Below are 288358 nucleotides of genomic sequence, written 5' to 3'. Positions count from 1 at the left end.
ATTATTAAAAAGTTTGCAATGTAGAGTATATTTCGAATTATGACTTCTTGAAACCAACAGATGCTATCTGTATATGTGGGCCCATGCGAGGAAAATCGAGACATTTCCCACCCTCATGTGGCGGAAAGTTGTACATGGGAACAAATTACAATACCAAACCCCATAAAAACAATATCAATTAAGTCTAACTGCAGATGGCAAAATAATCGTTACAATAATTTCATTATGTTTATGGTGGGTTGTAGTAAAAGCAAGATGGGTGGCGATAGATAGTGGGGAAATAGCAATCATTTGCCATTTCAATGGTCCTTTAAAATTTCCCCATAAAGTATCAAAGCAAGAATAGAGCGCAATTTAGTCATTTTAATCAACGGGGCTCTTTAAATTTTAGTGGATGTCTTCTTGAGATAAAAGGTTCATCGTGGGAATTTATTTTAGTAGAATGTTCCATGTTTGTAGCATAAAATCATTAGTCAAGTCACACTTACATTAAACTTTATATTCAAATTTTCACCATGACCTACATTTTTTGGGTAAGATTTTATAATATTTTGTAAAATTTCTTTAAAGTTTCATTTCAAAATCGTTCAGAAAAGTCGATTCTCTACCAATTTTCTTGAAATTTTTCCCAGAAAATTTCATATCTCTTTCTCTAATTGAATTTATTTGAGTTTTGTTTAAATAAAAACTTTTTATCGTCAGTTTAATGCACTCAAAATATGCGAAATAAAATTGTAGAGCGTACTAAATAATGGAATGGACCAAAAAGGATATTCATACAAAAAAAAGTGAGAGCTTTCGATGACGTGAGTAAGCGTTTTTTGCTTTTAAATTTTTTCAACAAACTCTAACTTAAAGCCTAAAAATCTATAAACTTTTTATTTCAGTACTTTCGAATTGATCAAATGTCTCATTGAAATTGAAAAAATATAAGTATATAAAGACCAAATCAAAACAATTATATAGCTTAAAGTAAAATCAATTTCCCTCCCTCAACGTTATATCCAAACCAAACATAGAGAAAAAAATAATGAACCCTTAATTCCAAAGGGGATTTCTCAAATTAAAGCCATTTTCATGTTAAATCTTGCAACGGGGATTCAAAACATTGGCAGATTTGAGATTTAGCTGTGGTGTAATGGGAATAAATTGTATTCAGAGTTAATCCCACTTGATTCGACATGGGGCCAGTCACAATCTTGAGTTTTTCAGAGGGTATACATACCATTTAATTAGTGTTGTTTGCTGTGTCTGGCCCCATTGCCCTGCCCCCCGAATACACCCCAATGCCACAATAGGGTATTTCCAGTGTGGTAAAACGGTTGCGAATGTAGGATTTCATTTTAATACTTTGTCCTTTTTACGCCATTTTCATGCCCAGGGTAAATCCGTTTTAATTGGGGGCGGATGGGGGGTGGGTGGTTGGACGAATACAGATGAGCGGGATCCACCGTATAGGTATAGGGTAGTACTGTGAAATCGTATTAAAAGAAGATAAATGGTATTGGAGATTCAACTCGACTTGCACACATTCTCCGCACTCATCAGTTAAGAATGTGTCTCCTCTTTCACTTTTGGTACACCACAAGGAGCTTTTCTGGGTCACAATATTAATTTCGTGAGTCGGTTTGATGGGAGGGGGATGGTGGTGGTTGGGGGAGAGTAGTTAGTGGGTAGGTATTGTACCCGTAAATGTAATACTGTGTGTGCGGGGGTTTAGATTGTGCTCCATAGTGCGGCAATGTGTCCAATGATGTAGCTTTGTGTGGAAGTGGAGAAAGAGTTGGGCCATTAAAGTCTCTCAAATAGAAGGAGCTATACTGTCGCTCCTTTCTAACTTTCTGGACGAGTAAACTCTTCGTGCCTCATTTAATTTTCCAGTGAAATTATCATTTACAAATCAGCTTAACCTTCTGCCGAAAGACACCAAGAAAGTGCCACAGAGAGTAGTTGTTGGGTGGGAGTCAATTTGGACGAGAGCGCGGTATGTCCTTTTTTTGAGGAGGTGGATGTTTTGCAAAGTTATTTTGTGCCACTGAATTATCATATTGAAAATCAAATTAACAAAGTTCACCCCCTATGTGACCATCAAAGGGGCGGACGGAGGTGACATAGTGTCCTTATCAGTGTTCGCCTCCTCACTTTTGTTCATTAGTTTCCGTTTTCTGCAGAAGCTGGATTTTAGTCCTTTCTCCACCCCCTCCCCTGTGTTCTACCCCTCAGATGATTAGCTACATGGGGGCAGGCACATTTTCACATGACACATCGCACATATCGTGAAAATTTGTGTACAAAACTTTGGAGACTTTTTGGCCGGTCCCTGTGGACAATTATGTGTGATGACCTACAAGCAATCCACCCCTGCCATTATCATTCTCCACAGGCCAGCCCTCCTGAGATGCTGCCCCGTGATAAAGCACCGAGGTCCTTCTGTGATATTTTCGTCGAATTTTCCCATCTACATATCACACCGGGCATCGCCACTATAGTATATATTGAGTTACAGACCATTTTTCTGGCACAGGGATGTTTGTGTGCGTGTCACACAGGCGGACCGCTTTATCCCGCTTCGTCATCGCTAGGGGTGCTTTTTCTACTTCCTCTGGAAATATTGTTTTTTTCCTGTTCTCCCCCCAAAGCTTTTGGCTTTTTTGTGAGTGTGTGTGCGGTTTCACGGTGGATTTCTTGCGCATTTCTCATAACTTGTTCTTTTTCAGATTATACCCCCAACCCCCTAGCTATCAGCCAGCAGTTTACAATTCAATCCACACAGGGTGCTTCAGGGCTCCACGATAACACCCACAATTTATAGCAAAAATTTCAGCTACAGGGAAAATATTAATGCTATTTATAGAAAAACATGGGCTAGAAAACATTTTAGGCTGATTGTTGTTCCAAAAAATTGTCAACAAGATAATTTGGTCATTTTTTTCTCGAAATTCTATATTAGAGATTTTAAATTAAATACGTTGGACGAATTTAGATATTTTCCAAGAAAGGAAAAATCTTACTAAAATATTAAAGGATATTTTTAATTTAGGGTGAAGGTAGATACTTCAGAAATAACTTTTTTTTTATAAATAAAAAGTCAAAAGAGTAAAAATAAATTAAATGAAAATGATTCTTTGAAAAGGAAAGTGAATGGTTCTATTAATAGAAAAGAGGGAAAATCCTTTAATTCAGAAGAACTAAAAGAATTCTATTAAAGCCTATTAAATTTTTCAATAGCAACACATTAACTCTTAATTTACTCCCATTACATTTGAAACAACTTATTTCGGATATCTAAACATTAATTTCCTTCCTCCCTTAGCCATTAAGCTCAATGACCTTACGTTTCTGCGGAGAGGCGGGGGTTGAAAAACTACAAGAACTTTCAGATGACTTGTGTCAACCTTCCTCAAGAGATTAGGTCAGTGGCAATTTCGGTCCCTAATTAACTTTTCGTTCGGCTCATCCCAAAATCAGTGGGCCTTTAAATAAACTTGCAAATCTCTTCAATAAATAAAACGTACAATGTGAGAGTGAGACGGAGATAGAGACCTTTTTCGCCACCCCCGCATTGCTTGTTTGTTTTGGAAATGTCAGATCTAATGATATATACATTCGCCTTCCGTTCGTGAATGCTTGAGCGAAAATTATCAAGAAAATTCTCCATTCGTCAAATGACAGCGACAAATCATATTTCCCTTTGCATGTATCATCTTTTCTCTCTCCTAAGGCAGCGCAAATGTGTTATTATTTTGGTATCCCCTTATATATGTATGTACATAATACCCCGCCACTAATGGTTAGACAAAGGCTCATTGTCTCATCACTTTAACGCTATTTGCTCACAGCGCTAGACGGTGAATGGCGGTGCTACCATTGCGAAAGAAGTCATAAATCACGGAGCTGTGACTCCCCTGTTTCATTCCTGATGAACACCATATAGACATGAGTATTTCTAATAGTCTTCCCTGCTTGCGGTTCTCAAACTAAGCAATGTGCCGTATGTGTGTGGGATGATGCGGAATGGAGAGATGGGGCACAAAAAGTAAGAATATGTGCTGTGGGGGTTGCTGTTCTGCCTTCTACCATACCAAGTTTGGATGTATCCTCTGGAATTGTTGCTATTATTCCCCCGCACAAGCAGCAAAGTGAGTAAGAATCCTAATGCTGTGAGTTTTGTCTGTGATTCATGACTTTTCTTGTTTCATCCCCCTCAAAAAGAATCCACCCCCACACTATTCCCCCGGGCTACGATGGCCTTAGCGCAGTTTATAGCATTTCTGCAGAATGCATCAAAAACTGTCTGTCTCCGCTGGATCAGCTGTTTAAGAAGATCCATCAGAAAAATTATAAAATGTATTAAAGTCCAATTATTGGATCATTACAAGATGCTTAAGACAAAGTAAAGGCAAAAATACTTACTTTTCTAGGAAACTTTGAGGATTTTAAAGATTTCTCATATATTTTTTTTTCTTTTACAAAATGAGTAAAGAAAAACCAAGCCTTTTAATATTTTTTGATCTTTAACAAAAATTACAAAAAAAATCTTACCTTCAATTGTCGGATTAAAGGAAAAGAATGAAGAAATAAATTAGTTCAACAAGTCTGGCCTAAGTTTTTTAAATAAGGCCTAAGGTTTTTAGTTAGGCCTAAGTTTTTCAGGCCAGGTTTGAGTTTAGTTATACCAGGCTTTAGTTTTTTTTAACTAGCTTCAAGTTTCAAAGCTAGGTTTAATTTTTTTTAGAATGACCTAATTCTTTGTAGCAACTTTAAGTTTTAAAATCTTGTCTTTAAGGCTTAAAGGTTAGGTTAGACAAAAATATGGCTTAATACATCTTTAAATGATCTTGACGATTTTACTAGATCTTTTACGGACACAAAAACACGTAGAAATTATCCAAAATTGCATTAAGTCTTTATACAGCCTGACGTAACTTTGAAACTTTAACAACCTAACCTTAAAACTAAGGTCCGACTTAAAAAACCACTAAAATTTAGCTCAACAGATTTAAGCCTGGCTAAAAATGGACCAATCCGGACTCAATTGTGAATTCACCCTGAATTTATCAAAAATGTTTAATTAAAATAATTTTTTTTCCAATAAATTCTTAAATTAATTCAGTAAAATTTGATTCCCATTCAACTGTTCTAAATGAAACATAAAAACGCTATCTCACAGATCTTATTTATACCATGAATACCATGAATATATTCTGTAGTAGAATCTGCCTTTTCTGTCTCTTACAAATTGATTTCTCATTGAAAATTCATCGGCTTAAATTGAATATATTTGCTACTATAAATCAAACTTTGTTTATTGATAGAAATTTTCAATTAGTTTACAAAATATTTTGATATTTGCAAATTATTTGCATATTTGATGGTCAAAGGGACAAAATGCTACTACTATGTATATTTTAATAGGGGTGTGGATTGAAGCTTTATAGAGTGTGTTGATAAACCCTTTATCGCTTGGTGTACCCTAAAACATTATAGAGTAAATAATTCACCAAAAGTTTTCAACTTTGCAAATTAGTTGAATGCCGTTGAGTCTTTAGGGGTGGTTGCACCTGCCCAGAAGGTGTGTGTGTAGTGAAATAAATCTCTTATGTGATAAAATATAACTATGCACTTTCTCATTTTATACAACCACGAAAAGGGATGAAATACTGAAGGAATTGCCTTATGTGCAATATTCACATCTTTACAGCATATCCCATACCTCTCACATCCTCAACATTCTTTATATGCAAACTTTGCTTACCTTTTGGCAAAACTACCTTCTCAAATAGGGACGAGGGTGGCGTAGTTGTTTTCCATATTTATCCCACCACCCCCTCCCCGTAAAGACGACTATGTGGAGATAAGTTTGGGATGAGCAACGATCGTGGTGTGTGTGTGTTGTGAATTTCTTGCCTGAATCCATAATATGCTACACCCCAATCTCCATCCGCCCCACATTTGAAACAACCCCCTTTAACTATGAAATCATAATCAAGTGAGGAGCGAGATGCAAGACATACACTCGTGCTTTGCCCAAAATGTATGTGGAATCTTCATGTCCACAAAGATATAGAAAAGCATCCCCCGCAAAGAGAATGGTGCGAATAAAGTTGGACCAAAACTTAAATTAACCATGTGGCAGTATCGAGCCAAACAAAAGACATTTTCTTCCCCAAAATCTTCTCTTCTTTGCTTTTGTAAAGAGATGGCGGTGTGAGGTGCATTCCACAAGGAAAACTCCTCATTGCCATTCTATACCATATATGCTGATAATTAGGGAAAAGTTTTAATACAAACTCACCCAGAGCGGGAGGGTGGTGGAACGCCTCATGTAAAGTTAAATGTTTGCAAAATTTAAGTTTTTCCCACAAAGGATTGCAATTCTCATGAATTTTCAAGTATTTCATGCGAAAAGCACGCATAAATGTTATCTCACCATCACTACAAAGTAAAGAAAATTTTATTCTTTAGTAATTTACTCCTTAAATTATTTATTTCAAAGTTAAGAGATTATAAAGTGGAAAAACATGCATTTGAGACCTGTTTTCTTTTTTATAATTTGACGAGGTAAATTGTCGCTTCGCTCCAATTTTCCTCGCCCCGCTTCGCGGGGGGTTTTGCGCTTCGCGCAAATTTTAGAGAGAAAAAAAACTGTGATGATTTATACGTAGATTGGGGTTACACATCAACCCCAAAAAAATTGCAAAGAGAAGAAATCATTTTCATACAACATTTCCGGCGCCAAATTCAAAAATTCGCAAAAAATGCATGAGAGTTATATGGGGGCTACCTGAAGGGGGGCTTTGGGGGGAAAATGGATACGGCCACTCGAAACCGCCTGTTATAAGGAGCCTCTGTGCCAAATTTCATCGCGATCGGTCAAACGGTGTAGATTTGTATAGCCGAACACGACGGAAGATTACCAACAAACAGACCTTTCTTTATTATATAGATAGATGGAGAGCATTCATCAAACCCAAAGAAAAAAAATTTGCAAAGAGAAGAAATCATTTCCATACAACATTTCCGGCGCCAAATTCAAAAATTCGCAAAAAAAGCATGAGAGTTATATGGGGGCTACCTGAAGGGGGGCTTTGGGGGGGAAATGAATACGGCCACTCGAAACCGCCTGTTATAAGGAGCCTCTGTGCCAAATTTCATCGCGATCGGACAAACGGTGTAGATTTGTATAGCCGAACACGACGGAAGATTACCAACAAACAGACCTTTCTTTATTATATAGATAAAATTTTCTATAGTAATAAATTTTTAAAATTTTATCAAAAATTTTGCATTTTATATTTGCAAAATTTTTGTTCCCAACTCTTAAAAGATTTTCTTAATAATTTATTATTTAATTGCCATGAATATTATCTAGTTTAAGTTAATTAGACAAGCAAAGACTGTCACTAAATAGAAATCCTTAAACATTTAACCATTACGTAATTAAATTTAAACTGTTTTAAGCATGAGCAGCAGAACTTTTATCGATTTAAGTTATATCCTTCTAATGGTTCCGCAATATTCTTTCAAGGTTAGTATCCTCCCATTCTCTAGGAAGTTTTACGATAAGGTTTTACGAAATAAATGTGAATAAATTATGCGATTCACTTGCCTAAACGTAAGATGATGTTAAATTCTTGAGTGAGTTTTAGGGTCGATTGAGAGGTATGTATGTACATAAAAATCAATTCCCCTTTTTCCCAGGAATCCCACGGGGGAATTTGCAAAGAGATAAATTAGAGTGCGGGTGAGGGGCGCGGGGGAGGATTGGGAAGCAACAACGTGGGTGTATATGTCGAAGACGATGGGGAAGTGCCTTGTAAATGAAATAACCCTTTAGGGCAAGTTTACACAACTCCGATGGGAAGTATAAAACAATTTGTTCAACTTCTAATTAAACCAGGAAAATCTACATAACGTCTAACATTCATTTATAATGAGAAAAGGTCGATGGATATAGAAGTCTTTCTTGACATTATCCGTCAGTTTCATTTCAATTCCATTCCACCGTGTCGTCTTCATGGCATTACAATGGAGTCACTTGGGTGTATGGAGGCAACTCCGCTCAGAGCATATTGAATAAATAATTTGAGCCATTTGAAATCTTGTAATTAGTAGAAAGTCGTCATTTTTTCATTAGCCACGAATGAATTATTCATTTAACCGAAGCCCCATAAATTTCTCCTATTCTCTGCAGGACCTTCCCACCCACTGCTATATACTTTCCTCATCGATTCCCTGTATTGGGGTTCTTTTTTTTTATTTCATTTTCCGGCAGTTCGGCTAGAAAATGTGTATTTGACTTTTGTGGTGAAATATCAAACATTATATTGGTTCAGAACACCCCTGTGCCCCCTGTGCCATTCCACTTGTGGCTGCGACTCTCCCCTTTGAGTGCTTTTAGGTACGACTTCCAATAAATTCGAAAGTATAACGTGGCATTAATTAATTAGGTTTCGATTATCCTTCATATGTTTTTCATACGTATTCGCTATATAGTGAGAAATGTGTGCCTGTGTGCGACTCAGGGGGAAATCAATAGGGGTGATTTCCCTCAAAATTTATTACCCACAAAGCCTCCCACAAATTCATACACACAAGTGTTGGTCTTTCTTCGGGAAGCCACCACAGGGTCTTGCACACCTTTCAGATACCCCCTTTCGGTGGACAAACATGTGTAATCGCACATGTATGGGGAATGGGGGTGGAGGGTGGAAAAGCGGTGGATTAAGTCCACCACATACCATTCAATTTCCACAAGAATTTATTGAAACAATTCCGTAGGCAATTCCCTTCGGAAGCCATTGGGGCTTTCGCCCACAGAAGAAAACGGCCCCTCGTAACACATTTGGATGCCAATGCAGGGCCAACCGGCGTGGTGGGGATAAAGTAACACAACATAACATTACATAAATTGAAACCTAAATCTTTTAAATGGACTACATCGGTTCACTTGAGTCTTTTTTCCCTTTAGCGATGAGAAAGAAAAAATCCACCACAGTTCGACCCCCTGTAGTCCCTCTTTTTTTTTGCCCCCCGCAAAATTGCCAAAGACATACAGTGTGGTGCGTTCACAGGGGTGGTCGTTTAATGCCACACTCTCATTCAGGAGGCACACGAGTGAGAGTGAAAAGGGATTCGAATTGTTTACTCAAGGAAATTCCAATGTGAAGGGAGGCTTTGTTTTCTTTCTTCCCCTCATAAATTGATAATTTCGTCGTGGAAATTCAACAGCATTTCTGCGGGGGATAAAGAATTTTTACAGTGGATATACTGTGAAATTGAGACGGAATTTTAGCAGCTGAAAGAATTTTTTTCTCTTTTTGAAGTGTTTCTTGCAAGAGCTTTTATGTAATGAATGTCATGAACTGAAAAGCTCACGCCTTTCTTTGTTGGGTACCCTTCTTTCTACTTCTTACGCCATTTTCTTACATTTTAACCCAGATTTTTTTTCATTGTATGTATACTACATTCAATAGGCTAGGAAAATTTAATTTTGTTGACCTTTGAGTGCATAAAAAATTAAACAAAATAATTTTATTTTCACGGAAATCGAATAAAGGGTCATATTCAGCGACCAATAAATCCTTAAAATCGTTAAATTTTCCGAAGAAATTCTTGAAATTTCAAAGATTTTCTCGTTGCTGAATATACCTCAAATTCGTTCAAGTACAAGAGCTTTTGAAATTTTTATTCCAAAATTAGAATATTGTGTGAGAATTCACTTTTCTAGCCATTTTTAAGTTAGACTTTTCGAAAATTTTGGGCATATTTGGGTTAATGCGAGCTTTTTTCATATATATTTTATGGATAGTTTCATATACACATCTACATGTACATTGGTTACATAAAAGCCAAAAAGAAGACGTAAATAATCGAACACCAATCAATTTATATTTGTTTTTCAAATTGACTCTCAAAAGTATATAAATAAATATCTAAAAATAAAAATTTGACTTGAAAAGAACAAGGAAACCTCAAATTTTATCCTCCTCCCTTTGAAAACATTCTGATTGAGGGAAATTCTTCTATGTGGCGCAATATTGTCAGCCGATGGTGGGTGTTGAATCGATACAAATCCCTGTTGATCTCTAACCTCTGTGGCGTGGAATAAGAAAAAGTCGTGTCGGAGGAAAGTGATGTAAATACTCACTGAAAATGTATGTGAATAAATGGGAGAAAATGGGCAATGGAAGCACCATCGTCTACCATCGAGAGAGAGAGAGGAGAAAAATAAACAAAACACCACTTTGCCATAGTTTTAATATCGTTTCGGAAGAACTGCCATAAAGGAAGCGGATTACTCCATGGGTGTGGAGGCTGTGAGATGGCATACATATAAGGGAGTGAAGAACCGAGAGTGGTGAAAGACGAAGAAATCCGCCCCATAGAAAACACCATCGACTTGAGTTTAGTCGATTTAAGTAATAAAATAAAATATTCTTGCTAAACCCAATGGTGAATCTTCCATATAAGAGTTGAGAGGGTGTAGGAGGAGTGGGGTACAAGGAGGAATTTTGTTGGCAATTCCGTTGACTGCATGCTGCCCCCGAGGATCAATTCGGGATTTTCTCATACTTAAAGATAGAGTGGCTCCTTGCTGTGTGTGTGGATGGCTTGAATTTTTGTGAAAGAGGGCCGAACTCTCCGAGTTTTTTGAAGGATGTTAGGGGTTGGCTCCGTATCCACTTGAGTGCATTGATTGACCAACAAGGGAATAAAATTGCCAGTGGCGTTTGTGGAATTTCCTTCCATCACTCCCACTTGGTTGCTCCTACATATACGTTCCGTCAGCATATCCGCAATAACGTCTTATTGAACAATAGAATATTTCCCTCCATTGAGGTCTCGGTTGTATGTAGAAAAATGCTCACTCAGTGCATGCATAGGGTCCAATCCAGAGTTGAAGGAGCATTTCCACAAAGGGGCACTTTCCATGGAGACGCGGAATTTAATAATAAATTCCATGACGGAGTTTTTGCACTTGTACACGGAGGTACAAGGGATTAAATCACAGCGAACAGTGATACGATTAGCTCTAAAACTTTCTTCTGCGGAACATCCGTCGTGTGGACTCTTGAGGGGGGTGTATGTACGTAGAATGAAATCCCAAAGTTTCTCCAAAGAAAATGCCCCAGAAGGCAGGGAGAGGAAATTGAAAGTTAGCTCACAGGGATCATAATACCCCACTCTCTCTCTCTTTCTTGACAAAAATCTCGGTCGTTTCTTTCCCATCATAGGAGGAAATAGACAAAACTTTCTCCGGAAAAAAAACCCCGTGTAATTCTACTAGAGAAACAAGGTGCAAGAATTTTCCCATTACTACCCACCATGAAGGAGAAAGTTTCACAAACTAAATTCATTCTGATTTTTTATATTCATTGCCCATTAAAAATGCCAACTGGACAGATTTTATTCCCTTTTGGCACTCTTAGCATATTCAAGTGTTCCAGTATGGAGACAAAATCAAAATCAAGGGGCTATATCACTTACAATTTAATCGTGGTAATGCACAAAACATGTCAAATGAAATTATCTGGAATGTTGTGAAAATATTCTTATCTATGTACAATTCCAGCGATGAAGAAATATCACATCAAATTGTAAAATTATTTACAAGTGGTTTGTTCCAGTACTTAATTTGTAGAAGAGTTTATTAAATTAATCTTTTTTTAAGCTATAAACCACTTGAATTAGTTGGTATACCACAATCGTGGCATACCAAGTATTGTAATCGTCGGAAAAACCGACTACCTCAGATCGGGCTCAAACTTGGTATGAGCACGTTTCAGACAACCCACATTCCAAAAATGGTGGTGGAAAATTTTTGATCCGGCCGGCCTGCCGTCCTGCCGTCCTGCCGTCCGGGACTCTAAACTTTGCCTTATATCTCGAGAACGGTGAGAGATAGAGCCTTCAGGTTTGAAGTTTTCTATAGAAATGTGGGTGTAAAATTTCATTTTTTTGCATTTTCAAAATCCAAGATGGCCGCCATCCGCCATTTTGAAATACTGTCAACCAGTTTCCTTATAGCTAGAGGTCTGAAACTTTAGTATGTTGTAGTGCTCAGTGAGATGTTTTCATCGATAACTCATACTTCAAAATCGGTCAAGCGGTTAAGCAAATATGGCGGTCTAAAGCAAAAAGTGTTTTTTCGATATAACTCGAGAACGGCTTGACCGATTTTGACCGTCTTGGTATCAAATGAAAGGTTTCAAGAAGCTCTACAACTGTCTAAAACATTCCTAGTTCCAAAAATATCCGCAAGAGGCGCTAAAATCAAAAACAAAAATTGCCTAACTTTAAAGGGCAATATCTCTGAATCCCCATCATCGATTTCTTTTAAATTTTGATATGTTGTAGCCTAAGTCAATATCTTTCACCAGTCCGAAAATGAAGAAAATCTATGTCGCCGTTTAGAAGATATAGCCATTTGAAAAATTCTTGAATTTGAAAAGTTGTAAGAGCCATATCTCCTGAACCGCTTGCCCGATTTTGCTCATCTTGGTATTAAATTAAAGGTTTTGCAATTCTCTACAACTTTCTAGAACATCAGAAACCTCTAGAACCATTTCTTGAGGACAAAAAGTGCAAAAAACTGTTTTGGTGAAACAAAAAACCGCCATTTTTGTTCTAAATGTGACTTTGAAAATTATTGAAATTTATGTCAATTTATAGCCTATTTTAATACCTTTCCAAAACTAGTCAAGAATTTTCTATAGGTCTTATAGAACTTCAGATATGAGCATTTTTATCTTTCATATTGATGAATTTCATAAAAAAAATCAACTTTGCCTACTAATCCTACTTACAAATTAAATTACAACACCATCCGCGTTGTGGTATACCAACTCTAATAACTGGACGCGTTATGATTGACTTTCAATTATCCCGTTGCAAGTTCAGAAAATGGGTCAGAGCGGTATGTGGGACAATCAGAAAATCGATTTTCCACCAATCAGCGTCGGAAAAATTGTATCTGAGTTCAGAATTAAAACAACAATTGAAATAACAACAGAATGAAAGCTTTGGCATAATTTTTACTTTAATTCCAATTTTCCGATTTTTTCTAGAGAATTTCTACATTGACTGATAAAATCTTTTAACCTTTTAAAAAATACAAAGTCGAAGTTAAAAAGATTTGTTTCTATCCAACAGTAGAGACCGAAGTCGATGGACTTTTCGTCGACGACGACTTGATGCAAAGTTTGCATCGACTTCGACGACTAAGTCGAGTTAGTCAGTCGAGCATAAGTCGACGACGACTCAACGACTTAGTCGACTTATAGAGGAAAATTACACAAAATTTTTTATACAGAGCATAAAGTTTATAATTAAATATTTTAGCTGTGTTTCTTTCAGACACAGCTTTTGTGTACCGAGCAAAATCGAAAGTCGTCAGATCGGGCTCAAACTTGGGATGAGCACGAATTAGGGTCCCCACATTCCAAAAAACGTATGCGCCAAAAAAAAATTTTCCGGCCGTCCGTCCGTCGGACGGACGGACGGAACCTAACGCTAAATTGCAAGAGAACGGTGATAGATAGAGACTTGCGGTAAACGGCAAAGTTTAAATATCGACCGGAAGACATCCGATTATGAGGTCAAATCCACCCCCCCACCCCCCCGTCCGCCATTTTGAATAACCTCAAAATTTTGTTTTCGCTATATCTCAGCCGCTATTATAGCTAGAGGGCTGAAATTTTGATATGTTGTAGGGGCCATCAGTTTCATTTTAAACATTATTTTTGTGTTCTAAAGTAGTCAATATATACTTCTTTGAGTGTATCAAGAGGTCTATTGAGCTCATTTCACGGCAAGAATTTTCTTATTTTGCGAAAAATTCAATACTTTTGAGGCAGTATTAAGAATTTTCAATTTATTTAAATGTTTAATTTGTTTTTTTTTATCACATTTTTTTTGGAATGTTCAGGAGCTTTTTTTAGATTCTATTTTTTTTACCCTAGAGAATGGCATAATGAAGCTCTGAAAGCTCTAGAAATAGGTTTTTCTTAAATTTGCACAAAACTCCGAAGAGAGTTACAATGAAGCTCATAAGGAAGCTTTTAATAAAAAATATATTTCTGAAAGAATGAGTATGATCATAATATTTATTTAATATGCTTTTAGCCAAATTAAGGAGTACCAAATTTTGTATGGGAAGAGTTATTCGATGAAGCAATCAAATTTCGCATAATTAAAAAAAAAAGAATAAAAATAATAAGATATTCTGGATTTTGTCGGCAGACAAAATCCTGGTTATAATAAGATATTCTGGATTTTGTCGGCAGACAAAATCCTGGTTATAATAAGATATTCTGGATTTTGTCGGCAGACAAAATCCAGGTTATATTAAGATATTCCGGATTTTGTCGGCAGACAAAATTCAGGTTACATTAAGATATTCTGGATTTTGTCGGCAGACAAAATCCTGGTTACAATAAGATATTCTGGATTTTGTCGGCAGACAAAATCCTGGTTATAATAAGATATTCTGGATTTTGTCGGCAGACAAAATCCAGGTTATATTAAGATATTCTGGATTTTGTCGGTAGACAAAATCCTGGTTATAATAAGATATTCTAGATTTTGTCGGCAGACAAAATCCTGGTTATAATAAGATATTCTGGATTTTGTCGGCAGACAAAATCCAGGTTATATTAAGATATTCCGGATTTTGTCGGCAGACAAAATTCAGGTTACATTAAGATATTCTGGATTTTGTCGGCAGACAAAATCCTGGTTACAATAAGATATTCTGGATTTTGTCGGCAGACAAAATCCTGGTTATAATAAGATATTCTGGATTTTGTCGGCAGACAAAATCCTGGTTATAATAAGATATTCTAGATTTTGTCGGCAGACAAAATCCTGGTTATAATAAGATATTCTGGATTTTGTCGGCAGGCAAAATCCTGGTTATAATAAGATATTCTGGATTTTGTCGGCAGACAAAATTCAGGTTATATTAAGATATTCTGGATTTTGTCGGCAGACAAAATCCTGGTTATAATAAGATATTCTGGATTTTGTCGGCAGACAAAATCCTGGTTATAATAAGATATTCTGGATTTTGTCGGCAGACAAAATTCAGGTTATATTAAGATATTCTGGATTTTGTCGGCAGACAAAATTCAGGTTATATTAAGATATTCTGGATTTTGTCGGCAGACAAAATCCTGGTTATAATAAGATATTCTGGATTTTGTCGGCAGACAAAATCCAGGTTATATTAAGATATTCTGGATTTTGTCGGCAGACAAAATTCTGGTTATAATAAGATATTCTGGATTTTGTCGGCAGACAAAATCCAGGTTATATTAAGATATTCTGGATTTTGTCGGTAGACAAAATCCTGGTTATAATAAGATATTCTAGATTTTGTCGGCAGACAAAATCCTGGTTATAATAAGATATTCTGGATTTTGTCGGCAGACAAAATCCAGGTTATATTAAGATATTCCGGATTTTGTCGGCAGACAAAATCCTGGTTATAATAAGATATTCTGGATTTTGTCGGCAGACAAAATCCAGGTTATATTAAGATATTCCGGATTTTGTCGGCAGACAAAATTCAGGTTACATTAAGATATTCTGGATTTTGTCGGCAGACAAAATCCTGGTTATAATAAGATATTCTGGATTTTGTCGGCAGACAAAATCCTGGTTATAATAAGATATTCTGGATTTTGTCGGCAGACAAAATCCTGGTTATAATAAGATATTCTGGATTTTGTCGGCAGAAAAAATCCTGGTTATAATAAGATATTCTGGATTTTGTCGGCAGACAAAATTCAGGTTATATTAAGATATTCTGGATTTTGTCGGCAGACAAAATCCAGGTTATATTAAGATATTCTGGATTTTGTCGGCAGACAAAATCCTGGTTATAATAAGACCTGACTTAAATCTTAAAACCGACTCAAAAACCGATTTAAATTTTTAAGCCCCACTGAGTAGTGCATTTTACCCAGAGTTATTTAACCCCTTAAGAACCAAGGACCAATGGGACGTTTTCGCTACACACCTTGTTTGTGAAAATGTCCAATTCTGGCTAGTTAATTTTTATTTCTTTGTTCCACCCACTGGATTCCTTATTATTCATAAGGGGTTAATCCTTAAAGGTATTACCCCTTTACCCATAGTAAGGTCTTTACATACATAGCTAGAATTAAACTGGCCAAAAAGCTGAATTATGAAAATTGACTAAAAATCCATTAATTAGGGTGAAATTCCCTGAGTCAGGTTTAAGTTTTTAAAGTCAGTATTATTTTAGTTTTTAATCGAAATTATTAGTTTCATAAGCTACATAGGATTGAATTTTTAAGGTCAGCATTTTTACGTAAGATTTAGGTTTTTTTTAAGTCAGTCGCAAGGTTTTTAGGTACAAAAAAAGATTTTTGAGTTTGAATTGAGTTTTTTATGACAGATTTACTTTTAGTGAATTTCACCTTGAATTTCTTAAGATTGCAGAAATCAGTCTAATTGTATTGCGAAACATTTACTTTAAAAAGATGAACTTGTGTTAATTATAAAGAATCGGAGTTGTACTAAAAATAATTAAAATAATGGGCCTAATTCAGCGACCAAGAAACCCTTGAAATCTTTAAATTTTGTACTGAAATTTCAAGATTTCAAGCGAATTTCAAGGGTTTCTTGGTCGCTGAATAAGGCCCAATATTGAATTTTGATTGCTGTATTTCTAACTACCTTGAATAACTAGCGCTTAATTAAATATTATTTTAACACATTTAGAGTGAAACTCCAGTTCAAATATTTTACAGAAGTTGTAACGTTTCTTTGTTAGAAAAGGATTTTAAGAAAGATTGTTTCTTCGTCAACTGTTACGCGTTTGGCATTAACTTTTTATAAAATAAGTTGAAAAGAAAAAAAAAATATTTTCTCTTCAAAGTGCACTTTGCGCTTAAAATTAACTTATTATAAAAAAGTTTTTTAGAGGTAAATTGTATTTTTAAATCATAAGAAATTTTGAGGTTTTTCATAAATTAAAAAACTAAAAATGATCAAATTATTATTATTTTTTGAGCACTAGTCGACTTTGAGTCGACTTGAGATCGACTACGACGACTTACGACTAGTCGACAAAATTGATCAACGACGACGACTCAAGAAAATCCATCGACTAGTCACTAGTCGCGACTTCAACTCGACTAACTTCGGTCTCTACAACAGAATTTAGCATTCTGTGTTCCACCTGCCACAAACAACTAAACTGAATATTAGCGGCCCTCTTATGTATTTCCGGTATTTCCCTACTAAATGACCTGACCCTGCAGAGGAGGCCTAGAAGAAAATTCTAAATTCTACTAACTCTTTTTTCATTTTTCCTCAAATTTATGGTCAAAATCCTAAAATATCTAACAAACACTCCAAGTAATCTTAATCAAATGATAGATAAAACACTTGACTTTGTATATTTATAACACTTTAATTCATCAATATTGCAGTAGTTCCTCAGAAGCAGTGAAGCTCGTAAAAAGTGAATTTCCCCATAAATTCAATAAAGTGAAAAACCAATATAGAAATGATTTGCATATCAGTGATTTTGAGTGCTTTTACTCTCGTGGCAATTGGATATTTGTGGGTCAAGAAGCAGTATAGATATTTCAAGGATAAAGGATTACCCTACATACCACCAAAGTTTCCTCTGGGAAATCTCCGGGGAGTTGGAAAAGTAAAACATAGTGGAGTGTTTATTCGTGAAGTTTATGAATATATCAAAAGGAAAGATACCTTGGGCGGAGTTTTCTTCTTTGTCCGACCTGTGGTTGTACCAACTGATTTGGATTTGATAAAGCAAGTTCTTGTTAAGGATTTTCAGAGCTTTCACGATCGCGGATTTTATGTCAATGAACGCGATGATCCACTTTCGGGGCATTTAATTGCCCTCTCTGGGCAAAGATGGAAGAATCTACGAGCTAAGCTTACGCCCACGTATACTGCTAAGAAATTGAAGATGATGCACGGGACAATTGCCGTAATTGGGCAGAGATTCCAGGAATGCCTAGAAGGTTACGTAGGGCAGGATGTTGAAATTGGAGACATTATAAGTCGATTTACAACGGATGTAATAGGAAGTTGTGCTTTTGGTATTGAATGCAATAGCCTAAAGGATCCTAATACGGAATTCCGGACGATGGCGAAGAAGGTGTCAGACGTGCGTGGCTTTAAGTTCTTCAAAAGATTCCTCTTGACACTTTTCCCCAATGTTGGACGGGCGCTTCGTATGAGCTCAACACCAAAGGATGTTTCGGACTTCTTTATGGGTAGCTTGAGGGAAATGATTGACATGAGGGAGAGGAATAACATCAAGAGGGATGATTTCCTTGAACTCCTCATGCAAATCAAGAACACCGGAAGGCTGGAAGGGGAAGATGTCGATCTGGGAAAAATGACTTTCGAAGAATTGGCAGCACAAACGTTTGTTTTCTTCATTGCTGGCTATGGAACATCTGCCTTTACCACAACTTTTGTTTTGTACGAACTGGCATTGGATCAATCAGCTCAAGATCGTGCTAGAAAAGAACTTCAGCAAATTCTTGAGAAGCATGGAGAATTTTCTTACGAAGCTTGCATGGAAATGAAGTATATCGATCAAATTATTAAAGGTAAAAAAAAGGTCTAATAAGAAAATTTTTGTAAGACTTAATTTAGATAGACCCTTAATCCATTAATGCTCCTTTACAGAAACTTTAAGGCTTCATCCAATCCTTCCAAACTTGATCAGAAATTTAAATCAAGACTACAAAATTCCTGAGAGGAATCTGGTCTTTGAGAAAGGAAGCTTCTTCAGCATTCCCGTCATTGGCATCCACTATGATCCCGAAATCTATCCTGATCCATATAAATTCAATCCTGAACGCTTCACAGAGGAGAACAGCAGAAATCGTCATTCCTGTGCATGGCTGCCATTTGGAGAAGGTCCACGGAATTGCATTGGAAAGAGATTCGGAATAATTGAAGTTAAAATTGGTCTTGCCATGCTGCTTAGCAAGTTCAAGATCAAACCAACCCCTAAGACACCTATTCCAATGCAATACGATCCTGCAGTCACCATCCTAACTCCAAAGGGGGGAATGTGGTTAAAACTTGAACACATTTAAACTGAAAAAAAAATCTTATAAATTTTAAAAGAAGAAATTGACTACATAATTCAATTCGCAAAATAATATGAAAGAGAAAATTAAAGCTAAATAACAGATTGTTTAATTTTTTATGTGCAGCTTGTTTTGAAACCCATCTTGTTTTTGCTCATTATATGTAAATAATATATAGAATAACCTGCTGACCCCTGGGCAAAAGTCGAGAGTTTCTAGAGCAAAGAGAGAAACGAGAAAATCACACTAAAACCCAAACTTTGCCTTTTGACTAAGAGCTCTCCCCGGCATTAATCTTCACAATCCCTCATGCAAAACTTATTTCCTCAGTCTGGAGAAGTCTTTCCCACTTCCCTCACTTTTCTCACCCACCCCCCATCCCCTGCCAAAAAAGCCACCATTCTGGTCATTTGGCTGCGCATTCTTATATGGCGTTTCTGTTGAAAATTTTATGGCTTCAGTTGGACAATTTTGTAGCAACAATTACGGGCTTATTCTCACTTTGGTGCGAAAAATGCGGCCGTCCTTTCATTCCGACAATGACATTTCACGCGGAATCAAATTATGGTCCATCTCTTTGGGGCTCAATTAAAACTTTTAATGACAAAAATTGTTTTCACAGCCAGGAGTTGCGCGCTATATTGCTTTGCGAGGATTATTGAATTTTCTCCTCTACCACTTTCAATTTATTTGCCAGGACGAAAGACTCCCAAGCATTATGATATAAGTGGCGCACCCTCCCCACATTGACGGTATGATAATAAAAATTTACACTTTAGTTATTAATAAATTAAGTTATACAATAGCTCTATATATGAAAAGTTTTACGTGGCGCCAAAAGGAGATTCAAATTGATTAAAAGCACTCAAGTTTTGGTTGAATTTTTCGTACATGGTGTGAGAGGGAGTTATTGAATGTTTTTTGAGGACCTTTTCAAGAAAGTTTAAATTGCCAGTTAAATGAAAGTGCATTTGTGGGTGAATATATAATTAATTTATGCATTGAAGGGGGAATAAAATTTAGTAATCAATATTATGAGAGATATGAAATAATTTATGATTTTTTTTCGATTCGAACTTTAATATTTGCTTAAATCTAGAATTATATTTAAGCAAAAATAAATCAAAAATAATTCAAACAAAATATTGATCATAAAAATAGAATTCTATGTGGTATTAAAGCTAATATGGGCGAGTAAATGCAATTATTTCAGGAATAATAAACGTATGTACCTAATGTTCTCAAAGTAAAATCTATTTTTGAACTAAAATTACTTTACATAACAAATCATTAAATCAGTACGTAAACAAAAATGATCAATTTGAATGGAACGTATTGTGTTTCGTTGAAAGGATAGCACATTGTCCTGATCTTGGATTTTTAATGAGCTAAAATGAGCACTAGTGCCATAATTTCTATTATAGGAAACCTCCCCAGTTTCATATTCACAGAATTAAACGAGTAAAAAAGCAAAATATATCATTGGAATTGAAATGGAAATTGAAGTGAAAACACATTAAAGTAATTTGAATTCTAATTGAGATATTGGTTTGATTACTATCACCAGAAAATGTCAATTTGTCACGGAAGAAAAAAGCTCTGTATCAGCTGTTAATATCAGATTTCTATATATAGCTTGGATGTGTATATATAATAATTTATTTTAGAGCTTTCTCAGCGATCTACGCTTGACCTCCCATACCTAAATGGTTTTACTAAATACCACCCCCACCACATATAGAGGATACCCACTCTGTATGCCTCCCCGGGGAAATGGCTGTAATAGTTTTGGATTATGCTGAAAAAGTCGAAGAAAATCCCTTAATCCAATTCGCTGTGGAAGTTGGAGTGTCCATAAAGGAGTATCCTTTCAGGTTGGGGGTGGTTATTTTGATGCTCACAGCTCCAAATATTCTCTACAACCCCCCCCCCCCCTCAATACAAACTCCTCACCACACATTGTTTCTTATGCCCATTCCCTCCCACCCAGATCCCCATCTATCCGTGTAAATTTCCAGGGGTTAGTTCCACATCAGGCGTAAACACGGGCATAATATTGGAGGGTATACGGCGGGAGTAAAAAAAACGAAGCAAAACCCCTCCAGGAAGAAAAAAAAATACTCCAAACCTGAGAGATCCCTTTGGTGTGGGATTTTTCCGTGCGATTTAATATGCAAAGAGATGAAAATTTTGTGTACCGAACACTCCAGGTTTGTTTTTCCAGCTCACAAACCCAAAAGCAGACAACCAACAATTAACATGAAAAAAGTTTTTTCGTGTTACCGCCAGACACTCACATGATTACAATAAATAAATAAATAAAACACCAGAAATTCGCTACCCCGGCGCGGAAGATGAATTAGGGCATGGGGTGATGTTGTGAGAGGAAAATTATGTCAGTTATTTACTTCACAGCCAAAAGGTTTTTCGCTACAAGATTAAATGTACTGGTAAGTTTCACTTACGGGCTGTGATTCTTCCTTCAGTGATCAGTCTAAGTGTGATATTTGATATAAGTTTGGTGGTGCAAACTCTGGGGGAAGGCTAACTCGCGCATTGGCTGTGATTCGTGGCGCGAGTCATCCTTCCCCAGAGTTTGCACCACCAAACTTATATCAAATATCACACTTAGACTGACCTCTGAAGGAAGAATCACAGCCCGTAAGTGAAACTTACCAGTACATTCCCTTTTCTGATTAATCCATACTCTGCAGCTATCTATTAGACCTTTGCATTTACATATATTTAACTTGGCCTCTGAAGGAAGAATCACAGCCCGTAAGTGAAACTTACCAGTACATTCCCTTTTCCCTTTTCTGATTAATCCATACTCTACAGCTATCTATTAGACTTTGCATTTACATATATTTAACTTGGCCTCTGAAGGAAGAATCACAGCCCGTAAGTGAAACTTACCATGTACATTCCCTTTTCTGCTTAATCTATACTTTGCAGCTATATATACATTTTACCGTTATATTTTACTTTGCATTTATATTTATATACTTTATATACGTTATATATAAGGCGCCCCGCTTCGCGGGGCGCCAGAAGGTTACTGTCTTAATTTGCATTTATATTTATATACCTTATATATAAGGCGCCCCGCTTCGCGGGGCGCCAAAGGGTTACTGTCCTACTTTGCATTTATATTTTCTAAATAATCTTATGTACTTAACTCACTTAGCCATAATGTTATATTAAATTTTAATTGTCCATATCTCCTAAACGGTTCGATAGATTTTCTTATATGACCCATCGTTGGAAAGGTCTTGATATAAGCTATAACATACTGAAGTTCAATCAAAATTTATGATCTAGTTTTCGAAAAATTAAGGTTCGAAATTTTCGAAAATTTTGTTTTTGATTTTAGCGCCTTTTGCGGTCATTTCTCGAAGTTGCAATGTTCTAGATATTTGTAGGGTTTCACGAAACCTTTCATTTGCGCTTGAGATGATCAAAATCGAACTAGTAGAACCCGAGATATTTAATACTAACTTTAGAGCGCTATATCTCCGAAACGGCTCGATAGATTTCCTTGAATGACCTATCGTTGGAAAGGTCTTGACCTCAACTATAACATACTAAAATTTAATCAAAATTTATGATTTAGTTTTCGAGATATTCATCGAAAACTCATCGAAAATTTTGTTTTCGATTTTTGGCCCCCTAGCGGTTACTTTTGAAACTTCGGATGTTCTAGAGAGTTGTAGGGCTTGTTGAGAGCTTTCATTTGAGCCCAGGTTGATCAAAATCGGTCAAGCCGTTTTCGAGTTATGATCGATTTTCGATGAAAAATTGTGACGGCCATATTGGCTAAACGGCTTGACCGATTTTCGAAAATAAGGCATCGTTGGAAAGGTCTTGATGGCCCCTATAACATATCAAAATTTCAGACCTCTAGCTCTTATAGGGGCTGAGATATCGGCAAAACAAAATTTTGGGGATATCCAAAATGGCGGACGGAGGGGAGGGGGGGTGAATTTGACTTCATAATCGGATGTCTTCCACCCGATATATGAACTTTGCCGTTGACCGCAAGTCTCTATCTATTACCGTTCTCTTTTTATTAAGCCACATACGACGGACGGACGGACGGCCGGACGGACGGACGGACGGCCGGACGGACGGACGGACGGACGGACGGACGGCCGGAACATTTTTTTGGCGCATACGTTTTTTGGAATGTGGGGACCCTAATTCGTGGTCATACCAAGTTTGAGCCCGATCGGACAACATTGCATTTTAGGTGGTAGACAGAAGCTGTGCTATTCTTTTCTTCGAAAGAATCACAGCTAAAAGGCAAAGAGCACAAAAGCCAAAAGGGAGAGAGAGAGCAGGTAAAAACACGATCTCCCTATTTCAGGGATAAGTGCAATAGTTGCACTTTCATTACGTTTTTAGCATTTTTTATTTTTGTAAATAACTTTTTGCTTCATATAAGCAATTTTGTGATGAATGTACTTTTGATTTTGTGACTTATTAACAAACCAAGTGGGGCAAATTAAATTTAAAGCTACAATTTTATTTACAGAGATATTATGCTAAATTTAAGGGGTGTCTTTAAAGTTAAAACGATAAAAACCTAAGTTTTCCTACTTAAACGTTTATGGAATCAATTTATCTTGCGAGGTAAATTTAGTGAGTATAGGTAGGTATATTTTTTGAATTATTTTAAGCCTAATTTATTGAGGTACTTTCTGAAGAAATTCGTGATTTTTTAATTTTTCGTTCTTTCTAATCCTGAGAGTCCTAAGGGAAAATTTTGTTTGCTCTGAAAGTTTTCAGCAAAAGTCAATCATAACGCGTCCAGTTATTAGAGTTGGTATACCACAACGCGGATGGGTCAGTCTATGCGTTGTAATTTAATTTGTGAGTAGTATTAGTAGTCAAAGTCGATTTTTTGTAAAATTTAGCAATTTGACAGATTAAAATGCTTATATCTTAAGTTCTATTAGACCTACAGAAATTTCTTGACTAGTTATGGAAAGGTCTTAAAACAAGCTATAATCTGACATATATTTCGATACCTTTCAAGGTCACCTCTAGAACACAAAATGGAGGATATTTGTTTCACAAAAAGAGTTTTTGGCACTTTTCCTCCTCAAGAAATGGTTCTAGAGGTTTCTGATGTTCTAGAAAGTTGTAGGGTATTGCAAAAGCTTTAATTTGATACCAAGTTGAGCAAAATCGGACAAGTCGTTCAAGAGATATGGCTCTTGAAACTTTTCAAATTCAAGAATTTTTCAAATGGCCATATCTTCTAAACGGCGACATAGATTTTCTTCATTTTCGGACTGGTGAAAGATATTGAGTCAGGCTACAACATATCAAAATTTAAAGGAAATCTATAACAGATGTTCGGAGATATTGCCCCTTAAAGTTAGGCAATTTTTGTTTTTGATTTTAGCGCCTCTTGCGGATGTTTTTGGAACTTGGAATGTTCTAAATAATTGTAGGGCTTATTGAAACCTTTCATTTGATACCAAGATGGTCCAAATCGGTCAAGCCGTTCTTGAGATATATCGAAAAAACACTTTTTGCATTAGGCCGCCATATTTGATAAACCGCTTGACCGATTTTCAAGTATAAATTATTGATGAAAACGTCTCACTGAGCTCTACAACATACTAAAATTTCAGATTTCTAGCTATAAGGGAAGTGGTAAACGGTAGTTCAAAATGGCGGACGGCGGCCATCTTGGATTTTGAAAATGCAAAAAAATGAAATTTTACACCCACATTTCTATAGAAAACTTCAAACCCGAAGTCTCTATCTATTACCGTTCTCGAGTTATAAGCCAAAGTTTGGCGCACCGGCCGGCAGGCCGGCCGGATCAAAAATTTTCCACCACCATTTTCGTAATGTGGGATGTCTAAAACGTGCTCATACCAAGTTTGAGCCCGATCTGAGATGGTCGGTTTTTCCGACGATTACAATACTTGGTATGCCACGATTGTGGTATACCAACTAATAAGGATTATTCCAGTATTTTTCCAGAAAATATGTTCACGATTTTTACGGTATTTTCTACATAATAACCTTTAATTGTAAGAAGCGATATATAAGGGATGGTCACGTTATTTTGGAAACTCGGGGACTTTCAAAAGCGATTTTCAAGCCAATTTTGAAACCAAAAATTCGAAATTTGCTTGCACTCTTGTTAAATGGCCAAAAACTGATAAGAATTCAGTATTTTCAATTTTGAAAAATAATTTTTGTGCTCAAAAAAATTATTTGAAATTCTCACATTTTGGCCATTTTGTTCCTGTAGAGTTTCCAAAATAACGTGACCATCCCTTATATAACCAAAACTTTTCGACAGGTAGTTTATTTTTTAAATACAAAATAAAACACGAAAAAAAGCTTTTTGGTTGAAAGGCTCTTAATTCCAAAATTTAATTTCTAAGGCATGTAAAACTCATTAAAAACCTTCGTTCTCAAACGATATCAGAACTCATAATTCATTCAATAACTGTCTGAAACTCTCATTACAAATTTTAGTTGAAATTCCGACGAAAAAAATCATTTTTCGAACAACAAACAAAAAGCAATTTTCCCAATTGTTTGTCCACTTTTTCCTCATTTTGGGAAATCATTAGTTATTTATGAGATTTATTTTTGGGTTCACAATTCAACTTCATCATCAATTTAATGGTCATTATGATTGATTTCGTACCACATTGAAGTGGATTGGAAAGTGTTGAAGGTGACCCACTCGCTTAAAGGAGTTTGTGCGTAAAGAGCGCCTTATTAGAAAGTTCCTTTGCCCCTCTAATTTATCTGACTGAGAGTTTTACGTACATATACATGAAAATATGGGAGAAAATTTTTTCCTGCCAAAACAAACATTCAACCAAACATTTTTGCTAAGCAGCTCACATCAAAGAGTGGCTTGTAAAATAATTTAACTTACACAAAATGGGATAATTTATGCCGTACGAGATGCTGAGAATTCCCAAATAGCTATATATTTAACCCTGTGCTTGTCGCGCACTACCTTCGCCCAGAAACCACCATACCGTGCTCTTTTTCCACCAAATGCTAGATGGAGGGAGGTTATATGCGGATCCAACTCCGATGGATGTTTACCGAAAGACACACCATGGGCCACAATGCGGGGGTGGTGGAAAAGAAAGGTGCGGGAGTTTTAAGAGCTGGAGATGGTATGAGGGGGTGGGCTGAACTTTGAATTTCTCCTGATTAGTGGCTGCGAGCTGGCGATGAATTTAAATTTTATCAAGTGACTTTGGGCGGTGGTAAAGGGGGTTGTGTTGGAGGAGAGATTTTGCGGAAAGTTTCCCTTGCCTCGTGCGATACTTGCTTTAGTCGCATGTTTATGTACATTGTCACTTCTCATCTCCTTTTTGTCGTGCAGCCTAGCACTGTGAGCCGGAATAACTATCTATACTCTTTTAGGCAATTGTAGGTTAAGAAATAGAGTGTGCTATATAAGAACTATATATGTACGTACATATGTACATACATAATGTACACATATGTATAAAAATTGTAAAAAAGCTTTCAAATTTCACTTCTTCTAAACGATATTAAAAATTCCTAGAAAGGATCTTCTAAGAATTTTATCAGCCACTCTAGCTCTCACCTCTCGACTGTGACCCGTTCGCTTTTCACAACCCACCATCCGACGCACGTTTCCTCTTGTTACCAAATGACAATGAATAAGATAAAGTGAAACTCCTTACTTACATTCACTTTTCCGCGTTATCCTATCGCCCAGCAGGGTGGAGGACAACGGCGAAATTGACAGGAAATTTATTCTTTGCATTTAGAGATGAACAAAAACACTAATATAAACGTTCGAGCTCCCCCCACGCCCCCAGCCATACCTCCCCCGCCCCATTTTCATTGTTTATAGAACTTGATGGGGAGATGTGTTTGGGTGAGGTGACGGATGTCCTGGAAAATGCTGGGGGCGCATGTGGGTGGAGATTAGAAGTTATGGGGATAAAGTGCGAAGTGAAAACAGAGAGTTTTGCGCGCGTATAATTAATTCTTATATGGCACAGAGGGCAATTTTCATGATTTTCAATAAAAGGCACCAAGTGGCGGATAAAGCCGATTCCTCCAAGGGGGGGGATGAGTGGGGGTGGGTGGTGTACTCAAGGATGAAGGCCACTGTTGCCACAGTTTGCGGATGAGGGGAAGTATGGGTTGGGGAGTAAATGAAATGCCTGGGACGCCCATCAGTTAACAAGATGAGGTGAAGTGTTCGCGTGAACTGAATATTTAATCATGGCAATAAAAGTACCACGTCGCCAGCAGAATGATGGAATTGCCAGAGGGGTATGAGTGGGATGTGGTGTTGGTGGGTGTAAGTAGCAGAAATGCTGTCAGTGACATCGCCCACTGGCTCGTGGGTGGCAATAAGATCCTCACACTTGCTGGGGGATCGCAGTGGATGGGTATAGGACGATAATTGAAGGAGCAAATCCCCACCATAACGGCAAAATCTCTTTTGGTGCACTTCGGAATTGGAAAATCCGCAATCAAAACGCGCAGAGACTGCCATTTTTCTCATCCTTCTCATATCCTCCTACATACATATATAGATATTATCCCAAGAGAGACCAAACCTAAAAAGTGGAATGGTGACGATGGGGCGGAAATCAACCCCAGTCACACCATCCTCAACTTTACACACATATAGAAAAAACATCCCTTCCCACCCACCAAAAAAAGCTCATCCACATAGCGCTTGATTTCTTGCTTTGGCGCATCTCAAGCTCAAAAGTCTCAAACATACTCGAATATGCAATCCGGTAAACAATTTCTGTTTGTTCATTATTATTTTTTGCGCCCATCCCCCATGGTTCGCTTAACTTTGTAAATTGAAATAAACTTTTGCGCGCGAGAGTCACTGTCAGAAGCAGCGGAAAGCGCAAGTTTTATTCCCGGTGTCGCCATTCTTGTGCGACTGCTCGCTTTTTTTTCTGTGTCTGCATTCCTATTTTGGATTTTCCAAATGCGGAACAGTCACTTTGAACCATTCCACCGCACACGTTTTTTCTGTGTTTTATTTCTTTTTTTTTTTGACCATACTTTTCGCACCCCCACAGAAATGAAGTTCTCAGGAAGTTAGAGTTGGGGATGAGGTAGATAAAGTTTTTCTGTTTTAATTTGTTGTTTTCATGAAGAATTGATGGTTAAGAAGGGGATAAAATGTTTAAATTTAATTTTAACGGATGAACCTGATAACTACCAGGCGCCACCATATAGTTATATAGATTTTTAATTAAATTTTTGAGTAAATTCATTGCGATCTTACACTTATTTTCTTGCAGCAAAAGAAAATAAGGAAAACCACCAGGCGTCTCCATATTGTTCGATTCTTGAGATCATCGAGTATTATTCTATGAAATAAATACAGAGGATATTGGAATAATCAGAAGCCTTCCTAGGCAGAGACTGGCATATTTTGTAACAAAATAAAAACGTCTTTTCTTGACAGTGATTGGAAGTAATTTCTGGAAATTAATCTACTCGAAGAAATCCCCTCTTATACTCGAAAGAAAACTCTGACCGAGTTCTGATTATTCCTAGAAGCGGTCTGTGTGCGGTTTTCCGTGACGGAAGCTCAGGGGAGAGGGAGGAAAAGTTTGATGAGGAAAAAAATTCAAGGAATCCCACTTTTATTTACAACTACAATCTCGTACTGTGTGCTCTGTGTTTTGTTCTTTTCGCCTTTCCCATCCACCCATTCTAATGGAATTTTCTCAACAAGAATAATTTTGCTTTCATTTGGCACGATTAATGGCACGGGGGCGCACAAAAGGGCGGACATTTTTTTTCGGGAGGGGGCACACCACTAGAATGCCGGAGACACGGAAGGGTGGTTCAGGTGTGTTGAGTGGTTGTATGGGGAAAAAATCATTGATTTTCCTCCCTGATTCCGTGTCAAATGGGTAACTTTTTGTCTTGCGGAGCGGGGAAAACATCAATGACAGGGATAATTAATCCGCCTAACACCTTGTTGGGGGGCGCATGGGGGAGACGGCCCCAAAAGAAGTCAATGCGGTGGTGAGGCAGCAACAACTTGGAATCCCTCCTGGTTTAGTTTCCTCTTCTTCCAATTATTCGCTTATGCCGCGCATTTTGTCAAGCTCGTGGGCGCGCTGAAGTGAGTAAAGCACGCGGAGTTGGGGGGGCTACGGCTGGCGGGTATGGGAATCGATTAGACGTAGGCGAAACACATTGTATCCCAATGTGGCAGCACAACAAGTACTACCCTTACTAATCCCACTTGATTTACACCCAGAGCTGACACTAATCCAGCTGGCGCTTATGGCTTTTTCCGGCTTCCATGGTGGCTTCCTAGGCGCGCGGTGGTACCGAGATTGCTCGCGGTTTTATTGAATTGCCCACCATATCGTAGGAAAGCGCGTGCTTTTTGGCCAAAAAAAAATAAGGAAAAACATTGGCCTAGAAATTCCATAGCATGGATAAAAATCGATTTTTTAGCTTGAGGTCAAGGGTGGACATAGGGCACCCAAATTTCACTGAAACACTTTGCCAATCTTGCCACGTAATGCGGTAATTGGGAAAACCAAGACGAATCGACTTGGTGGTGATTTTGGAAATTAAGTATTGATTTTGGATCAACGCAGGGAATTTTGCGCGGTTAGTATGCAGCTTTTGGACGAGCATCATTAGGGAGAAAATTAAGCACCTTGCGTGGGTAGTTTAATCATTATATTTATTGCAAACTAATGGCTACGCCGCATAAAAGTTATGTTGATTTATTGAGACAATAGTCGGTTATGTATTTGTTTTCTTAGTCAAGTATTGTGCGTCCTTTACATAAAAAATCCTAAACTTTTGTTTAAGATTTTACTGCACTTTAAAAAGCTTCCTGAATTTGAGCTTAAGACGATTATAATACGTAGATGGAGACGCCGGGTATTTAGCAAAGTTCTCTATTTCGCAACATATCTATGCCATTTCCCAGAAAATCCGTGCAAAATTAAAGCAGAAAGTTAAGAGGAATCTCGAATAGACCACAGAAGTCCCCGCCAAACCATTAAGTCTAATAACCGGCATAAAGTTTCACGTATGTACTTTCTGCAAAAGTTCATGGGAGGGATAAGAGTAAATTTTTAGTTTATTAGGTCAATAGCAAGTTGCTCTTGTTCCAGACATCATTCCCATAACACCTCCAAACTACCAATAACATGAAGCAGTCCATTAATTTGATCATCCGTGGCACTCAGTCACGCACGCTTTGTGAAAATCAATCCGAAACTTCTATCGATTTCCCACAAATTGATGTCAGTATGCAAGCTTTTGGGGTTAAAAAGTATACATATAGATAAACTCCGTGCCCCGTATTTCATGGTGTTAATTCCGTGTTGGTATGTATATAAGTTGGAAAATACACCCGTGGCTTCAATGAAAGCAACCAAGGAAATCAATTGGGGGTTTGAGTGAAGCCGTGATTGCAAGGCTATTGTAGCATGTAAATCCATGGCGTGGTCATTGGGTACCAGTGGTTAGGCTGACAAATGATGCAAAGAAAAGCCCCACCTCCCTCTCAAGAATTGTTATTAAATGAATGACTGTCTGAATCAAAATGATATAGTCGGAAATGGTATTGAAGGGAATTATTTATGTATGATGCCACATTTGGAATGAATTGGAGTCTCGATGATTGTGAGTGGGTTTAAGGGAGGCGTGATGGTGTTGCATGAATGGGTAGAAGAGAGGGTCTCTTCTTGGGTATAGTGTTAAGGTGAAAACCACCGACGTGGGTGACCTATAATTGCCCCACAATCCTTCCCAGAAATACTTATACGCCACCCTCTACCACACACACACACTGTTGAAGTCCTCAATGGGCCCTCATTCTTATGCAGGCACCAACTATTTGTATTTCAATGAAGTGGCCAAGAGAAGCACTTCAACGGGGGCGAGAGATACAAATTGGGTGAATAAATGGGTTACGAATGAGGTCCTTGGACTAACACCTACCCCACCCACCTCCGCCCCTCACAACAACCCCACTTTCCACATTCAAACCCCGAAAAGGTATATAATCATTTGATATGGGTTGGATGGAAGGTGAATTCCAAAAAATGTCGCATTACATCAGACAGTTTAGAGTGTGTGTGCTGTCCGAAAAGCTCTCGCATCATTCATCAATTCGAAAATATTATTAGTGGTGCTTTATCGTGAAAATGTATCTCTTTTGGCGCATCGCAAAAAAGTCGCATTTATGAAAAATAGATGGAGTTATTTGGTGTATGAACGGTTGGCAATCAATCACAATATATTGTTGATATCGTACACCATCGAAGATATGTGCCTTTTTCTCTCCCCCAAACCCATGCGGGGGGTGGATTCAGTGCTCAATCGATGTGTGGTGTCCGGAAATGAATGATGTGCCGAAAGCATAAGTTGTGACAGGCGCCCACTATTTAGGGGGGAGAATGTAATCCCTAAACTCACACTCGTGTAGATTCATTTTATTCAGGAGGTTTTGCCATCAAAATTGGAGATTTTTTTAAATGTGGTAGTTAGGGATGTTTTCAGTTTTTTAAGGACATGTGAATTTATATTTAATTCCTTGTCTTTCACAAAAAAAAAAAATTAAGTGAAGTATGTTAGGAATGTAGGCCATGTAGGTTTCTATTAGGATAATGGGGTTAATGCATAAGTTTTGCAGGTTCTGAAGTCTCCATTTTGAGGTCCAGATATGTCGGAGACAACTTATTTCCAAATATCAAGTATATATCGTTGAAAAGATAATTTAATATATTTTCAAAATCTGTTAAATTTTTTTAATTTTTATATATTATTTTTTCTAAGACCTTCATTTTCAAAAATTTTAGTCGATGTGCATATGTTGAATTTTCTTTTCCCAAAATAATTTTTCCGCCAAATTGTGATGCAAATTGGTTCTTTAGAGAGGACATTCATTCCCTTTGTGTAAAAATCATTTAGTCGCGAGTCTAAAAAATTCAAGAAATCATTCTTGAAGTCCTCTTCATTCCCAATATTGCTAATAGATTTACTTTTTGCCCCATATACAGTCTTTCTTTTAAAATCGTAGAGGATGATTCCAGCAAAAAGATGCTTCCATGCATGAGACCTCATCCCAAGTTGCTTCCATCATGCATCCTCAATGATGTTGATTTTCATCTTCCAAAATTCTGAGAGTGTCATATCTTTCTAACATTGAGATACATACATATTTGCTCGCATTGTTTTCACCTTCGCGGGTATATCTCATTCTCCTTTTTTATCAGTCTCTATTACACTTCTAACTAAAGGTGTGAGTGTATTGAGGTACTTCCGATCTTAGGGAGAAGACACAGAAACGACCTTGATTCCTTATTTTGTTTTTAAAAAATGGAAAAGAATCAAGGTCGTTCCCGCGTCTTCTTCTTAAAATAAAGCATCTACTGAAACTCCATTCGGTCCTTAGGATCATCATTTACATCTTTCATGCTTTTTGGAATAATTAGAAGATGTTTGTTTGTCGGATGACATTTTATTACATTATTTGGACACAATGGGCCTTATTCAGCGACCAAGAAACCCTTGAAATTTCATTTCATTTCATTTCATTTCATTTCATTTTAAATTTATTCATCTCAATTACATTTGTCCTATCTTCTTGCGCCCTTGGGCGTCTTAGTGTTGTCAACCAACCTCCAGAGCAAAACCAAGGAAAAGCTCCTTCTCAGGTTGTATAAGCCAGGGTAACAAATTTGGGGTTGAATATTTGCTTATAAGATAAGACTACATAATTGAGAGACGCGGCCCAGCATAATTGCTGTAGGGCATTTAATAAAAAAAAAAAAAGGAAAACTAACGCTTAATCAAAAATCAAAAAGATATAAGTAAATCCCTACGATCATTAATACACATTCGAGAATGGAGGTGCAAGCAGAGGGCATCACAAACAGTGCCATTGTGAAACCGCACAGACGAGGGTCTCCCCCGACACAAGATGATATAGTAAAAAAGAAAAATCATAAAAAATTAACAAAAAATCGAAAAGCAACTCAAAAGAACAAGCTTGAAATCTTGAAATTTCAGTACAAAATTCAAAGATTTCAAGGGTTTCTTGGTCGCTGAATTAGGCCCAATGTGTCGTATGCAGAGACCAAGAAATCCTTGAAATAGTTGGAGTTTTAGAAAAAAAATCTTAAAATTTCAAAGATTTCTTGGTCGCTGAATTCGAATTAATTTTTGAATTTTTTTTTTCTTTATTGGTTATTATGATCTTTAAAAAGTTGAGGAACTCTATTCTCCGGTACTTGGAGACGAAATTTTGTTGGTTTTGGTGCGAAAGTAGGAGTAGATGAGTTCTTTTGGCAACTCTGTGATGAATTTCATATTTCAGTGTCTCCAATAACGTCATCGGTTAACTCCTCAGGTCCCGTCAAGTGGCAAAATCCGTTGAAAAAGAAAATGTTCTTAATAAAATCGGGTACACGACCAATGAACTACTCTGTGATCTAAAAAACTTTGTTTAAAAGCTCAAAATCAAAATATTCGTGAGATGTTTTGTCCTACTCCTCACAAAAAATTTCTGTTTGCAACAGCAAATATCGTATTTGCTGTAGAAATCCCCATAGATACGATATCTCCTGTTGCAAACAGAACAATTTTCTTAGAAAAACTTTAAGAACTACATAGAATTTTAAAAATACCAAATAGAAAAAAAGAAGTTTGAACATAAAATTTCATTTTTTATAAAAAAAAATGATTTTCCTTATTCAGGAATCAATCTATTTCATCAGGAAGTAAAGCAAAAGGATAACTCTTGACGCACAACATTCTGTTTATGGGGCAAATTTGGAAGATTTTGAGCACGTGATTGCAAAAAAGCCGGTTGAATCGATGAAGAATGGTACAGAAGAAAGGATGCCACCATTGAATCCCCTTTAGGAGGTGCTTTATGGCACACAAACGATGACCAAGTACATGACAAGATGGTGAAATATTGCCATTTGACCTCGCATCATTTCATTCCTGTCATACACCGCACCACCATCCTCTCATTTTGGTATATATGGAGCTTTTCTTTCAGTGCACGGTGAATTGGGAAGAATGATGCGTGCGTGATGGGTCTCCTAACGAGCGTCATTGTGGTCTCCAACTGTACCCTCGATGGGATGTATATAGTGTATGTACTATATATGTGGCTCTCACATGGGACCCAAAAATCCTCTCTCTGGAGGAAATCTCTCCATCGAGCCACCCGATAAGGCGCACGATGTTGGAGGGAATGAAAGGCAAACCCCATATTTCACGGACAGTTATTTCAAATCATATTTCACAAATTTTATTACGACAAAGCTATCCGTCAAATTTCCGGACGCTTCTTGTCTGCTGCCTCATGGGGGAGGCTACACCACCCCGCCCTGTGCTCCATCTACCCCCCTATGCCTCATAGTACATCCCTTCGCATCAATTGAGTGGAGTAAAACCACATGATGCGTGTATTGATGTTGCGCGCCATCTCTTGGATTCTGGGGTATGGGTACGAGGGACAGAGTAAAGTTGCCAAGCAGCACGAGATTAACTAACTCAAGTCGTGCAAATTCAATTAATCATCACAAAGGCAGACGATTTATCCTCATATTTGTACTCTCTTTACATTCCACATCGGCACATGTTAAACAGAAGCAGTATCTGCTGTCCCCGCGCGCTCTTCTCCACACAACCATCCCCATTCTCCCCCTGTACACAGGGTGCGCCCCAAAATATAATATTTCACAATTCCTCTCCCGCCGTATACTAATTTGACGCGCGCACATGGAAAATGGTTAAATTAATTACACAACCACCACCAATTTACATAATAATTTCACTCCTTTTTCCATCCCCCTCCCACTGATGGGGGGAGGAAAATATTCAACAAAAAAAACCTCCACAAAAGGGGTTGGATGGAAAAATGATATTCACAAAATGTTGGGTTGGATTTCGCCTAGTGCATAGGGCGTCAAAAAAAATTTTACCTTTCTGTCAGCTCATGTGAGGGTGGAAAAGTGGATATGAGGAGCATCGTGGGGGAAAAAGTGCTGCTAATGACGTCAGAATTTTTATTAGGCCCACCGCAGGAGCAACTGATCCTGTCACATTGAATATTTAATTAAAAATGCAGTGACATGTCAGAAATGCAAGTATCCAGCCGGACAAGCAGTGCATCATTAAATCATTTCAAGACTTTTTGTGTGATTTATCATTCCCGAAAAAATTGTGCAAAATTCCCCAGGGGCACGGCCAGTTTTTTTTGCCTAGCTAGCCCAGGGGGTTGAATGAAAAATTTTTTTTGTGTGTGATTAATACACCCTGAATCACGACTAACGAGCAAATTGTTTTGGTACTTGACTGGGACTCATTAGCGAAATTCAGCTGAATTGATGTTTGGCAGAAAAAAAAAGTTTAAAATCAATTACTAGAAAATTTTCAATTCATTGAATATTAAAAATATATATACATATATAAAAGTAAAGTAAAATATATATAAATGCATAGATATACACATTATATATACATATAAAAATGCAAAGATAAATATTAAATAAAAATATAGCATGGATGGAACAGTATAAAGCGAAAGAACGGTAAGTAAAACTTACGGGCTGTGATTCTTTCTTTGTCAGTGAAATGTGAAGATGACTGAAAATTGAGGATGAGCAAATTTTGAGGAGAGACTTACTCGCGAGCCGAATCACAGCCAACGCGCAGAAATTTTGAAGAAAACCTTATAATCGTGGTGGGCGTTGGCTGTGATTCGGTACGCGAGAAAGCCTTCCTCAAAATTTGCTCATCCTCAATTTTCAGTCATCTTCACATTTCACTGACAAAGAAAGAATCACAGCCCGTAAGTTTTACTTACCGTTCTTTCGCTTTATACTGTTCCATCCATGCTATATTTTTATTTAATATTTATCTTTGCATTTTTATATGTATATATAATGTGTATATCTATGCATTTATATATATTTTACTTTACTTTTATATATGTAAAAACGCCCCGCTTCGCGGGGCGTTGGTCTTATGCAACTCAAGATATGACATGTTAACTTTAAAACGCGATATCTCCGGAACGGCTACATAGATTTTCTTCATTTTTGGCATGGAGCTAGATAATATAGTCAACTATAACATATCAAAATTTGAAGCAATTCTATAAAGCGGTGCTCGAGATATTCATCGAAAACTCATCGAAAATTTTGTTTTCGATTTTAGCGCAACTTGCGGTCATTTTTTGAACTTGCAATGTTCCGAGCGGTTGTAGGGCTTCTTGAGATCTGTCATTTAAGCCCGAGTTGATCAAAATCGGTCAAGCCGTTCTCGAGTTATGGCCGATTTTCGATGAAAATTTGTGACGGCCATATTGGCTAAACGGCTTGACCGATTTTCAAAAATGAGGTATCGTTGGAAAGGTATTGATGGCCCCTACAACATATAAAAATTTCAGACCTCTACCTATTACAGGGGCTGAGATATAGCGAAAACAAAATTTTGAGGTTATTCAAAATGGCGGACGAAGGGGTGGGGGGTGGATTTGACTTCATAATCGTATGTCTTTTACCCGATATATGAACTTTGCCGTTGACCGCAAGTCTCTATCTATTACCGTTCTCTTGTAATTTAGCGAAAGGTTCCGGACGGCCGGCCGGACGGCCGGACGGACGGACCGATTTTTGGCGCATACGTTTTTTGGAATGTGGGGACCCTAATTCGTGGTCATCCCAAGTTTGAGCCCGATCTGACGACTTTGGATTTTTGAGTGTACACAGAAGCTGTGCTTCTTTGAAGAAAGAATCACAGCTAAAAAAGATACATTTATAGGATTGTACGGATTATATATAATATTTCGTCTATTCCGTCAAAAGCTTAAAAAAATATTTTTGTACATATTGAGAAAGAGAGATGTTAGTTAATAAAATAAAGTTGGTACTTATCAGGGATATCGTTCTGATCATACGAGGATGGCCAAAGTCGTTTGATTTGGGCGATAAAATTACCTAAAAAAAAGAATAAAACTTGAATTAGTAGATAAAACCTTTTAAAAAAAAACAGTCCTTAAATCTAAATTTATTTTTATAAACTAAAAATCTTGAAATAAATTCAATATTCTAAAAAAAATCTCTCAAATCACAGAACTTCCCGTAAATTCAACAATTTTTGTAAAAATTCCCACTGTAATTGAATCTATTGACATTAGTGGGCCTTTTTGTCGTTGAGAAAAGCCATAATTCTATTAGAATTATGGGAGGAAATCAAAGGAGAGGAAAAGGAAAACAATTTATTTAACATTCCCCAGTGGAAGATCGCAAAGCATTTTTCCATGTGCGCGATGTTGTGCTTTTGCAACAGGAAAAGTATACACAAACATATATGATGGAAAAGAATCGATACTATGAAAAGAGATTTTCCACATTGCTATAGGGCTGGTGAGAGTGGAGAAAGTTCCTTTCGGGAGGTTTGTGTTGAACAATACATCAGCTGCTGACACGAAGAATCTGGTGATGTGACCCCCTTGCACACTGATAACAATGACTTCGGTGTTTTCCACTTTTCGATACCTCGGGGGTTTTCTTCATTTTTTTCTCTTCTTGCCCACAATTTACAAGAGGGGGGGGGGTGGTCCACAAAAGGGGATGTCTTCCTGCTGGACACTTCTGTAGGCTATCTGCCCAATTTTTTGTTGTTCTGTGAGGAAATTTTTGATAAAAATGAAAAAGGACATACCGGAAAAATATCAATTTTGACAAATTGTTCACTCTAACCATGTCTCAAATTACTTCCTCATTATCTTTTTCGGGGGAGAGTGGGTATCACTGCAAAAAAACTCTTTACGCCATCCTTCCGTTCTTCCAATCACTCGCTATTCATCGATTTTTGCTTAGTTGCGAGGATTCCGTGAGTTCCCTTTGAAAAATAATCAATTACTCGTACTTTATGGCTTTGAGCTTTCATTCCATCTTTGTGGCTTCAATCAACCCCCACCCCCGCCTCCGAATCTCTATTCCCAGATAAATTTTCTCCCTTTTTTGCGCTAAAATACCTACATGATTTATTTCCTTCTGTTTCATGCATATTTCATTGAACTTTAAACGGCGGAATGGTGTAACGTTCGGGGATGATTTTCCCGGGGATGCTTCCCGGTGGAATGGCGGGGGGTGGAATTGGGTGAATGCTAACAGGCTATAGGAAAAAAAATCCACACAGTATTTACTCTCGCACAGAGACTTTACATTTCGGGCGGGAGGGCCGTGGGAGCATCAGTTGTAGAAAAATTTAATCAGACAAATGTGTGCAGAAACCCTCCGTAAAATCGACTGCGAATAGGGTGTGGGTGGGCAGTGAAATGGGGCTCCGTGGTACATGGAAAAGAGCAGCAACTCTGGGGAAATACACGGGTGTTCTTTTTTTTATCAACACACTGGGAAAAATGACAGAAAAGGGCCCCCAAAGAAATTTAATTGCATTAAAAGTTCATCGCAAAGAATTAAAGGATTCTATATCAAAATTTAATGAATCCCAGAAACATCATGGTACTTATTTTTACCATTGGCTGCTTTTGTGGAATTTCAAGGGATTCCAACCACTTGACTATACACACCGAGTACTTCATGGAAAGGAAGTGGGTGGAATGTGTTGAAAATTGCACTTGAGAATTTTTTTCACACTTCTAACCTTTTTAATGTACTCAGAGAAAATATTTTTTTTAAGAATCAATGAATTGCATTTATTTTAAAGGAGAATTCCTTATAGATCTTTTTGTAAAATATATAGGAAAGTAAGGATATTGGAGTAATTTTTATGCTGTTAAGGATCTTAGCAAAAATGTACTTAAAATAAGACAGAGAGAAGAAAGAATTAAATTAAATAAAAAAATAATTATTTATTGATGGAACTAGGATTCTTTATTAGAACTTTCTGGTTTAAAAACAATTCTAATCAAAATTACTACGTATACCTAATAAAAACTTTACATTAATAGAAGTGTCCTATTCTTTCGCACACAATTGGTACTCAGATCACAGATGTCTTGTTCTTTGACGTAATTTAAATTTTATTCATTTAATACCCTAAGAAAGGACTGAAATTGCTTAAAACGTCAGTTTTTAATAAAGTTCTTTAAGCAAAAAGAAATTGTACCGAAAATTCTACTTTCATCACTAGTGGGCTTCAACTCTATAATTCAAAGACTTTTAATCCTCCTTAAAGAACATTCAGGAGCTTATTCTCACAAAAATATTTTCTTTTCTATCTATTTCGTCTTACAAGGGATTTTGTAAGATTTGGTATTCCAGCAAAAAAAATCTTTTATAGCACCTTTTTAGAACATTCCCCTCAAAACACCAAAACGTAACTAGATGTCGCTATTTGTGACGTTTGACATTGAGAAAATAAATAAAATTAATTCGGATCGAACTTTATTACAGGAAATTTATTGAAAAGGGACGTTTATTTTCTATTTATTTCGGCTTGCAAGGGATTTTGTAAGGTTTGCTGTTCCAGCAAAAATTTCTTTTTCATTATTTTATAGTAACAGACCTCCGAAACTGGAAGTCGAAAACAGATGTCGCTGTTAACGTTGAAAAACGAAGTGAAACTGAAAATGCCGAAAATAGACGAAGTGAAAAAAGTTAATGTAAACAAATAAAATGAGGTTAAAGTTAAGTGAATTTATCAACAAAACACAATGGATTATTCGGGATTTTTGGTAAAAATTTAACCCTATTAAAGTATTTTTGCATTTTACATGATAAAGAGTTTTTTTTTTATTTTTTTTATCTAGATTGTGATGGGCAAAATTGAATCATCCGGAACTTTTGGACATTCTGTAGCATCCACAAATTCCGGGAAGAGATACCCGGACAAGTCCCAGGCAGCATGAAATGTTTATTTAATAAGCAGAATCCCATCCTGGGATGCTGGAAGCATTTGTGAAAGAACAGAGCTTTACAGAATGGCCATAAAGGCATGAAGTCGGGAATCTAATATTCTTAAATAAAAAGGCTTTTCGTACTCTAACTTTTTGCTTTTTAATCTACACTATACAGAAATATCTTTCAGTGCAGCCTGCGTGAAGGCATAATCTAATTATCTTCCTCAAGGCCAAGTCTCTGGAAAGTATTGACATTCGTTGGCATAATTCCCAAAAAAAATGGTCAGACTTTTTCCACATATTTCACAAAAGTTTTTGTTAAAAAACAACCCAAAACAATTCCAAACACTCATATTCATGTAAAGTATCCGTCAAAGTAGTCAATTGTTGCCTATGATGATAAGGAATCATGCTTTGGTGGTCACAAAATTCACAAAAAGATTGAAAAAGCACCTCAGCAGGTCCTTATAAAACACATGATTTTGTAAGATTTTCTTACAAGTTATAAGAAAAAATTCGGCCGGAATACCAAAACCTTTTCTTTTCTATTATAGCAAAAATGTTTCTCGCGACGTGTTCTAAAAGTTGAACTGTGAAACTTTTTAGATCTTACAAATTTATATGTTTTTTTTTGTGAGAATGCCAAAAAACCTTATAACTCACGAATTGTAAGAAAAGAAAAGAAAATATTTTTGCCAGAATTAGCCCCTCAGTCAAAGATTTTAAAACAAATCCTCTTTAATTCTTTAAAATTTGTCAGGAGGTTAGTATGTTCAACACCAAACAACAATAAACCAACATTTCTCCGAGTGTAGCTTCAGTAGCCGCATCTTTGGGTCCATGGGTGCGAAAAGTATCCAATAAATATTACAGTACAATAGTGTAGCCAATAAAGCCACCCGGCGTCCCCATCCACGTCCCATTTATAACAACATTTTCGTACGCTGTGCCCACAGCGTGTGGGCGTCCAATAAAATCTTTATACGCGGAAAACACCAAATGGTGGTTTGGTGCTCCTTAAAAAATGTACGCCACACATTATGGCGCCAATTCACCGGCTCATTTTATGCGTATGTTATACGTGGGGGTGGAAAAGAGTGCTGAAAATGCAGACAAAGGTGTGTTCATTCTGCTGCATTAATTATTCACGAGGGTGTCTTGCAGGATTCCCCACTGTCGGCATCTCCAATTTTCTCCCCATATTCAACTCCTCCATATTTACTTCCTCCTCCCAGGGTATTCACGTCGACGAAATAAAATTCCTTTGCAAGAGAGATTCTCCGTGAGGGTGTATATAGCGCGGCTGTGTATTCACATGGAATTTCTTTCATTTGTTCATGCATAATACGGTACCTTATGAGGGCAAATAATAACAAGGAGCAGAAACATATTTCCTGCCTTGTTCTTGATTAGTTGGAAATTTCCACCGAAAAATTTCGAAAGAATTTGTCGAGTGGTTGAGTACTGACTGCCACACACGCGGACCCACGGTGTACGCAGTAGTGTGTGCCTCCTTGTTTTTTGGGTGCCTTGTAATCAGGACAATGCGTGGTTTGAGGGGGAAAATAGCGGGGGAGGGTGGAGAGAGAGGCACACGGAATACAGTCATTAATCAGGTGGGTGGTTTACCAGCCACCATCTGTGCAAGAGATCCCCAGAGTCACCTTGCTTGTGTTGCTGCTCTATGTATAAGGGAGGGAAGCCCTAGGGGTGGCTGCTTATTTATTTCAATAAATATTCATCGCACTTTTGCTGTTTCTTTTCTAACCTTATACCCCTGCTGTGGTTTGTTTTTCATTCACCTTCCGCCAGGAGATTCATTTAGTGATTCTTGAAGGGAAATGCTGAATTTTTTGGAACATTTTCCTAACAAGGTAACGACGGGCACTGAAGAGTTGTTCTAGGTGCAGATAAGAGATCAGAATATACAATTTCTACGTCATTATTTGTGACTTGACTTCTCAAGTTATTTTTAAGTTTATAGAAATTCTTTATCTAACAGAACGAAATATTGGCATAAGAATTAAACTCTCTATAACATTATTCTGCCTCGTTGAACAACTTGTAGTTAGTGTCTCAATTTGATCCCAAATAGAATCATAATTCGCACATGACTTGTGATGGAAAAAAGCTCTCTTTCTTTTGTAGGAAATTCCTCTTTAGAGATTTAAGGAGAATTACGAGCATTTTCAGTGGATCACCACCAGGTGACTTGCCAATATCAATTTGCCCATGAAATTCCACCTTGACAGACATAAATTGAAGTAAAACCCTGACCAATTCGCCAGTGACAATCCAATCACAGTGTATACCTCAAATTGTGAGATCTCCATTTCCGCATCACCAACTTTTCGTATTTTTTTTCGTTTTTGATGGTGGTATTCACCACTAATGGGAAAAAAATCACATGTGGAAAATTTTTCTGGTGACTTGCGATCTTTTGTGTCATCACATCGATGACAACTTAAACTAACAATTCCTTATACAACTCACTTTCTTCTCTTTTTCTCCTTCCTTATCCCACACACCTCGTTTTGCCCATTGATAATGTTCTTTCCGTGACGCGGATGAAGTTGTGGAAAAGCTGATGGGGGTTGTGTGACAAGCTGAAAGTTTTTCTCCGTGTTATGATATAAAAGTTTACAATTTTCACAGATATTTTCCTGCTTTATCTGTGGAAGTGATGCAAAAATATATATCAAATGCTTGACCTACATTTTATGATATGTTTGTAGGTAATATCTTTATCATATTAATATTTAAGTTTAGACTTCAATTTATAAATAAAACAAATCAATATTCTATTATTATTGTATAAATAAATACAAAAAAAAAGGATTCTTCGTAGGAATCTGAGGCAAAAAAAACTTAATTATTGATAGCAGGATTTCCCTTGATTCTAAGAAATTCATTGTATTTATAATTAGAACATTCTGGTGGCGAATTTTCCTTTTTAGAATATTGTCTCAGGCCATTTTTTTTTTAAATATTTCATCAGAAAAAAGGATTTTCAGTCCATTTCCCGAAGTGTTGCATATTTAATTTTTTGTCCTGGATACCCCTACATGAGGCAATATTTTAAAAATAAACATCTTCACAGCTAAATGCGATGATATAAATGAATATAGATACGATGGCTACAAGTTGCTGTATGTGGGTGGTAAATAGGGGTGTATTTGAAGTAACAGCAATAAAAATATCTAACACTCGAAATAACCGCGATGAACAAAATGTGATTGCTCCACCAACAATCAAGGAGGGGCCTCATAAAAATATTGTATTTGTCTATCGACAAAACTAACGTGTGATTTGATTATTGTTGGTATTGTTGTGTAGGCTTTTACCATTCAGCCAAAGTGAACAAATAGTTGAATATTGGGTGTGTTGAGGAATTATTGTATGAAAGTTGTAGAAAACCCCAAAATGTTCAGCTTTAATACCAGAAAAACGGCGTTATTCATGGTGCTGGGACTCGATTGAGACAGATAATAATGCTAATGCCACACCACACCAATTTATCGATTGAATGATTTAAAACAATTTCACCTGCGATTCGTCCTTGTGCGGTTCCCTCGCCCATTCCATCCGGGGTTTGGCCTTTCCCAGGGTATTTGGTGGAAAAATACGGGTACCAGGAGGAAGGGGGGGGCAGATTATATATACCTTTGCATTGCATAATGTGTATAATTTCGATGGAGAGAAAATTTCCTCAGGGAAATAAAAAAGGTAGGATCTTGTAAGCTTAAATTTGCTTAATGCTCCCTGCCTGTCCTCGCTCATTGACTGCAGAATGTTTTTCCTTTTTTTTACTTCATTGTCCTCCCGCAGTCCCTTTCCCATTGCTCTTCCCATCAACAATGCCAGTCACTTTATTTCTTTTTTTCTTCCATGAAAATTTTACAGTCAGAGTTGAAATATGTCCGGATGAGAGATTAAATTTGTACTTTTACAAGCATCTTCATGGGGAATTTTTCTTCACACAGAACCATTAATCCCTAGAAGAAGGGCCATGTAGGGACTAATTCACATTTAACACACCCTTCGGGGGTTTTCGTACCCATTAAAATTTTAAATGTAAAAAAACCACAAGAAATTTCCATTTGAAAAGCCTCCATTTAAGCTTTTCTTCGCAGAGCTTTTGCACAAATTTTTGGTAAACATGGTGAATCACAAAATTCTCTTTTTGATTATTGTGTCAGGAATTATTCTGGGAATCAAATTGATGTGTAAAATATAGCTAAACACGCAATTTATGCATTCTAACTATGTACAAAAATTGACTCCATGGTGAAAATTGTTATATCTGCGGCGGTTTCAATGGGGGAAAAATTTATTTGTTTTCCTTTACATTTAAATTTAAAACCCCTTTTACCACATCATCCACTTCTTGCTCACGAAATCAATGAGGATTTTTGAGTTTATTTACACTTTTGTCTCGGTCGCGTGCACTAAATTTCATTCCGGCACTCCATTTTGCCTTTTCTGCTTTTCGAAGTAATTTATCCATCACTCTCTTTGAGCTTGTGCACCATAAAATGGGGGGTGAGGTGTGGCTAACTCCGGCTCCATCAAGTTCTTCATTCTTCGTTAGACATTTCACAGTAAAATTGCTATGTATAGTGGTTGGGGGGAAAGGCAGGGGCACGCGGGAACACCATGGGAACAATTGAGACGTCAGAAAGCTTCACCAATTAAGCTATGTGGGATGAAATGCATTTAATTTATTTACCCAACCCTTGCTGCTTTTTTCGGGGGAGGTGGGTTGATGAAAGAAAAATAAGCATAATAAAATGCTAAAACTCCACTTTGCCTGCAAAATACCCATGCATTAACGACACAATTAATTCGTGCATGTTTAAAATGATTGCCAGGCAGTGTGTGGGTGGAAATGTTATGTGCATTTCATGTCATATATAAGCTAAAAGCTCCACGAGAGGGCTTGGCTTGACTCGCTCCTGGAAAAAAAGAGCTTCGTAGCAGTATTTTACTTCAGCTCTTCATGGGATATTTATCATTTTGGAATATTTCGTGTTGGAAATCTCATTGAAAAATCATCTGTTTATCCCTGTAGTTGCTCCCCCTATTCATCTATGTGTGTACCTACCCCTCCTGGACATTTTAACCCCCCCCCCTCCCTTCCTGCCCGTAAAACTCCCACACATTTATTCATAGCAACGAAGCTCCTCGTGCTTTCACATGAGTGCGAAAATCGCAATAAATCTCATGGTTTTTCGGATGGTGGTGGGTGTGGAAATTTATGAAAACAATATTCATAATTTTCGGGGAACGTGTGAAGAAAAATTCCGGGTGTTGGAAATAACAAACAAAATAAGATAAATTGGTTGGAGAGTCGAGCATTAATTTTTATTCTTTCCCCCTCACATTCGGGGATTTTCATTCATTTTTCTCCTCTGAATAAGTCTTTTTTCCCTCTATATGCAATCTTATGAGTATTTTTATGGGGTGTTTAACTTATGGTTTTTCTGCATTCTGCATCTGAAATTTATGTCTTTTTTTCCTGAATGAAAAGAGGAAGAAGAAATGAACTTTTTTGGGGAAGCTTTGATAAAAGGAAAGATTTTCCATGCAAAAAGGCTAGTTTTATGTTTTTCATTAGAGATAAATGGGAGAGAAATCGTTCCAATATTACCATTTTTTTAATTGAAAAATTATGGATATAATAATATACTTATAATTTATCAATTAAATTTACTTCATTTTGCATACCTATTAAAAAGCTTTTGGATGAATAAAAAATGAAAAGAAAACAGTTTAAAAAATTCCATGAACAAATCATGATTAGAAAAGTCTTTTAATCAACCTCTTTAGCTTTTCAACTGTTAAATAACTCAACAGGTGTCGTTTAACACCTTGCAATAGAATTTTCTTTTCTTTTAATACATAAATAATTTATAATAATTTTTTTTTAATAGATAGAAATCCAAAATTATGCCAGAGGGTGTTTTTTTTATTCTAATCTACCCTTTCTGTGGAAAATTATAAATTTTGTTGTTTCAAATTATGAATCACGTACTTTGGAATTAATTCCAGAGCTGTTTACGACATAGCATGATCAAGACAGTTGCGGGGTTATTTATTTCTTGATTTATTGATTGAATTTTCTCTGCTATATGGCTATTTTTCTTGGATTTGCACTCAAACTAATGGCGGGAAAAAAGGAACGGAATTAAAATTGTATGTAACGTCCTGACAGTGTCGTAGAAATGCAATGGCAAACGAGATAATACATTTTACATGGAAAGTTCAAAGGAACATTCGAAAGAGGAGAAAATTAAATTTTGCCCTCTTCTTCGCAATAATTTAATCAATTTCTCACTAAAACGCTGAAGTGAGTTTTCGTCCTTTTTTTCACCATTTTCAGCTCAAGTAAGAAAAAAAAAGTCGACAACATATCTACTAAGAGTCGGAAGACAGAGAATACGGGAAAATACACCATCCTTTCTTTCTCCACCATATCTTTTCCTTTTCAGATACTTTGTCGCTTTTGGGGTTGTTTTTTTTGTTGGTTGGTTGGTGAGGGTGAGGGTGGGTAAGAGAAGAGTAAAAATAGTTGTGCAAAAAGCACGGTTTCCGGGGGAGCTTTCAGCATGGTGAAATATCTTGGTGAAAAGCTCCCACGATAGCGAGAGCTTTTTTCGGTGATACATCGCTCGTCGATAGGAGAATAAATGCACAATATCTCCATCCATATGCTATGCATAAAACGAGAAGGTGTTTCTTGCACTGAGAAATCATCGCGTCATGCACTCAATCATCCTTCTCCACGATACTCCACACCGATGGAATATCCTGTTTTCTGTCATATTTTATGCATTTTATTCGATGCTCCTTGAAAATTTTCTGTCACAAAGATGCTCATACTTTTGTCGTGGCACTCCCGGGGATGTGGAACCCACATCCCGGAAATGGGATGCACAAGACGTGAGGTATTTTATACACACCAAACATTCAACAATGCATGAAAGAGGTGTGAAGGGAATTACTAAACTCCTTTACATGTGAGTGCCTGACGGGGGTTTCTGCTATGCGAAAATTTGTATTCATGAAATTTATTGAAATTTAACAGGAATTTATTGCAGACTCTGCTGAAAAGTTATTCAAAGTTGTAAAAGGAATTTATGGAATTATCAGGACATGTATTGCAATTTTTCTTCCTAATCAAAAGACATTGGAAAAACATTTAAAATTAAGTTTGATTTTAAAGCAATTATTTTATTAGAATTTTCTTATTGCATCTCCCAGGTGAAATATTAGTAAAATTTTACGTTAAACCAAACGTTTGATCGTTAATTTTTAAATAAATTTTCTTGCAAATTTTTCTGGGGAAGAGAATTTTGACTCTATTATAATAAAATCTCCCTGGCTATTTTAATTTATGGACTACGAGATATGTAGGTCAACAAAGATCCACCATTTTTCCTTCCAGAATCTCCCTTTTCCCCCTTCTATTATTCTTTATAAGAAAAAGTTTTAAATGCATATTGACAGGCTAATTAAAAAACTCTCAAACCAAAAAACCACCGTATATCCGGCAGTTTTAGGGCTTATTTTTCATCAAAGATGGGGGAGGCGATCACTAAAAGCCCGTTTGTATATGACATTCACGTGAAGTGCAGGAGAAATGGCATACATAAGGAAATTAGGGGTTGCTATTTGTGGTTGTTACCCCAATGCTGTCTAAGGGAAGGAGGGAATGGAGAGGAAAACTTCGCATGAGAAAGTGAAGACAAATGGTTGGAGATTAATTAAGATTCGTGAATCTCGAAGGAGGGACAGTACCAGGGATGCCGGGATAGATGGTGGATGCGAGCGAATTAATTTGTGGCTCTCAGTTATTACACGACAAGAGGAGCTTTTCTCTCCCATGGAAAGCGACTAATTGATTGTATACATACCCAACTTCTTGATTCCATACCACAGATTCCGCTCCAAATGCACGCAAAGTCTTCACTTCATGTATGAGATTGTCCCCTTCCAAAATTCCCCACCCCACCCCCTTTGCCACCCTAAGCCACCCCTGTGAAATGTTTATACCGCAAACAGAACAGTGTGCTTCTGAGAAAATACATTCCAGGCGTGAAATTAATTTTTATATGAAGAACATACAATCAGAGTGTGGTAAGCTCCTCAATTCATATCAATTTGTATATTGCTTTGACTCTCATTTATGCCCTCCCACCTCCCGGGAGGAGCCACCATATATAGCACCCACATATTGAATGGGCAAATGTACATTTTCATTACGAGACAGCGAACTCATAAAATTCACCTCCATTTCCCCCTCTATACAATAAGTTTTACGTAGCGAAAGTTATTTTCATTATTTTCACGATATTTGAGCTGGACTTTCGGGGGAGCTGGGGTGGTGGGAGCTTGAGGAAATTGCTATTGACAAAACGCTGAGACTTAAAGACTTAATTATTTGTGCAATCGTTTGTCTCCTGTGAATTTTTGGGTCCAAAGGGAGGTCGTCTGTATAGATTGTTTCCTCTCTGTTTATAAAATACAGTGGCTATCATAATAATTGGGACAGATTTATTTTAAACAAATTATTTTCGTAAATTTCCGTAGTTTTATTGGGGAAATAATTAGAATTATGAGGTTTTAAAATAATGGTATTCAGATAGAAAATTAAGAGAACCAAGAGAATGCTTAACACAGAAATAGGTGTAAGCCTTAATTTTATATCTATTTGTGGCATAAAAGTTGCAAAGAAAGGTTTATAAAAAAAATCTTGGGCAGTTTTTTTAATCTATATGAGTGAAAAAACGATTGAAAGTGTCTTTCAATACGTTTTCACAGCGACATTTTGATTTTTTTTTCTATTTTTGCTTGAGCAAATGACGTACTGTTTACGACGTAAAATTAACGTATATTAACGTGAGGTCCCAAAAATACTCAAAAGGTAATCAATTGCAATCACAACTATTAATAAAATACTGAAGAATTAACAAATTGTTTCTAAATTTTTGGCAAGAAGTGTAAAATGCCTCTGTCGTACAACATTGAATGATTTTTGGGGTGTCTGCCAAGAATGAAAATTGAGATTCCACCCACCTAGAAGTTGAAAGTCCCGTCGTTGGAAACAAAGAAGTTGTGTGGAGCGCCAAAAGGGGGGTTGACGCAAGAGTATGCTTAATGCGGTGGGTTGACGTTTCTTCGTTTAATTATTTGGTCGACTTGTCCTTGCAAATATTTACTCAAACACACTGAATGGGGGGTGGCAACGGGGGCGGGTCCCATGCGGAAGCTCCAACGTCGGAATTTAGTGTGTCCTATTCATGGCGGATGAGAATAAATTGCTCAAACACCATTTGAATTATTATCCTATATACTATGTGGATAATATTGTCGCCAGGAGCACCGCATGGCGCACCTAAACAAATATTAATGTCTCCTAAGAAGTGCTAAAATGTGTTTTTTTGCGTCTGGATTCTCTTCACTTTTGAATGAGTTTTTTACGGCAAGTGCACCTCTTGATTTCCATTTTTTCGTGGTACGATGGTATAATCATTTTACCACGAGTGTCTTCCTGATTTTCTTTACACCTACACGCGCTCAGGTGGAAGTGATCTATGGTAGATGAGAAAATTGAAAAAGATCCCATTTTAATGCACCTGCATGGCACAAGATTTTGCAGAGCTTTTCCGTGAGAGAACTTTTACAGTTTCTTATATATTTGAGAGAGCTTTCATTCTACCGTTAGTGTTAATCAAGTTGATTTTTTATTTAATGTAAATTTCAACAATTTTATGCTCACAAAATAAAGAAATTTGAAAATAAGGACTTTCAAGGCAAGTAGAAGGACAAATAAATGCATTTACCGAATGAATCTCAAGAATTTAATATGAAATATGAGCTTTAAATTAATTCATTTATCGATATCCTGCCGAGTGACATTGTGTACAATGGGTAGCATAATGCCAATGTTCATACCAAGATATACATATATTGGTAACATTGCAAAGTAATTCCAGGAAATTGATACATTGCCAATGAGGACAAGACATCCTGTAGCGATAGAGAGATGCATCATCTATGCTACCGGTGCCAAGTATGAGGATCAATTTATGCAATGAAAGAAGATAAAAGGATGAGTTTAATATGCATGCAAGAAGACAATGACTGACTACAACCAAACGCCCTTCCGGTTCGTTAACTTCTGATCATTGTCGGAAGATTCCTTTCGTTCTGCAGTACTTCGTCTAGTGTTATTTATTGGAATAATCCCCTCACCAGTGTACATAGAGGAGGGATATGTTATATGCGATGTTAGGGGATGTCGAAATGATTGGTGATGCAGGCGGAGGTGATGGAAATTTGACCACTTCAATTTGGATAACCATTCATCCTGCGGTAATTAATGAGATTACAGCATTTTGATGCTTTTTACGCAAGATTGCACCACTAAAGACAATTACCCCTCAGTACCCTACATAATACTGCGCAGTACACAATAAACATAGATGGATGCTTGAATATCCCATGAGAATAGCATTGAGGAGAATAAACATGTCTAAAGTTGATTTGATTTTGATGCAAAATCTGATGCATGTTATTTAATTATTCAAGGTGGATAATTTTGTAAGGAGTCGGTATGTATAACATAAACTTTGACCCTCAATTGACCACAATACAGTCAATAGAGCATTTGCAAAACAATTTTAGATTAGGAAAGATGTGTTGATGAGTGGGTTATTTTATGAAATTTTCTCTCTATTTCAAAATAGGTAAGCCAGAATCCACATTAGGCAACATTTTTCGTGCTCTTGAAATATTTTCGAGTTCCAAAAAGGTATTTGAATGTGAAATGGACATTTTGTTTCGTATCAAAAAGACAATTTTTTTGTCTCTAACTTAGTTTTATCTAATATTCAACGGCCTAAAATCTACGTTTTTCAATAAAAAAATTGGTTCAAAATAAATTTTCTGATAAAAAAATTAATAAAAATTTCCTAGTCGTCTAATTTTACGTTTGAACATTTAAATTTCAAGTAACCCCTGATGAAGGCTCCAAACAGAGTCGAAAGCTTTAAGAAATCGTCTACAAATTAGAACGCAATCTCAAAGAAATGATTTTAAAGCAATAAAAACTAAAATTCTTTCTAAAGCATACTTTATTCATTCAAGAAAAAAAGAGATTTCAAATTGTAATAAAATGCCCAATTCATACATAGTGTACAGTACACATCTATCTTCAGACTTGTCCTCCCTTTGTATGTTCATTTTCATAGTAAACCATGTTCCGCCGGATTTCAAAAGAGATGAATCCATCTTTGAGTAAGAATCTTCTTACCCATCAGTTGCATACAGAATTTTCTTCTTCACACCCAAAGGCATGGAAGGCCCCCCCTTCCCCCGCAACCTGATCTCAGATGGTCGCTCCTCCAGAAATCCATTGTCCAACGAACGTATGCGGTGCCTGGGAATGAATTAACATGCAAATTTCGAGAGAATCTGATGTTGGAGAGAAAATTATGCCACGAAGTTGGGGTATACTATGGGCTCACCCCAAGAATATATCATACTTTGGACAATGGATAAGGATTTTGGGGTTCGGTGGAGGTTACGAAATTCAGGGAGGTACTCTCTCTCACATCTTGTTACCTATAATGTCATTGTTATCTCGGGCTCTTATGAAGTACGAGTGAGAAGAGGTGAGCTTTACACATAGTAATATCTCATCCTTCTCCTCGCATATGATGCTCACTCTTACCAAACTTAATTACATTGTTGTGGATTTGGGTGGTTCTGTGGGTGGTGCATTTTGGGGGGTGCTTACACCACCCACACCATCTCTTCGAGATCTCCGACAACACAGAGCCACAATATGTTGTGAGGTACAAGAAGCAAAGATGCGAAAACATGAACAATTAAATTAAATTGAGTTTGATTTCTTCATACTACCACACTTTCCTCCGGAACAAAACCCCACCATATATGTAGCAAAGAGGTATTTAATGAATTTTCCTGCACGTGTTTTATCACGGGAAATGCTATTACGGAATACCACGATCAACTTGGCTGACAAGGAAGTATGAGCGTGTCTCGTGGAATCTCTCTCAGGATGGTGTACTAATTGACCTTGTCAGTGTCGCGCGATGGTGTTTATGCTGTATCATACAAAAAAATCAAAGACATGAAATTTTCCTTCGTAAAATATATTCCAAAAGTATGGGAGAAAGGTGCTACCTGAACGTATAGAAGGGGTTGAAAGGGCAACCCCTTAGCTTTGTATATTTTAGATCCCTATATCTCATGTTCCAAAGCAACCCCCACCGTGATAAATTGCCCTTCCACACAGTGCTGAAGTGTCAATGTGAGGATACTTGGTCAGATAAATTTATTCTTCCAGGTCGACACTCTCCCATAATTGGAGCGTATTTGCAACACCCTCAGGACTCTCACTATGTGCACAAAGTGCGGTGTGCAACGATGGTGCATAAATTGCTAATACAACCGTTGACCCGATAATTAATGTGAAATTAATCTATAATTGTACCTAATGTTCACAAGCATTAATTATCCCATGTGGAGCTGCAAGCAATTCTCCAAATGCTTAAACCTCTCCCCATTTTTCTCACACTCACCACATGCACCCCTAATCAAAGCGGGTCACCCACAGTGCAATGTATACATAGCAAATACCAATTTAAGAGGTTTATAAATCCTTAAATTGTATTAAATTCCGCTTGAAGATTATTCCAGCAAGTACACACTTGAGAGGGAAATAGGTGAAGAAATAATTACTTATGTAATTAAGGAGGTAGTTATTAAATAAACGTAAATTAATTGAGGAGTTCTAACTATAATTCTAACGAAAAAATACATTTTTCTGTATTAAAATTTATTTACCAATATTTCCTTTGAAAGAGTTTTGAAAAGGAAATGGGCCAATTTGTTCATTCTTTTTTGATGCTCTACAATTTTTTTTAAAAACTTTTCTTAGCAACTGAGAAAAATTAAAATGAGAAAAAATAGACACAAAGTCATTTGCAGAAAATGAACGTGTGACTTCTTTTGTAAGAATATTCTCACACTATTCACGCCACAGGGAACCTCCATGTCAGAGGAGCAGAGGGTACGACGAAATGTATTATATACATACATAGTTACTTTCGCAGGACGGCGCATAAAAAAAATGCTACAAGTAATTATGCAGAGTATCAGTTGACAATTAGGGATTCGCCTTTTGTGTTCTTGCTTTTGCAGTATAAATGGGGAAGTAACTTGAGTATTCAGTGCACGCCATCGTGCATTGAAATGGACAAAGGAGCACCATGCAAAAGCACCATATCGTGGGGGTGGGGATGGGGGAAGTTTCCAGGGGAAATCCTTGCTTATTTGTAAACACAAAAGTGAAAATGTCGGTAAAATACCACCCTGAGGATACGGAATTGTTATTGATCTTCGCAAACTCAGTGGAACAAAAGGTAGAGTTAAATCCCCAGTACAATCGGATGAAAATAAATTCCATGCATGTGCAGTGAAATCCTTTCTCCACCACTGGCAAATTCTTCATGCTACATTACTGGGGTACACGTGATTTATTCCTGAGCTTTTTTTCTCCTATTTATTCAATTAGGGAGTTATTTTGCTGACTCATTTTCCTGGAAAACTTACTGCAGGACTTACTACTTACTGGAAAATTATTTATATTTTACATACATTGGAAATTATATGTATAACTATATATATACCCATTTTATATAGAACGGTGCTTAAGCTTAAAAGTTTGTAAAGTTCATCTATACCATTTTGTGCTATTTACTTAAAGCTTTTTCAATCTACTTATTAGAACTTTTAGAAATCATAAAGAAAAAATGATTGAGATCAAAAAATCTTTGAAGAAAAATTTTTCTGTAGATTTTCTTTTCCACTCTTATTTGGAAGAATGCTTTCTCAAATTATAAGGGGTATGTATAGTTTTATTTATTTGAAAAGTTTGATGCTCTTTTATGTTTTTTTAAAAGTTTCCCTGAGTAGTGTGGAGTGAAGTGAAATTTAGTGCGGAAAAATAGACAAAAGAAATCAAGTCAAAGCACTCTATCGTCGGTATAGTATATGTATATATAAAATGGCAAACCTCATGTAAGTATGCTATTGCAAGTTTTCACGAGAGAGTCAATTGAGACACAGAAACAGAGGGTGGAATGCCAATGAATTGATGACTTACTTGGGGTAGACACACCAACCCCAACTCTGTCGGAACTTTTCTTCAAATGTGGAGCTTTGCGTGATTCCCAACTGTGATTGTGGGCGAGTTTCCACGTCATTAACGTGGAAAGTGTACGACGTCACAGACACGCTATATTTTTAAAGGGTTCCCGCAGTATGTGGATCTAGGGAGTAGTAGAGGGGGGGGGAAGCAGCCCTGCTTTAAATGGGGGGTGGGTGAAAAAAAGGCTTACTCCGTATACCCGCCACTTAATGTAATTATAAAATTTTTATTTGTTCACGTACATTTGGGTGAAGCCATTCATTAGCTTGGGATTTGTACGTGAAAAAATATTTGAGTGATGAATTGCTTTTGACTAATAAATTTTCAGCTTTCCATGAAAAATTTATTCTACAAATATTAACCATCCCCTGGGTACACACGGAATACTCACAAAATACCAATCTAGGTATATTAAAAAGTTTTCACTTCTATCTTCATACACTTTCCTATTGAATTTTCCCAAAAATCATTTTCCCATTAACAATTTTAGCTCGTGTCGATGAGAAATGAGAATTTATTGGAACACAGTTGAGTGATTCAGATGTTTCTGAAGAAATATTTTCAGAATGTCCTGGTTTTTATATTGATTTTCTTTGCTAAAGTGAAAATCTTAAAGCTCTAATCCGATAAATAACCCAGATACCCTCGAGACGTTAAATTTTTACGAATTCTAACTTTAAAAATGTCCAGGAAAATGTAATTTTCAAACAAAATTTTTGAAAGTTCGAGCAAAAAGATCTAAATCTTTTCTTTTAATAGAATATATTCGACTTTTGTGAAAATAAAAACCATTTTATGCTATTTTTTGCACATAAAATCAACAATTAATATTGTTCCAAAATGAGAAAATTTGGAATAATTCCTGGAACATCTAGACCGTCTTTCATTGTACAAATCGAACCTCGCGGGGTGAAATATTTATGTACTTTGGAGTTACTTCTTAATTAGGTCATTACCCTTATGGTTTGCTTTAAGTGATTAACAGTCGGGAGTTTTGTGGATTTTTTAAAAATTCATCCAAAGTTTTGTTTGCTGAACGTTCCATTTTTCCGCTTTTCCCCTCTAATTTCTGTATATAGATTCGACTGCAGAGGGTGATTTTTTTTTGGGTGTATTATTAATTCACTTCATTGACTTACTGAAATATCTGACAGAGTGGGTGCTTTCAGCAAGAGATTTAACTGCTTTTTTTGAAATTACCTGGAAAGAGAAAAACAGAAATGAATAATTATTACAGAAATGAATAATTTTTAGAATTCTTTGAGTATTTACTTTAATAAAAAAATAAATAAAATTAATTTGAGGGCAAAATGTGATGATTTCAGAATTATTTACATCAAAGAGCCACATTTACAGTTGAAGGAACTTTCTGTGTAAAGTTTAAAAGCACCTCGTTACTAGAGACCGAAGTCGATGGACTTTTCGTCGACGACGACTTGATGCAAAGTTTGCATCGACTTCGACGACTAAGTCGAGTTAGTCAGTCGAGCATAAGTCGACGACGACTCAACGACTTAGTCGACTTATAGAGGAAAATTACACAAAATTTTTTATACAGAGCATAAAGTTTATAATTAAATATTTTAGCTGTGTTTCTTTCAGACACAGCTTTTGTGTACCGAGCAAAATCGAAAGTCGTCAGATCGGGCTCAAACTTGGGATGAGCACGAATTAGGGAACCCACATTCCAAAAAACGTATGCGCCAAAAATAAGTTTTGTTCCGGCCGGCCGGCCGGATTATAAACTTAAATTGCAAGAGAACGGTGATAGATAGAGACTTGCGGTAAACGGCAAAGTTTAAATATCGACCTGAAGAAATCCGATTATGAAGTCGAATCCACCCCCCCACCCCTCCGTCCGCCATTTTGGATAACCTCAAAATTTTGTTTTCGCTATATCTCAGCCCCTATTATAGCTAGAGGTCTGAAATTTTGATATGTTGTAGGGGCCATCAGTTTCATTTTAAACATTATTTTTGTGTTCTAAAGTAGTCAATATATACTTCTTTGAGTGTATCAAGAGGTCTATTGAGCTCATTTCACGGCAAGAATTTTCTTATTTTGCGAAAAATTCAATACTTTTGAGGCAGTATTAAGAATTTTCAATTAATTTAAATGTTTAATTTGTTTTTTTTTATCACATTTTTTTTGGAATGTTCAGGAGCTTCATTATGCCATTCTATTTTTTTTACCCTAAAGAATGGCATAATGAAGCTCTGAAAGCTCTAGAAATAGGTTTTTCTTAAATTTGCACAAAACTCCGAAGAGAGTTACAATGAAGCTCATAAGGAAGCTTTAAATAAATAATATATTTCTGAAAGAATGAGTATGATCATAATATTTATTTAATATGCTTTTAGCCAAATTAAGGAGTACCAAATTTTGTATGGGAAGAGTTATTCGATGAAACAATCAAATTTCGCATAATTAAAAAAAAAGAATAAAAATAATAAGATATTCTGGATTTTGTCGGCAGACAAAATCCTGGTTATAATAAGATATTCTGGATTTTGTCGGCAGACAAAATCCTGGTTATAATAAGATATTCTGGATTTTGTCGGCAGACAAAATCCTGGTTATAATAAGATATTCTGGATTTTGTCGGCAGACAAAATCCTGGTTATAATAAGATATTCTGGATTTTGTCGGCAGACAAAATCCAGGTTATATTAAGATATTCTGGATTTTGTCGGCAGATAAAATCCTGGTTATAATAAGATATTCTGGATTTTGTCGGCAGACAAAATCCTGGTTATAATAAGATATTCTGGATTTTGTCGGCAGACAAAATCCAGGTTATATTAAGATATTCTGGATTTTGTCGGCAGACAAAATCCAGGTTATAATAAGATATTCTGGATTTTGTCGGCAGACAAAATCCTGGTTATAATAAGATATTCTGGATTTTGTCGGCAGACAAAATCCTGGTTATATTAAGATATTCTGGATTTTGTCGGCAGACAAAATCCTGGTTATAATAAGATATTCTGGATTTTGTCGGCAGACAAAATCCTGGTTATAATAAGATATTCTGGATTTTGTCGGCAGACAAAATCCAGGTTATATTAAGATATTCTGGATTTTGTCGGCAGACAAAATCCTTGTTATAATAAGATATTCTGGATTTTGTCGGCAGACAAAATCCTGGTTATAATAAGATATTCTGGATTTTGTCGGCAGACAAAATCCTGGTTATAATAAGATATTCTGGATTTTGTCGGCAGACAAAATCCAGGTTATATTAAGATATATTAAGATATTCTGGATTTTGTCGGCAGACAAAATCTAGGTTATATTAAGATATTCTGGATTTTGTCGGCAGACAAAATCCTGGTTATAATAAGATATTCTGGATTTTGTCGGCAGACAAAATCCTGGTTATAATAAGATATTCTGGATTTTGTCGGCAGACAAAATCCAGGTTATATTAAGATATTCTGGATTTTGTCGGCAGATAAAATCCTGGTTATAATAAGATATTCTGGATTTTGTCGGCAGACAAAATCCAGGTTATATTAAGATATTCTGGATTTTGTCGGCAGACAAAATCCTGGTTATAATAAGATATTCTGGATTTTGTCGGCAGACAAAATCCAGGTTATATTAAGATATATTAAGATATTCTGGATTTTGTCGGCAGACAAAATCCAGGTTATATTAAGATATATTAAGATATTCTGGATTTTGTCGGCAGACAAAATCTAGGTTATATTAAGATATTCTGGATTTTGTCGGCAGACAAAATCCTGGTTATAATAAGATATTCTGGATTTTGTCGGCAGACAAAATCCTGGTTATAATAAGACCTGACTTAAAACCTTAAAACCGACTCAAAAACCGATTTAAATTTTTAAGCCCGACTGAGTAGTGCATTTTACCCAGAGTTATTTAACCCCTTAAGAACCAAGGACCAATGGGACGTTTTCGCTATACACCTTGTTTGTGAAAATGTCCAATTCTGGCTAGTTAATTTTTATTTCTTTGTTCCACCCACTGGAATCCTTATTATTCATAAGGGGTTAATCCTTAAAGGTATTACCCCTTTACCCATAGTAAGGTCTTTACATACATAGCTAGAATTAAACTGGCCAAAAAGCTGAATTATGAAAATTGACTAAAAATCCATTAATTAGGGTGAAATTCCCTGAGTCAGGTTTAAGTTTTTAAAGTCAGTATTATTTTAGTTTTTAATCAAAATTATTAGTTTCATAAGCTACATAGGATTGAATTTTTAAGGTCAGCATTTTTACGTAAGATTTAGGTTTTTTTTTAAGTCAGTCGCAAGATTTTTAGGTACAAAAAAAGATTTTTGAGTTTTTTATGACAGATTTACTTTTAGTGAATTTCACCTTGAATTTCTTAAGATTGCAGAAATCAGTCTAATTGTATTGCGAAACATTTACTTTAAAAAGATGAACTTGTGTTAATTATAAAGAATCGGAGTTGTACTAAAAATAATTAAAATAATATTGAATTTTGATTGCTGTATTTCTAACTACCTTGAATAACTAGCGCTCAATTAAATATTATTTTAACACATTTAGAGTGAAACTCCAGTTCAAATATTTTACAGAAGTTGTAACGTTTCTTTGTTAGAAAAGGATTTTAAGAAAGATTGTTTCTTCGTCAACTGTTACGCGTTTGGCATTAACTTTTTATAAAATAAGTTGAAAAGAAAAAAAAAAAATTTTTCTCTTCAAAGTGCACTTTGCGCTTAAAATTAACTTATTATAAAAAAGTTTTTTTAGAGGTAAATTGTATTTTTAAATCATAAGAAATTTTGAGGTTTTTCATAAATTAAAAAACTAAAAATGATCAAATTATTATTATTTTTTGAGCACTAGTCGACTTTGAGTCGACTTGAGATCGACTACGACGACTTACGACTAGTCGACAAAATTGATCAACGACGACGACTCAAGAAAATCCATCGACTAGTCACTAGTCGCGACTTCAACTCGACTAACTTCGGTCTCTACTCGTTACTATCTCTCTTTCAGAATTAATTGACAATACACTCCCATTTTGATCAATGTGCTCTGGAATCTGCATGAGAAAGTTTTTCTCGTGTGCTTTGACAAACTGTTGCACATTCCCTCAAATGAATTATTATTTCAATTCAACCCCCATTTCCCCCCGCACATACACAACTGCAAAATTTATAATTTCAGTTTAAACTCAAATGATGGATTTAAATGTCCCCCCAAACACTGAGTGCGACACTTAAAACTTTTACACGCTTCTGGGTTGTTTGCGACGCTTCGTCAATGGGAAGTTTGCCAGCTTCCCGACACCCCTTTTGGGGGTTTGGTGGAAGTTGTGTAGTAGCAGCAAACGAAAAGTGAGACTTTCCGCATGTACAGACGGATAGAAATATTTAGTCTGTCTGCGAATGAAGTGACTTGCACGAATGTCACCATCAGAATGCCAAACTTATCCATTTTTCAGATCACATGGATGGTTTATCAGTAGAAGGGTGCAATAGTTGGGGTTGTTACGAGAGAAACTTTTGATACAAAATGCTTTTTTTTCTGATATTTATCCCTTTGAATTTATTGTGTAGCAATTACCTTCGATAGAAGATCGTATAAATTAATAAAAGACCAGCTTCGTCGCCGTCTAAGTATTTTGGAAGAAATCTCACTTTTTATTTGGATCACGTGTAGGTTTAATTCATTTATTTAGAAACAGGAAAGAGTAGTGACAATCTAAAATTCATATTGACATTTCATTCATAATAATTCAGCATGGTGCTCGAGGCGCCCTCTGACACCTCCCCCGCCAGAGAAGCGATGAGGCACATCCTAGTCGCGGTAGTTGATTTGACGATGTCGTGGCCGAAGTTCCCGCGGCACAGGTGTATCCTGATGAACTCTCTGGCGTGTCCCCGTTCGTTGCAACGGAGTGTTTGCAGGTGTAGCTGGCGAACCAGCCACCGGCGTAGATAAATCCTCGAATGGAATCCTAAGAGAACGATAGCTTCTTGCTTGATTCGAGGATCTGCGCTGAGGCCTAACAGTTGATTCTTCCGAAGATGATGAACCTCGACTGCCTGGCTCAGCTTTCACGTTTGTCACGGGTGTCACAGGTGTGACGTTTGCAGTGGATGTTGATGGTTGATTTGGAGACGTGAAAAGCCGAATGGAATCCGAAGAGTCCTGCGCATAGCGACGTCTGAGTTGGTTGATGTGGGAACGCATAATTTCTCCATTGGCAAGGCGAATGTTATACGTCACAGTTCCACGTCGCTCTATGACTTTTCCTGGTGCCCAAGTCCATTTTCCACCTTGTTTGAACTTTTTTGCATACACCTCCTCCCCCCGTGTGAAAAGGCGGTGCTTTGCGCCGTGACGCTTGTTGTAAGCGTCCTCCATCTTCTCATTCCTCCTGACATCACCTTGGGGTTTGAATTTGAGAAGATCGAAAATGGTGCGCACCTTCCTACCGTACATTATCTCAGAAGGCGATTTACCTTGCGGCGCATTTTCGTTTGGAGTGACCCTGTAGTTTGCCAAGAATTTCTGCAGGGCTGCGTCGACATTGTGGGACTTTTGTTTCTCCAGTGATCTCTTCAGTGTGTCGACCAGCCTTTCACACTGACCATTGCTGGCAGGTGAATACGGGCATGTCCTGATGTGCTCAATGCCGTTGGATTGGCAGAAATTGGTGAACTCAGCAGAAACAAACTGGGTCCCATTGTCAGAAACAATGATTTCGGGTAAACCATGGCGCGAAAAAATTTCAGTAAGTTTCGAAATGGTTTGTGTAGAGGTCGTGCTTGACATCTTGTAGATTTCAGGCCACTTCGAATAAGAATCCACAACTAACAGAAAATTGTCTCCTTTGAATTTCGCATAATCCAGGTGGATTCGTTGCCAGGGTGCTGATGACAAGGGCCATGATGAGAGATGTGCTTTGACGGGAGATCGCGCTGCGGATGCACAGTCCGTGCAATTGCGAACCTTGCGTTCTATGTCTGCATCTAAACCGGGCCAGAAGACATAGCTGCGCGCAAACGCTTTCATCCGTGCCATTCCCGGATGGGAATCGTGGAGTTGAGCAAGAATCTGAGAGCGAAATTGCTCTGGCACGACAAGTCGATCTCTATAGAAGACACAGTTCTGCATCAGAGAGAGGGCATCACGGAGTTTGTACAACTTGCGCACTTCCGGAGAGACAATATTCTTCGTAGACGAAGGCCAGCCTCCCTTGACGTAGCCGGCAATCTCCTGGAGTGTCTGTGATGTCTCAGTGGCGCGCTTAATCATCTCGAACTTCACAGGGAGCTGCGAAGCGGCATTCTGTATTGTAAGGTTGTCTAATGTTTCTTCAAGATAAATTTGTGCAATAATAATTTCATCTTCGTTCTGTTTGTGGTTTGAAATTAATCTCGAGAGAACATCAGCGTGGCCAAATTTATCAGTGGACAGATATTGAATGCTGAAGTCATAGCCCAAGAGAATTAAGGCCCATCTTTGTAGTCGGTTTGCCGTGTGGATGGGGATTCCCTTTTTGCTCCCAAAAATTGAAACCAGGGGCTTGTGGTCTGTCATGAGTGTGAATTTTCGTCCGTAGATAAAGCGGTGGAACTTTTTGACTGCAAAAATGATTCCGAGGGCCTCTTTTTCTATCTGACTATAGCGAGTTTCAGTGTCCGTGAGTTTTCGTGACGCGTGGTAAAAGGCTTTCATGCTTCCGTCGGGGAATTGGTGGTAAGCTACACACCCGATAGCTCGTGAAGAGGCATCGGAGGCCACGAAAATGGGGAGATTGGGGTCATAGTGCGTCAGGAGGAGTTCCGACGACAAAATCTCCTTGAAACGGTGAAACGCTGAATCACACTCCTTTGTCCAGTTCCAGCGTGCTCCCTTCTTCAGCAATCTGTCTAAGGGGTTGCGTAAATCGCTCATTGACGGGACGAATTTCCCCCAGAATTGCAGGGCTCCAAGAAAACTACGTAACTCAGAGACATTCTTGGGAGGGGGCATTCTATGGATGGCCTCGACCTTGTCAGGATCAGGGTGCAGACCATCAGCATCTGCAACGATACCCAAAAACTTTATTTTGCCCACAAAAAACTTACACTTCTCTTCTTTGACTCGAAAATTGAATTCTGCGAGTCTCTTGAAAACGCTCTTCAGCGTCTCGAAGTGTTCATCTTGGGTAGAGCTCGCAATGCAGATGTCATCAAAATAGCAGATAACGTCGGGGATGCCCTGCAGCATGCGTTCCACTATTTCCTGGAAAATCCCTGATGCTGATCTGATGCCTGGAGCGAGGCGATTGAACTTGAACAATCCGCGAGGTGTGTGAATTGTCAACAACTTGCTGGATTCCTCGTCCACAGGGATTTGTAGGTATGCGTCAGAAAGATCCACGTGAGTGAAAACTTTCTTATTCGCAAATCGACTAAAGAGGCAATCCGGGTCAGGGATCGGATAATTGTTGGCCTCAATAGAGTCGTTCAGCCCTGTCGAATAGTCCCCGCAAATGCGAATATTGCCATTCGCCTTCCTCGCGACGACAATTGGGGCCGCCCATGGTGAGAACTCGACAGGCGTGATGATTCCCGATGCTTGAAGACGTTGAAGTTCTTCGTCGATGACGGGAAGCATGTGGAATGCTACAGGGCGCTTTGGGCGGAATATTGGAATGGCTTCTTGTTTGAGGTGAATGGTGGCCGTTGCTTGGGTACAGATGCCCATTTCCTGTCCAAAAACGGCTGGGTAGATCCGTTTTAGTTCTGCGACGGCCGTCGATGCGTCAACAGTTCCCTGAACAGCGTTGCAATAAGCATTTGGGCTCTCGTCCCACATCCCCAAAGCTTCTATCCATTCTATTCCGAAGAGGTTATCACTCACAGTCTCGGAAACAAAGCATCTGCCCTGAATTGCTTTGTCCAAGAGCTTCACTGTACACGTAAATTCACCCGCAATCGGCATTTCCGCTGTCTGAGCATCCCGAATATTGAACGATGCGTTGGAGAGAGTGGGTTTTCCTAGTGCTTCCCACGTCTTCCTCGTGATCAGGGATACGTCAGCTGCACAGTCGAGTTGGAACTCAACTTGGTGGCCATTGACTATGGGAGTCAAATATTTTCTTCCGCGGCGGCGGGAAGAGAAAATGGCATTTGTGCGGGCAGGCGGCTTCTTCTTTTGCTTCATGAATTTCCTGTTGCTTCTTCCTTGCTTTTCTGCGTCGGCGTCTTGAGGTGTAGGTGGGCAGTACCCCGTTTTGTGCCCAATTTGGTTGCATTCAGCACATTTAGACTTGGTGTAGGTGCAGTCCTTGCTGAAATGCATCGCCCCGCATAGAAAACATGGCCTAGGTGGGCGCTCCTTCTTGTGATGAGAAGCAGTGTGCTTTTTGACAGCACCCACGACCACAGGGTTGACATCTAGACGCGAATCCTTCTTGATATTAGCCAAACGATGAGCCTCATCAATCATAAACTCGAGATTTATCTTCTCGGGTGGCTCAGTCTCAAGCTTAGAAAGGAGTTGCTCCCGGATGAAAACATGCTGGTCATTCTGCATGCTAATGCAGAACATGAGGGCTTTGAAGTGATCGGGAGTACATTCTGCCATCCGGAAATCCTCACACAAGCTGTTGACAACACCCCCGTGCGTTGTCCAATCGTCGGAATCCTTCATAACCAGTTGAAGACATCGCCGTCGTATGCTGAACAATGATTCACCTTTGCCGAAAATCTTGGTGAGCTTTTCGACAGATTCCTTGAAGGTGAGATCCGAAGGGTTCCGGGGACGCAAAAGATTGGCATACCGTGAGTACACGGTAGCGTCTAGCCGGCGTAGAAGCAACCTTACACGTCCGGGATCATCCAAATTCTTCCCGTCTTCCAGAAACGTGGATTTATAGCGGTCGTACCATAACCCAAATGTCTGATTGTTCTCCGGAGAGTACGAAAAGGGGATGATAGACCTCGAAAGTGCGTCCACGGATACTTCCGTGGCAGTTCCGGAAGCCGCAGCAAGTGCTGGACCACTGAGTTTGGTGTCTATAAGCCTCTCAATGGCAGCAGTGAGACTTCGCATGAGTTCCTCGCCCATATCGTCCGCCACTTATTGTGTAGCAATTACCTTCGATAGAAGATCGTATAAATTAATAAAAGACCAGCTTCGTCGCCACTTATTGTGTAGCAATTACCTTCGATAGAAGATCGTATAAATTAATAAAAGACCAGCTTCGTCGCCGTCTAAGTATTTTGGAAGAAATCTCACTTTTTATTTGGATCACGTGTAGGTTTAATTCATTTATTTAGAAACAGGAAAGAGTAGTGACAATCTAAAATTCATATTGACATTTCATTCATAATAATTCAGCATGGTGCTCGAGGCGCCCTCTGACAGAATTCAAATAGTATTGAAATATCTTTTTGTGACATTTTCTTTTTATTGTTGATTTTTTTAAAGTTATTGAATTTTTCACGTTTTTCATTATAAGCTAGAATTTGTTTAGTTTAGCACATAAACTAAAGCAATTTTAGCATCATTTTCATGATTTTCATTAATAAAATTACAAATATTAGCTGAAGACTATGTTCAAATTCTGCTAATATAATATATTAATTTTACAAACTTTTAATCATTTCAATTTGAGCTTTTGAACTTTGGGAACAACATAACTGAAAGTCATTCCATCTTACAAATCAAACTTTAAACCGAAATTTCGTGGAAAATCTAACCATATATGTGGTAAAAGACAAATAGTTGTCTAAATATAAATCCATGTTGCATGTTTCAATACAAACTATGTTAATTGCTTTAAGTAATTCCTCTACAGTTATCATAGTTTGCAATGTGACATACGATACATCGCAGCACGCAAGATTTATATATAAGGATTTAAATAATTAGAACATAAAATTTATGCAAAAATCTTGTAAAATATTTCACAAAATAGTAATTTTAGTTACGAAAGAAGCTTTATTAGCTTTAAAGCTTCATTAAAGAAAGTAATAAAGAGGTTAATGATCTTGAAGAACGACATAGACATAATAGAAAACAAAAATGTTCATTTAAATATAAATTCTCTTTCGTATCACATAGTGTATGTAATCTGATTTTATTCTGTTTAGCCACTTTCAGTCTATGACCCACTTAAAATGTATATTCTTTCGTGAAAATATTTGAATTGTAAGGAATTTCAGCACATTGCTGCTAAATTCTAATTCACTTGTGATATTTCTTACCACCATAAACTACCTCAATCCCCCTCTGGATACCTTTTGCATTGGAGCTTTAGTTTGTGCAGAAGGAATGGCCCATGATGACTTGGGAGAGCCTCCATGGGACATAATAAATGCAATCATTGAATCGGTGTAATGCTCCAATGGTCTCGGTTGCCTTTGGGGAGTTTGGAGAGTGGCACATGAAAAAGGAATGACTTGGCAATTTAGGAGGACAGACGGAGTTCTGCAGTGTGACCTGTCGACCTGTGATCCCGTCTGGTTGCGCCTTGTTTGCGCTGCGGAAATCTCTCGTGCCATATTGTCCAAGTCATGCGGCACTGCAGGCATCGTGGCCACACTTGGTGCCATTTGCCCCCGCCGCACACTTGTGTGGATTTGCCCAAGAACTTGAGGAATGGCACCCGGCGCAATCTCGACGCGGGTCATGCATTCAAAATACGTGCCGAAAAGTGCTTCCTCACCGTGTCGACTCGTGCGCGCCCATAAGAGGAACTTCAACACCCTTCATCCTCCACCCACCCCCGCAACACTGGGTGACGTTCTCTTCACGCGCAAGTGAAGCCACTCTTGTTGGGCACTCTGTAATTGGATGTAATTGAATAGATGGAGGGGCACGATAAGTGTTCAATTTGTTAATAAGCGATGCTCCAACATTGACTCTTCATCGACTTCGCGTTTGTATTATAGTACTTCTAAACCATTTTAATTCCATTAGGAGTTCAATCAACCGGTCAAGCGTATACGGAAATCACACAAAAAATTAACTCGTCCACCCCTCTTCCACCTGGACAAACAATAATAATTTGTTGCTCATCAAAGTGCATCAAATAAAAAAAAAGCATTTGATGTTTCAATTTACAATGTTACACGTCGGAGAGCAACACAGGAAATGTTGCCACTGTCTCACTCTCTGGTGTGTTATATAGAAATTAATCGATAAATGTTTCATTTTGATTACAAAATTGTCACAAAAAAAGTGAAAACGAAATTATTTGAACAGGTAGGTATAGGGAAGACAGGGGTAAATTGGTTTAAGTTTGCTAAGATATAGTTTGTTTTTATAAAAAATATTGTTGTTTTTTGTAATATATTTCGCAAAATTACAAAATGAACATTTTTGTAGAAAAGGAGTTTATTCACATCTGTATGGAAAACCATTCGTTCGGGGAAACTTTCGGAAAATACGTAATATATTGCTAAAAAATCATAAGAAAAAGTATAGGTAAAAATTTATGAAAAATCTATCAATTTTTCAGTAAGATAAGAATAGCTAATTGTCTAAAAATTCAAAAAATGACGTCACAATTCATAAAAAATGTTTTAAAAAATAAACTAAAGTCAGACTAATACGGTTAAAGGAAAAGTTTTAGAATCCATGCGTTTCAAGAATATTGGATAATACTTTTTCAGACAATTTTAAAATCAATTTTAACAAAAAAAAATCAAAAATTATCCGATTTAATGAAAAAAGTATGAATATCTAATCTGAAATATACTTTAAAATTAATAATTTCTCTCAATTATTTTGATTTATGAATTCAGAATTAAATAATTTTGATTGCATAGCATAAAAGCACATGTATTTACAAATCTAATTAAAAAAACTACGAAAAACGAGCGTGTTTGCGCTATTTAACATTAAACAGGTACGCGTTTAATGTTTTTATATTTTATTACGTTTATTAACAAACAAAAAAAACATTGCGGATTTATTCTTTCGGATTTACCGGATTTACATACCTACATACATAGAGGTACTGTAAATTCGAAAATAATACGGATTCGTGTATGAAATTACTAAATGAAGTGGACATCATGCAACAATAATGACGAATGCCGCTGGATTATGCGACAAATGGACATTTTTCTCGGGGTTTTTGTGGTGGTGATTGTTCGGGGGCGGAGTACCCAGGAAACCCCATCCATGGCTGATTGTTTTACGAGCGCAAATAGTTGGAGCGACGGCCTGAGATTACTATCATACAACCTATGAATTGCATGTAGATGTCACACGAATGGCGCAGGTTGGTCCTCTCCTGAGGGGATGATGGCGTGCAAATCGATTTCTGGGTACATACATATTACCCTCCAATGGGGCATGGGGATATCGTGCGGGTGTACTGACCACCCTTCCAATCAAATGAGCAACTAACTGACCATCAAAATGCCAAAGATTCACCCTCTAGGGGCCGCCATGGATCAAGTGACGGCCTTTCCCGCCCTCAGTCCCTAAGCCATCGTTCATTGATCGATGAGTGTAAAATTGAATTCGGTGCGCCAGACCAATTCCCGGATATGATGAGTATTCCATATATTAATACATAAAAAAGTCATAAAACGCACACCTCATGTATCGGGGGGTAGAGCTTTTGTCGATGGAGGTAGAGGGCGTTAGTTGGGGGGTGCAAAGGGAGGACGCAAAGCTCTCTCTAGGAAAAACCAAAAGACGAGGGTGAAATATGAAATGAGGGTTCAATGGTGATCAAAAAGTGACACTCTCCGCACCCAATATTTCGGTCAACAAATTGTCTCCACCCTCGGTGTGCAAGGAGGTTCTCCATCAAGATGATCCCACAGTACCGCCCCAACCCACCTCCAGAGTTACCGACAAAATGAATTTTTCAACGAAAGTCTCCTCAATAGAGGCGAGATTTTGCACCACACGGGAAAATTAAATCTCACCGACGATTCAGCATAGCATGGAATAAATCTCATATCATCCCCCTTCTCACAGTGCTACTACATCCGCAATGGAATATAAGGAAGGGTCCTAATTCCCAGGAGACTACCGGAAGAATGTTGCGCGGGAGGTAAGATTGAGATTTCGCCCCGTTTGCATGGCAGACAATCACTTTTCGGTGGATTTTAGTACACCACCGGGACCAATGATTGGAATCAATTTGAATTTTTCATGCTGGTGGTTTTTCAGGCACTTTTTTTCTCTCCCCGACAACCCCTAAATCTCTCCAATTCCATCGACAAAATATTCTCGATTTAGGAGGCTCATAGCCCCCCTTATGGCAACATAAGAGCCATTGCATTAAGTATGCGGTAATTAAATGAGAAGTATGATTGTCTGTTGAGTGGGTCATATCATTTTATGTTCATCCTGGACTATGTATTGTGGTTACTTGCAATGTTCTGGAGATTCTAGAGCCCAAAAAAGGCAGGAAAAGAAGTTTCTTTTTATAGTAAAGAGCTTTCCTCTCTTAAATTCGAATGATTTTCATTTTAGTTTAATTAATTGTTTAATGCATTTATGTAAGTAATTATAATTGATCAACTTGAAAATCATCTGATACTCCATATCACATCAACATATAATTGCATAAATGTCAAATTCATTGATTTTGTATGACCTGAATTTATCCCTCATGGGAAAATCATCCCAACGTTGAGATGGGTAAAGGGAAAATTTAAGGGCATCACTCGTTGTCAATTTATGCATAGAACGACGTAGATGGGAAAGATTCACGGACGATGGTGGATGAGCAAGAACCAGGAGCATAGGGAGTGTGAGAAAATTACAATGCGAAAAATGAGAAAAGTCTGTGCTTTTGCGCACAATTTTAATCAAGTTTTGAGAAGAAAAGTGCAGAGCACCGCAACAAATGAATTATCGCGCACCAGCAACCACTTTCTTGCATTAATAAACAAGTCAAATGGAAAATTAAAGCCACTCCGAATTAAATTCAATTTAGGCATTCGCCATAGGACACTCATTCTGATGATAATGACGATGCCAACCGCATAAGAGAGGGTGGTGTTGGTGCCATTTTTGGGTACCACCGCGCCACTACTGGTACATTACACACACAATATCTCATTAAGCTCTAACCCCCATTGGGGGGAAACGCCATCCCACCACCACACTTTAGATAAATAGCTCTGGGGTGCAAGATGAGTTCGTGGGGTGGTGACTAAATTTAAAGTGTACCAGCACCGCAGTTTAGAAAACAAAAAAAATACATACAACCCATTGTGCAAACCCTTTCGGGTGACAAAACCACTCCACCCCTCAAGGGTTATGGTGCGATGCACAAGGGGTTGGTATGGAAGAGAAAATGAACACTGCTCTTTGTGCCCTTATATCAGCCTCCAGTCTATTCAACTGATTATGCAGCAAAGTAACATCGGAGTTGTGGTGCGCGCATTTAATGTACCCTCCTCCCCCACGATCTCGTCTCTATTATATGAGCTTTCGAATGTGCATTAACCCACCACTCCCATCCCCATCCGTCCCTTTAACTTTGCAATTTCAAGCCTCAAATGACATATATGGTGTGCTTTTGCCTATATGTTGAGCGAAAATTGAGAAATTACTGAGAAAATCCATAATTCTGCAATTGAACAATTCAGCAAAGTTATTTCATTTCACAATTTTCCCATATGTACTTCGACGAGGGGGGCGTGTGAGAATTTAAGCGGAAAGCGCAAATACGAGACGAACGCAAATCCCTCAGTGAATGTGTGAATTCAACTATGGCAGTGAGACAGGGAGAAACAGTAAGTCATTTGAGTTGTGTGTACATAATTGTAAATTGCATTTAGAGAATATCCTCAGGACATGTTACACGGTTTGATTACTAAATGAATTTAAATAGCACGGATTGTCGTTACATTTTGAAAGCTGTTCCGGAATTTGTGTTAAGTTTTAGGGAAAAGGTTGGTTTTTAGACGTGTGACGAGAGCGGAAACTCTTTGTGATTTTTTCTTTTTAATTATTGAGACTTTACGGGTAGGTACTATTCTTATTACTTTCATCAGTTATTAAAAAATCCCAAAATTAAAAGTGAGAGTTAAGAACCAGAAAGATTGCGGAAAATCGCGACTTTTCATATTTTAGGATGGTTTCAGAAATCAGATTTTGATCAATATTTTTTATTAAACCTACCTATACCTAAGAATTATTTCCTAACTCATTTAGAATGTGAAAAGAAAACTTTACACTTCTACATAAAAAATGTAGGGGAAACTGGGGTAATTCGGTGAATTTTTGGGAGATAATTTTTCCTGAGTTCCATGGAAATATTTGAGATTTCCCATGAGAACTATCTTTTAGGAAATTTTCCGGGCTACAACTTTGCCTCAGACGATTTTTCTCTATCTCAATGGGAAAAGGCTTTTTCAGGCTATTTTCCAAACCCTTCCAAAGCCTGTTCCAAAAATCCTGGGGTAAAACGGTTAATTGCGTTTTTTGTTCGCTAATCTTAATTTAATGAAATTATTTTAGCAAGGCACTGTAATATCTATTGAGAATGAGAGATTTGTGTACCAATTAAAACTTTTTTTTAATAAAAAAAATACAAAAAATTAAAAAAAAGTTTTATTTAAGAAATTGCCTTTTTTTTATTTATTTTAGTTTATAAAAATTGGTAATAGTAAGTGATTAAACATCCCAAATTGTATATAATGGTTATACTAATTAAGAGAAATTATTTTTTCAAAAATTTAAAAAGTTATTTTAAAAAAACACCAAATTCACCATTTTGCCCCAAGCGGTACTTTTTACTATCAGTGTTTTACGGGAAAACTCGGAAATTTTTTTTGGAAAATTCAGTTTAGATTCATGTTTAGCAATAGTTACTCTGTCTAAAAATGCATTTGGATCAAAAATATTGCAGAGAATTTCGCCAAAACTGAATTTGTAGTTAAGTGGTCAGAGTAACTTTGAGGTTCGAAAAATTTGTTTTTCAAATAAAAGCCAAAATATTGGATCAATTGTTATGAAACTTTCTAGGCTTAGGCAGGGGTATAAAGTGCAACTACTGACAAAATTAGACAGATTAGCTCTCACTGCTTTTTGAGTTATTAATTTTTATTTTTTTTTTCAAATTCACCATTTTACCCCAGTTACACCTAGCTTTTTAAAAGTACTCTTAGAAACTAATATTTGGTTTTGCCGAAAATCAGAACGGAAAATTTGGAAAATTACATTATTTCCAAAAATTCCAACCCAAATATTTACACTTTTCCGATTGGTCAGAATTTTTAATATGTATAATTTTTCCGAGGTCTCTTTAATGACCATTTTTCGAAATAAAAGATTAATCAGAGCTTTTTGTTTACATAAAGCTTTTTTTTTTTAAACTGGCTTGGTAAGACTTATAGAGAAGAGTTTTCATTAAATCAATTTCGTCGCATCTAATTTCCAAGAAACTTATATCAATAATTGATTGAACTTGCCGGGTTCATAGAAATGGCCTAGGTATAGGTATCTATGGAATTTCCACAGTAGAAATTCACCCTTCTTTGTACATATGAAATTCCATTGAAATTTAATCAATTCAGGGGAAATACTCAAATCTTCGCTGTAAATTCTCATAGAGGTTTCCTTGAGTGATGCCCTTAGGTCATTGCCAAATACCAAATTCCCACTGGAAAATTCCCATAGACCCTTATGCTGAGAATTTTCCAGGTAAATATTAAATTCTCTTCGAATGTTCTCTTAGTCCATAATTTATTCATTTTACCGCCATAATTTTCCATTTTCAATTTTGGGGGATAGAAGAGTTTATATTAAGGGAGGTTGTGTGTGGAGTTCAATGGTATATGCAGTGTGAGTCATAGTATTTGCCAAATCGAGGGGCGAATGATGCATTTCAGACAGATCATAAATTTCATTGCAGATTGAGGGTTGTTCTGCAATCATTTCTCTTTCCCGCGTGGATCCACAACACTGTGTGAGGGGGTGATGTTCCGATAAATGGAGGGTGCAATAAATATATATCACTTTTCTGCATCGACTGTGCACAACAAAAGTTAACATGGGTCCCCTACACAGTGGGGAATAAATCAACTCTTTGCCCACTTTTTAGCTGCTTCACGCTTCGTTAAAATGTAAAATAAAACCTACATAGCTGCTGGACAGAACAATACCAAAGGGAAATATATCATATCGCCATTTTTTTTCACTCTCTGTGGGTCCTAATTCTTTTCTCCGCAGTTACTGTAGTTCGCTCTTGGCCAACTCTATATGTAGACTTTTCGTCCATTGTGCACTTCCATCCCCGTCGGGGGATCTCAGATATCAACGCAAGTGGAAGCTGTTGATGAGCCCTGTGGCGCCTGTGCTAGAGCAATGTGTCACCCCCTGAAGTGACAATGATCATGCTGAAGGGGTCACGAGATGACTCCCGGGCGTTAATAATGTGGAGTCAGGTTTTTATTAATCACCAACCATCAACTAGATTACGCTGAGTTGCTTTGGGTAGTCGCACACACACCCGCAATGCCTCCAAATGGTGCTCACCTTAAATCCAATGGCTGCACACTGTGTGTGAGTAACTCTTTCGCCCGCGAAATGAGTAACATTGAGATTGTGCTACATTAATTCCTTGATATATTTTAATTGCGTCAAAAGAGATTTTGCAAACACACGAACTTTTGCCTGAAACCAGGAGTGGAAAAGTCGCACATAAGAATAGAACACCGAATGGTGGCAAATGAGCTTTTCGCTAAAGTTGTTTTAATGTTTGCGGTAGGTATCTATATTTATTATGCACGTGAAGATTTTGGATTTTCATCGCTTCTAGCGGTATTTAGTATATCCTTAGCAATTTTGTGAGCAATTTTACTTATCCTCAATCTTTTCTACATTTTTCGCTTTAAAAGTTCCCTTAATTTTTCGATATTTCACGAAATTTCTTTCACTTAAAATTTGAGCTTAGAAATCATCAAAATTCACTCCTTGTTTGAATGATCATGTAGTTTATATAGTTTCCATGAAGAAATATAAAGTTAGGTAGAGTCTGAAAAGTCTCAAGAAAAATTTATCCATTCGCTTTTGCTGTCAACAGCAGAGCTTTTCAAGTGAAATAGAAGCACACACAGAGTGAGACTTTGTGAATGTTTGATGAGCTTTCGATTCGAATTCCAATTTATTTTGAAACAAAAGTATGTGCACAAAATTCTCCAATATACTTAAAAAGTTTCTCCTTGATGTTTCTATCAGGTCCCATGGAGCTTTTTGCTCTTCGTCCTTGTCCTCCCATATATCCAAACACAGGCAGCGCCAGTGTATGTGTAAAACTAACACTGTTGGCAGTAAAAGTTTAAAATAAATGTATCTCCGTGTCACTCGGCAAATATTTGTGTCGGTACTTCCGTAATGGGCTCAAATGATTCGCAATTTGAATATATGCAAAACTCAAATACGAGAAAGGAACTTTTCGAAACATTCTCTCGCCACTCTGCCAATAAATATATTTGTAAAGTCGCATTCGTTTGGTACGGGGAGAAGCTTTTTTTCTTCTTCTTTTTTTTTTTGAAAGGAGTTTCTCGGAAGTCGCGCATCGTTTTCCCCATAGAAAGATGTTTTGTGTTCGTTACAGGCACAAATTTGCTTCTTTGTCGCTTTATAGCGACAGAGAGAGAGAGAGAGAGTGAACAATTTTCCTTTTTGGAAAACATACCAAAGTTGAACGAAGAATATGTGGAGCTTTCATTTTCCCATGGGTGCAAGGGGGTGTGTAGAGGAGGTGCTGGCAGTGCGATGAAACGAATGAGATGAGAAGGAAAAATTGTGTGTTTGCACAACAAATTGATGCGGGTTTGATTTCAAACAGATTTTTTCTCCACCCACTCACCCACCACCGCCATCCATCGTGCTCAACGTGCGCACTTACATAGATTGTACACAGAACAATTTTCTTGAGCATGCTGCTCATCAGAAAAGTCGCGCGGTGCGGAATTTGAGGACATCCCCCGCCCCCTTAAGCAATGGAACCACCAGAGTGAAGAAAACAAATCGACAGAGATTCATATCGGCGTGATTTGAAAGCAGAAAGCACCACCCGAATGCCAAAACTTTTCCCTCCACATTGTGCTTTTGTCACTAATTTTGATTTATTTGTTATGTGTTTTCACAGTTTTCCAACCACACCGATTGTTCTCACCGGGGTTCTCTGTGAATTCAAAATCCAACCCCCACCCCTCGTACCCCATTTAGAACTTTGCGATCGCCTAATTGAGTAAAGGCACGCTCTCACGGTATTTCAAGCGTATAGAGTCCCCAAAATGCACGGAGCTTTTTGCTAAACTTTTTTCACCCAATTGGGAGTCAATTTTTCCGCTCCTCTGCCGTTCTTTGGGAACTCATTGAAACTCTGGGCACATTACATTCCCACACCCCCACACCCGTGAGACGCGCGCGTGAAGCACCTCCGAAGAGGCAATAATGGATTGAAATTCAGGGAAAGTTTATTCGAAGCTGTACAGCGTTGATTGAAAAGAAATGTACAAAAAGCTCTGTGTGGTTGGGGGAAAATCTTCTTTGAGCTTCCCTTTTGCCCCTAACTTTGATAAATATAATTAAATGATGCCCCCAACCATGGCGGAAGCTGTGTAATTAACACTACAAAGACGTTTTCTTGATTTTATGTGAATTTTTTTTTTAAAAGAAATCCAATGATTGGAAAATATAGGTCAGTTAAGGGGGAGATAAATTGGGGAGGCCTTCATTCCTGGGGCATTTTTCCCTGCCCTTCTTGAACTCTTGTGGATTTATTGACAAAGAAGCAATCAGATAATCTGGGCTTATATTTGGTAAGGGAGACTAGCTCTAATCCGACCTTTCCAGGAATTTTAATAATTTAATTTTCAATTAAAAATGATTTTCATACCGCAATGAAAACAATATTATATGCAAATACACCCCTTATGATTTTTTTTCCAATCACCTGAGCTTCATGTAAAAATTGTATTACATTATTTGTATGTTGCCACATGAAAAGTGTTGGAAGAAAATTTTCAGAAAATTCATCGGAATACAGATTTAACAAGAGCATTGAGAAAGTATATAGCAGAAAAAAACTTGGAAAGAATCCTCCAACTCTTTTGTGCCTCCCAGGAGTTTGTATATATGCAAAAAAAATCATCTGGGATATGTGATCTACTTTGTATGGTGGTGGAAAGCGTTTGACTAACATGAACTCCATGCAAAATTGAAGAAGATATGTGAGAGATAAAATGTCATTCGGTGCTGATCTGAATCCCGGTGGTGCCACAGAAATTTTGTGCATATGCAAAAGAGAATCCACTCTCGCCGGCGGAATTCTTCTGTGGCTTTTTGTGCCAACATCCAAACTTCGTGCTCATGGGGATACCCTCCCAATCGATGCTAAAAAAATTTCTGGATTACACAAATGTTGTGCTACTCCGAAAAATAAACCTTCATGCTCAGCTTAGCTAAAAATGCTTAATTTATTTAAAGAAAATTATAAATAATTTGTTTTTTAATTTTGACTTTTCAAAAAAATGTTTATCATATATTTTAATGATTTTTTTCTGGGGCAAATTTAAAAAAAATCAAAAATGATATTTATCTTATTTTTCAAATTACACGACGATTAAATAGAACAGACTGTAGCTATCTTGTCGTTCATCCGCATATTTTCCCGGGTATTTTCCATTGTTGTTTGACAAAATGAACAAAATATATCGGCTTTTACGGAACTGTATTGATGCCAAAATTCTCTGGTCACAATTAAACCACGTAAAATTGACAATATTGAAATTCAAGTGGTTTAATTGACAGCAAAAATATGAACATGCGGCACCTGGGAAATATAAAGCTACTCACATTGCATCCCCATATATACAGTGACTTCAATCCCTTTACTTTTATACCCATATTGCATTGATCCACCTGATATTGTGACCACGGTTAGTTAAATTAACTATGCAACCCAATGTGCAAATTATTTCATTGAATTTTGTTGATGTTGGGGTTGTTATTATGTACAGATATCTACATAAAAAACATGAGGTGAGGATGAAAGTGGCAAAATAAAATTTAAAATTAATGGAAAAATTTATTTAATTCTACATTATTACATTACTTACACAGACCCTAGCATAAAAATAAGATAATTCTTTTATGCGTGTTTTTTTTTTTTAATTTACTTTTTATTTCCCTGTACTGACTGTGAAAATTCTGAGAAGTTAATCCAAATGGATTTTCCAAGCAATGCGACAATTTCAAATATCTACTTTATATAAAAATGAATTCAGACAGCTGCCATTGGTACAGCCTGTGCAAATTTAATTCTGCAAACTTCAAAGAAAGACGAGCACCTTTTCCACAAAGTGGACTCCGTAGGAATAATGTTGCTGGGGTGCAGGGAAGAAAAAAAATTCCCTGGGAAAACTGCAAATGTGTGTTGGATTATTCAATTGTGCAGAAGCACTATGTCATGTGCGACATCTGGTTGGTATGTATTTTTCTGACCAATGAGGAAAATCCAATCTCTTTCGTTTGTGCCACATACATATCAAAAGTGGTATAAGAGAAACTTTCTAACATTCTCCCTGAGAGCTATATATGTATGTTTGAGAGGGGGTACTCTTTCAAAATTATTCATGAGTCCTCCACTCCCCAAATGGAGAAGTTTTATTTATTTTTGACTTCATATTCAATTGCTGCACCTGATGTCCTTTTTCTTCTCATCCTTCACTCCATCTAAACCTCAATTCATGCTGTGTTGGGATAACCCGGTCAAAGAGGAAGCAACCCAAAACACATTTCAACTGTGGCACACTCATGCAACACCACATACCGTTTATTACGTTAAAAAAATGTAGGTTTTCTCTAGAAAATTTCTTTCAAGCTTTCGTTAAAGTTTTAAAATAATTTAACTCCAGGAAAATTTGGAAGTTTCTTTGAGAGCTTTTGAATTGCTTAATACATTCGTCATCAATATAGCTGCGGAAATCCTTTTGAGTTTCCTTTATAAATGTCTGTTTATGTATATTAGTTGGTGTTCCACTTCGTGGCCAACACTAAGTATTGTAATCGTCGGAAAAACTGACCACCTCAGATCGGGCTCAAACTTGGTATGAGCACGTTTTAGACATCCCACATTACGAAAATGGTGGTGGAAAATTTTTGATCCGGCCGGCCTGCCGTCCGGAACTCTAAACTTTGCCTTATAGCTCGAGAACGGTAACTCTTTTACGCATTTCTTTTAATTTTTTCGCATTTTCAAAATCCAAGATGGCCGCCGTCCGCTATTTTGAAATACCGTCAACCACTTCCCTTACAGCTAGAGGTCTGAAATTTTAGTATGTTGTAGAGCTCAGTGAGATATTTTCATCAACAAATCATACTTGAAAATCGGTCAAGCGGTTTAGCAAATATGACGGCCTAAAGTAAAAAGTGTTTTTTCGATATAACTCGAGAACGGCTTGACCGATTTTGATCATCTTGGTATCAAATGAAAGGTTTCAAGAAGCCCTACAACTGTCTAGAAAATTTCAAGTTCCAAAAACATCCGCAAGAGACGCTAAAATCAAAAACAAAAATTACATAACTTTAAGGGGCAATATCTCCAAACATCTGTTATCGTTTTCCTTTAAATTTTGATTATGTTGTAGCCTGCCTTACTCAATATCTTTCACCAGTCCGAAAATGAAGAAATTCTATGTCGCCGTTTAGAAGATATAGCCATTTAAAAAATTCTTGAAATTGAAAAGTTCTAAGAGCCATATCTCTTGAACGGATTGTCCGATTTTGCTCAATTTGGTATCAAATTAAAGGTTTTGCAATTCTCTACAACTTTCTAGAACATCAAAAATCTATAGAACCATTCCTTTAGGACGAAAAGTGCAAAAAACTGTTTTGGTAGAACAAAAAGCCGCCATTTTGTGTTCTAGAGGTGACCTTGAAAAGTATCTTAATATCTCCCAAATTATAGCCTGTTTCAATACCTTTCCAAAACTGGTCAAGAAATTTCTGTAGGTCCTATAGAACCAGAGATATGACTATTTTTATCCATCAAATTGCCGAATTTTACAAAAAAAATCAAAGTCTATTAATTCTGCTCACAAATCGCATTACAACGTATAAACAAACTTCTACACGTTGTGGGACACCAACTCTTATAACTGGACGCGTTATGATTGACTTTTTACAGGATTTGCCTAAAAATGCAAAGAATTACGTCACTTGTATTTTTTGTGATTTTAATTAATTAATCAAAAAATTTTTTAACATTTTTATCACTTTGAATATTCGAAAGTTTAAACCTAAAACTTTAACCATAACCCAACGAGAAAAATCGCTTGAAAATAGGGAAAATTTTCGTAAATCCGTCGGCAGGGATTTGTCGAGAATTGGTCAAAATCTCGACGCCTCGACGAAAATGGGGAATAAAAATCCCAATTTTTCTGCCGACAGTTCGTCGAAAGCATCTTCCCTATTTCTGCCCAATTGGGAAGCTGATGTCGAAACGTGGCCGACCATATTCCGACCTACCGTCGAAATAGGGCAGAAATAGGAAAAATTTTCGAAAGTATGTCGACATGTATTGCCTTGATTTCCCCGTTATTTGTCTCTTTCTCTCCAATAATATTCAATTCAAACAACATATTTTTATATTCTTCTGCACTTTTCACACATCAGATGATTATATTGGGGCCTTCATGGCGTTATTTTACATAACAACAATAAAATGCCAAGACAAAATGGAACACTATATTAATAAATATTAATATTTTATATTGCGACTTATCCTGACGCTTGGTCTTTGGAAAACCATGCCACACCCTTTTCCCGTCATGAATATTTGCCATAGGCGATAAAATGCCATTGCATTTCATAAAAAATTTAATTTTTAATTTTATTTTAATTACACATAAAAAATGAAATTTTCCAAAACCTTGTTGAAAGTATTTTTAAAATTTCTTTACACATTCTGAAACATATTGGTCAACTTATTTTGGATGCAAAAGTCTCAGATAATTAATAAATCGAATTTAATTTTAGCAAGTAAATTTTTGATTTGCCGCGCACGAATAATACGCCATTGAGCTCATTAACCTCCAAACCTTAAAGTCCATCTGTTGACAAAATATGAAATCAAAAATCTGGAGAAGGGCAGAAATTGGGAAGAAATAGGGCAAAAATTGGGAAGATTGTCGAAAGCATGTCGAATATTAGTCGACAAGTTGCCTTATTTTTTCCCTAATATTAAAGGAAATGGAGGAAGGAAAAATTTCGACAGACTGTCCACGCCCAATTCTCTATTGGGAAGGCGTCGAAACTTTTTCGAGATATCTTCCACTTGGGCTGCCCAATTTTTTTACTTAAAAATAGGGCAGAAATTGGGCTGTTTGATAAGGAAATATGCCGAATATATTACGAAAGATGATTTCCTTCCAAAATAGGGCAGCTTCTTTCGACATATTTTGGAAATTATTTCCACAAAGTCAACATTTGGGAAAATAGTTCTCGTTGGGAATTTTCTTTAAAAAAATTGTTTTTCTAAAGATTAAACAGATTTTATTCTGTGACTATTTTAAAATCGAATTGGCCACAGTGTCCAGCCTATCCTTAAAAATAAAAGACAGACTAAAAAAATTAAGGTGACGTCATTTTTTGTATTTTTGAACAATTCTTTGTTGCTCTCGTCTGTTTTTTCGAATTAGATCGACTCTTATTTAATTGAATACACCTAATTGATTTTTGATTTCTTCCTATATATCCTCGTCTAATTCTATTAGCCCCGGTCTTCCCTATCTCCTCCATAGAATATCAACTGAAAAATAAATAACCTTCTCACTTTAAAACATTTGACTTTGAAAAACTCTGTAAAGAAATAAATTGGACTTCTATGACCCAAATTGTACTCCAGCAGTGACTGTGCAAGAAGTAGTTTCAAATTAGATGGTTCCAAGATAAATGCATAAAGTGTCTTAAACAGATCCATCTTCTCCATCACACGGTACATATCCTTAACTTTGCAAATAAATCTCTAATAAACATCTACTTCAGTGCACTTGAGAACTTTACACAACATGCGCCGGCACCTTTCGGAATATAGGTCTAAAAATCACGTATTTTCTTTTACATTTTGCCCCTCATATATAGCATGAACCTCCATAAATTTCCGTAAGTTACCTACCCCGAAATACTGGCGGAGGAGAGTGTGTTCTAAATTGCACATATTTTGATTTGTGGGAGTTTTATGGGGCAGCAACTGGCAAGACTAACTTGTGCAGAAAGATCAATCAAAATGCTTTCCCATCTTCTCCGTATTTCGCCCTGGTTCCTCCTTATTTGTATATATTGTCCAAAAAGTTTTTCCTCTTCCTTTTCGGATAAAGCATTTCAATGTGGAAACTTACACATTCCCCATTGCTTTGCCTGGGTGGAATTCTGTCTGGATGTTTGTTGCATAATTTACTCCCAACATCTCCACCACATACCTAGAGTTTTCCTTTCACTTGTCTCCGTCGTCTCACAAGGCTTCCACCAAAAATTTTTGGCTGGAAAAGCCTCCAACCCGAGAAGAGGAAGGTCTCTCTGAGTGTATCTAAGTGTGTGTCTATCGCAATAAATTTCACGAAATAAATCACAGGAATACCAAACAGCTGGGAAGATTTATAACTCCTACACAGTGTGGTGGGGGTTGGGTACGGGGTTGTAGGTGGGTGAGTCGAGACGGAAATGATTTCTATATGGTCCCATGTTGAGATGCGAAAGCAAAAGCCAAATTGGAGGCTGACACAAGTATAATTAATCTCTTATCTGCATTGTTGTGTGTTCTTCCTCGTTTAGTCTTCTCACTTGTCACTCAGACTGTACCACCAACATCAAAGCATCGTACTATGGGGTACATCGCTCCTTTCTGGAGATAGATTGAAAATTTACAATCACTGCGACACCCCCATCCTCCGTTCCTTGGAAAATTAAACCGATTTAATGGCACAATTAGGACTGATAGTAGCACGAAGATAGCAAGTTTCATGGAGTTGAATTTACCATTTTCATTGGGGGATTTGTTGCTTGGCTTCCCACACAACCCCCTCCTCTTCCTCCTCTTCACTCAGAAAGCTTCCTTACCATATCTTTCAAACTATTACAAACCAAGATTTCAGTCAAGAAACTTGCCTCACAGTCAAACCCCCAAAAGCAATTTGGTTCAATTTGAATTCTAGAGTATATTGAGTGGAAATACAAATATATTTCCAGCTTTCCCCATTTCCCCTCCATTTTGGGGGTAAGATGGGAAAATGTTTCTCAAACAGCTTTTCCCCGCAGCTTTTGCAATGGAAGAAGAAAAAAAAAGAAAGAAGGGGGATTTGGTGATGAGAAACTTTTCAATACACTGATGAATATTTACACACATAAGAAATTGAGACTTTCTTTTCTCCACGCTAAATTGAACCAACTCACTTTTGATTTGATCGGCGGAAGAAGGGAAGTTGCGGGAAGTGTTTGTAAGGGCGCAACAATTGAAAAACCTTAAGGGGGGACTTCCGGTAGAGAGAAAGTTTTTCCTTTTGGTTAAGCTTTCTGTTTTAAGGTATTTTTTGATTTAATTCTTGTTGAGCTTTAATACAAGATTGGGGATTTGAGTCAAAATGATTCATTAAGGTTTGAAAAAGGAGTTTATTCATTTAGAGGCTTCCGTGACATTACATGATGCATGTTTTTAACGATAATAAATAAAAGATTCATAAAACTGAAAAAAAACGCCCGAAAGATTTTCAATTTTCTATTTGTTTCACTAATATATGTATGTTTTTTTTAGATTGTGAAGTTCATGCCCCCATTTTTGTTTTCGAAAATAAGAAAAATTTTATTTTCAGCAAAATCAAAATCAGTTTCAAAAACCAAATATTTGAATGATTTATTTATGTTAGAATTCCCAAGCATAAAGCCACATATTAATACATATAATAAAACCAACAAACCTATATACACACATTTTCATTGAATTCATCGGTTAGGCCACGCACACCTCAGGAAACTGATTTGCACCTGTTTCGTCAGTTATTGGATGACAGGACTCTCTACATACATATGAGTAGAAAGCATTCTTGCCGCAATGTTGGAACGACGACGATAGTCAGTGGCACTTTGGTCTTGTGATTGATTCACTCTTGGCATGTTTTCATGCTTCAAATATGATCTATGTTGTGGAGTATGTATCCAGACGTTACCCTCGGGGGCACCAATGGTCACCTCCGTTTACCGGTAAATTGTGGTTGGACACAAAATTCAAAACACAAAGATGGGGCAAAAGATACACATATCTACCTACCTATATGTTTAAAATGTACATTTCAGTATATGGAGAGTGCATCACATTATTCAATTATTGTGGAGAGCATCCGTGGGAAGGATTGCAAGTTGATTGCATTGCAGTGACCTCCGGGTTTGTCGGCTATTAAGAGTGCCAACATATATAGGTCAATATGCACTTGGAATAGTGAGTAAAATTACACACATAGAACACCCAACTGTACCACCCCTCGGGAACCCCTCGTGCTTTTGAGCACATCACGCCAGTTGGGCGATGCAGGGAGACACCATTTAATCGATTTTCAGCACTATGCTGGAGTATTAGTTACTTTTGTTCCCACTACAAATCGATTTATAACACTACGTATCCGTTTAATGATTTACAATTTGCCAACATTTCGCAATGTTGCGAGTTTGGTAAATACAGTGTGCGACGGAAGATATGTGAAAATCAACTATAATCACGTAGAAGAAGAAAATTTGTCGAATTGAAAAGGGCTAAATAGGACAAAAAATTCATAAATGAAGGGATTCTACATTTTGAATTTCGTAGAAAGGTCAATTAAATTATAATTTACCGTCATTTGTCATTTTATTGACGTAATTTTTTGACAGGTGTCAAAAACTTGACATTTATGAGTCCTTGACAAGCGTGACAGCAAACTATAGAATTTTAATACTGAATAATTTTGACTATCTGATTAGAAATACATTAAAATGATAGTTAAAAGTCCTGACAAAATGACAATTGACATCCAGATTGGCATTACAAGCATAGTAGTTTTTTTTCTTTTTTTTTTTTGAATTAATAAAATTCAAATGAATTTTTTTTTCAAATAGAACGATTATCATAACAACGATGCAAATTGATAATGAAAATCCTGCGGTACTTGACATGTTCATAGAAGTCATTGTACAGCATAGGATAGAAAGCAAAAATTCAATATGCCACAAGAAAAGTAATTAGGTGTACGAATCAACTTTCCCCCCACAAGTAAAAGTAATAGGTACGTTGTGAATAAAGAGAAAATTTCTTCAAAAAAAAAAAAAGAATAATTCGATATTCATTTGTGAGCACTGCAGACATTCACTCATTTCCTTTATGAGGATTTTTTTATTAGCTTTCATCAGTTTTTCCTCCAAGTCATGATTTGCAATTTCACCCCCTTTTTTGTGCGAATTCACCCCCCGGAAACATCGCGTAAAAATACCAAAGTGGAATTGAAGAAAAAAAGAAGGTGAGCACCAAATGGAGCAATGAGAAATTGAATTTTAAATTAATTTGTTCGCCTGGAGAACTTTAAAAAAATATATTATATATTATTTTATTGCATATTTTATGCGATTACGGTTGAAAATCAATTAAATAATTCATACTTTTTGCGCGGAATTTTAAATTAGTCTCCGTGTGACAAAAATAAATGAGCTTTTTTGTGCATAAATGCTTTTAATGATTCAATGGGAGCAATGAAAGAGGAACACATAAAAGAGCCATGAAATTAATTTGAGAAATATAAATTGAATTTTCATGGATACTGTGTCATTTCTCGTGCGATTTAGTGCTTTTTTTGCGCACTCCGCACAACATTTTTTTCCACACAGCCTTTACGAAGGAAAGCGAGCTTTTGGCTATTTCTTCCTTATTTTCGTTGTTGCTACTATTCCGGCAACTTTTTATCGAAGTAGAGGAACTTGAGAAAGCTCCATATAAATATTTGCTATGGGAAATCCAAGATTGGGATCCAATTGCAGCTTCATTTTCCGCACCTCCCTTGAGGAAATTCTTCATTATGATGTCCAAGCATAGGGTGGTGACGAAAATTCCGTTGAAAACCGATCAATTTTCTGGGAATAGTCTATTTGTTTCAATTTTGTGTCAATCAAAAAGTTTCAAATTCAATTTAACATTTTCTTCTTCCAACTTCATCTCGCCACTCAGCATTGCATGCACTTCCGTCCTCCGAATGGACTCTCAATTTTGACATTACAGTCCTGACCATCCCCCCGCACTACACCCCCTTCCCAAACATAGAGACCCATACCCATTTGATCCCCATCTGTCCCACATCAATGTCAATATCTCTGCAATTGTGCAATTTTATGACTTCTTCCCCTATTTGTGCTGTACACTGATGCTGTCCTTTCCACTTGATTAATTTGCAATTTGCTTTCATTTATCATTGGGGGTATTCACGTTTTTATTGCTTCCGTGTGCGCACACTGCTTTCAATTTTATACGAATACATGACCAATTTTGCTGATGAAACAAATAAATGTCCTGCACTTCCTTCTTCGTGCACAAACCCTCCTGAACTTGGGGCTATATTTTTGTGAGTGCTTTACTTGGAATCGGAAGTAAAATGGTACAATAAATCTATTCAATGAATGTTTTAATGATATTTGTACAAGGAGCCCATGTAGAATAATTAAAAATTTAATTATTAAAGCTTTTTCTTCCATGAAAGTTTATACTTGATTTTGCTTTAAAATGATTTTAAAAAAAATTTCAGAACATGATGAATGCTAATGCCTTTTTATCATTATTCTATATCTATAATAAATTGAATTTTAATGTAAAAAAAGGAAAAAATATATAATAGGGTAATATGTTGGACATTATAATTTATTTCCTTATTAGTTTTAATAATACCTGCATATTATCTCTGATAAATTGTAGATAATTAAAACATTTTCGACAATCCATTAACATTTAAATAAGTGCAGCATATATTGCTCATGATAAATTTCAACATCTGTAGTATCCCCGAATTTTCAGTATTTTATAAAATGTGAAATATTTTATTGAGTTGCAAATTATTTTCACACTCATTTATAAAAAAAAAATGTCACAAATTTCCGTTACAACTCAGGAAAGGTATGAATAAATTAGTATAAATAAACTTTTACTAACGTTTTATTAACATGGGATTAATATTAAATTCATAGCTAACTAACTTTTTATTTAATTTATAATAAATTTATATTTTCGATTTCAGCATATTTGACATTTCTTTTTCATTCATCTGACGTTTATTCCTACGTTTGACGTTAATTTTAACGTTGTTTTTCTATCGTTTGACGTTTTGATAAATATTTGACATTTCTAACGTTTGATGTAATTTTATAATACCTACCATTTGAATTTTTTTCGTGTATGTTTTTATTCCGAAAAGGATTTCTTATGACATTTAAAGAAAAAAAACATTTGAAGGGTGCTTAGTCACACAAACCTCCTCCATAGCTCCATTATCTGATTCATTTTCAACTTTGTAATTAAACAAAGTGATATAACGGATGAAATCTTCTGAAAAAAAAACTGCTGAAGAATTCTTTGGCTAAAAATTCTTTTCCATTACACATTTTCAAAAGACTCCAAATGTGGAACTTATGCGTTTTTTCCCTTTGTAAAGTTGAATTCGTATAAGTTTTGAATTTCATATGTGAAAAGCATACATTGGGTGAATGAGAAAATTCACAGCAAGAGCTTTTCCTACACTTCTTTCACACACCACCCTGTCTGCGTGGAAAGTTGCCCCGAAAGAAGTCTTGGGAAAAATTATAATGTTCCATGGAGAAACTTTTATTGCTGAATCAATTTGGACTTTCTCGTTTTCATCATTTCTTCAATTTCACATTGTGGGGCTAAAATGTATCCGTGTGAAAAGTTTCTCGATATTTGCGAATAATGTACGTGATTCGTTGGAAAAGTACGGGGCGTGAAGAGACTCCAATGAAGATATACAACAATCTTTTTTTACACAGTGGGGATGAGTTATGAGGAAAAAGGTGAAAATGTTACATTTCCGTTATTATTTTTTTGAATTTTTTAAAATTAAAATAGATATTTTCCGGAGTTTTAAATATAACCTTGTTTTTTAGATTGGTTAATATTCCTTGGAATATCAATTTACGTATCAAGGATATAGAAAGTTATCCACAATGACGGGAGAAATAATGCATTCAATTTTGTCGCGGATGTTGAGCTAATCTTCTCTCTTCTCAGGCAATCAAATTCAATCAATATTTTACATCGATACTCCATCATCTCCACTTGAGAGTTTTTTTTCCTTCACGAAGAAAACCTCGCAGAGAAAATAGAATTTAATCCCGCCTATCATGTGGTGGGTGTCAGTATGGTTATGCTTGTGCCCGACGGAGAATGAAAATTGAGCTCAATGTTGTGAAAAATGGCTCATGCGACGGAGAATTTCAAGTGGCTCGAGATTATTAATGTTGGGTAGGATTATAGCGCGTCACTTGTGCAGGGAAATGAAGGAGCATCGTCGTTCTGTGTGGGTACGATGCGTGCTGAAGAGGCCAACTTCAACACCCCCAACCACTTTGAACTCTGTTGGTGGTTCGCTCTCGTTTGGATTAAGATATCGCTTCAATTAGACAAAGAAAGTCATCCACACGCGCCATCATCCCAATCATTGCCTTCTCTTGCCTATTTATCTTTTTATCGGCTCTCTGCTTCAACTATTGGGTCTTCTTTTGGAACTTTGGCGGTTATATTTGTGCTATATATGTATGGGGGGAAACTATATATGAACAACACTTCCAAATCGCTGCTCAACGATGCAAGATTAGAAGAAGAAATCGAGGGAAAAAATTCAATTTCTTATGCGTGCAAGGAATTACCAAGAATACACAAATGGCTTCAGCTAGCTCTTTGTTCTTTTGAGGAATTTCCTTGGATTGTTGTTTCAAAGTGAAAAGGGCGTTGGACGTTGTCTAAAAAGAAAATAATTTTTTTACGCCTATGCAGCGCCACAGAATCTCTTTAACATTATCAACGCTTAAAATATGAATTAAAAATATATATCATTTATACCTATACCATTAAATAAACAAAGTTGGTAAATTCGACAACCCTGAATGGATTTCCAATTGAGATTTATTGAATGGGCGAAAAAAATTGTTAATCGATGTACAAATTTGTGCTAAAAGCAAAATGATGTACTTGTAGTTTGATTTGATTATCGTCCGTGAATGCGAAAAAGAAGTTTGAAAAAAGTTCTCCCAACCAAGATGGAAAAGTGCTTTAAGTTCAGCGGAGGGATTTTAATTAAAAAAAACAACTTCAAACTTTCCCTGCAGCGTAGTGAAATTTTTTTGCACAATACAGGGGTGAGAAAGAAAAATGATTGATATATGGAGAGTACTACTATCTCATTTTCCAATGTAAATTTTGTATTGTGGCGGGTGGGAGAGGAAAATAATTAAATTTCTTCCAATTGATAATTGAAAATGCATCCATTGCATGGGAATGGACCTGTCAGATAGAAAGTCAATTATAAATGCCAATGAATGAGGATGATGCCGAAGGAGCTACTTCATATCATCGAGAGATATTTCCGATCAATTTGATATCTGTTCAATATGGAGCAAATGCGGGTGTCAGGGTTGCAATTAGTAATGAATTTAATAAATGATGCTTTCATGTCACACATACGTCAAGTGGTAGAAAATTAACTTTCTAAATCTAACAAGGAATGCCAATTTGACTCTGGGATTTGTCTCTCCTATATTGAAGTTCATTGAGATGCAAAATATGTTCATCAAAGTCAACATAGTCATACACTAAAGATCACAAAAGCATATGCATGTGAAGCTTAATCGTACAGAGAGGGAGCTTTCAGGAGTCAAATTAAAAAAATCTATTTTTCGAAGAATTTTCTCTCAAATGTTCTGAAATTCCGCACAATCCATTGTTCTAGCCAAAAAGCTCGGAGGGAAAACTAGAAGAAGAAGAAAAAAAGTCTATTTCGTGAGAAAGTAGAAAAATCATCCAGCCTCCATCATCGCTCAAAACAGCGCTTGAGGGTGAAACTTGGGCTGGTTCTCGTGTGCCATTTTCAAAGTGGAAAAGTGCTGAAGATTAATGTGACTTTTTCGCTTTTCATACGCGGCACCGGCTTCCATATAAAAGTGATTTTAACCCACTGCCAGAGCCCAAAGCTAAATACCCGAGAGTGTGAGAAGTCTCGGGGCTTTTGTTATTTTCGCGTGGTCCCCCAGAGGGGAACACACACCCCTAAATCCCGTGTATGACCAAGAAAAAAAGTACTACAAAAAGGCTAGAGGATGAGGGGGTGTCTTTGCGACATGAGAAATGAAGAGAGGGTGAAGTGAGCAACATGAAGAAAACGAGCTATTTTTCACCGGTGTATGAGCTATTATTCTTTCTTTTGTTGTCATAGAGGTGTTAAATTTTTTCCTCCCACCCCCAATCTCGTTACACATCTCCGTTCCACCGTGGAACACTGCAGTGGTGTCGTGTGGGGTGGTTGTGAAGGAAAAGAAGTTGAGTGAGAGAAAAAAAATCATAAGAGGGTGCGATAACTTTAAATGCGTAGAATGTGGAAATGGTCCTCCTGGCAAAAATAAGAAGGTCATAATAGCAATAATAGCGAATAAAAAGCGAGCAAAAAAGCGATTTTAATGTCAACCATCTCCGAGGATGGTAGCACCACCCCGTGTAAAAAAAAATAACTAAGGAGGTGAGTGGAGGGATGAAAAATAAACCAGCCGTGGAAAAGTGAAAAAGAATGGTGGCATTTGTAAATAAATTATCGGATGTGACTGGGGAATGTGAACCACAGAGAAATAAGCCGATTACACTTGTCCTCAAGCATGTATACCAGAAGATTCTCTCTGCCCGAGAGCTATATGGAAAATGCTACGTCTTTCCGGGAGCCAAACAACATCGCAAGCCAACACCTACGGGGGATGCTGTGTGGGTGGGTGAAGTAGGTGCCAAAGAAAGTACCTACGTTGAGGGTCCACGTCACTCAATTCACTTGAAATTCATACAGAGAAAATGTATAATATGTATCGCTAAAAAGACTTGATTTGATTTGGCAGATTGAAGAAGAATCTTCGCCCAGCTTCCTTTCGATTTTCCGTTACATTTTCATACATAAAATAAAAAAATGAATTGTTTAATTTTCAAAGTTATAACACAAAGGATATAAAATCAAATCACAATTAAAAGATTTTGCCTTAAGAAAACATTTCTTGGAAAATATCGACGTGCCCGAACATTATGAACCATGGAGCTTATTCTGACAAAAATATTTTCTTTTCTATCTATTTCGTCTTACAAGGGATTTTGTAAGATTTGGCATTCCCACAAAAATTTCTTTTTCATTCTTTTATAGTAACACATACACAAACCTCCGAAATTAGAACACGAAAACAGATGTCGCTGTTAAAATTTAAGTTTTATCAAACGAAGTGAAACCGAAGATAGACGAAGTGAAATAAGGGATGGTCACGTTATTTTGGAAACTCGAGCGAACAAAATCGATCAAAAACTGTTTTTTTCGGTGTTAAATCTTAATTCCGAGTATCAGCAATCGTGGCGCTAGTTGTCAAAAATGTGAACAAAGTGATGTGTCACGTGGTACGGTGACGTCACTGAGTACACAGCAAAATGGTATTTTAGCTCGATAGAGTTTCCAAAATAACGTGACCATCCCTTAAGTTAATGTAAATAAAGAAAATGAGGTTAAAGTTAAGTGAATTTATCAACAAAACACAATGGATTTATTCGATTTTTGGTAAAAATTTAACCCTTTTAAAGTATTTTTGCATTTTCCATGCAAAAAATTTTCCATGAATTAAGAGTTTTTTCTTAATTTTTTTTTTATCTAGATTGTCATGGAAAAAAAATTGAATCATCCGGAGCTTTTGAACATCTGTGGCATCCACGGATTCCGGGAAGGAATACCCGGACAACTCCCAGGCAGCATGAAATTTTTGTTTAATAAGCAGAATCTTATGCGGAATGATGGAAGCATTTGAGAAAGAGTAGAAATTGATGGGACCAGCTCTACAGAATGGCCATAAAGAGAAGAAGTCGCGAATCTATGTACATAGAATGTTCTTAAATAAAATGTCTTCCCATACTCTAACTTTTGCCTTTTTTCTACACTACAGAAGTATCTTTTAATGCAGTGCCTGTGTGAATGCATAATTCTAATCATCTTCCTCAAGGCCAAGTCTTTGGAAATTATTGACATTTGTTGGCATATGTAATTCACAAAAAATGGTCAGAGTTTTTCCACATATTTCACAATATTTTTTGTTAAAAAACAATTCCAAACACTCAGATTCATGTAAAATATCCGTCAAAGTAGTCAATTGTTGCCATGACGATAAGGAATCATGCTTTGGTGGTCACAAAATGCACAAAAAGATTGAAAAAGCACCTCGGCAGGTCCTTATAAAACATATGATTTTGTAAGATTTTCTTACAAGTTATAAGAAAATATTCGGCCGGAATACCAAAACCTTTTCTTTTCTATTATAGCAAAAATGTTTCTCGCGACGTGGTCTAAAAGTTGAACTGTGAAACTTTTTAGATCTTACAAATTTATAAGTTTTTTTTGTGAGAATGCCAAAAAACCTTATAACTCACGAATTGTAAGAAAAGAAAAGAAAATATTTTTGCCAGAATTAGCTCCCATATTCCTATCTTTTAACACAGGAGTATGGTTCATAATCTTCGGGAGCGTCGATATATAGCACGTGGTTTGATTCTTGTGAGCATTTTTCTCATTAAATTCCGTATCACCTTAAAAGTCTTCCACACAACCATTTAATCTTCCTCTCTTTGTACCTACTTTTAGTTGAATTTTCTTGGAAAATCTCACCAAAACATCTTTCCCTGAGAAAAATGGAATTGTGGAGAAATGTGGAGTAAAGGAGGAACAAAAAAACAACATGGAATTGCTATATAGAAAAGACGATACGCAACTTTGATGAAAAGACGAGGAAAGTGAGAGAAAGAATGCCAAACAGTGGGCAAAGTTGGCAAAAGAAAGATGAAATAGGCAACTTGTTGCGAATGTTTCTTTTATGCTGTTACCATTGCAAGTGCCATAAAGAAAATACATGCGAAGAATGAACTTTATCTCAAAAGAGCGGGAAATCACTAAAACTTGGTGTATATTTTCCTTTTGCATTAATATCATGGAAATTCACACACTGCGATGACACACCCCGAGACAATTGTCTTTCCTCAATGAATTTCTTCTCACCCATTGAGGGGGGAAAGGATAAAATGGATGAATGAACAACGCCAACATATAGCGGGAAAGTCAAATATTTCAGAACAATCTTGTGTTTTCCCGCAAAAACTTTTCTCAACTCCCGTGCTCTTTGTGAATCTTTGGAGTTTTCCATGGGTGAACCATATTCGCTCTATGACTTTGTTTAAGTTTGTTATATAGAATTTGTGCACCATAATATTGCTAGGAGATCCTGAATGCACCTATCAAATATGTGTGCTACATACATACTGTGTGTGCTAATACAATTCAGCCATTTCGTCGCATGCAACCCCCCTTTCTCGCTCGTTTTCTCACTTTTAGGGGCTCTCCGGCACTTTTGGATTTTCCCCACCGGTTGGTGAGAATGAGAAAGTCAGTGAGGCAAGCTAGTTGAATTTAGTTAGTGAAGGAGAGATTTCAACTCCACACCGTATATAATTCTTGGTACACCCATGGTTTGAGCACCATCACCAGAGCGGCTGAGCTTTCGCATTTTACCACCCATAGTATTAACTTCTTCAACAAACTTTGATGAAATTTCTTGCCGAGAGTAGAACAACTTTAATGTAGATGAGAAGTTGATTTTTTTCCATTTGCTTCTCCACCTTCAGTTCACCTCTTTGCTACATATCGCACCTAACCCGCTACTGCTTTTTATATATTAATTCCTATTTGAGTATGAAATATATATCGAGAAATATACATAACTAACTTATATGTAATCAGTTAATATGTAACTGATACATATTTATCTATATGATTGCATATTTTCTATACTAAATGAAAAATGATTCTGTTCAGATATTTTCCTTACCTATCTTTTACAGTTTTTCTTTGAAAAATTTGAATGTTTTTTTATGATTTTTTTTTTAAAGAAAAACAGCCCTTACACCACCCCCAATAATCTGAAAATCTTAGAAAATTCGCATATTTTTTTTTAAATGCTGAATCTTTAATTCTCATAGCTCACCACATATAAATCAGAAGCCTTGCACATCTCAGATTTGAACTATCCAACCGCAATTGCAATTTGCATTATTTAAATAACAAACATGAGCTTTTTTCACAACATCGACAGAAATTTTAAAAGCAAATAGCGTTCTTTGTGGTTGGAAAAAAACGTTTTTTAGTACAAAAAAAAATGTAAAACTTCTTGACTGAGCAAAAATGATGTAGTTTCGTAATTTGACTTGTACAAGCAGCAAAAAATTATGATTCTTTTAATGAGATTGTACAATTACGAAGCTCACAAAAATTGTATACATGGTATGAAAGTTTTCTCCCTTTTTCTCTCTATTGCTACCCCAACAATGGAATTCCTTACATGGGCAAAACTCTTGAATAAACAGAACCGGGAAGCTAAGAACGAGCTCTCTGGCTTAAAATGTACAAACTGCATGTACGTTGTGAGTAATTATTCTACCCTCTTCGTAGCCACCCCCTCCCCCATTCCCAATAGCCCACCCACCCCACGAAAATGTTTTTATCATTGGATATAGTTTCTGGGGGCGAGAAGTGCCTTGGCGCACGGGTGAGAAACATGGGGGTTGTTTAGGGGGCTTTATAGGGATATTTATAGTCACATGGGGAGAATGAAGCTTTCACTACATATGTAGAACTAGAATATATATAGGCATGGTGGATATTGTACTGTATAATGAGCTGCAAGTAGGTCAGCTAAATGTGTTAGGAGCAGAGTTATTATATTGCTGCTGTGTCTCACCCCTTGTCCACCTACAAGGGGATGGTTTTATACCAAATTCAGCTTCTCCTCGTAGCATTTCGCCCTAGTCCAAATGCATCCAACATAACTTGTGTTTTTCAATGCAAACGCCCGCGTATTGATCGTGTGTGTACACCAGGAGTGCCAATATCATGTGGTATATGACATACACGCTGCCCATTTATCTCCACAACATATCGGGCCACACAGAGGCCACACCATCCTACCCTTGTTTGTGCTTTCTGCTACATCTTTGTTCACAAAAATACCTTTTGGCCATCATCAAGTGAATACTTCTATGCCATTCTATGTTTTGTTCCATAATTCAAACGATGACCGAAACTTGGTCATCCACTGTTGCAGCCAACAACACGGTACTCCACGAGGCTTTTGCCATTCGGGAATTTACCGCACAAAATGTTGTGCGAAGTTCAGCTGAATGAAATGCAATATTTAGGTGCCATTCGTCATTCGAGGCCTAAAACCATGACTAGGCATATGCAATTTTGCCACGTTGTACCAAATACTACATGTTCTCTCCAACTCTTTCTGGTCTCCTCTATATATACCAACTTGGTTTCAATATTTTTCCCACCATAAGCATTTTGTGATTTTCAGTTCAAAAAAAATTGCAAGAATGCAAAAATTTTTGCTCCGGAATAATAAATTGACTACAACACGTGGAACTATCGTTGCTACTAAAGTTATAGTAGGGAAATAAATTGATTTTGTATTTAACTAGCTTACAGGTGGCAGCACTAGAATAGTTTAAATCTTTTAAATTCAAATTAAATTTAAATTGAAACGGAGTTTCAATCAAGAGTCATTTAACAGCGAATGCAAAATTTTCTGCATTTTCTCAAGAAACTAGAATGAGATTAAATTGATTCTATCTTGTCTTAGAAGTCACTACGAAGTATTTCATCTTGAGCTTCGCAAGGCCCGTACACCATACTCTACTGAAAAACATATTACTCCTTATTTCCTATGTACATGTATGTGTAGTGACATAGAAGGCGGAAATTTCCGAGGACAGCTAGAATGGCGTTTGGAGGATTTTCATAGAGTTTGTGGTGTCGTGGCTGTAGTACATACCATTGGGAAATATGGTGTGTAAATAGGAATTGCACAGAAAGGGAAAACCATATTGTTTGCATTCCGCCCTCCTGAGCATGACAAACAACCAAGAGGCTAGGCAATTTAATCACAAGACGACAAAATATAAATTGTCGCTCATTTGCTTTGTTGACTTCAAATTACTAAGAGGTTTAATTAAAATTAATTAATACGCGGCAAATGTTCAACGAGCTGCAAACACTTACAAATGACAATATATTGAGAAAACTTATCCATATATACACACAGAGGACGTCCCCCCTTTAATTCACTCTCGCCAAGTCTTCCCAAGGCAAGGCAGATGAAATTGAGACGAGAAATTGTGGAGTAAGAGACGCCATTTTATTTCTTTTGCCTTCCATCTCAATTAATGGCACAATTCTTCAAGTTCATCTAACAATATAGATATAAAATGTTGAATTTTGTGTCTAATAAAGGCAAAATTAATGAAAAATGAGACGGCGTAGAAAAGTAAGATCATTTGATCAGTGTCTTTGTTGAAATTATTATGAAAATTTTCCAACAAATTCAAATCCAAAATGGCGACCTTCACATTTGAGCTTTCTTTTTTAACCCTTTTGCGTTTTTTGGGTCATGCGTAGACCCAAACGTGAAACATTTTATTTTTCAATTTTTTTTAAATAAATTTATATGTTTTCATGTTACAAATGCATCAAATTCACGCAAAAGTGGTCAAAGAATAAGACATTCTAACTGCGAGAAAAGTTCTCTGAACACAACCACAGAATAAATATCGTTGATAAAAGAGCGCGTTTCAATGTTTTTATGTTTCACGTTGGACGCGAAAGGGTTAATCTAGAACCAAAACAAGTGGCCATTTTGAATCATTTATGAGTTTATTTAATTTTAAAAGAGTCAGGAAGTTATGAAAATTAAACATAAGTTAAGATCTTAAGAGACTATATTTTGCAGTGCGGTCCGGCGAGTTTTCATGTTCGATCGTTTGATCCGAAGTTCATTTTAAGATTAGATCGGACACGAAACATAGACGAGACGCACTATTTGTGAAAATTCTTTTATATCTATTAAGACCTTAATTTACAAATTATAATAATTCGCAATATCTCGATATCTATAAGCGCTAGGAGAATTATGTAGGTACCTAAAAGTAAAAATCAACAAAGAAAAGGATGCTAGAAATTTAAAAAAAAAGAACATTCAATTATTAACTTTTTTTAATTATTAAAATTTCATCAATCAAATTAATAAAATATGTAGCAGTTCAATTGGCTCTCAGTGTGATTTTATCTCCTTTGTTGTACTTGCATGTTTGTTAACATTAAATTAAAAATTAAACAATGAACCGAATGAACTTCAATTTATAACTAGTTAATGATATTAAAAAAATGCATCATTACTGGACTATTTAATAATTCACCGAAGAGCATTCCATATGAGAAAAAAATTAATAAAAATGCATTGGAATCCCTGTACTATGCTCTGTACTAAATTATTTGACACCACATAAATTCATAAAGTAATTTTATTTAATTAATATTGATAGTATTAATTAAATCAATGCAAAATGCTGAAACCAATTTATAATTAATTATGTATAGAATTTTCATTCTTCTGCCCTGAATTGGGGTTAGTATAAGGTAAAAGAATGCTCATATCTAAATATATATTTTCAATCAACTAAAAAGGCTTTTTTTTCTAGGAAAAATCAAGGGGAAAATTTATCTGAATAAAAAAAAATTTAAATAACATCAATTGGAAAGCCTAATTAGAAGGTTCGGGAAATGAGAAGCAATTCCAAACAATGGGATGCAATAAAGTATTCAAAATACCACGCTTTCTCTCTTTTATTTAGTTCTTTGAAAATGTTTTGAAATTCATCGTGAGCACGACATTGGGCTATATTGGTGGAAAATATATACGATAAATCAGCGTTTTTTTTCGTGGTGTAATACATTGGTGGATTGAGCGGGTAGAAAAAAGTTAATGATTAAAAAATGGCGCCCTCAGTAAAAATAGAATTTAATCAGTGACAAAATTTATACACTCTCCCTCTCCCACAACATACACATATTTCTCCCCCAACCCGTCCACTCGTAAAATCTATAATTATGCCGCAGCGATACATCACCATAGTTTCTCCAGTTAACTCGGCTATAATTCATAATTTTTTTTGTTCAGCTTCAAACTTTTACACCAGAGTCACAGTGCGCGCGATTCCATGGCAAGAACACGGGGAAAATTAGTGGCTTTCCACCCATGGAGTCCGGGAATTTTCCTTCAGAGTGGAATACCACATACAGAGACCCCCGACAGGACAAAAAGGTGCTAACACCGCGAGTTAGACGGCACCAAACACCCCGAGAGAGTGAGTGGAGGTCCGACTCAACTGGTAAATGGGTCATGCAGAACTTTATAGAAGTTACCAGAGAAGATGGGGCTATCTGGGGGGAGGGGTGGCCAAATATATATGAGAGCACCTTCTGCTAGCCACCCCAAAGGGCGATACATTGTGCAAAATTCTGCACAAGTAAATTATAAATCCAATTCTGGCCTTGCACTCAAAAGTTGCATAAATGAAGATCGTCTCTTTGTTGCGCATTCACCGTGTAGGTTAATTAAATCAACATAAAATTTACATTTTGCACACGGAGGGCTTAAGGATATATGTATGTATATGGTAACTCTATATATTGCAATCCTGTCGGTTTCTGCTGATTGCATTTTGTTGGAATCAAATTTTACCATAAGTGTACCAAGGTTTGAAGAAGAAGATTCATATTAAATTCATATGAAGGAAGAATCATTGATGTTGAAAATGTTTTAATAAGAGTGCGGAAATTTGTGGTAAGAGAAACATCATCAAACATTGATGTTACATAAAAGAAGATGTAAAAGTATGGAGAGATAGTTTGTGGAAGATTGGATTTAGAGTCATCTTTAACGGCTAGCTTTAGGGGTAGAATTAATACAAACAGAACTATGTATAGAAAAAAAAAGCTGAAAAAAAATCACAAATGAGTAATCCACCAGCACTTCCTTTTAACACATTCATTTGGTATTAAAGTGCAAAATGAATGAAAAAAAATCCACTTTGGCGGTATAAAATTTATTTCTTTTAACGAGAATTTTATGCATTATGATTTAGATACCCATATATTAAATAAATTGGGAAAAAATTTTATTGAGAGCTTGAACCAATGTTCCACAGAACAGAATTCAATTATTTAAAAATTCTTTCTTAGTCATTAGAAATTAATTTAGTCCGCATTTGTCCATTCGTTTTCTAACTTTAAGTTCATAAAATTGGTTTAAAAAGCCTTCAATTTCACAAACTTCGAATGGATACAGTTAAGGGGGGTCTCTTGGGAAAATTGTTAGAATTTACATCATTTTTAATGTTGTAATTTTCGGGGTTTTTCATAAACATGGTTTTCCGATGTAGGTTACATTTGAAGCCTAATTATTGAAGTGTAAGAAAATCACTTTTCGCCATCTTGTTATTTTCTGACTTTTCCACAAAACTGCTCTAAAACACAAAGGTAGGTTTTTCTCAGGATCTACTGGATGGATTTTGATGGGGTAAAAAGCAAATGGAAGAGGAAATACCAATGCAGATTTTGATGTAGCGAAATTTTGAATTTCCTTTCTGGGGCTGAGAAAAGTGTAAAAATGTGACTTTTGTTCACAAGTTTTTGACATTTTTCCACTTTTCTCAGCCCCAGGATGGAAATTCAAAATTCTGGTACATCAAAATCTGCATTGGTATTTCCACTTTCATTTGCTTTTTACCCCATCAAAATCCATCCAGTAGATCCTGAGAAAAACCTACCTTTGTGTTTTGAGGAAAATCTCAAGATGGCGTCGAATTTAAGATGGCGAAAAGTGATTTTCTTACTCTTCAATAATAAGTCTTTAAATGTGGCCAACATTGGAAAACCAGGTTTAAGAAAAACCCCAAGAAAAATAAAAATATTTTATTTCACCAGCTCTCAAAAGAGACCCCCCTTAAAGAAAGACTTAATGAACTTCTTGGAAAAAAATGCATTTAACTTTATTTTAGAATCAATATTTATAGATAATTTTGTAGTCAAACTTTAATAGAAAGCTAACAAAATCTGAGCATATCCAGATTAAATAATTTAAAATTCACTAAAAAAAATAATTCGATGGAGAGGTAATTAATTTAAAAAAAAAAAAACTAAAATAAATGCGGAAAATCATCAAAAAAATTATCGCACTTTAAAATTGTATTAATCCAACACCCCTATTCGAATTACCAAATTGCAATTGAGAGGTGCTTATTTCTCAATTAATGCACAATCGCAATGAGATAATCCTTCAATTATTCCCTCTCTTTTTTTCCCAGCTAGGACACCATACAAAATGCAATAATGAAATCGGATCAGCGACTTGGTGGTTTACACTTTTTATTTGTAAATAAAATTTTTAATTTCCAAATACATTCGTAGCACATGTAAATTGAATAATTGAATTTGTGTGTTGAATAATTGAAAAGTGCACGGGGTTTATGGAAGAATTTTTTTTTAGTGTATTATTTAAAAGTGGTCCACATTTTTTGTAGGACACAGTGTGTGTAGGTCGTACGAATAGGGGTTGGACATGTTCCACTCTCTTTTTTTTTTTGCCATCCACGTGTTTAACTATCCGTATATATCATAGTATTTTTCATGGCAAAATATGAACATTCGTACTAGTTTTTTGTGCATTGCTAACACTCCCAAAACTCATTTATATTTCTCTGAGTTATATTCTGTATATATTGGTGAAAAAAAAACTCAACTCTTGTGTGCCTAAAAAATATTAATATATGAATAAATAATAAAAAAATTGAAATATAGAGGTATAAATTTTTAAAGCTCTATTCTCATTGGATAGTAAATGTAATACAGTATATATCGCGAGCATAACGCATTGGATATTTTACTCAGAGTTTTCGATTGCCAGGATAAGGGACATGGGGAATATTTGGTGAATAATTAAAAATCGATACGACCGCGCGGATTAATCATGCATCCCCCTCCCAGGTCCATTGGGTGGTCGTACAACTGCGCCTCAGAGTGGTGTGGCTGTGTGCCAGGAAGTGTGCGGTGGAGTACCCCATTGGGGATGGGCATTGGAGTGGATTGGGTACTCTTCCAGCGCGAGCATTAAAAACAATTTTACAAATCAAACCACTCACCCATAAAGACAATAATTGGATTTCTCATCAGGAAGATTGGCAATCAGGCGAGGGCCGTGGCACCTATAAGAGGGATCGGTGGAGGTTGTTGTGTGTAATTGCACGAAGAAGGCTTGAGGTTTCTCTTTCGCATCAGCTTCATCGAATGGTTCTTGCCATCCAACCAATAAATTGCCTTCCCAAACTCCCATCGAAGATTCCCTACACCAATGGGGATTTAACTTCCTAAAAACCCTAAAGAGAAAGGAGGAAGCTAATTCTCTCAGCGAATTGCAAAAGATATTCCTTATGCAACAACTTTGAAGACTTAAAGGGTTTGGGGGAGGGGTTGGTAGGTACCTTTACTTCCGCGCCCTAACTTGGGCAATTGAAAAAGTTCCCCTTTTTTGCGAAGGGTGGAAAAGCTTAAAGGGAATTCTATTGTTGGTATTAAAATTATATGAGGGAATTTACTCAGATAAATTGAGAAAAAAGACATTGAAACGTTATTTATGATATATATATATATATATATATATATATATATATATATATATATAGCTCTTCACTTGTGTCGGCGTATTAGCAATAATTTAAGAAAGATAAGTTTTAAAATCTTTTCGCTCGAATATTTTTAATTTCGAATTGATTCGAGAATACATCTTAATATATAAAGCTGAAAAGTTTGTTTGTCTGTCTGTGGCACATGAACTCCTCCTAAACGGCTGGGCCGATCTTGACGAAATTTGGTATGGGGGTAGAGGGGGTCAATACGAGTTGCAAGCGCTATATGGGATTCCGCCCCAACCCCCCTTTATAGCGCCCCCACGGAAAAACTGATTTTTCCCATTTTATACCTGCTGAAGGGTCAGATAACGGGATTTTTTATTTTAAAAATTTTTCGGGGTACCGTATTATTCATCCCCCTACTAATATACGCCCCCCTTTTATAGCTTAAAATGGAGTTTGCTCACACGTGATTGGGGGCTAGGGTTTACTAGTTATTTATAAAATTCATATTTAAGACGATTAAAAATAACTCAAAATTTATATATTATAAGTTACTGTCCAATCATAAAAACATATTAACTTTATTTAAGTGGAGCCGCCTGGTTGAACTAGGCACCTCTATCTCTTTTTCTATTCAAAAACTTCTAAGAAATTTTCACGTAAAGTGGAGGCGCCGGGTAAAAACAAATTATTTTTATATTTCCAATCTATTTTAAAATTATCTAAGCTATTTTTGTGCAAACCTACATGGCTCTAGCTTCGAAAATAACTAATCCAGACTAACAAGTCATTTAAGAATTTTCAACCTTTATTTAGAAAGCTAATGTTCTATTCATGATCCTCACCAACAAAACCACTACATACTTTACATAATAATCGTTTTTTGTAGTCCTAATTGGTCTTCTTTATTAATCAAAAGCAAACCACTGAGTGAGGGTTAAAAGGAACATTAATAGAGTACAAGCGGGTGGTCGAAAACATCTTGAATTTCCAAGATATACGATCCAACAAAAAAGGGTGCGACGTGTTTTTGTGTTTAATTTTAAACAATCTTGTGAGGATTCCCTATACATGCCCAGTGTTGTATGACGTGATGAAAATTAGATATCCTTTTCCCGTACTTAGGGATGTGGAGGGTGGGTCAAGAATATGGTAAAGTTTGTGTAACACCCTTCTTTGGATATACAGATACATACATAGATTGGGCCATTGAAACACTAAACTGGTATTAATTAAGTCAATTAAGCTCCGAAATCCTTCAAATGAGAAGTTTCACATTACCCGATTGGTGAAATAGTCACCATGTTACAAGAGGAGTATTCGGGACGAGATAATCCATGTAGCTGAGGTTCTGACGCACTGTTGTTGATGACAGGATGCGGCAGTCACCTAAAACCGCATATTATTGAACGTCTGTCACAATGATTTGCAATCTGCATAAATTCCTCGTGGATTTATCTATTTGGCATTTGCACTGCAGATCAACTAGCACCACATTTACTTTTTGCTCTAACCCACCCCCCTTCTGTTTTTCCCACCTAATTTGCTCCCACGACCACGTATAAACATTTCAACTTTAGCCACACGGAGCACATGTGCGATTATTTAACATTTTGGGATGTTTAGTGTTTGAAATTGAACTCTATGTGGTGATTTCTTCGTGTATTTTATTGGCAGTAGTTAAATGGTGTAATAAAATTTCTCAATTAATAGCCTCCGGTATACATAAAATGTTTGATACGAAATACGATGAAAGTGTTGTTTAATGCAAGCTGTTTCAGCAATTTTTTCTCCTAATGGATTTTGGTATTGCGCGGAAAAATCAATTATTCACCGGTGTTTGATGGGATAAATTAAATTCTAGCTTTAATCAACGTTCTGTTTTTTTTTATTTCTAGGTTTTTCATCAATTTTAATTTTAGATTTCAATTTTGAACTACCTACCTATTATCACCTCACTCAGCTCAGGACGAAAATATTGTTTTTTTTGCAGGTAGGTTTTTGTTGATTGGAAAGAAGGGAAATGACGTTTTTGGAATAATTAATTCACAAATGAAAATCGATTTTATATATTTGATACAAAAAAGGGATAAATGGGTGAAGGATACCTACAAAAAACGAAAATTGTAAATATTCGTAATATTTAGAGTAAATAATAAATATTTTTAACATTATGCAAATATTCGTTTATCGTTTGAGAATTTTCGTTCAATTGCAAATACATGATGAGATTAAACATAAAGGAGTTTATGCGTTTTGTGTGAGAAAAAAAAACTTGAATATGTAGATATGTAATGATCTTATTGAGAATTAAACGAATGTTAAGAAATCGCCTAATAAAAAAGACTTTCCATTATTCATTATGTCAGCTGGAAAAACCCGCCAAAGATTTGCACAAAAATTATAAACTGTCACTGTTTTGGTTTTTGTTTTATTTAATACGTAATACTCCGTCAAAGATCGATATCCTAATCAGCCAAAGAAGTTTAGCATGAAATGTGTTTCATTTTCCTTTTTGATTATCAATTTTATCAAATAAATTCTTCTTGATCTTAATTTTTTTGATCCTCGGAAATAAATGTTAACCTGCTCAAAAGTGAAGTTCTAAAAATTAATTTTAACAAATTAAGGTAATTAAAAGTATGCCTCTACTTTGTTTCAAAAATCAAAACACTCTACAAACATTTTGTAAAACATTCTTTACCTCATTCAACGAAGATTAATGAAAACTACTTGCATGGATACATGTCTTAAATTGCCATGCTCTTCATGCTAAAAGAAGCAAACATGGCAATAAACATCTTCTTAGAATCTCAAATCTGTTTCGAATTGACTTTCCAGAAAAGTGTGAACGTCATAAGCAATTACTCGTCACTTTTGGAATCCAATACACCACATCATACTTAAATATCTTCCTCGTTTCTTACCCTGCCAAACCCATTTGTCGCCAGCCGGAGTTAAGCAGAAGTCGCCGTCTTAGCGAGATGCGGAGTATTTTTGGGATAAAAATTGTAACACAATGTTCAATGCTGGAAGTGTAGGGGGACTATAAATAATGCTGGAAATGACCTCAAGCCTGATTAGTCATGTGCCCACAAATGGCATCACCAATCATGTGAAAAATAACGTTCGCACCAGAAGCATTATGGGGCTTTTTTTTGTATTTTGTAAATATACACGCGAGAGTTCAAAGTGACAGCACAAAAAATCATTAATCTCGTTTTGAGATTCAGCACATAATGGGCCAGAGATGGCATGAAAGAGTGGGTTGTGGATGGGTAAGAGGAATTCAGTTGCTGGTGGTAGGGATCCGTTCCGCCGCTGATATGGACTGTTTGCTTGCGTATTAATTATTCCCACCATATATAGCAATGTTGGGGGGAGGAGGATATATAGTAGAGTGTCAGTGTTGCTAACTGGGATACTATAGCTCGTCATGTTGCTGAATACATATTAAATGTCGAATAGAAAGCATCATTTGTTGCTCAACACGAACACTTTATGAGACCGTGGTAGTTCGTTGTTTTTGGTGATTTATGCGTTTCACATTTCTACTAATCTGCCGAAATAGGAAGATTTGTTCATTGCAGTGCGTTTTTTTCCCGCCAACTGTAGCTCACTTCCGCACCAAACACCGCACCACCCATATACGAAAATTCACCCATTTTCTCGCTCTATATAACCCCATCATCCCTTGGGGGAACCGCGCGCTCAGCAAAATGCCAAAACCATATTTTACTTTGGGAGCTCAGTCGCTGTCTTCCTTTTTTTACATCGTATATAAATATACATACATATAGAGATACAACCCGATCCGCCTTATGTGCTTTATTGCATTAGTTATAGAAACGTACAATAATTTTGTTAACTCTTTTTGTCTGCATATTGGAAAAGGAGAATATATGGCTTTTTCCTACAATTTTTCAATTTCCATCAGCTACTTTTTTTCCCTCTCCCATCTCCTTCTTTTTCTCAGAGCGCCCTGAGAGAAATGGTTAAGAAATTGATAAGGTCTGTGAGAAACTATCTCGGTGCAGATACAAGGAACGTTCCATCATCCACTTTGGCATATTGAAATAATGATTCGCCGAAAGGAAATGAATTTTAATCTAGTTGATGGAAAGTATCAGATGAAATTGAAGCGGGAATGGTATCGAATTTGGATATTTATGAGATATAAAAGATTATTGGGGTGAGGTTAATGTTTTTTAAATTATTCTAATTTATAATTTTATTTCTGGGAATTCAATCGTTACGAACATTATTTCATACTTTATAGTTGGAAAATATAGATAAGGATAACTTATGAATGACCTAAATCTGACTTTGTAACAATTACCCAAAGTTTATTATTGACGAAGGACCAATAAGCCTCTCCGTATTGAAATATCCTAGAGCCTAGATAACTAATGAAAATTTCATTAGAGATTAAATTAATTTAAATTCAACATTTTCTTAATCCGTTTAGCTAAAACGATAAAGAACTGCGGCGTATAAGACACTTTAGCTAAAACGGATTACCAAAATCAAATAATCTTCTAGGTCAATGGTTGGCTATATACTATAAAATTTTTTCCATAGAAATCTCACATTTTCCCATGGTGAAAAATCCTTAAGAAAATCCCCCCGTGCTTGAAGTATTCAAGTTCAATGGAAACATGGTGCAAAATATTGGAAAACTTTCAACCCCATCCCATTCAATTAGTGTGTCACCCTCGTTTCCCAAAGGAAGGAGTTGAATAACATAGCATGAAGAATTACGTCTAAGACCCCACTCTCAACGGCTATATACATGGGCCCTTTTCACCGGTGGAAAAGGAAAATCCTTGATTATTGAAGGGGCTGGGGAGGTTGTGGGAGGAAGAGAGAGAGCGTGAGAGTAGGTTAGGGATACACTCTACCAGCATGGGGTAAGCCACAACTCAGCGAAAAACCATTATGGAAGCTCCTTTACGTGTTAACAGGCAACAATTGCTGACGGCAGGTAGACGGACCTTCGTCAATTCATCGCCTCTGTCCCATGTCTTGTGAATTTATTCTGCCACTCCGGCCATGCCACTTTATCGATTTCCTCGCCACGGCTTTGCATTTTGAAGACACTCTTGCTCTGCTGTGTGACCAAAGGGGGGTGGAAAAGTGCTCAGTGGCGGAGACGATTTTTCTGCTAGCCCACAAAACACGACTTTAGCATGAGGCAAAAGAAAAAATCGAAGCACTTGGTGGGTGGATGGGGGAAGGATATGCGGGGCAAATCTGAATATTTTATACGAGCAAAAAAAATATTATTACATTATATTATAACCCGTCAATCTGGGAATTGCCATCGGAGAACATCATAAAGGAGGGAAAAAAGCACCATTTGATGTCATGTCATGCATGAAAATGTGTGCCACACTAGAAATATGCGGGATTTTACTTATTTATTTCACTAAACCTACAAGAAAATTTACAAGGGATGTTGCTAGCATCTCGTTAAGATTTATGCTAATGTGGAAAACAGAACTTTTATGATTTTGACTTTAAGCCGTCAAGGTTATTTTTAAATGTTTTATTTCTTATTTTGTATATCTCAAGTTAAGAAAAATTTTCAACTGGCAGACAATGATGTCATTGAATTTTTTACGTCGTTACGACGTCACAATAAGGTTAAGAAGCAATAAAGATTATTAATGGTGCTATGCAGGAAAAGAATGTCAAGAGAAAATGATCATGACATTTTTTCCTGACATTTTTTTGTCATTCCCTCTCACTCCCACTAATGTATTTCTGTATCTTTCGTCTTTCTCTGACGCATGCTTCCGACATTTTCATCATTCTTTTCTGTGCACTCAACATGTTTTTCATTTCGTATTATTTTCTCAGTATTTGGGGATATTTTTCCATGAAAAAGTGAAAATGGGCTTTGCTGAAGTGTTCTCAGTGCCAGGAAAGCCGTGAAAAGTGGAAATTTATGGTCATTTAGCGGCCAAATATGTGAAAATGCGCGAAGTGAAAAATCAAAACATTCTTTCCCTGACCAATTTTTACGGGATATTTTTCTGTATTTTCACGACACAAATCACTTCCTGCAGGTTTTTTGGACCTGCCCACAGGTCATCTGCAACATGGAAGGTCTGTGTGGGGTCAGGGAAATGCTTCCTGGGTGGTGGAATCCCACCTGAACGCGGAAAAAATTGGTCCGGGAGTGAATGTTTTGCTGTCGAACTTCACTGTTTTCACTTATTTGGCCGATAAATACCCACGATTTTCCACTTTTCACATTTTCACAGGCACTTAGAACACTTCCACAAGTCGCTTTTCACTTTTCCCGAGCTAAAATATCACAATTTACAGAGAAAATTGCAGAAAACTAAGAAACGTGTTGACTACGCAAGAGCTTGAAAAAGAATGTCGCAGGAACATGTTTTTTTCTGTCATTCTTTTTCCAGCTCTTGTGAAGTCAACGTATTTGTTGGTTTTCTGCAATTTTCTCTGTAAATTGTGATATTTTATCTCGGGAAAAGTGAAAAGCGGCTTGTGGAAGTGTTCTTAGTGTATGTGAAAGTGTGAAAAGTGAAAAATCGTGGGTATTTATCGGTCAAATAAGTGAAAACTGTGCAGTTTCTACAGCAAAACATTCACTCCCGGACCAATTTTTTCCGCGTTCAGGTGGGATTCCACCACCCAGGAAGCATTTCCCTGACCCCACACAGACCTTCCATGTTGCAGATGACCTGTGGGCAGGTCCAAAAAACCTGCAGGAAGTGATTTGTGTCGTGAAAATACAGAAAAATATCCCGTAAAAATTGGTCAGGGAAAGAATGTTTTGATTTTTCACTTCGCGCATTTTCACATATTTGGCCGCTAAATGACCATAAATTTCCACTTTTCACGGCTTTCCTGGCACTGAGAACACTTCAGCAAAGCCCATTTTCACTTTTTCATGGAAAAATATCCCCAAATACTGAGAAAATAATACGAAATAAAAAACATGTTGAGTGCACAGAAAAGAATGATGAAAATGTCGGAAGCATGCGTCAAAGAAAGACGAAAGATACAGAAATACATTAGTGGGAGTGAGAGGGAATGACAAAAAAATGTCAGGAAAAAATGTCATGATCATTTTCTCTTGACATTCTTTTCCTGCATAGCACCATAAAGAATTTTCTTCAAATGTTTAATTAACGAAACTATGAGCTTCCACAACGTTTATAACAATTTAAAGCTCCAAGAATTTTTAAGATATTTGATAATGAAATTTATATAAAATTCCCATGTTTGTAAACCTGCTAACAAGTCTGTAAATGTACAAGAATGATCTGATCTTACAATTTCCTGTAAAAGAGTATTTTTACTTCCCCTAAAAATAAATTCTTTTTGAACAAAAAAATAAAGAAGGAAGATTTTCCATCTCTCCACTTTATCCCAAATTTAATCTAACAAATGGAAGTCATCACTGCGCCTCACACAAAAAATGCATTGAAGAAAGCAAAGGTGCTTACCTGGAGTGAGGAGAAGGAGAAGAAGGATGATGGGCCACATCTTTATTTGTCTCATATCCAAAGTTGTGTTGATTTTTTCTCGTTCACACCAACCCACTGTCATTTATAATTCCCAACTTTTCACACAAAACCAACCACTACCACGGAATTTCTTCTGCAATATCGCTCACAGCTTCGTTGTCGCCATGGGACAATGTTCATTCTCTCGGCAGCAGTAACTCTTCATTTGGATTCGGTATGTTCACAAATTAGTTCACACCGCAACTCCTCTGTCCCACGTTTGTTTTAGTGATCACCTTTTATCAATTTGCACCTTTTGCACACCTGCAAAGAAGAATTTTTCTTCATTACAAAAACATAAACTGATATCTGTTGAAAGGAGAAGAAGGATTATATGTTTCCTTTCATGTGGGAATCATTCAAAATATTTTCAAGACAATCTGGCGTGGAATCAATATTTTTGAAGATATATGACGCAACAGGAAACATTGTCCGTGAAAAATTTCAATGTTTGAAAATTGAATCATTGTATTTTGTGAGATCCTTTTCCACACATAACTGCCCTTTCCACCACCACATCCGTTTTCTCAGAAAAACCCAAAAGGCATGAGGGGGGAGGAGGTATTGAGTGATGGTGAGAAATTGATTTCCACTGTTTTACAAAATTTACATACAGCTGGTTGGGCGAAAAATACAACGATAGCATAGAAAAATCCCTTCCAACTTATGTGGGGAACGATAAAAAATTCAAACACAATCGATATTTGTGATTTTTTGCAACATAACATATTCTGGTATTTTTTTCTAGGAAAAGTCATATTAAATATGTCATCAGCATTTCCAAATGCTTTTTACAAAATCTTGTGGTTGTGCACTGAGAACTGTTTATTGGATAAGAAAAATCTTATTGAATTACTTGACGGGATGACAAAATGACTTCCAATAAATTCGTAGACATTGGATTCATTTATTACAAAACTATGGAAAATAAAATCGTATTTTTTTTCCTGGAAAATTCTAAAAAGATCCATATATATAAAGTTTCCGGAAAATAGATCCATGTAAAGCTCGCTTATAATTGTTTAGTTAATTGAAGGTAATCCCTACAAAGTTTTAGAAAAAAAAAGTCAGTTAAAATTAAGGCATCAGAATTTCATCTTAAACTTTACAAGAGTTTGATGGGAACATCATTATTTATGTATGAAATTGAAAACTTATAAGTTTCAATTACCCTCTACACACAGTTTGAAATATAAAACGTAACTTTACATGCTTGTAGTTTAGATATACTTGAACTAAATCTATAGTCTTCTAACTTTTCTTCGGCTTCTAAAAACGATTTAAATTTTCCATGAGAATTTTATGAAACTTCATCTATCTCTTCTTGGCTGGGTTAAGTTCTTCATTAGCAGAAGCTTTGATAAAAACGTGAGGAAACCTTTAAGCTAATCAATGTAGACGAACTTTGAAACAACTTAAAGAATAAGAAGGCACAGAGGCGGGAATATTCCACTTATTCACACACCACCCCTCCAAAAAATTTCTCAACGTAAAGCTCCTGAAATAAAATTAACCATGAAATTACTCGTAAGTGAGGTCTTTGCCTTGAAATTTGTACAACCCCGTGGGGCAAAAACTTCCGGATGAATCTCTGTGTGTGGTTCCGAGAGGCCATAGGGAAGGAAAGTTAAAAAAAAAAGTCTCACCACCATTTGGGAGCGTCGACACTGAAATATCACAAATCAGACACCCACAAACTTGTGCTGAACTTTTAATCACTTCTTCTCTGTACTATTCAGACTTTGGGGCTCGGAGAAAACACAAGAGAAAATGGCCACGGGGGTTGCGCGGGGTGGTGCGCGCCATAGCTGAGGAGAAAAGTCTTTTACTGTATTATGAATAAAGTGTATGTTTAGTTTTTCGGGGGGAGGAACATTCTCAAGCAGAATCAAGTTACAGAGAGTTCCGGTGCCTTTTCCACACCATTTTCCCGCCCCCTCACCCACCCGCGCTGACCCACACCTTCATGGTTCTGGGACTTCCGTCCACCCCTCGGGCGCCCTTCGAGTTAATCTCTGGGTCAAAATGTCGCACTGGAATTACAATATGGATGAGGCGATGGGGCGAGAGAGCGCCATGCGATACACACACCGATCACGCCTCGACAAATTTTCTCCGTCACACCACCACCGGGTGGACGGTGTGGGGTACTCTACATATATAGAGCGCTCCAATACATAATTTGATTTGTTTAACCTTTCGGCAGGGGAGACATGGATGGGAAACACCCCCGCGTCAGTGCGTGTTTTCAGGGTTGAGCACCAATAAAATAGCAACATAGAAGCATATTTCTGTCAAATGGCATTATGGGCACAATTTAATACAAATAGAGCTCATATGGCGTAGTGAAGCGGAGGTGGATTCTTCGAACCGTGAATCTCATTACAGATTTTGCAGTCCAGCATACTGTATCAGTTTTAGTTAAATGATTTGGGTCAATTCTCTTAAAGCCACCCGGAATTGAGAATTCATGAGTTTTGTATACAATCAGAGCTGTAAGCGTACTTCCTGCCTCAGGAAGGATTTAAACTGAATTTTAAATCAACTTAAGTTCCATTTACAAACAATTCTATATTGCAACTACGTAATAATAATTTATCCATATGGGCTAAAAGCATAACAACAGTAACAACTGAATATTGAAGTAATTGAAAGCTCTCAGGAAGAACAAGCAAAATGCTCTAATTAAAAATAAATCTTTAACCATTTTTTGCAACTCTCATAATTCTATCATTTAATATTCTACATTCTTTATAAATTAATTTTTATTTTCTTTTTCTTTGACTCATATTTCTTTCGGAAACAAGAACAAGAAAATGATGGAGATAAAAATGTGTTGTCCAACCGTTTAAATAAAGAGTGAAGAAACTTAACTTCCTGAAGGTGTATCTTTTCTATTATTCTACACACTTCACCCTTTTGGAAGCCACACATTGCTGTCTCCTTGAGAGAGTTAGCAACAAAATAATACAGGATATATATCTCACCTATTGGATGTGAAGTTGTGTGTAAAAAAAGGGGTGCAGTAGTTGTGATAGAGTGAGATTTTCTCGCCTCACCAATTTGAAATTGAAGTTCCACAATCACCCATACCCCCCTCGTTGAGTTTAAGGGAAGGTGGCGATAATGCACCCCACCTTTAGAAATAAATTCGTAGTTGGAAATTGACACGGTATACCATCGTAAATTGTTGAGAGAAAGTTTCTGTGTCTCAAGGAGCTGCTACTATGGAGCTATATATAGTATAAATGTGGTGGTGTTTAGCTGAAGAGATTTCTCTCAATGCATCTTGAGAATGTCTTGAGATGTTTCAAGGAAAATTGTGTGGGTAAAGTCTTGTGCAATTACACATCTAAAGTAAATTTGAAAATTTAGGAGTATCTCCTTGCACACAGGCCACTTTTATATTCTATTCTGTGCCATACTTTACGGACTTCTCGTTGTGAGAATTTCATGTCAAAGCCGACACGTGAAAAGCTCCCTAAAACACATATGCGCGCAAAGCTTTCACCACGAGACGTGGTAGAGTAATTAGGGAGATATTGATAAAATATGCTACCGAGCTGGGAAATACGCATCAAGTATCGCGGAGAAATCTGAAATCTTGGCACATCCAAAGGAGACATCTTGTACACGGTGGATGTATCATTAAAATTGCATTTTATTTGCGAGCTCAGTGCACCCCGAGCGACAACAATCGGAATAATCGGTCATGTTTTATGCAACGAATACCATGGTGTGTCACAGTGAGACTTACCTTCCTAGAGCAAACTTTGCACTAAAGGGATAGGAGAGAGGAACTTTGGGGTGGTAACACAACACCCTCCTTCGTACAGGGGTGGATGGAAATCTAAAATTAGCATGTTTCAATTATTGCGCCGCAAAAGGGGTTTTGTGCAGAAGAAGGAAAAGCTCCTCGCTGAGTAACTTATAGTGAGAGCATGTGAATAAATTTACCCACTTACTTCACCTTTTTCTTCCCCAAAAAAGCAAATTTCCATTATTTCGCTACATTTGAATGGTGACTTGTGAGGTGGATTCTTACAGCAACGGTGGGATGGAAAAACGAGATGAAAATTTGAAATATTTTAATATGGCACAGGAGACATTTCCACCACAATTCACATACACTGAGAGGAAAAAAGTAGCAATATGTGTATGTAGGTCAGAAAGTCACAGAGGAGCTTTTGTGAATTCTCAAAATACATACATGAGCACTCTTGGTGCGCTGAAAGAATTTCATGATTAAATAATAAATTATATGGCTATGCAATGAATGGATTTTCTTGAAATGGAGATTGTGTTTACATTATATTGAATGAACATTCTAACGTATGCTTTACATACAATTCAGGGGAAGTATTGCTGAAATTTTTATTAAAATGAAAGAACTTTTGAAGTTGAGTTTCAAGTGAACCACAAGTCTCAAGGAAATGCTCAAGATTGTGTAGATTCTTGTTAAAATTAAAATATTTTTTCATACTTGTTTTTCTTGTGGGTCTTCAGAAATATAATTCACATGGAAATTGTGGACAAAAACAGTTATAATTGCAATGGGCAATTAAATGCCAATTGAAAGTAAAAATAAAAATATTTTCTAATAAAATATTTTGAAGAACTTTCAAATTTTTTTGAGATAACAGAAAGTCTAAAGTTTGATTTAGTTTAATTTTCCTGAAGTATTGAAAAAAAAAATAAACTGAAAAGCATACTGCGACACCCTACTGTGTCCATTTCCCTCTATTAATTCCTGTTTCAATTGCTCTTGAATCGAAATAGAAACAAATCCACAAATAGGGGTGACTGGGATCATGTAAGTTACATACATTGCATAAAAAATCTTTATAATTTCCATAAAGTCGAGGCAAAAATGAACCAAGGTCCTAAGAAAGTTATCCTAAAACAAAATTTTTACGAAATGGAAATTTTTTTCTAATATTTTTACAGTTTCAGCCTAATTTATTTACTTTTGCGGGTAATTTATGATAAAACATTCTTAAGAGTCTAATTTTATTTATGAATTCATGAATCATTCTTTAGGTATTTTCACTGAAAATAAATATAGCACAGGCAGCGTAGGATACAGAATGTGAGAGCTATCCGAAAGCTCAGGACTAATTTGTAATCTACGCATGGCAAATACCTTTTCAAGAGAAGTAGCAAACTCGATTTTTTTGTCGAAAAAGAACATTAATAAATAAAATTATGTATGATCTTAACATTTTCTGAGCATAATTTAATTTAAATAAATCATTTCAAGTTTAAAAATCAGAATAATAAATAGGAGACAAAAGAAAATTTTAAAATAAAATTTTAGAAAAAAAAATTAATTAAAAACCTAAGAGAAAGATTTCAAAATGGACTAAAATAGCTCCAGTCATCTCTATAATACGTTAAAATTATTCTTCAACTGGTCCAGGTTTGTAAACTCCCACTGGAATAATTAACAAAATTTCGTATAATTATTTGAAAATTCTGAGAAATCCTTGATGACCCTTGAACTCGTGAACTCTCATGTAAAATATTTAAAGATACTCCGCGGAATTTTTCCAAGAATTTCACTAAATGCATAATACCAAGAATTCTACTATATTGTTACCTCATAGGTCAATGTTGAGATAACATAAAGAGCAGATTTAAAGGTAAAATCAGAAAATAAAAAAACTCAAATTGTAATTTTTTGCTTGTTATTTCAATAAATAAATTCTCTTATTTGTTTTTAATCAATATTTTGATATCCGAAAAAAATGCTTGAAAATAAATTTCTCTCAGTGTTTTTATATATTTTCACGAGTCACTCATATCATCCTCACCCATGTTCCCTTGGAAAACATTCTCTGCTTGTATGTGTAAGCCCCCTGGGTGTGGAAAACTATAATTAAATTAACAAGAGCTGCGGGAACGTGCGGGATGGTGAAATGTAAAATGTGACAGAACACAGAGAGACGGAAAATTAACAGAATGTCGAGATTTTTTTTGCACCACATGGGCGTCAAAAGGTGTGAGTTTGGAGGAATTGCGGGTGACAGATTGGGGCAGGTACAAGTGGCTTGGTCAACGGTGGAATGGAAACCAAACCACCTGCCGTGAGATAATTTCGTGACATTCACCTTCGTGAAAGAAGCGAAGCCTATAGCACAGACCCAAATTGCTGATGATGGATGTTCCGCTAAAGTTTTCCTTTTTGTTATATATGTAGGTAGGTAGGTATAAAAACTTTAGCACTCGCCTGGAAATTTTTATGTTATATCATCCTTGTTAGAACTTTTCCTCAATAGCACTTGTCAGCACAATAAATTGGTTAACACTTTGGCAAGAGATGCTGCAAACTTGCAAGATAATTCCTTCGCAAAGTTCTCACTGCACAACAAGAGATAACTCTTTGCTCCTAAAGCAAAACTTAGATATTTATATTATGATTTATTTTTTTGAATTTTATGTTTTTTTCTTCAGAGCTTTGATAAACTAATACGCCGTCACTTAAGACGACGAACGTTAGATATGGGTTTTTTTTGGACACTTTGAACTGTTTCCGTGAGCAAAAAAAATCCTTCTGTGTGGGATCTTCTTGCTCCGCGATATGCAGGATCAGCGCGCAATCACCGAGGTATGGGGACTAGCACAAGACTGGCATCGGCCTGAAGAAGTTTCATCGTGAAAATCGGCGGATTTCTCCGCATTTGCTACCCGTTGGGTTCGGCTCCTCCGACTCGCGAGAGGGGAATCATGAATATTTCATGAGGAGTACTTCTCGTGATATATCCGACCTCTTTTCGCACCCACCATGTGACCCGCTCCCGAGAATGCGACGGAGCACCGAGAGAGGTTAAAGGTGATGCGCATGAGCCATGCCGTTGCTCCAGTTTTCATACCCAAACACTTATGCCTTTAACACACGTTCCACATGCTATACTTCCCCTCCATTATGCTTCATGCTCCAAGACTTCTCAATTGCTTCATTTCCTGTAAAATACATATTGGGAACCCCAGAAGCGGTCTTGTTGCTCTCACGAGTACGATACGAGCGCTAGCGTGTAAAATTCAAACTATCCCTCCGTTAAGATTCATTATGGAATATGTACATATGTAATGTTGTACTACATACATTCCCAATTTATTCCTACCATGAGGCCAACATAAATTCTTCCTCTCTTTCTTTCTGTCTCCATGCAAGACGATTACTTAATTAGCTCTCCTCCCCCGCATTAATTCTTTGATCGATCCCAATCGACTTCATGTCGAACATAATCACTCTGTATGGATTTAAATTTAGACATATAGAAACTCCGCATGTCCATGAGAAGAGAGCATAATCCAGCTCATCTTTTTCGAGGGAAAGTGAGAGAAAAACATGAAATCCCATATATTTGCCGAAAGGCTCCCCAATGGCTATGGCTTTGAAATATTTCATATTCCATTTCTCCCATCCACGGGGATTAACTTAAGAACACATTCTCTTCTCAGAAATATATTTTCAGTGCTGTGCATTCCGTCACATATTGTCTTAATGAATGCAAAACACCAGACGCTGACAGCGGATTTGCGAGAGTGCCCGCATAAGGCGGACAAATGCATTAACCGGCGCTTAAATGCTTCTGATTTAAATTTAAATAAAGTGGTATTTGAGCGCATACTGTGCAAGACATTTTTGCGAAATACACATTTGCGCGATATGCAGAATGGTTTTTTCCAAGGATAGGAAAATAAGCACCTCCTATATATATTTATGTAAGTAAAATAAAGCGTCAACGAGTTTCTTGGGATTAAAATGGGAAAATAGCTGTGAAAATAAGAGGAGGGAATGTATGGGAAAATGCTTTTTTCGGAAAACTAAATATGACTTTTAAATAACTGTCCGAAGTTTCTTTTTTAATATGCTCGTTCAAAATTATAGAAATTTCTTCTTAAAAGCATAAGGAGTGCATATAAATGTATATTGGTTTGAGAATCTGAGATTTTTTTTGAATGAATTAAATTAACAAAAAAAAAATTAAAATTTAGTATTTTCGAACTTGTAATTTTGTATCATCAGTATTATAATATGTACAAAACATTTCATTGATTATTGACCAATTATTAATCAATCACATTGACTCAATCAATTATTTACTGGGAGGTTATTGAACCATACGAACCATCCCTTAATTATGGAATTTTTTATTTTTTTAATAAAAATTCATTGACCTCCCAATTAAGGTTCATTGTGTAATTTAAGAAATAAAAATACTTTCAAAATTTTATTTTCGGACTGAATTTTCTCTGATTTATATACAGGTGAAAATCCTGTGAAAATTTATTTCTTTACCTCTGTGATTAATGTTTGTTTAAGCAATGAAAATCCAATTATTAAAACATTATTTTTTTTATTGCTTTTTGCTCTCAATTAAAATATTAATTATTAAAACACTTGTCTAGACGAAATGATAGAGAGCATCGTTGAGAAATATGAGTGGGTTTTACGGTTCACCGCTTGGAAAATTTCTCATTAAGAGGAGGGTCAGTGTATGCGAGCGACCTATTCCCTTTTTTTTTGCAAAAACCTCGCTAATTTCTGCAATAAATATCAATTACAATAATTGCCAAAAGAGAAGTCAATGTATACCCCTCCAATTTGGTGATTTACTTCCACACCATAGCGCGTGGGTGGGGCTGAATGAGAATTTATTGAGTAATGTTGCGCGCGAGAAATTGCACCTTTTCCTCCCCCTCATCGCATGAACGTGGCCATAAGAGCGAGAATCTAATTAAAAAGTGCTGGGAGTTATTATAATGCTAAATGTCACATTTGTGATAAAGTCTAAAAGGGTTCTCGCGTTCTCTCCCCCATCCCTCATTTCTCAGCTTCATTTGCAAAATTTTATCTGCAAGACTTTCATTATTAGCTGGGGGGCGCGCTTTTCGGGGGTGGTTAAAACGCGCAGTGCGGGTACGGTGGTAAAGGTGCAGATGACAGAGATGGCGGATGACTCAAAAGTATGTGTTCGTAATTGACATTTAGTTATTCGCAATTATTCTCCTTTACGATAGTGGTTGAAGGCATTAGATTAATTCCACGGCGTTAGTTTTCGTTGCTTTTGGATGGAAAAGGGGCTCTTCATTGAGAGAAAATCAGGACATTTTTCTTTTAATTAAAAAAAAAACTTTCTACTAAATTTTTGGTGGAAAATAAAAGACCTTTTAAAGCTAAAATTTAGGTAAACCGCAAATAAGTGCTCAAATAAATATTTGAAGATTTTAATAAACTCTGAGATATTTTAAAATATTTTTTTTAAAGAACGAAAAGGTCTCTATATTCTACCCTTAGAGTATCTTTTTTTAGGGAAATGGAATTTTATAGAATTAGCAAAAATGGATAAGTATATTTGAACTTCGTATACCTACTTTTACCCGGTTTTACTATTTGGCCTAGTTGACCCTATATTGATTTAAAAAAAACTTATAAAGATTTGCTAGGAAAACTTACTTCTTTAATATAAATTGGAGCAAAATATAAAGGATAAGACAGATTGGATGCCCCTCTAGGGGATTAACCTTTCAATGCAAATATTTTTCAATGAAAAATCGTGCTCACGTAGTTTAGCAATGGTACACCCCTCTGTGAGACAGTGTGCTGTAAAATGATGAAGAATTCCAAAAGGAGTGTGAGGATACAAATAAGACAAGAAATAGGTGGTGCAGAGTCTCATTATTTCTTTGGGGCGGTGATGGTGTATGAGACGGGAACGTAGAACGAGATGACAGACTGTGGTGTGTGGATGGCGCAAAAGTCTCATTGAAAGTTGGTGTGAAGCTGGAGGATTCTCCATGATGGTGCCTTGGCCAGCTGATACTTTTTGGGGTAGGACGGTGGCGTACTAAATTTCCAGCTGCATGCTCGTACAGACTTCTAGCAATGAATTAGAATTTTCCTGGCTTCCCCCACTGGACCTCTTTGTGCTGAAAAGTTCTTCGCTCCGTTTTTGCTCTGAGAAACATTCCTCTCATATAAGGCATGAGGTATATACATTTTATACGGGGGTGGAGGTAGGACATACAGAACATTAAGTGAAATTGCACTATTATTGTGAATTATTATTTTATATTTCATGCGGCGGTGATTGAAATTTTCAACCCCTCTTGCTCCCATTCCCACTCAACCCCCCACCCCCAATAATTTATGTCCCACGTAGTGGTGTACCCCACATCCTTGCTCTTCCAAGCACAGAGAAATAAATCTCCGGAGGTGCCTGTATGTAAGCCGATCGTAAAAGATACCAATAAAATTGGTAATTTGCTCTAGCATGGCCACCGCAATGCTCATTGGGCAAGTGACGTTCGATGGCATTGGCGGTGGCTTCTGCCATTCTCACCCGAATGCCTCGAGATTGCACCCACATATCCTGCGGCCGTGCCATAATTTAATTGCGTCTCACTTTGACCGTCAACCCCGAGAAGGTCTTATCGGCCAGCTGAAGAATCATCTTTTACGACATACTCGGATATTCTGGGGCTTCCCAAGTTTTATTGCACGCCCACCCGGAAAAAAAATGTAATCATCAAATGATGCTTCAACAATTTCTCGTGCAGACGTCATTCTTCTCCTTTACTCTTGAATTTTATTGTGTCACTGCTCGGAGACATTAAAGAATTGAAATTCATCCTAAGAACGGAAATATGCTCCTCCAATAGAACGATAGTGGGTGTTCTATAGTTGAGGGGTTAATCGCTTTAAGGGATTAAATTAGACCAAAGAAATTTGTTAAAAGTAACGACATTTCAACGATTATAGTTTGTGCTATTGAAAAGATTTTTTTTTCGTTTTTAAACTTTCGTTTTAATTTTGTTTTAATCAACTTCATGAAAATGTGTTAACTTTAACTTATTACGACTTTAATGTAATTCAAATGATTTTTTAAATAAAACAAATTCTTTTTCATTGTAAAATGTCTCTTAACAGTTTTCCCATGTCTATTTTTTCTATTTAATGTTTAGGATAATTTTAATATGAATTGCGCTATTAAAAGCGATTAAAAGTTTCGATAAATCATATAGTTTATTAGCCCCTTGGTAGGGTAGCGTCGTTATATAAATAAAAAATGTATCAAGCTTATCGATCATGTCGCCTGAAAGAAAGTTTCTTCCCCATTGACTCTACTTTGGACCCAACATTTATCACATAAAAATGTGCGATTCAGAGACATTTTGTAAATTATATTTTGCTAAATTAATCCGTGTAAGAGTTCTTGAAAAGGAATTATATTTTAGCTGTGTTTCTTTCAGACACAGCTTTTGTGTACCGAGCAAAATCGAAAGTCGTCAGATCGGGCTCAAACTTGGGATGAGCACGAATTAGGGTCCCCACATTCCAAAAAACGTATGCGCCAAAAAATTTTTTTTCCGGCCGGCCGGCCGGCCGGATTATAAACTTAAATTGCAAGAGAACGGTGATAGATAGAGACTTGCGGTAAACGGCAAAGTTTAAATATCGACGTGAAGAAATCCGATTATGAGGTCAAATCCACCCCCCCACCCCCCCGTCCGCCATTTTGAATAACCTCAAAATTTTGTTTTTGCTATATCTCAGCCGCTATTATAGCTAGAGGGCTGAAATTTTGATATGTTGTAGGGGCCATCAATACCTTTCCAACGATACCTCATTTTCGAAAATCGGTCAAGCCGTTTAGTCAATATGGCCGCCACAATTTTTCATCGAAAATCGACCATAACTCGAAAACGGCTTGACCGATTTTGATCAACCCGGGGTCAAATGAAAGATCTCAACAAACCCCACAACTCTTTAGAACATCAGAAGTTTCAAAAGTGACCGCTAGAGGGCCAAAAATCAAAAACAAAATTTTCGATTAGTTTTCGATGAATATCTCGAAAACGACGACATAAATTTTTTTCATTTTTTCATATGTTGTAGCTGACCATATTATCTAGCTTCATGCCAAAAATGAAGAAAATCTATGGATCCGTTCTCGAGATATAGCCTTCCAAAGTTGGCATGTCATATCTCGGGTTCTACAAGTCCGATCTTGATCAACTCAAGCGCAAATGAAAGGTTTCGAGAAACCCTACAAATGTCTAGAACATTGCAACTTCGAAAAATGACCGCAAAAGGCGCTAAAATCGAAAACAAAGTTTTCGAAAATTTCGAACTCGAATTTTTCGAAAATGGCGACATAAATTTTTTTCATTTTTCGATATGTTATAGCTGACTTCGAGACCTTTAAAACAAAAAAAAATTTATGAAAATCTATGGATCCGTTCTCGAGATATGGCCTTCTAAAGATTTCTTAGGGTATGACTTTTCTACTTTTTCTGACTTTGCGCGAATTTAAGTTAATTTGCGTTTAAGTTTGCTCTCACAAAATTGGTACTCTGAAAGAAACACAGCTCTCGTAAGCTTGGTCAGCTTACCAGTACATTTTTTATAATTTTATTTCCGAGATTTCCCTCAAGTTTTATTATCTTCTGTATTTTTCATGTTTCTAAATAATCCCATTTTAGCTCCAATTCCTCCAAGTTTAGAGTAATATTTGATAAATTTCTTATGTGGTTGGAGAAACTTTTCATATTCCGTTGCATATCGCACGGTTTTAAGCTCGAAGAATGCTCTACAGCGGGATGATTTGGGGTTGAAAATTCGGTATAAAGTGACTTTAGTATAAGAGACACACTTTCATAGGTATTTGAAATGTGCAACGGATGCATCCCACAATATCACCCATCCATGTGGAAAGAGAGGACGATGCATTTTAGGAAGGAGTTTGGGCGGGGGATGGAGTGTTAAACTTATTTGTACACCTCAACGAAGCAATGTGGGGATTCAATATGTGAAGCTTCCACTCCAGAAATACTTCTCCGGGAGCTTTCTGAGTGCATTTTCGCTGCGAAATTGTGCTTTCAGCTATTTTGATTGTTGCAAAGTTGCTCATAACTATTATTGTGTACGCGAATTGAGCGGTAGATGAGACGGGACCGGGATGGTAGTTTCAAAGCCATGCTGCTGAATTATATTTGCGCGCAGAATGTATCTCCATTTCGCGTTATATATGAAGTTATGGCTGAGAGTTTGTTCTGTAATTTCATCCCCCGGCATCTCGAATCTTTGGGTAAGATTGTTTGGAGTTGAAACTTTTTTGAGAAAAAATATTGCACTTTATTACTTTTATGTGGTGGTGAAGTAATAAAAGCAGATTTTGTTGATTATTTCACAAAAAACACTGATTTTTACAGAGATTTTTTTATTTTTAGTACATTGGGAATCTTAAAAAATATAATTTTAATTAAGAATGGAAATTGATGAAAGAACTTTTTGCTATTTTCTTATTTAAAAAAAAAAAGATTATTAAAAAATAAAAAGAATATAAAATCTTGAAATTGTTCCAGATGTGTTCAGATTTTGAACAATAAAAATGTTAAATTCAAGCAAAAATCTCATATTTGTGTTAAAGAAAATAAGTTAAAATGTCTTACAACGTAAAATCGTAGATTATTTGTACGTTTTTAGAGCACTATTAAAATTTTATCGCCCCCCCCCATTAATGGTGCTGAGCTTAGAATAAAGATTATTCTTAAGAACATTGTAAAACTTGTAAGAAATGCATAAGTAGAGGATATACTTGAAGAGAATTCTCAGACCTACCGGACCTGCCATGTATCCAACCAAAGTAATGAATTTTTTTTTATAAGGTTGTAAATCGTTTTTACGTCGTGATTGAAACGTGAGAACAAATCAAAGTATTTTTACAAAATTTCTTAATTAAACCCCTAAAATTTTTGTTAAATATTTATCAGTTCTTCTTATTCTTTCGAAACTTATAATAAATTAAGCCTTTCATTGCAGAATTTCTTCCTCAATATGTATGCAACTTGATACCTATATCTAGATGATTTTCTAAAGCTTATGAGCCGCACAACTGCAGTTTAAGCAAAAATATATTATAGTATATTAGCTGAAAAGTTCGATAGGTCAAGTAGAATCCAGGATTAATAGATAAATCCATCATAATACTTATCATAATACACGATCATATCATCCTATATAGATTATCAGCTAATAATTCCAGTGCATGAAATTTAAATGTAAAGCAAATTTTAGACTAAAATCTGCAACATTTTGTGCCAGAAAAAATGGTGTTGAATTATATCACGTAATATATAACGAAATACATAGCATTTTGCAAAATGGATTTAATACATAAATGGCAATAAATTATGAAATTCTATTTTATGTAAAATGATACATTATTCACTTTAATTATTAATGTTTGTACCTTTCGGGAGTTACTTGCTTTTCGGGGTGACAACAGCTTTTCATTTTATTAACTGTGCGGCTATTCGTTGTATTGTAATTTATTGCATTTACATTCGCGATGCATTCATTCATTTTCGGGACGGTGTCTGGGTCCGTGGTACAATAGCCACATTAAATGGTTCATTGTGCAATCACCTGAATGTACCCACCCACACTCCAGTTTCGTCTACTCTCTACACCTGCGAATCTACTTTGTTAATGTGTGTGTGTGTGTGTGTGTTTGTGAGAGGAGCGTGTGTGTGTGAGAAGGAAGACTGTGGCAGATACACACAAAATGTATTGGGCGGAGAATGGGAGTAATTAAACTCCATCCGCTTAATATCCTCAATAAATTTTACAACCGGCTTCCGCACACGAAAACTTTTATAGCTGCATATCACTTCATCCCCCAGGTCTGCACACACACACACACCTCACCACCCCACACCCCCTTCACCCCCTACCCCCTCGCATACCGTGGAAAACGTACACCGCCACAGCACAAAATATTGCAATTTCTCACCCTGAAATCCACCCTCATTATCTCACGTCTCGTTTTCTTTCACGCAATTTTTCTCTCTTTGGGTGATTGAGTGATTTCTCGGGGTATTTTTCACCTTGTGGGTTCAATTGTTGAAAAATTATCCATCATATCTCACGGCGACAGAGGTGGCGGAATAATAAACGAGGTAGAAGAGAGAAATGGAGGCGCGTGATCAGACAAATCGAAGGAAATGTCGTGAAAAGAGCATAAAATACTTTGGACTTGTGTGTCAAATGATGAAATGTTGCCGCTGGGGAGCCAAAACCACAAAGAGTAGGGTTGAGGGGGGTGGGTGAGGAAAAAAGTGCTCAGCAAAATATTGAACGTATTGATGAATCGATGTGGTGACCTCCTACTCATCACAAGAGTGTCAATTTTCACAAGGAAAAACTCTGCGTAACTCTTTACCTTCGGGGGTTACAGTCGTTGGTATTCTGCATTAAGTAGTAATGTGGGTTATTTCCTGGATTTATTAGCTACCAATGATGGTATGAAATGTTAAGATTTATTCAGTTTTTTCTTTAAGATTATGAAGCTTTTTTTTATCACAAAATCATTTTATTATCTCTCAATTTCTTTGAAAAATTCCTCATTGTATTTTCGAGAGAATTTCCTTGAATTTTCATATTTTTCTCGACTTTTTTAATTCCTCAATTTTCATAATTTCCTTTTTTCAATTTGTTTTTAAAAAAAAGATCAAGGATATATAACAAAATCAATCAACTTATTAAAATTTTCTTTGAATTTATTTCACGAAACATTTTTTATTAATCATTTGATTTTCAAGTGATTTGAGGTTTTCTTTTGAATTTCGTTTGTGGTTGAAAATCATGATTTTCAGCCACTACCCTCTCAAACACTCCACCTTAATATGACTCATTTAAAATCCACCCTCGCTGTTGAAGTGGTCCACCCCCCAATTTGTGCACCTTTCGTGCAATTTTAACCCTCTTCCGTCAATAAGGCAAATTACGGATAATTTTTTCCTCTCTCCTTTTTTTTGCAAATTTTCCTGCCATTTTTTTGCACACACCTCCTGTCGTGAGAGATATGAGTTGATTACTGCACACGAAATCACACAATGCATCGCGCAACACAGCATGGGTGATTTTGGGACAGCTGGAAAATTAAATTACAAAGTGGATTCTGAGTCAGTTGGTATTGCACAGGAAATTAGCGATTCCATTAGTTTCAAAATGTAATTGCGCAAACACAACTCACCTAATTTAGGTGAATTAATTTATGAATTTCTACCCTCCTCCAAGCTATGTATGTTTTTGTTAAACCCCAAAAAGGTGGGTGCTGAGCCTCACGGCTGGGGGTACATAATATATTGGAAATTTATCCAATATTATTTGCATATGAATTAAGACATTTATTTATATCATATAGATGGGAATTTAATGCCAAATTGATGTGGAAACTGTACAGTGTTGTGTACAAATTTAATGGCTGAGGATTTTTGGAAATAATCGCGTGTGAATTTCGATTCATTGCCACTCAGTTGTTCCCTCCTCCCATTCGACAGTGTATAGAGGGTGCTTTTTCCGCTCTGTCAAAAGCTCCATATGTGTGAGGGAGGTTTAGGACAAAAGCCATATCGTGTCACACAGGGCATTGGTGCGGGGGCGACTTTTCCGGCTATAATGGGGGGATGCAATGAGTTATATATCACATACAATAAATAGCAATAAATATACAATTATATAATTATCCAAAAATTAATCCACAATATATTTTATATATTATTATTTTACAGCCATTTCCCAGTAGATGAAAAGGGTGTGAATTCCGGAGGGTGTTTTCATTGTTATTTGATGCAATCTGTTTTGAGCCGTAGTACGTTGAACTGAATACCTGGATGGAACTGAAGGGTTTAAAAAAAATCAGAACTTTTTTCTATCGTTTGATTATTTATTTAAAAATACAATTATATTACCTTTAAATTAATTTAAATCCTTAAAAAATAGTTGATAAATAAAAGATTTTAGGTTGCTTAAGAAAAGCCTTAAATAAATATATTTTTATTTTCCCAAGGATTTTCCTCAAATTAATTCTCAGCACTGGATTTTCCACAACAATCCTTCCTTAGTCCACTATGCTGTCTTTTACATAATGTATTTAATTTTCAAATGTTTGTAGCACTAATTCTGAGAACACGAATATTCAAGACAAATACCAGTGCTTTTGCAAATCTTTCAAATTTAATTACCTCTTTGTGTACATAGAAACTATCTATAACGTGTGATTGCAATAGAATAAACTCCTTGTATATATCAAGTTCTATACATGGCTTTAAATGTGTATGGGTAAAGTGTGCTTTTAGCTACCGTATGTGACAGTACTCAAGTCTTTGGGTAAATATTAGCTTTGGTTAATTGAAAATGGAAGTCGATGAAATGCATTTTCATCATATTGTCGCTGCATTAATTTTATCATTTTGACTAACTATACATTGTATGGGAGAAGTCGCAGAGCATTATGGAGGATTCTATGGTGTATGCGTAGGAGTATTGTGAGATAGAATTGTAATATTTCTTAGCATTTTATTAAAGTATGACATCAGCAAGATTTTGATTACATACAATGCGAGGATTCTCCTATCATCTACCAGAACTTTAACTATCACCTACATAAATTTTATTAAAGCTTAAATTTTTTTTAAATTTTCCGATTACTTTTTAATGATTTTTTCTTTAATTAAACATGTAGTGCATGAAGCATATTTTCTTGAAAATTGTTGAACGGTGTCGGATGCTATTGAGAGTGGTTAAATTGTGAAGATGAAGAGCACAAAACAATTGGAGCTTTTCCCATTTTCACTGCAAAATCACACAGAAGAAGAAATAGAACACTTGTCAAATATATTAAATTGCTCTTCGATAGAAACTTTTTAATTCCCTCCTTGTCAATAAAGTAATTTGAAACTGATGGTGAATGTGAAGGTGCCATGGTGCACACACAAAAAAAGGAAAGACTCTCCGTACATACGAGAAACTTCCTGGGAGAAGAAGGTACTTTCCTACAAGAAGAAGAAGTAAGAAAAAAAAAGCGGCAGCATTCAGAGTAAATCTTTTGCCGGGGTGAACACGATGAAACTATTCGGAAGAAATTTCTTGTCTTAAGAACGCACAAAGTCCAATCACTGGGGATTGGCATATTGGTTCAACTGATACTGCGGGTCGACTGTGTGAGGAATCTCCCTGGATTTTGCTTCCTCCAAGAAAAGCTTATGAACGATAAAAACTCACATCCCGCATTATTTTGCACACACGAAACTCAAACTCAATCGATCAGAGATTTTTCTCGCACAAAATGTTTGCTGCTGCTGAAGATTTGTTGCTGCAAATCAGCAATGAATAGTATTTTGTACAAATACAGATCTATATGATTACCACGAGGAACTGATAAATTGGAGAAAAGTTTCAAAATTGGCGGGAAAACTCTTACTACTTTGCACAAATTTAATCTTTAAAAGATCTCTTTTAATTTTCTTTTAAGAAGTCGAAGAGCTAAAAATATATATTCAATCAATTTATACACTTTTATACGTAAAAGGACCTTTCATTTTTATACCCTGAAAGCCCCCTACTAATAAAATAAATAAAGCCCATTTCCCTAATTCCAGCAATCATAAAGTAAAGTCTCTAAATCACAAAAGCCCTAATTTTCCTTTGAATTTCTCCTTAAATTAAATTTCAAGCAATTTCAAACTGCTTCATTGAATAATATACCTCCAAGGTCCAATTGACAATTATGTACCTGTATATGTTTTGATCAAAGTCTTAATTTCTAACTCCCCTTAGGTTTCAAAATTGCTTCCTTGCTTTCCTACATTTGTGTTTCAGACAGTTTCCTCTAGTATTTTAGGACCTCACCCACTTTGCTTTTGTCCTTCTCTTTGTCTTCCCATCGGACTCTATGCCACTTCTTTAGCATTTTCATATGGTGTCTCATGTTTTACAAATTCTCCACCTCCTCACAATTGAGTGAAGCTTTGACTAAAGCACACCCCCACATTTGAGGCAAATCCACCCCACCTTGCTCGTTCTATATAATATTTGTCTGCATGGGACGCCCCTCGAGGGTAGCAGAGGAGGGTGTTTGTGGATTCCAGTGACATACACAAACACCCACTCAAGAGGAGAGTCTCCATCGCTCTTGTGGTCGGTGACCGTACTAATTCAATTTAAAACGGCCACAGCTTTGTTTGAATTAGACACAAGGAGTTTGAGTGCGGATAGCTGTATGTCTTTGCAATTTAAAGAGCCGGGAGACGCCATCCTTTATGCTGTTGTGTCAGATGAATATGTAACTGAGTTCCAAGTTTTGGGTACCCCTACCTCTCTCTCGTATGATCCCGCATTACATTCCCTTGAAGTTTCTTCCCCAGAAACATGGTGGAAAACTCCAAAGAACACACCCACTCCGTAGGACGACCATACCATCCGCAATGACGCTCTATATGATTAGGGAGGTTTCTTTCTATATTGGGTATCTTAGAGGAGAATAAACTTGAGAATATGGATGGCTTTTCGAGTACAAGCACGTGGGAATTACTTAAAGGAAAAAAGGATAAGATATTGATACTGACCTTTGATCGAAAGGGTCCAGGATATTTTTTTTTGGCTAATAAATTCTATTTTTTGCAGTTTTATCATTTTTTTTTAATATTGAAAAAATCGAATGGGGAGCGAGTATTGATTTCATCAAGAAGATCGAAAAATTCCTATGGCAATGATACCAAAATAGAACAAATTAATTTTAGAGAAAAACATAGAACAGGGAAATTTCTTTTTAGAGCGTTCTACATACTTTTTGTATAGAATTTCAAAGCAAAAAATTTTTTTTTTATTTTATTTTACAAAAAAAATCTTATATTAAATCAATAAAATTTCATCTATGTAAAATTTATCATTTTACTCTAAGATTTTTACTTGAAAAACATACACATAGTTTCGTTGAATTAATATTTTTCCAATACAAAGCATAATTCTTGGAAATTTTGCAACACAAATGATGTACCTTCAAAAACCTTTATTGACCTTCATTAGGGCTTTGCTGCTGAGATTAATCAATACTAATGCTATATAGATACATATATTTATGAATTTTCCTAGTTTTCCATTCATAGTGATTTTGATCTCTCTTGGCGGGAATTTCACCGTAAATTATTTTTGGAATTCAATTTACAATACCCACAACACCCCCCTCCCCCTATATCCAATATTGATTGTAATATTGGTCTCTGTTTTTTTCGCAATATTCCGGTAAAACACAATATTCTACGAATAATTAATGAAAATTACGTAAAAGTCCGTAACATGGATAATGAATGTTAATTATTGCATGAATTCCAAATTTATAATTAATGCTTAGGAATTGCATCAAAACATAAAATAAATACCCTATTAATGTGACATTATTGTTTGATATTGGAGCCAACAAAGTGGAATTGGAGATAAATAAATTCGAGCATTAATAATAATGGCGAATTACGGAGGAGGGACGACCACAAGTGAAATCAAAATCCTATTAATTTCTCTGTATATAAAATTCGTGACATGGTTTCCATGTTCAATGTGTTTTGCAGGTGCATCCAAAGTTGCGCAGAGCATGGAAAAAGGGGGATAATTAATTGGATTTTTCATTCATCATTTATAGGGGGGGGGGGGGGGAAGTCCCAGCACTTTGTGTTTTCTGCACATTGGTTTAGGTGTATAGGTACCCCTTAAAGTGGGGTGGAAATTAATTTAAGGGATTTCGGTGGGATTCTCCCTTTTTCCTTCCTGCAAAATCAGGTGAGAACATCAGAGCAAATGATGTTGCGCGGAGGAGGTCGGAGGGTTGTGTCGTTTGTATTTCCTTATTCTTCTTCATCTCTATACAACACTAATGTCTCATGGAAGTCTCGTCAAACTTTTCAAACTCAATTTTTCCTTTCTCCCCAGACATAATTTGCTTTATTCTCTCACCCAATGCACATACAGGCTCTGCGGTGGCTCAGCCCCATCCTCACTAGAAGCTTTCCGCAGTAAAATATGGGGTGTGGGGGATAAGGAAAAAAAAACTTGTACGCCAGGGGGGGTTATGTGCGGCTTCTTTGATTTATGATGTGAGGATGAAATAATGAATTTTGTCGAGGAAATAATCAAAATAAAAACACTGCCGTCAGTGGAAAAAATTGAGTTTTCAAACAAAATACCCGAAACGGCGCTTCACTCAATAATAAATGGCAGGAAGATATGGATGGAATATGGGTGGGAAAAACATTGTTGTACATCTGTGTGATTCGGGGCAGCCATCACACGGAATGTGGGACACGCAGATAGGAAAACAAACTGCGGGGGATTTTGGGGGTAGCAGAGAGGGTTGTGGGAGCACGATAAGTTCATCGGAAAGTCCTATATATGGGAAATTTTTGCAGAAACTGCTTCCAACTTTTTTTATTGAATGAACCACATATGGATGTCCCTGTGCATGTAATAAGTTCAGCTGATTTGCTCTTCGCAAATCTTGTTATTCCCAGGATTGATTTTATTGGGGAGACCTTGGAAGTTTTAGCTTCTCTGAACGTCTGCATTCGGGCGATGGTTGTGAGCTTTTTTTCATAATATGTGGATACTGATAAAGTTTTTTTTAATATTACAAAATAGTCTTTTTTACCAAAAATAATTGTTTTCTGCTTTTTAAAAATAAATATTTTCGTTTTAAATAGAATATTTTTTATCGTTTCATTGGCATTCTTAAAAATTATTTTTAGCTAAGCTCATTTATTACATTTTCCAGAGAATTGCTGGAAAAGCTTAAATTTCTCTACTTGAATAAAGAAACTCCAAGAGCTTTACTTTTCAACAGAAATATTATAATTTTCCCAGAATTTCACAGGAAAATATAAAGGAAAATAATTGTCTTGTTGAACTTTTCCAATTTTACCGACTTTTTCAGTATTTTTAGATAGTGTCCTTCAATCTAAACATCCGAGATTTAAAAAAATATGGTTTACAACATAATTAAATAATACCTACCTACACCTCATAAATAAACTAAACATAAATTCCCAATCCATGAAATGGGTCATTCCAATTATTAATAAAATCTTAAAGTTTCAGCACTAATAAAATGCAAGTAAAAGCTCAGGCACTAAAATTCAACCTTATTAATGGTTCACAGCAGGTGCATTGCATTACTTTTGAAGCACACTTCTCCTTCAACTTCAAAGGTGTCTTTTATTATTTAACTACCTCCGTCAAACATAATGTGTGTTTTTCTTTGAAGTCCTCATCAAGCTTCTAATTAGAACTTTTCTCATGGTAGACGGCAGGGGAAAAAAAGCCGTTGATCCCCATAGGTCAGAGAGTTAGTTTAGGAGGGCTTGGGGGAGGTGAAGGAGAGACATCATGAGTCTGAGTGCGTCATTTGGTGAGTCACATCTGATTAAAATTGCAACCCTTTTCGTCACACAAGTTGCGCCTCTCTGGGCACATCGAGGTGACTAATGGGATAGCTGTGAGGATTAGGGGTTGTGGAGGTGGACAAAAACGTCATTCCATGAATATTCTAACTATACATACTTGACTCACCGTGGATGTGCCGAAGGAAGTATATAATGCATTGGAAATTAAGGTGGTGCTGCCTCTGTGCAAAAAAATCGACTTGTTTTGCTTGCTTTGTATTTTTTTTTTACACACAGAACATGGAAATGGAATGACATTGGTCATAGCTTGCATTGATAAGAATCAATTAGCACAGGGTGCATTTACATAATTAGAATATTTAGGGTGTTTGGTATACATATATTTTTTTCAAGTATCAGCAAGGGTCACGTCAGGGTGCAGATGGATGTGCAGATGAATGATATGGATACTTGAACTCATAGAGAAGTCCCAACGCCCCCAGCTGGTTCAATGAGGTGGCCAGCCAGTTGAATATCTGAGCGATGCATTTACAAAATGCATCGACGAGTCCTCACATAAATACTTAACATGTGGAGTTACTTACACGTACATCGTCGGCATTCTCAATAATTCATCCCTGTGTGCGCTCCCGCAGATGGATGAGGAGCTGCAGTTAACCCCTGCACTACACCACCCCATCTGCAAAGACTGCAAATTCTCCCCCGGGATATTATGTGCGGGAAAGCATGTGTATGGGTGTGTGTGTATGATCGAAAAGCGGAGCAGCTTCATTTTCCCATTTCCCCACAAAAAGCTCTTCACCGCGCATCTCAATGCTCCCTGTAAATTTATGTAAAATTTGCAAATTCATCCGAATAACGTGACTGTCCATTAGAATATGGGAATAGCGTTAAGTGCTATTGAATCCTTTTTTCCTGGGTAATCAGCGCGCGTCTTAGTACTCTTCACCCCCAAAAATTGTGGGGATTTTTGGTTGGAAATTCCCATAAATCAAAATACACACTCTTGCCCTTTTTTTTTCACCACACTTTTCCCCCCTGATACCCTTTTTGGGCCACTTTTGCGGGAAGATTTCTATACTTCATCGAGAAAAGGTTGGAGAGAGACACAAACATACCTACAAAAAAAATCATCGCCAATTCAGGATCTTGGGATGAATATCAGGAAACCTTCTGATTCTAGGTAAACAGGAAGAATTTGTTTTACATCGGTAGTTAATTAAGGAAGTTAGTAGGAGGAAAAGAATTTTAAGAAAATGTTGATTTATTACAAAATTATTTTTTAACTTATCTGAAGAGTTTCAGTGGAGGCGCCTGGTGATTTTTCTTATTTTTCATCAGATAAGAGATGGTTTAAGGATAATGTTGAGACGAAGATGACATCTTTAATCTTAATTTTTAAATAGGTATTCTAAAATTTAATATTGTTTTCCAGAAAAATTTTGTAAATTTTACTACATTTTCTCTAATATGGTAGAAAATGTAGTAGAATATTCATTTTATTCTAAAAAATATCTTTCATAAATCTTTTAAATTATTTTTTATTTGATCATAATTTTAAATTAAGGGATAAAAGTATATTTTAATTCTCTACATAATATTTAACATAACAATATGATAGATATCACTGGGCGTCTCCACTGTAATTCAAGACATATACATATTTGCAATAAATTTTAGCCTACCAGGCATCTCCACTGCAGTTTTTAGTCGATTTAAGATAATAGAAAATAGAAAAGGATATTTTCTTCTTAATCTTTTCGAATTTCTAACATTTTTTTTTTTAAATTAAGCAACTTATTGAATAAAGTATAAATAATAGGTACTGAAGAGTTAAAACATGTTGAGTATTCAACATAATTAGGTCACTTCGTAAGTTTTATTATTGCTAAACTCGCCACATTTAGAGTAAAACTACCGGTAGCATAAATTAAAATACGAAACTTTGGGGAAATCAGCGTTTGAAAGAGAAAAAAATCCCACACTTTCTCTCTCATGAAGCAACTTTCAGAACAAGATCCCGCAACGTATAGGTAAAACCCCGCACTTTATGTATGCATGAAAGCATAAAACGCAAAAAAACATCATAAATGTTAATCTCATTTATGTTAAAAACTTTTTTTTCACGTCTCTCTGCGACAAATAGTTTCTCTCACTTTTCCCAGCCATAGAATCCTATTTTGAGGTGAAAATAGGTGGTGTGGTGGAAAAAAACTATAAGTCCAAAAGTAGCCCTTTGCCCCATCTCCCGTGTGGCCCATCAAACCCCGCATTGGGGATACGTTGGAGTATATAAGGGGATGGTGGAAAACATCAAGTTGAAGTGAAATATCTGCATGAGTGGCTTTAACCACTTCCTCTTGAACAGAGTCGGTGAGGAAAAATGAATTAAAATCTTTTTTGTATTTATAACTCCCAAAAATGGTTAGCGTGTTTACTATCTGGGGCTGGGATGGGAAGGGGGATGCTTGTGAGGAAAGTTTTTGGCTGTTGTTTGGCCCATACCTGATGAGGGAAGACTGGGGGGGGTGGTATCGAGTTTTGGCGGTGTGAAAGGAATTTTCGTGGTGTGGAAAATAAATTCATATTCCACCTCTAACCTTATTATCATGTTTCTTGTTCATAATTCAAAAATTTCCATAATTTAGCGACTTTTTCATGTGTACATCGAACAATTCAGATAAATCACTCAACACGTTACCCGCGAGAAGTTAGCGCACACCAAATTAACATAGCATCAAGCATGCAAAAGGAAGTTTCGGCTCATCGTTTTCGCGCGCGCGCCAATGTTAAATTTTCGGGAGGGAAGGTGGAAAATTAAAGTTTGTGAACCTCTTGATTTGCACACACCACACACCTCTACCGACCGCAATGGAGAGATAAACATTCAACCCCGGGAATGATATATTAATCTTTCTTCTTTATGTTTCTGGTGCGTGAGACATCTCCGGGTGGGATTTCTCCATCTCCGCCCGAGTGACTCTCTCTTCCCGCCAATTGGATTGCTTTCCGCCTCCTTTCTTGCCCCTCTCGCATATCCTGGATGGCCCAGGAAGTATACAGCATTTGGGCTGCCATATGCATTCTAATGAGATGAAAATACAAATTTTGGAATATTAATTCTTTCTACCTCATCCTCAGCCGAAAATTCACCTGCCTGGATGATTTTTGAGCTTATTCCTTCCACCTCAGTGCGAAATCTCCGCAAAAGCTCCGCAGAAGGGTAAGTTGTAAGCTCGCCATTACAACGTAATACCACTGGGACATGCGACATCCCCATTAAAACATTGTCACTTTAATTTTCATACCTCATATCTGGGGTAGATGTTTGTGGTGGAAAAAAAGTGGAATGACGTGTCATCCGAATGTGTCTTCCATGCCACGCGGTGTGAGAGTGTTGAGCATAAACCATCCTCAGATTTGCATCCACGTAACTAAATGAAAAATTACATTTTTCACCGGGAAAATGGGAGAAAGTCACCCCCATACAACCCCCCATTCCATCCACCCACCGGATCTATGGGGGAGGACGGACGGAAGAGTTATCACGGAAAAAGCGTGAGTCATATTATAAGGATTTATGGTAGCCAGTGTCCGAAAATGTTTCCGTGCTTACGCCATTTTCATAATCTAAAGTGTGTATGTGTAGCATTGTCCATAAGGATGGAATTTGCAGCAAAACAAGCATAAAGTCCGTGGGAGTTTATTTCCTGGATTTGTACTCGTGCGGTTGGAATTTGAAATGTGTGCTAAAATGGATTATATTTTGTGAGGAATTTGGAGGGAATTTTCCCGTAAGCATTTCAACCGTTCAATTTTCGAGTTTTCCTTTAATACAAATTATTATTAAAAACTACTGACAGAGAATTAAGCAGGAAGAAAATAATCATAAATTAATTCCTTAAAGGATGAGTTAGGGAAGCTTTGAGAAAAGCTCAAATTATCATATTTTCAGTTATTTTGAGCAATAATATCTAACTAAAAAAAAAGCAATTTCGTAATTTTCAAGTTTCCCAAACCCTAGAATGAATTTTCCCAGCTCTTCCCAATACGTTTTGTTTTTCTGCAACTTTTCACAAAAATTTTATAGAGGTTTAAAACTATGAGAGAAATACCTTTAGTAGACCATCCTTTATAAAACTGACTTTAAACACCTGAAACATACAGAAAAAATCATTTCCTTGAAGGATTTTCTTCCCATTCTTTCAAGCTTTAGCAATATTTTTACATCCCCACCAGGAGCGAATCTGGGATTTTGTTCAGGGGCAGTTTTTTTATTTTCATGTTTTTTTTAGTATTTTAATTAACTAAAATTTAAAAAAAAATCATCTCACTGCGAGGAGTTTTAAAACTGAAATCGAAGTACTAAATTCAATACTAAAAGTAGGCCTGACAACTACTTTGTGCCCGAAAAGCGGTAAATTCATGCTCAAAATGTTCCAAATTTAATCCTTAAACAACTTATTCATTTTTTAGGCTAAGAGTGGAGCACTAAAAGTACTAAATTCAATCTTGAAAAACATTAAATTTAAGTCTAAAAGAGGATAATAAGTTTGAACACCCCTCCTGAGTTCATCACTGATCCCCACGAAGCGAAAGCTTTTTTTTTTAGGATTTATGAGTAGAAGAAATTTTTTGGGCTGAAAATGAAGGATAGTTGTTAAGTTTTTTTCTTCTTCTTCTGTCTGTATATTGATGAAAAAATATGAGGAGATCATTTCGAAAATCGTAAAAAAAATCTTTTATGACTTTCTTATGCGCACTCTGTCTCGTCGTGTTAACAATTCAATCACCAAATACGGCGGTGTGAGAATTTCGTGATGAAATTGCGATGGGAGAAGGGAAAATTTAATGGATTTGAAAACCATTAAATTGGGATTCTATCGCAAGTTCGTTCCGCACGTGGAAAACAAATAAGCAAAAGTTACAAATACGCAGGAAAATGTTGGGGTTTGAGTGGAAAGCGGGTGAGGGGGCTTGGGAGGGTGTGCTTAGAAAGAGATGGGATGAGAATTTTGGAAGATGGTCCAAAGTATGAAAGATGAGTCTTTGCACTGGGAAATTTATTTAGTGTTGTGAATTTATATGGAAAGTTGTTCCTTTTTGGCTGTGATATTTCTACTAAATTGAACGGTTTCCACTAAAATAATTTCTCTATAACTCACAAAATAACTTTATTTATTGCACCATTTCTCAAACTTTTCCTCATTTCTCCATTGTTTCGAGTACATTTTCCACGAATGCAATGCAAAGTGGTGCAGTACAGACTTTACTGCTAAATATGCCAAGTATATGTTAGATAGGAAGGGGAGGAGGAGGGGGTACTCTATGTGCTATCTTGTTGGGTGTATGTTAAATGCCCCTAAAGAATTTATAAGTTCCACTGTGCCGCTGTTAATGAAGATAATTGGATTATTAATGAGGTTTGTAGATAAATCCATTTTGAAACAAATTTGGGAATCGGAAGTTTGCATTAAATTACAAATAAATAGAGTATAGAGTGGTACACACACACTATTCCCAAAGGGAGTCCTCTTGGTCCTTGATATCCTGTCAATTTCGTGTGATCAATTTAAACACACGAGACACTGATGGTTAGTTAACGCTATTATTTGCCAACTATATAACGCAATACAATGTGATTCATTTTATACATAGCACAGGATACCATTAGGGAGCTTCCATCATGAATATCCTTGGGAAGTTTCCGAGTCAACAATGTACATAGACCGCACATCAAACCGCGAATGTGCATGAGATTTTCTTGTTGACAAATCAAAGCCAAAAATTAAAATGCAACAACCATGTTTTATTTAGCAATGAGAACTAAAGAGGAGGGCTTGGTAAATATTTTGAAACATAATATACATATATATTTTGGAATATGTGTGTATGTGTATATAGCTTATGTACCTTCCTGTTTTATTATTTCGTTCTAATTAAAATTCCATTGAACACACCAAATTTATTTGATGGGTTTCATAATGAGCTATGAACAAGTCATTGAAACGAATATTTTGATTTTTAATGATGTTAAATGTTTACCCACAATGCATCCATCCCCTCTTCATGTTACATACCAAAGCAACAATGTGCTAAAAGATATAATGCATAATATGGAACACAAAGGGAACAGAATAATTAATAGAGTAGAGAAGGGTAAATTCATGAGTTGAGTAATGTAAGACACATTCGACAAAAGTCAGTTTAGAGGAACGTGGCCCAATTGCGACCCTCTAAATTCTGTTTCAGAAGGATTGAAAAAAGTCATATTAAAATGAATTAAATCTTTCAAGTTTGGTACCATTGGAAAGGTCATTTAATAGGCTAACTTTGTTCCATAGATGCAAACATTCCAACTCTTACCTGTTCTGAGTAATAGTCGAATTAAAAAAAAAAAAGTTGCTAAAATTGCAATTTTTCACCACGGTGTTCCAATTGCGACCCCCTCTTTTTGCCGTAATTTGTGGGTTTTTCACTAGTAGATCACTTTTATCACTACTATAAATAGGAAAACTGCCATGAAATACACGGTAAAGCCGAAAAATCAAGAATTTATTTTCAATTTTTCCCACATTTGTTTTGACATTTCGCCCTTGAGGTGACTACACGGAATTTCACACACACAGACAATTGCGCACTCACTGACGTAATTCCCAGAAAATCCACGAAAATTCTTCTGAGGAATGCGTAAATTACACTAACTGCATTCCCCTTTGGCTTTAGGAACATTTTCACTGCGAAAAAACTTACAAGAAACGTAAAAAAATAATGATTTTCCTGGAATCAAAACACAGCGCGGTCTGTGTGAGAGGGACACTTCCACACCATTACACGCACGCGCGACAGCTTTACCGTGGTGAGTGGTGGAAATAGACGGTCCGAATTGAAACATTTTGGGGGTCGCAATTAGACCATTTTGCATGTATTACATTTTCACTTAATTACTTAAAATACCTAAAATCTTTCAAAAAATTGTAAATCAAGTAATAGACTAGACCCTCTAAGCTACAGAAACGCGGCATAATATGAGACATAATAGTGGGAAAAAAAACTCATACCAACTTAGTTTCTAAAATCAGAAAATGTCGGCCAAGTGCTGAAAATGAATTTTGATTTTTAATTCGTCCCATTCGTCCTGTTGTGTACCAAATTAATTTATTTTAGGCGCTAACATTACCTTACTATAATATCTTCATAAACAACAACAACAACAACAACACACATAGCCATTTGTCCCATTACTGGGGTTGGCTTCTCACACACAAATTTTGGCTTTGATTTTTAATGACCGGCTGCCGACCTGACGTCAACCTCAGAGAGGCATTTTTGTTGCATTGTGACTTTGTGTTAGGAATATTCCTCATTCATAAGTTTTTATCACAAGCAACGGTGCAGAGCAGTCAATATCAGTTCAAGAGTTGCCTCTCGTTGTAATATTGCACTGGTGGGAACGAGTGGGGGCATTCCTGACCGAATGAGATCTTTTTTCATATCTGCATTACAGCCAATCGAACACCACCGAGCCTCGAACCCGCCGACCCTCCCAGGGACAGAGCAAACGGACACTGGGACCGTCTGCTTTGCCACTGCTCTACTGGGCCGACTCTTACTATAATATCTTCATAATGTAGTGAAACTAATTTTATAATATTTCGTCATTTACGAGAAAAAGGGGAGGTCGCAATTGGGCGGCGGTCGCAATTGGGCCACATTCCCCAGATAATTAGAGACAATTACCAAATCTCTATACTTACATAGCTTACATATAAATTCTTCTAATTAAGAAATTTTGACAAGAACAGGATGGAAAAGGAAAATAGAATTTTTAGAGCCCCCAAAGTGTTAACATTTTTGCTGCTTATTGAGGAGTAAATTATTTGTTTTGTATATTAGTTGAAATTTGAATCTCTTATACGGATTATTGGTTTTGTGGTGTTGCAATGTGAAAGAATACCGTGCATCCCAGATGTTGTTTTAAGTTTTCCCATTTTCACAACAGAGCGACACAGCAAGAGGGAAAGCAGGATGCTGGATTGATATTCCAGCATGGAGAAACACAACGATTGTCTTCTAACAATATCCATGACGTGGTAAACATTGTGCAAAAATTTCCTCACTTGCATCGTGTTATTTGTCGGTTTGGCAAAATAAATATACATATATTTATACATAATCGTATGTACACACACTTAAAGTCTGGGCGGGAGGGGGTTTTGGGAAAGACGAGCATTTCTCGCAGCTGCCATGGGGAAAACGTGGTGAATCTGAGAGGAGAGCCGCATCTATCTCAGAAATTTCAGAAGCAGTGAATCGTAGAGGAAATATACACCAAATATCCACACTCAAGAACCTCCACCCCCGCTGGAGCTTGCTTTACCCACCCATCTCAACAATCCCACACTGCCTGTCGATTTCCACGGGAATTCAACTGTGCATATCGCTGCTTCTCGGCAACTTCCCTCCGACACATCCCCATGAATGCATGCTCCCCCCATCCTCCCCAATATCGTCCAACCGCCCGAGATTTCGGCCCACGAAGTAATAAAGGCATGAGATGGAGTCGTGGGTGGCAAAATGCTGCTTGTAGACTTATCCGGTTTTCTCAAGTGGAGAGGATGGTAAAAAATTTACGATTCACTTCACAAATTTGTGTATATGTGCAGTGCTTTTGGAGTTCTTGAGCTGCAAAGTACACTCTCCCCTCCCACCCCCCCAACCACTTTTGAATCACAGCTCCATGCATAAACCGCCTCCATCCCTCTTATTCCATCGTATTTGGTTGCACAATCCGAAATTCTGCGGAAAGTTTGATGAGCTACGATTTCCCACAAGGACATTATACCAATGTATGTATGTAGTTTTGAAAAAGGAATTGTAGAAACAATTTATATTCTCTTGTATGGAATTTTAAATGATTTAAGAGAGAACTAAATTTGAGGATTGTTGGGGAAAATTTCTTACTGAGAATTTTGCCAAAATAAACATAGAAAATAATTTTCTCCCCAAATGTATTGAGAAGAGATAATATTTTGGAAAAATTTGCATACTTATTGCAAAGAAAATATTCAGCACTTTCCCAACCCCAAAAATTCATATGCAGCTCTGGATATTACTTATTCACACACACACAAATTTCTGCGAAAAGTTGAGTTTTGCAAACATTTGCTGCGAGAAAGTTCCCGTACAAAAACGCAACATGAAAAGTTAAAATGCGATCAGTTTACTTCAACTTTGCATTCTTGCCTTGTTATGTATTTTTGGGTATGAAAGTAATACTAAAGTTTTCTCACATTAGTTCGCCTTCGGGGAGAAAATTGTGAATTTCGTATATCTTCCTCAAGTTGTTTGAATTAAGTTTACATTAAGTAGGAATTAAAAAAAAAACAATTGTTTGAAAATCATTAAAATATCTTCAATATTCAAAGGTTTTGAGTGAAATTCTTATATGAGACACCTATCTAAAATTTAAGATAAAAAATGATCAGAACACAAATACATATTACCTGCAAGTTCAATAACCGGGGTTGAAAGGTGGGTATTCGGGATTTTAAAAAACCTAAAAATTAAGAAAATTTCAATTTTTCTTTCAACAAGTCAAAAAAAATAGCTTAAATTTACAAAAAAAAATATGATAACCCAAATTTTCAAACGAGTAAAAATGATAAATATTATTATGAAAAAAATAAAACGGTTATAAAAAATCAAACATTGAACTTAAAAAAAATTAACGCAAATAATCGTCAAATGTTAGAAAACATGTCAATCGTTTTAAAAAGGGTTTAGATTTATAAAAAAAAAACGTTCACATCAGAAAAAAATTGTTAAATGTAAGAAAATAAACCGAGGGCTGCATTGTAAAACCGGCTAAGTCGGTTCGGAGCTCATACCGACTTAGCCGGTTTTACAATGCAGCCCTCGAAACGTTACTTGGTAATTTTAAACCGTTTAATCGAATTCAACTACCGTAGATATTCGTTTAATAAAATCAATATTTAAAAAGCTCTACTTCTAAATTTTTTTTTATAATTCTTTTTAAAAAATCTTAAAATACCATTTCTTTAACCCTTTAAGGTCTGCGATCAATTAAGCGAGCTGATTGAACTAACAATAATTTTTATAGGTTTCTTTGAGCTCAAATAACAAATTTTTAGCAAAAAATCCAAACTCAAAAAATTTCGGTTTTTCGTCCTTCCTGACCCTGTTAGTCATTGAGGATGTCCTTTTCAGGTCATATAACGATCAGGCATTGTAAAGACATAGTCTTGTACTAATTTGGACTCAATATTCATAAAATAACTATACAAAATGAAACATTTTCAAAATCGAGTCTTTGGGTCAGCGTATGATCCAATGGACCTTAAAGGGTTAAATAGATTTCTGGCTATTCTTTTAGTCAATATTTAAGCAATATTTGCCCAAACATTCAAACTAATTTGAATAGAGCATAATAAACTGATCCTTCTGGAGCCACAAAATAATTTCTAATAGTACTTTATCAATTCTCAATAAGTTTTGTTGTTCTCAGCTCATAGCAAAGTTCTGCACATTCCTTCACATTGAAATTCAAATTTGAATTCTAATTAGATTTTTCTCATATTTTATTGTGTCAATAGCCCCCCATTCAACCATCGCGTAGATTAAATTAAATTCAAAGATATCGTATTGGGAGGAGTCTCTCCTTGAGCGTGTGATGTGCAAGGCTTGAACCGAATGGTGGAGTCTAGTAAACAAGTCAGACGTCATATTTTGATATCACACAGTGCTATCGTCTCGTGAAAGAAATTCTGAAGTTTCCCCATACATAGGATGAAGGGGGGCGGGGGAGGGGGATTGGAGATCGCATAAGTGGAAGCACACAATTTTCCACACAGCTCCTCCACACACAAGGAGTGTATGTAATGTACATATTAATGGAAATCATGTTTGCATTTCAATATACGACGTTCTGGGTTGCAAATAAATGCTGATGGGGGTGCTTGATGGAGAGGGGTGGGGGGAGGGAGTACCGTGGGCGGTTACAATGGGAGTACACCCCCCTCAATATTGGGGGCGCGCGTGAAACTGTGCAAGTGACAGCATGCGAATTTACCTCCATCGCTGTGTGCTTGCCTCTCTGCCTACATTTTTGCCATCAACTGCGACTTCCCGGCAGGAAGTTTGCCTTCTGGCGTGCTCCTCTCAAAATAAAATACCATACCAACCACCATCCCTTGTCTGACACAGAATATTCCTGCCATTCTGCCCCGATCAATTTATTTATGCATAACTTAATCAAAATCACACGAGCATGAACCCTTTTAAATTTTAATCATTCGCATCGCCCCCATTTCTTCGCCATAAATGTCGCGCGTCTGTCGTCTGCACTTTGCCATTGTCAGTCTGGGAATTTCCCACACATCAGACTCAATCACAACCACCATCTTTTTTGCAAATAAAAATTTATTTATAAACATTCTCCAAGAGCTTTGTCAGTGAATATGCGTTGTGAATTTTTAATATCCCCAAATTGTACTTTCCATATCTATGTATGCTACGTACATATGTCTATAATGTGAGATGAAATATTGTCATCTCCCTTCTTCCCAAATAATGCTACACAGGCAGCAATGGTGAGTCTAGGATCCAGCCAGACTGACAAAGGATTTCGAAAGCATCACATACGAAAAAGATTTGTTCACACAAGATCAAAATCGAGGGGTTAAAAATTCTACGAGATGTACTATATTTTAGCAAATATTTTCTTTTTATTGAAGGCTTTTCTTAAGCTTTTACTTTCTGTTTTATTTCTAGGAATATTTTATAAAAATTTTAAAGAAAACTTGTCAAAGGATCAATTCAGACAATTTATGGATCGTATTCAGCGACCAAGAAATCCTTTAAATTTCACGACTTTCTTTTGTAATTTTAACGATTTCAATGATTTTTTGATCGTTGAATACACATTTTTAAACTTAATTTTTAGATAATTAATCGTTATTTTGGAAACTCGGGAACTTTTAAGAGCGATTTTCAAGCCAATTTTGGATCCAAAAATTCGAAATTTGCTTGCACTCTTGTTAAATGGCCAAGTACTGATAAGAATTCAGTACTTTCGATTTAGAAAATAAATTTTTGTGCTCAAAAAATTTATTTGAAATTCTCACATTTTGGCCATTTTGTTCCTGTAGAGTTTCCAAAATAACGTGACCATCCCTTAATAGAAAAAAACAGTGATAAAATCTTTGAAAATCCAGTAATACTTGACGCCTCTTTACTCAATCTTTGATTACTTTCCTATTTCACAGACTTACGATTATCTTGTTTTTTTTTTTAATTAATTCTTTTAAGAATTCATGAAAGAATTCTTTTATTTAAGACCTTTTTAAGAAAATAAAACTTTTTAGACATTTTTTTTACTCAAAGTAAACAAGATAATTTTCCGAGTAGGTAGTTAATAAAAATTTAAAAGGAATCTTTATTTCATTGCAGGAATTAATCCGTCAATATAGCTATAGCCCCTTGATTTTTGAGCATAGAATTAAATGTGTATTCAGCACAAATAAAATCCTCATGCGATTGTAGCGTGAAATATCAAGCAAATGCGGGAAATGCGCCGAGTGCCATCTTTATTGGAATTTTGTCGAAAAAGTCTCCACTCCCATCCTCTTTGGGGAAAGCCTTCCATCGCTCGAAAGCTTCGAATTGTTGGTACGTCTTAGAATGGTGGCAAAGGGGGGATGAGGCTAGTCCTAAATGGATTGAGAATCCGTTGGGAAAGAGAACCGGGGGAGATCTTCCATGGAGCTACCTCCAAAATTCCTCCACCACCCCCATCCCCATGATGATTCTTGACGGAGCTTTTTTTCGCATTGCTTGTCTGCCTCGTTCCTTCCTCCGAAAAAAGGAGCCCATTAACGACAATATCGTGTGCAAAGAATGAAATTGTAATACCTCTCGTTTGCGGGTGGGAGGCATCTCTCTTGTCGTCAGTGATGTGGGCACTTTTACCGAGAGCTGATCCAACACTCCGGAGCACACAGTCGAATCCAATTCCTGGGCAAGGAGGGAGTGGGAGAGAGAGCTTTGGCAAACAGTAGCAGCGATGCTGTGTTGGGGAAGTGTAATGTGCGGAGCTTTTCTATTTGCCTACGATTCTGCTCGCTCCATTAGCAAGAAAGATGATGGCAAACATATTGTCATGAATCCCACATCTATCCGATATTCCCAAATCACAAACTATCTCTATTCGTATCCACCATCAAGTGTACCATCAAGTGGGGATTTTGCTGTGAGGAAACACCACCATGAAGCAAAAGGACACACCAAACGACTAAAGCTTCGAGTTTTCCGTACACACATCACCGGAGCTTTCATATGAAATACTTCTCCTACTTTTCCTACTATTCTAAAAGTTTCTTTTCAATACTCCAATTGTTTTATCTGGGTGAATTTTTAGGATTTCTTTTTGACTCATAGCTATGAATTAAGAAAAAAATAAATTCTCTTTTTTCCACGAAAACTATATTTTCCCTAAATTAACCGAGATTTTCCTTATAAATAGTAAAAAGAAAATCCTAAGAAAAATAAGCTCGGTTAAAAGGAGACTTTTAACCGACTTTTCTAGACAAATTTAAAATCACTTCTGATTTTTTTTTAATTTTCGAATAAATGCGGTACTTTCCACTTAATCTAACCTTTCGTAAAATTAAATCAAATTAGTATGACGACAAACTTGAAATTTTTCTTCGAATTTTTTTTTTGCACAATTTTACATCCCAAAAGGAGCCTTTTCATATCACGGGAAAACTTTCAATTTGTTGAAAAGGAACTTTTCTTGAGTTTTCGTCAAGCTAAGAGAAAAAAAAGAGCGGAAAAACTGCGGCATTTTGTGAATTTAATTGGCACTCTTGGAGATTGCGTCAGTAGTGTTCCAAAAAAAAAGATGCTCACACAGTTGCATGCAAAAATATTTCTTCAAGTACTTATTTTGCAAAGAAGAAACTTATACCGTCTGCAAATGGTTTAGTATCTACGGATGTATGTGCATTTGTAATTATTCTTGATCCTTAATTAGCTTCGTGCGAAAGGAGAACCACCCCAGTGTTTTGCTAGAAAAGTCTCTAAAGAGCGTAAGAAGAGAAGGAGGATGGGGGGGGGGGTGGGGCTGAGTTTTGTTGGGAAAAGTGCAAATTCCGATGCGGCGAAAGGAAGTTTAATATGTAGTAGAGAGAGAGAGAGGGAATGGGTTTTGTATATATATTTGAATAGAAACCCGAAAGAAATGTCGAGAAGAATATTGGAGGGGGATGTGAGAAAAATTGTAAGAAATGATACACGTCCTGCGGAGAAAATATACCACCACCACGGACCACATGATATTGAGGCGAGAGGAGGCATATATAGTGTGGAGAAAGAGATATGTGCAAGACGTCCTTTCATGGTGTAAGAATGTCATCTCAATGCAGAGGAGAAAAGAAGCAAATATACGAAGTGAAAATTCCACCCAAACCATCCCCATCCTTCAGCTATATAGCTTTTTCCTTTACGGCGCGGCACAACACTGCATGCGGCTTAGGGCAGGGCGGATGGTGCGGGATACTTCCGGGTGTGTGGGTGGGGGGAGACTGCGGAAAACTGAAAAGTGCAAAACTCTCATCATCTCCCTGTCTGGATCTCCTCTATATACGGGCTAATGTGTTTAGAGTTCTGCGAAATGGTAGTAAGAAGAAAAAAGTATGCAGAGACGGAACTGACTAAAAGAACTTACCCCTTGGTGGTGCTTCAGCTGTCCTCGGTAACACCGGAAAAGTGACAAGAAGACATTGGCGGGGAAGAGACACTTTTATCGGATCTGAGTTATGGGGTAATTTAATTAATAGCATTCTTTCAGCAAAATTCTATTTTCATAATCGCATTCAGCTGTCGGAGTTACTTCATCTCTCTCTCTCTCTTTTGCCTTCCTCCCACGCCACTCTGTCTTATTAGTGGATCAACGATTTTCATCAATTTTCCCCCAGAGTGTCAGCTTGAAAATTCTCAAGGAATCACTATTTATCACTTTGGCTTAACATGGCAGGGTGTTTCGTAACCGAATGCAATTCATTTTGAAGAACCAAAATTAAAGACAAATCCATAATTTAGGGCAAAACATTTTAATATTATTTCATAATTTCATCCTCAATATTTACAATAATCTTCTCTATATTTTCTTCTTTTTACAAGAATTTCTGTATTTTCTTTTATATATCAATATAATGGATTTTTTTTCTGCATTCCTTCTGCAATATAACTTTCTCCATGACTTTCTTATCCACCACGGTCTAGATGGGAGGAATCAACCTCCAACCCGCGGCATCTTTACAATCACCCCATTTGACGTTCAAAAATGCTAAAAGAAAGACATTTTAAAACACTTTTTCATTGTTTTTCCCCATTTCAAATAGATTCTCTTGGTTTTTGTCTTAAAAGTTAAATTACATTCAATGACAATGTTAGTTAGAGTTTGTTCTCAAAACGTTTATACAAGATAAAAGAGGTTCTTTATTCTCATTTTCTTTTTTTTTTTTAATATTTTACTCAATGCAGTTACTCTTTTATTTTTCATTTTAATAATATTTTTGTATAGAAGATATTAAATTTTCATAAGTTTCAGAATTTCATCGATTTCTCGCAATTTTTCTCATTTTAAAATTTTCTCTCTCTCAAAAAAAAACTTAAATGATTTTTCTTGATAACTCTCATTTTTTTATGACAAATATTTACTCCACAAGAGTGATACATTTATCGCAAATTTTATCGCGTTTTCAACTTTAATTAAATATATTCTGAAATATTTTTTCACGTTTTTTTTCTCATTTTTTTGGTATATCCACTCTTTTTTTTTCTCAATATATTTTATTATGAACATGAATTAATTTTATAGAGATTAAGAGTAAATTGATTTCATAAATTTCCCATTTTTTCATTTTATCATAAAACATCACAATTTTGGTATATAATGCAACTTATTAACTAAGAATAAATGCCCTCAAAAGAGATTGTTTTGTCATAAAATTAATTTTTATTTTTCCTCATTTTCTTTGTGATATCAATTTTGATTTTTCATGGGGGCAAATTGTGCGAAAAGACGTTGAAGTAATTTGATCGGAAGGAGGATAAAATATTTATCGATATGTTGCTTCTGGGATATGGAATTAAAGATACTTTTTTGTAAAAATTAAAAATCAATAAAGGAGTTTATTCGTTCACGTCTGAGATAACTCTTTCTTTGAGAAATAATTGAAGATACGTGTAATTCTGTTTTGAATCAAAAATTGATAAGAAATCACCAAAGTTCTACTGTGATCAGCTAGGAAAAGCCAACAAAGATACTTGCCTAAAAATTAAATAAATGACGTCATTGTTGTGTTTTTCGTCTCCCTTACAATGTGGGAAATATTTATATTAATGCTTCGTCGATTATTTTTAACAAAGTATTTTTATGATTTTTGCCAAGACTTTTGCGTTTTATGTCTTCAAAAAAAAAACAAAAAACGCAATAATGACGTCATTATCTACATTTTTAAACTAATTTTTGTCCGCTATTCCCCGCTTGTCTCAGAGGAAAATATGAAATTTGTTTGGTGATTTCTTGTTTAAATTCTATACAAAAAATAGGCGTTTGCTTCTTTGAATGAGAAGCTTTTCCATAAGAAAAATGAATAAACTCCTTTTAAATTTTGTACCACAAACAGCACAAACATAAATGGAAATTCTTCCTGAATATTGTGCGTATCTTTTTAACATTTTTATATAATCCGAACCATTGATAGAGTTAAAGATAAATTGAAAAAATCGAAGAAAAAGACAGATTTTCCAATAAATTGCAGCTTAAAATCATTTCAATGGAATAAATAGCCAATTATTGAAAGTTTAATCATGGTTAAAAATCAATTTATCCAATAAAGTGAATAAATAATTTTTCCAAGTGGGAGGATACTTTATTCTTTCTTCATCAGAAGTTTCTACACAAAGTTTTGAAAGATTTCAAGGAACTTTTCATTGCATTGGTAAGTTGGTTAAAAAAAATTACTCAACGTCTTTTCCACTGTTGCTCATTGATTACCCATTATATTCAATTTGTATAGTATGTATTTGGGTTAATTTTTCGCATAGAATGTGAATTTTAAAAAAGAAATTCATAATATTTATGTAGATGATACATGTAAATTACAGTTACAATGTAAAGAGGAAAATAAATCATTACAAAGGTTCTTTGGCAATAGATGTCGATATGTATCGTCTATATAGTTATACTTTCCTCTTTTTCCCGGTGCAGGATCTCTCCCATTCATCTCCTCCTGTGCCTCCCTTTATAAATTCACAATGGACTTGGTTTGTTCGAGGACTACACTCGCTGGCTCATTTTGTCTTATAACGGGGTGGTGGCAGTTCTTGTGGAAAATGCACTATTAAAATTCAAGAAGGAAGGGGCGGGGGGAGTGGGATGTGGTGTACACAATTTATGGATTTCACGTGGAATTTCCTCCTGCAATTCAAGACGTCTTGGCAGGGATAGTACGGGATGCCTTCCTGGTGCCGGGGCGAATTTTCTCTTACACACAGACTCTGCCTTTTTTCTCGTAGCTCACTCGGTGTGAATTCTCTCTTTTAGAGGAGGATGGCTGTGCGATGGAGAAGGGGCACCGAGATGAGCTACCTGGTGGCAGAAGTGGCACCATTATCACTGCCGGAGAGCGATTGGAATGGACTGGCGCCGGCAGTTGTGAGAACCAGTGTCAGCAGGAATGTAACGAGCCTCAAGTGACTGTTCTCGAAAATCGAACCGGAATTGTTTGCTGAAATGGAAACATTCACCGTCACTCATGTTCCCTCATCTGTGCAAAGGGGGGTGCGAAAAAGGATACGACGCGGGGTGGCGTCATCGCCTCTGGGTTCCTCCTTCATGCCACTCACCTTGAACACGATCAGCACGGGAATTGCTGGCGTAGACGGTTTCTCGCGACTCGAGAACTGGCGCTTTCTGGGGCTTATCACCCTCCACACTCTCCTCGTTGCTCCTCCAGTACACCGTGGCAATTGTAGCCAGACACTGCAATGACACAGAGAAGCAAATGGAAGAGCTTCTTCACCATTTACACCACCCAAAATATCCTTGAAATATCCTTCTAAATTCCAATGGAGATTTACAACCAAATCAGCAATCCCCCTTCCTCACTTCTTACAATTGCACGTATAGCTACACAAACACTTTGTAGCAATTGGTAGTAATAATTTGAAATTTCAATTAATTCTAAACTAAAGAAAAGAGAATATTAAACTTTCTCATCCTTATGGGAAGGACAACAAATTGAAAATGTAATACACAAAAACCACCCCGCAAGCATTTTCTTTTTATTTTTCTCTCTCAAGTGCAAAGAAAAGCTATTTGGAAGAAAATTATTTTGTAAGCTCCTCATTCTAATTTTAAACAAAAAGCTTAATTTTTATGAGTTCATTCGAAAAAAAAATTTCTGAATATTTCCCGGGAAAATTTTATTTATTTTTGAAGTGAATTTATTATTCATAATTAGTTGACTTTTAATTTTCAATCATTTTAATGATATTTAAAAATAATTTTAATTAACATTCTGCATTTTTTGCTTCAATTACATTTAATTGGATAGGCACATAACTGGGAATTTTTCCACATTTTTATTTTTTTTTAATAATTTGTGAATTTAACATTATTTAATTTATTTCCTGATAGCGCTAAAATTTTTTTAAATAAAATGACTTCTGAAAATTAGTTTAAAGAAAACGATAAAACTCGTGAAAATTTAGGCCTTATTCAGCGACCAAGAAACCCTTGAAATTCACTTGAAATCTTGAAATTTCAGTACAAAATTTAAAGATTTTAAGAGTTTCTTAGTCGCTGAATTAGGCCCATTATCACCCCGAACTTTTTAAATAAAGATTTAAAGCTAAAGGAGAGATAAATTAGGCTTTTAATGGGTTTTTTAAGGAATAAAGATTAAAGCTAAAAGATTTATTTAAATATCATTTCTAAGAGAAATTTTTCATTCCGCAATTTTCCTCGTAAGATTTAGCCCATTTTGAGTTTTTCCTAAAATCCTGTCTATATTTTTATTAAACTTGGAATTCCGTGTTGTTTTTCTAATCTAGAAAATCAAAGTTTCTTTAATAGAAGAGTTTTGTATAAAAAATTCTGACCTACAGACCATTTTCCTCTAACAAATGTATTTCAAGCTTTTCCTCAATTTTGCGTGTAGTAGTGACACCCCCAATATCCCCTATTATAATTAAAATGATTTTTTTTTCACAAAATCATTAACAAAAATTACCAATTCATATTTGATTCATATAAGATATCAATCCCAATAATTCAATATGATTTAAAATTAATCTAATTTTATCTATTAATCAGAAATCACTAAATTAATATAAGTTAAAAATAGATTACGTAGAAAACTAATGCATAATAAATAACAAATAATTCAATGAATTGAATAGGTAATCGGATAACTTAACCATAATATTGATTTGTTACAAATAATTAAATTTATTTCTAACTCTCTCTTTCAACTATAGCAGAATGTTTATGAACTTAAAGCTGAGTCAAATAAGTAGGGGAACATGGGGCAATTTGTTAATTTTAATTGAGGAATATATTTTCCTTGGTATGTACCGAGAAAATATTTTAATTTTATAATGACGACTGTCTTATAGGAAATTTTCCGGGCTACAACTTTGTCTCACACGATTTCTTTCTATCTCAATGGGAAAATGCATTTACCCCTATATATGAGAGCTTTTAATCCCTACCTTGAGCTTCATGTCGCCTTTCTTGAAGTGCTTCGACCTTACACGAAATTCCAATCCGAGAGTCGCTGTCTCCAGTCCTTCACGTCCTGTGATGACGAGATTGTAGTTCCGCAGGAAAGACGGATCTGCGTGTTCACCATTTATAAACCAACTAAGATGCGTTGCAGGTTTTGATCGTCCCGAAGTGCAATTCACTCTCACAACATCCCCAAGCTGATAGCGTGGCTTTCCACCCGTAATACGAGGTCCCTCCTCAGGAAGAGCTGCAAGGAGCAAAGGAAAATTGCTGTGAATTTGCCCAAGGATGGTGAATTAATCTGTCCTGTGGGAAAGAACAGTGGTGGTGCACCCTCTAGGTTCTCTCTCTGGAGGACCTTTTGGCATTATATGTTACTTCCTATTGAATTTACAGAGCTTTTGGGTTTAAAAAGAGGAAATTGAAAAATTCAATTTTCTCCCATCGGTTTCATATTATGCGAAAAGGACGAGGAGCCGGCGATGATATTGCATGCATATTATATTTCGCTTGGAAGAAAATTCGCATAGGAATCATTCCTAAGATTATATACACCTCCCATCCCTCCCCCAGCCCTCCTTGTTTCCCTCAGACACGGAGAAGTAGAAAAGTTCTTCACCTTATTCTTCACCATTCTCGCATATAAAGAAAATTCTATGTGGCTTTTGGATCCACATTTGCTGATGGCGTAATGGGGGATGGGGAGTAAAGAAGTAATGCGGAGAAGCATAGCTTTGGCGGCATTTTGTGCTTTTTCTGAGGAGGCAAATACAATTTCAAAAATTATTTAATTTCTCCCTTTGCCGGCAAATATAACGCGCGGGCGTCTCATGCAGACCGAAAAACAACTTTTCGACAAGGACCGCGCGCAAAAAGGCGCACCCACAAAAGAACCCAACAAGATCTTCCTTCATAATACAATAGGAGAAATAAGAAGAGATACCCAAAAGAGAAAATTTATTCATTGCTACATGGTTTTCTTTGCGGTATATGGTGCACACACACACACGGAATTTATGCTTGTGTATCCTTGTGTCTTAACAAAAAAGTAAAAAAAAAAACATGAAGAAAAATCTATAAAGAACATAATAATTTTATTTACAAAACAAAAGAACGCTAGGAGACCAATTTCTTTTTCATCATCATAGGAAAAAACTTCTTCTTCTCTCTCATTTTCTTCGCTGTAATTCTTGTGTAAGTTTTTTTCTTGTTGTTGTTGCGCTTATTCGCAGAACATCTAAGTAGTAAGACTTTCAAGCGCCGTGAGGTTAATTAATAATTAGTTGGTGTTCCACTTCGTGGCCAACACCAAGTATTGTAATCGTCGGATTTTCCGACCACCTCAGATCGGGCTCAAATTTGGTATGAGCACGTTTTAGACATCCCACATTCCAAAAATGGTGGTGGAAAATTTTTGATCCGGCCGGCCGGCCCGCCGGCCGGCCTGCCGGCCTCTGCGCCAAAATTTGCTTTATAACTCGAGAACGGCAATAGATAGAGACTTCCGGTTTGAAGTTTTCTATAGAAATGTGGGTGTAAATTTTCATTTTTTCGCATTTTCAAAATCCAAGATGGCCGCCGTCCGCCATTTTGAACTACCATCAATGACTTCCCTTATAGCTAGAAGTCTGAAATTTTAGTATGTTGTAGAGCTCAGTGAGACGTTTTCATCGATAATTCATACTTGACAATCGGTCAAGCCGTTTAGCAAATATGGCGGCCTAAAGCAAAAAGTGTTTTTTTGATATAACTTGAGAACGGCTTAACCGATTTTGACCATCTTGGTATCAAATGAAAGGTATTGAGAAGCCCTACAACTGTCTAGAACATTCCAAGTTCCAAAAACAGCCGCAAGAGGCGCTAAAATCAAAAACAAAAATTGCCTAACTTTAAGGGGCAATATCTCCCAACATCTGTTATCGTTTTCCTTTAAATTTTGATATGTTGTGGCCTGACTCAATATCTTTCACCAGTCCGAAAATGAAGAAAATCTATGTCGCCGTTTAGAAGATATCGCAGTTTGAAAAATTCTTGAATTTGAAAAGTTCTAAGAGCCATATCTCCTGCACTGCTTGGCCGATTTTGCTCATCTTAGTATCAAATTAAAGATTTTGCAAAACTCTATAACTTTCTAGAACATCAGAAACCTCTAGAACTATTCCTTCGGAACAAAAAATGCCAAAAACTGTTTTCGCAAAACAAAAATCCGCCATTTTGTGTTCTGGAGGTGACCTTGAAAATTATTGAAATTTATGTTAGTTTATAGCCTGTTTTAATGCCTTTCCAAAACTAGTCAAGAAATTTCTGTAGGTCTTATAGAACCAGAGATATGACCATTTTTATCCATCAAATTGTCGAATTTTACAAAAAAATCAAATTTGTCTGCTAATTCTGCTCACAAATCGCATTACAACGCATAAACAAACTTCTACACGTTGTGGGACACCAACTCTTATAACTGGACGCGTTATGATTGACTTTCTTGTAAATTTCTCTGATTGAATTGAAAAGCATGAAAGAAGTTCAATCGAGGTATAAAATTTAAATTAACTAATGATTTAATAAGAAATTGATTTTATTTTCTTCAAAATTTTCTACAATTGATTAAAGTTTTGAGGGAAAGGGGATGTTGTGCTTCAGTAAAAAAAAAATAATTTTTTCTGTCTATCAACAAAATCACGTCAAAATGTTAAATGGATTGAGTAATGAATTAAGAGGTAATTAAATTTAAAATCTCTTCCAATTAGAACCCAGACGAACTCAGCCCACCTAAACTCAAACAGATGGAGGCGAACTTTCAAGGAATTTCTAGGCATATTTGTGTGAAAGTTAGTCGTGATTCGAATTGAAACTTCTCACAAATCAGTTTATTGATGAAAACATCAACATATACTCAAGAAAATTCACCCCAGAGACTCAACCCTCGTCAATTACAGCTCCACCCTGCGGAGTTTATACTGAAATTCAACCCCTACAATGATTGAGTATAATCATGAAAATTCAGAAGGTCAGAGAGGGTTTCCTAGAAAATCCTCCATATGAGTCATAATTGCTGTGCATGATTCAGAGCCTGAGAATTTCATATGAAACCCTAATTGTGGAGTTTTAAATCAAATAGAGAGGCTATATGGTGAAATTGTCCAAGGAAAAGCATCCTTCTGCTGATTTCCTCCACAATGAACCTTCTATCACGCTATACAGTATCTGCTCACAAGGAAAGACTTTTTCCATCCCTTGTGCCTCTAAATTAAGTCTAAATTGTCTCCCTAGGAAGACGTGAGATATTCCTCCATGTGGCATAGAAACTAAAATGTCGCACACATACTATCCAAAAAGGGGTTTACTTTTCATATATGGTGAATTACGTGGAAAAAAAAAGGGAGGAAAAGTTGATAGATTCAGAAAATATGCTGAATTTGCAGTTTTTGTCCTTCCTGGGGCAGGAAGAAAATTTTCCTCGTTTGGAAGAGATTATATGAGAAAATTGGAAAATAAATGATTTTTCCTATAAAAATTGATATAGAAAATCGCAAGGGAGGGTAAAAATGACGGTGAAAGAGCCCCCCGCAAGAGTGGATGATATTTATGGCGTACTAAATGAGAAAGAATGCGAAAAATTGCCCAAAATTGACTTTATGATGATTCCATCACTTTTTTTTTTCACTAAAAGAGTTGTGTGTAAGTTTTTCTTTCCTCTCACTGAGCTTGGGGATGACACTACACGGGATGAAGTAACATCGCGCGCGAAACATTTATTTCCGCCAACACTCAACCACCCCCTAGCGTGGGTGGCTCTGCAGCACAAGAAGTTGTGAGTATCTACGACTCACTCTAGCACCAAATGTGTGAAAGTGTTGTGTGAGCGCCTCTAAAACACCCCTGGATGACATGGAGATCCTCGTTCGCAAATTTAGAGAGTTTGGGGGAGGGTAGCGCATACCCAATGTGTGCGCTCGAGAGATTCACATGAAAGATATGAAAAGATAAAAGCCAGAGCAATAGAATTATATTTCACGGGCGTAATCTTAACAAACGGCAACTGTTTATATTCTTGTGGAACTACACTAAAAGGGGATTCACGCAGTGCTGATATACCCCCGCGCTTTAGCACCCTGCGCTACAACCCCTCAACTAAACGCGCGGAGTAGATTTCAAAGAACTTTTTCAGAACATAATACCATTTGACATTTTCCACGGTGGGGTGATCGCATAGCTCTGGAAAATTCTTCCTTTAATATAAGCAACAATTCAATTTATAATATCCCGCACTTTAGCTGACGCGAGGGGGTGGCAATCTACAACGAGAATGCCTCGCAACCACCGTGAAAGTGTATCAACTCGTCAAATGTTTATCTTTACTGCGTCGACAATTCATACCGAGGGGTTGTCTACAACAAATTCAAAATGTAAAATTATTCTCTCTCTCTGTGTTTTCTTTGGGTTCAACCACAAGAGATGGATTGATAGAACATCCCCCTTTTCGGAAAAGTTGGTCAACAATCTAAATACTACGTATCGTCATAGGTATGATAAGGAAAACAAATAGGGTGCATTTTATTGGTGTTTGACACAGGGAGGATATAAAAGTTGACAGGAAAATATCCACAAACAAACTCACTGAGATAAGAAAATCTAACTGACTACATCAATCTTTATTTAAATACAGTAAAAGGAAAATTTTCTAAAAAAATTAGCAGCAACTGTCGATTTTTAATTCTATTCTGAAAAAAAAAAGTTTTTTGTAACTGCTTGCCTGATTTTTCACAATATTTGCCATAATCTAATGAAATATTGATTCAAAAGACAAACTTGTTAAAAATGTATTTAATTTGAGTTAAAAGCTGTTAACCAATTCAAATATTTACAAAGATTTTTGACTCAGAATTTTAATAGATTATGGCAAAATAATGTCAAATATCAGATAAAATTTTACAAAATACCTTTTCCTCGAAGAAAGATCAGCCGTTAAGAACTCTATTAAACCGTAAAGTAAAAATAAAAAAATAAAATTTCATCAGAGTAGTTAACCCCTTAACTTTTCTTTGTGAATCTTATATTGAGAAAATCTCCGGAGCCAGGTGATTTCCTGGGTATTTTTGCACAAAAATTCCACATCCTGAAAATCACCCCGGACGGTGTCTTGTCACCCTGGGTTATTAAGTAATACAAAAATTTGCATAATGTATATTTAAATTAATAAAAAGCATGTCGTTGCTCCGCGTGAGTCTCCTTGCTCTTGTGTGGCATCGCTCTCTCAGGGTTGGAATTTATAAGGAAAAAGGAACAACTACATATACATGGTGGGAAAGTATGGAAAAAGCAGGAGACAAAAAGAAGAGGGAGCTAAAGGGAATGGAATTTTATGGGAAATGTGAGAAGAGAAAAGTATGAAAGAACTTGACTGCTGATAACACTTTAGAGTCATGTCTTGATATTGCAACCCATCTACGAAATGGCTGAATTTAATCTTTTAGGACTGGAAAGACATGCAGCTCACACCCCCGCGCGCGCCGTTGCAAAAACACCACGACGGGGGAATGGGGTTGGGAAAAGTGAAGGGAACAAGCGAATTGTAATGATGATGGTTTACTACTTTCATCTTCATTCTCGCGCCTCCCCCTGCGCGTGGTAGCTAGTCTCACTCTCTTCATTGAATGGGAAGCTAGATTATTTCACTCCATTCACGACCACGAAATAAGGATGATGAAGGACGCGCATCACCCAGAATTATTACTAACAACCACGGAGCTTACGGCAACTGAAAAGGGTTGTTATTTATTTTTCCACAAAATGAACACGTCACCGCGTTCATTTCTTTTTCCTTTCCGCCTTTTCTTCATCCCCTTCCCCATCCCAAAAAGAAGAGAAAATATTTTTTCGTCCTTCTGCTTTTTCTTATACAAAAGCACCGCTCCTACACATCCCCCTCACAAAATCTCCACCAGCACTTTAAGCAACCCTGCGCGCACGATGATATATATTGTGAATGGGTGGGAGGACAAACACACGGAAAAGAGAGAAAAACTAAAAACAAAACCCTCTTTGGGATTAATAAAACTCTCAGCGCTGAGAAAATAAATTTTGCAAGGTTTTTCTCGCATATCGTTTTGAAAATACTACATCAACGGGGGGTGCGCTTCTGAGGGAGGGTATTTCAAAGTTTTGTGTTGGGGGTGGAAAAAGATTGTACCCAAGGTTTTGATAGTATAGCTCAAAGCTATGTTGAATTATAATACACAGATATTGAGTATTTTTTTTCCATACTCACAGAGAACTTTCTCTATCCTCACTTTTGCTGTTCTTCCTCACAGCCCTTTAGGTTAGAGTTGAAAAATTAAGTGAAACAGATGATAGATTTTGGATGGAAATTTTGATTTCTTCTAATTCTTCTAATTCTTCTAATTCTACATTCATTAGTCAGATTTATATGTACATTTTTAAGGCATTTTGAGATCTCAACAAAAAAAAATTTTAGTCTAACTGAGATACAACCTGTTCTAGAAGGAGTAAAACATATTGCCTTTAAGAATTTTTTTTATATATTAAATCTAAAACAAACCTTTTCTTAAGATTTTATATTTTACACATCCCTTTGTAATAATATTTTTTTAATTATTAGAAGCGAAACTCAATCATATAATAACTCATTTAAGTAAGAACTAACTTTTCTTATAAAATGTTATCTCAAATTTCTGATTATAATGAGCTCTGAATTTGTTAAAGAAAATCGTCAAAACTTTCCTAAAACGCCTAGAAAACTGAGCGAGGAAAAGACGTTAAACTCAAAAATTACAAACTAAGTAATTAACTAAAAAAAAACTTTTAAAAAAAATTAAGAAATATGACTTAAATTTAGATTTTAACGTATATTTCTAGGTTTACCACAACTAGATAGTTTCTAAAGTAGCTAAAAACTTTATTGAAATATTTAAACTAAATATATTTAAAGTTTAATAAAAAAAAAAAGTCAAAATCCCTAATCTAAGAACGTATCAACTTTACAATGAATGTAGATAAAAAAAAAATATATGCCAAGTTGCGAGTATATTTATAAGAAATAATATAGTGGCATGAAGAGGAAAGAAACTATAAAACCATTTCATCCCACCCACCATTTAAATTGGTGTACCCCAAATAAATAAATTTCACTTTTTCTCCCTCGGGGTGTCTTCTTTTCTGCCACCCCCACACGACCTCCCTGTGTCATCTTCTGTGCGGAAGTGAGTGAGAATTTTCTGCACAATGGGAGTCAGTGTCATGTGAATGAAATTCTATGAAGAAAATGTTAAAGGGCGGGGGAGGGGGCACGATATGAAAAAAATAGGGGTGAAATATAAAAGAAGAAAAAAAATGTGACTCTGGCAAGCGCAGCTACTTCTTCGTTCGGGTTCGCATAGTGAGTTTTTGGGGACCTGTTCACTCCCGCGGTATATCGTTTGGCACCCCGCAAATCCGTGGCGTATAAATCAAAGCCCCTCCATATGGTAGAGGGTCCTTTTCATGGGGACTTCTGCTGAGTGAGGGTGTACCATAGAATGGCATAAAAAAGGGCGCACAAGAGATCCCGTCCGCTGGGTCTGACGCCGTTTGGGGGAGGGGAGGGTGATGGGGAGATACATTGGGGTACCCCGTAAGGAAAATTAAAAATGTCAAAGTGAAAGCTTAAATCATTATCCCGGTGAATAGGCGGCAATGCGGCAGTCGGGTTCTGGATTTATGGGAAATGCCACCAAAATATAATATGAGGAGATTTTTTGGGGGGACCGACGACACTTTATTTTACATATACTCCATGTATCCCACCCCTTTCCTGCCCCACCATGACAGCACAAGCTCAATAGACTTCTACTCCTTCCAAGCCGTCTACCACCCTCCGTGAAATACTATAATGTTCATAAAATGAATCACGATAATATATGTTATTATACTAAAGCTTTCACATTCTACACCATTCGTTCATTCATACGGCGTGGGCTTGTTTAAATTAAATTGTTTTTCTGCGTAGAAGAGAAAGTTTTAATTTTTTATCATATAATAATTTGCAATTTGGCTATACGCATAAAGCGATATATCGATTAAAATTTGAAAATTTAAATTTTTATTGCATAAATTAATTTAGATATAAAGTCACATTTCCACATAATGTTAATTAAAATTGTTCAATCAAGCTACAAAATTTAAATCATCACATGAATAAAATTTCAATTTTAATTGATTACCATTCATATTATTACTTTTTTTTATTTAATTGAATCATTACCTACCTTGTTTTAAAAATCTGAACTTTAAGATTTTTATGAACCCTTACCTTTTCTAAAAAAAATTAATTATTTATTTTTTAGTATTAAAAAAATCAAAATTATGCTCAAAAAGACCTTTCGAGTTCGGACCGATTTAGGCAATCCTAATTTTTCTGACAACATCTTTAACAAAAAACAAGACAACATATTAAGTTCCCTTAATAATTCTAATTCGCACTATTTCTCGAAAATTTTCACATTTATTGGACCGAAATTGAACATTGAATTCTATAAATACTGATTTGCTCAATCACTTACACCAATTTAAAAGCAATATTTCTTCCATAAATAGCATTATTTGCCCAAAATAGATAAATAAAAATACAATATTAATTGATAAAATTGACGAGAAGAAAGCAAATGTTATAGCAGAAAAACATTTAAAAGGTTTCTTTCACAAACACTAGCGCCGCGCGGAAATTGGGCGGAATCACCAATTTTACACATGATTTTTATTTTGTTAATTTTTCATCTGGAAAAACTATTAAAACACCAAAAATCATTATCTGATCTCATGTAAAGGTCCACAAAAATAAAATTTCTTCTCGAAAACATAAATTTTCGCATATTTTTTAAAGGATGTCACAACGCGTCACAACCATAGAAAAAATAATTTCTGCAACAGAATTTCATGACGATATGTCGTAGGATAATCCATACTTTTTCTTTTTTCGTCGCGAAAAAAGAATTGCGGTAACGGGCAAATTGAAAATAAACAAGGAGCTTGTCAAAAAAACCTGTCAAATGTTAGTGAGAAAGAAACTATCTACCATAGACTCGTAATAGTAATGTGCGAGTCTACCTGAGGCTCGCACATTGAAACTGCGAACCATTTCACTCGCATTCACAAAATGCGAAAAATTTTTCTGTGTGTACGCCCCCCTTTTATTGCTTAAAATGAAGTTTGCTCACACGTGATTGGGGGCTCGGGTTGACTAGTATGTAGTATATATGAAACCAAGTCTAACTAAGCACACTCACCCCAGCACTTTGGGTTAGAATGGGAATTTATGCTTATCACCAGAGTGTTTTCATTTATAGTCATTTATTTTTAATGCTACGATGCGACACAGCCAATACCCAATGTGAACCACCCCCAACCTTCACCTGAAACATGTTCACTATATAGCAAGTTTATCGATTAATGTGGATTAACAATTCATGCTGATGGTCTCTGGAAAGCTCTTTCAAATACATTCCCCTTCATGGAAAGTCAAATAAAAACCCTTTCCCCGCATGAAGGGGGGGTGGGGTGGGAAATATAGGGCGTTTGTACTACCACGAAATGCGAAACATAGTAGGATACAACACATATGCCAAAATTGAAATTAGTCTGGAGGCGCTACATTCGCATTATTCACCATTATGGCAGCTATTGGAGAGAATTATAGTGAAATTGGGAAATTTGCTTACAGTTTAGCATTTCACGGAGCGACCCTAATATACTTTGTAGTACTCTTGATCGTGAATTTTGCAAAATTTAGATGGTATGAGCTTAAAGAGTCCCCTTTTCGCACATTTATTGATTATTTCCATTCGGATTTTGAGAAAATAAATTTTAACTTAAAAAAAAATTAAATTTTAAAGGATCCATTACTACACTTCTTGTAGAAAGGGAGATATTTTGATATATATATTCCTTCCTGTAACAAGATAAAGCTCAAACATCACTGGAAAATCCCATTCGATTTACTATAAAAACATCCCCATAGAAGTTTTTCCTAAATTTCTTTCCTAATTCCTGTAAATTTGATCTCTATTGAGAATAGAATTTAATTTATCGTTCAGATTACAGGACAAATTTTACAAAAGACATCCAATTTCATCATTCCTTCTTCACATGGAAGATTATACCAACATTGAATTGGGAAGCAAGCAAAAGTCTCTGCTATGACAGCATCTTTGCTTTCCTCTGGTCTTTTTTTCCACCTACCCTCCCCCAAACTTCAGGCTTATCCGGGGAGCTAATGGAAGGGGAGACGAAGACACGGATTTCCAGGATGACTATTTGTAGGTGTCGATTACACTAATGTCCTTATCCTCTCCATCACATTTATCTCAGCTACTCAGGCGCTGCGTGAATCAACGGACCCCGCCGGGGGGGGAAAACGATGGTAAATTGCGGAAATCCTATAACTAATGACCATCAAACAGAATCTGCTGGTGTCATATTTTTGTGTAAACATCCCGCTTTTTTTGTCCAACACACAGTCAACAGCATATGATGTCTTTTTTATGCTACTGTGTGTAGTTCTTATCATTTTTGTAGCATTTTCCCTTGGAAAATTTATTTCCTTACCCAAAGAAAATTCCCTGTATAAGACACACAAGAACTCTGTGAAATACATCATGAGATAATAGCAAATGCTTAAAATTTTACACCGCGCTGCCTTAATCACAAGCCATCCCCAACCCACCGCACCCCCACGAACTTCCCCACGTGCCCCCGTAGGAAGTGAGTTTGAAGGATAAAGTGTGGAAAATTGAAAAAAAGAAAAATAGCTCGACATGAATACAAATTAGAAAGTCAATGTGAAGCTTTATTATTCTCTTTTTTTTCATACCATCCCCCGCCCCACCCATCTCGCCACCATGGGATATAGAAACTCATAAACAAGACTGACTTGAAAGAAAGTTTTTGAGTGCTCTTCATGCTAAACATTTTTAAAGTTTCCTTTTTCCCCGGGACTTTATATTTGGTGCTTCCAAGTTGAAAAATAACTCTTCTCGCGTTTGCCTATTTTTACTATGGAAAATATTCTCTTTTTTACTCCCTTTTATCCCTTTCATCACGCGCGCGGAGGGAAACTGGAAATTTTCCAACGAGCATTGCGAGCGGAGTTTATGTGTGCACACAGATCATAATTGCAATAACAACGAAGACTCCATGGTGGTCGGTTGTATATCCTGCTTCGTTAGCATGAATACACTGACTTCTAAGAAAAGAAGATCACAAGCAAAAGTTAACCCTTTTAACTTGGTCCGTGTAACCCACACCAGTCCTTTGAATAAATTCCACAAGGGCTTCAAATTAAATCAGAATAAAATTGAAAGTCTCATGAAGGAAGAATGCATTGCCCTACCCCGTATCCGTTTGTTATTCTCTTTGAAGAGAAGTAGTAGAGGGCTCACAGAGCTCTGTAACGTGAGGCCTTCTCAAATTTCGATAAATAAGACTAAAAATGCTACCAAGATCTAAAATAGACTACATAAAAAAGAAAGCTAGATAGCTCAATGAAAAAGAATTTCATAAAGTATCCAGCCTTAATATCTAATACAAATTACAGTCGTGTACTTTACAAATTAAGAGAACTGACATAAAATGATTTATAGTCAGGATTCCAGTTTTAATTAAAAAGTTTCTGAAAGTTTTTTTTTCTCATTTCTTAACTACCAAGCTCTTTTAATTTTATAAAACACGTTGAATAGGTTGCGACGTTTTAAACCTTCACGTTTTCCCCCTTCCTACATAGTTATGTACAATGTCAGATAAATTACCTAAATTTTGCTAAAACATCCACACAAAGAGTCAAGTCTCTAAATACGATATTGTCAACTCCTTCATTCCCTAAAATACACCGTGTTATGGTGGGAAGACAAGCGTATGTGAATACTTCAAAAGCTCTTGAAAATATCATGTTTCACGTAAAATACTTAATAAGCCACATAATATGATTTTTCAGGTGCGCAAAAATCTTTTATGGAGCTCCATTCTATGTCTCCGTATTATACTTTAATTAGTTTCACCTGGAGTTTGCAAAATCCCCAAAAGTAGGGTATATATGTATGAATTTCACAAAACACATTATCACACACCATATTCATGTAAAATAGAGTTATTCCGCCCAGTGATATACTTTCTTGTGTATTTTCCCACAATATTCATTTCATTATAAACTTCACTGTATGCATTTTATATGCAATCTTTCGTGCAGACTTTGTGGTTTGATATGCCAGATTTAGAATTCCATGTTTATCAGAATTGAGAGCAGAGGTGGTGAAAAAAAAAATATGCAGCGCAGCTGAAAAAGCACACATAGTGACAGATTCTTGGTTTGCCTTCTTTCCGTGGAGAATGTGTGCACAAAAAAGGGAATGTTTTGCTGTTATATAATTCCAAATAACAGAGAACCATGATATGCATTTCCATAAATATCAACGAGTCACATACATTCTCCCATACCCTTCTAAATATTCAAAAGAAAATGAAGGTGCTCCATAAGACGGAGTTGGTGAAAGAAAAGTGCATATGAGTGCACTTCTGTGGGTTGCACTTTTTTTTTGCTTCTCACCGTACTCCCATCACCCACTTATAGTGTTGTGGCTATATAGAAATGCTTAAATGCAGCATTGAGAGAGAGTCAAAAGGCACCTGCACAGCTTGGCAAAATGTAGTGCAGTAAAATAATTCCACATACATGCCCTCTTGCACGAAAGCTCTTTCACGAAGTCCCCCCCGTAAGGTGATAGTAGGGGGCTGAAGAAGAAGGTTAAAAAAAAAAGTAGAATTCAATGCATTTTGACGTTTTTCTCACGGTCTTTCTCACATTCTTTGGTTCTACAGGCGGATATGGGGTGTGATGGTGGGTGGCAGCACTGGGGGGGGTGGAGCTTTCAGAAGCGCACTCACTTGACGTTTGTCACATTACTTTCTCCCTTTTACGGATAAACTCGGAATGATCTTCTCCCGTGCAAGTTGGATTTCCCATTGAGAATGAAAATGCAATATAAAAGGTTTTGGCAAAAAGCTCTGTGAAAAGACATGAATCCAAAAGATAGTGTATGACGCTTCTATCTACGAGATTTCTATGGCATAATCAAAATATATACACCAGTTTGTGGAGCACGCGACAGGAAGCTCAGAATGAAATGAAAAAAAAAATATACAAATCAATAGTCATTAACAAGATGAAGTTACACTTGAAGAATTTCTATGGTGGTGTAAGGAAAGAGTTTACACAATAATTAAAGGTGAAAAGAATTCCTACAAGTTGACCTTTCGCACTTTATTCTAAACACCTGTGATTTAGTTGTGAAGCTTTGCAAAAGAAACCTTTTTTATTTAAATATTGAAAGGTTTATTTTCAATAAATTAAAAGGGGTTCATTCATTTTTATGTGGTGCAAACTTTTATTCGAAAAAAAAAGACAATCAGAATATGAGTAATTATGAGAACGAAGCTGGATAAATAAATTGACAAAAAAAACTCCTTATTCTACACTGAAATCTCCTAGAAATATTGCCCAAAAATATAAACATTGACGTTATCTTATTTGGTTTTTTTACCCTTTCAATATGTGGTAAGGGGTTTTTTTTTCGCAGAGGGATTCCTCCGTAGAGGATGGCCACTCACGGATTTCTCTATGAGTGTGGAGCGACTTGCCACCGGAACCCTCGGGTCTTTGCTGTCCCCTCTAACACTGCACTACTATTCCCATGCGTCCGCTCACGTTGAGCCACCAAGCAAGACTGAACTCAGTCTATGGATGATGCAGAGACCCACCGGCACAAGCTCACCCGCAACAAGACATGTGGAATAATTCCACGAACCCATCGGGCCCATGCCAGGACTATTTTTGGCATTCGACGAGGGGAAAGCTGACTACAAATACTTGAAGTATTCGTGACAATTCTTCATCGATGATTTTTGATAATACCTATTATGCATTAAAATTGGGGAAAAAACCAAAAGCTGATGTCATCTTTTACATTTTTTAGACAAATCTTTGACAGCATTTCCCAAATGATTTTACTGGAGAAAAAGAAGTTTTATTGGCAGTTTTTTATTCTTTCTTCACACTCTGCAAGATTACACTATTACTCTACAAGTTATTAACTGGAATGGGGATTTAGCCAATATACAATGAATAGTTCTTTATTATGTAGAATTTCTGTTCTAAAAATGATTAATTATTATTAATAATGTAATCTCAAGACTTTTAACCTTTGGAATGCGGAGGCCTTGGTGGTTACGTAGAATGCGAAGGTGGGGTCGTTGAACGACCCCAAAAAGAAAGCCAATTTTCTCCCAAACTATACAACCTAGAGTTGTCGGGTTAGTGTCTATAGATTCCTTATATAGTCCTCTTGCACCCTGCACCACAAATTCGCCGCCCTAAATTACTTAGACGGAGATATTAGGGAAAAACATTTTTCAATCATTTTTCACAATTTCTTTTTGAGAAATTTGCCAAGAAACTGCAATTTTTTTTTCACTCCTCCCCACATTCCCCTAACTACCCGCAAAGTGATAAATGGCAATATTTCTCGAATATTCTTTATTGTTTTGCACATTTACATGCTTCTAATTATGTTTTATGTTGTTTATGCTCTAAGAAATTTTCCGCAGTATGGCCGTTACACCAATTTTTGAATTCCCTTCTTCTACATTTTTCTTAATAACTTTTCTTGTGGTGGTCGGATTGAGCTGAAATTTTTACACAACCTTCTCAGATAACCAAGGAACTTATTTCCAAAAGATGGGAACGCTATCTTTTATATTTATTGAGTTATAGCGCGAAATATAGCGCTGGGGTCGTTCAACGACCCCGCTCCGCATTCCAAGGGTTAAGATTTATTTCCCAAAATTTTAACAGACCTAAAACAATGAAAAGAATGATTTATTTGCATGTTAATTAACTTGTTATACACACAATTCATACATCTATTTATCCCTTTTCACAACATATGAAAATATTTCCTTCTAAGGAAGAAAAATAAATAAATTCTGCCAAAACTTTCTTATCCTCACACTTCATCATGCTATTTATTTTTGTACATTTTTTTCCTTCCTTCAATATGTTTATTAAAGCCACACTTGCTTCTCTTTTTTTGCCACAAAAACCCAACATAGAAATATTAATTAATGATGTTCGAAAGTGTGGTCCTTGGTGTATGTGTGTGTGACTCACATGTGTTGATAAAAAAGGAACGTGTGAGAATGTGTGTGAGTAGTGTACGAGGGGGAGTCCTTTCGAGTGAGCCCTCCATTTCCCGTAAAAGCAACAGCCCATCCTCCACCTGGAGGAAGTTGTACTTCAATTAATCATAGTACGGAAGATATTGTCTGGTCACATCATCGTATGAATGGTATACTGTTATTAAGGGAAACAGGAAGCCCATATACAGGCATCTAATCAACTACGCCCCGAGTGGTTGGAGCTCGGAGGGATTGACATAGCTCCCCGTGGGTTGGGGGCCATCTTCATTGAGAATGTGGGATACAACTTCACCAGATATTATTAAACCACTAGCCACAGAAATTGTGTGATTGTGACACAATTTCTCCGTCTTCTTGGTCATGTCATATATGGCTCACCGAGAAAGGCACACTGACGAAATCCACATAATTTAATAATTAGACAAAACATACCTCTGCCTCTCTCTCCATGGGTAAATATTTGACCAATAGAATTAAGTAAAAACATTTGGCTTCACGAGTGGTTTATGTCTGGAATTCTCTTGCCTGGTGCACCCCCACCCGGTATGCATACCACAGGGGGCTTTAAAAAAAGCTCCAGGGTTATTTGCAATAAATACACCCAAATTGTGTAAGGCTCATATTCTCATACAATCACTGAATTTTACCTAAATCCACGGCTCTTTTCTTTATTTTCAGCCAAAGAAAAAAATCAATTCCTTTTGTTCTTGCATTGTTTGCTTTTTTCCGCCTGAATATAAATTTCTTTTCACACATCATCCACCTTCTTTATTAATAAAAATCCAAAAGCCATAAGCAAGTGAAATCGATTGAAGTTTGTGAATATAAGTCACTCACTTTTTCTCCTCAAATTTTCATTAAAATACACCCCCAAACCCCTGAATATGAAAATGAGTCCTGGTAGAGAGGGAGAAGAAAAAATGAAAATTATTGCTTCTCATGGAGGCAAATTTATGCCTGAAAAGTTTCTTTTATTTCCATTCTTATACGCCCCTGTGCTGCAAAAGTCTCAGTTCTACACCCCCATATTTTTTTTCTTACTTCATTTTGGGGGTTTCTGTTTTTTTTTTGTATTCAGAAAGCCTCCTCATTAGAATACTAACAATTTTTTAAAGTGCCTTATTTACAGATGAAGAAAGTTCGAGTGGGATTTTTTCTCTTTTTGTAAGTATATTATGCTCGTAAACTTTCTAAGTTCACCCGCACTTTATAGGATCGTCATATTACATTCAAGATACGGCGAGGGGTTTGTTAATGGAGTTTGGATGGAGGGAAAAGAATTGCAAATTGAACAGGAAGGAGAAGTTTGTGTGAGACAAACTTTGAGTCTATTAAATTGATGGTGCAGAATGAGTGCACTCCTCAATGCAAGATTGTGGGTTCGGGGGAAGAAGAACTGTGAGGAAAAACCACCCCACCAGGATTTTTTTGTTAAATGTAACCGAAGGTAAATTGAGCAAATCGTATTTATAAATGTGTTTATATAAAGTTTATAGTTTTCTCATTTTCTTCTTTGGCAAGTGGCACCCCCTTCCTCCTCCACCCTATTTCCACAGTGTGTGGATCGTGTGATAGTTTGTTGCTCGTTTGGGCGCAGGATGTATGTGTATATAGAATAAAATGCATAATGGGGATTCTTCAGTTTACACAACTTTTAAGCACTGCTAAGTAGTAGTAAACAGGCGAAAACACCCCCCCATTCTCGGGTGAAGACATAAATCTTCATCGTCGAGGGATGGAACTCAAGTGAGGTGGCTTTTCTTGGCTTCACACAGCAATACAGCAACGGGGTTGGAATTTAAGCAGCACACAATACCTTCCATCCATCCCCCCATATTTCAAGGCATCAGACAACCATGTCCCAGACTTCCGCGCGGTCCAGGGGTACTACACATAGCACAGCAAGAGGAGAGAGAGAGAGCATGTGCCGACAGAGTGACAAGAGCTTTTTCTTCTCTGCATCCACGAAATTTCTGAATAGCTTAAAGGAGCATCGAGGCTGTATCAAGTCATTTGGAAGGGTTGTGAAACACACCCTCCTCTTGCAACAAAAGGTTTCGTCGTAGGGATGATGCTTCAGTGTTACTATAGCTCTGATGGTGTTCCTTATGATCAACCCCATTCCCCCATTTTGCACCCTTTTTTCCATCCCCTTCAAAGTGTATGTATATAGCAGCTCTCAGTGCTGGGTAGGATGTGCGAGAGACTGAGAGAGGAAGACATCAAGAAGTTTGCAGCAAGCAAATAATTCCCTGAAAGCTTTTATCTATCTCCTAAATTTTACATCAAAAGATATCAAAATCGTAAAAGTTGTGTGAAACATTGTTATATTTATTCCCACTAACTCTTCCATTTTCTTTATTTGAACCCCCACTCGGGAAGGGTTGCTGGTTTGGGGTGTAAATTGAGACGTGGAGTAGGAACTGATGGGAATCACATTTTTAAAATTTTTGTAAAAGCTTATAAACCAAGGGGAGCTTTTTTATTCAGAAAAATATCGTTTTTAAAGGGACGAATCATTGAAATAAATTTCTGTTCCTACGCTAACTAGAAAACAAACCTAGTTCTTGGTTGAGTAGTCAAAAATATGCTCCTAAAATACCGTTGTAAATAAACTTTCATAACTAAAAGTTCCTTAAGAGATAATGGATGCATTTCTTAAAATTATTCTCCTGATTTATGTGTTAAGAGAATAATAATTTCGAAAAATAACATAATTGTGGAAGTAGATAAACGAGATAAACTCAACGTATCCACCACTATATGCAGGAACATTAACTTTTATATACATAAACTCCAAGTACTCTGACGAGAAAATACATCCCATTAAAATTATATTACGATGGTGGTGATTTTTCTTACAAGTTGCATGCTGTCGAGCATCAAACTATGTTGTTTGTGGAGCCACAAGGCACTGAATTGAGTGTCAAAAGAAAAACTTACCAACAACTATCATATCACCATGGTCGGACACTGTCTGGAAGGAGGGTCCTTCTGCGGATACTTCACATCTGTATCTCCCGGATGCGGACAAATTTACAGACTGCAGCATCACAAGGCTGTCCGTTGAGTTGTGAAGCTATAACAGAGTAGAAGCATTAATGTAAACATGCTTGAAATAATATCAAGCATAACACAGGGTGGTTAGAGTACAGAGGTGGTGGTTATGAGGGAGGGAAGTAAAAGATTTCTCCTTTGGCATTTCTCAAGTGTGCATTTCTTTAGCACTTGTAGTGGGTACTTCCAAAAAGCAAACCATTTTGTGGCTTTTATCAAAAACAAGAAGAAAGTACCAAGTCATTTTTCTTCCGGGGAAACTTTCTTGATTATATGCAGTAAATTATTCCCCTAATTAGGAGCGACAAAAACAGCTTTTGAGTTTGTTGAACATATTTTAAAATTCATCCCTCAATTTTAATCACTCTGGAATGTTTCAGTTTAATATTAGTTTCGTCCAAATAAAGGGTTAAGTTCCAGCGCAAAAATTTCAGGAAATATTCGAACAGCAATAACAAAAAAATTTAATACTGCGTAATATATAAAATAGAATATATATTATGTATGTACAGTACATATAAAACCGAATTAGGAAGAATTTCCAAAATTATTAATTTGAACACAAGTATAGATTTCATTGTAGGTATAAATTTATTATGGAGCCAATATAGACACATAATTATGTTGCACCATAGCGTTTTAATCTCCCATTTAGTTGAACATCAAAGGCACTGCAGCACAGGGCTATAAATTTAACAATGAGATTTATCATTATAGCTAAAATTATTGATGAAGTTTATCGATTTTAGACTACCTTCCAAATATTCCAAAATATTAAATTTTGATCAAAATTCTAAACTGAACACTAAAATAAATTTATGAAATAATTTCTCGCTTATTGGGCTAAAATTGGTAGATAAACCACATTGGAATTTCGTAGTATAACCAGAGAGCAAAATTCTCATTATTTTGCAAAATAAAATCTTCTCCAAAATACTTTAAAAAAAGGTTTAAAAAAATCTTTACCTGATACCAAAAAAATGCTTTCTTCAGTAAATTCGTAAATTCTCAACACAAAGAAATTAATACAAGACCCTCCTTTGAGACCAAACTGTACGAAATCCCAAAAAATGTCACCTGAAATCACAAAGCAGGTGTGTTCATTGAAAAATCCCACAAAAAAGTTCCCTAATGAGGTGATAAATCGCGGTAAAATGTCCACAACATTTTCTCAAAGCACTCATCAAGGGGAACTTTCCTAAATAATGCATGCAATGGGAAGCACGAACGATCCCTTAATTGAATCTGGATTTCTGCCATTCTTACTGGGTCTCTTTTTTCATGGCACTTTATTGGCATCACCAGGTGAAAACTACATTTTCATGCTGCAAAAAGTGGGTGCGTAGAAGCACAACAATACACCGCCCTTCCCCCTCAATCTGGCCCAAAATATGTTTTGCGGGACAATTTTCCAAGAGAGTCTTGGAGAAGCTTATTTTCGCACATAGGGTATATGCCGTAGGGACGTGTCGCCTGTGTGCGGCAAATTGAATTAGTATCGTTAAATATTCAGGAACTTACATCGACTGAGACGCCAGGTAGGTGGAAAATTTGCACCGGGGGCATGTCCCTCGGTACATAGCGATAGAACTCATTGCCATCCTTGTACCACTTCACGGAGTAGAGAGCCTCCCCGTCCATCTCGTAGTGGCACTCCATCCGGGCGCTGCTTCCGCGAACAGTGTGATTGGGAATGCGAACTTCCGTCAGTCTTAGGGCAGCAATCGAACCTGTGTGCGGGTGAGAAGAAAAAGCATAAATATTGGCATGTGGGGTCATGAAAACAGGCGGCGTGGGGGCAAATTGTCGTGCAATTTCCTGCAAGCACGAACAGTAGCCGTCAATGTTCTCCGGAGTGTTTGTATTGAAATGTAAAGTGGCATAATTGCTTTGTCTGAATTACTTATTGATTAGCTATATGTTGAAATTTTATTGGGAAAAATAAGAAAATATTTGCAAAGGAATGAATTTTATTTTTCTCACATTTTCTATTTTGCTTTATAAAAAAAAGTCACAGATTCTGGTGAATCTGCTTTTTGAATATTTTATTGTGTTTAATGGTTATTATATAGATTTTTCGATTAAATTAAAATAGAACTTTCCTCTAAAATTGCTCTCTTATGAAATTTTCAAGCATTTCAGGGGTATTTTTCCCATTTTAAATCCATTCTATAAAAAAAACTTCTATCGTTAATTTTCAGTTAAACTAAAGAGTCTTTTGGAGGTTGAATTCATAATGCTGTAGTCCCAGATAAGGTTCGCATAAGTACCAAGCCCATTCCGCGGGAATTTAATGAAGTTTTCTTAGCACTAAATTAAGTGATAACTATGCAAATGAGAACCAACCATGCCATTTACATCTATATTCCAAACTGTGCAATAGATAAGGCGAACCACTTTCATTTTAATTTATCCTTTAAATGCCAAAAAAATGGTGGAAAATCTATTAAATAGATTTTTTCCCCTTTAGTATGAAACACATTGTTCACACCCAAAAAGCATTTTAATGCAGACAAGTGCACATGAATTCATCTCATAATGGCACAGCACATAAATTTTCACTTAAAACTAAAATGTCGACTCACTTTTCGCTGAGATTAGTCTCTAAATCATTGCATGACCTCCTTTTTTCTGGGAGAAACCTCCCATATTCCCTTTTTCACATATAAAATAGAAATATATATTTTCTACTTAATTTATTGTTCTTCATTTTTCATTTTTTCCAATAAAATGTTTCTCAACTTGCTCATTGTGCTGAAAAATAGCACTGTATGTGCGACTTTTTGAAGTGTTGCGAGTAAAATTTTTCATATATATCACATAATATATAATACACGGCATGGGTAAAAGCAAATATTTACATACTATCGTGAGAAAGGGTTTCAAGAAAATTATTTCCACACGCAATTCCGGTTCTAACTGTAGCTCCACTCTTTCTTTTTTAATTATTTATTTCCCTACCCGATGTTGGTTTGCAACTTGACCCTCCTCCTCAATCATGTTACTAAACAGCCTTCTTATTGTACATAGTTGCTGGGATTTTGCAATTAATTCACTAATTGATGCTTGTATGATTGATAGTGAAAATTGCTCTAATTGCAAGTCGTGCACCGCTACACGTGGAAAATTGTCAAGGTATTTTCCTACATAATTCAATAAAAATCAATTGGAATATTGCATAAAAATGCATAATAAAGCTCCAGGTATATTATGTAGCATGTCTTTTGTACTCTTCACTCTCATTAAAATAATAAGCATGGTTGGTGCATCTAATATGTATATAATCAATGCCTTTCGATGCTTTTAATATGCAAAATGCCGTAGAAAATAGAATTCCAGACAACGTCCTATCAAGAAAAATAATCAATGTTGAAGATTCAACATAAAAAAAAAACATATTTTTGAAAAATTCTTTCCTTTCAGACATCAATAAAAAATTTTTTGAGTGGAAAGTTATAAGAATATTTAGATAGAATATTCTTGTGCCTAGATAAGGAACAACTAAAAAGTGATCTTTTCTGGTTTATCCGAATGATGAATTTGTGCTTTGCAAAAGAGAAAATTCGTGAAAAACATCGAAGCAAAACGCTTTATTATTTTATTGAGCGTTGTATGTTTGCGTGAGAGTTTTCCCTTGCGGAAAAATCTTGAAAAACATGCACCTGGTGTTTTCTTTTCCAAACAACGTTCATTGTCGGCACAAATGTTTTTCCTTTCAGATCAAAACATGAACAAACAGCTAAGAAAGTCTGATAATTCCACTAGAACTTTCCCACATATCGGGCTTTGATAAAAACGCTTTGGATTTGATTAAAATTAAATTATAAAATCCTACAGTTAAATTGAATGTGAAAATAGCTTAAATATAAAGAGCTTTTAGAAGTATGTAATACTATGTATAGAATCGCTGTGCTTCAGTTAAAATACTAAAAATATGTATAAAAGAGCTTTTTATGAGAAAAGTTAAAATTAAAGTAACTTTCTGAACCAACTTCATAACCCTACTAATAGAAGTAGTCTTAGCCATTGGAATTTGGCCAAAGTTTAAACTCAAATGAGGTATCACTAATGACATTAAATTCGATGGTATGTACCAGAGAACGATAGCTATGCTTGTGGAAGCATTAAGTGGCGATGTAATATGAAAATCCAATAAACCTGCAAAGTATTTTGTTCTTGGCATATCGTCCATTTATGTGGGCATTTTATTTACTTGGAAGCCATACACAGGGGTGAGTGTTGTGCTCCAATGGGATAGAATCAATAGATTGGGTCCTTATTCCAGTGCCTTTCCCCCCCCCTCTGCCCTCCTCCCGAGCATACAGTAAAAGTTTATTAGAAAAGCATCCTCCGTCTGTCTCTCAGATATCCAACTCAATAACATCCAAGAGTGGATTAGATTACTTTTCCCGTATCTCTTAGTCAGACACACGTTCCAATCTCTCTCAATGTACGTTTGGTTCACTTTTATCCACCCACCACCCCACTAGGGCTCGTTTTGCACTTTTCTCACCATTCTCGTACGATTCTTCCTCTCTCGCGTGCTTTTTTGTTGTTTTTTTTTCTGCATCAAGAGGTAATCGTACTGTTCAGCAAACTCTCAACTTCCAACCCAGTTTCCAGCTTTCACCCACGCCTCGTTCGTCCTTCTTATCAGTTTTGGCATTTGGGCCAGAAAGCATAAGCATTCAATGAACTGTTGCACCGTCCAGCACAACTATACTACTTTATTCCATTGAACGGATAGTGCAGCCCTGATCAATTTCCACGAGTTCTTTCTACGAAACTCTCACCCACCCTTAACATTCCAACACCAAAATTACTTTCGTGCTTTCAAACAATATTTTTGGAATACTTTATGATAGTTTTGTATGTTTTTAAATGAGAAATTTAATAAAAAAAATTTTAAATATTTAAAATGAATGAATGAATGAATGAATGAATAAAATATTTATTGTAATCTGCCCAATTGGGCTATTATACAATGCTCATTTTACATTATTTTCACATTGAATTTGGTCATATCTTTTACTAACTATATCTCTTATCAAAATCTGACATACTTTTCCCCATCTCACATGTTAAAGTAAGGAAGTTATTCAAGGTCTTCCTTGGTCCTTTTTTCACGATGAAGCGACAGACTAAATGAATAGTCAAAAGAACTTCAAAACGTAAAACTAACGCTGTCATACTTTCAAAATCATAGATCTTTCTAAAGTTTAATTATTTTCTAACTAAATTGATTCAATTTTACTCTCGTTTTCTACACGCGTTTTCTTTCTCTTCAAACTACACACTAGTCCTCTCGAACTATACTCAGCTTCCGAAATCTATTCTCCTCAGCTTTAATGTCGATCTGACTTTGTCTAAGAAGAGACATCCTAGAATACCAACGAAATGCGGGCCCTCATCTCTTCAAATATCACGTCTGACTCTTCTCTCCGAAGCGATCTCCAACATGCCAATATGCCTCCCCTATAGCATCTCAACATGGTTTTAAAGCGACGTTTTCAATTTCATTTGGCGGAATACAGGCGATTTTTTCGTTGTGCAATCTTCAAGAAATATTCCCGGTGATATTCACTTAAGCTCCATCTCCTCAATCCAGATTTCTAACAATTATCCTTCATATTCAATCCAGATCTCAATCGACATCACAGCATTAAACTTTCTCCTCTACTGTACTCCTGCCTCGGCATTCAATTTCTCACACGAAATGGAAACCCAGATCCGGTTTTTTGGGATGATCCTAGCTCTGCAGTCTCCTCAAATCTCTCACATTGGAAGAGAGAGAGAGAGAGTATCAACCGTGTAGCCCCTTTGTCTTCATATAAATCAAAGTTCAATAAAGCCGTTAGGCTTGCTCCGTCGCCAGCTTACAACAACGTATTATTCATTTTAATAAAATTAATTTCTATAATTCACTTAATTCACTTTAAACTTATATTTTCAACATAATTCTTATAATTTTTAAAAACTTCATGATCTTCCACTATTCTCCCCCATCGCTAACATCTCTCACCCCCCAATTTTGCTTGCTCGTGCAAGCACGTCTTTCTCTCACCGAATCTAACACATGACTGTAAAATGAATGATTAACAGCATTAACAGAGCTATCAAACTTAAACTCCAAGTGCTTGAGCATCATAACCTTTATGTGAGTACGAGAGAGACAACAACGCTATTTTTTATCGTTCTTTTACATGTAAAAACTTAAGCATCAAGAGCTTAGAGCTTAGGTGTGATAACTCCCTGAGGGTTGAAAAGAATCACATACAAAACTATTTAAAGGCTTGAATAAGGTTGAATTAAGATCTATAAACTATTTTCAAAAAACTTTCTTAAATAGCTCAAGCTCTTAACAATATTCAAAAGTTCGTTTTTTATTAAATGTTTAAAAAAATACATTTTTCCAAAGCAACATTCACAGATAACAATCAAAACTTTCTTAATGAACGACACCGCAGCCAGTTACAACCATTTATGGATTTCAAATAAACCACAACTCAATAAAAGTAATACTTACACTCCCCTAATTATTCCTTTAATATTGGAAGGTGCTCGAGGGGAGGTTATCTCAATTAACCCCCCACGCTTGATTGTCGAAGAATATCTCCGTGAAAAGCAAAATGAAATTTAATCGTCTCATGATTGTGGGTTGATAAGGAGAAATTGGGATAATGAATTATGTGAGATCCCACCCACGTGAAAAAAATATGTGGCTTTGGTTTTCCCCCTCTTGTGTAATTGATTATCGGGTACAATTTAGGGGATTTCTCCCCCATATAGCAATCAATTCGCATCTTCGTCCCTCCATCCTCATCGTGTTGAGCTTTGCAAACAATTCACCACAATTAAATTGATAAACAGCAGCATTTCTCTTTGCTACTATCTCCATGTCTTTCGCACCCCTTGAGAGGCGTACAAACTGAAGGGGATGGTGTGGGGTGAAGGAAGAAGCCTCAATCTCGATGGGGGACATGATCACGAAGATGGTGGCGCGGTTTTATCAGCGAAGTCGCTTAATAATCCACAATTAAGTAATTCCGCGTGTATTTTATAGTAATAGAACGTATAATCGTTGAATTTAACCATGAACACACTGCTGAAGATAATCTCGAGGCATTTATTGGTATGAGGGGGTGAATCTCTCGGGTATATGCGAGGGGGTAAGTTTTCAAAATAAATGAGAATAGATTGACACGCGAAAGGGAATTCTGAGGCAAAAGCAACAAACCCCCTCTTTGTGGTATTTTGGGCGCGTGTAGAAAATCTCCCTTTTTGCAATGAGATTAATACCACCCCCCAATAAACCATATTTTAGAGCACACCACCCATTGCAGAAATTTTGTACAATAAAAATAATTCATGTTCTCTCGTATTTTGCCATTTTTCATCGAGGCAAATACTGCGCGCGTAACTCCTAAACCAAATCCATAACCCCTTTCTCGCAAAAATATCATTCAGTCACTCTGTATTTAGGGGTGGATTCATCCAAAGAGCTACGTCAAATTGAGGGTGGTGTCGAGTGATTTATCTTACAAATTCCACCACTTTTTCCACCTCAACATCCACTGATTCCATACGCCCACAGAAAACCTCCTCTCAAACCCACGGAGATGATTCTCCTGCGTACACGCATTTTTCTTCACAGACAAATTGCACAGGTGAGGAGTTTATTGAGGGTGTGATGCTATTTCCGATGCACAATTATGAGGGTAGTAAGCTACAATGTTTTGTAATGAAATTACTAAACTTTCTTTAAATTAATTGAATTTACATTATAAAAACTTTGCCAAATAATTTTAAATTTTTCTAATTTTTTTTAAAAATGTTTTTCTTTAAGAAAGAAAAAAACATACCACGATATGCAAAAGAAAAATTCCTTGAAAATTGAATTCAAACGATCTGATTCTATTCCGCAGACGAAAACATCGAGGGATTTGGGGGTTTGTGTAAGTGAAGAAAACAGTAAAAAGTTCCATTGTCTTCTTTTGTTTCAATTTCCCACTGATCCCTTTTGAGCATATTTCGCCCCAACCCTTCTCTCCCATCCGGAATGACACTTCTTTTGCTATTTTCGTCCTTTTCGATGGGGTTGGAGATGGGGACGAGCAACAAATTTCCCCCATAACGACTCCTCGGGACGAGTTCGGCATAGGGTCAGGGTGAGCACAAAAAAGCGGCAGAGCATCATTATCGCAACCCTTTCAGCCACAGAGGTAGGGGGAGTTGGGTCGTTTGCGCCCCCAAAGGGTATAGCCAGTGGACTACTTTAGAATTCACTTGATCCGAATTATTGTACAATAATCTGCGACAAGTTCATGTCTTTCAGTTGGTTTTTTTCTACCGCCCCACGCTTCGGCTCTTGTCCTTTCGGGGACGATAAATTTAAATGGCTCTTTCACTAACTCGTGATGTTTGTCCTTTTCCCCGGGACATGCATGAGTTATTTTTTTGACTTTTCGAATTTTCCTTACTAAAAGTATGAGAGGATTTCCAAATGACTTTGCTAAAAGTACGTTAAAATGTCTCGTTTAAATTAAAGGCTTCAAAAACTCTTTGCACAATATCGGTTTAAAATTGAAATTTAATATGAAAAATTTCCTTTAAATTTCTTTTAACTCTTACTAATCTACCCTGTGTGTATTCAAAACAAAATTCCAAATGTATCACATATAGAAGAATTTATTCAGCATTGTATTTCTATGCCACTGGTGGACAACACATACAAGGAAGAGCCGTAAAAAATATAAATGGGTGGTTATTTACTATCCGGACGTGCCATCGGACGCTCTTTGTGCGACCAACAGAAGTCACATCCGGGCGGGAGGGAGTCGGAAGTTAAACCTCAATTGTGCATACAATCTAACAAATAACGACATTTATTTTATTGCACTTGCTTCGCTATCTTTTATTGTTATTAGAAATTTGTACAAAATCTGCAGAATTTTTAGGACTCTCCTTCCACCCCTAGAAACAAACCCTGATCTCTGTGGGAAATACATCAATCTCACATTTTGGGGTACTTGGAGAAAATTTCTGCAAAATCTAACTTAATTTTGGCAAGATAATTAAGAGGGCAAAATGTTATTAAATTGAATTTAATTGCGCTCAAACAAATTGAGATTTGAGAAAACATTAGGTCGGGATGGACATAAATCATAATGAGTGGCCACAGAAAAATCTTAATGCTTTTCTCTTTCCCTTTAAGGATCTCTTGGAGGATCCAAAGCGCACGGGGTGTCCTTAAATACTCCGCGTGTGATTTGTTTCTATTTAATCAAACGAGCTTTCATCCTAATACCTCACCCGCAAAACGCTTCCGTCTGCTTCCTTCGCGTAACATCCTTCCCGTTATATCCTGTCTTGGTGGGTATGGTGTGTGGGCCCATTAATTCCTTCGCCTTCTCTTGAAAATATATGGATTGCAGACTGCGCCTCCGAAATGGCTTTATCCGCTCTCTCTCTCCCTTGGATAATTAATCTTCCGTCAACCCAAAAAGGAGAATGAATAAACGACAAATCTTGGGGAACCTGCATCTTGAGCCTTTGCACAATGTTATGTAACAGCAATGTTCATCAGTGCACTCTCATCGAAAATAGAGACACTGAAGGAGTTTTCGAGTTGAGCAAGAACCGCTGATGGGATGCAATTTATCACTAAATGAATTTCACATCATTTCCAACCGCGAAAAGAAAGTAGATTCAACCAAGTAATTCTTTACAGCAAGACGCTAGGACGATAGAGTTAGCATTTGCATTTTATCACACTGCTGTGCAGAGATTTTGCAACTGATGCAAGGAGGGAAGAGGAAATTAAAATGAAAAAAAAAGGACGTAGAAAATATTCTTGAGAGGATAATTCAATGGAAAGATAGTTCACATTTTATCTATTTTTTTCTCCTTTATCTCTGAACGGATCTTCGGAGGCTGTGAGTCCTTTTTTATCGGATTACTTTCATGGGAATAGTGGACGTTAAATCATATTTACATAAATTGTGTGATGATGAGGCGATGGGGCGATATCAAGCTAGATGTCATCACTTATTTCGTGGGAAAAATGTTGAGCTTTCATGAGCTTTCGACTTCCTACACAGTCTAAAAGTTCTTCTAACGGGTGTAAGTAAAGAAAAGGATATTTTTAAATGTATAATACATATTCAAAGAGAAAGGGTGGCAAAATGAGGATGCATTTTCCCATAAATTCTCTAAAATTTATCACAGATTCCTAGAAAGAGATTATTCAATTTTAAAACTCAAAAGTTAATGCGCTTTTTGATGTAATCTTAAAGTTTTCCCAGAAATTTCTTTGAGAAGTTAAAGCTTCAGCCATAAAGTACTTCTTCAGCACTCTAATGTAAATATTTTGCATAACTGAAAGCTCTCTGGAGTTATATATAATTAGAATATTGGCACTTGTTGTATTTATAGCCTCAACATTGTGTTTTCTCGTCGTCAAATTAAGAGTCCCACCTTAAGTGGGTGGTAATTAAGGGACTGGGGCATCTCAGAGGGGGGTACATTCGTGTTTGCGTGACCTGATTGGTAGCCATGTAAATATGAATCTCGTTAGAAGCACATCGTCACTCTCTGGCATATTATGTATATACACGGATATCCAAAGTAACGAAAGACCAACCTGAGTCTTGTTGTTGCTCAACAATTATTTCCAACTATTTACATACATACATACACCCCATCTAGGTAGCACGCATATCATACATAAATACATACATAGATATTTACTACACCCCCCATGTAACCGTAGTAGAAAGCTCTAGCGACAAACATGAAGAATTTTTCTGACATGATTGTCAATTAATAGAGATTACGAGTGTGTGGAAGGTGAAGTAAAAAGCTCTTGGAAGGAACTGCCATTTGTCGATTAATTGTGGCGAAAGGTCACACATAGAAAAAAAGAGGAAGAAAACAAAACTTACTTAGGCTTTTTTTAATAACAAAACTTTGTGCTTTGTGCTTTTCCTATAGTCCATCAGTGTCAATGAGCTCGAAATGGGGTTGTATCGTAAATGGGAACGTTATAGGAGAGGGATTGTGTTGTATATATGGGATCTTTTCGTGTGATTTGGAGTTTTGGAACAACACGGAGAATGTTAATAACACCATTCGATGTACTATATATTCTCTTTGCCCTGACTCTGCCCATGGTATTACTTTGGGTGTATTTAGCCTTTATCCATGAGGAGCTTAAGGCGTAAGCCAGTGTGAGCTGTAGGAGTAAATCTAATGAAAACTTTCCCCATGATGCTCAATGTGATTCGACAGAAAATCAACTCATTGCACACTGCTTAATTGGTGTGTGTGTTGTGTATATAGTAAAAGAAACTGATTGGATTCTTGCCCTATTTTCGCGTGTTTCTCTTTTTTTCCCACGTCTAACTTCTTTTATTTTTACGTCCTGAGGATATCCAATGAGCTAAGATTACGCTGTATGTGTATATGGAGTTTGAAACATGCCTTCCGAGGATGCCTTGTTTCCAAAATACGAGCACAAGAATGAAAATTGTACATCAAGCAAACTTTGCTCTTAACAGTCAATTAATAGTTAACCACCAGATGGATAACAAGAGCACTGCATATGGTAGGATATGGTGGAGGAGAGATGCTCGAAAGTCCTTTGAAACTGTTGCTAAACTCAACAACAGCAAAACTTGTACATTATGTTTCAACCGCACCCATAGCGCCCATATAGTTTTTGCTCAGGTTTTACCATGAAATATCTCCGGAGAAAAGCATTCTGTATGTCGCAAGAATTTCAAACTTTCAGAGATTTTCACTTTAAAACAAAATTGCCATTCCTATTTCTTGTGTGACTTTCTCTTTTGAGAAGCTATACGGGGGTGGTCATTAGAAATTCATTGACCCCAAGAAGTTGCCAAAAACAGAATACATAATCGATTGATTATGTGGTGAAAAGGATCAGAAAATGCGGGTAAATTAATGAGCCTCATGGAAAGGGAATATTAAAAGAATCAAAAGAAGAACTTTATGGGCCCACTTTTCTGCAGAAAACTGCGAAGGAGCTTTTCTTGCGAATTTAATTTTGATTTCATATTTGTTTTCTCATTCCTATTTCATCGTTTAATTTCTCAGAAATTGTAAGAGTTTTCTGCCAAGGGGTTGACATACAAAATTCATTCAATTCTTTGAAAGAAAATTTATGATTGATAAGTTTTTGTTTTTGAGCCTTCGGTATTAGACCTTTAACTTTTTTTTTTAAATAATTTAACGAATAGAGGTTCATGAACCTCTTTAATTAGTCCTTAAAATTATTTTAAAAAGTCATAGATTTTTGTTTAATTTTTATTCTTTTAACTCTCATTTACTATATAGGTAAACTTTTACTGAGCTTTTTGAAACTTTTTTTGTTTAATAACGATTTTTTCAACAGCAAATAAGAGAAAACAGAATCACCCCACCCCCTACCCAAAAAGGGGATGCAATGGATTGAAATGTAAAACAAGGTAAAATGCTAAATGGGGTTTCAGAAAGTCTTTTCCGACATTTGATTTCATCTTCTCATGCAATGAAAACACCGAAAGCACGAATGCATTTTCTTGAGTTTTCAAATACTTTTTGCATGCAATTTATGTTCAAAAATATCCCTCAGATTGAGACATATTGGGTACACCAGATGCGGAATCCGTAAGAGAGACATATTCTCAAGTGCTCACGTTCGTCTCACTAAAAGCAACACAAATCAAGACGAGTCGTGCAGACGAGAAGAGGGATGAATTTCATTAAATGCACCTTTTTTCCTCAAATGCACCAAAAATGCACTGACGAATTGTACATAAACAAGAAATTTTAAATTTAAGAAAAAAATCAATTTGTTTTGTATTTTTCAGTAAAGAAAATGGTTTGTGAATGAAGCTTTTTTCTCATACATATTATGAGGATTTCTTTGATTAATTTATTTGCGTTGCGAGCTTGTAGAGTGACTTTCTTTGATGCCTAATAAGATTAATCTTTTTTTGCCAAAGAAGAAGGATAGATAAGAATTTCTCTGAATTTTTCAAAAAGATTTTTTCAAATTGTCAGGAAATTTTAAACCCTACCCCTGTAAAGAATCTCATCAACGTTAGGAAAGCATAGGTAGCAGAGCTTCTGCTACGAAGGGATATGTTCACGTCAGATTTAGGTTGACTCAATTCGCGTCGCGATGCAGAAGCGGCCTCGACAACTTCTCCCATCTACAAGGAGGGTGAGATATGTCCATTTCATGAATTTTTCAAATGTACATTTCAAATCTCCGACCTGGGGTAACACAAGGGGTGGGAAATAGCATTGGAAAATAGTACTACTGTACTATGTACATTTATTTTGTTGATTTTTCCCAATTTGTTCCATCATCGCGTGGGGGAATGTTGGCGTCACTGAGAAGCGATTTATGCAAACACATCCCACGGAGCATAGTGTGCAAAAAAATCCATAGCCTGTGTCGCCATATGTATAGAAAAGTCACCTGGCTCTTGCACCGCCGTACCCCAGATAGTTCAATTATTTATACTGGCCCAGTTTCCATCGGGATTGAAATGGATACATACCTATAAGATACATATTCTCCCCATGGATGCCATTGGACCTGCAGAATGGCAAAAACGATGTGACTTTGGCTCTTTTTTCCCACCTTCTCCCTCACACCCTTCGCCATATACTGATAAGAATTATAATACACCTCGACATGATTTCATTAAAATGAAGCTCAGGAGGAAATTGGGTGAAAAGTTTCAGCACAATCTCCCCATGGGAGGATTTTGTGCCATTCGCACCTGCCTTCTGTGGGCACTATGTCTCAATTCTCGCCCCGTCGGGAAATTAATAAATACCACCACACAGAGTGTTTTTAGGTCGTAATTTTTTTTTCAGTGCGCTTCCACCCCAACCCCCTTTGGTGTACTCAATGTAGGATGCACAGAGGAGTGTATAGCGCAAAAGTGCGGGGACATCGCCTATCAACCATCTAATCGTGCTTTTATAGTTTATTTACAATCCATCCTCACTGCATGGAAACTTCTTTTTTTCCTCTTCTTTTTCCCTTCAGGAAGTTTCTTAACAACACGACAGAGAGTAATGGAGGATATTAAGGAGAAGATGTCGTGTTCATGCTGTACTTTAAAGTGATTCCGTGATGTTTATATAAAAAGTCTTTTCCATATAAGTTTCAAACTAAATTTTGCGAATGAAAATAGAAGAGAAAAGCAGGAAAAAAAATTTCTTTCTTGTAAAATTTGATTAAAATTTATTATGTTTTTGAATTTTCTTATTTTCTAATAAATATTCAATTTTCAACATAACCTAAATTCGGAAGATTCCATAAAAAATCAAACTATTGTACATCTTGTCCTAATTTTTAAGTCAATCATAATAAAGCTTCACAGCTTTCATCAAAGCTTCGATGTGAGAAAAAAATTTGAGAGAAAATCAAATTTTCCTCCAAGTGTCTCTTCTCTTTAATTAAGCGCGTCAAATTATTAAATTTACAACAAAAGCTTTGATCTATTTCATAAAAGCTGCAAAGCTCGATTTGTTCGTATATCAACTGGCAATAAATTCAAAGTTTTCTAAACATTCTTTTTTCTTTCACAATATTCAATAACAACAAAAAATCTTTCAAGAGAAACTTCGCACTTTAAGCCATTTGTTATCAAGCTTGCTTTCAATAGCGGCCGTTAGTTGGTTTATAGTTTACTTTCAGTCAATGTAACACCCACGATTCCTGTTGAATAGGCGTGTTGATACACAACGTTTGAGTTGAAAGGCAAAGTCAAGAGCAAAATCGCGAGTAAATATTTATCTATTTATTCGCAATGGTGCTGAAGAGAGAACCTCAGAAAGATCACAGAAGAGAATATTTTCTTAACAGATTAATTCCATGTTTAGTCAGCAAAAGCCAAAATATTTGACTTTGGTGACATGTGAACGTGGCAATGAGTGGATTATTTGATTTACATGGCACACGAAGGCACCACAGAAGGAATGTCGCGATTTGTCAGATTCATCTCTCTCTCACTCCCTGTGGAGTTTGCATGTAATGCTAAACTTCTTCTCAGTTTAAGTACAAAATGGGAGTTTGGGTGTGGGTGGTTGGAATTCATTAGGAGAATTTAAATTATCCGTTGTGCAAAATACTTCTTCCCAAATGGCACAAGTTTATCTTTTGCAATTCGGGGCGGGGGTTATGGGATACAATGGGGTGGATATTGGGGATTCAGAGGGAGCAAATCGACATCCCCATTATTTCCACTTTGCCATCGTTTGCCATTGCCATAAAAAAAGCTCAAGTCCCCTGTTCGGGGCCATAAAAGTCGTCACATTTGGAGTGTCTCTGCGTCCAACTTAAACAATCACTTGTTAGCCGATGAACTTTCACCACCACCACCCCCCACACAGGGTGGACTATGGGACATGCTTAATTGTGATTCGGTACCGATGATTCCTCGTTCGTGGAGGAATCACGCAATCACATAAAAATAGATTAAAATTGCTTTCAACTCCAATTGCACACGAATATCAAATCCGCATACCCAATTCCGAAACTTCTGCTTTTGATGATCTTCCCGAAATTTATTGATTAATCTCACGATCTGTATAAAATTTTATTGTCCTCTTCTCACTTCCACGTTGTGCTGCTCAAGTGGATTTCTACGCCACTATTTAGAAACGTTCTCGCAGCATTTTCAATTCAAACGTAAGTGGCCTTCATTGGTGTTTGCTAAAAGCAATTAGATTTAATAGGACTCCAAGCATGTGGCAATGCAATTACCTCATTGCAGAAATTTAATAAATATTTGTGGTTATCATACCCATAGCACCCTCACAATTGGTGGTGGAAAACTTCAGGTAAGGCAGCAGCTTATTATGGTGTTTAATATTACCTGGAATTAAAAAGAAATGGAAAGTTAAGGAATGTTTGAATTTATTGCAGAGGTTTGATTTGTCTATGCAAGGTGATTTTTTGAGCTTTGATACTTTTTTTATATAATTCCTGAAAGTTGCTTAATTTTACCTTTAAATAGTATTTTAATTTTTAACAAAATATGCCCGGGAAATACAGAAAATTTGAAAAATCCATAACATATTTAATATACGATGAAATGAATTGCATACGCCGTTTGAGGAAAAATTTCTTCCGTCAACTTATTTTTGAAAGGTTTTTAAATAAAAACATCTAGAAAAGCTTTTTATACAAAGATATTGTAAAAAAAAAATCTAAAAGCATCTAAATATAAAAATTTAGAAAAGAATAATTCTTAAATTTAATCTATTTTCGAATTAATTGTATTTTCCTCCAAACAATAAAAAGGAGAAAATGAAAGAGACTCGGATGGGGAACCGAGAGATAAATTGGAAAACTTCACTAATTCATCCCCTTCTCCCCCTTTCCACCTATCTCACACCACAGATACTATTTAATAGACAATTGGACTAAATAATGCAGCTCTATCCATCCATTTCCAAAGAGCAAATCGATATAAGTTTAATTAATAGTCTCACCCCTGATTGAGCTTCCTTTTATTCGAGCGCATTTTCCACATGAACCCCCACATCGAACACACAAACCTACCCCTAACCCCCCTCCCTTTTACCCAATAGGTCGGCACTGGATTCTGACACTCTCTACTGGGTGCATTTCAGTTACATAATGCGAATATACTGTTAGGACGAATGGGGAAGTGAGTTTCTTCGTTTCCGGTCCATATATCGATTGTTCTCGCTCGCTTCCCTTCCGTTTGTTGTGCCCAGAGATGCTATATATGTGCGGGCTGTGAGAGGAAAATGATATACTGATGACGTATCAATTACGGTTCAATTAGTCCAAACAATTGAGCGATTTCAACAATGGATTCCATTGATGAATGTGTTGCTGTCATTTCGTTGCTTTCCACCACAGGATAATGACAGTCTGCCCCGATGATGATGCTACTTCGGTAAAAGAATAATGGGCGAAGGAGAAAAAAATCCTGGGAGAAAAATCACTGAAAAGGACGAGCTTTCACCTACCATCGCCTGAGATATTGAATAACATAGACGAGATTTTTTTTACTTCATTCTGTCGCACAAAGGAATACAGGGCTAAGGTACTTGAAGGAAAAAATGCCGATGGAGTCGCGCGTTCTCCTTCCAAAAAAAAATTCCACCCCCCCCCCCCCACATAAATTTTTTCCAGCGTATTTCTCGGAAGAAAACGTAACTTATTGTAGGAAATTCAGCACAAGGTAAATGGAATCGATACTCCAAAAGTTGATATAGTAGAAAAGTCTCATCGATTGTAGCATTTCTCTACCTATTGGCCCAATGACCTGTAGCTGGAGCAACGGAAGCCCCCATGAGATGCTTTGTGAGCGGATGAGTGTGGATGTATACGGAAGAGAAGTAGCAAAAGAACCCCCTCCGACAATATTTTTCAAGATAGACGAAAACGGAAATCAGAAACGGATATCGCTTTTATATCAGAAGAAATTTTTCTTTGGCGCAACACCACTTTTCACAAACAGACAACACACATTGTTGTATGGGAATCTCTCTCCCACCACATCCAAAACCATCCACTCTGTTTCCCATTGAGAACATGTCCGGGGATTTCTTGCTGTGTGCTATGTAGTTGGGGTGAAAAGGAAAACTGTGTGAAAGGCGGAGAAAGAGTGAAAAAGAGGCACTCAATTTCATTGGCCAAAATCATCATTATTTCAATTCACTTCGTTCCGCCAACCTCCTGCAATTTCTCTTTCTCTGGAGCAAAAGTGTAAGGAGAAGGCAAGAAGCAACAGCAATAACCATCATCCATTCGATTTGTTTAAGTGTTTCCCCCATTCGATCCACCCCCGCACATCATGCTATCCCCCCCTTATACACGTCACTTGCTCTCTATTTAATAAATAAAGTCGAATAAATTGAGATAAAATCGAAAAACAATCACCAGGAAATGGCTTGCCGAATAATGTGAGACGATCTTCTTGAGTGAAATTACATTTTCCCACGTCCACAAAAGCACAGCGCAACCCCCCACACACACATTTTCCCTTTTAGATAGTTTCGATGGTGTTGTCCACGTTTCGCATGAAATTCATTGGGATATCCCATTTGCCACCCACCCACGAACCTTTCGTGCCACACCGATTTGTATGTGATCAGGAATGGTTCGTTTCTCACTATATGCGAAACGAAATGAGGGACGGGAGATTGAGTAGCTGGGAAACGAACAACAAACCCCCCCAACGATGTATTGCGAAAGCAGCTCATAATTAAAGGAAAATTGAGACCACGTTTCAAATGGCATCAGTGCCTGACGATGATTAAATGAATTACTGATGCGAAACCAACACTGTATTGCCATTTGAAGCTATGTGGAAGCTACAGTATCCCTTAGGAGAGAAAGATAATAGGATGAATAGTTAAAAGGAAAACGTGCTATCGATGGAGGCGCCTGGTCGATAAAGTCTAATTTATTTATAACTCCTTCAAATACCAAAAGTAGGCTCAATTGGCATGGGTTGGGGATGCATATGAAAGTTGCGGAGACAAGCAAACCATCGCATCCCCTATGGGTGAACCCACAAGGGTTATATGCAGCCCCTTTGTGGTACTGCCAAATCAAAGAAGAGTGCTGAAAATTCCATTGGAAAATGAAGTCAATAATTGACATCCGTATAGCTTTCGGCATTAAGCATTTATTGGATGCCACTCACAGATATGCTTGAAAATGTACACAATGACGTGCACATGTAATTTGATTGTAAGGAACAGTGTCTTAAATCGAACCCTGTAAAAATATTCTAAAATCTTCGAAATGAATCGTAAGAAAAATGATTTTTAATTACAAAATTCCAGGGGGATGCCCAACCCCGAGAAATCAGTACTTTTCGTGAGGCAGCAGGTTCTTCCGATCAAAATAAGGGATCAGTTTGCACAATTCCACTTGCAATCGAAAGTACATTTAATTAGCTTTCAATTGATCCCTATCTCATTATCGAAATAACATTATTAATATAAAAAAAGTTAAAATTTTTCTCGGGAATCGGTGGAGATTGAGCGAGATTCGGGAATTCCTCATACATTTTGTTCAACAAAAAGTGACTTTTCTTCACAGAAAATCAGGTTATACCATCCCCTTGCAAAATTCAATATATTGAAATAATCTACCTGAATACAGTATTTATAGAGCACACATCAAGCTCTAAAAGGCAATTAAAAGCTCAAAATATCAAGAAAAGTCATACAAAATATCTTTTATTTTAATATCTTGTCTTGCAGACGATTCAATGTTGGGACTTTTAGCCACAAACATTCAAGGAAAACAAACTAATTTCTTAGAAGGTTTCATCAACTGCGTTTTGGCTCTTTTCCCCACTAAGGCTTCCCTATTGTGTCATGTGGTATTGTGTCACTGTGGTATGTTTCGAGGAATTGGATGACGACTTACATTGGATTATTTGTGTGGAAGCATCTCCTTTAAATCTTCTTTGTTTTTTTTTTTTGTATATTCCCCGGAAAACGTTCAAAGTTGTATTGTAATTTATGTGATTCCGGGATATGCTTTTTTGTTGTAGTTTTCCCGAGAAAAAAATACATAGCACATAAAGCAGGGGAAAAACCAAGGTGCCAAGGGGAAGCTTTCATCGGAAAATGGGTCAGAAAGTCTATACTTTTGTTGAGATAAAAAAAAACTCCGTCAATCAATTACATTCAACATTGATATTTGCCATAAGGTTTGAGATGTACCGAGCAATGTTTTCACAGACTGAAGACCATTTGTTGGAAGTTCCGCAAAAGCTCCTCACCCGTCCATCATGTCCAACACGTAGCCAGATTTTATACTTTACCTTTTCACACTTTCAGCAAATTCAGCACCTGCTCACGATGTTTTAGCAGACTACTGCAGGTGTTGCAGAATGCGTGAGACACTCACACAGTTGGTGAAAAAAGTGCACTTAATAGTAGCATAAAAAACATAATTACCATTAATTATCATATTGCCAGTCTAACACTACCAGGCGCTATTTTTTTCGCAATAAAAAAACTTTTGTAATACACAACTCAATTCAAAAAAGCTTCACATTTCCACTATGTATAGTTTGAAATGCATTTCACATTATGCTTTAAGTGACGTTAGTGCAGTTTTTTTTAGCATTATAATATAGTATGTAAAGGTATTTTCAAAAACTTTGAAAATAATTTTTAACTTTAAAATTCTGCTAGAAGACCTTAAGATTGAAGGAATACGCACGTCTTGGAAATAATTCTTGAGGACTTACATAGGTAGCGTTGAAGTGAGAAAAGAACATTTTCAATTGAGAAAAGCCATTAATTTGGAATTTATTTTACCCCCAAAAAGCGTGTCACTTCATAAACCATACCACTCACACAGAGATAGCTTGGAAGAATACCGAAGGGATGTGGGCAGGGATGAGGGGGGCGTGATGGGATATTTTGTTGGGAAGTTTCTTCAATTAAAATTCATTATAATTTGCCCATTTTGCAAATAATACAATCCCAATATACATATACATTTGTTCTGATGCGAATCTCCCTTTAGTACAGTTTGGAGCTTTTGAGAACTCACCCCCTCACATCTCCACCACAATTCTTCCCAGTCAGGATGCTGAGTAACTTCCCTCATTTCCCAGTCCCGGCTTCTTGCCATCAAGTGGCGTCCAAATGCGATAATTCATGTCACACTCCTCTAGTAAATTTCTTCCGCTTTTCGACTCCCAGATCATATCAAGCTCATCCGCCTCCTCCCGTACAACCGAGGCGGCTGCCAATTGGAATGTTAAATGCAAATTGAGATGAGTACGCCATTCAATGGTTATAAATGCTTATCTGACACCGGAGATGCTCGGGAGATTTACTGCGGCCTCCTGTTTTCCGGTACATACTACTGCGTGTGCGGTAGTCTCTTGCCGCAAGAAGCTAAAAAGACGTGACTTTTATGGATGTGTCCACCACCTTACCTTACCCGCACGGCACCAAAGTATGGGGAGGGAAACAACATCAAAAGACAAACTGTCTCTCTGAGTGAAATAAAAAGCGAGTCTTTGTGACTTTTCTTAATCCGCCGCAAAAAAGGTGTGGGAGATAGAAAATGGATGGGAAGCACCCACACCAAGGGAAAATGAGATGAAGTATTTAATCCCATGGTAAAATATTTTCAGAGAAATTTCTCTCATGAAAAAGACATGTTAGGGGATGGAAAGGAAAATTAAAAGGCACATCCCCCCAGTGGTGTGGATGTACCACAAAAGTGACGAACATTTATAATGAATTCCCTTTTAGCTATGCAAATCGGCAAAGAAAACGCAAATTAATATACAGAAAAGCCACTTTGTCGCCCAATCTTCTCACCAGAGCGTACATGGGTGGTGGGGAGGGGTTGAGTTGAGAAAAGTAGGTACTGCCTGAGGGTGGGTGGTAGTCAGTGTTCCAATGAACATTTCTCCACGGTCGAAAAAGTCGTACAATAATACAGCAAAGTTCGCAAGCGTATATCGTCTAAATAGGACAGTAGTGACAGAGAACGCTAAAAAAGTGGCTATTTGAAGCGCCAAAGCGTATAAACTCCACTCAGTTCTCGTCATCCGCCATCCCGCATCCCATTCACTTCCCGACACTAGGCGGGAAAAGTAGAAAACAGAGTTGAAAGACACTGAACTTAATTAAATTAGAAATATAAATTTTAAAAATTAACTACAGTAATGACGTTTGAGCTAACTGGAAAAATAAACCAGAGGAGAGGTGGCATGGGAAATCATGGTTTGAACCTAGATAAAATATTTCTAGAAATTTGAAATAGGTCACTCTTTGACTTTCCTCGTTAAATTTTGGTCTAGTTTCGGAGTTTTCCTTCCCTTGAATCAATAACGGGGAAAATGACCACATGATGTCCAACAGAGTAAAGCTCATAATGCTGGGGAATAAGGGTGGTACTGTTGAAATTTTAATGAAAGAAAAAGGAACTTTCAAAGCAAAAGCTTTAAACAAAACCCAGAAGGAAGTCACTAAATTTAGAAGATTAAGACTCATTAAGCGTCTTTGGATACTAAACTTTTCTTTGTCTGACATGTGCCTCTGCAAATTGCCACAAGAGTCCTAAAATGAATGAACTCCTCTAGAAGAACTACCCCTCAGTTAAAACTAACGACAAACAAAACAATTTCGATTTAAACAAAGCTTTCAAATTATTCTGATACAACGAACATTAAAATCATGAATCTATTGAGCTTTCAACTCTATATACGGGTATATATGTATATGGGTGAGCCCACATATCACGTAAGCTTCTCAAGGGGTATGGCAAGGGGGTGTCTCAATTTAAATGGTGTGTGAAATGAGAAGCAGACACAGACGTATCTTTAAGTTGAAAAAATATTATGGTAATTTACTACAACGCGCCAGAGGATCCACGAGACGGAGCGCTCTTGATGCAACTCTCTGCACGGCTAATGCCTCGTCATTTTCTTTCAGTTGAGTGGGAGTTCCTGGGTAACCTACTTTAATGTTGATTACCACTCAAAGTTGCCTAGCGCGCACCACACACACACCCCTTGGTTCTGTAATGAAAAACACAATTTTCATATGCACCAACCCCCCTTCATCCCCCTGCGCTTTTCCTAGCGAAAGTACCAGCTGTATGTGGGTGGGAATTTCCCTCATGATAGAGAATGTGGAGCAATTTCGCTTCATATCTAGATTATTTTGCAAAAGCGAAAATTCTTAGTGGTTTGTTCACAAAGTCACATCAAATACACTATACAGCAACTCTTCATCCTTGATACCCACATTCTTAAATCATTTTATTGTTGCCAGTTTATATGAAATTCTTGCGAGAGGCGAAAGTATATACCTCGTGGTGAAAAAGTGTCGTGCAGAAAAGGCGCGCCTCGGTGGAGTTCTCTCTCTTTACTCGTGCTAATATACGAGATCTTATTATGGTGGAATAATTAAATTTGCAGAGGAGCAAACTTTCACTCCCATCTCATGGTGCACTCTCCGACAGTTTGACGTGCAACGACGCAGCTTATTCAATTGGGGACCATGGTGCTGGAAAACCATTCAATGGCAACAATCACAGAGGGTGCATTAAACAACATAATGAGATCAGTTACCTACCAGCGTCATCCATCCCAAAGCGATAGAGTATCTTTTTGTATACGTACGACAGGAAGTCAGCTATCCGTTCGCTTCCTGCCATGTTTTCACCGCCGAGACTCTCACCTGGGGCTGAACTGAATGGAAAATTTCAATGGGGGCTTTCACATTGGGTACTTCGCCATCAGAGTGTTATTCCACGTGACAGCTGTGGGGAGCTTTTACTCACAGAATATGGCTCTTTTGTTTGGATGTAATTAGAAACTTTGGTGATTTCTAGCAGTATCAGTTGGGGGTTTTAGCTTTTGTGGGAATTATCTGAAAACAAATGCGCAAATAGTGGTTTTATGGTGCCTAAATTGGTGCACCAAAATCAATTTTACGCAACATTAGAAAATTATTTTACATACAAAAGGAAATGTTTGATGATATTTAATCTGTCTTACAGCCCTCAAAGCTCAAAAGGATTTTCTTTTCTAAGAATAAAAGAAGATTTTTCATTCAGTTATTCAGCTTTTTCCTGCCTATATACCTACTGAGAAAATTCCAGGAAGTTATTTTTCAGTTAAACCATTTACAATTTTAATGATGACGAAAGTTCACTTCTCACTCCCACCCTTGTATCATTCCTTACACCTTGATGGAAAGTCTGCGAAATTTTCCTTGAACCAGCGAAAAAAAAATATGCAAAAGACAGCTTCTCTCTCTCCCTCGCTTTATTTATTGAGCAATATAATCAAAAAGGACACCGTCGCGGGTGAATTCTCATGAAACCTCAGTGTCACTCACCCTTCCCTGCTATATACATATACTATATATAAGGAATTGTCGCCAATTTTTGGGGGAATTCCTTCCCCGGGGGTGGCAGAAGAAATATACATTTTACGCAAATTTATATGTGCCAAAGAAAAGTGTTACGGCCACAAATTCACAAAACCTCCTGCACGGTCCCTTGGGGCCAAAGGAAGCACCCGAACTCTTCCGTCTTCCTCCTCATCACATGGAAAAGCTCTCGGGGATGTGGAAAGTGATGAAGAAGAGGCGGCAGCGCCAAAGAGAGAAAAATATCGGGAAAATGCGAGGAGAGTCAATAAATTTGAAATTTAAATCAAGAATGAGAAAAAATATGTGAATGTACGTATATGTGCATTTAAATAAAACATATTTTTCCCATCCTGGGTTTGTGGGACTGTGTGTATCCATAGGCTGTTCGAAGACGAGGATATGATTTAGGATAAATACATAATACGCACATATGGTGAGACGTGGGATGAATACGAATAATCCGTTCTTTCTCCGCGGAAAAAAAATGAAAGCATTGCTGAGAGAGAAAATCTTTTTGGCACCAACCAACAAAGTGTTGCTTTTAAGTAATTCCCTTCCTAGACGGCAAAGCTCTATCTCCGCATAGTCTATGGTGACGCTTTACGATTCTATTCACACGAAAGAGGACGCCCTGGGATTAGTTTTTTTCCCTGCTTCCTCACTTTTCGCTCACCCAAAGCTCAGCATGACCCGAGAGATGTGCGTGAAACTCAATCAGCATCCAATAAATCAATCGGATAGGCTTGACACTGAGAACAACTTTCTCATGCCATGAGATTCCAATTCTCTCTTGGCAATAACAGACCAATCTGGTTGGGAAAATGGTAAAAGAATGTTGAACAACAAGACGCCCATTTCATGTTCAACATAAAATCAAATACATACTCATCCCAAATCCTTGCTAATTTCCCAGAAATGCTTTGTGTACATTTTTCTCGTTTTATTTGCTTGATCCACAACACGTGCCCTTCAAGCTTCGATTTATTTTGTCGAAAATAATCTGACACCAAGGCCGGTAAGTAAATTTTAATTTTTAAGGAAAAGGGAATTTTCATGCCAAAAAAAACTAAGAAAAAACAGTTGTAAAATTGTTTTCCACAATTTATTTAAGAGAATTCTTTCAAACTTTAAAAAAAACATCAATTACTCAACAACAAAAATTATAGGGGAGAGCGGGGTTAAAAAAGTCACTTAAGGGTTTAGAAAAAGCTCAAAATATCATATTTCCCAAACAGATAAAGCAAAATGTATAGCTCATTTCTTTAGGAGATTTACTGCCCTACAACTCTTTCTCAGATCATTTTGTTCTATCTAGCTAGGAAATATGATATTTTAAGCTTTTTCCAAACCCTTAAGTGACTTTATTAGCCCCGCCCTCCCCTATATGATGCAAAATTCTGCGTAAAGAAAATTCTATATATAAAAAAGCGTATTCTAGGAAATCATTCTAAAACCCCTTCCATTATAAAACTTATATATAAGGTATATAAATATAAATATAAATGTAAAGTAAAATATAACGGTAAAATATAAATATATATAGCTGCATGGTACAGATTAAGGAGAAAAGGGAATGTACATGGTAAGTTTCACTTACGGGCTGTGATTCTTCTTGTCCGCCATTTTGAATAACCTCAAAATTTTGTTTTCGCTATATCTCAGCCGCTATTATAGCTAGAGGGCTGAAATTTTGATATGTTGTAGGGACCATCAAGAGCTTTCCAACGATACTTCATTTTCGAAAATCGGTCAAGCCGTTTAGTCAATATAGCCGCTACAATTTATCATCGAAAATCGTCCATAACTCGAAAACGGCTTGAGCGATTTTGATCAACCCGGGGTCAAATGAAAGAACTCAACAAACCCTACAACTCTCTAGAACATCTAAAGTTTCAAAAGTGACCGCTAGGGGGCCAAAAATCAAAAACAAAATTTTCGATGAGTTTTCGATGAATATCTCGAAAACGCCATTATCGATTTTCTTCATTTTTTGATATGTTGTAGCTGACTATATTATCTAGCTCCATGCCAAAAATGAAGAAAATCTATGTCGCCGTTCTCGAGATATAGCCTTCTGAAGTTAGCATGTCATATCTCGGGTTCTACAAGTCCGATCTTGATCAACTCAAGCGCAAATGAAAGGTTTCGTGAAACCCTATAAATGTCTAGAACATTGCAACTTCGAGAAATGACCGCAAGAGGCGTTAAAATCGAAAACAAAGTTTTCGAAAATTTCGAACTCGAATTTTTCGAAAATGGCGACATAAATTTTTTTCATTTTTCGATATGTTATAGCTGACTTCAAGACCTTTCAAACAAAAAAAAATTTATGAAAATCTATGGATCCGTTCTCGAGATATGGCCTTCCAAACATTTCTTAGGGTATGACTTTTCAACTTTTCCCGACATTGCGCGTATTTAAATTAATTCGCGTTCTAGTTTGCTCTCACAAAATTGGTACACTGAAAGAAACACAGCTCTCGTAAGCTTGGTCAGCTTACCAGTACATTCAAGATGCTTTTTGTGGCTAAACTCGCATTCAAATTTCAATCATTAACGTGGTCTATTTGCACAATGGGAACCGTGTTGTGTTGTGAATTAAATGGTACTTGAATGTTTACCCTTGGAGCTCAAAATTATGCTTATTTATTTTACGAACGTGCTCCAACTAACCCCATAAGATTAAAGTGAATAAAAGAAACTTTTAAAGGGGTTTGGAAAAAAGCTAAAAGTAGTACTTACATGTGGGGGAGTACTCAAAAATTAATGGAAAATGCTTTTAGAGCCATAAATATTAATATTCGTTACATATAGTGAAAAGAAGGGACTTTAGGAAAAGTTCCAAGGAGGATTGGGGGTGCAATTTTTGGTCCCATTTATTGTTCTCTGCAGACACTTGGATGGTGAAAAAAGAGGCTTCATATGAAATTTTCTTACTCTCCAGGGGAATTGGTGTATTTAGCAGTTTCAGCTCTTAAGCCATCTTCAAGTTTTATGTATCCCCGTGTTTATCCAAAGTGTTAGAGTTTTCTCTCTTCAAATCCGCCCTAACCCCCCACGGGGCGAAGACATAAAATCAAAGGGGTTGACAAGTCTACTGTGCACAGGCATCTATCATCTCCGAAGAAGAAGAAATCCCCTTTCAAGGATAAAAGCCATGAAAAAAAAATTCCCCCTATTCGATGGCAAAAGGGCATGAAAGTATAATTTATGGGGAAAATTTAATTTTTCCCTCGACTTGATGCGACAAGGGAAGACTTTTCATCCACAATTGCTCCAATATTGCGATACCTCTATGGCTTTTCCACCCTAATATTCGAGCATAGGAATACACACACATGCCGGATATCGGCAAAAGATGCTTTTCGTATAACCTTGAACTCTTATTCCGAAAGTCAACAGAAAATCAATCTCTTCCTTCTGAATAATTCCTTTTCTCATCGTTTTTTTTTCCACGAAAAATGTTTGAATATGTGATCATGAAGTGAAATCGCTATCAATTGTAAGCGCAAAGGAAGGCATTACTTTCATAGATAAAAATCATAAAGTTACATTTTTCATCCGTAATATAGCGGAAATGGGCAATTTAAATCTATATTTTGTACAAAATTTGAAATTCGTGAGTCGTTTAGATTATTCCTTGAATGTTGAATATGTTTTTTCAATAAATTGAATTCATAAAGCTTCTATAGGATGATTTTTCTTAGCAAGTAAATGGGTTATTTTTCATATAAAAATCGCAAACAAGAAATGCTAACAAATACAGAATCAATTTAAGTACAGATTAAAGACCTAAATAAATGCTACAATTTAGCTACATAGAAAAAATGTTTTTTCTGTGAAAATCGTGAAAATTTTCCCGGCAGAGAATCCATCCTTTTCTGCAGGAATTGTATAGAATTTCATCACACTTCCCATCCATAAAATTAAAACTTTTTGAATCCAACTCACAGAGTGTTGTATCCGGTTGATAAAGTATACCAAACTGGGTGCTTTGGACATCCAAATTCCCAGCTAAAAGTATCATTTAGAGAGCTTTGAGCTTTTCTTTTGTAAATTGGACACACACATTCAAGTTGAAAAGGCAGCTCAAAAGATGAACTTTCGAGTATGAGAAATTCTTGCATTTGCCATTCAACTCCTCACTCGTGTAATTTGTTTATTCACTTTTTTGTTATCCATGCGCCCACTCCTGATGCTCTCCACTTTGGCACAAAATTCACTCGAAAAATGTGCGAAAATACTCACAAATGCCAAGACCCAAAGTGGGCGGGGGGTGACTATAAAAAAATCTGGAAGGGAACATTAAACAAATGGCAAGAATAGGGGAGTATAGGATTTCACGAACACTGCTGGAAATATATCCCAACACTGCTCCTCGTGTTACGCACAGAGAGAGAGAGGTGAAAAGGTTGGCACTCGTGTGCTTTTTCATTGGCATCAAGTAGGGTACTCGGGATGCCCTGACGTGGGCTCTGGGGATCGGGTCATATTGCTTTACGCAGGAAAAAAGGGGTGTGAGTTTTTGAGGGGGTGTGAAATGACACACGGGGAGTACATCTCTAATGTTTCCGTGTAGAGGGAATCAAAATGAATTTTCAATGGGAATTTCCCGCGTGGTGGAAGCCATCCCGCTAGCAAATGGTTTCATCTACAATGGCATTACTTACATAGCTCACAGTGGAGTCGCCGGGTTGTTTACTGAGGCAACGCACGAAATGTTTTATCAAATATTGATTCAAAAAACATTTTACGCGTAACCATCCGGCAGAATAACGCCGAGTTGTTTCTCTTCAAATATGTGAAGAACTTTTCCTCATTCACCATTTACCCATGGGAATTCATAATTAAACATTAGCCCCCATCCGAAAAAACCTTTAAGGGGTTGAGAGAGCGCGTGGGGCGAGGGGGTGGTTGTTTCTTTAGTTGTCTCACGGAAGAAAGTGGCGTTTTGCCATGTTTTGAATTTCTGATTGAGGTTTTTGTGCAAGTACAGCCCCCCTTAAAACACCGAAATTCCCCCCTGTTGCGAACATGCCAAGAATTGTGTGACTTGTAAATGATTTTAATATTAAATTGTCTGCGTTCCATAAAAGGGGGAGAGATAGCATTGGGTGCTTTTGGCATCCGGAAAAGCTCCCAAAAGCACAAATAGCATCACGCCGCAGTAGATGATGTCGCACTGGGAATCCCAAAGAGCCATATACGTGGAAAAAGTTACACGAAAGCTCCTGTGAAATGTAATTAAATGTTGTTAATATTCCTTGAGCACTCCGAAAATCCCTCTGCCAAAAAAGTATTCATATATGTGTGTGAGTATGGAGAAAAATCCCGTCACACGCTTATATTCCATCGTATTTCCATCAACTTTCCGACCGCAGTTCCCAAACTCGTGTCGTAGAACGTGAGGTACCCCTAATTAAAATGACCTGCATTCACGAAAGAGGAATTAAACGGAGCGATAGTTAAATTAATTAAACAATTTCCCATAAAATCGCCGAAACCTTCTTCACGTGAACACCATTTTCCATGAGACGTTTATCGCTGCAATTTTCAGCTAAAGCGAGTGCTAAAGCTTGCGCTTTTTGCCCTGGTATTTTGGTCATATATACTGTGTAAGTTGATTTACAATGAAATAGAGAAATTTTAAAATAAATTAAATTGAGTCAGAAATACCTGCCTTTGGTGTAAAGTAAAGCATTATTTACCTTAGAAATATACATATGTAGGTATGGAGCTTATATTCAGAAAGGAAAAGGAAATTTTTAAGCTACAAATGTAGGTATTTGTTTACACATCCGGTAGAAATATTGACATTTTATGTAACCTTTAAATGTCTTGAATAGGTCTTTACACTCAACATTAAATATTTATTTTTAATTAATAATTAATGTTATTTCCTTCATTTCTTCTTCACCAAAATATCACTTTAGATTTAAAAACATTTAAAGAAGTTCAAGCTTAAAGATTGTTTTCTTAGATTAAGCGTCAATAAATAAAACACTTCATTAACAAACATTAGAATCAACTTTAAATAAAAATATTACTAAAATTAAAAAAAAACCTCAATGGAAAAAACTCATTAATCAGTCGTTCGTATTGCATTTGGTATGCAGTTCTGTATAATTTAAATGATTTTCGATGTTATTGAAACATTTCTCTTACTCTGTACACAACCTATGTATTTTTGTAAATAATAACGAACAGATAAAATAAATATTTAAATTAATTCTCGGAATTGCATTTCAACATTTAATATTCATTACATAAAACTGATTAAGTAATGCACAATATACCTATAGGTATACTATGTGCGAGGGGTTGATGATAACTTTTTTTTTTTATTTATGCATTCACCACCTGACGCTCACGAGTATTCCGTGCTCTTTCATAGATATATACTCGTTGTTTTAGATATGATTAACTCTTGTAACATAGCTCTAAGTCAAAACACACACACACACACTGCGAATGCAATTTTATGCTGCTCATGTCGATGGCGAAAAGAGTACCACATCGCAGTGTTTTTAGCATCAAATCTACATATATGACACTGTCATCATGGCAGAAAAACAACCCCCATTTGGTCACACACACCACCCCCATCCTCAATTCAACTTTTCGTGCAACTATAAAAATGCATTGTGTGACTCCCGAGTGTGTGCAGAGCTGAAATGTAGAAGCATTTGTAATGGAATCGAACTGCATGATCAGGAACAGCAATGGTATTGACATGGGGTGGGGTTTTTTTCGCACCAGTAACACACCCCAACCCCTAGCCCGTATGCCTCACTGCAGCCCTGTCTGGGGGTTGATCCGTATGCAGTGGCGAACATTTGCGATACCATTCCATAAATATAAATAAAAGTGATGTGTTATTTATGAATACCACGTTGATGGAATAAAATTTGTTGCCTCTATCCCAGCTGTACACGGGCTATGCGCAAGATATGTTGTACATATAGCGAGGGTTTGAGCACTGTTGGGCAACTAATAAAGAGATGCATCTGGGGTAGCTTGCATTTTTCGAATACACTCCTAACAATTTATTCATGATTACGACGGCTACCAGCACAACCCTCTAGTGCGAAATCACGGGATTGGATCTGATTTTTATCACAGTCCCGAGCTATGCCTTTTTGCATAATGTCTAGGGCGAATATTGTGTGAACATACTTGAAATTGTAGGAATATTCGTACAGTTCCAAATGGATCTCATGGAAATAGCTTTCTCTATACTCAAAAATGTAAATTCTTTTATATTCTTTTTCACGTAAATATGTCCAGTTAAATTTAATTTTTGAAATTTAAATTAAATTCAATTTAATTGATAAAATAATAACATAATTATGTATTGATCTCATTACGAGCTGTAATGAGTATGTAGTAAATCTGATTAATTGATTTTTGCCACTTTAACACACATGAATTTGCAATGTTAAAATTTGTTTTTACAGAAATACCCTAAATAACCACAAGTCCTAAGAGAATCATAAATATTACAGTGAAATGTATGAAAGCATTATGAATAGTTTCCAAATGTATCCAAGTATGTGATGTAAATAAACCATCATCGTGCTTCAACTTTGCAACACGTACGCTAAAAGTAAAACCATATCTCAGAGGTATACTCCTCTAGTATGGCTTTTGAAATGTAATGTAAAATGTGGAAAGGAGAGAGAGAATATTTGAAATTTCTTGTGCATCCAGAGCATGATTCTGCTGTTCTTTGATGCCTGAATTTTTCACCTAATTTGCGTCAATTCTTTTGCAAAACATTTCCCGGAGGAATTCCGTGTGCTTGTCTATTTTTCCTTTCCCGCAATGGGGACGTCTCCATTACTGTGAAGATCCATGACGGGAAATATTTCCAAGGGAATGGGTATGGGGGGCAGTATGATACTGCAGAATGGCACTAACTCTCCACACCCAAGTCTTTGCCCCTTAACAAAATGTACCATCCAACAGCCCATATGCGACACGACAAAATGTGAAAAAAGTCTATGAATGAAATTACGGGAGCGTAAAATAAATGACTTTGGGGAACAAAGGGTTGAAGAAATTAAGAATTGTATTTTTTTGCAGGAAGCGGAAAACACCCTCCAACTTTTGTTGGGGTAGCAACAGCACGGGGCCTTCGCTCGTATAATGATGTGATTTTCAATCCAACACGCAAATGAAAAATGAGCGAAATTTTTCACTACAAATCAATCCCCTTTTAAAGGTTTTGTAATTTTCGGGGTTTTGTAACAATAATGATTTTCATGTTTTTTTTTCTCTGTAGAGGTCATTGAGATATGAATTAATCAAAGGCGAAGGGACAGTTTGTAATTTAAATTACACCCTCACTTTAAGGGAACTATCAATTAAAAAAGTCAGCAAACAATTCTAAAGTTATGATATACCTATACTCGTTATTAATTCATATTTATTCGCATTCCATAGGGGTAGTTTTTGAATAAATTTGTAGGAATTTGAATAATTTGTTTGTAACGTCGTAGGAAAACTTTATTCCGAATCATAATTTAATTTCTGATTAATTAAAAAAGCTCTTCATGTTAGGTTGCGACCTATCGGGAATTCACTTTAAAATTTACATCAATACGTATAGTTTAGTAAGCACAAAATTAATGATTAGGGTGCGTAAAAAATACGTTTTGACTTGAATATGTTTAGAATTTATTTATTTTTGCAAAGATTGTTTTCAGAAATGCTTTTAGAAAAGTCAATTCTTAGCCAAAATACTTTTAATTTTGCGTAAGATCTAATAATTTTTTTCTTTTGTCAAACCTATTTTAATTTTTGAGAAAATAAAAAGTTTTAAAGCTTTTCTAAGCTTTTAAGTTAAAAAAAATTAATTTTCCAAATAAACAAAAAGAATTTCTCAGGTTTAGCCAATTAAGTTTAACTCTGTTAAAACATCTTAATGTTTTATCAAACCTTGTTATTAGCCTATTTTTACTCATGTTCTTACCCTAATCCTCTACTTACAGAACAGATTTCCAAGTGATTAATTTATCCATTAGGATTCACATACCTGGAAAGAATAAGAAAAATAGTTAGTACAAAAGGAAAACTAAAACAGGAGTAATAAATTAAAGATCAAACCAACGCTTAATGACTTAATTACACTATAAATCTTTTAATTTAGACCCTCACCGTACGTAACGATATAATCAACTTGAAGGATAAAGCTTAAATCTTAATAATCTAACTCTTTGCAAAGGTATACAAAATCCACCTGTAGGCTACTCACATTGCATTGATTTGATCCTAAACCAATATAACAAAAGTTCAAATAGAAGGTATAGTTTTAGTTGTAGGACTAAAGAAGGGATGGTTTATATATAGTCAGGCAACTTGGTGTGTGTGTGTGTAAAACACTTCTCAACTTGCAAGTGGGAAATCCTGGTGCAAATTAACTCCAGCGGAAACCAGCAAATTGGGCAATATGTGTGTTGGCCCTTGGAGTTGCCTTTGTTATCCCGACAACCTCATCCCACAGAATTTCTCATATACCCACAAAACTTAAGTACTGAAGTATTAATAAACTATTACACTAGGGGTCTGTGCCTATATGGAAATCAGAGGCATGAAAGGGAACCTCCGTATACACACTTTGGAAGTTCGATTCCCGCAACGGAACAGGAAGGGTTCTAGTGTGACTGGAGCGGAATAATGGTTTGTATGGGGCGGACGCGCTTTGGTGGTAGAGAAATTTCAACTCTGTTGGATGCTTCGGGAATACAATTCTCACGTTATAGTTCCTCCCGTCGCGTATACTGCCAAATGTGTAAGAAGTGGAGGGTTTTGTTTGAAATTGATTATAGCTAATGAATTATTCAGGACGCATTAGTAATTTGTGGTGGAATCTCTGTCGACAAGATCTCACGAATTCCCACTCCGCCCCCTGTTCTATGTGGCTACAATTGGGGTTGCTATTGTGGCTTCTCAAAAGTGTACAAAGTTATATTCACAAAATTTTCACAAACCCTCCCCTGTCGCAACCACCAGAAACATCACTCCCGAACCATCCCTTACGGGGGTGAAAGAGAAATTAGCTTCCAGGACACATTATCGATTTAATTAGGTGAATTTCTGATAGTTTATTTAGTGGAAAGTCTGGAGGAATTTTACCCCATTTGGGGAAACCTTTTTTCTCTCCCCTCCCACAATCCCATATGGGATCGAAGTAATTTATTGAGAGGTACGTTTGCCTGTGTGTGTTAGGTAGTGCTGAAAATTAATGAAAGCTTTTCGGAATTCAATAATTTAAACAGACACACATAGCAAGTAGATTTACATTTTGGTCCTGCACTAAATAATGTGCGGAAGGAATTAGTGAAGGTAAAGCATATTGGAATGTTGATAATTAAACCCATAGATATCGCAATAGAGCTGGTGCTAAATACTACGATTCTCTCAGTGACATGAGGATAGACTTTGGCTCTTTGTGGGGAAATACGAAGGGCCTTAAGCGGGAAAATCTGCTTGTCTAATGACACATCTTCCCTCTCTCTATATACAAGTCGCTTCACTAATCCACTTTCACTGTGTCAAGGCCTAAATACTGGGATTTCAAACCATTCCAAGGCGAAAGCTACTGTGTGTATTTATCAATAACAACATGACAATACTTGCTAAACATGATTGATTTAGAGGATGCTCTGCGAGAGCCATCCGTGAGGTTCATCACAGCATCTCCAGGATGTGTCGACAGAAGGTGAGCGCGGGTACTTTTGGGCGAGTAGTAGTCTCGGGATTGGCATAAAATCAATACGACATTCACAATTCACATATAATACCTTTATGTCTGCTGGCCGATGAGACGAAGTAATCCCATGAGGTTGGGGGTTGCACTAAAATTTACACAAGGGGCCCCCTCGCAATCCCCAGGTCAGTGTGGGTTAGGTATGTCTGTAAATATTTTAAGTAGAGGCTACGGATGGCAAATACCCCATGTCATTGGGGGCTATGTTCATACTTAATTTACCCAAAATTCAACATTATTGAGCCTGAAGTGTCCAATATGGAATGGATTCTCACAGCAAACCACATTCTGAGAACAAATTCCATATTCAAAAGGTTAACCGAAATCAATACGAAAGTGTTGTCTTAAGGAAAATCCTATTTGGATTATGATGTTCTTTTTATGATTTTCTAAATTATTCGAGAGTCCTAGAAGTGTTGTAAAGAACCTAGGTATGTATGTGTTAGAAAAAGCTCAAATAATTCTCAGAAAAAAAGCTCTAAAATTGAGCTTTTTACCCTACAACGCAATATTGAGTTTCAAATCCAGAATTAATTCCTTCCACTTAAAGCAGCATGACGGAAAAGCCATAACCCCGGCGCCCAGAAACCCCCAAAACTTCCAACATGAATCACCTCTCGGCAACGCATCTGTCACCCTCACTCAGTGGGTCCCAACTCTTGGGGGACTCCATATATCTGTCTCTCTGTATCTGACCTTCCCCATCCTGTGGGCATTACCTATCGACATCGGATTAAAATGAATCGAGTTTGTATTCTGATGTGTGTCACCGTGGGGATTACGCCCCGAAAACCACCCACCGGGGACCCCCCACCGATAAGCCATCGCCTCCGGCAGAAGGACACACCGTCAATGATATTAGAAATAAATTCCATGGAGACCAATCTTGATCCAATTGGGCGAATTTCTCGCAGCAACAGTTTCCTATAGATTTCTTATTTCTCCATCTTCACATTGCCTGCTATACAAAACCTCTATTGGATTTTGACTCAATGTATGAAGGAGCGACGGAGTTGTATGGGGCGAGAAAAATTGGGTGAGACGGGAATTCTTTTAGCCTGAGAGACGAATAAAAATCTCATGCATGTCAAGCAGCACGGTTGGGAGTGTGGGCAAAGAGATTGGCGCGAGGAGAGTTTGATGAAGGATTCTTCACATAGCTATATTTTTTTTTGAGGACTTTGGGCGTACAAAATGTCTCGCAAACTTCACGAGCAGAGGCTTTTTGGACAACATTTTTTTTTGTCAAGTCTGTTTTCATTTCCATACACGAAAGATGAATTGATCCCACAGAAATATCCACAACAAATCTTTCGACAAAAATTTTTGTGTACTTAGCAAAGCGCCAAAGGAGATTTTCGCAACACAAGAAATCAATTTCAGTCTTGTCTGTGTTATTCTTATTATTCACTCTGAATAATAAGACGTTCTTTTGAGGAAAATTTAAAATATAAAGCGGCTCATCAAATATAATAAATAACCTTTATGTTGAAGCTTAATATTTTTCCTTAAGAAGCTATGTCGAGGATTCCTTAAATTCTAATTTAATTCTTTTGCATTTCATTTTAATTTTTAACAATAAAAAATATTCCTTAATAATTTTCCCTTTTATCAGCCTCTTCAGCTCACATCTCCTTACAGAAACTTTTAGCTTTTGATAAGGGGTCTGAAGTGAAAACAATTCCACCACAAAAGGCTTGTTTAGTTATGCTCATGCAAAATGAAAGCAGAATAAAATAGAAACATTTTCCTCAATACTTTTCAAATATCCCGGGACGAAAGATGCACACGCGCTGCTGCCGAGATAATAGGAAACCAAAGTATACATAGCAAGGGGTTGGTACACCCTCAAAAAAGTCTTTTTTAGCAGCCTGTAGCTTGTCAGAGTGGGAGGTTTTGTGTATGACCGCGATAATTATTATTTGAAATGATTAAATAAACTTTTAGCATTGAGCAAATACACTTAAATAAAATGGGTATTTGCAGAAGGAAAAGTAGGTACTCAATTCCATGCACGCCCTATAAAGCATTCCGGTTAATGGCATTGGGCCCTTGGGAGGCCTTAGCAAATTTATGTTTCTATGTATTTTAATTCAAACTCGTGGAGGAGTGAACTTGAAAGCCATTTAACTTGTAATTTCCTCATCCGCAAAACTCCTTTTTCCCATTGTTTCGGGACATTTTGCAGAGAAAACCCCCATTGGAGTTTCTCGCACGGTGGATGGGCCGAATAAATACTCACAGCAATTGGGAGAAAAAGAATCATGCCATTCTCTCAGGCTGAATAATACGGAGGGGATTTATGGGAAATTTATAAAGAAAATTCCTTTCTGTGGCATTTAAAAATCACTTTTTGGCCAACTTCTTCCAACAGCCCACACGCGCTCTTTTTCACCCTTAACTCAACACCACGGAGGGGAAGGGGATGGGTGGTGTGAGTATTGGGTGATACCAATTTTTTTTTTCATGATGAAAGAGAAGGATGAGAAAATAACCTTTGTAATCCAATCAGTGGAAAATAAGAGCATTCTAATTAGAATTTGCATATTTTAAATATCACCAGAGGCCACAATCAACTCCCAAAATGATGCTCATGTTGACTACAATGGAATACAACCATTCCCGTGGAAGGAGATAGTGTCCTCCGCATAGAAAGACACTGGTGGTTGTGTCTCTGAGAATTTAATGCTAATACAATGGAGGAGGATTTAAGTTTCTTTCGCATGGGCAGAGGGGTTGAGATGAAAACTTCTTAATTTGCATTTTGCACAATTTCTAGTTAATTGCAAGAGAAAAAGTCACACTTCTTGGTCATTTCTTCGCGTAACTTTACATGCTGCACTTTGAAAAAGTTTTTATCTTTTTTTTTCCTCTTGAATTTTCACACCAACACCTTGACAGGAATATCTTAGTTTTGGTAGAGAAATTGTACTAATTAAGGTTAAATAATAAGAAATGTAGAGAAATAGTTTCTTTGAGACATTTTTAAGGAGAAATTATGCAAATTCAAAACTTTAGTAAAGTGTATTCAAAGGATTTTTCGGAAAGGAAGATTACATCTAAATTGAAACATAAAAAATATTTCTTTGTGGTTTTTTTTGGTTTTCTCTACGCGACATAGAATTTATACTTCACGTTTTAGCAAATCTAAACTCAATTTAACTTTAAACGTAATTTTATCGGGTTTAAAATAGTTTATTTCTTATGATTCAGTTTGTTAAGTCAGACCTCAACACAGCTTAAAAAAATTTGAATCGATTTATTTTTGATTATAGCCATTTGAAAACATCTTGTATTTTTAAAGCTCTAAAATCGATAGTTCTGCTTAACCGATTTTGCTCAAATTCATTTCAAATTGAAAGTTTTTGTTATAAATTTCTCAATATTTTATCAATAGTAGAGAGAAAACTCGCATAAAAGTATGCCGATTGCGCCGAGTAAAATTCAGTTCTGTGTGAATTTAATTTTAAATAGTTTTTTTTTTATATAAAATAGAAAGTAAAATTTTAATTGAATTGTGGCAACGGAAGAAGAAAATTTTTGATATTTGTCCCCGGATGATTATTATTTTTTTCTTTATTGGATATTATTTGAAGGTATTAGCAATTTTCCGGCTAAAAATCGTATAAACGTATAAAACGAATGAATTTAACGTAAAATGATTTTGCATCAGCGTTATTCTTACTACCACCACGAGCTTACGTAAAGGAAAAGAACACTGACTATGTAAAACCCCTATATTTATTCAAGATAGCAAAAATTGACTCGCTTGGGGCATTTGGAAGTGAAAATCCACCACATTTCAATTAGAATTAAATTAGTATTAGCGGGCATAGAATAACTCACCCCGTGTGCTTCAAATGGATTTTACCCCATGATGGGAAAATGTAGAGGATTTGCATATATGAAGGATATATTTCATGAAAAGTATCATATCTCAAAGTACACAGCACTCTTTGACAATTCTTCAGATACATCATTGGATATTAATGTTTTGCCCCACACCACAAAACCCTTTGCGACTTTTTCTCTGCGTTTCTGGGGATGCATTTCAGCATACTGCTGAATAATAAAAAATGCATAAAATGGTGTTTGCTTATGTAAAATATCTCAAAGATGCTCATTTGTATGCACTTTGCGGACTTTTTGCTCCATTCCGAAGAAAGTAGATGGAACGATGGTGGATTCTGAAATTCAATGCAAACTGATCACTGATAAAAATGGAAGAAGGGTATTCTTTTATTCAATTTTCTCTGACCTAAATTGAGTTAATTTAAATTGATTGGTTAAGTCATTTTAAGCTGAATGAAGCTGTTTCTTTTTCTTAAAGTGTTTTGAAGCTTTAAAGTCAAAAAAACAAAAAAAAAAACTTTCAAAAGCCTAGATATTATCCCTTAAATAAGGATAACAAAATAAGATTTTAAATTAAAACAATTAAAAACTGAAGATTTATCTTCACGATGCAATTCCATAAGTTTAAGTTTTTTTCAGTGTCCTGGTTAAGGAGCATCTGCAGGGTGGTACAAGAGATAGATTTATTAAGAATGACGATGAAAGAGTGAGCAAAGTTCCAACTGTTTACATACCAAACCTTACTCCATGGAATAGCTCTATATTCTCGCTGAGGAATTATTATATCATAATTTAATTATACCAACACTGTACTCTTTGCTATAACCTCCCCTATATAATGTGTACGAGTTCATAGCCTCATTCCCATACTGTGAAAATATATAGTAGGTATATAAATATTAATGCGTGGCACAATTGAAATTTCCATCACATGTTAGCATCTTGGGAATTTCCCTTGTGTGTGTGTGTCTCAATTGGAAAATTAATTATCAATTAGCGAAGATGTTTCACCATTGCTTTCTTGTTGTGTTTGCCTACGGACGGATGACAAACACTCAATGGAGTTTCCAGACTCGGATGTTCGCTGTATTCCCCCATCATCTGTCACTGAGCCCCACATCATTTAAGTTTCTAGCCCGCAGTAAACACACCACGTCTAAAATGGATGCGAAAGGCATCCCGAGATGAAAAGAAAATGTTATATGGTTGAGGGGCATGGCATCTAGGAAACTAATTATTGTATTTACTCAAGTGTTTGCATCGCTTTAGTAATAAATTCCTCGCTATGTATGTTTCCCTGGAATTAGAACAATAAATAACATCACAAAAGCCTTTTCAGCGTAACTGCAAAAGCTTTTATTTCAAAATTAATGCAATAGCTTTGAATAATGCAACACATTGTTATTATGTTCATATCCATGGAGCTCATTCTCAGTAAAGACTAAACGCAGGGAAAGTTTTATAAAAATAATTTAGTTGGTATTAGCTCTTTCTGTGGAATATCAAGTAAATATGTTCCATTTGGGATTTCACTATGGGTCTGTAATTTAATTATATTCTCCGTTGTACTATATTATTAGAACTATATATGTACACATATCTACTTTATAAACAATTTCATTAAAAGCTCGGAGCTTTTATGTTACGACGTGAAAACACACATAGAATCAATAATTAGAAACAATTTATTGAAAAGTTTCCTCTAAAAGAGAATACAAAATTAGCCTCAATTACATTTTTTTTCCTGATTAATCGATTTATTTAAATACCTTCATATACTACAAGCAAGTTGTTCTAGTTTCTAATTTTAAATTTTCCCTATGAAATGAAAGTTTTTTCATCTATTATTAATTAATTTTAAAAATTCATGCCGCTTCCTATTTCCAAGTAGAGCGTCTAAAACTCAATTTTAAATTTTAAATTGTGAAGTAAAAGTATAAGAGGAGAATTTAAAAGAAAAAAAAATTTGAAAAATATTTAATAAAACTCTTTAGAGAAATGTTTAAAGGGGAAATCATCTTTTAGATGAAACCCGATATAATAAAAAAAAATAAATGTTTAAATATTTCAGCTGACACTTTTCAATTCTATTTTGATCTTATTCAAGTTGTTTTTTTTATTTAATATTAATTTTACAAATTTAACAATTTTTTTAAAATAAAAATAAAATCAAAAATCAATTTAAAACTTTAAATAGGTTCAAAGATACAATTTATTTATAAAGTAAAATATTCAAAGAATAAAATATTTTCCAGAATGTTTTGCTTTCTCTTTTTATTTGTTATTATTATTCCTTTATTCATTAAATGAAATGCATCATACAAACATCAATAGGTTAATGTGTAGGTGTTGTGCACAACAAGAAGGAAAGCCAAATGACAAGATTTCTGGTACATAGGAGAGGAACAGAATAATATGATTGTTTGCATGTGGGTGGATGTTTGTCCCAATTAAATCTCACCCAAACTATGTAACATCTTATTTCCGAACAAGGTGTAACACACATATAGGTGCGTCCCTTATCATGAGCAAACCCCTAATAGAATAGGAATGTATTAGCATATAGAATGACTCAATTTAACCACCTTATACTCCTGAAATCCACCATCAATACAATGTAGATTAGACTTAATTTTCATTTAACATACAATTCACATTATTTGTGGCTTCTATCAGTACAATGGAATCTTGACCCAGAGATTGGGTGTGCGAGTGGGGAAGAATATGGCATTTATGTATGTTTTTCAGGAGAGGAATTGCACAGTACTATTAGTTCTAAATTATAGATATGAGGCAAAGGATATAAATCAAACAGAATGTTACGTACGTACATTGGAGTAAGTTTGTCTAACATTGGAATACAAACACGCAAAAACCAAATAGAAAATTCACAGAAGGAAATCTGACTTGAAGAATGCTTCTAGATTAAAGAGAATTACTAATAAAATTTGTAATTTATCGTGCTTTTAAGGATATGTCATCAAGGCCAGACGCTTTTTATAGCTTTTACCTCATTTTTTTAAAACGGAATAAGAGCGAAAAGGTTGCAGCATTATATGGTCAAGGTTTTTCGTACATTTACAATTTCAAGGGGTTTACAACTAAACATTTTTATTCAATTTTGATCTTAAGCATAGAATTAATCAAACTAGAAGATTTTTTTTAAACTTTCATCTAAATCTAGTCTTGGACCTAGTCCAGTAACAATCATAGGCTTAAGTAAAAAATTGTTTGAAGAGCAACTACTTATCGCGGTTTAGCAGCATCATTACGATGGTATAGCAGGTTTTCATGCACTGCAAAAGGGAACAATCAACAATTTCATTTAGAAAACAATAAAATTTTCCTCTAACATACTTTTAGAAAAGCATGAAGATCCAACGGAGCATATCCACCAATTGGAATCAAGATGGGATTCTGACTCATCTTCAAAATGTAGGTTAGAGCTCTTTGGGCGCGAGGTGGCAGTAAGTACCACTTGCAGTTGTAGATTGCTTTTTCGAAACGTTCCGCACATACAATGTAAAGCGTTCCAACAAATCCAAAAAGCAGAAGATGCACAACAACAATCATGAGAAGGGCCAAGCCGGGAGCCCAAAAAACTTCAACAAGAACAAATATTGTAAAAGTTATTCCGCACATTGACGCTAAAATCACTGTCAAGTTGTGCGTTGAGGTAAAATCCGATAGATTCCGCATCAGAATTATATGACTTTGATGTTCAGTAATTAGTTCTATGAGGCACTTTTCGATTTCTTCATGGTCTGGTACATCACTCGCATCAGTTATCCTGTCAAGTTCATGGCAAAAGTGTATCATTGCCAATTTATGACTACAAGCAATGAAGGTGTGTCCGTAGAAGCAAACGTCAAAGGTGATGAGGATCACAAGACATGCCGAGACTTCAACCAAATGACACAGGTAGTTTATTTCAAATCCAGGTGATGTCATATGATCGAAATACGGTACAATAAAACCAAAAACCAAATATTTCTCAGATTCATACAGTGAGGCAGCCATTGAGAAGACAAACATTAGAATCACTGACATAGTGTATGCTCCCCCAATAGCTTTGTATGTTAGACCAAAAACTATCATCCCCTTGTGCATCTCACCCGCCTGGTTAGGATGTTTCGATGTTCTTTCCAATATTAGGTTCACTTCTTGAATAATTCTATGAGCATAGCGATTCATAGTGAAAATTGCGTACCATTTTTGAAGTGTTAAATATGCCACACCCGATGTCGTCAAAACAAATGCCAAATTCATAAAATCGTCCTTAAAATGGTACGTAGAGTAAAATATACAGCTGTGACCGAATAAAAGAATAATGATTGCAGCATATCCACTTTTTGAGAAAGGTTTTGTAATGTCTCTTAAGAGAAAATCAACTCCACCAAGAGAACCTAACTTGTTAGTTAATTCAACAATTTTTCTATATAAAATCTTATTCTCCTCAAACACCATGACTGTTCGAGAAAGTAAAGTTTAGGAATGAAACTGAATTCCTTGACGGCTAGAAGAGCCTTTTATATAAAACTCTTATAGTGGCAAAAACTTGAGTAATCACCAGCACGCACAAATAACTTATTAATATAAATTAGGTATTCACAGAAAGAAATGTGATAAAATTTCCCACACTTGCAGTTTTAAATGCAAAAGAGAATAAAGAATGAAACAAAATTAAGTTTTTTCCGGTTCCATGCTGGAATTTTTTGCTATATGAAGTTTTTTTTGCAAAGTTTCCTTAAGAAAACTTTCTCAATGACACCGGTTTGACAATTTCCCACACTTATTACTTAAAACTGAAGGTAAGTTATCATTGTCACGCGATGTATAAAGGTTTAGAATCAAGGCCTAATTCGAATATTCCGAATATTAATAAAAAATACATTTTTTCATACATTTGGCCGCCCCTTTCTTTAAAGGTTTCTCCTCAAATTCAACTCATCGCAACCGTTTTCAGGTACTCCATCACAAGTTATAAGCCATAAAACCCATCTTCGTCGCTTAAGTGCAAGGACTAATCGATAAATTTAATTCCAATTTTACAAGTCTCTCCTTTTGCAATAATTACTAAAGAGATAATTCAGTAGTAGAGCTTACATGGGGAACTCTGTGTCCTACATCTTTTACATCAGAATCCATCCCGTATATCGCCTCATTTTCACTTTGTACAAAGTGGAGCATTTCCCTCTTTTTTTCTCTCAACAGAACATGGCTGGAAAATGGTGCAAGGCGCGAACACAGAGAAATATGCAATATATCACTTAAAAATCTAATTAAAACAAAAAACCAATTTCCGTTCACATCATTATTTATGGTAAAGTCAGAGAGCGTGTGCGGTGCAGCCGAAAAGAATAAGGAGAATATACTGTGTGAGAGTGTGCCCCTTAAGTTCATTCATCCGACCAAACAAACCTCCGGCACACAACCCCATGGGACTCCATACGGGGGCTACATTACGATGGTACGAAGGATAGGGGGAACTCACCCTCCTGGGGAAGTTTCAATACTCATTACACAGCTCGTTCATTTGCCACTCAATTACACCAATTATTTTTCCAACCTTTTACACTGTCGATTAACGTAAAATTCATGACTCCCCACCAAAATGATTATTTCGCACTCACTGCTACCTACTCCAAATCCCACGGGAGATGGGGGGGTGGTTACAGAGCTCAGGATGGTGGAAAAGTGAAATACCAAAAATTCTCATTAAATGCAATTTCAACATTTTACCTGTATTAATTTCTCAAATGATGTAGGAAAATTTCCAATTGCAAAGATTTTTTTATCCAATTTTTACTCCACAAGGTATCAAAAGAGAAATTCTAGGAAAATCGTTAAAAAATTTCCAGGAAATTACAATAAAAAATTATTTGTGTAAAAGAGTACATTTATAATTCATTTTTTATGTTTATTTTCTTTTGTAATCAACACATTTTTTGCTGATATTTCATCAATAACGGGCATGCCATTGTGAGGTAGATAGATTTAATATGAAACTGAATTAATAATAAAACCTTTATTGATTTAAGTTGAATTTTCTGAAAAAGAAATTGAAAGATATTGTGCAACCCGGCGTCTCCACTGTTCTTTCTCAGTTTTGGTTAAAAAATATAGTTTCTTACATAACTTAAGATGTTTAATATTCTCCTAAATATCAGTCAAAACAAAATTAAAGAATATTTTATTCATTAAAATTTTTCAAGTCAATTTAAGACCACTCTCCCCTAAACCCTATCAATACAAACAAGAATCAAATTAAATCATTTCAGCTGAACAAACCTGCACTAAAATTAGACGCAGCAAACAGATAAATAAACTTAAACTTAATCTACTGTGAGCTATGTAATAACCATCATCGTGCAAATAAGAATCTCATTACGATGGCACAGCTTGGTCTATCGTCCTCATTCACTGAATGTATGGTATTCCAGGAAGAGCGTAGAAATATTTTCCTTTCTTCTCATGTTGGAGTGTTCTAATTTTGATCACAATGCCCGCAATGTATGGAATGGCTTCACTTTGCTTTTATAAATATTTTCCCGGAGAAATCCATCGAGTGCTTCACACTTCGTAATAATTGATACAGCGCCCTAACAAATCACTTTGCCTCTCAGCCAAGAGTAAATACAGCTGCTGCACGACCTCGTACCTCCTCTCTGGCATCCCGCATGGCCCAATGCGGGATGTCGCAAGTGTGGGATGCATATACAATACGAAAAGAAATTCGTTGTTTGGGGTGAAAGGTGAGAGCTACATGGGGAGGGGGGACGTAGTGACTCAATTTGTCTGCAAATGTGTTTACAATTATTGGCATACATATTCTTGGCACAATATATACTTCGAATCAGGAGCCTGTGTGCTCCACTTTGGCGCGCACACTAAATCCCAAACTATTGATCCCGGGGACAAAGAACGGGGGCGCACTCGTGTACGGCACGTGGCACACGCTCGGGTATAAGGCGAAGATGGGATGGTTGGGATTTTGGAACGGCAGCCATGAGCAGCTGGCGCAATCACCTGGAGCGATTCAGTTTCAATTTGCTCTCAAAAGAGAATGACATGAAATGCGATTAAATGCGAGGGCGTTTATCGATACCAATTTGAATTTCTCCATTTGACACACACACTATCGCGTGGATTTTCATGTAATCTCTTTCCTGTTTGCGCAATCCCTCAGACACAAATTTATTGGATAAATATTTACCTGGTTTGGGGCTCCAGGATGCTCACACAGTGCTACGCGTAAAGCCAAGGTAAAGGCTCATTCTTTTTTTTTTCTTCTGTGTGAACAAAGAAACGCCACAGCGATACATTGACGATGAGCAGTGTTGCAGAAAACTCTTATCCCGGATTCCCCTTTTATTTGACTTTCGGAATGAAATTTACCTTTTTGGAATACCTACTCCCTATGTGCGGAAACTTTTCTCCCACCCCCCCTCCATTTCCCCCAAACTCAACTTCCTGATTGTCCCACAATGGGGACATTTAGGGTAGGTATACGCCTGGAGCCAGCAGAGCCATCACCCTGTGTAAGTGGAGAACCCACTCAGTGGTGTAGCAAAAGTTTCATCCACAATCCATGAAGAAGAAGCTCCCCATGGCTGGAGCATAAAAAAAGGTGTCCTCTTGTGGGTGGAATTCGTTGCGCTGTGCGCCCCCGAAAAAAAAGCTGCTCAAATGGGAAGAACGGATGCGAGTTGGGTACAAATTAATGGCAGCATTATTGGATTACGCTCAGCAAGATACTTTGCAGTGCAATGAAGACACACAGAAGACGGATTTAAATGGGGAAAAAATTGCATTAAATGGCAATAGAATAAGGGGGACGAGTAATGCAATTTTGTACACACACCATTTGAGTTTGTGCCGGGGGGGAAGGCAAGTGGAGTTGAATGCTAAATTGCATTTCACGCCATTTCTCCGGAGCACATTGCGGAGGTATTTTGGAGTATTAATTCCTATTATGGTATTGCTGTCACAAAAGCTAATGCCTCGCCTTTAATCTTCAGTTGTAACATTTAATTAATGATGATTGAGGTTTAGGGAGATTAACTAATCATTTTATTATTTATCTCAAAGGATTTCAAAACATTTCACTGTATTACATATAACTTGACATTTTGGAATTTCATTTAAATAATTTATTTTTCGTTGGAAAATCATGAAAAACTTGGAAAATTATCTTTTACATATTTTTAAAGCTTGAAAACTAAAATTTAATTTAATTTTCCAGCATTTTCCTTCTAGAATAATTCCACAAACTATATGTAAAGACAACATCAACCAACTCTGGTTTGAATTAATGGCCTTTGTCCTTTCCCTGATCATTCCCATTTTATCGAATAAGTCACGGAGAACATTGATATGTTTATTTATCGGAAATTACATGCACATGTAATGAAAAAAACTGGAAAATTTTATTCAGTCACGTCAGCTGCTCAAATAGTGGAGGTTTCATCGAAAGGAAATGAAACTATCAATAACACTTAGTCGTCGAATTCGTTCCAGTTGCACACTCCCTCAAATTCTCTTTAAAAACCTGCCCACCCTAATTTGTCATGTTGGAACATTGAGGCCATTTAGTCAAGCCCCCTAACTAAGATACAGAAAAATAAATTTAATGGGAATCTTAATGCCTTTTTGCAAACAACACTACACAGGAAAAATGATAAACATTTAGGGAATGCAATAAAGTGCATTAAAATGGAAAAGTTTGTAGAGTGTGGAAAAGTTGTGAGGTTTTCCACACCAAACAATCCATCTCCACCCGCAACAAACTTTCAATCCTATCACCAAAGCTCTCAGCTTAAAAACAGAAAAGCTGAAATAAGTGAACGAAGCACTAAATAGTTAGGTTGCATTTAATTATTCTATATATGGTCTCTAGAATGTGAATTGGAATTAAATTTCTAAAATAGTTTTGCAAAACATTAGTGTGGAATTATGCACTACAGGTAATTCCGAGAGTGATTCAAGGACATGCAGAATTTTAATCAATTGACCACAAGACGAAGCTGACGTGTTATTTTTTTTAGATTATTTTTTAAATTTAAAAGAACTTGAAAATAGAATAAAAACGACTTAAGAAGCCTGAGATTTAGTAAAGGTTTAGTCGAGCTTAAGATTACTGAACTAAAATAACAGCTATGCATTTGATTTTGAGAATATTTTTCTAACGTTTAACATTTATATGTCTGATGCTTTTTTTCTTACGTTTCAATTCCTTTCTAACGTTTGACGTTTTTTTTCTAATATTTGACTTGTTTGAACATCTGGCACTTCTTTTCTTTACATTGGCAATTTTTTTAACGTTAAACGCTAATTTTCTTGATATTACACTTGATATTTTTTTCTATGTTTGACATTTCATTTTCTACCATTTGGCATTTTTGATAGTTTTAAAATCCTCTTTTTTTTAATTTTAGTATTTTACGGCCGCGAACTTCAAGTCCATAGGGCCAAAATCCTCTTTTAATTTTTGTAATATTAAAATCAATTCTCTTAACCTCAAAAGAAAAATCTAAACTTCCTTAACTTTTAATATAATAGACACTCAAACTCGTACCCTGGTTAGCCCTCTGATTAAAAATATATCTTAAAGGTTCAAAAAAATCTTTATTCAATCCATTAGCAAAAAAAAGTTAATACCCCAAAACTATAATAAAGTCACTCTAATATCGAGAAAATAAATTTAAGTCTTGACTTTGGGAGGGAACCTCAAGTCGCGAATGGAAGTCCCATTGAGTGAAATTAATTATCCAGAAACCGCATCTGGTAGAACTATTATAATAATCTCAATGGCGAGTAATTAATGTAAAGAAAGTGTTGAAGAATGGCGAGATAGAAATAATGAGACTTTTTTGAAGGGTGTGGACTCCATAGCGTTGGAAGACATCACTAGATAATTCTCATCTCGCCCACCCTCGCCATGGAATGTTTTCTGACCCATTTTGATGTGTTATAATTTATGACTTCCTCGGGGAGAACCTATCCTCTTCTCTATTCATCACATCGATTGAAATTAATGTTCCCCAAAAAGAGGGAGACGAGAAAATGTATTATAAATATATAAAAATGTTCCACTGATGGATCCATTGATCGGGAATTTTGGGATATAAAAAAATGAATTATTCTATTTCCCAAATTATTTAATTTCGCCCCATTCACTCGACAAATTCAGTGGCTTTAGATGGTTTTTTGTGTGTCTGTGCCAGGGTGTGCCTGTCGTTTTACACCACATTGAGAGCCATTGGGCCTTCCGTGAACACGTCACACCTGTCTTTTCTAATACCCTACGCCAGATATATCAAGTTTACATGGGGTTGATCGCATATAGCCCTCGTCCATCGCATATTTTGCCCAGCACACAAAATTATCTGATAGAGTCTCGATACAAGTTTGGAAAGTGAGATAATCTCCCTTTTAGGGTTATTAAAAAGTCTTATTTCTCGAATTTAGTGTGGTGCAAATTGCCACCATTTGTGCCTAATGGAGCAAGGAAAGGGTGGAGAATTCAGGATGATATCATCGCACGAACATCTAGGAATTATAATAGTTTTGCTCTTGTCTTACTTCACAGATTACCGCATACAGTTGTGTCTCGCACAACAGCCTCCCCGTCTTTTGTGGCTGTTTTAATTAATCAGAAAGAAATTCTAACCCATTCTCACGACACAGAGCAATAAATTTTCAGTTGATTATTTTCAATGGAAGTTTAAAAACATTTGGAAACTTCCAATTTGTGCCAAAAGAGAGCATAAAAATAGCTAGAACGAAATATGTGTTAAATGCATTTTCTATTCCCCCAGCGAGTGCCTCAATGGAATGAATTGCATGCAAACAGTATGAACAGATGCTGGATCTGCTGGATGTGGGTGAGAACACTAAACTTGGTTGCTGGAATACAAATCCCCAATTCTCGAATTTTGTGTTTGCAATGCCATATAGGAATTAACCTATTGATCTTAATTCTGCACTATCCAACTCAGGATTATAGCCCAAATGTTTTGCTCATAAAATGTACATTGCATGTATGTTAGCTTCTGGTCATCACGTCACCAAACACAATCTACTATAAACGATTTTCTGGTGCAAAATGTGAATCTTTATGTACATTTTCGTTTACCCATAACCATATTTTAGCCACGTGTACTGATAGCTACCCTAAAATGGGGTGAATAGGATTAAATTGTTGTTAAATGAAAATTGGTGAGTTTTTTTATCCTTAAAATGAGATGAATATACAAAAATACCAAGAAATGAAAGGATAAAAGGTCAAGATTTTTTAAGAACAAAGTTTGAAGCTTACACCGGTATGTAATCCTATTCACCCCGTTGAAACAAATTGGAATAATTTCCTCTGAATATTCTGAGATAGCCCCATGGTTTGCCAACGTATCGAACCTGCTTCGTCCGGCAGGAAAGCCTCTTCAAAATAAGGATGGGGTTACCCAATGATTGTGTGTAAATAATAAAATGTATGTAAATATACTGTTTATTTACTACCTTCACCCCCTCCTCCTCCCCGCCGTATTGCCCTGAAATTGATGCAAATTGGAGGGAAGAGGAGCAAAACTGAAGCATCGTGGTAGAGCAAGCATAATTACCTCTTCAAATGGCAAATACCCATCGAGGAAATAAATTTTTGGTTCACCATCAATCCCAATCAAATGAAACAACTATGCAAATTCAACTGCAATTGCGGTCAATTCCTTCATAAACTATATAACTAATAGGCGGCAATTTACCCCCCGCCACCACTGATTATGGTAATGATTCATTAAATATTTATATGCTGTGAGCAAATTTCATTTTATGTTCTGGTTTTAGGACCGTATAGCCAAATAAATATTTACTAAAGTTCACGAACCCTTTTTGCCAGCTTAACCTATCTATTTTTGGGAAATTTTAATTTGTAGATATTGATATTTTATTTCAAGTATGTACAAAATATAATAGAAAATTTATTTGAAGTATCTTTACTATATTATTTAATTTTGCTTTTAGAATTCTGCATTATTTTTTGCTACAGATTTTTTTTAATTAATTTGCTCAAGCATTCGATTAATTTTAAGAAAGTTATAAATCAATACAAGAAGTTTATCAAAGAAATCTCTGGCATTTACTTTGTAGGAAGAGGAATGCAAAATTCACAAGAAAAGTAAATTTTTCCATTTCCAAACTTCAAGTAAAAATAAATCGACATAAAACTTCCATGATATTATTTAAAGCTATATAAGAAACCTTTTCACGAACTTCTGTTTGATAAACTTGTGGCCCTGTCACAAAGGAGTTTAAGATATAGTTAAAAGGAAAGGTTGAAAACTATGTTTAAATTACTCAGTCTCTTTGAAAGAAATCTGAAATAAAACACCAAAAGAAGAATTTTATTCCCGATGTTCTTCTTTAGACGTCGAATGAAATTATTTCCGTGTAGAAATTTTATGAAAAACAATTTATAAAGACAATTTTCAAACGTTATTATAAAAAAAAAACGTCAAAACCAGGGGGTAATCGACTATGCCCAGAATGTACCGCGAGACTGCACCGCGAGTGGCAAGAGTGGCAAGAGTGGCAATGAAAAAGTGGCATGAAGTGCACCGTGAGTGGCAAGAGTCGGATACCCCCTGGTCAAAACTTTTACAAGAAAAACAATCATTAAGATAGGTATGTCAAAAGTATGTAAAATACATGTCAAACGTTATAAATGTCAAAATCTGGAAAAAATTTTTTAAGCGTTCGAATCGACGTTAAACGTAACGTAAGAAAAGAAACGTTTGAGAGTCAAACTTTTAACTGAAAAACGTAGTGTTAGAAAAAATGTCAAACGTTAGAATAAACGTCAAAAATGATTAAAAATCAATTTTAAACAATAGAAAATAAGCGTAGAACGTTATAATTAACGTTCAGCTTCAAAACTTTAAAAATTCAAGCCTGATAATTAACGTTAATATTTTTTTTTTTTTAAAAGTCAAGTGTTAAAAACATTATGTAAAACATTATGCAAAAAATTGTTACAGTCTGCTAATTCGAATGCATCATAAAACCACCCCCTCAAATAAATTTCTGGTCATGCCCCTGCCATGTAAAACTTTCCCTTTTATAAGCAAGTATAAATTTTAAATTTTGATCCTCTTCATCACAAATAATGAGTGTGAAGAGTATATCCAAATCTTCTACGAGGTCTTTCCACTGTACATATCGACTTTTTTGTGGAATTTTCAAACATCCTCCATCCAATATGTCGACACTTTTAGTTCACAACCAATTGATTCCGTATCGGTCCGTACATCATCGAATTCCGCTTTTGTCCAATTTTCTCTCCACCAAATCCACTCCAAAGGTAGATTGTGTGTGCACCTGGATTCGCCAGGTCGGTTCTAATCAAATTTTTTATCTCTCCACTGGGACTTGGCGACTAAGTGGTCCCGTCCGCGCCACAGAGGAGGCACGCGACAAACAGATGGCTTCACGGCGGTCCCTTCTTTTTTTTCGGGGTCTTTGTGTGTTTACGCATCCTCATAAAAAATTCACCCTCAACTTGCGACAATTCGGTGTGAGATTAATTAATCTCGAATTCTCAAGTGGTATGTGCCTTCTTTGTCATCTTATGTTTTTTTGGCAACACAAAGACGCCAGCAAAGACGTCACACTCTGCGAGGACAAAAAAAGCAAGATTTCGTCACTTTTGTATGCATAAGTGAAAGTCAGTGGAGTGTGGCGAGGAGAGACAAATCAAATGAGAAATGTCGCTGAGAATGCAAAAGGCCAACCATTTTGGGGGTGGGGCCGCTTCTGTGTTAGGAGCATTATATTGCAAATGAATTTAATAATAAATTCTAATGGATGTTCAAATTCGTGTCCTCCCGCACCCAATATTTTCATACTTGTGTGACGACAATCTCCTCTCTCTCTCGGGGGGTCCCTGCCCACTAGTGTGGGGGGGCTTCAATTTGCCCGGCCCTCATGTGGGAAACATGTTTATGAAGCCTTTTATGCACTTCGCATGGGAAATGCTGTGCAAAGTGCATATTTTAGTGCTCGGGCGTTAGTTGTGGTCTGCAACGTGAGTGGGTGATCATAAAGTAATTTCTCGTGCTGGAAGGACGCCATATGCGAGCGAGTCCTTTTCCTCGCATCGTCCGCAAGCTCAATGCATGGTGCTGAAGCACATTGTGGTGTTATCAGTTAAAGCGTCAAACTTCTGCCGGATGGTGCTTTTTCCCTATGCAACCCCCGCGCCCACACCCCCAAAACTTCAACTACTTCTTTATGCGACTTCCCGGTACTCCGTGTTAAGCTGCCGGTGTAATTCTCTGGGATCGTTCCAAGCCCCCGAAATCCCTCCCTCCGTATCCATAGAGAGGTTGTAAGTTTTCGGGTGGAATTGTCCCCAGAAAAAAAGACAAGTCATACTGTTCTTAGATTAAACTTGAGCATAAATTCCACAGGCGGCCTCATCCGCATTGTGGCTAACATAGAGCTACATAGAGAGAGCATAATGTATAAGAGGAAAGGGTTGGAGAATTAACAGTCGATGACCATCTGTAGGCCATATGTTTCATTCTCTCCCAGAACTGACACACAGTTGGACTTAAATTGTCCTTCCGGAATGATTCCGTTCCTAATCTACACCACTGAACAATTTCTCATGAACATTTTTAAGTATGAAACGTGCAACTGTGTCCGTTATGATTAAGCTGCGGGAAGTCCTCATAGAATTTTAATGTTTATTTTCAAAATGTTATTTTACATTTTATGCAACGACGTGAAACTGATCTTTCACCTGAATTTAAAATTTTAGGATCTTTTTTATTTACTTCCTGCATGGTAAAAAAAATCCGGATAATCAGTTACAGGAAATTTCCAAGAAAAAAGTTGTTTGTTTGAATTTATCAACATGTTTATGGGAGTTATGCTAAATCAGGTGCGTGAAAAAACATATTAGCTGTGTTTCTTTCAGACACAGCTTTTGTGTACCGAGCAAAATCGAAAGTCGTCAGATCGGGCTCAAACTTGGAATGAGCACGAATTAGGGTCCCCACATTCCAAAAAACGTATGCGCCAAATATTTTTTGTCCAGCCGGCCAGAATATAACGCTAAATTGCAAGAGAACTGTAATACATAGAGACTTGAGGTCATCGACAAAGTTTAAATATCAACTGGAAGACATCCGATTTTATGAGGTCAAATCCACTCCTCACCCCTCCGACCGCCATTTTCGACTTGACATTCAAAAATCGGTCAGGCTGTTTAGTTAATGTATCGTACTTTTTTCTCGGTTTTGCTTTTTACTTTAGCTTTTATTTGTTTTTTTGTTGCAGGTTTTTTTTGTTTAATAATAAAAACCCTCAATGTGTGTAGAAAATTATTTTTTAACAGACAAAAATTAAATTACACAAGTCCTTTAAATTTTGATATGTTGTAGCTGAATTCAATATCTTTTAATATGTCAAAAAAATCTGTGTCGTTGTTTAGACGGAGTAGCCATATGAAAAATTCTTGTATCTTTAAAGTTCTCCGAATCATATTTCCTGTTCTACTTAACTTATTTTAAATATATATATTTTTTTATTTCATTCGTAAAGCCGGTTAGTTTGGTTGATTCGGAAGTGAGGTTATGAATCTTAGTTTTACCTAGAGTCATGAAAATTGGCACAAATGTTCTTTAGATAATTCTAAGTACATTGGCCGACGGCATATTTTAATTGCATCGCCCTAAATTAATAAAAATATTAATCTCAAAAATAACATAATTTCCAAGAAACACTTCCGATAACAGTATGAAACATTATTGTTGAAACATTGAATGAATCAGTTCATATTCCAATGTACTTCGCAAAACGCTCGAAATTTTCTTAAATGAAATGTCTAAGATTATTATTCACTTTTCTTTTTACTTTTATCGTTTCATGCTATATTTAACTTTATTGAAAATTAAGGGAATATAATAAAGAAATATCTTCTATCAACAAACTACTTGATTTTAATGATTTATTTTCGTTATTTTCCCAGATTAAAAAAATTTTTATAAAAAAAAACCTTAAATATATTTTTTTTATTTAGTGAAAGTACTTCTAAAATTCTTCATTTAAACGAATTATATTTTGTTTTTCTGTAGGTATAGGATTTTTTTATATCATTTTTCAAGTCATTATTGCACTCAAATTCAATAAAAAAAAATTAGAGTATTTATTGTCTTTTTTTTAGAACACGATTTTTAAGACGAATGAATTGAACCTTTTTTTTTAATCCAAATCATCAAAATTTATTCCATAAATTATCCGATAATTTTATTTTCACAAAATTCATAACAATTTTTGCATGCCAAAGTGCAGATCAAGTTATTACGTTTGCATGAGCAACGTAATGATGTACAATCTTTGAGACATGCACATGCTCCCATATCCTTACACGCTTCCCAAATCGATGGAAGAACTGACCAAAGTGGCTTCCATGTCCCATTATCGAACTTCCACCCGTAATTCGTTGGACATGATACCTGTATTTTTGATGGATCTTCGACACCTCTACTCCAAATCTCTCCGGCTTGATAAGCGGTCCTTAGAGTGTGTTGAAGCAGAGCTGACGACGTGGGCGGAATCATTTGAATTGGTTTGTGTGATTTTGAGAAAAGCAACTTTCTACTTTCATTTACATCCTTAGCTGGGCTGTTTTTGTCGTACACGTTGATTAGGAACTTCTCAAAAATTCGAAGTAGCTCAGCTACTCTGTCAGGGGATATTGGATTGCTGATTTCATAAAAAGCATCAAGGGCTTCCGTATGGTTCAAAAATGTCTTCCACAGAGTTTTTTTCCCCTTACCCATTAGGAAGGAGGTCGTGTCGCAGCCGCTAAACGCATGAAATCCACGCAAAGCTCTTGCTTTCTTTTCCCCAAGAGAATGTGCAATAGAACCAACACTGATGAAGCGCCTTTTGTTTCCAGTTCCTGTCATTACCCACATCTCCTTCAGACCGATTTCTTGGAATGTATGAAAATAAGATATTGCCAAAACAAGTACATCTGTGTCCATGCAAACGATAAGAATCGACGTTATTCCTTGAACAACCATATCTCTTGCGTGGCAAAAAATACGGATATCTGCTTCATCAAGTCTGAGTTCAATATCTCGTAGATTCGTTGACGAACTGGTAGCATGAATTCTTTCACCGATGTTTGTGACAATAGTTTGAATTTCCATAACTCCATTCAAAAAGGCATTTCCAAGGAAGTTGAAGAGTTCGACCTTATTGTCATTGCATTTCAAATAAGAGTTCCAGTCACTTGGTATTGGTCCTTAAAATTGTAATTTTGGAAATGTTAAAAAGTCTTACAATTAGATAAAACAAAGAATTAAATTTAAAAAAAAAAACAAACCTTTGTATGGGAGATCTGGACGACGAATACCTCCGTTTTGCCTCTTAGTCTGAATAGAATGTTTTATATTAGAAGAAGTGTACAAATCCCACACAATATCGACTCTAGAAGATTTCACAGCAGCACCCATTGTTCGGATATATTGCTTGAGTTGATCGGCATAATTTTCAAATGTCTTTGCACTATCTTTAGGGATTTGAACATGCACTAGAAAAGCGCCATCAAAAATGACTCCATCCAAAACTTCTGGGGTATGCGTCGATATATTATTTACTTTTTCCAATATTGTAGCTAGGTCTGCTTTATTACCGGAACGCATGTTGCCCATTGAGGCCAAAGCAGGAGGATATTCCTATAAAAAAATATATATATACAACGTGTGTATTAACATTTTAAAAATTAATAATATTTTTTTTACTTGATTCTCATACTGGAAAAAGGTGTCCATGTTGAGGTTTCTAGCAGAAGCAACGACAAATAGACGTGAAAATAGAGCGACGTCAGATCGTTCACAAAATTTAGCACGTTGTGGAGCACTGTTTTCATTCCTTTTTCCAAAAATACATACGTTATTTTTTGGTATTGGGGAATACAGCGGTACTGCTCGATCAATTATTCTCGACTTCACGAAATCGTTGAACATTTTTACTCCTTTTTCTTCCAAGTTGTAAAGATCGTCTGTTCCCTCAAATTCTATTCTTGAGTCTACAGCAATTAGTTTATTATTGCGAATTTGAAAGGGGTTATCAAACGCAACAAAACTATTTTTCACAGCAGCCATTTTAAATGCGAACGTCTTTTGAAACGCTTCATAATCTTCATGATAAGTAGTTAGTTCCTCATTATGAAAAAAGTGTGAAGTGTTTTGAAATCCTTTCAGGATGTGCTGAAGTTCAGGAGTAGCTATGTTCCATCTGCGCATATAATCATCGTTTTGCGTCAGTCCAATAATTCCTCCTTCTGCTTTAACAATCGCATTCTCTTGTTCGTGTGCCTGATCTATTCCAATACTAGAAAATGGTTTTTGAGATTTCTTAATCACAAAATTTCCTAAAAAAAAATAATATATAAATTATGGCTATAATGAAATTAATATACTTTTTGCTATTTTATAGAAAATTAAATGAACTTTAATGTGTTTAGGAATATTTTGTAATTTTTTTTAATTAACAGTAATTAACAAAATCGGCGCAAAAAATGGCAGAAATTGATAAATAATAAGAAAGCAACTAACCAGCATGAAATTGTTGGTCGACTTCTGGTGCTTTATATCTGAGCTCTTCGAGGTCGATATAATGTATTGAAAGCCATCTGGCGTAATTGGGATGATTATATAAGAAGTACCACGGTATCATCCGTCGTATTGCTTGTTTATAGTCATCATATTTTCCTTGACGCAATGACTTGACAAATGTAAGAAGAAGAATTTCCAGATTAAGAGCAGTAATCCAGTACTTGAAGTTCGGAAACTTTCGACTGCAATCTTCAATCCATTGATCAAGAGATATATCATTCTCTGAACACTCCTGTTTATATGCGTCTTGCAATAGTGAATAAAGGGCAGCCGCACTTATTTCATGTGCCATACGAGACCTTTTAACGTGAGATACCTGAAAAAGAATTTTGAAATATAATAAACAAATATGTAAAAGAAAATTTAAATAATACCTTAAGAACAGACTCAGCTGCAGACTTCGACAAAGTGTCTGAATTGCTAATTACATTTATCCATCCAGATCCCTGCAGGTACTTTCCGATCACTTTCAAAAAAGATTGTTCTATGTGAAATGAACCTAGCATTACCACAACTCTGGTTTCTCCATAAATGTTTGGAATTGTCCATTGAAGACTTTTTGCAATGGCATACAGCGGCTGGTCAACACAAAATATCGGGACTTGTCCAGGATTAATGTGCTCAGTGATCTTTTTTACGACATCAATACCATGACGAATCATAGCAACCGATGCTGATTTGTCATTAAACAAAGGAAGAAGAGAGGAAATACATCCTTTAATTTCTAGCCTTGTAGTTTCTTCTGATGCATGAAAAGTTCCCCACGATTTAATAATCCTGCTTGTACATAATTCTGGATTATTCACTTGTTCCAACCATGTTTCCTCATTGTGCCATTCTTTGGAGATTGAGTTTTCTAAAAATGTCATTAGATTTAAAACATTATTGAACTAGTAAAATCTATTTTTTCATGTGAAACAAATTTAAAAAAAAAATACCTTGAGTCATTACATCAAGTGTAGTGTAATTTGAAGGAATTGGAGGTTGTTTATTCAGTAGAACAAATTCAGGTACGACTGAATAACTCTCTGGAAGGTATGGAACACGACGCAAATTTTTTTGGGACACATCCTTAAAATTTGTTCTGAATGTACGCATGGCTGCTTCAGAAGGATTTTGAAACGCGCTGATTCCAGTGCCATGAAAAGAGTCCTCTGCGGTATTGCTTACCGGGTTGTGGTCAATATTGTCTAGTGCACATATTGTAAATTCCTTCAGTCTCAAATTAGATGGACAGACGACTCCTTCATCTTCCGCTCTCTGCACTACCATATGACAGATTTGAGATGTGATTTCCAAGACTCTATTGTATGAAATAGAAAGTCCCAATTTGTGCATTTCTTCGATGGTTTTTTTTGATCTGCTCCGTCTATAAATGCTGAGTCCTATGTAGGCAGGAAGAGGAGGTTCTCTGTCCTTGAAGTGGCGCACAGTTGCGCCTTTGCTTTCTCCTTGTTTAAAATTGAAGAAAATCAGCTGTGCAATTGTAAGAACTGGCCGAAGAATGCATTTCTCATAATTCGCCGTTGACCCATAAAGGATATTTTTTACAAAATTTAAGAGAAGTTGTGGGACAGATTTTTCTTCGCAATCCTCATTAAATTCTCCGGAAAACGAAGTAGACCAAATGGACATTTCACTTCTGAGTTTTTTAATAAAATCATTCATAGTTATTGCATGAGCTGGTTGAAAATTCTCATGTTGAGCTTGGGTTTCTTCCTCAAGGGTTTTGTAAATATCATCAAACGTTGAGAAAAAATCTTCACGACATCTTTTATGCCACTTGGCTTTTCGAGAAATAAGTGTCCTTTCAACACCCTCTCCAGCATCTAGCAAAGAAACTTTTTTGCCTGACCTCAAAGTAAAATTACGTGTCTTCATTAAAATCATGTTTACTTTGGAGGCAAGAGATTTATAAGGTATCTCTCTTAATTTCGCTATGGGATTGTTGAGCGGGCACGTTAGATTGCTGCGATCATCATAACTTTGACAAAATACGCATTTATCCCAATCCATGTCAGAACACAAGGTCAATGACAATTTTTGCCTCTTCAAGGGCCTTAAACTTTCCTCTGGCTCTAACATAAAAACTTCCTCCTCATTGATGTCCAGACGACGTGTTGTTTCTTTCAACTCTACCATTTCGTTTCTCATCCTTTGCATCTCATGCTCCAAATCATGAATTTTCTTTGTGAGAATGTAATTTTCAGCAGCCAGTTGCTCCTGTATTCCACCTCCTATTTCACTCACATAGTCATGCTCCAAAAGATGAGTCATATTTTGCGATGAAATTTACCGGCTCGATGCAGACAAAATGTTGATTTTCTGAAAAAAAATTATAAATAAAAACATATTTTGTATAACGCAAGACGAAAAATAAAAAAAAAATGATTGAATACAATATCTGTTGTTATAAGATAATAAACTAATTTCACTAATAAATTTCACATCATTAGCACAAATATATCACATTTTTTTTTTTAATTTAATTCTATTAATTTTATAAATAAAAACGTATAACGCAAGAAAAAATTTTTTTTTAAATTGATTGAATACAATATCTGTTGTTGTTATAAACAGATATTGTTTTCAATTAAATTTCACATCTATTTTCACAAATATATCACATTTTTCACAAGTATAAGTAGGAGAACTATCGGAAAACAAGGAAAAGCCGGAAAATAAACAATTATACTTTCAATTTTTACCATATTCTTTTACATCTCTTCCTCGAGCTAATCACACACAATTTCACACACATCATGGAATTGCGCGCCCAAAAATAAAATAATGTTTCAACAATAATGTTTCATACTGTTATCGGAAGTGTTTCTTGGAAATTATGTTATTTTTGAGATTAATATTTTTATTAATTTAGGGCGATGCAATTAAAATATGCCGTCGGCCAATGTACTTAGAATTATCTAAAGAACATTTGTGCCAATTTTCATGGCTCTAGGTAAAACTAAGATTCATAACCTCACTTCCGAATCAACCAAACTAGGTGGAAAGATGCCTAAGACTTCCCGTTTAACCTGTAAAAATGACGTCAGTAAATTTTGCTACGTTTGCGGTTTATTCTCCCCAAAATCCTATATGAGAAACATCTCTGATATAGTCATAAAAAATTATAAGGATTATTTTGGGGAGTCAATGTCAAACCTAGATAAACCCTGGGTACCGGATAGAATTTGTTTGACGTGTGCTGCAAACTTGGCCAAATGGAAGGATGGGAAAATTACAAAAATTCACATTGAGAAGCCCATGAAATGGAGGGAGCCAACAGACCACAAAACGGACTGCTACTTTTGTTTAGTGGACTTGAAGGGATACAACAACAAAAATAAGGATAAAATTAAGTATCCAAACGTCGCATCCGTGACAAAAGCCATATTTTGTTCGGTAAAGAAAACTCCTCAACAAGCAAGTTCATCTTCAAAAGCAGGTGGTACATCTTCACAGGCAGTTACAACTTCAATGGCAAGCACATCGTCAACGGTAGATATGGAGTCTCAGGGTGCTGCTTCCGATGCCGTTGAGTCTGTCTCGAGCCAAGATGTCGTGGAAGGCTCAGATTCAGATTTTCTGCCTGGTGCTTCAGTGCCGCACTACGTCACTCAAAGTGATTTAAATAACTTGATTCGGCGACTAAAACTCACCAAAAGTAATTCAGAAGAACTGGCAAGCACGATTCGGAGGTGGGGATGGTTCAGCGAAGGAACCCATGTGACATACTACCGCACTCGTAATACTGCACTAAAGGATTTCTTCAGTGAATCTGATGGCCACGGGTACTGCCATGACATCAATGGCTTAATGGAGAAATTGCAATTTGCGCACGACCCTCAAGACTGGCGACTCTTTATTGATGGCAGCACAATCAGTCTTAAAGCTGTTTTGCTGCATAACGGCAATCTGCTGCCATCAGTGCCAGTCTTCTAGTCTACAAACTTAAAGGAGAGTTATGATAGTATGAAAGTTATCCTTAATGCTATTCGTTATCAAGACTTTAAGTGGAAGATTTGTGCCGATTTAAAAGTCATTGCGATTCTGATGGGTCTCCAAGGCGGATTTGTTAAACTTGGATGCTTTCTTTGCAAATGGGATTCACGAGACAGGAAGGAGCATTATGTGAAAAAAGACTGGAGTCCACGAAAGACGTTCGTCCGTCCGTAGTATAACGCTAAATTGCGAGAGAACGGTAATAGATAGAGACTTGCGGTAAACGGCAAAGTTTAAATATCGACTGGAAGACATCCGATTATGATGTCAAATTTTACCCCCCACCCCTCCGTCCGCCATTTTGAATAACCTCAAAATTTTGTTATCGCTATATCTCAGCCCTTATTATAGCTAGAGGGCTGAAATTTTGATATGTTGTAGGGGCCATCAAGAGCTTTCCAACGATGCCTCATTTTCGAAAATCGGTTAAGCCGTTTAGTCAATATGGCCGCCACAATTTTTCATCGAAAATCGATCATAACTCGAAAACGGCTTGACCGATTTTGATCAACCCGGGCTCAAATGAAAGATCTCAATAAACCCTACAACTCTCTAGAACATCCGAAGTTTCAAAAGTGACCGCTAGGGGGGCAAAAATCAAAAACAAAATTTTCGATGAGTTTTCGATAAATATCTTGAAAACTACACTATGCATTTTCTTCAAATTTTAATATGTTATAGCTGACCATATTATCTAGCTCCATGCCAAAAATGAAGAAAATCTATGGATCCGTTCTCAAGATATAGCCTTCCAAAGTTGGCATGTCATATCTCGGGTTCTACAAGTCCGATCTTGATCAACTCAAGCGCAAATGAAAGGTTTCGAGAAACCCTACAAATGTCTAGAACATTACAACTTCGAGAAATGACCGCAAGAGGCGCTTAAGTCAAAAACAAAGTTTTCGAAAATTTCGAACTCGAATTTTTCGAAAATGGCGACATAATTTTTTTTTTTTCATTTTTCGATATGTTATAGCTGACTTCAAGACCTTTCAAACAAAAAAAAAATTATGAAAATCTATGGATCCGTTCTCGAGATATGGCCTTCTAAAGATTTATTAGCGTATGACTTTTCAACTTTTCCCGACTTTGCGCGTATTTAAATTAATTCGCGTTCTAGTTTGCTCTCACAAAATTGGTACACTGAAAGAAACACAGCTCCCGTAAGCTTGGTCAGCTTACCAGTACATTTTTTACTCTAACGATAATCTGGGAAAACGTCATGATTTTTTTCTCAAATTCAGCAATTTAAAGTGTATTAAAATAATGCCAATTTGTCTAAATTCCAGACTTGCTGGTGAAAGAAGAAAATGGCAAAAGCTTCTCTCTTTTAAGAAATGAAAGAAAATTCTTTGAGAGTTTGAAGGAATTTCATTTAGTGAAATGAGAAAATGTGATACTTGTACTCCAACATCAAATGGCAAATTGCTTTAATACGCGCATAGATTGCATTTTTAAGCAGAATTCCATCCCAAATGCTTTGCAGTCCGCATAAGTTTGAAGGGGGGAGGTGTCTGTGCATGCAATAAAGTGAGAAATTCTCTTGACCACGTACCGCAAATACATAATTTATCTTATAGGGGCGCCGTACACATCCCCCCGCGCTCACACAGTGGTAGTACCACCCCCAAGTGCAGACTTTTCCCATTCATGACTCCGGGCGTGCTAAAGCGTACATAATAGCAGCCCTCGCGAGACGGGGTAACTACCGTATAACTAATATTTATGGGCTACAAAATCCGGCTCTCTGTATTCCACGTACGCAGGATTATGAACCAGTAAATTATTTTTTCCTCCCCGCCTTTCTCCCAAAGACTAATATTGCCAAAAAAAAGTCCACCCTCGCACAAACCTAAATTGCATGCACACTGGTCAATTTTTAAACTCAAAAAATCCATTTTATCAACCGCAATATGAGCACGCGGGGACACCGAAGAAAGGAAAAAGTATTCCATGTGCCCCTTCGTGTCTCTTTCCAGCTCAACAGATCCATTTCAATGAGTCCCACCGTATTACCATAAATCACTTTTCCCTTAGCTTTACTTTTCGCGAACACTCGGGGTGAAGAACTTTTCCACAGAGCACCCAAAGATGAATTCTTGTCAAAATTTATGAAATGTCACGCTCTAAAGTTATATTAAAAAGTAAGAAAATTTTAATTTTGCACCGACACTTTTAGTTCTTTTGGACTTTTCCATCGTGCGAAAGCTCCACTTGCTTTTCATCACGTGGTTCGGGGCCACAAACTTGGCATAATTTCCAGGTGCATTCATTAAAATTCTTCATTTCTCTTGCGTGCTCAACTGAAAAGAAGAGATGAAGTGTTATCCAAGAGGTTGCGAAGTAACAGAATCAAGGAAAAATTCTTTGAACGTGAAATTTTGATTGTTTTTGTAATTCAAAGAAACTTGATTTTGAGCTTTTTTGTTGTTTTCTATAATTTTTTAAACTGAAAAAGTATGTCTTGAAATAAATTTAACATCTTGTTTGAAGTTTCGGTTATCAATAGGACCTTCATCAGTGTCTGTAAATCACTTTTAAGAAGTAATATAAAAAAATCATGGCAAATGAACTTAATAAACAGCTAAAAATGTAAAAGACTAAAGATTTATTTTAATACTAAAGATAAAGTTAGGACCAGCTGCTATTTTTTTTTAATATTTATTTACTTACGTTATACCTACTCTTACTCTTTATCGTGAGTCCCCCTTTTAAATTTTTCTACTAATTCAAAGACTCGGCCAGTTTTCATGAGATCCAAGATTTCTTTTCTGTGTTCATTTTATATGAAAATTTCAAAAAAAAATTCAAAATGTCCTCCATGATATCTAGCCTATTGTTATAAATATCAGTTATATATTATTTATACTCAGCCAATAGTTAACCCTTCAATTTCAATATTGACAATTATACCTATTATTCCGTAACGTTGAAAGAGGTATGAAATTTTTAATTAGGATTGAGAATTGGCAAAAAAATATATAAAGTGTGGGGACTATGAAAGTTTCATGGGACAAGAATGTGGTTTTAGAGTTAATTGATTTTCTCAGGAAATTAATTGATTCTCGACTTTTAGCGGTTAGTAAATTTATTACGCTGCCGCATTTCTCGATTGGCCCAGCAAATTGAGGTTTGAGGGGGTGAAATATATAGTTTTCAGTTGTGACCTATTCCATCCACCCCATTACGGTGGCCACCCCTTGCGGACTCTTTCAATTATATATGAGGGTACGGCCCACCAGAAGATGAAGGGGTGGTGCCCATACATAGAGAGGTCTCATAAAAGCTTTCGATTATTGATGATGGAGTGGCCGCAAGAGCTTTTTAAGTTAATTGAGCCTTTTTTGTCTCTCTTTTTTTTACACTCTCTGGTGCTACATTTTGGGGTGGTTTTCCACCAGAATCGTCGTCTTTTTTTCACCCCACACCACCTCCCTCGGGTCCCTGGGCCATAGATCCTTCTGCGGAAAACTGGGGATGTACGTATAAATTTTATTTGCCCAATGTATCTAAGAAACACGTCCACAAGGGTAAGAGAGAAATTCAATATTCACACTCATCATAATAATACCTCAAAAAAAAAGACGCCCACCCAGAGCCCATCCTCATGGGGATGTTGCCATGGGGGATGGAAAAGGAAAAGTGTCGGTCTCGTCCCTTGCATAAATAGTGGCTCAAGTGATGTTCCTGAGGGGGCGTATATCCATGGAAAAATATACACAGACTCCTCATCTTTCGAATGCTTTTCAAAATATGCAATATAATATGGATCTGGGTGCTCGAGAACATAGCTATTGGGGCTATACGAAAGGCAGTTATGTTTTCACATCTCTATCGCTTTTTCTGATCATTGTAAGAGGGGCTTCACTTTCACAGTGATGAGTCGTGGTTTATTGGATATTGGAAAAAGTCAGACAAGAGTATTTTGAAGTGGAACAAAATCACAAAAACCTCCGTGTGGGATTTTATCTTTCACTGAAATAATTCTTAGAGCAATAAATTCACATTGAAGGGGGTTTAAAGGGGTTGAAAAGGAAGGTTTGACGCAGATTAGCAATGAAAAGGTGAAGGATATAATGCTTGAAAGAAAAATTTATTTATTTATTTTTGAAAGCAATTCATTTCACTTCCTTTTTTGAAATTTTTATGAATAATTTTGTAAAGGAAGTTCACAAAAAGATAAGAATTTGGATTTTCTTCTTCTTCTCTGTAAATTAATATTGATTCCATCTGAAATTATTATTTTAAAAGTATCCCAAAAAGTCAACGAATTTAAATTAAATGAAGAAAACCTCTTTAGATTTAATTAATATAATTCAAAAGACTCAATTTGCTCCAAAAACTGATGAAGAAAAGAACCTTTTCTAAAAATATCAAATAAATTTATCAATTTAACAATTAAGGCGGGAAATTAAATCCTCTGCATTTTCAGGAAAATTCACCTTCAAACAATTCTATTTAGACTATAGCCGTACACTACCCTTTAACCTTTCACACTGTCGACAAGGCGCTAAAATCAGAATTCATACCTCATGCTTCCAATAAAAGAGAAAGCTCTAGGCTGCATTTTCTGTTGTGTCTAGTCACTTTTTTGCAGCTTCATTGCCTCACTTGTGTAAAGCCATACATACAACTTCATTGTCATCCCATACATAAGAATCGGTGTATGTATATTATTTGAGTGGGGTATGAAAATTGATACAAAAGACCATAAAAAGGCTACCCCTGCAAAAAAGGCGGGAGCAGAACACCCCCAACTCATTCCCATTCACCATTCTGCCTACATTTAATATCTAAAAGTCAATCTATTTCGTGACTTCAACAAAAGACACTAAGCCCAGACAAGTGGCTGTCGAATTTGTTTCCAAGGCGGGGGTGTAGTCTAGGATGGGGTGGCAGGGTGGAAAAAAATGTCACGCGGGTGGAGAAAGGGCATGATTGAATGGGTGAAAAGGGAATGAAAAGTGTTTTCGAGAGCAACAAAAAAGCATCAACCACAAAAGTGGCTGCATGTTCTTTCGCACAGAAGCTCACCCCCCGGCACCCCCATGTAACTTTGTGGTATATCTTCTATGAAATTGTCACATATGCGAAACAGTTGGGGTATATAGAGTAGATTTATACCACCCACAACCGACAAATCCACTCATTGTGTCATTGCTCTTCCAATAAAACCACGCGCAATCACTCCTTACATTCACAACCAGCACGGAAACCCCCTTTTGCCAATCACTTCAGCCCCTATCTGCGTGGCAGTTGAAGGGGGTTGTCGATGCGAATGCAATATAAATGTCTATCAGGCGCATTCTCCCACTCCCCCCTCAGCTCCCCATCAGTATATTCACCAGGCAATTCTCCTAGCAGCGATTTGAGAAAATTTTTCCCTATAAGTCCCATTGCTAAGTCTTCAGTTTATTATTCAGCAAAAAAAATCTAAAATGACATAATGGTGCATTTCTTATAGGGGAAGGAAAGTCAGAAAATTATCTGGAATTGTGTACTTGGGGGAAAAATAAGGAAAACTCGGTAGTATAGTTTTTATTTGAACACCTTTCTGCACTCTATTTTCAACCCCTTTATGCATTTTATGCAGGAAAAAAAAGTGGACTGGATAATTTTAAAATGTCCCTAATGAGTGCCTGAAAGTGGTGACATAAAGTTCAATCTTGCACGTAGTCGTAAAAGTAATTTTCCAACAGTTTTTCACATGACTTTTTTTATCGTTATCTCACCAGAAAACCCCGAGAATCCTTCAAGCCTTGATGGAGACATTTCATCACATTTTCACACACAAAAAACGTTTTTGCCTTTCCACCAGAATTAACTTATGAGCTTGGGTGATGAACCTGGGAAATGCACCCCTATACGGAGCTTTAAGCCAAACAAGAGAGTGTGTGTGGACGTGGTTTTCGTTGCAAAGATGGAGCTTTGGTTTGGGGGGAGGCTTTGAAAGGGTCCCTTGATGCATATTCATGGGTGTTGACTGTCTCTCCTTGGACAAATAAACGTGGTCTCGATGTCAAGTTTTTGGGGCGGGATAGCCTGCAGGGGGAGGGGAGATGTATTGTGAATGGAAATTGTTTCACTGCATAACGACGAACGCACCCCTCCTCCGGGCAAAAGTGGCATCTCGCACATGGCAGGAGGATTGGTGATCAAATCGGATTCACCCACATCATTGCTATTTCCGCGCACGAGCTGATATTTGTAGAGCCATTTGCATACCTCTGGCTGTGCACAAAACTGTGCAAATAAACTTCGATTAAACTTTACCAATATGTATGGGAGCGAAGATGGAATCAGATTGTGTGGAGAATGCACAAAAAATATCCCAATGTTTCCATTGCGAAAAACCCAATAGTGGGTGGAAAACATATATTTTTCTAATCAACAGACAACAATAAAAGGACGTGTTGTCGCATTTCGATTCACTTTTTTTTTCTCCCTTCCAACTTTAGCATTTGGGATGAGCTTTTTTCTCATGATACTCACAAAAGGACGAAGAGAAGAATGGAGAAGAACATGGAAAGGAAAGTAGTGCGAAAATAAATTTTGAGAATGAGACATGCCGATTGATTGAGCAAATGTCCAAGAAGTGGTTGGTTGGAAAGCAGATGTGTGATTCCATTCCCTCATCAATCCTATCAATCCATTTGGATGGCCCATTTCAATGGCCAACGGCAAATCAAGGGGGGTTGCTAAGTAATTTATGTGTGCTATTCAATACGGAATCAGGTTTAACTTTTTAAATTCAATATTAAGTTTTCTCAAGCCAGGCTTTAGTTTTTTTTCTAAATTTTCAAGCTTAACCTAAGTTGATTAATCAAGATTTTAGTTTCTTTTCTAGTTTTAGGCTTTTTAAGTTAGACCAGGTTCTAGATTTACGTTTTCCTAAACCAGGCTTAGTTTTTTTTTTTAAGTTAGACTTAGGATTTCTAAGCTAGGCCAAGATATTTAAATCAGGCATTGAATTTTTAAGCTATGTATTTTAATAAAACAATCCTTAGTTTTTTCTTAACCGGGCTTACGTATTTAAGGTTACGTCAACGTAAGATTGAAACCAAAAATTCATTCAGTTACAATTCAGATTATCCTTACATTCAAATCTTAAAAGCCTGAACCTAAAAAAAACCTAATCCCGACATTTAAAAATAAAGTTTGGCTTAAGAAAGGGACTAAATCAGACTTAATGCTGGATATTACCCTATATGTGTGTGAAAATAAAAAGTGTTGAGAATTAGAATGAATTTCAGTTGAATTTAAACATTGAATTATGGCAAGTCGGCGAAATCAATATTGCCCGAGATTGAGCCGAGCTCCGTGTATAAAATTGAAGTATAAAATTATCAAGGGCACTTTTTGTATCACCGCTATCTTTGTGAGTCGTGGGAATAATTTGAAATTTTTAAAATTAAATATTTGTTGAAAAAGCTAAAGAAATTCGTAATAAAAGTGGAGGAAAGAAAAGAAGAGAGTGGAAGAATTATATATGAAAATTTGTGGAAAGCTCAAGTGGAAAATAAAGGAAATATTAGTGAGAAAAGAAACTCCACGTGTTTAAGTGCAACTGGGCCTGTGAACAGCTGGACCAAGAAACGCGCCTTCGATCCGGAGGATAATTTATTAATTCATGCTGTATACTTCACAGGTACAAGAAAGAGATCCACTGCCACACCTGAAGAAGACCACTAATTTCTTATCGTTCCGTATCTTTAAAGGTACACGAAGAAGCCTCAGTGACATCCACAAGGAATCATTCACTAATTCAGAACGTATCCTTATCATTAAAGGTAAATCCTCCCCAAAAAGGAAACATGGCAAAATATAATTTCTTCTTTAAAGACAATCAAATAAAATTAATAATTAATAATTTAATAAAAATAATAGAGAAAAATGAAATATTTTGTCAACTAAACTGGTTTAATAAATAACAAAAATTTAAAATTATTATCATTCAATTTTAAATAAAGCACCCATTTTCCCGCGAATACTGCTGTACTTCACTTTGATTAGCTACACACCCTTTGAGTGGCCTTTCAACTCCAACGGGAAGAAGGTATCAATCGTGCTAGATATTATGTTATTTTGCTCGTATGTCCATTACACGTGCTCGAAGAATTTCCCCCACATCTGTGGTATGGGGATGATGTGAGAAAATTGGAAGAAAATGCGGTGGAGTGTGAAGAAATTATTTAATCTCTGAACGAGTTTGACTTGCATTATCTCCAACGTGGTGTGGTACCGAAATCGAAAATGACGAAAATGGATTGTGATGCTGAATCGAAAGGAAAATGGAATGAAATTTTTGTATAGAAAACATCACACTACGTTCATAAAATTCTCTCTACTCTATTTTGACATTGTCTCGAAACTCTTTGGAGCAAATCTCAACAATTTCATCAACAAGCGAATTTATTTCATTTATTTTCTGGTACTATATAGTACTTTCTATTCTCTACCACCCCCCGAAAAGTCCAGTGGGGTATTTGAAAAATGTTCCACTGTTCATGGGATGATGGGAAATAACGCAGTGTTATTGAAAATTCCACCTATAGGTATTGCAATCCTTTTTGCAAAAGCCCCCAAACCCCATTTCCCGCATATAATTCGATCCACTTTCGTTGGTATAGAATCATGGAAAATCAATCCAAATATGCTCAACAAAATCAATAAACTGTAAACTATTCATCCCTGTAGGGTGGTGAATTTGTTGGTATTGTATCCTATTTGGCTTCAAAAGGAAAAGGACATGCCAGGGAAGTATATTCAGGAAGGAGACTGGGTGCTTCATTGAATATTTCTTCTATGGTTTGTCCTTTGAAGTTTCTTCATTCACATTTCTCTGTGCATCCATTTTTCATTATACTGAGGATTCACCTAACAAATGAGGATGTCTCCCAAAGATCCTTGCTCTGACCAAAGAGAAAAGGGAAAGCGGGAAAGCATAAAAAAATAAGAAATAATTCCTATATTGGGTCTTATGATTTAACAAGACTTTTCTTCAGGATTGTAAGAAAAAGAAACAAGAAAAATTGAAAAATTAAAAGATTCCTTTTGATTTGATAAAATTCCTTCTGTAGAGCCCTAGATCACTATACAGTGAATGTTAATCTGCTCATACAGTAAGTCCCTGTTTATGAACGGTAACCCCCATAATACACCCTGGATTAGGCCTTATAGACCCTTACTAAGCGATTGAATACAGGGTCAAGACGCCACATTTCATAGTTTTTATAATCTTATTAAACGATTAAATTTGATTTAACACATTATTAATAATTTTATTTGATTTCCTATTTATTTTAAATCTCCATTAAATTTTTGTTTGAAAAATGGAAATTTTCTACCTTCTAAATTTTAATCTATTTAAAAATTTACAGTCACATTAAATAAAATATCTTAAATTTTAAATCCAAATGAAAAAATCAATACATACTTTTTAACCCAATTGAATTATTCCACGAAGCCATATACATGATGTACATATATAAATTAGCTTTCCAACCGCAAAAACTTTATTTTAATCCCAATGCGATTCAGAAGTAACATTTATCCATTTATTTGTCTTTGCATAATCCGTATTAAGGTTGACTGTCAATTCGTTTCAATACAAAATCCATTGTTTAGTGTTTTTGATGTTTTTTTTTTTTTTCAGTGCTAAACATTGAACATTTTTGTGGTTTCACTTGAATTTTTGGTGCAATTCTTTAAATCCCTTTAATCCTCGCTGTGTTGCGTAAAATGTCAGTCAAACGTATACTGGGTACTTCCGTGTGTTTAGCAGCCGCGAATTGATGACCCATTCAAATTTATCACATGTGCAAAAAGTCAATAAAATATGATATTTGTTGATCCCTCCTGAGCCAATTTCCCTGGGATATTTTCCACTGCGGTGGCTTCTAAATTAGTGATTTTATCATAGCGTTCCATTGCTATATGGATCGGAAATGGTGAGCTTAGCGTGGTTACAGATGGGGTACAACAGAAAAAAAAATTTGCCCACCATGGGTAACATTTGATTCACATTCATGCATGGCTTTGTTGGAAAATTTCGCGATTTTGACCACTATACCATCCACATACTCTTTGGCACTTTGTCCACATACACCATCCGCATCCACTGTGCTCTGACCAAAATACAACTCATCGTTGGTTTCCAATTTATACATAGGTATGGTGTAATATATTTATTTTGTACCTTTTTGTCACACAAGCCAACAATTGAATGAAAATTTAGCTGCACTATTGAAATTTATGACTGTGTAGGTGGTTTAAGTTTATCAAAAATTGTCATTTTGTTTTCATCACTTGCATTTTGTACGTATTAAAAACTAACTACATATATACAGCAGATTATGTAGGTACAATATAAAATGCAATATATAATACCCTATTTAATTGAATTTTAATATGAATGGAAGTTTTTGTATCAAAAAAAAAAACTTCCCTCACTAAACTACAATTTTTATTAAAACATAGAGCAAATGAGAATAATAAATCATTTAAAAAATTCATATCACAATAATAAAGCACTATATACTCGTTAGTTAATAAAAAAAATATTTTTTTTACAATATTTTTTTAAGAAATTGATTTTTTATCTCGGATTCGTTCAACCGTTTATTTTTTTCCAATACTTTGGGGAGTAAAATAGACTTGATGATTTTTATAATAATGTACATATCCATTTACATTTGCGCGCCCTCCGCGAGTGCTTTTGTGAGCCTAGAATGGAGATTACTTGAAAGTGATAGGAACTTGAACACGTCGCCCCTTTTTCTCTCTCTAAATGGAGCAACGCAGTGGAGCTAATAGTAGTTTCTTTTTTCAATTACTGCTAATGGCCTGGCGCGCGTGAATATAAATTAGTTCTACACGCGGTGGCTATTATCTGCTTAAAATACCATCCTTTCACTCCCCTCCCAAGGATAATCACCTCTTTTGAGCCTCTCAACTCTCCACACACTTTTCCCATTACCGCCATTTCCTCGTGTAGTCCGTGCCCAGGTATTCGCCAGGTATTTGCCGTGAAGGTGACTCTTCAAGACAGATGGTGGAAGCTCTGGGAGAAAAATCTCGCTGTAGCTTCACACTTGGAAGCTATGTAGTTCGCCTATCGTGTGATGAATTTGCAAAGCATTTAGCATATCTCACAGCTAACCAAAAATGAAAACCAATATCTGCCAGTGGTGACCATTGACCACCCTCATACGCTATATGTGGAGCCATTATTTCTCACTGCAAAAGCACCCCAAAAGCTGGTGCAATTCCATTTGGTTCGTGGTTAATGCAGAACTCACCCCGGTCAACAGTCATTTGTCAATTTACCACCTTATCCATTTATGGCAAATGAAGAGAACAAAGAGAGGGGGTAGAATGGGGATAAAACATCCCTCTTACAATGGAAGGATGCTTTATATACAGAAAGCCAAAAAAGTGTGACCAATTCCAAAGGGAGTTTGGTCTTTTTCCGCACGAAGGAAATTCCCGAGAAAGCTATATTGTAGGTTTAGTCCAGAGGAGGAAAATTTATAGATGAAAATTGAGATGAATATGTCCAAAATTAATTCTTTGTAATTTCAGACAATTTTGGGTTTTAGGGTCATAGGTTACTTAAAATGCTCAAAAATAATTCATAATGTAAGCCGACATAGAATATCTGCAGAGAGGGCTGGAAAATGGCTTTTTAATCGGTCAGAGCGTCTGAAAATTGGATCTCAGCTTAAAAGGAAGGCTGCCGAAAGCTCCGGTAAAATTATGTCGTTCTTTAATTTTGGATTAGAATCAAACTTTCCTATACTGACTAGTGGAAAAACGATTTTTCGACCCCCTGTACATCTTAGAAAATATTTTTTTCAAAGAAAAAAAATTATGCTTTTAAAGTTTATAAAAAGCTTAATTTTTGAGCTTTCACTATTTTTCCGAAATTGTCTTTTTTATTTCTTAGTTTTAAAGATTTTTCCAAATGTTCATTTTTCTCTAAAAAGCTCCCTAACTGGACAAAAAAATGCAAGAAAACGTTGACTATATGGATAAGAAAATAAATGAAAAGAAAACAATAAAAAAGTGAAAATTCTAATTATTAATTTTTATAAATTTATTTTGTGCCAAAAGCATAAGAAATTTCAAAGTTTTAATTAGCATATTAATTCTCATACTTAATGCAAAATAATGTTCACAAATTGTCGGAAGAATTTATGAATTATCTCTCTACTATTTTATACATTATGTGCTTTTGCTATATATTTCACACTAATTTTTCCACTCAGATAATTCCATTTTTCCCGAAACAAAACAAATACCCGTGAGCACAACATTAAAGCAATTTAAATGCATTTTATATAACGACGAAGAATCTTAATACAAACAATGTTCTATGATCTCTTTTAAAGTCAACACCAACCCCCTCTCTCAAGCCCGTTATGAAAGCTTAAAGTTTTGCGAATAGATGCTTAATAAAAACAACAGTCTTATTTAGTTTCATCTAAAGTCTTATCTTTCGGTAAAGGAGAATACAAAACTTTCCTGCAAGTTTTCTCTTTCAGTCTCTTGCCACCTCTCTCTCTCTCAATCTAATTCCCCGCAAAATATCTCATCGTGAAACTTTTAATTAGACTCCAAACCAGACAATTGCCCAGATATTGCTTGTTTTCTGATAAATCTTCCATCCATGAGGAAAAGTCCGTTGCACCTCCAACTCAGGGATTTCCCTTTTCCCATCCCCTAAATGCGATTTAACACACACACACACATACTTTTAGCACCCCTTTCCCCCCTACGCCCCGTTGAATGGCGAACTCGTGACTCTTTGCACACAAAATTCCACGAGTGGTGGTACCCACTTGAAATGCCGACACACAGGAAGGAGTTGGGGTGATTTTGTGGGAAATTCTATGCATTCCCCATGTATGGATTTCTCAACGCTAAAACGACGAAGTAGCTTCTCCACAATAGTGTTGTGCGGTTTTGCAATTTACTGACGCTACTGCAGGATTCGTAAATTGTGTATTGAATGCAACCCAAAGCCCATCCCACTGAAAGAGAAAGCTCACAATTGTGTGAGCTTTCACAAGCCCACACGAACAACAATGGCGAATTGTGATGGAGTGAGGGTATATATGATTTCTATTTACAACCCCAACTCGCTTCGATGTCGCACAGAAAAGAGCAGTGTACTGTAAGTCAGGATTTTAAAGGGAAAAGGGTTTAAGGACAATCCAAGGGAGAATTATGGGTGTTAACATTGAAACTATACAACATAGAACTTGCTCGATTATTATCATTTGACGGCTTCTGGTTCATTTACATGTGATATGGAGTCCAGAAATGGGAACAATTTTAGAGATTGCATTGATTTAACGTTGTTGAAGTTTTAATTTAGGTCACGTTTTTACTTTTCAGCATGACGGAGCATTTTTTTTTTAATGTGGGTTTTTTTTCCTTTCCTGAGCTTATTTTTCGTCCTAACGCTTGCATAAAGATTTTCTTGGAACTTTCTCTAAAGCTTTTGGCTTTTGTTTCTGAGTTTTTTTTTAAGAGAAGCTTTCGAAAATAGTTAGAGAGCAAAAGACTTTAGAAAACTCTATTTTAATATAATAAACCTAATTAAAATGAAAAAAAAGTGCAAAAATATATGAAGATTTAGCAATATTTTGAGAATATTTGATATTTATGAGCAGAATAAAGCAAAAAGTTCTTCTGAGAAATTAAAATTTTAATTAGATTTCTCAGAGAAGCATTTAAAAAACATTTTTATTTGAAAAATAATTCGTATTTAAATGATTTGAATGGCTTTTTCAATCCTCTTGAACATTTCCACCCCTTCTAGTAGAACTTTCCACATTAAGAGTTACTTTTTCCAATTACAAGTGCAAGCACAATGCGAACAACCTCAAGCCTCTATGAATGATTTTAGTACCTCCTACCCCTAAAGAGCTTTTCCACCATCCCCCAAGTGATTTATAGAATTAGGTTGATTCGCGAATTCTCATGTTCTTCCCGCAGACTTTCTCTCTGTGTGCCCTTTTTTCCGCGCTTGAACCATGCAGAACCACGAGACACATTGGCAGTTAAAAAAAAGAGCCAATGGGGGTATATGCTCAAGTGGTCCTCTGATGGCAATACGAAGAGTTTGCTCTTGTTGGCATATTGTGTGGTAGGTATATAGGGAACAAGTCTCTAAGGGCGGGTATGGAGACCAAAATGCCGAGAGCAATTAACTATTCCCTGTCCATTTTATTTCTGTCCCCCGTGCTTTACTCATTCTTTCATTCCGTGGGTAAATTACCCGTGCAAATCTCATCAGGAAATGTAAATGGAATCGCTGTTAAAGTTGAAACAATTTTCTGCTCCCTTTGCTCATATCATCCTTTAACATAACATTACAATCATTCGAGGAATTATGCCATATCTACAACCAACCCCCTACCCCCAACATTTCTCCTTCCAAAACTTTTAGTTCCAACTACATAACATCCCACCCTCTTTCCTCTGTTCCAAGTTCATCTGTGTGTATGTGTGTGTGTGTATCTCTGCCCCAGCATCCACCCTCTCTGTGCACATTTTATCCACGATATCGTTGAAGGGATAACGGAGGGAAGGAAAAGTAATATGGTGAAACTCCGTCTATGGGGAATTGTCATGAATATGAAAGTGTTCTCTGGAAACGACTCATTGTCGGCAATAATTGCTTCTGATGAGGTTAATTTCATTACGTACCATCACACAAAACCACCCCAAAATTGTGTTTATTGAGTAGCGCCAGAGACTTGGAGTTTCACAACACAATAACAAATTATCCGCAAGAGACAACTCTGAGGAAATTGTTGCCACTCAAGGATTATTCACGCTGCTTTTCCACCAATAAATGCAATTACGTCATTAATGTTAATTATGATGATATCAATCCTTGGTACCATTACCACTGATACCTGAATACCACCACCACCACCTTCTTGGGGAAGATTCCGCGGCAAAATGCTTAATAATTTGTTGAAATTTGTAAAATGAAAGTTTCAGTTAAATGGAGTCAAAGATAAATTATCTTTCTTCACTTTATCGACTTCTTATACACATAAAATCGTCCCTTTTCTCATGAATTCATATTTTATATGGCAATTTATTGTGTAAAAATAGGTACAATGTGATGGATAATAATGATAATTTGAAAATAACATAATAGGTATATTTTTCTCAAATATTAGCACCAAAATATACTAATTATTTTGTTTATTCAATCGTGCTTTTATTATTTTCATTTTATATTCATACACCGTGTCTAGGCGCATTTGTCATTATTCATCAAATGGAATTTTGCTTTCAAACATATTCAATTATGTAAATTGGTAATGGTGCTATGCAGGAAAAGAATGTCAAGAAAACATGATCATGACATTTTTTCCTGACATTTTTTTTCATTCCCTCTCACTCCCACTAATGTATTTTCCTATCTTTCGTCTTTCTCCCACGCATGGTGACGACATTTTTTTTTCATGGCATGCTTTTTCTCTTGCGCACAACATGTTTTTATTTCCTTGAATTTTCTCAACACTTGGGGATATTTTCCTCAAGGAAAAGTGGAAAATGCTTAGCTAAAGAGTCCACAGTGCCAGGAAAACAGTAAAAAATGGAAATTTACTGTAATTTATGGGCCAAATATGTGAAAATGTGCGAAGTAAAAATCAAAACATTCTTTCCTTGACCAATTTTTATGGGATATTTTTCTGGATTTTTACCACACAAATCACTTCCTGCGGGCTTTATGGACCTTCCTACAGGTCATCTGCATAGGAAAGGTCTGCCTGAGGTCAGGGAATTGCTTCCTGGATCGTACAAAAAACTCCTGAACACAGAAAAACTGGTCCGGGAGTGAATGTTTTGCTGTAGAAACTGCACAGTTTTCACTTATTTGGCCGATAAATACATACGATTTTCCACTTTTCACATTTTCACAGGCACTTAGAACACTTCCACAAGTCGCTTTTCACTTTTCCCGAGCTAAAATATCACAATTTACACAGAAAATTGACGAAAACTAAGAAACGTGTTGACTTCGCAAGAGCTTGAAAAAGAATGTCGCAGGAACATGTTTTTATCTGTCATTCTTTTTCCAGCTCTTGTGAAGTCAACGTGTTTGTTAGTTTTCTCTGCAATTTTCTCTGTAAATTGTGATATTTTAGCTCCGGAAAAGTGAAAAGCGACTTGTGGAAGTGTTCTAAGTGCCCGTGAAGGTGTGAAAAGTGGAAAATCGGGGGTATTTATTGGCCAAATAAGTGAAAACTGTGCAGTTTCTATAGCAAAACATTCACTCCCGGACCAATTTTTTCCGCGTTCAGGTGGGATTCCACCACCCAGGAAGCATTTTCCTGCCCCCCACACAGACCTTCCTTGTTGCAGATGACCTGTGGGAAAGTCCAAAAAACCTGCAGGAAGTGATTTGTGCCGTGAAAATACAGAAAAATATCCCGTAAAAATTGGTCAGGGAAAGAATGTTTTGATTTTTCACTTCGCGCATTTTCACATATTTGGCCGCTAAATGACCACAAATTTCCACTTTTCACGGCTTTCCTGGCACTGAGAACACTTCAGCAAAGCCCATTTTCACTTTTTCATGGAAAAATATCCCCAAATACTGAGAAAATACGAAATGAAAAACATGTTGAGTGCACAGAAAAGAATGATGAAAATGTCGGAAGCATGCGTCAGAGAAAGACGAAAGATACAGAAATACATTAGTGGGAGTGAGAGGGAATGACAAAAAAATGTCAGGAAAAAATGTCATGATCATTTTCTCTTGACATTCTTTTCCTGCATAGCACCATAATACAACTTTTTCTCTTCTAAAATTTCATTCATTAAATTTATTTACAATTCATTCGATATATTGCTGAAAACCAATAATAACGCGCAGACGTTGGGAAAGTTTAGGTTCCACAGTTAGTAACTGTTTAATGTGCTGAATTGATTAATTAGTTTTGATACATTTGTGGAATCTAATTTTTAGGACTGATATCGTTTAAATGAATTGAGAAAAATAAAATTTGAAATATATTTAGCAGAAAATAAAACATAGAATTCGTTAAAAGAGGATGTATCTAACTGTACTCGAACCAAAGACTATTAAGACACAAGCCAAATGTTCTAACTATTGAGCCTCCTGATTCCATGAAAATAAACTCATAATTCATTTAATTTCATAACAAATTGCAACTGATATTAAATATTTTCCTATATAAAAGTCAACTCAACGTCAAATAGAGAATTTTACGATAATTAAATGGGTAATTGATTCAACAGAAAAAAACATGAAAACTATGCTATAGTTCCTGCAGCATGTTAAAACCGTTAAAGCCTTTAAGAAAATTAATCAATTTTCCTTCAGCAAAGGATAATTAATGTTCACAGTATGACAAATTAATTAATAATAAAAATAAGCAATATTGTGTGCACGAGTTTACTTCCTTCGTCTTCTCTTGAAATTCTGAAGATGTTTGAAATTAATAAGAAATTTATGTCTTATTTCCATAGAATCAAATCATTTCTCGAGGCTTCATCCAAGCAATGTAAATGAAATGCCTCAGCGAGAAAGAATAGAATTGACAATAATTATTTAATTAGCAATTTACTGTCGGCGGTTTTGTGTCCTACTGTTGCCTATTGCAAATTGTCAGTCAGTGGGGTTTTGTGATGTCTTTTATCACGCGAACCACAGACCTTTTTAACGGAAAAAAAGGTCACAACGGTCGCTGGGGTTGGCCTAAACATACACTGACAAAAAAAAAAGCCCATCCTAAATGTTGGAAGATTTATCTGGAGAGTGATGTGGCAGACGGGTGAAAAAAACCCACATGCGGGTTTATGATGAAATTCAATGTGAAACATGAGAAAATTCTGCACTTGAGGGCACGCCGACATCATGCAGTGACACCCTTGTGATCGGAAGCGCCACAATTAATAACGTAATTTACTCGCATTTGGTGATAACAAGGAGCTGGCAATGTCATATTTCTTTTCCACGGGCTCTCTGTGCCTTCCCCTCGCGAGGTCTTTCACCACCCCGAAATGGGCGACAAAAGATGCTCAATTTATGGCAGCCCTCACTCCTTATTATTCCCCCGCGGCATATCTGCATTGAACAATTATTAATTTGTTGAATTATGGGAGTCGCGTGGGGTGAACTAGAAGGACTATAAATAATTCCCTTTTGTTGTACCCCATTTATGCTTCCAAGTAGATTTTTATGCAGTGCTATTCCACATATTTTTTTTGCACGCCATTGTGAGTAGTTTTTATTTCCTAGAAGAATATTCCACTAACGAGGGATATTTCATGGCTGAAGAAAAAAATCCCATCCTTGGCGAAATGATGTTTTGCTCATGTTTACGTGTACGTACCATGATAGAGTTGATGTCATTCCATTTCCAATTTAAGTTGTTGCAAAAGACTTACCTGGAAGAGAAAGAAAAAATAAGAATTAGGATCAATTGCAAAGATCCTTACAAATAAGGGAAAATTTAATAATTTTATATAGGAAATATTATGTATGTACTGTACATAAGAAAAGATCAAGACGTTGTGCAATTTAGCATGGGATACGCGATGATAAGACCACTCCGACGTGCGAGCTTCATTGGAAGAATGAAGAGGGTGTTGGATGAGTTTTTGCTTCCATGATTTCTCAAGTATTATCGCACAACTTCTTTGTTGCCATCATCTAAACTATTTTTAGACCACTCTCGCTGCAAAATATCAATCATCGTTTGTGCGAAAATCGCCTTCTGTCGCACAACCTAGCGCCATCGTCATTTGATCTTGGAGATAGGACATGAGATTGTTGCGCAGTATAGAGGAGAACATCGGAAGGCATATTCATTCACCTTGATTGCTACCCCAACCGTAAAAATATCAACGAGCACCCCCGATGACAAGGAGGAAAAAACAAAGGGAATACATATTGACTTTATAAGACTAAAGCAGAGTTTATATTGTGGGTGAAAAAGAAATAAAAATAGAATGACAAAATGGCTGAAGGTGAAGAAGGATCCGTTTAAGTTTTGCTATGAGATTCATGGAAAAAGGACCTTCCGCATCGCCAACCCCACGGATGCGGAGTTTTGTGCGGAGAAGCATTGTCCCCTTAAGGGACGGTACGTTGCCACGTACAATATGAATCACACAGAACCCCTGATTTAGACTCACTTCGCCCCGAAGAAAAATAAACAATTTATGGTTTTGAAAGACAAATAAATTTTCTAATAACAATCGAGCATATACAGTGCATGAAGGACAAGTCAATGGAACGGCAAAGAAGGCACAAAAAAAGAGGAATGAAAAAGAATCTCGTTGGGGACTTAATTAATTGGCATATAGTGCGCGCAGACGAAAGGGGGCAACGAAGAAAGGGTAATAAAACTTCTTATTCTGCGTCTCTTCGCTCCAAAATAGAAATGATTAATCATTTTCGGTCAAAAATTGCCATCTTTCGGCCATAAAATATGCTCAACTGAGCAGAACACGAGGGATGAGTGCCGCCACCGAGCTACCGAGAACATCATGAATTTGTGACCTCTGCCAAATTACTGAGAGAAGCAGGAGGCAATGGAGAACAGAGACGTTCCACCGCCAAGAGAAGCATCATCTGACACCACCCGGAAATTATTAACTGTCCCCACCAGACAACAAATTTTCTATGCAGACACTTCAATAAGAGGCGAAAACTGGCGTGAACTTTTTAATAATCAAGGGAAGAACAATTTGCTATATGTGATGTACATATTCTTATTTTTTGTGAAAATAAAACTTTGTAAAATCTATTTAAATTCTAATCTTCGGATGAATTTATTGCAATAGATTTGAGTTTGACTTGAAGCCCTCTCTTGAATTTAAATGTCAACTTAAACTCACAATAAAAGTTCTTAAATAATAATTCTTGGAAAAAAAATGCTTGTTTATTTCTAGGACCTGATGAAGGCCCACAGAAAGTCGAAAATTTTATAAAAATTTACTAAAAGGAAAAAAAAGGGAAAGATAGATTCAGCAATAAAATATCAATTTTCAAAGCTTTCGACACTCTGAACTTTTCGAGCTCACTTTTCAAAGCAACATAATTATACTGAAGAAAAATTTAGTAAAATTGTCAATCTGCAAATTATAATGTTTTGGACTGAAATTAAATTACCATCCAACTGCCACTGAGGATGATATAAAGAGTATCGAAAGCTCTGACAAATTACAAGCTTTTTATTGCTTCCCGACGCTCAGATATAAATTAATGAAACTTGTGAATGAATTTATCAGAAAGGCCAGAAACTCTTCATTTTGAAAGAAAAAGTTCTCAAGTTATTGTATAGTACACCATCTTAAGTAAATATCAGCACCTTGTGCACCAGATGTAAAAATAATCCATATATAGCGTTAATAAAAAACTCCATTCAGTTATTTTTTTCTGATAATTTTTGTAGTAAAGATAATTTCCAATGAAATTATTTAAAAAATGGCAAAAAAAAACTTTTTTTTCTGAGTTTGTTTGAACAAATGGAAGTTTTAATTCATTTGTGTCAGTGCATTGTGTATATTGTTTTCATGTAATTTCACATGTTTCTCATTATTTTAATGCACTCTAGGGCAATTTTTTTTATTCTTAAAAAAAAATTTCTCATTAATTTTGAATTATTGCACAATGCAATTTTGATGAACAAGAGCAAAAGTTTTTTTTGTGCTTTAAAAAAATTGTTTGATAAAATTGTTGAGAATTTTATTTGCTTGTAAAATAAAATGTAATTAATTTTTGAAAATTGATAAAATATGTTTTTGCTAAATTTTGCTAGAAGAAAAGTCTAGAATCCTAAAAATTTTTTTTAGGAATCCATTTTTTCCCAAAATATTTGAATGCTGAGGAAGGAGGGAAATGCCCTCAAAACTTCCTGTGATTTTCTGCTCTATTCTTAACGAATTCCGTAATACATTACAAAACAAACTTTTAGAAGAATCCCACAAAATTCATCTAAATCTCATGAAAATATGCGAACTGTAAAGCAAAAGACTTTGCCTTCTGTTCACTTCTCACTCTCCTCCATCATCCCTGAAAGATAGAGAGCCTGAGCAGAAGAAGTAATTAACACATTTGTTGCTCTCGGCATCTCATCCGTATCTCAATAATCTTGAAGTGCTCACACTTCGTGGCTACCAGAGCCGCTCCGTGACCGTGCGAGCCGGAAGATATTAACGCCATGCCATAGTGAGTGTCACATAAGTGTAATAAACTACAAAGTTATTGCTCTATTTCTCGGCCACACGGGCCACCCTCTCGGTGGATTCACCACTCAAAAGCCCCAACCCTCCCTCTACTCTGTGGTGTGTGCATCCCCATATATAGTTTTTAGTCTCTTGCACCAGCGAAAAGCTGTGGATGGTGCTACGGAAAATTTTCCACCCAACTCCGAGACATTTATGATGCTCTAAATTTATTTATTTCATTAAAACTTTCCAAATAAATCAGTCATTAGGTGGAGAAAGTGGAGCTTTTTCGCTCCCCCAGCTTGGCTATTCCGGGATATTTAAATGGACTTTTTGCACACTTAAGAAACTATGTGTGATGACAATTGCAATGCATATATGAATGCAATCACAAAGTGCCAAGCTAGTCCACTTTTGGTCCAAATGTTTCTATTCTGGAATTCAGTTCCGTTTTTTCTGCCATTCAAATTGCTTTAGTACGTATTAAAAGTTTAGTGATGTTTTTTTTAGTAGGAAAATATTATGCAATGTTGAAAAAATCATCAATTTTTTATGAGAATTTTATTTTAAACAAACTAAGAGATAATATTTTCAATTTTCTATCCAATCAAATATTTTGTTTGTGGTTTATTGCATTTTTTTTTATTCACAATATCGTCAAAATTTTCACTCAACTTGTGTACAACATAAATTGACTATTACCTACATAGGTACATAAAAAAAATTATGAAAAAAACTGACCAGAATAAAATTCGATTTTTGTACAATTAAATCAATATATGCTCATGACATCGATGACACCTCATACCCCTAAAATTGGCAAAAACTAAAAACTCAATTAACCCGCAAAAACAAATTGAAAAAAAGCTCATTTTTCTTTAAATTAAAAAGCAATATTAGTTCTAATATTGAATTATGTAATGCTGTTTATAAATTAAACACACTCTATTGAGCGAAAGGATGTTGTATCCTAAAATTTTCTCCACCCCTCCCCCCCACAGTTGCCAAAAGTCTCAAAATTGTTTCGGAAGGGGCGGGAGGTGGATTTTCGGGGAATTTATCTGGGGTTCACCTGCCTTTGGCAACCATTCAAAAGTACACCAAATTGAACCGCACGGAAACTTTTAAGCCACACTCATTCAGCCGCCGGATATCAGCATTAACTCATATCTCTTCTGGATTCTCTGGGTCGTTCCATGGGATCTACGGGGAGTTGGCTTTAACCCCAACCCCATCCACATGACGAACGGGGGTGGGAGGGGGCCAAAAAATGGTGTGGTGTATTTTATACCTGTAAAAAAGTTGTGACATCATAACCGAAATATCACTCTCGTGTTACCTGCTAACATAAAAATTTTGTACATTTCAGTACGGTTGATAGGGCGGGTGAGACAACACGGAAAAATATGAGAAAGTGAAACAGAGAACATAAAATCATGAGTGGGAACCTATATTACGGCCATCCGGGGTTGCTTTTGAGGGGTGAAAGTGGAAAAATGCGGCTTTTTCCAGGGGAGGGGGTGAAAAAGAATAGGATATTTCGAGGAAAAGTTATATACTCTCTGTGAAAAATTCCATTCACCCCCCACTTAGAATGATGTACCCCACCGTGTTGCCACTCTATGTGATTAAAAGATTAAAGCTTTCACAACCTTTCGACCTCACAGTTCATGAGAAAAAGCTCAATAGAAACTTTCTGATAAATCCACACGTTTCCCCACAAAAAGGCAATTTCTTCTGAATTTTGTATTGAGAATTTACTACAGGTTGGATAAATAAAAATTATTTCCACGCAATTTCGAAAATTCCCTCACGATGATGCTCTTACGGGCATTTTGTTGATAACACACAGCTCAATTTAATTAAATCAAATAAATATTTATGCTGTACTTAACACTTTTGCACGAGGTGCCCCATCATCAAAGCAAAAATTTCCACCTTACAAAAAATTAGAGAGTGAAAAAAATATTTTTCATTGAGTTCAAAAGGAGTACAATAAATACACGTAAACAGAGAAAAAAAACTCCCCAACATTATTCACCCTGCAGCTATTTGTATATTTGTGTATTTAATTCCCCCCTTGAAGGTGATTTCAGCGCTAGGAAAATCCACGGTGGTACAAAAAAGAGCAAGAAAAATTGTGTGGAAAAGTGAATATTTGCAACAGATTGAAAAAAAAATGTATGATAAGTATTTATTGTAGAGCTTTGTGGGATGTGATTGAAATGTGATACACATAGCTCAATTGATGGAGAAGCTTTGAGAGTACTTTGGATTTAAGCGCCATCTAACGAGATCTATCTTTGCAGGTGGAAAACTATCTCAATGAAGTAACATTAACTGGAGAAAATCTGTTGAGAGCTTTGAAGAAAATTTCCACAAAAGAAAATCTCACTGAATTATACCACATAAAATTTTTTCTAATTTACCTATTCGTTCGACAAAAAATCTGAAATTTTTTAAAATAAAATATGTCGGTAGGGGAGACCGGGGTAAAAAAAGTCATTTTCGAATTTTCAAATGCCAATTTCTCCCAAGTTATAAATCGGAAAAATCGGAAAAAAATAGGGTGGAAAGCCCTATACACCTACGATTTTTGACAGTAATTTGGAGGTTATCCGATCAGTACTTTGGGAGTGAAAAATGAAAATAGATTTTTGGCCCATTTCCCAAACTTTTGCGTATTGAGAAAAACGCGTTTTCCGAAGTTTTCCTTCAGCAATTTTCCAATCTGATAATTTTTCTCATTAGCTGGGTTAATACAGAAAACGTTGCCAAGATGTATTTTTCACTAACTTTTAACGATTTTTCTGTACAATTATTTGAATCAAAACATACTCCTTGGGGTAGATCGGGTCAACCCATGTTAATCATATGGGAGTTCGAAATTTTTGACATATTTTCTATCCATTTGTTGCAAAATGGCGTGTTTGAGAAAATCGCAAAATTCTCTGTTTTAGTGCGTATAAAAGTGAAATTCCTTGTCGCGGATCAAAAGGTGAGAAGTTTAGCTATCAACTACTATCAATCTCTCAGTTGGAAAATCATTGGAAATGTCGGAAAATTCGACCGACTTTATTTAGCCAACTGGTGACTATATTTACCCGCCGCGTTTAAAAAAAGTCAGAAGCGGAAGGGTTCAGGAAAAGCTCGAAAACTCATATTTCCCGTGGAGATAGAGAAAAGTGGTCTGAGACAAAGTTGTAGGCCAGGAAATTTCCTATGAGAAAGACCTATCAAGGAAATTTTCTTGTCCTTGGGGAATCCTGCAGATGAGGATTTATGCAAATTGACTTTTTTTACCCCGGTCTCCCCTAATTATTAGATAGGTATTCCTACCTACTACATTTAGATAGCTCGAAAAAACAACATAAATAAAGAAATCGACGTGCCCGAAGTATGGTGCATAATCTTCGGGAGCGTCGAAATAAAAATTAATTTTCACTGTAAAATGCACAATATTCGACGAGATCTCATCATAATAATTCTCGCTAGATGGCACACACAGGTCATAACCACAATAACTGAAAATTTCAACAGATGGCAACAATGGTACTTGGAATATTCTCAATTAGCTTTCTTTCTTTTTCTACCTTCGAATGAAGAAAATGCTTAAATAAACAAGTTCGTAGAATGAGCTTTTTTGAAATTTACTCTTTTTAAAACAATTTTTTTGTTGTATTAACAAAGCTGCCAATAGCAGTGGTTTTCCCCTGGGTGAGAGCTTTCTCAGAAATTACCGGAAAATAGCAATTTTAGCAATGCCATTCGGTGAAAAGAGACACTGCTTCACATTGGAGAACAAGAACATGCAGCGAATTCCATTATGATTAAATTTCTTTTCATAGAAAAACCTTTTGTTTCCGCTGTGCAGCAACTATGGCGGGGAAAAAAGTGAACAAGATTCTGCCGGGGTGGTGTGCTTAAATTTGTTACAATGCGGTTGAAAAATAGAAAGGAATGGAAGGTGGAAAAAAAAACAGTGCTATGAGAATCGAGGCAGATAAACAAACCTCGGAATGGGGTTGTATCCCCGTGTAAGTCCGAAAGGTTAGCAAATATGAAATTGTTGAATATTAAATACAAAGCAATAAAAAGCTTCTACTCCCCATGGCTCTTATCCGACGAAACCAAATTATTTCGAAAGAGCTTTTTGTACTTTGGGAATTGGGTTGGGAACTTACACACAGCAAAGGATATTGGAATTTTTGCAACAGTAACAACAACAAAAAACTTTCTCCTTTTTAGATCCAGGCCATTTTTGTCATAAGAAAATTGTGGAAAACTGTTTATTTTTCTTCCGTAGTGTATATCTTTTATAACTCGTGAGAGAGATCATGGAGACGGGATAAGAGATTCCTTAAGTTTTTGGAGCAACAAACACCACGAGGTAATAAAAGCTCCGTGGGACACAAACCACCCACCCGGAGGGATTTTAAATAAGAATTGTTTCCAGCAGATTCATCTCTCCTTGCATTTCATGCTGTTTACACATCTCTGCCGCATCTGTGTGCTCCGCACCCAGAAACTTTTTGGTTTGTGCTAAAAGGGAGCTTCTTCGGGGAGCATTCATCGCATATAATACCATGGAGATGGGTGAACACATTTGCTAATTCTCAAAGAACTCTAAAAGCACAATCTTTCATCATTTAGAGTTAATCAAATTATATCTCGGATTTTATCATTATGGCGGCACATTAGGAGGAAATCACTCTTTAAAACCACCCTTTTGTATGATATATGTGTGTAGTTCTTTATGGCGACATTTTCCGTTTATACTTCCGCATTAAAATTGCGCATGTAAACTCCTCTCACATTACCAGGAAAAGCAATAATATAGGTTTTAAATACTCTGCAAAATTAACGTACTTATCCTATTCGCATTTCCAACTACAAAAGATTTTGTTAATTAACTTTTTAAGGAAAACTATTCATGAATAATATAGAGCACACGATATATGTATGTATGTAATTACTATGCTATTTATAAAGCTACTACCTTAGCAACGGCTAATTATCTTTGCATTATCGCTTATTAGTTTGGAAGTTAATTGATAGTTAAAAGGACGGAATTCTCTATAAATTATCATTTCAGATAGCATCTCCTACCCACCTAAGGTAGGATTGCAAAAAGGAAACCTGATGGAAATTCATGCAAAATTCAGAAATGGCTAAAAAGGTATAAACCCGAGAAAGATTTTTCGCCAAATTGCCATTTTTCCTAGAATTCTAAAAATATATAGTAGGCACCTATATTGTTTTGTAATTTACAATAGAACAAAATATAATGGAATAAAAAGAAAATTCTAAAAATCAATAAGATAACATTAATTCATGCAAAAAAAATGCTTTTTGCCCTATCTCGATAAAAAATATGTTTTTATGAATTTCTCTAAAAGGCCAGTATAACTAACTTTACCACAGTTTTCTCTGGAACAATTTAATTTTAAAAATTCGTCCAAAAACCATCTGTTGCATATTCGTCCCGAAATTTCGGTATAAAAATAAAAGAATTTTTTTTTGATTTTAATTTAATGATAGAAAATACAATTTTCAGCCGCATCCATTGACCTCAAAATGTTGAAATGAACAAACTCTTTAAGCATCCCAAACATGCAACAAAGATATTTTTTCAAATGCGATGGAATTGTAATAAAACTTCCCCCAAAATGTCAAGAATTTCCCACAGAAGGCAACATAAAAGACGAATAACCGCAATGGAGACAAATTTTAGTGATCATTAAACTATAGGAAGTCAATGGAGTTTCTTTTACTTCTTAATAATTCATAAACCATCTGATGCTTGAATCCATTGAATGTCTTCAAGGGCTACAAATAGGGAATGAGAGAGAGAGAAAGGAGAATTTTCACTCCTTTTTATACAAAGAACAATTCACAGAAAAATCATGGCAATTAATACATTTGCGGGAAAATTCCTCTTTCACGACAAAACCCACGACAATTTGGCTTGGAAATCACTGCTTGGTGAATTTTTTTTTGCTTGTACAACCCACCCGAATTGATTTCATTATAATGCCAAGGGAGTGGAGGGGGTAAGAGGAAGAGTTTCCATGCTTTTTATTTCCGTGGCAAGCACGAAGAGAGAAAAGAAACATCATCAGATTTTATTATCAATGAATATGTAAGAGCCATTATCGTGCAGAAAAATCACATATTGATTTTCATATGTAATGATTTGGCTGCTGGAATCCGCCGAGGCGTGCACGGGGAAAAATGGCAAATGATAAAAGAAAACGCTTCACGTTCGGTTGGGGTACACGAAAAAAAAAGCTCTTCCATTGTGCAATAAAAACAGCACACAATATTCATTTGCGATGCTCTCCCTCTTTGCGTTATTATTCAAATTCGTTGATGGTGGGTTTTTTTTCGGGTGGGAAATCCACCAGAGCCAAGTATAAGTGAAATATGTGGTTTTCCATTCCATAAACTCCCATACAACTTTTATCGATCACCCAATTCAAGGTTTTCCACTCTTTTCTCTGCAAAAATCTGCACCCGATGAGCCAGGAGTTGCTGGAGTGTTCATTCACATCCCAAAAGCGATTTTTCAATTGAAATTCATGCAATCACCTGCTGATTCTTTCCTCCCTCCCACCTCAATTCTCAACTGTATCAAGTATCAAGTAAAAGTTTATTCTTATTGCAAAAGGATTGTCATAGGAAACTTTACTCACAGTCGAAGGAAGATTGGTTTGAGACGATTCACTCTGGCATTGTTAGATTCACTTGTATTCAAATTCTTTTGAAAAATTAGAATAAAATGTGAAAAATGCATCAGAGAGAGGAAATTCATTGGATTGAATGCAAAATTATGGGTTTATGGGGATATTACGTTGAAATCGGGGGGAAAATCAGGATTCTTCAATTATTTTTCAAAGATTTTTCTTGTCATTCCCTCTTATACTGCCCTTCGTAGTTTCTATTTTTCCTCTTTTTCTGTCGCATGTTTACGACATTTTTTTTCATTTCATTTCCTCTCGCATTTATTTATGAATTTCGAATTCTTTGTCCTTTTTTTTATATTGTTACGATTTTTGGGAGAAATAAAATTACCGGAAATAAACAAACGGTTATTATGAATTCAAATGAAAAGAAACACGGCGAAATGCCGAAAGAGATAAAGACGAAGAAGAAGAAGATGGGAGAAGAGGTCATAACCTCAAAGTTTTACCCCTAAAACCCTATATAAGTGCGGGAAGTGGCTGCAGAAGTGCTTCGGATTCCATGAGCTCCACACTTAGAAGAGGAGCTGTTGGTAGCCAGCCACATAGAAGGCAGAAGAAACATCCTGGTTCCACGAGCCACCAGTCTGAGAGGAGCGTTTGTGGCAGTATCCAGCCAGGAAGGATGTCAATTCGCACCGGGATCCAGGACGTGAGGAGAGATCTCACAAATTCCCCAATAGCCCGAGAATCTCCCGGAGAATCTGGTGGGCCCGAATCGAAGGATGTCTTGGATAATGATCTACCATATTGGAGTCATTTATCGTCCACTTCCTGCCCAGTGCTTCGCTTCAGGAAGACTCAGAATCCGATGAGCAGCAAAGAGAAGAGAAACAGCCGGACTCCAATCGGTGAAGAAAGAAGTGAGGGGAGAAATCCGGACGAAAAGAAGCCACGCAAGGAGAGTCAGCCCGGGAAGGAGACGGAAGAGAAATTGAGGCGCGTGAGGCACCGTGAAGAGGAGAAATTGAGGTGTGAAGAGCCACGTAAGGAAAATCAACGCCCCCTGCTGCGTCCTAAGGAGATTCATCACGAAGTGATTCACGGCAGTACAATGGATCCGGAAGGTAGCTCCATTGCTTTTCCGGAGGCTGCCCTAACTCTTACCTAGGGTTCTTCTTCAGAATTTATACCACACATGTTCTTAAGAATAAATGGATGTTCCTGAGGTGACCTATGCTGTTTTTATTCCCCCCCCCTCTCTTCTGGACTCTCGTGGCATCTCATTCTTTGGGGCTACTTTAAAGGCGAATATGCTAAGGGCAAATTTCGTCACAATATTTAACGCTGATTGTGAGCTGGACAGAAGAACAATAAAAGACAATGAAGAAAAAGAGAAAAAATAGAAACTAAGAAAGTAAAAATGAGAGGTATTAAGAAAAATGTCATTATCCTCATTTTCCCATATTTCAACGTAATTGCACAATATTTTATTTCCTTTTAACACTTTCTAATTTTCTTCTAGTAGTCTTTACCTGTTGCTCTTATTGAATTGGGTTCAGGATAAACTCCCAAATCTTCCAATATCTAATCAAGATATTTAAATTCAACCAATATCAAAATAAAACTTCCATAAAAATATGACATAAAAAGCAAGAGAGCTTTTTTTCAAAAGCTCCCATTCAACTGCTATTTATTATTATATTGATTCTCCCACCCGAAAGCTTCCATATTGAAAATTTTCTGGAGAGATAGTGAGAAATGCCTTGAGGGTATGATATTGTTTTGCTGAAAAACACTAATTTCCCAAACAAGGATTTTCATCCCAATATACATATATAGCCGGGAGGTGTGCCACCAACACACGAACAGATTATACACGCTTTTTGCTCTTCGATTCATTTTGTCAATTTTCCATGGAAATGTCCTAGAACACGTTTCCCGAAGGAGTGTGATTAGTGATTAAATCTTCCAAGTTGCTGTTACTTCCAAAAATGATACGACCTCCGTTCATGCATATTAAAAATGCGATAGTCTAAGGGGGTAAAATGGCGAAGGGGAGAAGACGTCAGTGGTGGTTTGGGGCACAAAAGATGGTTAATATTCCGTTCAGAGCGAAATGAGATAGAAGTGAAAGAAGATTTCATGATACTACGTGGCATATTCTCCTGTAAAAGCTCCCAATTTTAGATGCTTAAGCGAAAATGGGGGAAGGATAGTGAGTTGCTGGCATTTGCTATATGGATGGGGGGTGGAGTGATGGTGTCATTCTTCTTTTCCTTCTTTTATGTGGAATAAACACTACTCCGAGGGGGTATAAGTTCGTCGGGCTTTTCAATTAACAAGTGCGAAAAATATCCACATACAACTGGGGGAGATGACTATATACACTACACCCGTATGCTGAGGAAGGGATGATGCTGGTGGAAAACTTTCTACCTCATCCACCCATTCAGTCTTTATTATTTTCGGGGGAAATTGGATAATTTATGTGAGAAAACACGCACAGATCACAAAGCAGCAGAAATGTTCATTTCTTTCCGCAACTTCAACCCACACCCCCGCATCACCTTATCCACACTCACACACCCCAGATCCATGAAGGAGAGCCATACTCTCTTCATCAAACTATTTGCGAGTTTATTTTATTCCTTTTTGGCATTGTGCGGCATGAGAAAGCATATATAAGTGAGAATGTGGGCGGGTGAGTTTTTGCGAGGAAAAAAAAAAGAAGCTCCCGAAGGTATATAGCGGATGCTATGGTGAATTGTGTTCTCCACATAATGTCACTTAATGGCAATTTGCAGGCTTTTTCAGTACAGACGGAATACACGATGCTCAAAATGTTTCCCTTCCCCGCACCATACCACAGAAAAGAAGATGAGTAGCACTGAGAATGATGCTGATACATCATCAATGCTAAAAGCTTGATTTTCTTCCTGCTTTTTTCCCTCTATGTATGTACATTTGCCCTTTTCCCCCAGGGGGGTGTTGCCGCATCAAAAAGTGGTGTGTGCTCCCATTGTTGAGTCAATCCAAAAGTACTTTTCCATGAGAATGGTGTGTATGTAGTTTGCACCGCACGAAGGAATAATTGAAATGGATCTGTTTCTCAATTAAAATGGAAATGCAATTGAACACCTCGATGCATCGCTGAGGAGTGAATTAATTAGAGAAGGTTGACGGTATTATTGTGTTGATGTGCAGATGGTTTATGGCATGGAGCTAATTAAGTAAATATTCCTCCGAGGCACAAAGGAGAAAGGACAAGGAAGCGAGAGTGTTGACTAAATAATGACTAATTTGTAAATAGAGGATTAAATTCCTTTGTGTATAAAGGACTTGCAAATTAAAGTTTCCATTGAAATTGAGATGAAAGAAACTATACAAAAACAATGAGACGCGACAAGTTTCTTATTAATTAATATCTCTATTAATTTTCTTATTGTAAATTAACAACAAAAGTCAAGGAGCAGAAATATGAGGAAAATTTCTAACGGGTTTTGAGCTTTATCGAAGAATTTTATATGTCTGAATCCTTCAAAATTTCTATTTATTTAAATATTAAACAATAAAATTGTTAAATTTTCCGTTTTTCAAATCCATTTTTTTTTGTATAAAAATTCTTCTAGACTTTAATGCTTTATTTTTAACACAATATTTCATTCAGAACAAGGAATTTACATATTTAGAATCCAAAAGAAAAAGAGCTTTCACCAGGCATTTCGCAATTTCCCAGTTGGCAACAGTAAAAGCAAGTTGTTGCGAATATTTTATGTCTTTTTGCCTTTTTTCTGTGAATTTTAATGTTCTTTTTTCTTCTTTTTTTATGCAGAGAGTCATAATAAATTTTATTATTGACACACAAACACCCGGCTTATTTTATTATTTTTTATAACTGACCCCCCTTGGGGGCATCGCGGGACTCACAACGCGCGAGAGAGCTCTTTAACAGTGTATTTCGCATTTTTATTGGCAATACATCTTTTCAATGGGAAAAAGTGAGTGACACGGAGCATGGGGGGGGGTGCATGTGATTGGGGAAGCTAAATCGGAAAAAAAATTTAAAGCCGGGGGTGGATTTTCTCTCTAGAGCGCGATTTTAATCTATTGTTTTGCGCGCATATGAAGGATGTTTTACTCGCGGAAAACAAATGTGCCAGGGGATTTTTTTTTATATATCCTAGGGGTGTGTTATCAACGTGTCCTCAATGGGGGACAAATCAGCGATTAATTTTTTTTTGTCTGCGTTGCGGTGTGTTTGAAAATAAGCAACGTGCCGCTGAGCTTTGGCGCAACCCCAAAAACATTTGTGCGCCCATTTTTATAGCGCGCGCACACACCGGGGCTTTTATAACATAAACACTTTCCACTCTGGAGCCGGAGTGATTTATTGAAAATTCAGAACAACACATTTCGGAATTTATTTATCGTTTATCGTATGTAATGCACACAGTACATTGATGTGTACAAGATGCCGCGCGAGCTGGCTCCCAGACACTCTCATCCGTGTCTATAAATTTATAAAGCTTGGCAAATCGTTTCGAGTTACAGGAGATCCACATGGCACGTTAACGTGAAGTGTGTGTGCGTTATTCTCGGAGAAAATAGCAATAAAGAAAGTATACTTTTTTTTTCTTCGCCATCGTCTCCTTGGCTGTGAAATGAGAAAATACGGATATTGTATTACGTGGGTGTAGAAGAAAAAAAAGCTCTCTCCCTTGCAGTGTGCGGGAACTTGCGATAATTGGTCCATAAATAAATATTATTTTGTGCACTTTTAGAGGAGGATGTGCTCTCTCCATTTGGACCAAATTGAAACGATAAAAATGCGCTTAATCAACGTATACTTCTATCTCTCGCAATGTTTAATTTCACAATGAAATTGCAGGCAATTTTCCAACAAGAATTTAATGAGGAAAAGAAATTGGGAAAAAAATCGCTACCATACAGTGAAATGTGATATCTGGATTTTACGCGATATTATATAGGGGAAAATTTGATTTTTTGATCTTCCGCAATTTAATTTTACTTGGCGAATTTCCAAAATAATTGAGGGGAATCCCACTGAGAGGATATTTTTAAGTACAGGAAAGTATGGCTTAAATGTCACCATCTGCGTGATTGTCTCTACTTTGCCCTTAAAAAGAATAAAATAAATGAATTTAGCCAAGTTAGATATTTTCTTGACGTGAAAAACTAAACGATAGAAAAGAAAATAAAACATTTTCATTCGACCTTTAGTGAATTCCAGGACCTTTGACCTTGAAAAATTCCATGAAGAACTTAAGGGGGATCTCTTTTGAGAGCTGATGAAATTCAATGTTTTTATTTTTCTTGAGGTTTTTCTTAAACTTGGATATCCTATGATAGTTACATTTGTAGCCTAGTTATTGAAGAGTAAGAAAATCACTTTCCGCCATCTTAGGTGCGACGCCATCTTGAGATTTTCCTCAAAACACAAAGGTAGGTTTTTCTCAGGATCTACTGGATGGATTTTGATGGGGTAAAAAGCAAATGAAAGAGGAAATACCAACGCAAATTTTGATGTACCAGAATTTTGAATTTCCACTCTGGGGCTGAGAAAAGTGGAAAAATGTGACTTTTTTCAGATATTTTTGACGTTTTTCCACTTTTCTCAGCCCCAGAATGGAAATTCAAAATTCTGGTACATCAAAATCTGCACGGGTATGTCCTCTTTCATTTGCTTTTTATCCCATCAAAATCCATCCGGTAGATCCTGAGAGAATCCTGAGGTCGTAAATCTTGTCTATCCTGAGAGAAACCTATCTTTGTGTTTTAGGGCAGTTCTGCGAAAAAGTCGGAAAATCACAAGATGGCGTCGCACCTAAAATGGCGAAAAGTGATTTTCTTACACTTCAATAACTAGGCTACAAATGTAACAATCATCGGATATCTAAAAGTTTAAGTAAAACCCCAAGAAAATGACAACAATAAAAATGTGTAAATTCTAACAGATTTCCCAAGAGACCCCCCTTAAAGCTTGGATCAGTAAAATATATCCCAAAATATAAAAGTAAATTAAAGAAAAATATACAGAGAAAACTCAAAGAAAAGTTTACCTTCCTACATAAAATTTTACACTCTTAGGTAGAGAGAGTACTGGAGCTTTTGAAAGTAATTAATTCGTGTAAATCAACATTCTTCAGTGGATTTACCTGGAAATTCTAACACTCTGATTTCATTGATTGAACAAAGTTAATTGTTCAATTGCAATAAATTTTGAATTCAACAAGATCCGGAATTAAATACTTAATGAAAGTGAATTTGTTGACATTTTCCTCCGAATTCTTTTGCTACTTTTTTCATCATCTGCATTTTAGTGTTGTTCACGGTGTTGGTTGTTAATACTGGAATTTGTTGAGAGTTCTCTCTCTATGAATTCTGTGCATGGTGTATGAAAAAAAAAATATATTTGTAAACATTCTGGTGGAAATTGCAGAGTGAATTGGGCGGTATAATACTGCGCAATGTTGGATGCAGAGAACGAGAGGGAGGGAGGGACTCAATGTGGGTCCCAATTAAATTGTCCTTTTGTTCTCTCCGCACCGTCATTATTTAATGGAGGCATCCACGAGATGCTTTCAGTGCTTCCGAATAACATGCTGACGACCGTTTCGCGATATTCGCATTCAATTAATTTATTTGCAACAGACAAATTTTATAATTGGTGAACACGCGTAAGGCGGCTTCGGGGGAATGCGGGTGGATGTTATGGAATTTCTGGGGGCTCCACCGATGACGATGGCGAAAATTTTCCAGGGATGCTTCCTGTTTTACGCACGCCAAATCGATTAATTAACAATTTTCACAACAATTTCACCCCATTTTCTCATCACTTGTTCAACAATTTACCCTCGCCACGCTCGAAAATTGGAAGTCAAAAATAATCAAACAACCAATTTATACTCCCGCCCTGCCAATATAGGCATCCAATGAGGGGTATCCGCCCCATGCTAATATAAAATTTGTGTAGGGAACACAAAGAGAATATTATTCAAGTAATAATTTGAATTTATTTTCATCAATAGACAAAGCTCGCGGTGCTTGTACCTCCATAGAGTATTAATAACTGCGTACCATAGGTTAAGTATTTTGACTATAATGAGGTTTACAAGACGACAAGCTATGCAAAATACTTGGGAATTTTCACGAGGAGATACAGAACATTTTATGAGGGTTCAAGAGGAGCATAAGATATTAATTTTTAAAATAAAATCAGACGGATATAGGAGAAAATGGATAAAATACTTTTCCAATTTTCTTTACCCTAATTTAATAAACTGGGAATTTGTACCTTTAGATTTCTTTTTTCTTACTTAATTAGTTCCAATTTTATTAAGAAAAATCTTGTAAAGAAACTAAATTATTCTTAAAGAGAGCTTTAAGCTCTCTGTGTAATTTAACCAGAACTTTACGGGGTATCTACAAAAAAATGATGCAAAGCAGTTCACAAGCAGATGTTTGTAGGATAATCTATAAAAAAAGAAGAAATCACCATTTTGGACAATTTAGAGTTAAAAATGCAGTACAAGCATTCTGGTAAAAAATTCAAAGGACTGAAAAATTCTGCATGCTGTAAAATTCTATGTGTACGAAATGATGAGAGAAATCCCGAGAATTCTGGAATAATTCAGAATGAAGAAGTGTGGAAATGCCATAAAATCCTCATTGTAAGACAGTAAAATCCCACAATCGCTATGGGGATATCCCGCCCCACCGTCAAATGCGGGGATCCTCCAAGGGGCAAACCCTCTCACTGCGAGGAATGGGGAATTGTGTGAATTTTCTGAGGATCGACATGCACTGTAATATTTGCAAATTTATGTATGAAGAAAAAAAATCAACATTGACTTTCTGCACACAAAATAAGACGTGAACCGGAAGCTGTGTTGGAATCCCGTGGTGTATAATGAGATAGCAAGACTCCACGGTCCTTTGTTTATGAGTCCTCGTTTCTATAATTTACGCCTCCCGGCTCTGAGTGGATCTTTACGAGATTTTGATGGGCAATAATGCCACTTTTCAGGCATACCAACACACACACCAAGGATTCAGTCTTCATTGACTTTGCCCCAGAGTCAAAATCATACACAACGCTCGGGAATCGATACCACCATCTCCTCATATGAATGAGATTTTTATCCATCAAATGAATCTCTCATCTTCCTTCCTCTGAACCCATCAAGAGCGGATATTCCCACACACACACGTGTCATGAGAAAATGATAGACAGGAAAATTCACCAACACATGAGATTTATTTTACTCCCCGGAAAAAAACCTCGAAAATAATTTGACGAATAATCTAATGCAGAAAATTTGCATGATTTTAATTGGATATGAATCCACAGGGTTGAATAAATTAAAAAAAAAGGCTGAAAAATGCCATTTACTGTCATGTTCAGAAAGTCTTTAAGAAAATTTATTTTCCTGTTAATTGTTCTTTGAAAAAATTGCAACAATCCCTGTGACATTGTATTTATAGATTGTCCTAGAATCTAACAAGACCACCAGACAATACCAGGGAAGATCAAAGCATGGAAACTTTGACAAATTATCTACCTACTCAAAGTCTTCTGTAGCATTTTCATCCTGATGGGAAAACATTTTGAACACATCGCAGTAAAGCTATTTCCGGGGAAAAATTCGTTAGGATGTAAAAATGTATGGAGATATAGGAGAAAAAGTGGCTGAGAAGGAACGAATAAAGTCCTCATGCAAAGTACCCTTATCAACCCATTTAATGTGCGTGGAATAATTTCCTGGAAATTCCCCATATATAGCAATAATACATCCAATTCAGATAAACTCACACAACCAAATTGCGCACAGACCCTCGCTTGAATTCAAACATAACCAAATCTGACATAATCCATGTCTTTACACTCATAAAGACTATGAATATTTATATCAACATATTTTCATTTAATCCATTCATTTTCCAGATTACACTCCCATTCCAATCACACGGGTTCCACAGCTGGGCGCAATAGCACCCCCGGAATACAATAAAATAAATTCCATGATGGTTTTTTATTTCAATGGGGGCGGTACACTCTCCACCACCTCGCCACCCTTAACATGACCATTGTCATCCCACGAGAGCCACCTAAAACCCTACGTGTGTGTGTATTAGGTTCCTCTGGTGCTGCTGGCTGGTGAAAATTGATGGTGGTCCTTCGTACGTATACCAAAACAACCCCCCAATTAAGTGACCAACTGGGCGATTAAGCATTTATTTACGCTAAAGCCTCATAACTCTTTATGATTGTTTTATTATTCATGGAGAAAGTGAAAAATGTAGTGCAGGGGGTACACTGCTTGGGACTTTTAGTGGCATTTGCCATTGATTTTCCTCAATTATTGATGACTTTAGCACTTGATGGGGGTTCCCTTGAGCCATGTGGTTAACGTATGGGTCTACGGGGAGCAATTTTGTCTTCATTTTTGGCTTGAAATTTTCTTTGTATAAGGTGTATAAGGTAGATATTTCATGGCTTATAAACTCTCTGGAAAGCTTCAAAAAATTCAGATTTATGTGCAACGTGCTTAAAGAACTTTTCATACTTTGACCTTTGACTCATCTGTATTAATCAGATGCATGTTATATGGGAAAAAGCACTAAGGATTGAACGAAATTTGTTTTTAAATGTTTGTGAGGCATTGTCAAAGACTCAAGAAAAGCGGGATCATTTCCAAGGAAAAGCGCTGGGAAATAAACGAATTTTCTCGCTAAAGTAGATTCCTGGGAAAATCAGGAAAATCCAACAAATAACTGAAAAGTAGAATGGAAAATTTTCTATTAAGTCCTAACTAATAATCATTAATAGGAATAAATTGAATTTGAATTTCATTGAAGCACTTTTGAATGCAATGCGCGATCTCTGGAGGTGAACAAACAGACAGCGTATCACGGCGGAGTTAGCATGTTCCACCTATGGTTGAATACGATGAAATTATTGCCTCACAGGAGGAATTTGCTAACACACGAGTGGAACTCATATCAGAACACTTCCGACTGTGCAACAAATAGTTTGACGACAAGACATTGTTTCTATTTTGTCCCATAAAATCACGATTAACGTGCCGCGGTGAGAATCATTCACGTAGTGGAATACATAATGAAAACATTGAGAATTCGGGAGCATTGTCTAATTGCTGGGAACACGTGATGGTGGAATCCGCGCGCATATATAGCGATGGGATTTCTCTCACAGAGGGGACACCCATCTAGCTGTTCTGGCGTCTCCTCATGGGTGCACCTCTTTATCTTCTCTCTTCTTTTTTTTTCAAGCTATTTTGCATTATAGAACATTTTCACGCGGATGGTGGATTTATTTAAAAAACGTGACATCAACTCATGTATTTTTCCTCTCCATTGCACTCCGCGCATTCAGCCCTCCGCAAGTCCCTTGGTCCACACCACCCTATTCCTCATGCTCAGCACTTTGTTCTTTCGGTGTGCTCCCCCTTCAAAGTGCACCTCCATTTGATTTATATGCACAAACCCCCCCCCCGACTTGGCCTCTCGCGCGTCCCCCCTATATCGTGCACATCCACACATGAGATTCTCAGGGATTCAGTCGCAATATTAGTTGATGTCCCGCGGGGGATGTGGCTCCGTACCAAGAGGAAAAGTAAAACAAGCCAAACAAAGCTTACAAATACCAAACTAAACTAATTTGTCTGCGGGAGAAACATGCTTTTGAGACCGAATTATACTAAATGCCATCTGTGCCATTGCCGCCTCGTGCATTCACGTTTCTCTGTGTGTGCGCGCTTGCTTCCATCCAAAGAGATATGCAACAGCATAGAGAAGGAAGGAGCCCCAGCATAATCTAATATTCCATACCCCATTCCCGCATTTATCCATGGGTTACAAATTTTGCCAGGCGACAACTATTCCCACCACTTGAGGGCTGTATCTTGGGAAATTATAAATTCTCTGATGCAATTTATATTTACACTGACTTTCACTTTTAATCATCACTGTAAACTTACAACATGGCATCATGAAGAAGGGGAATCAGATCATATTTATATTGGGGGTAAAAATAATTTTCCTGGACTTTATACAGGGATGTAGTTAGAAATCTATTCGAGAGGGGTGTTTTAAGATTTTCTTGGATTTAAAATTAGGTATTGATATTTCTTTTCTAACGTTCGATGTAAATTTTCAATAATCAACGGTTCTCTTTTAACGTTTGATGTTTGTTTTCGAACGTTTAACATAATTTTTAACGTTTGACGTTTCAGAAGCTTGATGATGCTTTGCTAAAAGTTGACTTTTTTCAAACGTTTGACGTTTATCTCTCAACGTTTTTCGTTACATTTATCGTTTGATTTTAATTTCAGTTTAATGACTTTTTTTAACTGGTGACATTTCTTTTAGAATACTTGACGTTTGTTGTAAGGTTTGTCATTTTGACATAATATTTATAACGTTTGACGTTAGCTTCCTTTAAATGTCTGTTGTTTATTCTCTAACATGTAATGTCTTTAAAAAATAAAATAATCCTTTTCTACTATTTTTTTAATGTAAATTTAACATGAAAATAATTTCTTTTAACCTCTTAATTTTTTTTTAAACTTTCAGGGGGTGTGTAGAGGTAGACATCCAAACATCCTCCTTGGAGATTAATTTCATGAAAAAAATTTTTTTTTCTGCTATAAAACTGTTTTAAAAAATAAAATTTTTTTTCATAAACTTTTATTCAATTTGAAAAAAAGTATTTTGCTTTGATTTTTGAATGGAATGCGCGATTTTCTTAATAATAAAAATTAAAGAAAAAACAATTTCTCTTATTAAAAAATAAATTCCACGCCCTTCTCAAAAACACTCCAAAAGGAGAAATTTTAGTCCATAAATTAAAGGTCGCATGCAGGCAATAAATTTATCCAAGAGAAGATGCGAAAAAACTCTTTAAAAAATTGTCCTAATAACGAGATAAATTGCCACAATTTGTTTTATGCATCCCCCCCAAAAAAAATTGTAAATTAAATAAACAGAAGATGCGCGGCAAAATATGCAAAAGAAGGAGGATTATGGTCAAAAAGAAGCTGAAAAGAAGTGAGAAAAATGATCGGCACTCCTTCATTTTCGTGCCAGTTGCACAACATCCATGCCGTTATGCTTCCCAATTTAAAAAATTTTATGGTTTATCGTGAAGTTCATGGCTGTTAGTGTCTTCATTTTGTGGACTTGACCAGCGTTGCGGACTGCAAAAAGCCCATTAGTGTGATTAATTAGCTCACAGTTGGAGTATCCCAGTAACATGCGTATGGTGCGCATCTAAAGTGGGCATAAACACACATAATTTCGCACTTGAGTGCATTTTAGCTTCGAACCGCTAAATCTCTGTGTACATCTCAATCTTAAGGAAGGTATAAACAAATTACCAATCTTTACAGTAAATTAGCACCTTCGGCTGTGCCCCATTTGTGGGTGAAACGGAGAGTTTTGTAAAATATTGCAAATTTGCATTATACCTATCAATGGATTCCGGAGCACATATTGGGAATAAATTGTTTGAAATGAAGAAAATAAAATCCACCTATACCACCCCGTCAAAAAATGCTGGAAAAATGCAAACAAAGTTATGATTCCATGCGATAAATTTTTGCCTTGCAAAAGTGAATCATCTCTAAATCAAAAGAGCTAATGTGAAATGTGATATTTTATTTTTCCATTTAATACTCGTGCATTTTGAATGTCTTTCAGAAGGAGCGCGCACATAAAATAAGGTTTATTTTGCATGTGAAATATTGTGATTGCGCCCCAGTATTGGAATCAGATGTTATGTTGAATTTGTCTCACAAATTCAAACCCAGAGAGAGAGAGAGAGCATAGCACCATGAGAAAATCGAGTCTGGGGTGCCGAAGCATGCAAGCTGAAAATGAATGGAACATTAGGAGAAATTCGCTGTGTGCATACAAATTGAATTTCCAGAATTCTGCATCCACATTTTATCCACTTAAATAACCTTGATATAGGAGGAAAATTTTTCCCTCTTTAGCCTTCCCTCCGTGTGCTCAACATTTTCACATACCTTCTCCTTTTTTTTTCTTCCTTTATATAGAAGTATTTTAATCAATTCATCTACTTACGAGTGTAACACGCAGCCGGAAGACGTTCAACCGGGGATATTTGCGCGGAAAATGCATCAGATTGCATGTTATTTTACTATATGTGCGATAGCTAAAGGGTGCTCCTTTGAACGAAAAAAAACCTCCACCCCCACACAAATTCCACTTTATCAACATTTTGACCTTATCGGGAAGAGAATTTCACCTTTAGTTAGACGTTACTAATGAAGATTTCTCACCTTCACCTAAGACCAATGTCTCAGAGTTGAGATGAAAAAGAAAGTCTGTGAATTCTAGATAAAGATTAAGATATCAAAGTTTGAGTTTCAATCCATATTTTTTTACCATTGTGCTATATATAAGTTCACTTGGAAAATATTCTTTATTTATTTTTAAAGCATAAAAAATTACATTAAAAAATACATTCATAAAATTCAAATGGATTCTGTTAAAGAAAAGTTTTAGAACTTTATACGCGAACTTTCAAGATTTTTGTTTAAGAATTAACTTTAAACACAATGGTGACGTCATTGTTTGCATTTTTTAGCAAAGGAATTTATGCCCGAATGTATGAAGGATGATCCTCTATCGCAGAACAATTTTAACCCATCTCATCTTGTAGGGGAACATGAAAAATAGAAGAATCGCGAGAGAAACTCCCCAATATCCACTGGGATCACATCGAAAAGTGCAGTGAAAGTACAGTCCGGGAAAACATAACCTCAATTTGGGAACAACATTTAAATGAATAGGAGGAACTCCATTATGTTCGACCAGCGAGGCATCGGGACCTCTTGAGCTTCTTTATAACCTTCCCAACTTTTCCTGCCTACCCGAATAAAGATTTGAATGATTTTTGCTTCACTTCTGTCTTTCCGGACTTCCCGTCGTTGAGTTTTTTTTTCCTCTTGGAGTGCGACTCAACGACGGGAAGTCCGGAATGACAGAAGTGAAGCAAAAATCATTCAAATCTTCATCCGGGTAGGCAGGAAAGGTTGGGAAGGTTATATAGAAGCTCAAGAGGTCCCGATGCCTCGCTGGTCGAACACAATGGAGTTCCTCCTATTCATTTAAATGTTGTTCCCAAATTGAGGTTATGTTTTCCCGGACTGTACTTTCACTGCACTTTTCGATGTGATCCCAGTGGATATTGGGGAGTTTCTCTCGCGATTCTTCTATTTTTTATGTTCCCCTACAAGATGAGATGGGTTAAAATTGTTCTGCGATAGAGGATCATCCTTCATACATTCGGGCATAAATTCCCTTTGGTCGACTTTATCCAGCTGTTCCATTGGAAAATTGAAATATTTTTGACTATTTTTTATTTCTATAAGATTACCTGATTGAACTCGCAATTCAGAAAAGAGGTTTTTCCATACAGAAATGAATAAACTTCTTTCTCACCTTTTAAAATAATTCATTTTAAAGAAAAATGTTTTCAGCGTACAGGAAAATACTCCAAAAAATTAGTATTTTTTTTTTTCTTTAAAAAATTGAATATTTAGAAACTTAAGTTTAATCCTCAAATTAATCCTTCATACATGTTCTACAATTTAACAAAAAAAAAACATTAAACAATTAAAAAAAATAATTTTAATAAGAAACAAAGTAAAGTTAATTTAAATTCCCATCTCAACACCACATCCATTATTCTTAATTTCAATCTTCAATCTATTTTTAATCACATTCTCAACTCTGATATATTTTCGCCCTATCCTGTCCTTCAACATCTTCCCTCCACCTCCTCTTTTTCCATGAATCACCCCCTCATTCCTGGTGCGGAATATGAAGAAAAATTCGTAATATTTTATAACTTTTGACAAGAGTTAAAAGCTCCCACCCAATATTGACTTAAGAATTAATATACTCTCGGTTGGCATATTTTTTCTCCCGAGATGTTAATGGATGCGGGAGCCAGGAGAAAAAAACGCCGACTCTCACTCCTGTTGACACACAAAAGAGATTTCCTCCTCGGGTTTGTTTTTTCAATCTCATTCCGCCATAAAAAATGGAATATTTTTCCCAAATGGAATCCCAAAGTGGCTCTTTCTTCACCTCCTCCGCCACACACGTGAGTGCATCGAAAGTGGCGGGAGGACAGATATACAGAGAGAGAGAGAAAAAAAAGAAGAAAAGGGTCAGCCTTTTGGGAAGTGCTTTGGTTGATTTCTCCCCAAAACATCATCCATATGTGATGCGCCATGGTAAAGAGTGTCTAAATTTGAACACTGTGGCGTGAGGAATTTCCTTCGGGATGGTGCGAGAAAAGAGCTCTTTGGAAATGCTGCACACAAAGAGGCACAAGAAGGGCATGGAAAAGAGCTAGGTGTTGAGTGAATAAATATTTGAGATGAAGATGTGGGGGAGGAAGGCAATTTTCTCCTCTTTGGCGGGAAAACTCATTCACCCATTTCGTCGCCACCCTCCCGAAATAAAGGCACACACAATGGGGAAAAAAACAAGCAGGATACACACTGTTTTCCTCACAACAACCCCGTCGTTGTGATACAAACAGGAACATTTACCCCACTTTAAGGGTCGCCCAAGGAGCAAAAATTCCCCAACCAACCACTCACCCAAATTGTCCCGGACCGATAATTTTTCCACATAGAGTTGGTGCGATGGTGTGGCGAAGGAAAATTTCTAGATAGCATGAACATAATTGGGTTACAATTTGAAGAAAATGCTGATAAATTCGCTGCGCAGGTGTGTTCATGGGGGTAATTAAGGGGTTTACTTTTTGGACCTATTTGCAATGAATTATATTTTATTAGAAAGAGGCAAATTTTGTGCATAGAAGAACGACAAATAAGGGTCATAATTGCTGCAAAGTTATTTTAAGAGCTCTGTTAGAGATAATTTTGTATTAAATTTTAATTAATTTAATGCTCGAAAATCGGTTTGGTTTTATGAATTCTATACAAATTTTTTACATTAAAGTTTCACCGAAAAGTCTTATTATGGATTTTCAAGCTATGGAGGCTTTAATGGCGACATCATCGGAGATAAACGAAATTGAAGATTTTCTTCATTTAATTTTAATTTTAAGAAAATTCAAACATTGGGCTTAATTCAGCGACCAAGAAACCCTTGAAATCTTTGAATTTTGTACTGAAATTTCAAGATTTCAAGCGAATTTCAAGGGTTTCTTGGTCGCTGAATAAGGCCCATTGGGTCGTATTTCGCAACCAAGAAATCTTTGAAATTTCAAGAATTTTAACTGAAAGCTCAAATATTTCTTTGTCACTAAAATATCAGCCGTATTCTGCCACCAAGAAAGCCTTGAAATCCAATAATTCCCTTTAAATTTCAACGATTCAACGATTTCAAAGATTTCATGGTCCCAGAATAAATAATTTACTGAATAATTTTAAAATTTAGTTAAGAAGAAAAAAACATTCTGTTTTATTTAAAAATTCTAGAGTAATTATTAATATTTGATTTTAGTCCTAAATTTTTAAAGAAAAAAACACAAAGAAATCGATCATTAAATTCAAAAAAATTTACCCACACAATTCGGGAAGTCTCGGCAGCTTATTCAGGTCTTCAAGAATTACTCAAGATCTTTTTTTCTACAACTATTTAAATAATTTTAGAATATAATATAGAATTAGACATCCTTAAAAAATCCCTAGAATTAGATTTCATAATTAATCTTCCTATTTTCTGTCACAAATCTGTCAGAGTGACAGTTCTTCATTTTGACACTGCCACCTGTCAAAACGCAAAGCATCACACGCAATTTTGCAATAAAAATATGAATTTAATGCGGCATTCTTGGGCTAATTTTCTGTGAAATATGTGGAATTGACCGAATTAAAGTGATTAATTGCTGATACGCAATTTAGCAATGTTGATTAATTACTCCACACCACACACATTACTATTCTCTATGTACGAATGGGAAATGAATAATTTTTTGACACTTGCGTCAGGTGTGTCATGTTTTCTGCGTGCGCGAAAGATTAGGGCCCCTCATGGCCGGCAATTGTCGAGGGACAAGATGTTTTTTTTTTTCGGGGGGCAAATGCGAAAGAACCACCCTCCTGTTTTGCATATTTTTCTGCACACGTCACACGCGGCGCAAAAAAGGACGCATGAAAAATGGCGCACGAGGTCTGTGAGTGACAGTTGAGATTTTGAAAAGTTAGGGTGGTTGGGAGTAAGTCAACACAGAGGAAGGAACTCACCTTGCATGAGAAAGAGTATCAGGAGACAGTGAAGAGTTTTCGTTTCCATTGTTAAGTTGGGATGTAATTGAATCCTTTGCGTCCACTTGGGCAGCACCTCGTGAGAGCGTTTAAATGGCAACACTACAAGCACTGTGAATCCTCGAAAAAAAAACTTTACACTCTTTTACACAATTCTGCACAGAGCGTGGGCGTGGGTTGGGGGTTGGTTGAGAGATATAGAAACTTGAGAGGTTGATGGAGTGGATGACTCCCGCGCGAGGGTATGATTTTCTTACTTTCACATTCACTTCCAGCCAGCACAATTGTGTCCACCAAAAAAGGGAGGTTTGGTATGAGAACAGTTTTTGGCGCACAAAAAGGATTCACATTGAATTTTTCCCGCGCCTGGCGATTTATCCTCTCAATTTGGAATTAATTTGTAAATTTGTGATGGTTGAATGTTTTTTTTTTAATTTGTGTGTAAAATGTTGGATTTTATGCTGGTAATACGGTCGATTTTGAAGCAACCTCACCCATTGACCTCACACCGCGTGGCATTTCAACCCTCTTTCGAAATTTAATTTATTTATTCACTCTCTGTGTGCGGTGTTTACCAGTTTGTGGTGTTTTTCATTGAAAAATTCCCCCGGTTGGCGGGTCAAATTTGTAAAATGGTCCACTGCTGACCAATACGATTAACAGTCAACACAGATGAGTCTCTGAGGACACGCCGTTTGCGTATTCCCGTAACTTTAAGTTTTGTGCAGCAACAGTATGGTCAATAAATTAATTAATTCCGATAATCTCTGACCGCTGGGAGAGTAAATTGAATCAACAATCAATCTACATTAATTATAACTTTATAACGAATTAATGGGCAATTAATTGTCCCGAATGGCTTTTGCCTTCTCCTCTAATATCTAAATTAAGTGCGCTCTCAATGCGGTTGACCAGGCGAGGACATTCGGTGCACAGTGTGTATGTATGTACCCTTTTTGCCGCTGACCGCACTTCACTTCCTTTGCACGTTTCGCAAAATCAACGGCCACCCCAAATGCAGCTGCACACATTGGCCATTTCTTCACCAAAGACTCCTCACACCCCCTTTCTGTTCAGCTGTGCCACGAAAAAAGCAACCCCTGGCTTGGATCCCCAACAGGATACCACCGCAAATGTTCTCTCAGGGATTCCGTGTAACACACGAGACCCGCAGCTGGGAAAAGAGCTCTCTTGTATTCGGTGCAATGCGTCCAGCACACGGGAACGTTCAGTACGAGACTGACTGACGATGGGAAGAATAACAACAAAAACCACTAACCACTTCATTCACGATTCCTCCCACCCCCGCTACCAACTCGCTTCACTTCGGTAGATCCCACGAGGAAGCTTCCCCCACTACGGTGCAACACTGCATCTCCAGGCTGAGGACGCAGGCGCGGGCCTCACGTTCTTCAAACCGCCATCCCCACTCCATGCACAACGCAACCACGTGCAGGAGAAAAGTGGAGGGAGAATACGTTCCACCAGCATCAGCGCCAATCGGGGAATAAAGTAAATACGTTTTGGCGCCACATTTGTGGTGGGAAAAAATGGGAAGAGGCAATTTTAGGTGAATCCATTTCCCTAAAATTCTTTTACATTAAATTCAAAACCCTTTTACGACAATTGAATAAAAAATCAGCATGAAACATTTACGCAAATGTTTCAAAACATTTTAAGAGACAAAAATGTGCTATAGCTTACATTTATCGCACATCTTTTCCAACAATTATCATCTAAAATTATTATATTAATAGTAAAATTTACCGAAAATGATAAGTCTGTTTAGCAATCAATTCTTTTTAAGTTTCTTTTTGAAAATAGAAAAAAAAAAATATGATTTTGTTTTCAAGATGGCAGTCTGAGTAGGGAACTTAAAGACCTTAAAGACCTTTAAATGATACACAATTTAGATGCTAAAATAGCCATCTATAACTTCTGAAATTAAAAAAAGAAAAACAGAGGACTAAAAGCGTAAATTTTCAAACTTTTTAAGTCTTATAAAATATTTCAAGAAATTAATTTTTAGAAAAATTAAATAACTTTTACTCCTTTTGAGTCTTTATTATAAGATTTTTCAGGATCATCATTAAAAAGTTCTTCATATTGCCTATCAAAAAGTTAATAAAATTTTAAAAATAACGTAAATTTTTTTTGTGGATAAATTTGCCTAGCTTTACCTTTCTAAGAGAGAAAATATGTAACGCAATGATGACGTCACTTTTCACATTTTAATTTTTTAGCTGATTTCAGTGGGAGAGAAGCCTTTTTGGTAATTTCTTTTTCTTTTCTTAATCTTTTAAAATGATTAAGCGAGTTTCGATCATTTATTTTCGAATGAGGGGTTTTCCTATAACAATGAATAAAGTCCTTTATTTAATATTTAAAAAAAAATAACTCTAATCCTAATCACTAGTAGAGGACATGCAAACTAATTAGTAAAAAAAAATAACTCAAACCAAGTCTTTTTTTTCGAATTTAAGTTAAATGGATTAATAAAATTCAAGATGGGCGGAGCGACTAAAATTTATAATTAACAGAATGGAGGAATGTGAATGACAAAAAGGAAATTTGCAAAGAAAATTAAGTACATATTGCTGCTGCCTCTTAATTTCTTTATCATGAAATTGTCCAACAAAGGAGTTAGTTGGGGGTTTTTCTCAAAGCTCCAATGGATGACAAGAAGAGGAGTCCACCCAGGAAGTAAGAAATGCCCCCAAGGAAAATTCTTCATCTTGGACCTTGCCTCAAACGCATAAGAGATTCTTGTGGAAGGTGCTTTTACAACTTTCAAAACTTAGTTTTGTACCCTGAGAATGTTCTCCTCATAGAGCTTCATGTTTCCTTTTAAGGAGCACACACACACACACTTTGTCACGCTCCTCTTCCATTAAGATACCATCCCACACAGAGAGAGAGAGTTCTTTCATCTCTCCGGCGATAGAGTTAAATGTGGTTGAACTCCTTTTTTCCAAAGATACAAAGTGAAATGCCATCAGGCTCCTTAATTTCTTTTGCCCCGTGTGCACTGGGTGAAAGGAGGGAAAACCCAAAGTGTCTCCATGTCCAGCTAAAGTTCATTTTCTCCCGCACACTTCCTTTTATGCCATGGAAGAGAGCCAATCGAATTATTATCAATTTTCTGTTATAGTTTCAGCACGGAGACCGTAAAGAATCACCAACTGCTTGGCTGGGAAAAGGAAGGAGACATAACAAAATTGAATTTCCACCGCAAAATGCGATAAAATTAAATATTGCGGAATTACATGGAATTTCAAACGAAACCATCCAATTCAATTGACCCACTTTTTCTCATGTCCTTTATAATTTTCCTCCTTCCAAATGGAAACTGTTTTTCGCCCTCAAAAGGATTTTCCTAATTTTCACCATATAATTTTATTTTTTCTTAGCTTTTCTGTCTTTTAAATTTAATGTCATGCAAGAAATTCATTCGAAGGAAAGTTCAGGAAAATTCACAGAAAAATATTTCCTGGAAAATTATCATTTTTATGCTCCTTTCTTTCTATTTGTTTCAATTTTAACAAAAAATATTATAGTTGTTTTTATTTAATTTCTTGCAAATCCACTAACTTGTAACATAGGGGTAACTGGGGTAAAATGGTGAATCGGGGAAAAAATTAAATTCAATATCTCATGAAATACATTGTCCTAATCATTCTCATTCAGTTAATAGGTACTTCTTACACCTCTTAATAGTCCTAGAAAGATTTAGTTATGTAAATCGAATACTTTGGATTTTATTGAGGAAAAATAAAGCTAAAATTAATATTAGGTAGGAGCGTAACCAGAAATTTATTTAAGGTATTTTTTTCTCTTCCATATGAATTAGGAGATTTTGACAATTGATGCAATTCTAACGATTTACGTTTCTTTTCTAACGTTGACAACATCTAACTATACATTCTAATACTTGACGTTTTTAACGTTTGAAGTTTCTAATGTTGATATATCTAACGATTAACGATTCAAACGTTTGACGTTTTTGATGTTCGACATATCTAACGTTTGACGTTTCTTTTCAAGCTTAGGATATTTCTAATTTGTAAGAGCATTTTGAAATAACGTTTAGAAATTCCGTTTTTTGATATTTTTACGTTATTTACAAAAAAGTTTAACCTAAGCGGTCTGTCCTATAACTTTCTTACTAAAAGTCAAACATTTTAGGCTTTCAACTTACCCTTGTTGGATTTTATTAACTCCGGTCTTCCCTAAATTTTAATATCCAAAAACAAAGTAAAAAATAATTTAAAAAAATTTCTTTTAAAAAATCTCTTAAAATTTGTAGGTACCCTTAAATTCAATTTAAAGACACCTATAAAATCTTAAGGACATAACAGAACCCATTGAGGGCAGTTCAACAAGCTAAGCTACATGTTGTACTGATATCTTATTGCCCCAATTTCAATTAAATTCATCAGACCTGGCCTCTGTAGTCGCATGTGGATGTATCCAATTCAAGTGAAGCGTCTAATCAATTTCGAAGAAAGCTCCCCTCCTCAATGGAATCTCCGAAATTGGAAACTCATCCACAATCAGAAGCTGATGGAGAGATGTTCTATATTTTCCGCATTCACCCCCAAAATCGAACACACCTCCGTGTGGGAAAGTCCTAATAGGTCGGTGTCCCCGAGAGAGAGAGAGAATTTCCTTTTGTATTGAAAGTGGAGATCCCTTTTACCACCCACACACTTACAGCAAACATCACAAAAGGTCATGGCACTAATTGACCTCAAAGTTTCTGTAAGAGACTCGTTGATGGAGTCCATTGGTTTTCCTTTTAACATTTTCGAATTCCCCAAAGGAAAGGAGGGGGGGGGGGAGAGAGGAATGAATTTGCTGTCTTTTGAGAAAAGTGAAACTTTGTGGATGCACTTTGGAAGCTTGTTTGTGGAAGAGAGAATAATTCACAAGATTCCTGGCAAATCTCTCTTTGCAAAAGGGGTTCGTCGTCATTAAATGGAAAAGTCAAGCTTCATGGTATGAATTATTCAGTCAATAAATCTAATTTATTTACACAATTTTTTTTCATCTCAACTACATACTTTTACATTATTATTCTTACTTTTTTTGATATTTTTCTTCTATAGAGAAGTTGTAGAAAAAATAACTTTTATACTTTTAATTATTATTTACACAGAATTATGTAATTTGGGATGCGGTTCTGATGGAGTTCTGCATACGATGAGCTGCTTGAGAACTATTTATTCGCGTTGTATTTCATTAAAGAGATAATTTATTTAATTATTGTTTTAATTATTTTAATAGGAACTTAGATACTTTACAAAGAAATCTTTCATATACGCCTTTCAATTTATTAGGGGAGTTTAGGGATAATTGGGGCAAAATGATAATTACAAGATCTCTATTTTACAATTACTATTGACTCTCTTTGCATTCACAACTATTCCGATTATTTATTGAAAATTCTCTGTAATTTTTTTTTGCTTTTATTAATTTTAAATTAAAAAATCATTAACAGCAGTAAAATATTTTTTCTGTTCGATTTTTCCATTGAATCCAAAAACAAAGAATTCTCTAAACCTCTGATGAACTTATTTATTTGGGTCGATTCAGGCCAACTTTTCTAAAAACTAAAATGTTCTAAGATTTTGACAGTTAGTTCTTAGATTGTTCTATTGCCATACTGACGTTCCATAAAAGAATTAAAGATTAAAGAAGAATGCAAACTAACTAACTTTTTAAGAATTTTCAAATTTTTACCAAAATCTCTCTGCTATTTACTTTCTTAACAAAAAAATAATTTAGCCTTTATTTGATTTTTTTTTTCAAATCAATTTGATTTATTTTTTTCAATTGTTGTGAAATCTGAGGAAGGACTTAAATTTCGTTTTATATTAAAATATTCAACCAAAATATTTAATTGAAAGTCTGACTTTAAAGAATTTCTAAAATAGAATGTCTTTCATTGACAAAATACAATTTTACGCTGTCTGTAAAATTTTAATTTGTCAATTAAAATTAGTTTTAACTGTTCAAAACAATTTCATTGATCCAATTAAATCTTTTACTGATTATTTAATTTTATTACCTTCAAAATATCATCTAATTTACTGATTTTAATTTTTTAAATAAAATTCTGATTTAGAGGAGAGATAACATTGTTTTCAATGTGTATCGATTAAGGGGTAGATTTGATAAAAATTTTCCCTTTCTTTTCTTACAATTCGTCAGTTATAACCTTTTTGGTAATCTGGGAAAAATCTTAAAAGATTTTGAAATTTTATTTCTTTCTTTAATCGTATTTTTGAAAGAAAATGACTTTTCCACGGCATGAATTCTCTAAGAGTGAAAAACTCCCGTGATAAACTCCTGAAGGTTTTTGCGCTTTAAAAGACACGTGAAAACCGGGAAAGTCTTACGGGAGTTTATCACGGATGCATTATTTTTCTTAGAGAATCATGCTCTCGTGGAGTTTTTCTCACCTTTCCCTGTAAAAAGCCTTCGGGAGTTTATCAGGAGAGTTTTTCACTCTTAGCGAATACAGCCCCAGGTCTCCTCAGAGATTTTTCTGACCATTTTCCTAAGTAACAAATTCTTTGTTTTCCTTTTCTAGAACGACAATAGAATGATTTAAAAACACACATCTGCCAAAATCTTACGGCAACTTTTCAGTTGTTAGAAAAGAAAAGATTTTATCAGAATCTACCCATAAATTTCTTTAATAATAATTTTTATTTTTACCTGAAAATTCGTATTGTGAAAAATAATATTTTCTTACAACACGAATTACTTACTTTTCACGTAGATTTTTCTACAAAAGATTTACCTGAAATGTAAAATTATTTTAATATGCGCCGACTCTCAGTTCAATTGTGCCCCATTTACACCTTTAATACGTCTATCTAACCTTAATCTGTTTTGCCACCAGATGTCTCTGCTGTACACAGCAGCCCTCTAGTGGTTAAATTGAAACGCTTTAAATGTTTGAATTGGAAGAGTTACTACCTAAAATATCCAACAAATAATAACTTAGGAGAAGCTAGAACAAACTAAGCAGTTCTCATCCCCACCACAACCGCTTCCCTTATTCTGTATTTTATTAATTTAAATTTTATTTCATGAAATTAAAAAAAAATATCCCAATAAGTACGAGAAAAGTTATTCTTTGGATTTCTTTTTAATAGTAGCATCGCATATCTGTTTAATATAGTTCTTTTGATTTTTATTATTAATAAATATCGAAAATGTGAAGTTTTGGCGAGATTGAAATAAATTTAGGGGAGACCGGGGTAAAAAAAGTCAATTTGCATAAATCCTTATCTGCAGGATTCCCCAAATGCAAGAGAATTTCCTCGATAAGTCATTTTCATAGGAAATTTCCTGGCCTACAACTTCGTCTCACAAGGGAAGGTTATACATTTAAGAGCATGGAATGGCTTGAAATTTTCACCAAATATTCTTTACAATGTATAGAAACCCTGTGTTAAGGGTTTTTTTCTACAGATCCGTAGTTTAATAGTTATAATTTATTAAATTTTCCCATATAAAATTCATATCGGGAGAGCAAAGCGCTCGACAGAAACGCAAGAGAGAGAACTGCGCGCGCGTCTGTGTGAGTGAATAGTGGTAGAGTAGCGATCGCACGGGCAAAGAACTGCTTACCACTATTCACTCACACAGACGCGCGCGCAGTTCTCTCTCTTGCGTTTCTGTCGAGCGCTTTACTCTCCCGAAATGAATTTTATATGGGAAAATTTAATAAATTATAACTATTAAACTACGGATCTGTAGAAAAAAACCCTTAACACAGGGTTTCTATACATTGTAAAGAATATTTGGTGAAAATTTCAAGCCATTCCATGTTCTTAAATGTATAACCTTCCCTTGTCAGACCACTTTTCTCTATCTCTCCAAGAAATATGAGTTTTCGAGCTCTTCCCGAACCCTTCCGCTTCTGACTTTTTTTAAACGCGGCGGGTAAATATAGTCACCAGTTGGCTAAATAAAGTCGGTCGAATTTTCCGACATTTCCAATGATTTTCCAACTGAGAGATTGATAGTAGTTGATAGCTAAACTTCTCACCTTTTGATCCGCGACAAGGAATTTCACTTTTATACGCACTAAAACAGAGAATTTTGCGATTTTCTCAATCACGTCATTTTGCAACAAATGGATAGAAAATATGTCGAAAATTTCGAACTCCCATATGATTTACATGGGTTGACCCGATCTACCCCAAGGGGTATGTTTTGATTCAAATAATTATACAGAAAAATCATTAAAAGTTAGTGAAAAATACACCTTGGCAACGTTTTCTGTAGTAACCCAGCTAGTGAGAAAAATTATCAGATTGGAAAATTGCTGAAGGAAAACTTCGGAAAACTCGTTTTTCTCAATACGCAAAAGTTTGGGAAATGGGCCAAAAATTTATTTTCTTTTTTAACTCCCAAAGTACTGATCACATAACCTCCAAATTACTGTCAAAAATTGTAGGTTGGTAGGGCTTTCCACCCTAATTTTTTCCGATTTTTCCGATTTATAACTTGGGAGAAATTGGCATTTGAAAATTCGAAAATGACTTTTTTTACCCCGGTCTCCCCTACTTGTAGAGGGAGGAGCGTTTAAATATTTAAATATAAATTTCAATATTAATTACAAAAATTAAACAAAAATAAAAAAAAACCTGTACGTGTCAACTAAACATTCATCACTTTATTGTGCACCCAACATTATGCAAAAATATTTTGGGTTTTATCATTTTAGTCACGCAATTAAAATTTCATAGATAAACGGCACTTTTAACTCATATATTTTATATTATATTTAATTCATTTTATATTATATCCGACACTCACACATCAATCTCTGCCACAGGCGCTCAGATTCACTGGCATTCGTCGTCACACATCATCACTTAATATTTTTCCTACAGTTTTTTTTTTCAATAATACATGCTATTTTATCTTTCTTATAAATTAATTGCGCTGACTCTCAATCAAATTCATTTTTTTCATAACTTTCCTCTCTCTCTCTTTTTTGTAGAGAAGTTTTTATTTATTTATTTTTAATGTAAAATATGACTTAAAAAAAAAGAAGAAAGAGAAGAGTTTTGTGCAAGAAGAGATGTTCACTGCATCTTGGACACTTCAAACTTTGTATTGACAATTTCTTCGTCGGAATCGAGAACGGGAAGCGCCGCATCAGCAATGGCTGCTGGTATATTCTCCTCCACCCACTTGAGATCGTCCTCATCATTTGTTGCACTCCTCGATGCCCGTGGCGAAACACTGTGAGTACCTCGCATTTTCACGCCATAAGCATCGGACACAAATTGCTCCTCTTCATCTACAATTGAGCATGAGGTGGGAGAGAGTGAGGTGAGGTGTGTAGTATGTTGTGCGCGCACCACGTGCACCAAATTAATTGCAACGAATCCCAATCGATTACCATTTCCCAACGTTTTACGTGAGTAAATGTGCAAATATTCCGGAATTATGGATGATTATTGTGCCACGGATGGTGGAGAAACGCTAAAATATCCATTCAATGGGTACTTTTAGTCAATAGAGATGGTGTTTAGATGACCGCACAATCAAAACTACCCCGGTTAATGGAAACAATTTGGCGCACGACAAGAATATTGCAACGGAAAATTTTCCATACAAATAGGAAATTTTAAAGCTTTAGTATTTTGGATTAATTTAATATTTTTTTTAAGAGAAAATGTAGAATGAATGATGTCCTTTTAACCCTTGAAGGATTTAACTGGCCAAAATGGCCAATTTGACTTTTCCCAATCGCCACAGAATTAAAATCTATTTAACATTTCGTGACAAATTCTACATCTGTGTATAGGGAAGTTTCATTGCTTCAAAATTGTCGAAAGAAAACTTGGAAAAGGATTTTCTTTTGAGAGAAAATGAAGGTCAAACTTTTGAGGTTAGAAACCAAGATCCACCAAGTGTTAAGGAACGAAATGCACGAAGGAGTTTATTCATTTTCAATCTTTTTTGTTTAATCTTTTATTTCTTTCAAAAAAAGACCAAAAAGAAATTATTTTTCAAGAAAAAGTCATTTCAGAACAGTCAAAGAATAATGAGGCAATCAATAATTTAAATATTTTTCCTTTACTTCATTCAGGTCTTGAAAGGGTTAAGAATTTCATAAACATTATAGAACAAAATTATAAATGAAATCAACATTAAAAGAGAACAATTCACTGAAAAAAAAACTCAGGGAAACTTTTCTTTGATTTTTTTCGTTAAAAATAGTTAATTTTGAATTTAATTCAATATAAAATGTCAAAAACGGTTAATAAAAAAAAATGCACACATGAGGAAAGTGGCATACATCTCCAGCTTAAAAAAAAAGTTCTGAAGGTCGATTCTCATGAATTTCTCAAAAGAAAATGAAGACCACGCCCCTATTCTAACTATTTGTACATAAAGCATATGCTTCAATCCATGTGAAACTAATAAATCAAACTGTATTAATTTTAGAATAATATAAAGCATGGAAAAGGCTCCAACACAGATATGTAATGTTTTTGCGATTCTGGTTTTAAAATTGTTTAGAAGTCATTTTTTAACCAAAATTCTTGAAATTTTACGTAAAAAATTCTTACAAACTCCTTTTAACGGAATTTATTTGATTTTTTGTGAAAAAAGGTTCTTATGCCATTTTTAAGCACTCAAAGTCAACAATAAAAAATTCCGAGTGTACTAAATGGGTAAATCTTCATTAAATTTATTTTATTGCCCCTTTTGAAGGCGCAAATTCCTCTTCCTCAGGTCTATAAGAGTGTATTGCAAATCATTTTAGAGATAGAAACTCACAATAAATTACAGAAACTTCTTCCAAAAAGATACGGCGGAAAAATACTTAAGAGAATAGAGCAGTAAAACATATGCTGCACATAAGAAGATGTATTGTGAGGTACAATGGGGGCGTGGTTTACGTGAATTTCAAACAAATCTTTCACAATGTTTCATTCAAGCTCTTCATAAAAGTTTTACGGGGTTATCATACTTAAGTTTCAGTGCTTCAGCATCATAACCTCTATGTGAGTACTTAATCTTAAGCATTAAGTGCTTAGAGCTTAAGTGTGATAGCTGCATTAGGTTTTTTTTTCAATACTTTTCATTGTATCTGGTTTGTGTAGCTTATTGATATCGTGAAAACCTGAATATGCATAATGTCCTTTCTTCTAAAGATTTTTTGAAAAATTTCTGTTAAAGTATTAATTGAAAAATTTGAAGAATTAAATGAAAATTCAAATTGAAAAAAATGTGGAAATTACTTACAAAGGTTCAGAAATTCTTTAATTGAAGGATATTGGATGATTAACCCTTTCAGGTCCATTGGGTCGTTACGTTGACCCAAAGACTTAATTTTGAAAATATTTCATTTTGTTGTAGTTAGATTTTAATGAGTACAAATTAGTACAAAACTATTTTTTTTACAATCCCTGATCATTTTATGACCACATAAGAACATCCCCTAAGACCACAGGATCGGGAAGGACGAAAAACTGAAAATTTTTGAGTTGGGATTTTTTGCTAAAAATGTCTTATTTGAGCCCAAAGAAACCCATAAAAATTATTTTTAGTTCAATCAGCTGGCTAGATTGTTCGCGGACCTGAAAGGGTTAAAATTAATCTGAACCTCTTTTCTCCTTAACCCATCCTCACTTTTTGTATGATATATCATACGCAAAATTGGTAGTTTTTGATTAATTTTTGTGACGCGAATTCGCAAAATTTTCCTTCCGGGTTAGTGTTTTCCACTTTTATGAACCCTTAACTTATTATATTAATTTTCCTGGGTGTCAAAAACATAAAATAATATTATTTTTTGACAAAAATCTAAGTGTATCCAATTGCAATGTTGTCCGGGAACCAAAATGTGTGTATTTCAAGTGACAATTCCCTTTTTCTCCACAATATTTTGTGCAAAATCTCTTAATTATTAATAAGACTTTGTGAATTAACTAAAATATCCGTCTCCGGCCGCAAATTATTTAATATTTTACGCGATAAACATCTGCGTATGATATATCATACGTTGGTTGAATTGAGGTACTTTTTAGGTTATAGTGCGAGTTTATTTCTGTGAGGGAAGATCTAAGGGTTTGGGAATAAAAATATAAATTGCAGTGAAAAGGAATGCCAGGAAGTGCTAAATCAGGTACATCGTAAGTATTAATAAGTACCTAATACCAGGAAATATAAAAATTATAGCAAAAATCGTGATTTTTGTAGGTTTGAGAACGAAGAAGGATAGTACATCCGGCTCTGTCCGGAGACTTGTCAGCATATTCACCAGAAGTCTCCGTCCTAGAGCAAACCATGCAACATGAGATGGTTATTTTACTTCCTGGCTACGCAATTGTTTGCGATGAGGATAACTGCGGGATTCAGGACAAGTTCAGATTCTATATTCTTAGAGCTAGAACTCTACAAGAACTCGGTGAGTTGATTCTGAAACCCAAGGATTGGTGTTCTATTGGATCGATTAATTAATTGTGGTCCAAAATCTAGCCAAAATACTTAATTTCAACATAAATTATGTAATTTATGCACTTATATTAATTAAAGACGTTGTTTCAACACTGAGAAAAAATTGGATTTTTTCAACCCCCTTTCGTTAAACGTATGATATATCATACGGTGTCTACCGACGCCCCCATGGGGGCTAAAAATTTTATTTTCAGGAATTATATTTCTTATAGGTTTATTAGTCAAATTCTAGAAAATGAAGGTCCTAGGTACAGAAGATCTATGACCTCGTTAGCATGGGTTAATCAAATATTTTTAAAAAAAAATTTCTGAAGAGAATTCCCCAATAAAATACTCGATTAAATTGAATATTTTAGCGTTTCGGCACAATTTTAGGACACTGAAAATTGTAAAAAAAATTCACTCAAAGGAAAAGAAAAAGTCTTACCTTCATCTTCATCCTCAGGATTGTCAAGGAGCGGCGTGAAGGCGTAGCGCTGATTATTATTCGTTGGCCTCCACAGGATCATGATGACTAGGAGAAGGGATGAGAAGAGAATGTGCCAGAAGGCATCGTCAACCCAGAGCTCCTTCCAGTCTGAGCACGAAGCCATCCTGTGAGACTTGAGGGAGTACAGCATGAAGATCACAGAGGCGATCACGGCGAAAATGAGGGTGTTGGTAAAGTGTCGATACAGTGACAATTTAACCATATTTCTGGAATTAAAATCAAGCGATAAAATCTCCGGGAAAGATCTTTCAGATGCTGAAATGTTTACCTTCTCAGTCTGAGCGTTCGTGTTGTCTGAACGAGGGATGTAAAGATCCACCAGCAGATGGCTGAATCGAGGACTGCAAGAGGAATACTGGCCACGAGAATTTGATTACTGCGATCATTGATGGTCTGAACGACACGGAGGTAGCTCTCGACGCAGGCTAGGATAAAGTAGAGCGCCCCCGTGCCAACTACACGATGCAGCATCGGTCCCAGGCGTGGCTTAACAATCCCAAATCCCAGGGAGACAATGATGACGAGCATCCGCGCAAGAGTGCGCTTGGCACAGGAAACCCACTCGGCCAGCAAGAGGACACTCTTGATGGACACCCCGGTGGAATTGATGGTCTGGTAGTGAGCATAGAACATGGCTTTCTCGAGCATTCCGAGAAAGATGACACCACCAATCCAGAATTGAATTCGCAGCAAATCCCGCCACTGCAGGAAGGACACTGTGAGCCAAATTACGCCGAATAAGACGTAAATCCCACACATGGCTCCGTAGAAGGGCAAAAGGGGCCAATCAAAGGCCGAAAGGTAACCATGAGGACCTTTAATCTCCACACGAACGGACGCATTGTAGTCCTGCTGGCTCCCAATGCGCAATGTGAAGAAGTAAACCCCATCTTTGGTGATTGTGAAGAGTGGATTTGGCCCAGGGACGTTC

At 36.3% G+C, this 288358-nt stretch overlaps 5 protein-coding genes and 1 long non-coding RNA gene across 7 annotated transcripts in view; 2 read left to right on the top strand and 4 right to left on the bottom strand.

Annotated features, from left to right (window-relative positions):
- Positions 1-114218, bottom strand: part of LOC129790334 (uncharacterized) — a 163411-nt gene extending 49193 nt beyond the window's left edge. The window contains exons 1-2 of one of the 2 annotated variants that reach the window (XM_055827810.1): positions 113700-114218; positions 107530-107853 (exon numbers count right to left, since the gene is read on the bottom strand). In XM_055827810.1, coding sequence (XP_055683785.1) covers positions 107530-107632 — 103 coding nt within the window. In that variant the 5' untranslated portion in view covers positions 107633-107853; positions 113700-114218. The remainder of the gene's footprint in view (positions 1-107529; positions 107854-113699) is intronic. The other variant, XM_055827811.1, reaches the window with a different exon arrangement.
- LOC129790247 (probable cytochrome P450 6a14) lies at positions 17461-19212 on the top strand. The gene is made up of 2 exons (XM_055827679.1): positions 17461-18626; positions 18706-19212. Exons 1-2 carry the CDS (start codon positions 17543-17545, stop codon positions 19119-19121), a joined length of 1500 nt encoding a protein of 499 aa, XP_055683654.1. The 5' UTR covers positions 17461-17542; the 3' UTR covers positions 19122-19212.
- Positions 39326-40142, top strand: LOC129790428 (uncharacterized). Its single transcript, XR_008750553.1, has 2 exons — positions 39326-39831; positions 39907-40142. It is a non-coding gene; the product is annotated as an uncharacterized LOC129790428 (long non-coding RNA).
- Positions 114219-144949: 30731 nt separating the features above from the next.
- Positions 144950-275677, bottom strand: LOC129790344 (uncharacterized). The gene is made up of 6 exons (XM_055827822.1): positions 274416-275677; positions 169472-169680; positions 167837-167972; positions 149638-149900; positions 147769-147904; positions 144950-147650 (listed from the first exon to the last, which is right to left on the bottom strand). The coding sequence occupies exons 1-6, from the start codon at positions 274462-274464 to the stop codon at positions 147508-147510; spliced, it is 936 nt and encodes a 311-aa protein (XP_055683797.1). The 5' UTR covers positions 274465-275677; the 3' UTR covers positions 144950-147507.
- On the bottom strand, positions 222231-224118 carry LOC129790305 (uncharacterized). Its single transcript, XM_055827765.1, has 2 exons — positions 223903-224118; positions 222231-223821 (listed from the first exon to the last, which is right to left on the bottom strand). The coding sequence occupies exons 1-2, from the start codon at positions 224030-224032 to the stop codon at positions 222803-222805; spliced, it is 1149 nt and encodes a 382-aa protein (XP_055683740.1). The 5' UTR covers positions 224033-224118; the 3' UTR covers positions 222231-222802.
- Positions 275678-283215: 7538 nt separating the features above from the next.
- Positions 283216-288358, bottom strand: part of LOC129790242 (transmembrane protein 87A) — a 5930-nt gene continuing 787 nt past the window's right edge. The window contains exons 4-6 of the mRNA XM_055827670.1: positions 287696-288358; positions 287365-287633; positions 283216-283764 (exon numbers count right to left, since the gene is read on the bottom strand). The exon at positions 287696-288358 is cut by the window's right edge and continues 167 nt beyond it. Coding sequence (XP_055683645.1) covers positions 283547-283764; positions 287365-287633; positions 287696-288358 — 1150 coding nt within the window. The 3' untranslated portion in view covers positions 283216-283546. The remainder of the gene's footprint in view (positions 283765-287364; positions 287634-287695) is intronic.

This window comes from Lutzomyia longipalpis, chromosome 2 (assembly GCF_024334085.1).
Source record: "Lutzomyia longipalpis isolate SR_M1_2022 chromosome 2, ASM2433408v1".
Taxonomy (NCBI): Eukaryota; Metazoa; Arthropoda; class Insecta; order Diptera; family Psychodidae; genus Lutzomyia; species Lutzomyia longipalpis.
This window is presented reverse-complemented; position numbering and strand designations above follow the sequence as displayed.

Bases quoted from the DNA above. Each gene is read 5' to 3' on its own strand.
- LOC129790247 (XM_055827679.1), top strand. From the start codon at position 17,543: ATGATTTGCATATCAGTGATTTTGAGTGCTTTTACTCTCGTGGCAATT. The intron at 18,627-18,705 runs GTAAAAAAAAGG...GCTCCTTTACAG, and splicing joins TATCGATCAAATTATTAAAG to AAACTTTAAGGCTTCATCCA.
- LOC129790305 (XM_055827765.1), bottom strand. From the start codon at position 224,032: ATGGGTGCTGCTGTGAAATCTTCTAGAGTCGATATTGTGTGGGATTTG. The intron at 223,822-223,902 runs GTTTGTTTTTTT...TACAATTTTAAG, and splicing joins TCCAGATCTCCCATACAAAG to GACCAATACCAAGTGACTGG.
- LOC129790344 (XM_055827822.1), bottom strand. From the start codon at position 274,464: ATGGAAACGAAAACTCTTCACTGTCTCCTGATACTCTTTCTCATGCAA. The intron at 147,905-149,637 runs GTAGGGATTAAA...GTGTCATTGCAG, and splicing joins AAGGCGACATGAAGCTCAAG to TGTCTGGCTACAATTGCCAC. The intron at 147,651-147,768 runs GTGAGTGGCATG...TTTCCATTTCAG, and splicing joins CCGTGCTGATCGTGTTCAAG to CAAACAATTCCGGTTCGATT.